We start from the raw sequence: 288,358 nt of genomic DNA, 5'->3' as shown, positions 1-288,358 counted from the left end.
CGACACTATTGCGTACAATAAAAATGCAAAAGTGATGTTTGGCAGCAAAGACTGCAAGATTTACTTGCCGAGTACGGTTGATCCGGTCACAAAATTAAACGATGCTGGAAATCGATCGATCTTACTAATTAAGCTTTCACCAATCTAATTCAAACGAGCTATCTCGTGAAATTAATGAATTAAATCGTTTTTTTGCATTACACATATTTATTCAAACATTCAAATGAAAATATTTTTGGACAATTCAAACAACAAAAGTGTTTTTTTTTAAGTATTTTAACCCAAAGTTCCACAGTATTACCCATATGTATGTAATAAATAAGGTAGCTTAAGTTAAAGGTGACAATTTAACACTTTCGCGAATAAGAAGCATACATATATGTTTGTTAACACATTGTTTTGTTACACCAAAGCCATAGCAATCAAGGCATTATCGCATAATCTGTGATAACCCTTTCATCGGGTATTAATACGGCCCCTAATGACGGAATACAATACTGTTGAGTTAATGGGTTATAGAGTTTACACACACCGCACTACCAATCAGTGTCTCGTATGATTTATATTTATATTTTGACGTCCTTCTTCGCGCAGTGGGGACGGCTGTGGATTTATGAGTGGAGGTTCCAGCTTCGATTCCCGGGAAGTCGTCAAAAAGTTCTTTAAAACACCGAGCTTTTCTACAATGGTAATTTATTTTTATTTTTTAACCGACTTAAAAAGAGGAGGAGATTCGACTGCATGGTTTTTCTTCTATATTTGATACTCCTCGAGAAAAGCAATATCTTGTAAAGGGTTATGAGCAATTGACATTTGGCTTTTAGAACTTAGATGAATGTTAACTAGCCACTAAAAAGCGAGGATTTTTTTTATGATTATAAAAAACCGACTTTGTTAAACCACTAAAAAGCAATAAATAAATGTTTTCTACAACATTTTTAAGTCGTTAATGTGGAAAATTACTAGGTTACTTTAAAAAAGGAAACCTTATACAAAGTATATGACATATCTTTACTTATTAATTTCACATTTTACAACCGACTTAAATGTTGTAGAAAATATTTATTTCTTGCTTTTTAGTGGTTTAACAAAGTCAGTTTTGTTTTGTCAAATTTTTTCTCATACTTGTGTGATGAACATGATTGTTTTTCAGTGTCTGGATGTTTATTTGTATCTTATAAGTATTTATGTTTATTATATTCATAAAAATATTCATCAGCTATCTTAGTACACATAACACAAGCTACGCTTACTTTGGGGCTAGATGGCGTTGTGTGCAGTGGCGTGCATAGAGGGTATGCACAGGGTATGGTTGGGTCTTCATATCTCTTACGATGCCTATCCTTAAGTATTTTATATCTCTTATCGCAGATTTTCTTCATTCTTTATCATCTGCATACCCTGTGCATACCCTCTATACACGCCACTGGTTGTGTGTATTGTCATAGTATATACAGTTACTATAGGTTATATATATAGGTATATATATGTAACCTATAGTAACTGCAGCGCCAGAGGAGCAATCTCATTGCCTGCTTTTGAGGAATTTGTTTATCCGCCCCTTGTATTACTGGAAATATTGATTAAAGTCGTAGAAATACTTAATAATATAGAAGTGAATCTTCAATAGTCCAACCACTCAAACATCACTTCAAGACTAATTTCATGGTATCTAAGTAGTAATTAGTAGTGCGTTGTGATTTATAGGCGATGGGGCAGATTTATTGCCTTTTAGCCAATGCCCTTATGATTAGTGTCGGAGGTAATGGGCATAGAGAACACAACGTTTACTAGATGTGGTTTGTGTTTTTCATCGACTTTGCAATTCTGCTCAGAAGCGTTTCCAAATTCAAAATTCATGTATTTCAAGTAGGCATAATATAAGCATTTTTGAAACGCAAATCTGTCTGTTTGTAGTGTTAACCAGCTTCTCATATGTCGAGTCTGCCTTCCGAATCGGTGGTAGAGACACTACAAACAGACAGACTTGACGTCATCAAAAGTGCTTATAGAGTAAGCCTACTCAAAATAAATATTTTTTTAATTTAACTTTGACTTACGTTCATCGCTTTCTGGGAAGCCGAGTAGTTAGGTATAGGAACAATATTACCGCCAGGCGCGATACCCAGGTACCCGGGTACCCAGTAACAGGTTAGCAAGCTAACATTTCAGAGTGCATAATCACTGACCGCCAGGTGAAATTGCTGTCAATGACTAACTTGCAGTGAAATAAATAACGCGCATGGCTTTAGCTTAGAATTAACTTCAAAAAATTTTTTAGGTATTGTCAAATTTTCTGTATCTTAGGTCAGTAGTAACAAACCGAGGTTGATTCTTATACTACTCACAGCTTATCAACATGTTAGGCACGGGAATTAGCTTAGAAAACTGGGCTCGTAGGTAAAAGCGAAAAATATAATCTTGTCGTTTCCAGTAAAACCGCTTTAGGCCCATGACCTCCTTTTGTCTGTTCGTAGGAGCTCTCCAAGTAATAGGGATGATCATTAATATTTAACGCTGCAGATAGGAATTCATTTATATTTATAATCTCGCCCGGATTCGCCCGTGTTTCGCGTTAGCGATGTCGGATTAGCAAGTTTGCGTACTGGTTATTACGATTCTTAAAGTATCTACCTTCGAATATTTGATCCCGCTAACTTTCGGAAATTAAATCAGTTAGGATTTTAAGCCCAAAAGTAGCAACAGTCAGAGTAAGCAACTGCCTAGCAACTGCTAACGCCCTGGTATAAATAAATCGATTATTTCGTTTCTTAAGCAATAAATTATAGGTAAATTTAGTGGTGCATCAAAAATCAAAAATTCAAAATTCAAAATTTATTTATTTCAAGTAGGTAGGCCTAATATAAGCACTTTTGAAACGTCAAGTCTGTCAGTTTGTAGTGATTCTACCACCGGTTCGGAAGGCAAATTCTACAGAGAAGAAGCCGGCAATAAACTAAGCAGTTGCAATTTTCCATCATCAACAATTTACATTTTACATTTTAAAATTCATTTTTCTATCTTGTGAGTGATGAAAGCGGAGCCGGATGCTTCCAAGCAACCTTATCATTAAGAAATTCATCAATTGTATAATAACCTCGCTGTAATAATGTTTTAAATAGATAAATAGTGTTTTAACACATACAATTTTCATTCTTCACACACACACACATTCTTTAAACTTATACATTTGTAGATCCAAAATTGCCTTAAGCATCATATTATAAAAGCTATACGCTTTTATCAATCCCACAAATGACTTCTGCACCTTTCGCAGACGATATGCAGATGTCACTAATTTATGACCATTTCTTGTAAATCTACTGTTTATATCCACTTTTTGTTTATAGACCAATATGTTGTCTTACAAATACGATATTGTTATAAATAGAAATCAAACTACCTGTACTAGGAGTCCATAGTCTTCCATGATATATAAAGCGGTGATAGTTGTTAGGGCTTCGGCCTCCCTTTCGGAGGGACCAAATTCGATCCATGGCATACACCTCTAACAATTCGATATATGTATATGCATTTTTAATTTATGCATTTATAAAATAAAAACGCACATAACAAGCATATGCGGGTAAAGCGGGTTTGAAGGGTTGTTTTTGATTTGCTACGACCAAAATACGAACCACCTCCGCTGCGTGTAAAGGTTATAAAAAAAAATAGTGATATTGTCTTTAGAAGATTTTTTTTTTGTTCAAATAGAAGATTTTTTTTCGTTTTTTGACGTTTTTTGACTGACACACATTTTTCTTCTGTTTTCGTAAATTTAATATTATATTATAATATGATATAAAGTTATTACAATACTGTTACTTTTTCTTTTTTAAATGTGGAAAAGGGCAAATAAGGATGTAGTGGTGCTTGCGTTTCTTAATGGGAAAGCGTTTATTAGCCTTATTTTATTGTTTTATCGTTTTTTAATTTTTTAATTTCATTTCTATGCATTATGATTATGGGTGATAATATTAAGATTTTTTTCTTTTTACTTTAACGTCTTAATAAAATTGTCTAAAACAAATGTGTGTGTTTTCGTGCGATTGAGTGTGTCTATAGGTTAAATTCTTAATGGAAATCAATTGAAGAAGTGTCTCAGATTATTCATAGGAAGTGTGTTTAGCCAGGATGTCCAAATTATCTTACCTTCAAAATACATTCGATGATTATGGAAATACTTTTAGTCCAGCAGTGGACTGTTACAAGATATTGTAAACTGCCTTGCTTGGAAACTCACCCGATGGTAAGTGATGTTGCAGTCCAGGATGGTAGCTTACCTCTTATGCCAAACCATAGGATAAGCGTAAAATTATTGTACGATTCAAGCACCCAAAAGAAAAGCGGCGTTGATGAAAAAAATCCTCACTCTGCAATTCGTAAAACCACTCTACTATTTTAATCCCATCAGGTCTGGTGTCAATGATGGAGGCTGCGGGGCAGGAGGCGGGAGGCGAGGGGACAAATTGTGCGTGCTCATGGGAAATCTACGGTTATTAGCTGTCAATCATCGCAGATCGGATCGCTCCCCGTGTTACGCCAGCTGCAAACGTCACGATATATCGTAGCGATTTGTCAATCGTATGTACGACGAATCAGGTTTTTATCAATAGCCAAAAAATTCTACTACTGGACCTCTCAACGGGATGGGCTCTGCCTACGGGAGGGTTTGCCCTTAGTCTAATTACCACGCTTGGCAGTCGAGTTGGTTTTATCAATGCAAACGCCGCGCTGATCCAATGTGATATTGGTTTTACGATGAGAAAGTAGTGACCCGACGCGGGAAGCGTACTCGTGACTCGTTTTTGACTTTTAGATCAACGAGGCAGTTAGTTGAACGACACAGGTTCTCAAAAATACGATCCTAAGGATGCAGTGAAACACTCCGATACCGAAGCCAACCTAAGGAGATTTTTGTTTACAAGGAATAATTGCAAAGTGATAAAAAAAATATTAAATGAGTTTGGATTGCTTTGCATTCCTTGGATTATAGCAAATTAAGTACTTTTTGTAGGTACCCACACAAAAAGTCATCTTAAGAATACGCGTCAGTGCGATTATTGTAACATTAATGTAGAAAAAGTGGAAACTGCAATAAATTAAAAAAAAAAAAGGACATTTGACGAAATTTAAACTAAAAGATTGCAATAACAACTTAATTTTCTTTTTAATTATGCAATTATTTATCGATGGCAGTTTGAAGTCGCAACGACTTATCGCTACGTGTAGAACTGGCATTAGCGGTGATGTTGAATTGTCGTCGGGCTGTGATTTATTTTTTTGACTTTTGTACCTATTAGTTTTAGGAGGTACAAAGAAATATCTATCATTTTTGATTCTGGGGATCTGTACCTCATGTAGGGAAAATGGAACCCTATAAGATTTCTTTCCTGTCTGTCTTGCAATTAGTGCAACCTCCCTCAAGGGAATTTGACGACCTCCCTGGCTCCAGTGGTGAGCGCTGTGAGTGTTTTTAAGTGGGAGGTCACGGGTTAGATACCCAGCGGGGGCAATTTGGGAATTTATAATTTAAGTTATTTAATATGTCTGGTATACTGGGAAGCCTCGGCCGTGACTAGTTACCCCCCTACCTCACACAAAGAACTGCCACCAAGCAATTAAGCGTTACGGTGCAGTCTCGCGTAACACCCCAAATGATGGATTTACCACTAACAGGTTAGCCCGGTACCATATTAGACTGCATCATTGCTAACAATCAGGTGAGCGTACGTACTGTACGTACAGTAAGTACGCTCAAGGGGTAAGTTATAGTGGAACAAAAATAAAAAAAAAGTCCTTTCTGCGTTTTAAGAGTCATGATTGTTATTTGGAAGTACTAGGACGACATAAAATCACGAGCGATAAGAGAACAAAATAAAATCTTAGTTTGCAAAACCGAATTGAAAATACACATTTCAAGGAAGCAAGTGAAAAGTTTCGTTCAGGAAATTGAGTCGCGGTTCGATTTCCACTCGTAATCCGTTCCGATATCTGGCACGCCATCTTAAATGCTACCTCTACCTTAAGGTACAGTTGCCACATGCTAACTGTATTAATATATTATATTTTAGTAGTTTCTTTAATTAATGCTGTTATAGAACAGTGAATATAACTTCGAATTCACTCCTCAAAGTTATGTGCGTTTAAAGCAATTAAAATATCACTTGCTTAAACGGTGAAAGAAAACATCCTGTGGAAATCTGCTTGCCGCTTTGAGAGTTCTTCATAACGTTCTCAAAGGTGTGTGGAGTCCACCAATACGTGCTAGGCCAGCGTTTTGGACATTGTAGGAGGAGGTCCGTGCTTTAGAGTGGGCGATAATAACTTGATATGATGATAATGTTGGTAAACTGTATTAATATACTTACAGTACAATAAAAGAATAACACAAAAGACAAATATGAACTTTTTCTATGCTTCTGGGTGTTCTATATACAACCTTAAAACAATATTGTTAACGAAGACCTTGCTTAAATATTGTACGGTCTGTATAATTCAAAAAAATATTTAAAATCGGCCACGAAAGTAGGTTTCTATAAAAATGGTAACATTGATTTATTTGAATAGAAAATAAAAATAACAGAATCATATCACCTTATTTCATAATACGTGTAGGAACTTACACCTACGGGTTAGTGATCGCAGTAGGATGGTAGTAGTAGCACAGAGGACGCTGCTGCCGGCTCTCTGTTATATTCTCTTAGTCGCCTCGTACGACAACCGCGGGAGGGAGAGGGGTGGTCCACCACAAGGCCCCCTTTTATTATGACACTTATATTATCTGGATATTATATCCACTTGTGCGCCAGTGGTCTGAGAGATAATAAAGCTGTAGAAGAGGATAAATTTATATCCTTTCCCCGGGTAGATAAACTCCTGCCCAAAGTCAAAGTCAAAGTCAAAGTCAAATATATCTTTATTCAAATAGGCACATAGATGGCACTTTTGATGCGTTATTATATACAAAATGTATACATAGCAGTGAGTAGTGATGGCGATAACTACAATCGTAAACTTAAAACTAAAGCTACGAGGGTTCCAATCGCGCCCTGGTCTAAGAAGAAGCCCACAACAAACTTAGCCGGGTGTTCTTTTTGTTATCACCATCTCACATTGTCATTAGAAAATATTTAAGAAGCAACCTGGTTAGAGCAATTGTTTACACCCAAGCTTTTTTATCGTTTACGTAATCCTTTATACTATAATAATAGGACTTTTCTATAAGCTTTCGCTTAATACAAACTTTGAACTTCTTTAGTGACATCCCCAAGATATCAACCGGTAATTGTATTGTAAAATTGTATACAATTTCCTTTAAATGAATTGCTTATTTTGTGTAGTCTAGTGTACTGCACTGCAAGTTTATTTTTGCTTCTAACGTTCAAATTATTGCAGTCACATTTTCTTTTAAATTTTGATATATTTTTGTGAACATACATTACATTTTCAAATATGTATTGGCTATAGAGTGTCATTATTTTAACATCTTTAAATTTATCTTTCAATGACTCTCTCGGACCCATTTTATAGATCGCACGAACTGCCTTCTTCTGCAGCACGAAAATAGTGCCAATATCAGCAGCATTACCCCATAGTAAAATTCCATATGACATAATGCTGTGAAAGTAACTAAAATAGACTTGCCTAGCAGTTTCTATGTCTGTCAGGTGGCGTATCTTCTTTACTGCATAGGCAGCAGAACTAAGCCTGTTCGATGAAATGCTAACCGTGCTGGATATAAAAGTTATATCCCTAATTATATGAGATGGGCTAAATAAAATTAACGTGTCAATATTAATAACATAAATAAATAAATACTATCCTTTTGTTTTTCTTTTTTTTTTATAATTGGCGGACCAAGCAGTTGGCCAACGATGAGTTATTGAAAAACCTTTTGTCGCCTTTAAACAGAGCAACACTTCGCAAGGCAGAGAATAATTCCTACAAAGTGCTGCAATGAGTCCGTCTAAATAAGGCGAAGGTGTTTTTTTTTATTATTCCACTACAAGTTAGCCTTTGACTATAATCTCACCGGCAACCACGCCCTTTAAGCCGGAAAACAGTAATGCCGCTTGGCAGCAGAATTAGCAGTACTCTAGTCGACTGCTAATTCTGCTGCCAAAGTTCTATTTTATAATAGAACAACTGCTATAATATAATATGCTAGCGGTCCCTCGCGACTTCGTCCGCGTATAAGTCAACCGTAAAAAATAGACATACTTATTATGTCGTTGACTTTTTTTTTATTTTTAAAGGGAAATAACTATGTCATTTAAAAAAAATTGATTTGATCGAAAATTTGATCATTTACGCCGCGCAAGCAGCGGAAGCTCTCGAAAGGAAAAAAAAAGCCCGATTTTGAAACATTCTTTATTTGTGCTTTGCTTCTATTAGTCTTAGCGTTGATATAAAATATCTTATAGCCTTTCTCGATAAATGGACTATCCAATGCAAACAAACAAACTCTACAGCTTTATATTAAGGTAAAAATAAAAAATAATAAAAATTGTAGAGAATTGCATATTAAAGAATAGGTATATTTCTCAATTTTCATGCTGTAAAGTCCATTAATAGTAGGTAGATAGTGATAATTAGGGTTGTCAGATATAGCTTTATTTTTTACCCGAGGTGATCTCAATTATTTAGGCAAGGCCGGTGTTAAAACTGTAGGTGTTACAAAAAAAAAAATATTAAAATCAATTAAAACACAAACTGTTTTTTTGGTATTTGAATCACTTTTTAAAATCAACTTAGATCATGCTTCGATCTTTTAATTGGCCACAGGTGCACAAGCAATTTAATCCACCGGCGTATTAGCCCTGTGTAGAGTATCGTTGATAATGAAAAAGAGCAACTGCTGAGACAGTGCAAAAATGCAGACTTGATTTTTCATAAGTGCTTTCAAAAAAAGCCTTATTACTTGAAATAAATCATCACAATAAATTGACGGCCAATATATCTTTTTATTTTTTCTTCTATATATCTTCGCAACTTGTTTGGCTATGTCGGTAACTCTTCTGCGGATCTCCTCATTTCTGATTTGATCACGTAGAGATACTCCATCGCTCTCTCTATCGACTGCTCAGTGACTCTGAGCCTTCTCATGAGGCCCATAGTAAGCGACCATGTTTCAGATCTGTAAGTCATCCGGGGCAAAGCGCCTTAATATAAATAATTAGCGCCGAAAAATCCCGAATTTTTGAGCCTTTGTGCCAGCCCTAGGTACAATCCAATCCCATGTGCAGACGTACAAAATGAATAGTTGATCGACTCCCAAATGTCAGGCCAAATGGAATAATAAACTAGATGGGAATAACCGAAACGGGTGATAGGTACCGTTTTACCTACCCCATTGTTCTTGATGTAATATCGCTCGATGATATTACATCGAGAACAAGAGGGTAGTTGTACAGAACATACTGTCATAAGAGCCGCAGTCTCCTTGCGTCTCCTTTATCCTCCCTCTTACACTTATGCCCATTTTCACTAAACCATGGCATCGCCTAAATGGAATGCCTAATGCTTTAGGCGATCACTATAGAATGGTGATTTAGACGATGGCACCTAAGAGTTGGTGGAATGTTTTACATTCCATTCTGCCCTATGTTCTTGATGTAATACCGCTCAATATTACATCAAGAACAATGGGGCAGTTGAACAGAACATACTGTCATAAGAGCCGCAGTCCTACGTCTTGCGTCTTCTCTATACTCCCTCTTACACTGATGCCCATTAACACAAAACTATGCAAAATCGAATGCCTAATGATTTAGTTTAGTTATATTTATATTTATATATTTGTATAATTTTCAATATTATTTATTGCACCACCTACCTCTTTTCTATGTTTTTCCTTTTACGCTATTGGTTGCCTGGAAGAAATCGCTATGTAGCGATAAGGCCACCAAATTGTACTCTCTTGATATGTATTTATATCTCTGTAACCCCTTTTTTTTTTTGGTGTACAATAAAAGTGTATTCATTCATTCATTTAGGCGATGGCTATAGAATGGTGATTTAGACGATGGCACCTAAGAGTTGGTGGAAAGTTTTACATTCCACCAACTCTTAGGTGATAATTACAGGTACGTGCTCAGGTTGATGGACACAAGCCTCCTACCGCCATGCTTATTTCTGCTGCCAATCAGCATTGCTTTGTTCCGATCTGAATGGCGTGGTTGCCGGTGTAGTTACAGGTGTTAGGAAATCGGGAATTACAGCACTTTATCTATGAAAAACCCGATGATTATGTTAAATATATCAACAAATCAAAGTTTGTATACTCATTGATAATGTATTGAAAATATAATAATGGCCTTTAGTAGACTGTCAAAGAAAAGCGTAGGATCTATAGCGGTTGACGCGAGTTCTGGTTGCCGGTGTAATTACAGGCAAGTTAACATGCGTCAGATACATAGGAGAGAGAGCTCTAGAGCAAAGACATTTCACGCTGTTCCAAATGCGGGTCGGCGTGCATTAAAAATTACATAAACGATAAAAATCTTGATTATGAATTGCTCTAATGTTATTTCTAATTAAGTATTAATTGACAGCAGTATAATATAAATGTTTTTTTTTACGCTATGTAGCGATAAGGCCACCAAATTGTACTCTCTTGCTCAGTATTTATATCTCTGTTTTTTCTTTAGTGTACAACTAAAGTGTATTCATTCATTCATTCAAAGTTAAGCATTAAAAGGCCACGTTTGTTTTCGGCTTCTTAGACCAGAGGAATTTGGTACCCTCGTAGCTTTAATAATAAGAACAATCGCTTTCTAATAATGGGAAAAAATATTTATGAACGCTTCATAAGTAGGCTAGCTTGAATTTTGAATTTATTTAGATATGGTTCCGTTTAAAAATTGATAGTAATAATAAGAGTGACGCCATTCTCTCCTGGACATGAAGGTTGACAATGCAAATTTTCGCTGGTATTGGGAATTACTAATTCCTAACAGCAAAACGCAATAGGTCCAGATTAGACTAGGACAAGACTTTGGTCCAATCTGGAAAGTTAATAAATGTGTATATTATTAACTTTGACAACGGGTTGGCGCAGTGAGCAGTGACCCCGCTTTCTGCGTCCAAGGTCGTGGGTTCGATTCCCACTACTGGAAAAATGTTTGTGTGATGAACATTGTCTGGGTGTTTATTTGCATATTATAAGTATTTGTGTGTATTATATTCATAAAAATATTCATCAGCTATTTTAGTACCCATAACACAAGCTACGCTTACTTTGCGGTTAGATAGCGATGTGTGTATTGTCGTAGTATATTTATTATATACACATTAATTAACCTCGACGAGTGCTACACAATAAATAATTCTTGAATTTATTTTAAGGCTAGACTAAACATCAAATTAGTCGGTAGAGCCACCACTATAAAATGAACTTGATGTTTTAAATTCTTTAAAGTCGACTTGACTTTGTGTATGTGACCGTTTACTAATACACATCAGCTTCAATTTCCATTAAATGATACCTCTAAGTTAAAATTTTACTTGCATAAAATTCTACCAAGATTTTAGTAATAGCTAAAATGCATGTAATTACAGAGTTGTTTGATCGGTAACCACGACTATTATTCATAAAACGATTTCTGGTCTTTACGCCGACATGACGTCACTGATTTATTTTCGTTTCTCTAGAACTAAAAGCGAATAACGTTCGATTTTTGAAATTGCATTTCTATATAAATAAAAGGCGAGCGCAAATTAATAAATAATTGAAATAGCGACAGCGGACCCAGGTGTACGTCAATCACTCGCAAGCAGAATATAAAGCACGTACCTACGTACATATTTATGAATTATCGTAATGAGTTGTGCCACGTGCCGGCTGTCCGCTCTATTGATTCAAGAAATCATAGCTATTTATATCGCGGCTCTTTTTAGTTAGCGCTGTATGACCTTCGCACGGAAGCGGTGATAGCGTAGTGGGTACAGCCTATACTCTCCGACGTTTCTACTAAAAATGTCGTAAATGAAAAACAAACATACAAACAAATAATCAAACACACTTCCGCATTTATAATACTAATAAGGATTACAGTATGAACGTATAAACTCTATACAAAACGACTGCAGACTTTTTTGAAGTGAAACTTGTTTAGAAAAGATTTCTTTCTTTTTCTTCAGAAATATACAAACTATCTTATCTGTTTTTTTCCTATTTAAGTTACCAAGGAATCCGAATAATATCTGGATAAAGAAACACATAAATGTATGGGACAGGGTGAGATAGAAAACATTATAATTTTTTTTTACCTATTCTAGTTACCATGGAAACTAAATAATTAACCTTACATTTATCCTAATAGTTCTAATACTCTACATCCACCCTTCATACTTTAGCTTATAATCGAATATGATAAAAAAATGTAAAAAGAATATAAGGTAGCTAAGTAAGCTATTAAAAATAATCAAAATTGAATTTGGAGGTGCTGGGATTTGAACCCAGGACTTTCAGCATGCGAAGCAGACACTCTACCACTGAGTTACACCCCCCCCGTGAGAAAGTGTTTCAATTCAAGGATCAGTAATGACGGTATATCGTGATAACGTATAAATATAATAAAATGCTGTCGAGCGAGGTACGAAATGAATCACTTCCAGTTCCAAACTCCGGGCTTGTACTAAGAATTTCTTGATAGAAAAATCTTCAGTTTAATATTTCATGAACATGTTTACGACTAGATTGGCGAGTTTTTGAGTTATCTTCATTATCTGTCTCTAAAATACGAGTACTTGGCAGAGATAATTATCAATATAATCTTAATATATATTATCAATAATTAAATATTGGATAACAACAGGCGTTACTTTGCGGACTTCCATGATATATTATGAAAAGTAAGTTTAATGTGCCATACTCTGCGAAAAGCAGGAGAATCTGTATGGTGTAATTTATCCAATATATATTTAATTTCTTCAACCCTTATACTCCACAACAAACAGATCTTCGGCAATGTACCCTCTACGCACATTTTTATCTGAAACCGAAGCATCCTCAGGAGATGTTGACTTTAAAATGAATAATTGTTAAGAAGAAGGGGATCTGTTTAGTGTGGAGTATTAAGATTGAAAAAACTATAAATTACACTGTACAGATTCTCCTGCTTTTCGCGGAGTAAAACAAATTAAGCTTATTTTTTTTTTTTTTATTGTTCTATATAAAATCCCCTTAGAAACTATGCGTTTATGGCGAGGATGGCGGGCCCGCAAGTACATATCTTTATAATGCACCATAATTATCCCTACCCAGATGCTAGCTAGCCCTACTAGATGCAAGCAATTTTTTGCCAGTGACGTTTCCATGATACTTTTTAAGGATAAAAAGTATAATTTGTCAATCAACAAGGTGCCAACCAGTGGCGTGCATATGGGGTATGCACAGGGTATGCTATAGAATGAAGAAAATCTCTAGTACGAGTTATAAGAAACTTAAGGATATGCATTTTAAGAGTTATAAAAAGCCTACCGTTGAGTATTTATAACTCGCACTGGAGATTTTCTTCATTTCATATCATCTGCATACCCTATGATAACAGGGCACTGCCCACTAAACAAACACCTTTCCATTTTAGGTATAACTGACAGCCCTTTCCATTTTAGGTATAACTCCAATGCAACGGAGTAGCAGAACAACGCGCAGCACATCTTGGCTCCTCAGCAACACTCCATAAAGCACTCGGCGACCTGGGCGGCCTGCTAAGCTTTTGGAGCGAGCTCGGCTGGCTGGAGTGATCCAGCGGGGAGCCGCATCAGTGGCCATACGTACAACGGACGGTCCCAGACCAACCAAGTGCGGAAAAGGCCCAGGAACAGAAGTGCATAGCCTCTATGCACGCCATTGGTGCCAACTATATATTTGCCGGATTTCATTAAGATCGGCGCAGTGGTTTAGCCAAACATTGGCAACAAACAAACGTATCCATGGTTTTGTTTTCATATAAATAATACTTCCTCATACTATCATCATATTAACCCATATCACGACAGGGCACGAGTGTCCATGATGAGAAGAGCCGTAGTCCTACATGCTGGCCAAGTCTCCAAGTGCGGATCGGAGGACTCCATTCGCCTTTGAGAACATTATGGAGAACTCACCACTGACTCACCCACAGCTTTTAGAAAAAAACTCACCGAACACTTATCGGTGTGTTAAATTTTGTGCAAATGAAGTTTATATGACGCTTTGTCAATGAATTGTTGACGTTGTCAACGTATTAAATATTGACGTTTAAAAAACGCGTAATATGCATGTTGTTAGTGCTCTTAAATAAATAAATAAACTCTCAGGAATGAAGGTTTCCTTACGATGTTTTCCTTCACTATTGATGCAAGTGATATTTTAATTGCTTAGAACGCACATAACTTAGAAAAGTAAGAGGTGCGTGCGGGGATCCGAACTTATCGCCCCGAAAGTGAAGCCGAAGCCACTCAGCTGGTTATTATCATTTCATTATGGAAATAGTGGTTAAAGCCCATCAATCCGTATTGCAGTAGCGTGGTGGGTTTATGCTCCATAACCGTCTCCATGATAGACGAGGCTTGTGTCCAGCAGCCTGACGTGCGAATGATGGTGATGAATTATAGTGATATGAAGTACCTATTCTTGAAAATAGGCGCGTTTTTTTGTCACTTGTTTGGTATTTACACATCAGCTTTCTAGTGTATATACAAATCACTAGATGGAATCAAAAGTTAATCCTTCCGCCCGGTATTTAAAATAAACTTGTTTATAGTTTAAGAGACAGACGTGAAATTTACAGCAACAGCATGATGAAGAGATTTTGACAGGTCTGACAGTAGTACTCTAATTATTATCCATAAGTCTTCATACCGGAATAAATTTTATGTAAATAGGTAAATACATGTAATATTATGTAAAGGTTTAATAGCCGAAGTATGGTTGTCTCTGGCTTTATTTAGTCGGCTACACCTAGGTTCGGTGAGTATCAGCTTGTTAGGCGCTCCGGGTAAAAAAAAAAAAATTGGTTGCCTGTAAAGTCGGTATACGGGCGAAAGTTTTACGTGACAACGACTTTGAGTGGTAAAATAATTTTAATGTGAATATTCATTCGTATAGTAGGAAGAAGGATGAAATAATAGTAACAATTTAAAACATTTATTTATACAAAGAATTATATTTAAAACATTAATTTATACAAAGCACTGAATTTCATATTAACAAAATTTTATTTTTACCTTTACACATACATACGTATTTATATACAAATATACATACAATAACTTGCAATACATTTGCGTACAATGAAACAGCGTTTACTACAAAGGGGCCTTTCACTTTTTATGTCTGTCTCTCTCGCTCTTAGGCGGGCTAACCATGCCCGAGTGGAAGGGACGCGTGACTCTCACTCGCTCTCATTGTGAGCGCATAACGTGAGCGGAGCGTAACGCAGTTTCTTGAAGTGTCACCCGGCAAACCAATTTATAAGACGTTGTCACGTCAAAATAAGTTAACAACGCTTTTTTGCAAAATATTACCTTTTTATGCTTTCTGTTGGCTTTCTGCTGCACCACCGATGCCACTCGAGTGTCGCTGCCCACTGCGCCAGTAAGATTTTACATCGTCTCTTGAACTATACACTGTACGCTATCGAGTTAAATGTTTTCGCAGTGCGGCCTTTTAATTAGTGAAAATATTTAATCTGTTACGATGACAAATCCACTTACTGAATGAACCGCGCTGTAGTTTTATCGAATTAAAACAAACATTCATTTTAATGATGAATTAAAATTAGACAAACAATAACATTACTGATTAAATTCCTTTAGCTGCAATACAATATTATTGCCTATTATTTTAATGTAATACAAGCGCTACGCCACGGCTTCGTACGTGTGAAGTGAAAATGACTAAAGTGAGAAAAAAAAGTGAAGTTACTTTATCATAATCATCATAACAACAGATAGTCGTCCACTGCTGGACATAGGTCTTTTTTAGGGAGTCCCAAATTCCACGGTTTGATGCCGCTTGGGTCCAGCGGCTATCTGCGACGCCCTTAATGTCGTCTGGATGAAATTTGGCATATATTGAAACTAACTTACTATTTGAATGAATTTGGAATTAATAATAATAGAAAGCAGAAAAGAAAAAAAATATATACAAAGCGCGAAACAATATTAATTTTTTAACATCCGATAACCACATCCTTGTGCGGCGATGCGTGAAAATCACATCAAAATGATTACAGCCCTTTGTTGCACCCCCTTGTTGGAGCCCTCGGTTACATCAGACGTCACTCTGTAATTATACTTGCGGTATTGACACCCTGATTTAGGGGTTGCGACGAATTGGGTCAAAAATCACTGTTTTGTGAACGATATTCTTTTAGGTTTGCCGATTTTCCTTTTATTAGGTTATTTCTTGCTAAGGGAATTCGTAAACTGACACTTGACTGATGAGAAAAATATGAATTTAGTTATTTTTAATAACCTTAAATACTGGATAGAAGCGGGCGTTACTGTACGGAAATCCATGATACATTATGAAAATTAAGCTTAATTTGCTACATTGCCACTGTTTGGTGTGGAGTATAAAGATTGAAGAAATTATAGATTACACCACACACATTGTCCTGCTTTTCGCGGAGTACCTATAGCAAATTAAGCTTTATTTTCATAATACCCATAAATCCATTTGAAAAATGAAAAATATGGCAAAACTTTAACATGTGGCAAGAATCAGAGACAAGTTAGGATATTATATTTGTTGCCTATTGAAAATTGATTGGTGAAAGGTAAATCGGTGCCTTGGAATCGCCTTAGTTTAGGTGTTACTTACTTATTGCCTTGTTCGTTGTTAGTGTAAACGTGTAAATACTTATGTATTACGCGTGACCTAAAGGTAAAAGAGCATTTTGAGAGACCTCTTAATTGTACTCAATCAGCACGGCTAGCATGGACAGGGGACAATTGTATACCCCATATATGTATGTATGGGAAAGGATAAATATTTATTTTCTCCCATAGCTTTATTAAATAATATATGTGTAATATTAAACGGGGGTTAACTTCTCCTATTCCATGTTCCCGTGATTTAGCAGGTGGACACGTTCATTATATCGCTTGTGCTCGCAGGGGATATAATTTTTGTCTCCTGCCCGTGGTACCCCTGCTGGTGGTCTCTCCTAATACTCGTTGAGCCGATATCCGAGGTCATTCATAACTTGCACTTTTTCGCAAATGTTTAATATACTGTGGATCGAGTCACGTGCGGAATTGTAATTTTTGTGAAACGACATATTCTGCGCACTTGCACAAAGATATACACTATTTCACAAGTCCAATCTTGGAGAACGTGAAAGGCTACAAAAAAATGCACTCCACTAAGGAACTGATCAGAGTGAGAAAGAATGCTTCTTTCTTCTTTCTTTCTCTGGGCTTGTCTCCGCACTTGGTCGGCCCGAACCTTCCGTTGTACGTAGTTCCACTGGTACAGCTCCCCGCTGGGTCACTCTAGCCAGCCGAGCTCACTCCAGAAGTTTAGCAAGCCGCCCAGGTAGCCAAGTGCTTCAGGGAGTGATGCTGGGGAGCCAAGGTATGCTGCGCGTTGCTCTGCTACTCCTCTACATCGGAGCAATACGTGAGTCGGTGTTTCATCTGCCTCCATGCATGCTCTGCACAGGGGACTGTCGGTTATACCTAAAATGAAAAAGGTGTTTTTTTAGTTGGCAGAGAAAGAACGCTGTGGGAAAATACATAATGTAGGTGACAACACGGAAATGCGATGCGACACATTTGGTCGGTGCATATTGTGTAGAACAGCGTATGGAAGGGATACAGACAGTATTTTTACACATGTAAAGCTACTGTTTGTATCCCGAAGCTAAAAAATAATATAACTTGTTACCCGGTTAGGTTACCGGACACCTGACATAAGCCACAATGACCCATTACCAGCACAGTTACCCAAACCTTGCCTCTGGCTTATTCCGAACCAGAATCCAAGAGCGTTCACCCCTGACCCCTAACTGGCGTTGGTCATCTCGAGACGTAGCTTCTCTCGTTCGCACCCGTTGCGAACGCGTATACGTGTCTCGCTCGCCTTGCTGTGCACGATTCGATATTACAGCGTAGATTGGAGTACACTCTCAGAATTGCACTCGGTTGTACGGTACAAAAATTGTAGCATGGCTTTTTACAAAAAAATAAACAAGTTTAATATTTTATACTTAACTAGCGTATCCAGCCCGCTTCGCCGGGCCAGATTTTGCTTTATTTTATTTAAACAATAAACTTACATCATTAAATTTTTAATTCAAGTCTCATAATATATTAAATCATTTATTTCTCTCCGTATTCATTCCCTTCTATTATCTTCTCGAGCGGGTGAAGATCATTATCTATACCCAAGTACACCCAACAAAAGAATATCATCATAGTAAATAAAAGCTGTATTTGACAGTTTGACAGTTCAAAAATAGGAGTGCTCCGATCGTCACCAAACTTTACAGGATTACTTGCCAGCTCAATCCGGAGATTCCCTAAAAGTTTCATTGAAATCGGTCCAGCCGTTTCGGAGCCTATACGGAACACACTTTATCTTTTATATATATAGATTCTTACCACGAATTGTATACGAAACGATATGGAAATCCTCTTATTTACAAATGCATTGTTGTGTAAAAATAACAAGTCAAATTAACGTCAACTTTCGAGTTTCGCAAACACTAACATAGCTACGGATGTAGAAATTGTATATTGTTTACAAGTACTTGTGTTTAAATTTATAAAAATTGCATCGTGATATCCCTTCTTTTTCAATACTTTATGTTTTACTTACTATACTCATTATGTAAACAATCTTTACATTACTTTTTAGTGTAAAGTATATTAGCGTATTTTTTTCCTAATTTTTAATTATATTGTTTACATAATACCTACGATGTGTGAACCGGTGATAGCGCATTGGGTAGGGGACGACTTCACTTTCGGGGGCCGAGTTCGAATCCTCTAACTTTTTTAAGTTATGTGCGTTTTAAGTAACTGAAATATCACTTGCTTTAACGGTGAAGGAAAACATCGTGAGGAAACCTGCATGCCTCGGAGTTCTATATAATGTGAGATGGTGAAAACAAAAAAAACCAGGACGCGTTTGGAACTCTTTTAGCTTTAGTTTACGAAAGTTTACGAATATGCTTATCGCCGTCATCTCACTACCGTGTATTTCTTTTGTAATGTACGCATCAAAAGTGCCAACTACGGGCGTACTTGAATAAAAATATTTTATACTTTGGCAACTTTAGCTAGATTAAATAAATGTCATAAAAGTAAATAAAGTTGCCACCATATGTGAACCGCGTCGTACCAGATAAAAGGGAAGATGTACGAATGTTACCGCATTACCTGCCCGGTTACTATACCGCACCTATACGTGAAGTATATCTTAGCTAGGCTCCTCGTACATACTATATGCCGTTAGTGGTAAGGTGCTAGATACATTCTTGTTCGTATAATATATTTATTTAGTATCAAAAATACATTGATCTATGAACTGATATATTATCATCATCATCATATCAACCCATTACAGTCCCACTACAGAGCACGGGTCTCCTCCCACAATGAGAAAGGGCTAAGGCCGTAGTCCACCACGCTTTACCAGTGCGGATTGGTGGAACACACCACCAGTCCACACACCTTTGGGAACATTATGTAGAACTTTCTGAAAGCAGATACATGGCATAAAATGGAAAAAAATACCATCCAATACGAGCTATATCAAATATTTTGGGTAGGCATATATGAAGTGCGTGCCACTACAGGCATGCTGGCTTCCTCACGATGTTTTCCTTCACCCTTGAAGCAAGTGATATTTTAATCACTTAAAACGCACATAAGGTTCATAGGAAAGATAGACATATGAACTTGGCCCGCCCGAAAGGAAGTTGAATAAGAAGCTGAAGTCCTAACCCCTAATCAATCTGTTGAAGGTAAACCTACCCTTCTTACCGAGTCCAAGGCTGTGGGTCCGATTCCCACAACTGTAAAGATTTTCCGATACAGATGATGAATGTTTTTCAGTGTCTGGTTGTTTATTTGTATATTATAAGTATTTATGTATATCTATATATAAAAGAGAAAGTGTGTGGGTATGTTCCGTATAGGTTCCGAAACGGCTGGACCGATTTCAATGAAAATTTCAGCGAATTTCCGGATTGACCTGGCGAGTAATCCTGTAAAGTTTGGTGACGATCGGAGCACTCCTATTTTTGGACTGTTAAACTGTCAAATACAGCTTTTATTTACTATAATGATATTCTATTGTTGGGTGTACATGGGTGAAGATCATTATCTTCACCTCGAGACGCTCGAGAAGAGAATAGAAGAGAATGAATACGGAGAGAAATATATGATTTAATATAATACGAGACTTAAAATAAAAAAATGAATGATGTAACTTTATTGTTTAAATAAAATAAAGCACAATCTAGCCCGGCGAAGCGGGCTGGGTACGCTAGTAAAAATATTCCTCAAATATCTTAGTTCACATAACACAAGCTAAGCTTACTTTTGGGGCTAGATGGCGATTTGTGTATGGTCGTAATATATTCATTTTTATTTATTTATTTTTAATATTTTTAAAGGCATGTCTACCAATCCGCATTGGGCCAGCTGGGTGGACTAGGGCGTAAACCTTTCTCATTATTAAAAGAAACTCGTGCCCGGTACCCGTGGCCGGTAATGAGTTGATGATATTTTAGTCCAGGACTATCTTGCAATCTTCTTCTTTGCCGTAACACTCTTGCCAGAGTGGTCGTGGTCATCACGGTGGGACATTAGTGGCAGTTGTTACTCGCCTCACGATCATTCGTCACTTCTCCCTATTCGCAGATAGTCTGTTTTACTCATGCAAGGGACCTCCCACTGAAGATTTGATTTGATCGATCCATCGCATGGCTGACCTACCGCGCGCTCTAGTGCCTTCTTCTAGTTCTAACTTGCAATGGAATAAAAATAAGGGTCTGTCGACCCCACATAACGCGAGTTATGTATAGACGAGAAGAAGTACAAAATATTTCCAATCGGAAACCAATAAGAAATAGTAGTGAGCCCAATTCGGGACACATTAACAGGGGCATCGGTGCGTGAAATTTGTCGTAAGCAATGTGACATTAGTGTGCCTGTGATTTATTGGAGACGGGATACGGGAGTCGGGTTGCGGGATCACTTTGCCAATAAGAAAAGTTATGGGTGCATTTAGAACAGGTAAATAAATAAATATACTACACACATCGTCATCTAGCCCCAAAGTAAGCGTTATAGCTTATAATATATTGGATAGAAACAGGCGTTACTTTGCGGAAGTCCATAATATATTATAAAAATTAAGCTTCATTTGCTATACTCCGCGAAAAGCAGGAGAATCTGTATGCTTTATTTTATAATTACTTCAATCCTTATACTCCACACCAAACAGATCTTCGGCAATGTAGGGTACATTGCTGTTGGTTTTGGATTGCTGTTTGCTTCTACGCACGTTTCGCTTCATTCAATGAATACCACACATTGAATAACAATTATTCATTGTAAAGTCAACATCTCCTGAGGATACTCCGGTTTCGGAGCAAATCGTCTGTAGAGGGTACATTGCCGAAGATTTGTTTGGTGTGGAGAAGAAGAAGAAGAAACACTTTATTGCACGTATAACATACAGGAAAAGAAACAGTAAGGAGTATACAGTACACAATGTAGACATGCAAAGGCGGCCTTATTGCTGCAAGCAATCTCTTACAGGCAACCTTTGTAGATAGGACTTGCAGCAAGAGAACGGGATAGTGCCAAGAGTGTTGATAGAGTTGAGTATAAGGATTGAAGAAATTATAAATTACACCATACAGATTCTCCTGCTGTTCGCGGAGTATAGCAAATTAAGCTTAATTTTCATAAGTTCTAGCTTATGTTATGGGTACTAAGATGACTGATGAATATTTTTATGAATAAAATACATATTTGCTTAAAATATAGAAAAAAGCACACAGACACTGAAAAACATGTTCATCGCACAAACAATTACAGTTGTGGGAATCGAACTCAAAAACCAGAGTCGCTGCCCACTGCGCCAATAGGCCGTCAAAAGTTTGGTAGGTAGGGTAGGTTTACCTTCAAAACGTGTCTTGATTTTAAGTAAGTAGGTTTTTACAAGCCTAGTGGACTAGTGGTTATTATATATTAGAATTTTTTTCACAAAAATGTAAAACAAATAAAATTGTTATACACCAGCGTATTACATATAAACACACAAAAGTCTTTTATTTTTAGTTATTTATTCTTACATAAACACTCCGTCGGTTCAAAACAATTCATCATTTGAGCGTCCTGATGATACAGACAGACAGACCGATAAAAATCACTCTTTTTGCGATTTGTTGTAAAATAACCTGTGTTATTAACTCCCCCTTCGGTACTCTTGCCAAAGCTGTTTTCCATTGTGCCATTTCCTCCCAACCTGTATCGTATCAGTGGATTCATCTCGTAGAAGTATTCCCGTGGAATGCAAATGGAGTCCCTTTTGAGATTCCTCAGACCGACCCCGCTGTTTATTCTTACTAGATTACGCCGCCACAAAAGATACTGGCAGCCATTTGTTCAAACTAGATGATATACTACTCGGCCGTGCGTGTGACGACATGTTCTCAACCTACGAAACCATTTTTACCCCCAAATTTGTGTAGAAAAAACAAAACTACGTATCACAACGTACTACAGGCGATTATTCTCTAAAATCCATAAATTCCCGACGGCAAAAGGAAAATTTGTCACCGGCAATGGAAAACGACGAGTAGAGAATAATATATCGCAAAAAAGTGGACCCCGGACGCAATAAAATATCAATTTTTTAGCTTTGCACTATTAACATAATATCCAAGAATACAGCCTGGATTTTTTTTTCGTAATCTTCACATTGCTGGTTTGTTTTTACTACAAATTTGGACACTTTATAGTTAAAGAGCAATGTATGTAAATATTTAAATATAATCGTAATATTTTTGTGGTGTTGGTAAATTATTGGGGAAAGCAGAGTCCCCTTCCGCATAGTTTTAGTTTTGGCCCGTACAGTTGAATATGATTGTGGTATGTAATACTTACCGAGAGGGGAATTTGTTGTATTGCTTTTTAAATATTTCCGAGATTTCCGTATACACAAATATTAACAAGTAAATGTAAACCGACTTATTAAACAGTAAATTGATCTTGTAAACGAGTAATCTGCTGGGTTTCTTGCCGGCTTCTTCGCGGGCTTCCGAACCGGTAATAGTGTGTAAAAACAGACTGACTTGACGTTTAAAAAGTGCTTTTAAAAAAAAAAGGAATTATGAAAATTAAGCTTAATTTGCTAAACTCTGCGACAAGCAAGAGAATCTGTAAGTCTCACTTAACAATTATTCATTGTAGAGTCAACTTATCCTAAGGATGCTCCGGATGATTCGGTTGAGACGTGCGTAGACGGTGCATTGCCGAAGATCGGTTTGGTTTGGAGTATAAAGAATACAGAAATTATAATTACTCCATAAAGATTCTCCTGCTTTTCGCGGAGTATTGCAAATTTAGCCAACCTACGATGCGTTTACCGGTGCGAGGTCGCCATTCCAGTACTTAGGGACTCCAACGTCCATCGGTTCTCTGAGGCATGATATGAGCCCCGACCTTTCAGTTTGTCTTCTCGTTAAACTATATCGCCACGTGATCAAAACAGAAATGAAGAGATCAGTAGAATGAAAAGTGTTTCAGTTTATAAAAGTTAAATAATTTGTTGAAAGTGAGACTAATTGCCCAGTTGGATAATTTTTCCAATTGGACTAAATTGATTTTTATTAGTGTTTTTACCTAAACTTGGAGGAATTATCAATTTTTTAAATTCAAAATGCATATAAGTTGCATATAAATTTTAAAATTTATAAAAATTGAATAAATTGGAATTGTAATATTATAAACGGCTTCTGCGCTTTTCATGGCTGCTACGTTTGTGCATCCAGCACATATATTACACCAACTACAACTCTCTTACGGCTTTTACGCCCATTACGATTCGAGTGGTTTTGTATCTCTTACGGATATTGCACCTCTTACTACTACTGCTAAGTGCTACTCTCATACATACTCCAAGTAGTATAATTAAGTAGTAAGTAGTTTTTATGTAATTGCCGCACCAACCCATTCTATCAGTTTTCAGCTTGCCAAGGTTTGCCTCGAAGAGATCGCTTTAGCTATAAAACCGCCATTGCACGCAAAATGTTTATGTTAAGTTATGTTTACTGTTAGTTCTGTATTATTATATACTAGCTTTTGCCCGCGACTTCGTCTGCGTTTGATTTTGTTTTTTGATGTGGCATTAAATTTTGCTGTAGATCTAAAAAAAAAAAAAGTATTCAGTATAGCTAAGCCTTAAATGAGGGGTTTGCTGTTGTCCACTGAGGAGTTCTGTCCTCTATCTCCAACCACAGTTAAGGCAAAATAAAACATATATTATAACCTCTATAGTACAAAAATAATTATTTAAATCGGTTATCATTTCTCGGAATTATGGTGTAAAATCGTCAAACACTCATCCCCTCTCCCAAAGGAACCGAGCTTAATTTCGGGATAAAAAGTATCCTATATTACTTCTAACACTTTCAAGAACATGTGTACAAAGTTTAATGAGGATCGGTTAAGTAGTTTTTACGTGAAAGCGTAACAAACAATCTTACATTGACATTTATAATATTAGTAGGGATGTGTGCAACAAAGTTTTCAAACAAACAAATAAACAAATCTCTTTCAGCTCCTAGAGATATTTCGCTTCTTTGATCTCCTGCACATTTAACGGCTTCTACGGTTCTTGGGGAAGCCTGCGATTAATTCGTAGAAATAAATAGGCGTGCGGCCAGCTAAATATAAATAGTGGAAAAACCAGTGGCGCACATAACAAGTGACGCGTCGCAATTACTGGGGGCAAACTGAAATCAATTGCCTCTGCCGGCAGCATCGACGAATTGGACTAACGGCTGGTTGACCAGCAACTAGCATAGATATTCTCGAGCTACGAGTAAAAGTATCTATGCTAGTAGCTTTAGTTCTTCTTCTCCTTCTTTCCCTGGGCTTGTCTCCGTACTTCGTCGGCCGGAACCTTTCGTTGTACGTAGTAGCTTTAGTTATATTTAATAGTAATAATATAAAGCGATTACGTATAGCATGCGTGTACTTAGGTACAATGCATGGCAAATGCTGAGCTGTACACCCTTTCTGTCTGGTGTTACACACAGACATTGTATGTTGTATACTATGTTGTTACTTTATTATTATAAGATATACTGTTTGTAACACTTAACATGAATAAATGTTTTTTTCTTTCTTTCTTTCTTATATTAATACTAGAAGTTCATTTCAAAGACCATGCGTGAAATCCATTCGTTTAGATACGGTCGCCTTTGTGCCATGCCATCTTGGTCCGTGCCGCATTTTGTCAAAGGCGCCACTGCCGTACCAAAGGCCGCCGAGTACTGCGTACATCCGCAGGAGAATTTGGCATTTTATATCGAAGTGCCCATGCCATGCCGTAGTGAAAGGTTCTGTTTATTGACTTTGGCAGAAAATGTTTTTTTTTCGTACTTGATGAAGTATCTACGTCAAACATTTTATGTTATGCTAGGTATCGATAATTTAGTATGGATTCAGAACGTAATGTCGTTAGATCCTTTATTATAAACAGGTACAGGACTCAATGAACACTTCGCGTGATGACAAATATTCATTGTCATATGTCATTTTAATCTAGCTTCCACTCATATTTTTCTTGTAAATTTTCCTTTTAATTTATTATACCATAAGAATAAAATAGAAAAAAAACATTCATTTAACAAACTATTACTAAATGTTTACAAATATGTACTCACATAAAATGCAAAATCTACAAAAAAAATAATTGCATAAATGTAAAATGCCAAATTCTCCTGTTGGTGTACCGAAACTATGAAATTGACAAGACTATAATAAGGTGCACTTAATGTCTCTCACACAGTCTTAATAATTGAGCACGTTATTTATGCATTTCATGCGGACTTGTTTTGCCTGGTGGGCTCTTGCCGTGGCTAGTTACCACCCTACCGACAAAGACGTGCCGCTAAGCGATTTAGCGTACCGCTACGATGTCGCGTGTAAACCTATTAGGTGTATGGGTTTATTATAACTGTCATATCTCTTACAGGTTAGCCCGTTACCATTTTGTACAGCATCATTCCCAGGTGCAGGTAAAATTGCAGTCAAGTCTAACTTGTAGTGGAATAAAAAATATTTATTATTATTATTATTATTATTATTTAACTCTTTATTTGTACACCACAATGAAGTTAGGAAAATAAAAAACAAAAGAAATACAAAGACAGAAGTAGAATACAAAAGGCGGCCTTATCGCTAAGTAGCGATCTCTGCCAGGCAACCTTTGGATTAGGACAAGATGAGAGAGAGCGGACAGGTGGTGTAAAATTATTATAAACGTACATTCAAATAGCTAAATACAAATACATAAACAAAATTGCACAAATAAGAAAAATATAATAAATAAATATAAAATAATAAACTAATATATACTCAATCATACATATATGAACATATAGATAATAAAAATAAACATAATCAAGGTATAATAAATGTCGTCATTATAGTGCAAGATAATATGCTTTCACCGCGTTTTTAAATGTTTCAAGCGATTTTGCCTCACGTATATTTAGTGGGAGCGCATTCCACAACTCAATAGCTATAAATATATTTATGACTTCTTATCTTAATTTTAGGCGCTTTTACAAGGTGATGGGTCAAAACATTTTTGATAGATAGAAAACTATCGAAGGTGAAAACGTAACGTTTCAAAGATTAGGAAAAATTCGAGACACTGGTTTCGATATTCGATAGCATATCTTCGACTGGTGTTCGGATTTATTTCAGATGAGACAGATGCAAAAGAGTACGCCCTATGTGATTCGATCAGCGCGCATTACATTTTGGTACGTTCGGTGAATAATTGACACGAATCTGTGGGGATATGTTGCATCATGCATGTACCTTTTATGATATCAGAATGTCTACTTACAAGCTGCTTCTAACGTAGTGTGTTGACCGATCTCACTGGTGTAGTTAGCTGGGTTAATAAGTTACATGTGCTGTAGGGCTATTCTGTATAACATTTGACATCTGTAGTTAGCAACTTTTTACAGTGGCTAGCTAAATTTGGTGTCAACTGAGATGCAGAATCGGAATGCTGGTATTATATTCGACTACAGATGATGAGGTTCTTCGTTCTATTAGCCGTTTGCGCTACAAAAGGTAAGGTAGTATTTTGAAAGTCAATAAATTCGTACAAGAGTTAAATTCGTTTTCTGAACCGCAATAATAAGTGATAGGTACCTACTTATTTGGTTTACGTTCTCAGTACCAGCTTAACAGTTGTGGTTTCCACCGGGTAAGTCCCGTGTTTATCAGTTAATAAGGTTAAAATAATCGTTAAAGCCCACCAGCTCGCCTAACACCAGCATAGTGGGTCTATGCTCTAAAGCCCTCTTTACTATGAGAGAGGTGAACGCGTCTCACACATACGTATGTAAGTGTGAGACTAAAGAAAACTTTACTTTTGAAATTTTAAGCATTGTTATAAAATTATGCCTGACCTTCAAAAGATCGCCGACAAGCACAATGTGACCTATTCAGAAACACCGTTTGAAACATCAACTTAAATATTATATGGTATTTAACAGAATGTTTCCCACACACGTTCAAAGACATCTTTGGCATCAATCAAGCTTAATACGACTCACCCACTCACCCAAATACGAATTATGGGTAATAAATCGCAAGGAATAGTTGACCCCAATACCTGAAATAATACCACATACCATGTTTGGACTACCGAGACAATACCTACAATGGGACCCTTCACCCTACAAAATTACATTTGCACCTTAAAATATTTTTAAAGCACAAAAATCAACTTTACAACGTACGTATTAAAGGTGTGAAATTATTAGAGCACGCTCGATTAGTCTTGGTATTCGGACAATGTTTTTGGTGTATTTGCAATTGTTTAACTTCGTGGGAATATGAAGACGATGGTGACGCTTTTAAAGGCTTTTGTATTGACCGCAACATGCCGGTGAGTTTATCATGTAGTATTTAGTGGCGTTGGTGTGTAGTGGGCGGAGAGGACTTGATATTTGATACAAATCTTCTAAATATAGGTTTGCGATAGGAATTATGGGTAATTTTGTAAGTATTTAGTCTTAGAGCATTTCGTGGCAAAGCTCGTCCGGGCTCGTCCTCGTCTGAACAAATAAATAATAATAAATAAATATACTACGACAATACACACATCGCCATCTAGCCCCAAAGTAAGCGTAGCTTCTGTTATGGGTAGGTACTAAGATGACAGATGAATATTTTTATGAATAAATACTTATAATATACAGATAAACACCCAGACACTGGTAAACACTTATGTTCATCACACAAACATTTTCCAGTTGTGTTAATCGAACCCACGGCCTTGGACTCAGAAAGCAGGGTCGCTGCCCACTGCGCCAGTCGGCCGTCAAGGGAATATGAAGGGCGTGGTTGCGGCTGTAATTACAGGCACATGAGGCTTAACACTTATGCCTAAGGTTGATGGACGTGTTCTTTGCATACGTTGCGAAGTGTTGCTCTGTTTATAGAAATGAAATTTTATATATTGCCCACAATATCGCTTACAATTGTATACAAAAATATATCTAACAAAAAAAATGGTTGTCTGTAAAGTCGGCTTACTGACGATAGTTGAACGTGACAACGTCGTAAGAAAATATTGATGGAATGGTTGCATTTTTCAAAAGAAAATTTTAATTTTATTTGTTTGATAGATATTATCGTTGCTATAAACAATTGACACCACATTCACTTTTCACTGCACTTCATCCTTGCCTAAAACCTGTAAATGTATTATTGTATAGAAGCTGTCCACGCGGACGCATCGCTCACTCAAGTACGTTTTCAGGGGGACCCTGTGTGCTCACAGACGTGTTTGCGACATGCCAAAACCTTTAGTCTATACATAATAAAAGTAACGTAAAAATAAAACTCGGTACGGAATATAAAATTGACAGAGCTAAACCAAGAAGCTTACCACAAAGTCATATACGTGATAGTTTTCTACTTAGCATCAGGGGGCCCATTGATTAATGATGGTGAATTTTGTGATGTCTGTTCAAATTGTGATAATAGCTGGTTTTGTTCTTCAAAAATGGTCCATCTTGGCGGATTGTGGGTATGAATGAGAAACGAATGAATAAATTTTAATTGTAAATCACAGAGAAAAAAATATTGGAAAATAAGACAAAATGGAACAAGTTAGATAGAGGGTACAATTTGGCTTATCGCTCATAGCGATCTCTCCCAGGCAACCATAGGCGTAAAAGGACATACTCGTAGCTATTCAATTAAGCTTCAAGGTAGGTTTACGTATACTTTTAACTCAATTAATGTACATGTAAATATAGAAATAAAGTACTGTACCCTAATAGTTCATATGTGTTCATATTGTGATAGAATTTAAATTGGAATGAAATATTTATTTCTCATTACGTCAGCGTGGTATCTCTTATTTGAAAGAAGAGGCGAGTACCAAGTGATGGTTTAATAAAGCCAACGATGACGATAACACTTTATGTCAGGGCAACTCGACTGCTATTTCACGTCGTTTAAGTGATGATGCAGTCTAAGCTGATAGCGGGGTCTAGCATGTTAATCAAAGAATCATTACTAACTTGATAGTAAACTATCCTAATAGGCGAAAGCAACAGTACATACGTAAATTGCGAAAGTATCAAGGCTTATAAATCGCAGTACAATGCGCAAGCGCCGGCTGCGTGCACTCGAACGCTATTGTTCGCGTGCTCACGGAAAGGTGATGTATGGGCTTACAACTTGAGAAAGTGCTACTATCTATACTTGATTCTAGAGAACTGCATCAGCCGTTATAGCAAAACATATTATTTCAATACGAAAAAGAGATTTGCGTAGAAGAAAAAGAAACACGGTATAAGTTTAATATAACAGCCATACCTCTATCAGGTTACCCCCTTAGATTGAAAGACATTTGTTCGCAAAAAGATAAAAAACAGTTTGAGAGTGATGAGAAATTAAATTAACAAAAATAAGTGGAAGGGTAACAAAAATATATTATATATTGCTTTGAGGAAGACATCAACGTTATAGCAGGTATTTACCTAGGCAACAATCAATTTTATTAAGTCGATTGACTTTAAAAGATTGAAATTAACTCACCCCCCGCCTGGATTGGATGCCAAACAGAACGTCTCCAGTCAGATGAACTAGAACAATTGCACAAAGTCAAGCGCGAGCGGTAATCGTGTGACGCCATGTTTTTCATTACCTTCCCCTCCGTCACCCCTGTCTAACCAGCGAGCCTTTTGTCTTTTAACCACAGTGCTTGCCGTAAGCTCGGTAAATATGTGGGATTAGATACTTGACATCGATAACGGAATTAATATACAAAAAATACTATACAAATAATAAATTTATTTTGTTTCAGGCCGATTATCCATAAGAAAAAATAAAAAATACATTAAAGGTAAACAAAGAAAGACCAAGGTAAAATCAGTTAGATCATATTAAAATTTAAAAATCTAAATCTTATATCTATAAACGAGCAATTCTTGTATATATATCATTGGAATCTCGGAATCGATCCAAAGATTTTTATGAAATTCAGTATACAGGGGGTTTCGGGGGCGATAAATCGATCTAGCTAGGATTCATTTATATTGGAATCTCGGGCAAAAACTACAAAAAATATCCTTTTTGGGAGATTCTGAAGCTTGCCAACGGTAAACGTTACGCCAAACGACGGAAGTACGTAGTAAATATATCGGAATTGTCGGAATTGTTGTTTCTTTAAAGTTCTATAAAACAGTCCGCGGCAACATACGAATATTTTTGAAGTCAGCCCAGTCTCGGACAAAGTCGCGCGGGTCCGCTAGTAACAAATAAAATATGCAAGGAAAATCTATAGTTATAATATATAAAATAAAATATCACGTTAGAATTACATACATAATAAATAACAATAATTAAGAATTCTAATAACATTTATTTCTTATTCATATCAAATTGAACTGTCTATCAGTATCGTTATTTATTGAATGTAAAGATAAACCAAATAGTCGTTTACGAATTTCATGTGATTCTATCCATTGGTCTCACTGAATGTCTGGTCTAAGATTATACAGATAAAGTTGGTTTTTCATTCGCGATGTCCACCCAGAGGGTAAAAAGATTGTGTGAGTCCTATGTTTAATTTATAGAAATTTATAGGAAATTATACCTAATCTCAATATCTATCAATTGTTAAAAAAGATCAATTTCTTATTCGATATGCGTTTAGATAGATTAAGTACGGTGCATATTTGAACTATCTTAACCTGTATTTTCTATTATTAAAACATTCTTTACTGTAACTATAGGTATGAAACAATATAAATTCAATAAAGGTAATAATCATTTCTCCATTGATAATCTTTATAAGCTTATTAACCAACTACCAGAATATCTATATATATATTGTATATCTTAAATTCTATTTTGAAAATACATAAAACAGCAAAGTTTGATACTAGTCGACTAAGTGGGAATCGAAGAATATGCAATGTTTTACTCAGACATTGAACAAGGACTGCTTTTGCTCGTCGACAATACATCACGCAAGCCTCTAGAGCAAGATCTTACAATAAAATTAACAAAAAAAAATTTTTTTTTCAACGTACTGAAATGAGTGTTGAATCTACCTGCCTTAAAGGGAACTTGAACTCTGAAAAATAAAGTTTTCCCCACGATTAGTAAGGAGTTGAAAATAAGAGTTTTGTTATGGAGGCATTGTGGCGTGATGGGTTCTTTAATATCGCCATTCCGCCTCGACTGGCTGCGGAGTGGGGCCCTCCTTGCCGTGTATTAGCTTTGTTTTTTATTTTTGTGAGTACTTCCCTACTTTATTAACTGAAATATTTGTTAAACGTCTGTCTATATTGTACATTTTGATGTCCCTTTGACATTACTCAAACTTTTTGCCTTGTTTTTTTCTGAATTGGATGGTTGGGGTAGCTTAATATGAATCTGTTTGCTGTTCATCATCATCGTATGAACCCATCACCGGCCCACTACAGAGCACGATAATGAGAAGGGGTAAGGCCGTAGTCCACCACGCTGGCCCAGTGCGGATTGGTGGACTTCACACACCTTTGAAAACATGTAGAACACTCAGGCATGTAGGTTTCCTAACGATATTTTCCTTCACCGTTAAAGCAAGTGATATTTTAATTACTTAAAACGCACATAAATTAGAAAAGTTACAGGGCTAGGGTTCGAATTCAGTACCAGAAGTTTGTAGGCAAACAGAAAATAACTTAAAAATGAGAGGAATGATCTCAACTAATTTGTACCACTGGCCGAAATAGGCATTACAATAATGTACTGAACCCTAAAAAGAACATACGCGATAGGTAGATATATCCTCTAATTAAAATGTAAAAACCCCGTGTGATGGATCGCGTCCGAGCGTTAATGAATGGCTTTGTTTGGGTGAATACTGCACCGCTTCATACACTACAACCCTTTCCTAACAGCCGAAAAGCTTTCACGATTTTTACATCGAATATTTTCGGATGTTAACCTAAAAGGAATAAAATGTTGTGCGGATTTTGATATATTTATGTCAGATTAAGTACCTTCATCATCCGCAGCTCTCCAACTTCCACGCAAACAGCTGAACACAGGCTTTGTCTCGCATATAGGCTAGACGGTTATAGAGCATAGACCCACCACGCTGCTCAAATGCAGGTTGGTGAGCTTCAGTATTCAGTACCTTTGTAAGAGTTTAACTCACATAAAAAACTCTTTAATCTTTGCATAGTTCCTGTCCCTCCAAAAAATTAGGTCTTGCCAAAGAGTCATGGAACGCATAACGTTGGGCTAGGATAGGAAGATATCATCGTCATCATCATCATCAAAGGCCTTTTACAGTCCACTGCTGGACTCAAGGACTCTCCTAACTAGAGGATTTGCTCATAATCACCAATCTGTGCAGGCGGGTTGGGTTTCACATTAGATGGTAGTATTATATTTATATTTCCTGAGTCGCCACGTACGACACCCGTGGAAAGAAGATTTGTGGTGAAAACTGTATTCTCATCTGCCGTTACCACCATCCTTGCATACCGAAAGTAGATATTAGCTTATATTACTTATATTACCATCTAAGGCGACTGGGGTTCTGTGGCAGCTCACTGGCCGCCAAGATGCAGAAAGTGGTGTTGCTGGACTCGGCTAGGATAGTCCGCCGATTTCCGGCCGTCTGGTCTCCCATGCCGGGGTGTAATCCTCGGCCCGGTTTAAATATGTATTTATGTAATGCATATTTAAGTGTTTGAAATCTCTATATATCTAAGTAAATATTTACATTAATGTTGTTTTGGCTCACTATATGTATTTTGTGCACGGGCGTGAGAATTAATCTCGATTAATAATAATTTTCGCTTAGTAATAACTTAACTAAAATATTTGGTAAATCACGAAAAAATGCAGGTTACCGATATCTTACCGGCCTACCGATTTCTTTTAAAATAAATCTGAAAGCTTGAAGATGTGATCACCCTGATCAAAACGTTAAAATGGAGATGGACAGGTCATATGCTTCGCGAGTAATGGTAGAAATGGACCAAAGCTTTGATTCAATGGGAATTTAGGGATGGCTTAGAAAAGAAAAAGAGGTACACAAAGAATTGATGATTTTTAGCAGACGGCTGGGATACTTTTGTCAAGGAAATTTATACGCGTTAGGATTAATTGTAGCTTTTTGTGACAGAGCTAGTCCGGGGATGCCACCTTATTTCTGCCCCTAAGTAGCATTGGTGCAATGCTGTGTTCCGCTTTGAATAGCGTAGTTGTCGGTGTTACTTTAGGCACATGAGGCATAACATACGCCTCACGTTGATGGACACGGAAAGTTGCAGGACGCCTTGCATGCGCTGCGAATTGTTGCTTTGTACATAGGTGATGGTTTTCCGCTTAAGTACCATCATATGATCAGGTGGGTCATCTTTATCCTAGGAAAACCAACGGTTCCCGTGCGCTTTGTAACAAAACCGTAATAAGCACGGGAAACAGCCTTTTATGAGCATTAGAAAGGGGAATAATAAAACTTGAAGGCATTTGAATGAAAACCTCGAGATCGACCTAATTAAGCCGTATCCCGGAGCAGACGGCGTTATCTTTGAACTTACCTGCCTTTCAACAGATTTTCTACCTCCCACACATTTTCATAACCGAAACGCGAAAACAATTTTCAACCTAATCGCACTTTAAATTACGGAGTATTTTCCGCTGTAGGCGTGTATAGATGCAGAATTTTAAGTCACGGAACCCGCCTTGGGAACATTAATAAGGAGAATTAAGATTAAAATGATATTAAATTTTGATATTGTGTTGTGTTCGGATTATTCTCAAGGAAATTTTAATATAGGCTTTTTTCAGGGATTTGTTGGTGAGGGGCGTTCGTTGTTCAACTGAAAAGATGTAGATTGGCGGCTTTTAGACTTGATTAGAATGTTGGTAGTTTTCTGCACTCTGCAAGGTTGATAAATTTTGGCCTATTTGGCACGGCTAGTATGGGCAGGAGACAATTATCTTCCCGGGGAAAGAATAAAAAATTATCTTCTCCCACAGCTTCATCAACTCTCAGAGCATTGGCGCACAAGTGGAAACAATATGTACTGTGTCCATAAGGAGATTCCTGCTGTATACATTTTTCTATATGAAATAATTAAATAAAATAAATATCAAAATGATATATGTGTAGTAATAAACGGGGGTAAGCTTCTCCTATTCCATGTTAAAGTGCTTAAGCAGGTGGACACGTAATTATATCCCCTATCATAGGCTATAATCGGAATTCGGGGGATATAATCGGGATTCGGGGGATATAATCGGAATTCGGGGGATATAATCGGGATTCGGGGGATATAATCGGGATTCGGGGGATATAATTTTTGTCTCCAGCCTGTGCTAGCCCTGCATAGCTAGCGTGGGCAGGAGACAATTATATCCCCGGGAAAAGCATAAAAAGCTTTATCAACTAGGAATAAATTTTTTGTCGAATTAAGTTTATATGAACTTTTTTTTTTTTTTTTTTATAAATACATATATAATAAATAGATACACTATGACAATACACACATCGTCATCTAGTTCCAAGGTAAGCGTAGCTTGTGTTATGGATACTACAATAACGGATTATTATTTTTTATGAATAATATACATATAAATACTCATAATATATAGACAAACACCCAGACACTGAAAACGTTTATGTTTATCACACTAACATTTTCCAGTTGTGGGAATCGAACCCATGGCCTTGGAATCAGAAAGCAGGGTCGCTGCCCACTGCGCCAATCGGCCGTCATATACATAAACTATTCTGATCGTATTTTGCAAAAAGATAGCTTGCATCCAGGATATGCTACTTTTTAGTCCCGAAATATAACAAAAAAAGCGGATAAAATCGCGGGCAACAGTTAGTTTAACATAAGTATATTTAAACAAAAAGTGTAAAAAAAATTTTTACACTTTTTTCAATGCGTTTTGTCAATGCTATGTGCACTTGTAATTGACGTGCATATCAGTCAATGTTTTTGTGTGTGTGCTATATTTAAAAACGTGTAATATGCATGTTGTTAGTGCTCTTAATAAATTAATAAAATAAAATAAACTAGTCGCGATAAAATAAACTAGTCGCGTCGAAGCCTCCCACCAGATCAGACCAGCGAAAATTCATAAATTTGAAATTCCCAACTCGAACCCGGCATCTCCGACTTAAATCCACAGTGCTCAACGCTGTGTCAGGGAGGTCGTCAGTAATATTGCAATAAAATATGTCGCGATTCAGATCACGACATCCGGGATAAACTCCGGACTTCTTAAGTCCAAACGCACAATAATAAGTAACTAGATACTTCTCAAACTCCGTTTTTCAGCTGCGACATAGTTTGAATAATTAATTCCTAGGGGTCACTCCCCCCTCCAAGTCCCAATCATGGCTCATCAACTCCTATTGAGAGGGCTTTTTATAAACTCTCCACGGTTCCCCGCTTTCAAAAGACTTTCGATTAGTTTGACGATCTTTTTAATATTGTGATTGTGAAGGTTTAGTGACCCAATAAGGAGATATTTCGTAATACTTATGTTCGGTCGGTATATTTGTTTGTACAAAAGGAAAAAGTGACCGACTAACTGACTATCGACGCATAGCTCAGACTACTGGACTACAGATGGGCTGGAATATGGCATACAGTCCGGTTAGAGCGGAGAGCGGAACATGACGTTTAATTATTTGCCATCGTACAAATTCTAATACTTGAAATTTCTATACATACGAGTACTTCCATCCCTGAAAAAAAACGTTTCACCAACTCTTAGTTGATAACTACTGGTGTATGGATAATGAATGCCAAGGAATTTCCTTAGGTAAATTAGGCGTTACTTATTTAAGTATTGCTATGTTCGTAGCTAGTGAAACGGACAGTAGCCACATAACGTTCACCTTTTGCAAGGCACTGCGTCTCTAAGTACGTAACAATAATAATTTATCTCATGAATTCCTCAGCCGTTTTTCCATGTGGACAGATAGTCGATCAAAGCGAACAATATTGATACAACTCAACGGGTTTTATATGCTACCGCTACCGAGCAAATCGCATTTATCGGGATTATCTCAGGTTATCGAACATCTGCCTGTGTACCAATGCCCACAAAATATAAAGGACTCCAAACAAACTATACTATTTTACCATACATCGCAGAGAATGTTAAAATATTCGTTCAAAGCTTACATAGTAGTTACGCAATGGATTATAAATGAGTAGAATGTTTTAAGAGATAGGTATTTGTTTGATTTTATTGGGCTTAAGAAAGAAGGGAGCGCCGGGGAACGTGATCGCGGTTTAGAGGTATTTATGCAAAGTTTAACGTTTTTGTTATCATGTCATTTTATCAGTACCGCAATCAGATCTTGAGACTGGTCTTGTCTATTGAGGTAGATGCCGGCAGTGGGGCGACCGATGCGATTGTCTGCTGTATGTCGTTAATGCTATTTGCTACAACTATTATAATTTGAGTTACGAAATTATTAAGAACAAGTTCTTGCCCGCGACTTCGTCTTGTTTTGGGTTTTTTTCCCAAGTCCCCGCTGGAAGCCTTTAATCTACCGGGATAAAGTGCATCCTATATCAAAGTACGTAATACAATGTGTAAATGAAAACCGAAATAATACTTCACAGACTTTAGAGGTTTGGACATTGTTTACTGTCTCTGAGACTTATCTGTTAAAGCGCAAACCTAATAGTTATAATAAAACTGTAACTGTAAGATTTCTGTACATTTCATATATTTTGAATTTTTTTACCGGGGGATGCTTTATAATCGACCGGGAAATGGGATGAATTTTTTCGTAAATTTCACTTTATAGCTCCGTTAATTTTGAACCATACCATCCTACTAATATTATAAATGCGAAAGTTTGTGAGAATGGATGTATGGATGGTTGTATGTATGTATGTAAATAAAGACAACTTACCAACTCAGTATACCACGTAAAATAATAGTAGGTACATAGTTAGCTACGCTGATTATGATGTTGATCTATTCTAGCTTCTCGATTGACGTACGCGGACGAAGTCGCGAGGGTCTGCTAGTAATATAATAGATTTGAAAGTGTGTATGTTTGTTTGACACCATGTTTGACTGAAACGATGATTGATGGAAATTGTTGGATATCGTTCCATATCGATTTATAAAAATAGTCTTTGTTATCTATAAATAATAATACTTAATAAAATAAATATGCTACGACAATACCCCAAAGTAAGCGTAGCTTGTGCTATGGGTACTAAGATAGCTGATTATATTTTTATGAATATAATCCACATAAATACTTCTAATATACAGATAAACACTGAAAACATTTATGTCCATCACACTTACAATTTTCCAGTTGTTTGAATCGAACCCACGGCCTTGGACTCAGAAAGCAGGGTCGCTGCCCACTGCGCCACCCTGCTGTCAAATACAGCCTGTGTACAGCTTAAAAGATAAACTAATCTTATCGTATTTTTGCATAAAGATGCTTGCATCCAGGATATGCTACTTTTTAGTCCCGAAATATAACAAAAAAAGCGGATGAAATCGCGGGCAACAGTTAGTTTAACATAGGTATATTTAAACAAAAAGTGTAAAAAAAATTTTGGTTTCGTTTAAAATATAACGTTAAAAAACCTGAAATTTCACTCATAAATAAAAATAACCCTTTCAATGGTAGCTAACTTAAAACCCATTAAAGTAATAAAAACACAATTAAAAGAAACAAGCGCAAAAATTACAGAAGCACTCAAGAAGTTAAAAACAATAGAAACAATTAGGCGCGGAAATGATTAAACTCGGCCGGTACAATTTTAAAAAACAATGACTGCAGACCGTGGGGTAAAAATCACCCAATTTTGTCTCCAAATTTGTCTGCTGACAACATTCATCTCAATCAATTCTCGCGCTCCCTGAAGAGTAACCCTTCCATCCCCGGAGACATAACCCTCCAGGCCGTAACCCAATTAATGTGAGAGGGTAGTGTTACCCCGTCCTCACATCGACCGCAAAAAATGTAAATTGAAATGTTAAATTAATTTGATCCGCCGTCATGTGTGGCCACGATGTGCATTATGTGATTTTATTTGTTACTAGCTGTTGCCCGCGACTTCGTCTGCGTTTGATTTAGTTTTTTTATGAAGCATTAAATTTAGTTGTAGTAGATCTACAACTAAAAAAATTAAAGTATTCAGTATCGCTAAGCCTTAACTTTAAATAAGGGGTTTGCTGCTGTCCGTTAAAGAGTTCTGTCCGCTATTTCCAACCACAGTTTGGGCAAAATTAAACACATATTAGGTATTACCTCTATAGTACAAAAATAATTATTTAAATCGGTTATACAAATTATAAGTTAGTTATGGTTTAAAATCGTCAAACACTCATCCCCTCTCCCAAAGGAACCGAGCTTAATGTCGGGATAAAAAGTATCCTATATTACTTCTAACACTTCCAAAAATATGTGTACAAAGTTTCATGAGGATCGGTTAAGTCGTTTTTGCGTGAAAGCGTAACAAACAAACTTACATTCACATTTATAATATTAGTTGGGATTGAATAGAAGCAGACGTTACTTTGCGGAATTCCATAACATAGTATGAAAATTAAGCTTAATTTGCTATACTCCGCGAAAAGCGATCTTATACAAACATATCACAACAAACATATTATCTTCGGCAATATACCCTCAAAGTTTACCCACAAGGTAAATAATAAATTACACCTCACAGATTCTACTGCTTTTCGCAGAGTTTAGGAAATTAAGCTTTTTTTTATGTTATTTTTATCTTTATTTAAAGAGCTTAGTCACATAATGTGACTATGTCGCTGTGTTAGTTATGTACAGATATTTATTCTTTTAATCTAAAATATGTTCTAACTAATTTATATATCAGTTTTGATTCTGATCTAAGAGGAAACGCCAATTAAGCTTGATTTTTATAATATTGTATTTTTTCGCTAAGTGGTGTTAGCTTAGTGCTTAGAGCTTCGGTATCCCTTTCGGAGGGACCAAGTTCGATTCTTGGCAAGCCCCTCTAACTTTTCGGAGGTATGGCCGTGGCAAATATAAATTTCGCTATAACGGTGAAGGAAAATATCCATAATGTTCTCTAAAGTGTGCTAAGTCTACCAATCCCCACTTGCCGGTATTGAGTTTTAAATGATGATTTGTATACCAGTGGTATATCCTGAACTAGGATATAAATTTTAGGAACAAATGTAATTTTATTTATTTCCTAGAAATTAAATATCTATAATAATAGTTTACGGAGCGTTTAAAGCGTAACTATTATATTTATTTAAATTTGCTATTTCACTTATAGTAGGTATATACTTGACCTATTTGCAGTAACTCTGTTAACTTAATATTGGGAGCGATTACCAATTACTTTATTCTATTAATAATATACTCCGAGCACTTGAATGTCGCCTTCTATCGACAGAAGTTGACGCAGTATCACAGAATGAATCGGAACTAAAATTTAATACGGTTAGGATCTATTTTAAACAATTTTATTAACTGATTGTACTATTTTTTATTTCTAGTAGGTATATTACGGATATTTGGCATAAATGAAAGCAGTTTTAATAAACCTAGGCATTAGTTATAACTTAGCTTTATATTTTTATTTTATTTATTTATTCATAAGACACACCAGGAATTAATTGAAACAACATTCAAAAAGAATAAAAAATGTGTTCGAATTACAAATTCTTTCTAGTGCAATTATAATAATCAATTATAGGTATATGCATTATAATTATTATCTCCGGGCATAAAATAAAAACTAAAATAACTAATAAAATTAAACTAAAAACTATTAAAAATTCTAATGTTAATACGAATTAAACTACTGTGACAGGTTGATAAGTAATATTAAATTAATATTAAAATTTATAATATAGATAGGTTATTAGTAATATTTTATTCACATACAATTTTCTTTCTAAAACTTATAACTATTTACTTATATATATTTCTAAAACTTTTTATGGTATCGTGAAAGATGTCAATGTCAGGATTGGTTAGGCTGTTGTAACTTTTTACTAGACGATTAATTGGAGCGAATCTGCCTACATTACGTTTTGAAATTTTGATTTAAAAAATTCTAACATATCGACTGTAGGTACTTCGACACCATGATTTCTACCTACACTCAGTGGCGTGCTTAAAGGATATGCACAGGGTATGCAGTTAATATAAAATGAAGAAAACCTCTAGTACGAGTTATAAAAAAACTTAAGGTTAGGCATTGTAAGAGTTTTAAAAAGCCTACCCTTAAGCATTTATAACTCGTTCGGGAGATTTTCTTTATTTTATATCATCTGCACACCCTGTCCATATCCTCTATGCACGCCACTGCGTAAACTAGTAGTAATATATGAAAAAAGAGTAAATATAAGTTATATAAGGTATAGGAAATGTTACAACGATGAATAGGAATTATTTAAAGGTTTAATATTCGCCAAGCTAGTTTTCTAAAAATAAATTTTTGTTAGCTAGAATCTTAGCATTAGTTAAATAGGTATCCTTATTGACAATCTGCGAAGATCTTTACGACCACGTATCTGGCGAACGATATCTGCAAATTAAATATAACGCGAACCTGTTCGTGCCTTGGCTGCATTACGTTTTAGTTAGGTTCATTTGAACGGAATATACGGGATAGTTTGACTTACAAGAAATGGTCAAAAATTAGTGTCATCTGCATATCGTCTGAGAAAGGTACAGAAGTCATTTGTGGGATTGAGTATATGCTATAATAATATGATTCCTAAGATAATTTTGGACCTACCAATGCATAAGTTTATATATTATGTTAAAACACATTACAGCGAGGTTACTATACAACTAATGAATTCCTTAAAGACAAAGTTGCTTGTAAGCATCCTGCTCCGCTTTCATCTCTCACAAGATAGAAAAATGAATGTTAAAATGAAAACTGTCAAATTTAAACAATTGATGTTGAAAAAAAGTAACTGCTGAGTTTCTGCATGGCTTCTTCTCGATATAATCTGCCTTCCAGAAGCAAAAGAAGCAAATCGGCTGTCAAAAAATATTTGTTTAGAAAAAAAAGTCCTTAAAAGGTAATTTTGCAACTGGTTGCCCTTTCCGATCATGGTGGGTGTGCGCCATAAATAAAATATACTAGATAGCGATATTAATAGCGTGGCCAATAACTCGTCACTTTACCCTATATTACTACGCGCTAAAGGACACTTTCGATAACCATTGGAACTTAAGCCCGATTTATGGACGAAGTTATTTCAATGAACGGAAAATCATTGAATATTTTATTCACAAACACAAACTTAGAACACGCGTGGATTTAGAGAAAGGAAATCCTTACTAATCTTTATCTACTAATATTATAAGGTTTTTTATTTGTTTGTACCCAATAAGCTCCGGAAGTTCTGAACCGATTTTAACTATTTCCAAGCCAAAACAAAGCTAGACAATCACGAACACGTAACACGGACGAAGAACTCTTAGAATAAGTATCTACAGTATTTGTTAGTCTGTACCTGTAAAAAGTTTTAAACCCTGATTTACTAAGAAAAATCTTATATTAAAAAAAGACGTTGTCGGTGGCCACCTGAGTGGTATCGATGACACGATGGATTTCCGAAACTGGCAATCACTTACGAGGTAAGATTGCAGTCAAGGGCTAACTTGTAGTGAAATAAAAAATATTCAAAATTCACTGTATTATGTTAATGAAGCATCATCATCAACCAAATACCAGCCCACTACAGGGCACGGGTCTCTTCTCAGAATGAGAAGGGTTAAAGAGGTAGTCTTCCACCCTGGCCAACTACAGATTCGTTGAATTCACACGCCGTTTAAAACCTTCATCATCATCATCATCATCATATCAACCAATAGACGTCCACTGCTGGACAAAGGTCTTTTGTAGGGAGTTCCAAATTCCACGGTTCTGTGCCGCTTGGATCCAGCGGCTACCTGCGACGCACTTAATGTCGTCTGTCCACCTCGTTGGCGATCGACCAACGCTGCGCTTACCAGTTCGGGGCTGCCATTCCAGCACCTTAGGACCCCAACGTCCATCCTTTCTCCGAACTATGTGCCCGGCCCAATGCTACTTCAGCTTCGCGACTCGTTGAAATATGTCGGTAACTCTGGTTCTTCTACGAATCTCCACATTTCTGATTCGATCGCGTAGAGATACTCCGAGTATGGCTCTCTCCATCGCCTGCTGAGTGACTCTGAGCCTTCTTATGAGGCCCATAGTTAACGACCATGTTTCAGAACCATAGGTCATCACTGGCAACACGCACTGTTCGAAGACTTTTAAAACCTTACGGAGAACTTTCTAAAGCTTGCAGTTTTCCTCACGATATTTTCCATCGGCGTTAAAGCCAGTTTTATTTAAACTGCTTTAATTAAAATATAAATGAATACGCTAAATTAATCACCAGTAGGTAATAAAAGTAGCTTAATAAAAATATTCTCTTTGAAGTAAAGTTAAACACATAAGCTAACATCTAGCTGGTATTAGCCTCGCCCACTATCAGGCGATTAGCCGCCAATAAAGCTGTGCAACATCAAAGTCTAAAAACGGCGGAACTTTTCCAATTTCCCCCCCAAACACCCTCAAAGGATTTGCATGGTATTCGAACAAAGCGTCTTGTGTTTTGCCATGTTTTTCAATACCGCCGCGTGAGTCCGTACAGCCAAGGGGTCGGTCTTTTGTCCCTGCTTTTAATATCTGTGGGAATGGACATACCGGGCTTCCATTACGTAATTTATCATTCTTAAACGAGTGTGGACTATCCACTATTATCTAGAGATTCTAGTCTTAAAGGGCGAATTCGGGGCATTGTTCGGCCATGTTCAAAATTAATAGAGGAATCCGCTGGTTCGCGTTATTGATTTCGAGAGGTCCAATGTCCGATGTTTATGAATTATTTGCTTGGGGTTTTGGTGAAGTCCGCTTTGTTAAGAACTTTACGGGTCGTTTCGGTATTAAGTAGCTCATAAGTTTTCAAAATACCTCGTTGGTCTATGGGTTTGTCTAGACGGTATGCACTGGAATGGCATTAAGATATTTATTAACGTTACTTGTCGTAAAAATTCGATCATTTTCTATACCTATAATAAAACCGTAATTGGAAGATTTCTGTACATAGAATATATTTTGAAATTTTTTACCGGGGGATGCTTTATAATCGGTAATGAGACCAACACATTTTTTTTTTAATTTTTGTCTGTCTGATTGTCTGTCTGTCTGTCCGGGCATCACGTGAAAACTACTGAACGGATTTAAATATAATTCGGTTGTGGTAGCTGATATTTCGGGTCAACATTTAGGATACTTTGTATCCCGATAAACAATAAGTTTTCTCCGGGAAATGGGATGAAATTTTTTTGTAAATTTTACTTCATAGCTCTGTTAATTTTGGACCGATTTTAATAATTCTTTTTTTATTTGAAAGTGTATACTATCAAGCATGTATTGTTTAATGAAGATCTAATAAATATTGTCGGAGATAAAACAGCAAGGCATCGGTATGCGTATATTAGAAATTTCAGCTTTCTACTACCTATATTTTCCACCAAAATACTTGTGACATTTTATTTATCGGAATGACCAATAAATAAAATGTCAACTCGCCTTTAATTTGATTCAATTGAATTTCGAAATTATTCTAATCTAGAACTGGATACGGGATTTATATTTGTAATGAGGACCAGAGGTTTATCGACCCTACTTTTTAAGAAAGTTTAATATTTTATGGTAATAAATAAAATCAAACTCGTATTTCTGACCATTATTTACCCGTATCAAAGCCCAGGGGTCACATCTTACGCCACCGATTAACACTACAAACGTCATTTTTATTCATGATCGAGAGCACAGCTTCCCTTGGTCAGAGGTTAGTATAGGGTCAGCTTTACAGGTTCATTAGACACGAGTCTTGCACGCGCTTTTTAAAATGTTTTAAAGAATTGGGGAGATTTTTATTGAGATGTAGATTTGGGATGACCACCGCAATGGACTTTAAACAGCCATTATATTAATAATGTATTTGTGTGGTACAATACCCTAAATGCACGAACTCGTCGTCACGTGTGTTACGACGTTTAGATAAAACTTACCCGTTTATGAAGTTGCAGTGTAAAACTAATTTCGTTATTACAACTGGTAGTTAGAAGTTATACCAAGAAATAATATCCCTATCCCTACTAATATTATAAATGTGAATGTAAGTTTGTTTGTTACGCTTTCATGCAAAAACTACTTAATCGATCCTCATGAAACTTTGTACACATATTTTTGGAAGTCTTAGAAGTAATATAGGATACTTTTTATCCCGACATTAAGCTCGGTTCCTTTGAGAGAGGGGATGGAAGTGCTTGACGATTTTACACCATAACTCCGACAAATTATAACCGATTTAAATAATTATTTTTGTACTACAGAGGTTATTATATGTATTTAGTTTTGCCCAAACTGTGGTTCGAGATGGAGATCAGAACTCCTTAGCGGACAGCAGCAAACCCCTCATTTAAGGCTTAGCGATACTGAATACGATATACATTTTTTAGAACTACAACTAAATTGAATCGCGAGCAACAGCTAGTATCATAATATATAGATTTAATTATAACTTGTGCAATTACAAAATGAGTTTTTGAAGGTCATCAAAAACTCATTTTGTAATTGCACAAGTTACTTTGCCCTGTAGTTAGTTGCCCTGGCGCAACAGTAATCGCGCAATTTAAGTGCACGGTCCCAGGTTCGATTCCCGGCAGGGACAATAATATATACTTCTAATTTAGCTAAGTAGATTTTGAATCGAATTTATAAATATTTCTTGCAGTTTATTGCCCAATCCTGGAGATATACAAATGCTGTTAAACAACACGATGCAGTACCCATGTAAGTAATAGTGCAAGCGGGCGATGCGACGCGGTGAGTTGGGGTATATTGTCCAGATGAAAATTCGGTAAAAAATACTCATCAAAAGTGCACCGCGGAGAACCACTAGTATGTAAATAAAAACTAAAGATCACTGACTCACTTAAAATGATCACGTTCCTCACAGTAGGAACTCTTTATATGTGCATTACTTAATTCTGAAAACCGATTTAAACCAACTACCGATATCGGGTGTCCATCTAGACAGGAGTAGCTATAATACGAGTGAATTTATCCGCCATTACACTGCCCTAAACATGACGTTTATTACCAAATAGCTGATACACGCGTCTTCTCTCACGAGGAATTAGTGTGTTATCGATATCTTTAGTAGTAGAAGTAGAGTTATTTGTGACATAGCTCATGCGGGGAGAGAGTTGCTGTTTCTACTGTAAGAGCGTTATAGCCGGGGTAGTTAAAGACACATCAATGTTGGCTTCATGTTGGCTCATGTTAATGGACACAGAGCGGCAGAAAGTATGACTTGTTTCTTGCATGCACTGCAAAGAATAAATCTGTTCCATTAACGGCCCACTACAGAGCACGGGTCTACCACGATGTGGTTAAACCTGTCCACAACGCTGGCCTAGTGCAGATAGGTGTCTCCACACACCTTTGGGAACATTATGTAGAACTCTCAGGCATGCAGGTTTCCTCACGATGTTTTCCTTCACCGTTAAAGCAAGTGATATTTTAACTTAGAAAAGTTAGTGTGTGCTGGGATTCGAACTCGGCCCCAAGTCGAGCTACTGCCAGATGCGCTATCACCGCTTACTTCGATTTTTACTTTTTTTTTTTTAAATCGAAAAGTGATTCTTTTGACGAACGTGGTTATATGTAATGTGTTTCAAATCAGTTAGCCGTTCATGAGTGGATTACGATCCTCACAATTTAACAAACTTTCGTATATCTAGAATTTATTTTCATAATGAATTTTGCTTCTTCTTGCGGTCAAAAGTAATTGAGTGGACTTCCATAAGAGGGCAACTATACTTATGTTATTTCAGCGGTTTAACTTAAAAAAGGTAGCCAACAGACAGACAGACTTTGGAATAATATTATAAATGTTTGTATGCAGATGGACAAGGGCAAACTGAATCAGCGTGGTGCCAAAGGAAGCTGTGACTTCGGTAGTTTATTTAAAACAAGTAGTTTTATGAGCAATGCGAGCTCTATTTTGAATTTCAAATGGATTATGGATTGGTCTGAGTAAAAGACGTCTTTAATTTAGAGGGTTCCGCGAGATCTATTATCAGAATACCAGTGGCGTGCATAGAGGGTATGCACAGGGTATGCAGATGATTTAAAATGAAGAAAATCTCCAGTACGAGTTATAAATACTAATGAGTAGGCTTTTTATAGCTCGTACAATGCCTATCCTTAAGTTTTTTATAAGCCTATATGTACGCCACTGCGAATACATACACCTATTCAAAGTCAAAAAGTCAAAAATATCTTTATTCAAGTAGGCCCACAGGTGGCACTTTTGATGCGTACATAAGAACCACACGGTAGTGAGATGATGGCGATAACCACATTCGTAAACTTAAAACTAAAGCTACGAGGGTTCCAAACGCGTCCTGGTCTAAGAAGAAGCCCACAACAAACTTAGCCGGGTGTTTTTTTTTTTTTTTGTTATCACCATCTCACAATATTAATATTAGACTATTGCGTATCTTGGTTGTTAACAAATGTGATTTTCCATTCTTCAGATGTTCACCTATCGCGGGACGTCGGTAAACAACACTGGGAAGGCATGTAAAGAGGATGTAACGCAGATGAGAGGTGTTTTCTTACAGGTAGTCTTTTAGCAGTAGCACATGAACAATGGTGGAACACTGCTTAAAACGTGTTCTTTACATGGCTTCCATAAAGTTAATCTGTTTATAGGCGCTTGGTTTTTAACATCTGGGCCATCGCAGTCCTAATGTAGACAGTGAAATATATTATCGTATTAACACATGGGTATTTATTTATTTATTAGGAAGCCATCGTGTATACAACCTATATTAATATATGGTGGATATACACATTTAACAATTATTTTATAATGTTGTACACTCCACTTAAAGGCTAACTCAGCATGCATAACACAGAAGACCCTCTTTTTTTACAATTTTGTGATATTTAGCGTCTAAACAGCTAAAAAAAAAATACAATAACAGGTAGGTATGAATGAATGAATACACTTTTATTGTACACCGCATAAACATAACAAATTATAAGTTAAAAAATTTAACAATAAGTATACAATTTGGCGGCAATTTAGGTATTTACATAACAGAAAAAAATATTACCATATATTCATATATTAGTAAAAAAACATAACAAAAAAAAACTTCCAGATTTTTTTTTGTTTATCAACAGCGTATTTTTATTGTACACCGCATAAACATAACAAATTATAAGTTAAAAAATTTAACAAAAAGTATACAATTTGGCGGCAATTTAGGTATTTACATAACAGAAAAAAATATTACCATATATTCATATATTAGTAAAAAAACATAACAAAAAAAAACTTCCAGATTTTTTTTTGTTTATCAACAGCGTTACAATAAAAATATATTTATAAATAGTTTCACTTAAAACTAAGGCCATAAAGATTACATTAACATAACATTTTGAAATAGTACGGTCTCGGATTTAACATAAAAATAATTAGGTATTTTGAATTAATAAATATGTAGAAGAGTTAATAACATAAAAGTGTGAACAAGTTTCGTTTTACAGTTAAAGAACTCCAAAAAGCTTCTATATTACAAAAGTTAGAACACTGGCAAAATAATCTCTATAATCTATATAATCTAATAATCTATAAGAAAAGAATAGATTGTTTAACCCCATAAGAACCCTAAATTTTAAAATTAGGTAGGTACGTATTATGCAACGGAAGATGACAGAAACAATTTAGCGGAACATTTATGACAAGTAAAGATAGTCAATGATGTCATATAAAACACCTATCCCTAAAGAATATACGAGTTGCATGGGAATTAATGATTGTACCCGTTTACCGGTCCGTTTGTCCAATACCGGATTATTTACTGAGCTTTTATAAATGTTCCCTTATAAAATAGCAGTTACGTGTTCAGGAAGTTTTCGGTTGATTGTGACGCAGATAGTGAAATATGTGTATGACAAATAGAAATATTATATTTTCAGTTGCTGTTAAAACTTATAATGTCAGGATGTAAGGTTCGATACCGAGGTAGACTAACTAGTAGGTAACGCTGACAAAACAGTAAATTTTGACGGCCTCTCTTGCGCAACGGTAAGCGCTGTGTTTTTGAGTAGGGGCTCCCGGTTTCGATTCCTGGCTCTGGCAAATTGGGAATTTATAATTTGTGAATTTTCTCTAGTCTGGTCTGGTTTGGCCGTGGTTAGTTACCACCCTACTGACAAAGCCGTGCCGCTAAGCGATTTAGTGTTCCGGCGTGATGTCGCGGAGAAACCTGTTAGGGGTATGACTATCATACTTCCTAACAAGTCAGCCCTCTACCATCTTAGACTGCATCATTACCACCAGGTGAGATTGCAGTCAACGACTAACTTGTAGTGGAATAAAAAAAAAATGCTCTGTGGTGACGATACTTCCACCAGGCCATGCGATTCTAAGGGAATATTATAACGGAGTATTGGCAACAGCGTTTTCTCTGCTACAACTATCATCTACAACTGGCAGTAACCCCCTAGTCTGCCAAGCGTTGTGATTATGGGCAAATCCTGGGACAGGCCTTGTTCCAGCAATGGACTATTAAAAGCTATTGATGCAATTATAAAAAAGGTAAAAACAAAAAGCCCTAGTGCGAAAAATCCAACTTTTCGCACGCTATATAGCAACATAAAATACCACTTTTAGAACAACTGTTCAAAATAATTGTTTTTTTAAAGTATTACCCGACTTTTTATTTTGTCTGTGTTTAATCCAACGGCTACCAAATAACCATCCCCTTCGAAACGTCGTCCGGTAAGCTCATTAATACCACTACCTGCTATAATATAACACCTGAGCGACTACGATTACAAATAATGAGAACAAAAACCCTTTGTTGCCATTCAGCCACCGATATTAATAAAAAGGGATAGTGACTAGGTCTATTGTGTACGTGTTTACTCTCTGGAATGACATGAATGTTTAGAAGCAAAAAACTGTAGCCACGGAGACGTAACGGAGGTGGAAAAACACAGTTAACGTTTCTGATGGAGATGATAAATTTCGGCGTAATGCTAGGACATAAAGAATAGTTTCCTTTTGCTTTGATTTGAATGGTTAGCTTAACAAAGTTGGTGTGGTTGAAGATGATGATCGGTGACCTCTGGCATCTTGTTGTGTGGCTGCTTGATTGACGTTTGTTTGACGCTCAGCGAGAGAAATTATTGGAATTGTGCATTTGGTGGTTTCTTTACAGTTAACAGGTGCTAAGTTGGATGTGTGTAAAAAAAAGGGACGATCATAGCTTGATTCCTTCGTAAAGCATAAGTAATGCAGATCGAGATAAGTATTATCAATTTGATTAAATGAATGAAAATTCTTTCTAGTGAGGAAAACTCGGTAGGTCATTTAAAAAAATGTAATGTTTTAAACACTAGGTTTAGTATGAAATATAAACCCGGTTTGGACAGAGATCAAAAGAAAAACATAAATAGTATAAAGTGGATAATAAAAGATTTTAAACTAAGATTTGCGTGGTCAATTAACATTTCTTTAATATAGTTCAACGGGTACATACCACGATAATATTTTTGGATTTGTCCCAGTGATATTTCGACCCAGTTCAGTCCCGTCGTGACCACGATCCATGCAACTGGGTCGAAATATTGCCAAAACCAAAAATATAATCGTGATATGTTCCGGTTAAACTATATTTAAGAAATTCCACATTTCTTAAATATAGTTTTAGTATAAAAGTTTTTATTGATTGAAAAAAAGTGCATTAAAATAAGTATCAAACAAAAGAAAAATAAAGTCTGAATCTTAAAGAAACTTCCTTCATTGAACGGAGCTTTAGATGTTATATGGGTAGTTAATTAGAAAATACCAGTCAGATCATTACAATGGCGGCAGAAGCCGTTCAGGAGAAAAAAGCAACTGGACACATCAGTCCTAATGTTACATACAAAAGATAACAAAAAAAAACAATGGCTTTGAAAGGGCAGACAGATGACAATACTTACAATACTGACAATAGAGACTATGGGAAAGACACAAAAGTCGACAGTATTTATGCATTGTTTGTTTAGCTTCTTAAAGGTGACGGTAGAAACAAATAGCGCTTCTTTCTTCCTTCCTTACATTGGTTGCAACCCCTTCTTTAAAATAACCAGCTTAAAAAGATCCATGGTATAACTTGGAATATTTTGAGAGTATTTCAGTTTCATGGGCTCATTTGATACTGGTACTTTAACTTGTTGTTCACAGTTCTAATTGCCTATTATAATGATACTTGATACGCACGACTAGTTTAAAATTACGCAGACTACAATAAAGTGAAACCGCGGTATGATGTTATTAGTTACAGTATGTCTTAAACATAAAAATAAAATTTAGTATCAAATAATCACTCATATAAGTTGCACGTTTTTGATTATGGCTCGGGGATGTTTTTCTGAATGATCAGGTACCATAGTAAGTCTAACAGTGATTTCTAATGTTTGTATGTTCCAAACTATTGAATTATATTGATATTAAAAGTCCTATTATAGTATAAAGGACTACGTAAACGATAAAAAAGCTTGGGTGTAAATTATTGCTCTAACTAGGTTGCTCTTCTAATAATTTTAAATGACATTGTGAGATGGTGATAACAAAAAAAAACACCCGGCTAAGTTTGTTGTGGGCTTCTTCTTAGACCGGGACGCGTTTGGAACCCTCGTAGCTTTAGTTTTAAGTTTACGAATGTGGTTATCGCCATCATCTCACTACCGTGTAATTATTATGTACGCATCAAAAGTGCCACCTATGGGCCTACTTGAATAAAGATATTTTTGACTTTGACTTTTTGACTATATTTTAAATTCCTATTACAATTTTAAACAAAACTACCGCCGTTCTATAAAATGATATCATGTAACAAAATCAACAATGTTCAACATCATTTATTAAACCAACATTTTATTCCCAGACGATACCAACAGTGGAACATACAATCCTGTAGGATTGTAGACGACGTTCCCATATTTGCTTACTGTTAATCAAAAAACTTTTGTCCCCGAATCCGTAGCGTCTTGATTAATGATCTCAACCCGCCAGCGGGCCGATTCGGTCGAAATGACCGAGGATTTTAAGAAAACAAACAACAAATAAAACCGTGTCGCTAATGATACGTCTAATGGTGCAGAATGATTGTCACCGTACCATTAGGAGCGCATAAATAGTTGCGCGTTACCGTTAAACGATCCCTTTTGCTTAGAAAACGACCTGTTTGCACATCCCAAGTTGAACAAATAGCCGAAACTGTCACGATATCATTAATTACGTACCTTTTGGCTGCCTTTGCCGAAAATATAAGGTATAAACAAAATTTCACATGGAAGTAACGTGAGAGAATAAGCAAATGTAATTGAACAAATTTGCGAAGTTGAATCTGTTTTTAAACATACGAAAATCTCTTTTGAAACTCTACTTTAATTGTTCTATGTATTAAAAAGTAAAAGCCAAAATGATTGTCGACTATAAGTATTATTTCAAGCATGTCACTCCTTCGGAACCCATTATAAACACTCTAACAACACATAAAAAAATTACCACACACGTCGTATTGAAAAAAGCAAAAAAGTTTCACTAAAAAACATATCCATTTTCTCTGTACTTACATCTCATTTAACTGAGACTCGAAACGTAATGCATTTAAACGACGCCAATTAAGTTTTCAACAACGCGTTTCCCTAAGTGTCAAACCCTCAACCTTAAAAGCGTTACACATGTCTAATGCGATGAGGACTTGCATCGCCGTACCATCGCATTATCACTACTACACAATCCATTACTCCCTCCTGACATTCAAATGAAGTGTCTCCATCTATGCATCTATAGATGGATACAGCAGCTACAAGAGATTAAAGTGTAAAAGACCACGTGCGGAGTTTTCCGGTCGCCCTTGTCGACGCTCGCAAAACGACGAAAGTTGTCATCAAATACGCATCCTCCGGGGCGGGAATCAGTTTTAAAAGCCATTAGAGTGGGGTGGCAGGAGGTTGTAATTAGACTGCGTTAATATTTAACAAGTGCGACGGCGTAGAGATTAGCGTAATACTTGCCCAGCTGCGCCCGGACACCTTCTGTGACTTGTCGACTTTAAAAAACCACTCTGTCAAAGGCATAGTTAAAAATTAATTATGTCGCGCCGTGTATAAAAAGGAGATTGTACGTTAATGGCTTTGTAATATCGGGCACGTAAAGCTGAGTTTTAAACGCTTGGGATGTTTTCATTTCATCAGAGGACGCAGCCTTCACCGTGCATGCAACAACAGAGACGTTTAAAGGAGAATTAATTTCCACATAGGTACGAGGAAAAGGTGTTATGAAAAACACCGCCGTGAATTTCCGTACCTGTAATCTTTTTATAAGCTCTTTGTTAAATTCTGTCTCTATCCAAGAACGCCAATGAAATTGATAAAATGATTGATATGCGCTGAGTTTACTGTTAACGCATGATAAAAATCGTGAATATAATTTGTTAAAAGAAACCTCAGTTATTCCTTATTTTTAACACAATATCTCGAATTACACAACTGTATCCGCTTACGCTTCGCCAAAAAGACCGCCACTTTATCTTATTAAAGCTAGTTAAATATAAAATAAATATCAGATATGAAACATAGATACATCGAGGTTCACAAGAATACTACATACATACATCGCCATCTAGCCCCAAAGTAAGTGCAGATTTCATTATGGGTACTGAGATGACTGATGTGGTAGTAGAGTCACTACACACAGACATACTTCACGTTTCAAAGGTGCTTATATTAGGCCTACTTGAAATAAATGAATTTTGAATTTTGAATTTTTGATTTTTTTTGAATTTTTTTATAAATAATACACATAAACACCCAGACACTGAAAAACAGTCGTGTTTATCACACAAACATTTTCCAGTTGTGGGAAACGAACCCACGGCCTAGGACTCAGAAAGCAGGGTCGCTACTCACTGCGCCAATCGGCCGTCAATAACAGAAAAAAAATGTTTAAATAGATTCTCAACTAGATGGTAAAGTATTTTTCAAGTACGTTAGTAAAAACTATAGTAGGTAGATTTACATAGTAAATAATTTGAAGAATCATAAATATAAATAATGTATGGAAGCATAATTTTCGCATTGTGCATAAAATTCACTGGTAGGTATTTGATCTCATCACGCAAAATTCTCAACGCTTGACAGAACAAAGACACATTCAAATGAGAATATATTTTCAGACGCCGAAAACGTGTTTGAAAAACATTGACGTGAAAATTCGTGGACGTAATCCTTTCACCCTTTTCCGTGCAATTAGAATAAGTCGAAGATGGGCGCAGCATCTGCGGGTACGGGTTAACTAATGGCGGATGCATTATTAAAGCCCTGCGGCCGGGTCCGTGGGAGGGTTGGGACAGATTATGACATTAGAGATTTTGGTTTCGAGTTGACGTGATGAATGTTGGAGATTGAAATTTCACATTTATAATTAATCAGCATTTCGTTGAGGACAGTTGTTATTGTACGAAGCATAAGTTAGCAAGATCGTAATCGAGGAATGAATAGAAATTGTATAAAGCTGTTTTTTTTTATCGTCATAATTAACAGAAAACAATCGCCTACAAAATTCGCAGGACATCCGAGGAATTCGTCCTACAATGTGCCACCCTTTAACCTGAGCCGTTGGTTTCAAGCCTGTTATTACGCTGGCAGAATTAAGCAAGGCGGTGGTTATTCCCATAGTAGTTTTATAGCCGGGGCAGATGTAGTTTTGGTAGAACCTCCAATAGCAGGACAGACGACATTAAACGAGTCGCTCTTAGTCACTAGATACAAACCATAAATTATGAAAATAATTCAGTTCAAAACCTTGATATACCAGAGGAGTGAGGTGACCATTGTCAGAAACAACGACGATCAGACTTAAATTTCATGATAGTTTGTGTCATATGTCACACACGCACTGACGTCGTCTCTCATAAGGAGTCAGGCCTTTAGAACATGGATACACCACGGTGCTACAATACGATTTGGTGGGCATTATTATGTCACTGTTAGAGAAAAAAGCTTGGGTGTGAATTATTGCTCTAACAAAAAAAACAACCGGATAAGCTTGTTGTGGGCTTCTTCTTAGTAGTCTAAGAAGACGTAACTCGTAACTTTAGTTTTAAGTTTACGAACATGGTTATCGCCATCATCTCATTACCGTGTAATTCTCATGTAATGTCATCAAAAGTGCCACCTATGGCACCTATACTTGTATAAAGATATTTTTGACTTTGACTTTGAGATAACCACCAGACCGATTGGTTCACGTGATCTCCGAGGCTCCGCCATTTTCCTAATTCCTGGTAGAAGTGAGAGTTTATAACATACAAAGTCGATCGATCTCAACTTCGTGATCCTTAGTTGAACATCGTAATTATAAGATTTACGACTCGACGAGACAAAGTGATAAGTTTGGTCATTGTTTTATATGTTACTATCTAATTTGGGTAGTAGGATTAAATAATTCAAAATCATTATTTTGAGATAAATTCCCATATTACTTCACAAACTATCAATCAATATTATTGTCAATGGAGCAACGAACAAAATGGAATCCTTTCGAAGGCATGACTGGCGAAAAATTATGCGCATAACGATATGCAAATTCTATATCCAGGTATCGTTGGATGACCGTGGGTACTCCAGGGCTATGAGAAACTTTTTAAGCTAATCAGTCACAGTCCGGGGTGTTTGGGACCAAGATTAGCATAGCCAAAAATCACAATGGCAAACTCAAGAAGTTAATGGTCGGACCATGCATAATTTTAGGAGCGGACACAAAAGGGTTAAACAAAGGTGTTTCGATAAAAAGCTTTATTAATGTGATAGATGAATCATCGGGTCCGTTAGACCGGTTTTTTTATAAGTCTATTAAAGTGTTAGTTTTACCAATTGTTTCGGTGTCAATGGCGATGAAAGATTTATTCTTTCACGTTAATTACTTACTTCCGTTGGCCAACCCTTTATGTTCTGCTTGACCTGTTCTGCGCATTTCAGCTTGTCTTTAGACTTTAGCTGTAACAGGACGAGAAAAAATATGCCGAAAAACTTGGACGGAAATTGCGTGCGAGAGAGTACAGTTTCACAGTAAAAGACAGAACATTCTTTGTATAAATAGTCATATAGATATTATTAGTGACGTAGTAGTGAGGTCATGAGGTCTGACGACCTCCCTGAGGCAACGGTGAACGCTGTGAATTTAAACAGGAGGTCCCGGGTTCTATTCCCAGCAGGGGCAAATTGGGAATTTATACTTTCTACTACTCTGGTCTGGTCTGGCTGGAGGCTGGGCGTGGCTAGTTACCACACTACCGACAAAGAGGTTCAGCTAAGCGATTTAGTGTTCCGGTGCGATGTCGCGTGGAGCCGATTAGGGGTATGACCAGTGGCGTACACTGGGTTTCTTAGGGTATGCATACAGTAGGAAAAATACATGAAACGGCAAAAATTCCCCTCCAATACGACTTATGTAAAATAATTTTGGTATTCAGTGCTTTTGTGCATGTATGAAGTGCACGCCACTGGGTATGACTACCATACTCCCTAACAGGTAAGCCCGCTGCTATCTTAGACTGCACCATCACTTACCACCAGGTGAGATTGCAGTCAAGGGCTCACTTGTAGTGGAATAAAAAAAAGGGACAGCTTCCGCTAATGGGGATCCAAACATACCTCTTGGAAGAAGCCTGCAACTAAACTTACATGGTATTATTTTTGTTATGACTGATATTCAGTGGCGTGCATACCCTCTATGCACGCCACTGCTGATATTTAATCTATTTAACCAAGCTGTTTCATCGTTTACGTAATATCATAGGTAGATCATTTTTAACAAGACAGTTATCGGCTATATCTAAGGTACGCCATCCTAAAATCCGTTCGACACCTTATAAAGAGAAAATAAAGCGACTGTAACAATATTGCCTTAAAAAATAAAATCTCCTCAACGAACACGAATTTCCTTGCGAGATTGAACCAATTTACATAGTCATAAATACATTTCTAACCCCGGCTTTTTTCGCCGCGAAAATCACCCGCGGGGTCTTTTCTACCCCCAAAGATAAGACATGTCACCGCTTGACAGATGTCACGACATTTACAAGGTCCGTGAAACAAGTGTAGCGTTGCATTCCATTTTATTTTGCGTATTGTATTTTTATGACTTTTTGGAGAGGTTTTTTTTATTTGTAAAGTTTTTAATGAGTGTGTTCTGTATCCTTACTTACCTTTATATACCTTTACTACTTCTTGCTAGTATACTACTTCCCTACTATAGATTAAGAAGTTTAAAGTTTAGGCCGTCGTCCACCACGCTGGCCAAGTGGATTGGTAGTCTTCACACGCCTTTGAGATCGGTGAGCGATCGAGGATCGATCTTCGCGCAGCGGTTAGCGCTGTGTTTTTAAGTTGGAGGTCCCGTGCTCGATTTCCGGCAAAGGAGATTTGGGAATCTATCATTTTGGAATTCTTATTGGTATCATCTTGTGGGAGGTTTCGGCCGACACTAGTTTTCACCCTTCTTTTGTTATTCTATTTATTTACTATATATAAATATTACTATAATCACAGTAGTGACTGTTCATTATAATTTAAATCTAGGATAAGTCCTACTAAGGTTTTTCCATAACGCCGTGCCCTTTAAATACTGGCGGTTAAAAAAAACTATCCATGAACAGGTAAAAGACAGCTAGGTAATAGGCAAGTTTTCGACACCCTCGTCGCTTTCACTCTAGCTAAGTAGTCTCCGAAACGACTTGGCCGATAAGTGGTGACGTCACCGCAATGCCCGCAAAAAGTGCGGACGAGTGCGGAGATCGACAGGGGCGCGGCTTCTGTTTTTTTCACGTCCGCGCCAATTCGATTATTGCGTGGGTAGTCTACATGAGATTGATATCGGGAGATTCGAATTTTCACTTGTAAAAAATACATCTCGCTGCCGTTAAGGCATGGAACTCTCTTCCGGCATATGTATTTCCTGCGATGTACAACTTAAGATCGTGATTTGAGCGGATCCGATTTCAGTAAGTATGTAATTTTTCTATCATTTATTGATTTTCGTTTATTTAAAAAAAATCCTAATTAAAAAAAACACTAATAAAAATTTACAAAAAAAAACATTTTCCGATTGCGGGGCTGTAGAACCAATCTCATTCTGGAGCCCTAACTACCCAAGCAACCGGCAGTCAGGGCTCCAGAGTGAGGAACCTACTTCCTCACGGGTACGGGGAACACCTCACTCTTCGGGTGCATCACTTATTAAATTGCATATATTCATTAGTGTTTTTATCTATACTTGAAGTATAAATGGGTAATTGAAAAAAAATAAACAATTAAAATACTTAGTAATTTCAACCATACCATACAGTATTATTTATTTAGTCCCAAACGTATTTTTTTTCGTTACAGTTAAAGTCGAAATTTTTTCAAACGAAAAAAGTTTACTGATTCGTTTAAAGTGTAGAACCAAATACTCGTATTTTCAAGAATAACATTCCTTTTTTGCTGAGAAGAACTCTTTAGTTCTACAAACAGCAGCAGCACTCAAGTTAGTCCGCAAGCATCTTAGATTGCATAATCTCTTACCACCAGGTGAGATCTCAGTCGATGGATAACTTATACTGGAATTATAATAAAATATATATTAAAGTCAAACTCAAAAATATCTTTATTCAATAAGGCCCGGCCCATAGGTGGCACTTTTGGTGCGTACATTACATGAGAATTACACAGTAGTGAGATGATGGCGATAACCATATTCGTAAACTAAACACTATACCAAAACCCCCATCTGTGTATGTGGCCTTGAGGAAGGCACTGCAGACCACATCCTTTTCAATTACCCAAACAGAACAGTACAAAATTCTCCCTTCCTGTGTTACCCATAGATCTTAAATATCTTCTGTTCCTTTCATCAAGTAACAAAAAAGTTCTAAATATTAATTAAAATTTCAATTTGTTCATTCACAAAAAATTAAACTCTAATCTGTCGATTTCTTGTTTCGCTTCTGTTTTTTCCCTTTGTTATTTATAGTCTGTATGTTTGTACTGTTTTTCCCATCGTGCATTTCAAAACCGCTCTGTCCGGGTTCATTTTTATAACCGGTCAATCACACCATAATATACTGTGCTGTTTTCAGGAGTCATTGGCAGTAATGGTCGCAATCCTAAAGTTACCCGATTGCCATAACCAAAAGTTGAAGTCGAAACTTAAAACTAAAGCTACGAGGGTCCCAAACGCGTCCTGGCCTAAGAAGAAGCCCGCGACAAAGTTGGCCGGGCGTTTCTTCTATGTTATCACCATCTCACATTGCCATTTAAAATTATTAGAAGAGCAAGGTTGCTCTTCTAATAATTTAAATTGCCAGGTGGCTAGAGCAATAATTGACACCCAAGCTTTTTTATCGATTACGTAGTCCTTTATACTATAATATGATATTACGATACGCTATCTCCGGATCCATCTGGGCGATAACTTGCAGTTTAGATAGTAAAGTAATAAATTTCATTAGGGTCGGTATTTCGGAGGCGCTAAAACAATGTGTTGGGGGAGCTCGAATGTCGAGATAAATTGTCACTTGCGGGGATTATGTTGCCTTTTTACTGATAACCGCTAACAGTTTCTTCTTGGAGTGAAACTTTAGTAGTGGTATAGTATTAATTAAATTTTGACGACTGCGCAACGGTGAGCGCTGTGAATTTAAGCAGGAGGTCCCGGGTTCGTTTCCCGGCAGAGGCATTTTGGGAATTTATTTTTTCTTCCTTCTGAATTTTCTGAATTTTCTGAATTTTCTGAATTTTCTCTGGTCATGTCTGTTGGGAGGCTTTGACCGTGGTTACCACCCTACCGACAAAATCGTGCCGTTAAGCGATTTAGCGTTCCGGTGCGATGTCGCGTAGAAACCGATTAGGGTATGACTTAACATCTTAGACTGCATCGTCACTTACCACCAGGTGAGGTTACAGTCAAGGGTTAACTTAAATAAAAAAAAATAATTGTAATTTTTGTAATGAAAATGTATGACTACGACACACACATCGCCATCTAGCCCCAAAGTAAGCGTAACCTGTGTTATGGGTACCTACTAAGATAGCTGGTGAATATTTTTTTATGAATATAATACACATAAATACTTATAATATACAGATAAACACCCAGCCACTGAAAAACATTCATTTTCATCAAACAAACATTTTTCAAGTTCTGTGTCATCTTTCAATCCCGGTTCTGAAATGTCTAGATGTATTTTGTTACTTCAGTATTTGATATTTCTCCATAGTATTCATAAAAATAAAAGAATACGTAGAATTACCTGGACCATAGTAAGAGAAAACACTACCGTTGGAACTCGACAAAAGACTTACGCGAGTTTCCTTTATATTACTGGTTGACGGAACTTTACCATTATTTTCCTATGAAAGTAATAATAACCAGGCTCGAAAACTTATAGTGCTCTCCGAAGCACGGAGTTAGGAAGTCAATATTTGTAATAAAATTAGCAGGCTAAATTTTGCAATAAAAAACGCCCGCCAATTTCTGTACTAAAATCCACACGCCAATTTCTGTAACACATATATTATATACTATAATATAATACATATGATAAATGCTCTAACAATATCCACAGCCCATTCGTTCAACAAGATCCCAAAAATAATACGCCAACTTCTGTTATATCTATACACCAATAGCTGTTATCAAATCCACGAGCCAATCTCTGTAATAAAATCACATCTATTTCTTTAATATTATTAGCGCTGGTGGAAAGATTGATCAGGGATTTTTTTTTTAATAAATATAAGTATATTTATTATTATAAATATAAGTATATTTTATTTATTGTCGTAGTAAGTACTACGATAATACATACACACATCGCCATCTAGTCCCAAAGTAAGCGTATCTTGTGTTCTTTTTTATGAATAATATACACAAATACTTATATAGATAAACACTTAGACACTGAAAACATTCATGTTCACTACAAAAATATTGTCCAGTTGTGGGAATCAAACCCACGGCCTTGGACTCAGAAAGCAGGGTCGCTGCAAACTGCGCCAGTCGGCCGTCCGCAAGCCAATTTCGTTAATAAAATCTGTAGGTATGCCACTTTCTGTAATAAAATCTGCACACCTGTTTCTGTTATATTATTCGCGCTGGTGCAAAGATTGTAAACCGAAATACGACGATCCGGGAATTAAGCATGATACGTAGTGAAACCTATTAACCACTGAACCAGCGAGGCATTCGATAATACCACAATGCATTGATTGTTTCACAACAAAACCCATACATTATAAAATATCTAGAATCACATCTGATATAATGATACAATACTTCAAAATCTTTTGATATAACACATCCTTTCTGACCTGTCAATCCATACGTTACTGTAGGTAACATTCAAAAGCGTTTCAAAGCCTTACAACCTAGTCTAGTTAACTATTACATGCACCACGCAACTTTGAAATACATCTCTCTAAACACATTCTTCTATTATCCACATACATTGCTGAGTTTGTTTGAGTACTTAAGTTGAACGTGAGAAGTAAAGGGGGAATGTAGAGTGTGTATTGGTAGGAAGTGGTGTTGGAAAGTGATGGATGTGATGGTGTGACGTGTGACTGTCAATCACAATCAGAGGCGACCACCCGCGCGATTAGGTGCGTGAAGGGAACAAAAATGTGTGGAGTTTATACTTTTTATTTGTTGATAATTTTTTTCATTTTGAAAATTATTTTTAAAAATGCGTCAGTTAAAACAGGAATATACGAGTTAGTTTTAGTGTTTCAATTTGCAGTTAGTTTGCCTTCGTGTACAATTTAGTTAGGATCTATTTTAACAATGAAAACAAAATATATTTATATAAAAATAGACACGAGTAGATGTTAAGTGGAGTAAGGTGTTTTTATTTTTCGTGTGCGTTTCCGAGTGTCATTATATGTGAGTTAACCCATTAATGTGGTTAAATAATAATTGTACAATACAGTGCTAATTAGAGTGCTGGACACAGTAGGTACTAGAGGGACTGAGTTAGTAGGTACCTACTTTAAAAAGTATTTTTCTTTTTCTAGGATTCTTAGGACGCAGTGTGTACTGTGGTGATTACCGACAGGGTGAAATTTTTAATTTCACGATTTTCCTTACCTGGCCTTGGCTAGTTACACCCTACTAAAAAAAAGACGTGTCGCTAAGATACGATGTCACGAAGAAGTCGATTAGGTGTTTAATATAAATGCCATATCGCTAACAGGTTAGCCCGCTACTATCTTAGATTGCTTCATCACTTACGAGTACCACCAGATGAGAAAGTCAAGTAACTTAGTACTGGAATAAAAACCACCATGGCATGTCCCTCTTGTTGGGAACTAGGTTTAATAAATATTAATCTTTAATTCATGTATGTAGCGATAAGGCCACCAAATTGTAGTCTCTTGCTCTATGTGTATATCTCTGTAACTACATTTTCTTTGGTGTAAAATAAAAGTATATTCATTCATTCATTCATTCATTTATTCAGCATTATTTCATCTTTTACAATAATAACACTTGCAGAAGTGCCTCGTAAAAAAATTTTGAACTACGTGAACGACCTAACAAGAGCAACAGATTAGAATGGAGGCTCCGTGCCATTCGCTGTCCAATAGGTAGGTGTAGCAGCGCCGTTTACTAGATACCGGCTGTCTGTCCGTCTGTCTTATCGCTCACATCTTCAAACATACATCACAATGTCTACAAAAAGAGCTCCTTTAGCTCTACCTTATTAGTATGCATTTTGTTTTCGAGATTTTTTTTCAGCGAATTCAGTGTCAATGAACGAAATGCCTCGCCACCTCTCTGGTTAGTGGAACATGCTAATGTTCAGCGAATTACGTGGTACTGGGTTTGTACCTGAGTAGGGCTGAGCATTTTAAGGTATGTACCTAAATAGGGGAAAATTGTCTAGAGGAGATCGCTTAGAGCGATAAGACCGCCTTTACGCATTTTATATATTTATATATATATACTAGCTGTTACCCGCGACTTCGTCTGCGTTTGATTTTGTTTTTATCGTATTCAGTATCGCTAAGCCTTAAATGAGTACATGTGACTGTCAATTAATTATAGACAAATAATTTGCAATAAAATAAAATTGCGACTATAATGAAATATCTAAGCTATCCTATCTCTTAATTTGGACCAGACTGCTCACGGTGTGCCAATTTAATTTAAAATCGGTTAAGTAGTTTAGGAGTCCATCGCGGACAAACATCGTGACAGGAGATTTATATATATTAAGATTTTGTTTTGTTATTTCTTTTTTTCATTTTTAATTTGTGCAATAAAGATCCATCGATCTATCTGAATAGTGTTTCATCATAATCAGCTTTAAGCCAGATACAACGCCTGCACAGCGTCTTTGCTGGCAAAAACGTTGTGCAGAAGAAGTATTATCGCTTCGCTTTCGCTATCGTCGAAATAAAATCATCAGCCTTTGGGTCACATGCTTTTACATCATATGCAGTGCATAAGATGTAAAAGCAGCGGTGTAACACTTATTGCTTAGGTTTTTTAAAACCTATGTTTTTTTAAAGTAAAAGTTTACTTGAGGTTCTGCATATGGTAAGCCATCGCCCATAAATTGAGCAAAACTTCGCAGTGCATGCTAGTCAGTAATACGTCTTACAAAGATCCATCAAGAAGGCGGAGATATTAAGAAGAGGCGAAGTTATTAAGCCGGACCTTGTAATTACATCGTCAATCACGCCCTCCAGACCGGAACATAGCAACAGTGGTAGGCGAAAGAAATAAGTATGGCGTTAGTACTTCCCCGGACAAGCTCTGTCACAAAAAACTCTACTCTACTATTCATTCATATAGGAAGAAATTTTCTTTCTTTCTTTACCTAAGAAGCTTAGAATGTTGACCATGATACTTAAATTGGATAATCCTTGCGCATCTTCCTCTATTTTAAACTTAGGTACGTTATAATACTGAAAAACATAGAAGCCTGAAATAACTCGACAGCGATTCGTCAAAAGCAGGGGAACTCAAGCCGCGAATCAATCCGGCCGCGGAGGAGTTTGCGCGGATTCACCTTATACCAGTTGCAGGTCGGGGGTCGCGACCTCCGACCCCATTGGGCGACCTTTGCCACGCCCACCGCCCTACTGAAACGCTGAAATCTATTTAGCCTGTTTATTATTTGGATGTTCCTTGTGAACTGAAATAACCTCTCCATTCGCAAACACTAATTGCATTTCTTAACGCTTCTAAACTTATTGTAACGCCAGTTTTATCTTTAGTTACTACTGATTTAATAACAGTCAAGTTGTCAACGTACTAACGCGTTACTGAAACGCGGAAATCTTAGCCTTTTTATTAATAATTTGATGTACCTAAAAAAGTAAATGGAAACTATCGATAATATCGGCATAACATTAAAAAAATGTACACAGCTTTAAGCATACTATTCTATTCTATTTACAAGTTAAGGTACCTACTTTTCTTAGTGCTGCCTTTTGTACAGTATACCAGTCTTACATTTTGCCCTTGTTGGGGATCGCATCCGGGGCCTCGCTCTGTATGAGACCCAAGCGCACGCCAGGGAAATCGATCAAATTTATGACCTGTACTAATATGTTTACAGACAGCGAAAACATCAATAAAAAAATAAACCTGCAGTAGTAGGTTGAAAAGTCCGTTACCAAACGCACAGTAGGCTATGATTGACTTGCCTGTCGTGACAACAGTGACAAAAGTCGCTTCGAGCGTGACCAACCGTTGACGACTCCTGACCTCGGCAGATTTGTGCCTTTCCCACCTGCTTTGTTGGCTCTATAAAGGTTTGTACCACCTGGATTTTCACCCGGTTACGGAAGTTAGGCTGTGTTCACAACAAACGTATCTACTGTCGGAAAGTGAGTCGTCGACTGTATGCGAGCGTTACGAAGTTTACTGCTTTTTCATACATATTCAGCTTTTCGCTCACACTGAACCGATATTACGCCTTTACCAGCTACGAGTATAAGGCTACGTAGTCGCTGACTCTCGGCGATTATTATGCAATACTACAGGTGGAAGCTGATTGGTTATATAGCTAAAGTTTATCAGCATAGTATGACCGACGACCTCGCTGGCACAGCGGTTACATTTGGGGTTTTAAGTTAGATGTCCCGGGTTTGATTCCTGGAAGGGGTAATTTCGAAATTTGTAATTCGAAAAGTTTGTTCGTTTGATTCGAAAGAGATTACCCTACCGAGAAAGACGCACCGTTGAGCGATTACGGTCAAGGCTAATGGCAATTTAGTCGAAGAAAAAAATCATTCTAAGATATTCTAGTTAAGGTAGACTGTAAGAGATCACTTTTGTTGATAAGGCCGCCTTTAGTACATCATTATATTAGAGAAAGTGTTCCTGTATGTGTTAATGCAATAAAGTTGTTTTAATAAATAAATTAATAAATATGGTGACTCTACTCACATCCGTCTGCCAACAAAGCCTTAAAGGCTGGGCCCCTTAGATGAAGAAGCTACTATTGTAGCTACTGGACCTCAAGTATTCTATTACAATTGTGTGTCAGTGGTCGATCAATGTCAAAAAGTACTAATAAAAAAAAACATTTAGTAACACTTAACGTTATTGTTTACCTTTAGATAGATTACTGTAAGTTTCTTCACAGTAAGTTATAAAGAAAAAAACATGCAGTATTAGATCTGAAACATGCTGTAAACAAATTTTTATACTTCTATTTTTTGACGATTTAATGAAAAATAATGTTTTTTGGTATTTTTTGACCACTGAGATTCATTTGTAAGCACACAACAGAAACAGAAGAAGAATAAAAAACAACTCGAACAGAAGCAGTATACAAAAGGCGGCCTTAACGCTTAGTAGCGATCTCTGCCAGGCAACCTTAGGATGAGGAAAACAAGACGATAAAAGAATGCAGGTTGTGCATAACAAAAAGAAATACAATGAAATAAAAATTAAAAAAAAAACCTAAACCTAAACCGAAAATATATACCTTCGGACAGATGACATCAGGCGAGTCGCTGGGAGCCGCTGGAGGCAAGCGGCCCAGGACCGTGTATAGTGGAACTCCCTACAAAAGACCTATGTCCAGCAGTTTGACATGATGATGATATCATAAATACATAAATAACAGTAAATACTATTACAAGTCGTCTTCAATGTAAACTATAGTGATTTATTAATTTTTGTCAGCGATAATTAGGCGCTATGATTTATCGAATGAAAGAATCAACTCATGAATTAGCATTTGTCTATGGCTCGGAGTCCAGCGCGCGTGTGGGAATGCGTCGCGTGTAACAGGTGCACGCTGAGCACGCGAGGCAGTGCGTGTGGGAACGCGTCATCGATACGCATTAATTAATCGACAATCGGCGTGGCATCGATATGATCGCTTTTAGTAAACATCACTAAGGTGCGGTTTATATGCAGTAATTTTTTAAGTGAAAACTTCTTTAGGCGTTGACCACGTTTTGGATAACAATAATCATGGATCTCGCGTCATTGTCAACTAACGATTTTCCAAGAGCTATATATAAGTATGTATCTACCGTGTATATATGTGTACTTTTTGGGTAACCAAAAAGCGTGGAACTAAACATTATCGTCACCGTACGCTTCCCAAAAGCTATAGGTATGAGTTCTGTAATATGTTAGTAAATTTAATTTTCACTTTCATCGGCAGTCCCCAAAGATTGTCCCGCATGTTTTTTTTTTTCTCCGAATATCGGCAGCCTTTTATATGTCCGACCTGCAAGCGTAAACCTAAGTATTATTCTAAACATTTCAAGTTTAATTTAAAATACCATGAATTTGTGCATATTTCCATAGCGGATCAAATTAGTTTTCTATTATATTTTTATATCTGCTACACGCAACGAACGCATTTGATTGGATTGAACCCGCCGCTGCTGACATTCAATATGCGATTCTTATATCTCCAATAGCCTATACAGTCCTCTGCTGGACAAAAAGCCACGACACCCGCTGAAGAGGACGGGTGGTGACAACTGTATTCTGATCGGCCGTCACCACATGGCAATTGATAAATGAATATCTTTAAGTCAAAACATCATCCTTAGCATAAATTGCTCCTGTTAGAGAAATTAAAGCTATCGGTCTTATTTATTTATTTATTTATTTATAAAGGACAACCAACAGTAGATACATTAAAACATGCTTTTTTTTTTTTTTTTGGAATGAGTCACATAGTAAATGTTCAACTATTTACAGGTTATCACAGCATGCATTAAAATGTAAAAAAGTCATTCTTATAAATTATTTACAATTAATTATTAGTCAGTTAATATAAACCTTTAAAAGTATAAAAGTATAAATATTTAAAGGAAGAATATTATAATTATGGAGAAGTTTTTCGTAATTTTATTTTTAAACCAGGAAATGTTTTTAATCCATATCGGTTTCATTTTAAGTTAATGGATGTGGTTAAATATCACCATCTCATAAGTGCTGTAATTGATAAACTATATCTATTTGTATAAAGGAATTCTGAGTCTGAAAAGTATTATGTCCGCATTGTGCATGTTAGTGATACATGTATAAGCCACGCTTAACGTTATTTCGGTATGCGTCCATTATTAAAAATATGTTGACTTCTCTGCATTCTTACCTATCTATCGAATAGGTAAATTTATAGGTAGTCAATGTTGTTGATTATTTTAATATTTGATAGATTTTAATATTGGGTATTTATTTTTGGGTACAAAAAAGGAAATAATAAATGTAGGCAGGATTTTTTTGGCACGTTATCAATAATGTTTTTCGGCACGGCATTGGAATGTAATGTTAATAAACTGAACCAAACATTAAACTTAAATTAAATTTTTATACATCTTTTTCATCGAAATGCATTCTCCTCGATTTTCTCTAGTCCAAAGTAAGAAACCAGATGGATTTCAAAGTGTGTTCCTACGTACTTCGGAGAGCACGTTAAGTTATCGGTTCCAGTTATCATCAGTAACACCTGACTATAAGATAGTTTAATCCTTAATTATTCCTTAGCCTGCATCTCAATTACCTCTTACGTAGTATTCCAACGACAAGTTGGTTGGTCGTAGCGTCTTACCAGATCAGACCAGATAAAATTCAAAAATTATTCCCAAATTAACCCGGAGATCAAACCCGGGACCTCCCAATGCGGTATTAGTCAACCGTTATAATGAATTAAATCATGCTGATGACTTAAAGTCAGAATACATTACCTAAGCTCGCTAACCAGTATTGAAGCAGCGTGGTGAGTCTGAACTCTACATTAATTCGCTCCTGTTAGACACCTGCTCTCACTCTCTCTCACTCCTATGTACACGTAGGACTCTGTCCCAGACGCAGGACACTAACGATGTTAATAAAACAACAGTGTGCAGAAAGACATCTTTATTCTTCGACACGTCTCATACAGCTTCTTCAAACACACCGACTATAATAACACCGTCTGTACATTTATTGCGAATAAATACATTGCTTCTCTTTTACATGTTTAAGATTTGGCAGGAGATTTCCACTTGCGTGAAAGAGTACAAAAGATATGGCTAAAGTTGTCTAAATTTAAAAAAATAACTGAACAAGAACCCACGTCTGCTAGTACAAATCACATCACATATTTATTTACAATATTACACAATGATACCCATAATAGCTTGTATCGTTTGTGCTTATTTAAGTAGTGTTGATTTCGCGCACTCTTTCTGTTTTTTTTTATCTATAAGGCTTTTCACAGTGAATAATTTAAAAAACAGCATGCACTGCTTATCAGAAACATGCTGCAAACAAATTTCTTTGACTATTTACATAATTTACATAATAATTTTCTCATTGCCTCTTTTATCGACGACTTACACACAATTGTAATAGCAGACTTAGGGCCGTTAGGTTAACGTCTGTATCTAAAAAAATACAGTTATAAACGAAGTATTCTCATAAGAAATTATCCAAATTGATAGGCGTTTAACTGATAATCGAATTATAATCTACTAATAAAATTTGCGAAAATTATTTTAAGTTAACTATACAAAAACACAAAATATTGTTTTTGAATTTTCTTTTCGTTTTTTACTAAAGTTGCTAAGTAGATGATTTGCTATATTTACTTGTATCTATATATGTAAATAGTAAAAAAACTTTTTTTTTCGTCTCGAGCGTTTGAAACCCCCTGCTTTATTTGACAGGAAAATATAGTATGGAACAGTTTTGAAAATGTACAGTTACTTAATTCCATAATATTATTTTACAAGAAAGAAAAAGAAAACACTATAAAATCATATAAAAAGTTTACACACAAATTAACATTAATATTGCTTAAAAATTCTTTTAAATCGATCTAAATACATTAAATGCTTTCTCGGAATTATACAAAATTTGTACACTGTGACAGGAAAAAATAAACAAACATTGATACAATATTCTAATAATTTATAGGTATATTAAAAGCACCAGTGAAAAATAACATGAAATTTTATATTACAATATATGTTACGGATGAAGTTAAAAAGTTTTGTAAAGTCAACAATGCCCGGGTAGAGTTTAACCAATGTCATTCAATGGTTACTGTACCCAGTTTTAGAAACTTCTTTTAGCATTTTAAGTTTCAAAATAACCGTAAAGTACCAATACGTTATTTTGATAAAATAAAATTGCTAAATATTACTTGTATGTGGTATAAATTATGATATGGTACATAGATGAAAACTGGTCCCAGACATTATTTATCTACGTGCAAGAAATAATCTGGTATATATGAGAAGTAAGCCGCACAGCTATATGTTCAGAGTATCAGTGCAGACTGTTTCAAGACATTGTCGACATTGCTCAACCTTCAAACTTTGTCCGTAACAGAAAATATATTTACGAGATTTTTATTGCATTTGAGTAGTCTTTAAGTGAAAGAAACCTTTTATTTTATCCCATAATCAATATAATAAAAGATCGAAATAAGTTCTCTAAATTATATTTGATAGCGCATTTTGTGGACAAACTCCAATTACGTAAATTTCTCACAATATATTTCAATAAAAAATAACGAAAATACTTTCGCTTTTCAGATAATAATATTAAAAGATAGTGATAAACCAACTTCAGTACACCATTTGAAAATCGTTGAAAAGCATGATGCATACAAAACTATTGCACCGATTGCAAAGGTTTTTTAAATTATTAGTTGAATTATGATAGATCATCGTTGATCTTTATTAGATCATCGAATTAAAATGGCACCAAATAGAAGCTGGAAAGCGGGAATTTTTATATACTGGTCACTTTGATTTAAAGAAGAAAACAATAAGATCTTTCCGTTGCTAAAAAAGATCGCTTTGACCAGTTAATATTTAGTAACCGTAACAGGGAGCGAAATCCATTGACTGGGTTCCTTGCGAGAGCATTCACTGGGTTAATTGACCGCTTGTGTTCGATTTCGTATTTTGCAATGGGTGCGATGGCATTCTTTCTAAGTTTCTTTGTGAAAGAAGATGCTAGAAACTAGATAAGAAGCGGTTTAATATAGCGTTCTCAAATCATTTTGTTCAAACGAAACGTAAATGACGAAATCGGTTTAAACTTAATAAATATTTGATATTTCAAACAGTTGACCAGTTAAGGCTATAAATATTCTTTTAAATAAAAAAAATAACTATAGAAATTAAAAATGTTATTGAGATATGGAGTCAAGAAAAGATACATATCGTAGTGGATTATGTTTTTGAGGTTAGTAAACCATTTAAACTTACGTAACTATCATCATTGCACTTTCGATAATAAATAATTGCGTTTTTACAAACCCCAAATTGCTTTCATGATTTTACGTTGACAACTACAGCTTAGCCACTATAATAGGCCACTTTTGACAGCTGTCGAAAAAAGGTACAAGAAACTTTTTTAATCTGTTTCTTCTAAAGTACTATATAACTTCGAGAATGACTAAAATACTATTTATATGAAGAAGATTTATAAAATCTCGTTAATTCTTGCGACCGAGTGTTAACGCGATTAAAGTAGCCAGATAGCTGAAAGATAAGAAAAATAACTCAGAGTTAAGGTATTTTAAATAAAAGTTTTGGCTACAGGAAAAGGATGTAAAATAACGTATTATATTATAACGTTTTGTATTATGGTCTTCACACAGCATATCGACGTCGATGCTTGGTCTACTCTTCAGATATTACTCACTGGCACAAAAGTATTGAAAAGTTAGCTTTTTATCCCACGTCTTAAATATCATATTTCTAATGCTTTATTCAATCAATGTTCAGCCGATTGTATGATTTGCAAAGGTCAATACGCAATTTTTATAATCACTTTTTTTTATTTCACTACGACAGGGTGCAGGAACCAACAATTTTGCTTGAACCAGTGAATTATTTTTAACTACTTTTTTTTTGATAAAATGTATAGCATGCAAAAATCGTTTTTTTTTCTTTAATTTTCTTGTCTTCAAGTTTATAAAATAGCATACTTTTTGATTGGACATGAAAACATTGTAGTGAATTGATTCAAATCTACTTCAGCTTGTTAACACCAGGCATTCTATTCTTCTTTAGTTACAAAATCAATTCCAACACATAAAATATTGTCTAATTTGCATTAATAATTGAATATCGTAGAAAACATGCCTCTTGATCCTTATAATATTCAATATACATTTATTATAATTATAATATAATAAAAACATTTTATTTACAATATTAAATATCATCTATAACCTAAAATATATTACAGAGGAACAAAATAACTTGAACTAAGTAATTACTAACCCCGAAAAAAAAAACACCCTAAAGAGTTCTTATTTCGTGTCCTCTTGGGAACAAGACTCACTTCTAATATTTAGTAGGTTGTCGATCAACATCGACGCTTTAGCACTTTTTTGAGTTTCACTGTTGTTACTTGAATCGAAGACTCCTTGATCTGTGGTTTTTGGAGGGTAGAACGCTGAAATTGGATCGAATGATGGACAGGGATCGGCTCTCTCGCTATCTCTACTCCGCGATCCGAAATATTCCTCTCCTGTCGTCTCCGTTTCTTGAAACTCGCTCGATGACGTCACAGCGTCTTCTGGGGCTTCATGGTACCTCTGGAAGTCGAATCGCTGGCTCGGCAGATACGGCGGGAAGCCGTAAGGCGTGGATCAGGCCGCCGCAAGCTGTCTCCACATTGTATGTCACATGGTTGCCATGTACGGCCAAGAGAACGAGCTCCCTGATAAAAGCATATCTCTAATCAGAGTTTCAATAGGCGTCTTTCCTACTAGTCTTACAAAGAACAGCTGCTCTATGACTTGGGAGCTGACTGTTCGTAATGAAGGTAGTCGTAGAAGGAGTTTTCCGAATCGCGTCTGTTGGTTAGGGTACTGACTCCGGCAGTATTCTTCAAGGGCGCATTGTGATTTTTCTTGTAGATTGTCTATGTGCTGCACGTCTGATAAACCGCAGGCATCTGTAAAGAAAAAAAGCTTAAATTAAATTAAATGAAATTTTAAGGTTTCTTTGAGGGTGAAAGAAGTTGCAGTTCCTATTACGTTGAAATAAAACAAAAGTTTTTAACGTGTAATATGAAAAATAAAAATCATTAAATGTAGATATAAACTTTTCGGAAAGAGATAAAAGTCTAAAATGGGGATCCAAGGGTTTCAGAGAGCAAACATCAAAAAATTATCCAAATTTAAATGTTACCATAAATATGAATTATGCAAAAATAAACGACATCATCAAAACAAAACGGCATTGCAGGTAGATAATACAAATGTTTTCGCTACATTAACTACGGTTTGGCTCGCTTTGTTTCGTAATATTGAAGCTGTAAAAATAATAAGACGGTGTTTCGTTAAGTAATAAAATGTGCGTCAAGCATTGTAAAAGCTGACTGATGACCAATTAGCACTTGGGTGCCAAATAATCGTCCCAATAACACATTTGCTTGCGGTAACATTTGTCAAGTTGCCACATAAAAGATGGTAGATTGTTTAATGAGTTGGAAATGTGTCTACTTGAATGAGACGTTTTGAAATTATGCTTACATTTCAATGGCACCTTCTTGTGCATTCATCATCATCATCATCAGCTTAATACTGGTCTAGGTATAATGAGAAAGGTCAAGGCCGTGGTCTACCACGCTGGCCAAGTACGGAGTGGGGCCGGGACTCGAACTCAGTCTCCACGAATAAAAAGCCGATGCCTTACCCTCTAGGCTATCATCGCTTCTCAGATTAAGCAAATTACTGAATTCTTTAAATAAATGTCGTCGTAGTCTTGATATAAAAGTGAGGGTTTTTGTAGTTAATGTATTGTTATAGTTCTTAAATGTAATTTATACTAATATTATAAATGCGAAAATGTGTTTGTTTATTTTTACGCCCTATCTAAGAAACCAATCGACTTGACTTTTGCATTTTGAAAGGATAATTAGAAGTTTCCATGGGCTTATAAAAAAGCTCGCTTTTTATAAGCCCATGAAAACTTCTATTAGTCTAGTGGCTAGTGGGCTAGTCTTCGTTCAAAAATTGTGGTACTCTGCTTTTTATTCATCTACTTGTTTTACTACTGTCTACTTTTTATATTATTCATAAAAATTATTCATCAGTTATCTTAGTACCCATAACACAAGCTACGCTTACTTTGGGACTAGATGGCAATGTTTTTATTGTCGTAGTATATTTATTTATATTTATTGTTTTGAACATTTGCTTAGTAAACAGGTAAAATTTAATTGAAGTTATTCTGAATCTACATCATGTATTTGACAACAAACACAGCTTTAAAACCCTTATGTATCTAAAACTTAGTGTCTTTAGTCTTGAGTATCTATCTTACGCCAAAAACATTTAAATAGAACATCACACAGAAATAAAATAGATAATTGCATAATTTTGTTATAATCCCCAGGAATAACCGTAGAAGCACGCCTCTCCCATAACCGCAGTTCCTTTCGGAGTACATCTGCCAGATGTAATGACCGTTTTGTTTACCGCGTCATTTCTTCACAGAATAACAATAAAAAATATTAATGTTGCCAGCGCTGTATCGTGTACAGGGGGCCTAATCGCATTAAGTCGGCCTGCGACCGTTCACGGGCTATTATCTTTATACGTTTTTATTTTGGGGTTGCCACCGGAAAGGATTAATATTTTGCGCAATGTCTTGAGATATCTTTTCTTTTTCTCGTTTTGATATTTTTGTTTTATTTATTGAAAGTAAATGGTTGAATGTAGAACTACATTTGTCCAGTGGTCAGCATACTTTGATTACGAGGTGCTAGTGTGGTTTTTGGTCACCAGACTCTGAGGTGAACTTCGAAACCTCCTTGGCGCAGTAGTGAGTGCTCAGCTGTGCATGCGTGCTAGGTGAGAGGTCTAAGCCCAGGCGCGGGCAAATTTGTTTGTTATTTCTGAACTTTCTCTGGTTGGGTCTCTGGTGGGACGCTTCAATCGTGGCTAGTTACTACCCTGACACCCTGAGACGTGATGCCAGATCAATTAGCGTTTCAGGCCTTTTAGAAACCATGGAGGTATTGTTTAATATGTCTACTCCTATCTCGAAACTATTTCTTAATTTTTTAAAAGTTGGTGGTATACAAAGGCACAGTGCCTCAGAGAGCATCTGAAGCCTGGCTACTGCCACTATATCATTCCATAAGCCATAAAATAATAATTTATATTAAGTTTTTATAAACGCAGTTAGAGGTAATTAAAATAATCCTACATGTCAATAATGGTACGAAATATGACCGGTAGTCATTGAGTGACTGTATTCTTGACCTACTTATGCTAACAACCTAATAGGCATAATAATAGCTTAAGTTATTTCAATTTAGACATTTACAAGACGTGTCACAGTAATAAAGTGACCACTTAAAAAAATTGTTACTGGCATGGTGCGAGAGGTGGTAATTAAAAATTAACCTAGTTGTACACTCGGGATAGCGAGCACTTTGAAGTTAAGGCGGAAGCATAATCTTAACACACAAACGCAAGACGCTTCTCGACGGTTTTTGGGTATCCGTATACTCAAAATCAAAATTCGTTTATTTCAAGTAGGCCTAATATAAGCACTTTTGAAACGTCAAGTCTGTCTGTGTGTAGTGACTCTACCACCGGTTCGGAAGGCAGATTCTACCGAGAAGAAGCCGGCAAGAAACTCAGTTGCTCTTTTCCAATATCAACAATTTAAAAGTTATAGTTATAGTTTCGCCTCGTCCATGCAATGTGTCATTAGAAACTGAAACTTTGTTTTGGCATCGGTAAACATATTTAGAAGCGGTGATTGAAAGGATATAACTTATCGGATTATATGCGATATAAGCAATTTAATATCGCTTGCTTTAACGGTGAAGAATACAATCATGAGGAAAACTGCGGGTCGCGTCACTTATTAAAAGTATGCTTATAGTCCTTAATCGTTACATATAAAAAATATAATGTGTTCTACGTTCTAGAAGGACATTATAAACACAGGGTTAATTTAATGTAGTTTTATGTTTAGGTATATTAAGTTTATCTAGCAAACCGTATAGTGTATTTACTAACCGGAAACTCATATACCTAAATGTTCTATTAACTCGAAACTTAGATGTTTGTATGAGGAAATTATTACGATGTGGGCATAACATTAATTTATCTTATTAAACTTACGCTGACTTAAGCCACTTTCATATGCTTTAACTTATATTTTTTTGTTCTTACAATTTTCTTGTATGAGTGGGCCATGATGTAAGTTTTTATATCATATCAACACATTATTGGCCCACTACAGAGCACGGGTCTCCTCCCACAATGAGAAGGGGTTAAGGCCGTATTCCACCACGTAGGCACTGTGCGGATTGGTGGACTTCACACACCTTTGAGGACATTATGATCTCAGCTATGCAGGTTTCGATGTTTTCCTTCACCGTTATATAGTTCTATATAGTTATACAGTAATTAATCAGTGTTGAGGTTGGACACATTTTACATGGATTAATAAGTAATCTGTGTGTTTATCTGTATATTTTAAGTATATATGTATATTATTCATAAGAATATTCCTCAGTCATCTTAATATCCATAACAAAAGCTTCGCTTACTTTGGGGATATATGTCTTTGGCAAATGAATAAAATCTCGTTTTATTACGTTTGTATTTACGGATGGAATGGCACTTGTTTATTCAAGATTGATGTCAAAAGGTATATACTAATTTCTGCATCGACGGTAGGAAAGACGTAATTAGTTAAAGCGCTCAGGCCGCGATTGCCAAAGAGTCGCAGGTTCAAATTTGTATATGCATTTTAAATTTATAAAACAGCCAGAATTTAGAAAAAAATGGAGTGTAGTCTAAGTCGCGAGCTAGTGACTTTTGAATTCCTCTAAATTCCCCGTTAAATTCAAATTCAAATTCGAAAATATTTTAATAATGTAGACCTCATCACAGGTGCTTATAAAGCGTTCATACATTGCATTGTTAACTTAAAACTAAAGCTGGGAGAGTTTTAAACGCGCCCTCGTCTAAGAAGAGCCCACAACAAACTTAGTTACACTTGATAGTCTTGATACGGGGACCAATTGATGTATTACGTGTTCCATCTCAAACAGCTGCTGTTGGACAATTAGTGCAAGTGATCGCAATTGATTGCGTCACCGAGCCACAGAGGCGTGTTCTATGAATGAGGATTGATGGATATTTTAGAAGTAGGTCGTTTTTAGATGAAGCGTAGGTATTTGTTTTTAGGCATTTCAATAATCATCATCATCATATCAACCCATTACCGGCCCATTACAGAGCACGGGTCCCCACAGTCAGAAGGGGTAAAGGCCCCCAGTTCGGATCGGTGGACTCGACATACCTTTGAGAACATTATGTAGAACTCTCAGGCATACAGGATCCCAAGATGGTTTCCTTCACCGTTGAAGCAAGTGTTGTTTAATTAATTAAAGGGCACATAACGTAGAAAGTTAGAGGTGCGTTCTGGGATTCGAACTCGGTCCCCAGAAAGTGAAAACGAGCTTTTACCCACTGCGCTATCACCGCTTCAAAAATCATTTATTTTTATTCATACATCCCACCGCCGCAGACCAAAAAAAGGTTTTAGAGCGTAAATAAAGGTGAATATCAAATCAAATATTCTTATTTAGTGAAGTTGTAATTTCTTTTGAGAAAATAAACGTCTTTAACCACAATATATTAGTTACTACGTACTCAAAGTTCTGGCCAGGAGGACGTGACCTTAGTGCTGACTTTTGCGCTTGAGGGCATAGTCTTCCGAAGCTTTAGGGAATACATAAATATATAAAAATATATGTATATATTTTTGTATAGTACCTACCTTAAAATTGTTATTTAATTGTTTAACCTTTTTATTTTTAGATGGTATTTTTTTATATGGGTCTAGTTACTTAAAGCAAATAGATAAATAAAATAAAAATAAACCCACCACTTGCTGCAATTTGGGTCTGCGAACTTTAACTATTATTATTACATGTTATTAATAATAACCGGTATCGACTACTTGGGCACCACCAATTTCCTAAGTCTGAGTACTGAGTTTTTTACAGAAAGCCATAACTCAAATTTTTGCCTCACCTGCGAAGCAAATCCAGGTAGTTAAACATGAGTATCAGAAGTGGTAAATCGGGGACGACGCATTAATGTGACCTCCAAACACCGGGCTGGTACGAGGTACCTACTGACAATTTCTTGATTGAAAATCCCAATACTATTTATTTGCTCGACCCGTAGATCGTACCGACGACCTCGTGATCTGCAGTCGGACATTATAAACACTATACTATACACAACGAGGCAGTTTCAATAATATGCTACAATATGGCTGCACTAAACATACAATTACTCCGATTCATTAAGCCCATCTTATTCTTTGATGGTCATTTAGACCGGGGTCGTATCAATTAAACTATATTACATTGTTACTGCGGCGGGCGCAGGGTTAATTACTATTGGGCGATCCTGCGTGATCTTGGACCAAAGATCAGCCAAGATATTTGTTGGGTACTTTTCGATTTCAGCGGTTTAGGGTTAATGATCAATCATAACTACCTTTCTGTATTCCTTTTACTGATACAATTTTTTTAATTTATGGTTTACTAGCGTACCCAGCCCGCTTCGCCGGGCTAGATTTTGCTTTATTTTATTTAAACAATAAACTTACATTATTAAATTTTTAATTTAAGTCTCATAATAGATTAAATTATTTATTTCTCTCCGTATTCATTCTCTTTTATTCTCTTCTCGAGCGGGTGAAGATCATTATCTACACCCATGTACACCCTACAATAGAATATCATCATCTATAATATAAAAATGAATCACAAAATGTGTTGGTAAGCGCATAACTCAACAACGCCTGGACCAATTTGGCCAATTATTTTTTTTAAATGTTCGTTGAAGTTCAAAGATGGTTTTTACGGCGAGAAAAATTCGAATAATTGCCGGAAAAACCCAAAAAACAGCCCTTTTCTATTTCCCATACAAACGTTTTCTAACTAAAACGAGCTTTATTGCTATTATATAAAGTTCATATTGAATAACAAGCAGTCACTGTTGTTTAAACAATGTAGGTATGTTCCTAACGTCAAAGAGTCAATTAGCACTTTATTACCTCAGTACAAAGTTCAAATTCAATCATATTAAACAAAAAAAAAAGGAAACGAAATCGAATAGTTCAATTTAGTCAAATTAAAAAAAAAGTTGAAATAACAGCAAACTGTCAAATTCAGTGGGTTTTTTTCTTGGATTTTCGGTTACCTCCTACTTAATGAGCTAATGAGTTAGCTTTTATCAATTGCTACACATAAAAAATTCGTACCGTGTTCGTAGAGTGTTTATTTACCTTTGATCGCTAATTATTGCATGTGACAAAATCTATACTAATATATAAATCTATAGAGTTTTTGTATGGTTTTTCCGTTAAAACTATTAAACTATACATCCGATTGTATTGTAATTTTGTATCCATGTAGAGGATACATTGACTTAATGGATAAGCTAACTTTTTTATAATTGTTATATCTCCGAAGTGTATAGCGGGGGCGTTAATGATTAGAAAAAATCATAAAAAACTAAATTTTGAATTTTAACTCTTTTAGACATGAAATTTGGACAGATTTTTTTTGGGCTATGAGCAAACAAGAATGTATTGAATGAAGTTTAAATCACAAAATCGGTTACGGGGGTGCTAATGAAAAAAAATGAAAATTTTATACTAACATTCCCACATTTAAATTTATAAAACATTCCCACAGACTTAAACTTTAATAAAAGTTTCATGTTTGTTAAATTAAGGTCACTTACTATCAGATTTCTAAAAATTTTAGCCCTGGAGGAGATTGTTAAAATTATTTATATAATTATAATTGTTGATAACATCCTAAAGGTTTTTATAGTAATAAATGATGGACCAAGCTGTGGTAACCTAATGATTAGTGAAAAACCATAATTTGTTACATAAACAGAGGAACACTTTGAATGCCATGCAAGGAACACATCCTATGAAATGACACCCTTCGGACTGGAACGCAGCTCAGCAGCTTAAATAGGCATGGGGGTAGTAGGGACTTCCCTGGACAAGCTTGGCCACAAAATGCTTTAATAGGTACTACTACTAAAACTTTAAGTGCGGAAGAGTCTATGTAAGATTTGCAGTCAATGATTGCAACTATCTATAATTTCCAAATAATACTGGTTGCCTCTGGAAGGACACATAGGAGGGACATCTTTAGTGCTAAAACACATATCTATATATATAAAAATGTTATGTTGGTTTGTGTACGCTTCAAAAACTCAAAAAGTTCTGCAATGATCGGGATGAAATTTTAGCATGATATATAATACGCATCAAGGATTGTTTTTATCTATTTTTCTCAACCATTCAATCACAATGTGCAACAGCGAAGCGTGGCAGGGTACAACTAGTAGTAAATAAAAGCATTTGACAGTTTGACAGTTCAAAAATAGGAGAGCTCCGATCGTCACCAAACTTTACAGGATTACTCGCCAGGTCAATCCGGAGATTCCCTGAAAGTTTCATTGAAATCGGTCCAGCCGTTTCGGAGCCTTTACGGAACATACCCACATACTTTCTCTTTTATATATATAGATTTTTTTTAACATTTGTTTCATTTTGTATTAAACTAATGCTTATTTTTTGGTCATTAAGACCGAACTAATAAACAAGTCGCAGAGTACAATGATGTGAAATTATGGAAATTTTACATCAACGAAATAAATAATTGCATTGATTTACTACACATATAATATGTCACTATGTTATAAAGTGTTTATATAATAAAGAGTTAACGAGTGAGCTTCATTACTAAGTACAGTTGCGGAAATCGCGATAACTTCTGATTATGATATTATGTCATATGTTTAAAAAACCGAAACGATCAGGGTGGAGTGTTTGACGAAAAAAAATCAATGTTGTTAGTGGCATAAATAAACTTACAAAAAGGTGCTCTAATCAACACAAGATGACATAGCATACTATTAACGGCGTCTACAGACAGACAAAGCAGATTATTAAGTGGGTGTAATTTTGTGAGCCCATCAATCTGCGTTTTATTAGCGTGTTGGGGTTTTGCTCCTGAGAAGAAGAAAGAGAGGAAGCCTGCGTTTATGCACTAGATATTTTTATGATGAAGATCATGAGAATGTAAAGGCGGCCGATTAGCGCAGTGGGCAGCGACCCTGCTTTCTGAGTCCAAGGCCGTGGGCTCGATTCCCACAACAGGAAAATGTTTGTGTGCTGAACATGAATACATGAATGTTTCTCAGTGTCTGGGTGTTTATATGTGTACTATAAGTATTTATTTATATTATTCATTAGCGTAATGTAATTAAGATTTAAACAACAATGTATATTTATAATAAACAGGTTTAAATTTTTTTTTTTTTTTTTTTCATGAAAATATTCATCAGTGATCTGAGTACGCAAAACACTACTACGCTTACTTTTTTTTTTTTTTTGAATTGTCGTAGTATATTTATTACTTAATTTAAAAGTTCGAATGTAAAGATGTGTTGCGTGTGTTTTGTGTAAGAACTCCTTTAATCACAACACATCTTTAACAACCAAATTAATGTCCCGCTGCAGGCTACAGGCGTCATCTCTCTTTAACATTCTTTAAACTAATAATAAAGCTGATGAGTTAGTTATTTCGTTTGTGGGTATAAAGGCGGGAAAAATGAAATGAGTACACCGAAATGAAATGCAGTGAATCAGAGGTTGCTTCAGCATTTAGTGGGCTTAAATAGTATTGATGGTGGTGTTAACAGATTTGACCCGGTAAATCAATGCCCCATCTGCCGTAATGAGAAGCGCGCGCGCCGGGCGCCGTTGAGCCGAGACTTGACGAGTGCTACCAGCTATTTCTCTCGATAACATATACTATCACGCCCATGTACAAGATAAATACATATAGATACACAAACATAATATTTTGTTAGTTTAGTAAAGCTTCTTTTTTTTACCAATCTTTATATATATATTTCTTGTGTGCGTGTGTATGTCACTGAACTCCTCCTAAACGGCTGGACAGATTTGAATGAATTTTTTAGTATGCGTTTGGGTGGCATCCTGGATGGTTTAGATTCACAAATCAGCCCGACAGATGGCGCTGGGGTCCGCTAGTAAGTCTAAATTTTTTATTCATGTAGTGCCTATCACAGGCACTTATATTGCGTTCATACATATATGTTTAGATAATTGTAAGGGGATGGTGATAACTTCGTTCGCCAACTTAAACCTAAAGCTGCGAAGGTTGCAAACGCGCTCTGCTCTAAGAATAGCCGACAAGAAACTTAGCCGGGTATTTTTATTTTGTTTTCACTATCTCACGGTAATTTAATATAAGCTATGAAGTTAGAGTTCACACCCAAGTTTTTTTATCGTTTAAGTAATCCCTAAATTTTTTTCTGTAAGCTTACATTTTATATAAACTTTGAACTTATTAAGAGACATCTCAGAGATTCTCATTCGGTAATTTATTATAAATTAATACACCCTTACATATAATTGCCCTTGAATGAATGGGCAATTTTATGTAACCTAGTAAACTGAACAACAAGTTTATTTTTGCTTCAAATATTTATATTGTTACAGTCCATTTTGTTATATTTTTACCCAAAAATTTTTGTTTAACTCATAATGAGAATATTATCAAAATTAAGCTTAATTTGCTATACTCCGCGAAAAGCAGGAGAGTCTGTGTGGTGTAATTTATAATTTCTTCAATCCTTATACTCCACACCACACAGATCCTCGGCAATACACCCTCTACGCACGTTTCGCTCCGAAACCGGAGCATCATCAGGAGATGTTGACTTTACAATGAATAATTGTTAAGTGAATGGAGATGTTGACTTTACAATTATTCATTGTAAAGTTGAAGAAATTATAAATTACACCACACAGATTCTCCTGCTTTTCGCGGAGTATAGCAAATGAAGCTTCATTTTGGTAATATATCATGGATTTCCGCAAAGTAACGCCTGCTTCTATACAATATTCATAAATGCGCAGGTTTTTTCTATTTTATGGCATCTTCCTTCTTTATGCTTACCCTGATCAAAAACGCGACGGTAATTCAAGTGTATATTTAATCGCTTAAAACGCACTTATATTCGAAATGTTAGCGGTGTGTGTCGGGGATCAAACTCGGTACCCAGGGGTACCGAGTTTGATCCCCGAACATTTTGGGCAACATTTTGGTTTCCCTTTCAGGAAAGGGAAACCAAAATGTTGCCCACTAGGCCTAGGTACTATTAATGCCTAAATTGAAGCAGTTTATAGTGTGTTTTTCTTCAATTCATATGACTATGCAAGGCGGAATATTCAAAAAATAATTAACAATTTGCAATAATAGGTTTTGTTTTTTGTCATCACAAGAGTCGAAAGGAATCACTGGCCAGATATTTAAGTTTAAGAATGTATTTATGCGAAGCATTCGACGTTTATCGCATACAAAATAGATAGTAAGAACGGTATAAACAACCTCTCGTATACTTATATATCGATGCATGTAAGAAGTTCAATCAAAACCAATAAAATCGATTAATTTAAATTGTGAACGCATGACGTTAACCGATACACTCTTGTGTAAAGGGTGATCGCGTTAGTTCTGCCCGCATTCGTTCACTCGTTCATTCTATCGTTAATCGTTCATATCGTTCGCGCCATACGTATTTATCTTTTATAAAAAATAATATAATTGCCGCTTATTAAACTCGGCATGCGGGTGTTAATAGCGTATTTCGTGTTTTTGATAAAAGGGTTTTAATTTCAATCTATTTAGTTTTCTTTTTCATCTATTTAGTCTATAATTAGGGGTGAATTTCTACGATAAGTTTATTCCACAGTCTCTATTAAAAAGCAGTGTGCTACTTCTAATTATGAGACCAAAACTAGACCGTAGTATTTTAATTGTTTTTTTTAATGTAATATAATTTGTCATGATGCTGATTAGTGATGATGTAGCGGGTTAAAAGTTCTTGAACATTCTTTATGTTTTTAATCAAATGGAGCAAATGATTTTTTAATTCGGTAAATTAAAAAAAATCTACATTTTTATGCAATAAATTCAGTAGTCAGGGGAGATTTTAAGTTTACTTACTTATTAAATATACTTATATTTTAATCATTGGAATGTGTCCCTGTTAGTTTATCTAAACAGGCGGGTGTCATGGGCAGCATAGACTTGAATCGTAGAAAATGAATCGAATCGTACATAATAAATAAAAAGAGGTTTATCTAGACATCTTTGTATCTGCGACTGGTATCTGATATTATCTGTATCGTTCAAAAGCTCACAAAGCTTTGATATCGAGAAGCTTATAAATATTGTTATTAGATGTAAGCTCCTTGTTTTGAGATAGAATACGAATTTGAATTTGGTTTGAATGTGGAATGTTTGTCGCAAAAGACCACAGATTATAAATCACTGATAACATCATAGAGAACAGATAACAAATAGACAAACGAGGAGGGCAACAAAAGCGGCGTTGTAGGCGTACCTCCGTAGGTACGCAGATGTTTGCACAGCGATCATCTTAGACGAAGAATAAGCTTTGAGGCTGTATTAACGAACAATGGGAGTTGGCCATAATAGGTCTTTTCGACCGAATCTTATTATAACTGACGCGTACACGAGTATCGGCAAATGAAATCGATGGATACAGTGTGTTTCTTATTTGCCAATGAATCAAAGATGAAAGAAATTAATAATACGAGGAATAACTAATTTAATATGTATAACCATAATATTGTAAATGTGAAAGTATGTCTGTTTCATACCGATGTTACCTCATCCACTGTTACCGATCATGAGGAAATTTAGCATTATGGAGATTGATATGGGATACCTTTTTATCTCGGAGAAGCACGTGTTGACCGTTCCGAATCTTGTAAATTTTTAATTAACAGAAACACCACCTCACTTTAGATTTATGGTGGTCGCGTATGACAAAATAATTATCTTAATATTCATCGCATAACTCTACTATCGCATAAAGCATTATTATTTAAATATGTTTAGCGTTATGTTTTAGAATTATAACCAAAATTTTTAGGACGTAGAGTTTTGTCATTCGAGCGGATGTTTGATTCGGAAACAAATGAAGATCAGTGTGTTAAAATTATATATTTTTTTGAATACTTTCCATTTTAAAGCGAAGCCTCTTAAATGATTTCCTATTATCGAAATGAGCAAGCGAGTTAATGAGGCGGTATATTATGGTGGTCAGTGACGTGGATAGAGAGTATGCACAGGGTATGCAGATCATATAAAATGAAGAAAATCCCCAGTACGAGATCTAACAAACTTACGGATAGACATTGTAAGAGTTATAAAAAGCCTACCCTTAAGTATTTATACCTATTACTGGAGATTTTCTTCATTTTATAACATCTGCATACCCTGTGCATACCCTCTAAGCACGCCACTGATGGTGGTGCTTGGATCCTTAGTCAAAAGTCAAATATAAATAACACCACTATTTTGTAACCTGAGGACAAAAGCTAAAATATATCTTGAGTATTCGTCCACCGATACCCGTAATGATAACGAGGAGCACCCTGTATATGTAAGACAATGAGCAACCGAGAACATCCTGTATAACCATTCAACAATGGCGCCTTTACAATCGTAAAATAATCTGCTAAGGAGATCGGAAATGGCGGAACAAATTTAGCCGCGACAATGCCCCTGGTGTTTGCCCGAGATCCGAATCTGCGACACTCCGCTATCGAGATTTGAGGTGTTTATTTACGTTAATAATGTAGGCCTTTGGTAAGCCTATACTTATTAGTATGGATTTCAGCTCGGTTGCTGATATCCGAGTATCTTCATTCGAGAGTTATGCGTGTTTGACTCAAGAACGAGGTCCAGGTTTCGATTCTTGGGTTGGTTTTTGTTTACAATTTTAAGTAAGTAGTCCATGAATTGGAACAATTTTTGCCATAAGATTGCATTCCTCTACAAATGTTTCTTTTAAATCCCCAAGCTCTTATGGGAACGGGAATCAATATCAGACTGAGTCATAGCGAGTTGACACTTCGTGTCACTCTGATATTAACTCCGGTAAAAACGAGTAAAATAAGGAACGTAAATAAAAACAAGGAAGGCTCTCGTACAAACATGCCTAGGTTGTTGACCTTTAGCTTTAAAATTAGTTTTTCATATAATTAAAGATTTTGGACTGGCAGATGAAGTAACGGTTTATGGATCTATCCCAAAGGCTTCTTCATTCATCTATCATTAGCTTCTTCTATCATTATTGTTCTTCACCTAACTTAGGGGACAATATTGAAAAGTAATAAATCCCGAAGAATTCAACAATGAATCAATAGGCACAAATTGGATGCCATAAACACGTGTTCGAAAAAAACAACAACAAAAAAAATGTTCATTCCAATAATCGGCACAATATGACATTTCGGATACTAAATTTTATCATCTGCGTAAAGAATAAGGTCGAAAATGACATTGACATTTGACAGTTGCGAGGTACGCATCAAATTCTAATGGCCAGAAATAGCATTAAATGGCGCGAAAAGAAAAAAAATATTGCCATATGTATTGTGTTGCGAAATTTTAAAATAAACACCTTTTGAGTGGGCGGGCGAGCGAGTATTTGTAAATAGCTTTTGTTGTTGTTATTATAAAAGCTTTTTTTTTAATTGACGCGGGTCTTTTTGGTCGGAACTGACACGTGCCTTACAGTTTTGACTTCAATACGGGCTGTACAGTGTTACGGCCTTTGCTTTGTATTCAGAGTGAAAAAAAGAAATTATTTGTATCGGGAGAACGTTCCAAATTCAATTATTGAAAACCTAATGAAATCTAAATAATTGTTTAAAGGCGATGAATTTAAAAAGAAAATTATTCTAAAATTATATTTCCAGCTAAAACTGACACGTGCCTCTACAGGTTTGACCTACATATGGCGTTAACATGACCTTAACTTAAGAAAAACCCAACTGCGAGATTCCAAATTCAGTTATTTAATTTCATGTAAACCAAAAAATTTAGCCGGTAATAATGGTTAGAAAATCATACCAAATTAAAAATGATATAAACTGCAACAAGAAAATGTGGCGGGAACCGTTGTGTAATTCGGAATAGGAAGCATTTTGTAAAGCGGCATTCACACGTGATACTCTAATCAGATAGACGCAACACATCTGACGCGTTTTATGCATGAAATTTGAACTTGGACCCGACGCGTCGCTCGTCGTATCAGTGGTATCCTGACACGAGTGACACCGTCTGACACTGTTTATATGCTATAACCATTATGACACTATGACCCAGTTGATAATTCTAGACCATGCTTTTCAGTTCTTTTAATAGTTCTGACGTACTTATTTGGTAATGCATTGTATTTTCAATCTGTGAGAGGTACAGTTTGTTTTTCGCTGACATGATTTAGCGCTTTTTTCGATCTCACTTGATGGTAAGTATCGATGTAGTCAGATATAGAGGGATGCTAACATAAAGGAGAGTATGGTATGGAGTATGGCTAAAGGACAAAGAAGAAGAGAAACAATAGTAAAAGGACAAAGTGCTAACTGCCGCAAGATGTCATTACCATCTTGCTAACTCGCCAACCCCCACTGGAGTAGCGTGGTGGGTTTAAACTCATATTACCAGTCTCATATAGGATCAAAATGAAAACGCCTGATTTCTGTCTGCAAGACATAGGTAATAAAAGTACAAGAAAAAAATTATTAATACAAGGAATCAAAAGGGAAATTTTACGAAGAGGCGCGAAAGCTGTAAAGAAGCGTCTACACAATGCGAGTGCTATCTTGATCTGCGACATAAACAACGCCGCGGGTGGCGACAGGTACTTTATGGCGTAACAGAGATACTTTCACGCTACCGGTATTTAAGTATGCGGTTAATTGTTTCATTATTTTGTCTGTTTGTGGAGACAGTATTGAGTGGTTATTAATGATAACAGTTTTTATAGGAGTTATTGTATTATATACTCAAGAAAACCAGTAGACTTTTTAAACCGATGATAATTTGGTAAACTATTATAAATAAATAATTTATCATGAGTTAATTAAATGATATGTAAATTACTGCATTGTAAGTATTTAAAATATGTTGAAGGGTTTATATATATTTGAATCTAATAACAATATATCGCTATCTTGTAGGTTTCAAAACATAGTAGCTTTTGTGTTATACAAAACAATGTTTCTAGTCAAAGTTTACCAAGAGATAAAACGAGACCCGTATTGTTTACCAAGTACGTTTATAAACACATCATCTCATTTTACAAAAGAACAATGTGATACAAAGCGCCGTACACTCGGCAACTGGGTCACAGTGTCACAAAAGCAAAGTCAGTTGGTGTCAGGCAATGTCAGGCGATGTCATGGGTGCCACCAGTGGGTGACAATAGGTCCGAGTTCAGGTCTCTCGTCTCACGACAGATCAATCGTATCTGATTGGGAAGTTTCATGTGTGGACTAAACTTTATATAAGTTGGTTTGAAATTCGAACATGTTCCAAATTTAAAGCAAGTAAGGTAATTTTGAAAGTGCCTACAAAGTAAAATGAGGAATATGAAACCTTTATTAGGTAGGTTAGGTTTATATTATTTTTTTAGAAAATGAATGTCTTCACAGTTTTAAAACACAAATTCAAACCGAAACAAAAGGAATAAGTCAACATAAATATTTTTTTAGTTTTTTTATGCGGTTGAATTTTTACTGTTTTACTCAGATAATAAATAATAGGTATTCTTTCTCGTTTTCTTCTAAGATAAGAAGAAGCAAATATTATACATAAGTATCCAATACTTTTTAAAGATAAAGTCGTGTCTTTTAAGAATTATCTATTTAATAGAGCGTAAACAAACAAATAAACTGAAAGAATTATCTTTTCATAATACATAATACGTATATGTTATCACCTGCGGTAGAATAATCTAGAATCTTTATTTATTTTCAGCTTTTAAACGACACGACTAATCGGAAATTTCACACGACGGCGGATACGAAATATAAGATAATCGGCTTTCGCATGGCGGCTTTTGCTATCGAAATCGCATAAACCATAGACCAGCTTTAAAACCAACGAGAATATAGACTACGACGCCAGTACAAAGAAGATTACCGCATTAGGCTTTTGATGTGAGCGCTTTTAAAACCGAGAGGCATTTTAAGGGGCTTGTATTATAATAACATATAGTTAGTTATATAACTACATCATTTATTTTCGGATGCGGTTGCGGTCAAGCGCTAGTCTATAGATTAAAAAAAGGATGCAATTTGAAAATTAATAGGCTGAATTTTCTCTGGTCTGGTCTGGTAACTTGTAGTGGATTAAAAAAAAAGAATATGATAGTATTTTTATCTAAGTATATGAAATCTATATATAATATTCATATATACGTTTCCTATCGTGCGAGTGTTCAAATTCAAATTCATTTATTTCAAGTAGGCCTACTTTATAAGCATTTTTGAAACGTCAAGTATGTATGTTTGTAGTGACTCTACCACTTACGCACACAACCGCGTAGTTTAACTTCTTCGCATAATTCGCATAACTTCAATAATCTGCATATTTATCGTTTTTATTTGGTATCTGGGCCGCTACTCTGACAAGCAGTCTTCTCAGTAGATTTAATACCACTAGAGTTCCTTGATAATTCTATAGAGCTCATAAATGTCTATTTATACAGGGTAATAAATTAGCATAAGGATAATTATTATTTTATCTCTATTTTTATAGTTTTAACATAAACTTTGCTTAGCTAAAATCCAGATTGGTTGGGTCTATACATTTCAATTCCTTGAATAAACAGTCAGATTGCCAGTGAAGCTTTGGCGAAATCTATGAAAAAAGAAGTATAAGTATAGTCTTTGACAATACAAACTTAATAATAATTATGGTCGAATCTCGAAAAGTTGCGACAACTAGTATGTTATAAATACATAATAATTTAATAATGTTTTTTGGTGGTAGGTTTTTTATAAGGTATGTATAACCTGTTAATCGTGTTCCGTAGGGAACTTCGCATCGTATCGTCATCGTGTCGTGGCCTTTATTTAATAAATTCACATCCACGGCGGTGTCTTAACTTACTCTAAAACAAACTATCGCAGGACATCCTTTAGTTTTGTTAGGTGTGACTTTCCACCAGCATAGTCCGTGCACCCAATTTATTTTCTAATCTGTAATATTTATCTTATGCCTATGAATATAAAGTTGATATTTCAGTACCAGTTTCACTCCAGATCTCTAGAGGTACTGTATTTTATCTGTGATAATACTAATGACATCGTAAACTCAAGTCGATTGCTGGAAAGAGATAGAAAGAAGGTGATATAACGCGGAAGAATTAGCTAATGATGGAGTAAGTAACCTGTTAGATTTGTAGCTTTGGGATACGGGGTGAAATTTAACAACTTAAACCAAAGGATTTATTGTGAGAAAGGTGTTTGTTAGGCGAAATTTACGCCGGTTATTCGTAAGACTTTCTTCCCAATTTATTTATATTTACTTTTTCTTTCGTTATTCTGTTTTTATTCGGTGGTGAGGAAACTCAAATTAGTCCAAGCACTTCGTAAGTTTTTTGATAAGTTTTTATTTATCATAGGAATATTTATATTTTTTTTCAACGAATTTTTAGTCTAGATGGTTTCCAAATATATTATGGAAACTTCATCATGAAAATCCTTTGTACAATGTAAAGTTAGTATTTTTAATTAAATCAATTGCTTTGTTTATTTTAACAATATTAAGCTCTTTTTGATAGGTGATAAATTAATATTCGTTTATTTAACGGGGTTCAGAACGCGACAAACGACCAGACGTGTCCAGCAATATGCACTGGGCCAGCGTGGTGGACAGCGGCCTTAACCCTTCTCATAGTGGGAGGAGAACCGTGTACTGGGCCGGTAATGGGTTGATATGATGATGACCAGACGTTTTTTTTTATTCAACCAGCAAAAGTAACAGTTGCTGTGACGGTGAGGCCAAACATCGCAAGGAAACCTGCATGCCTGAGACTTCTCCAAAACGTTCTCAAAGGCGTCTACACATGTCTACCATCTTGGTTAGTGTAACGGACTACGGCCTAAACAGATGGGTTTTGTATACGTGGGTGTCACTTCGTATATAGCTTTTAGATTCAACTTTACGAAGAGACATTTGCAGCACAGAGAAACAATTTTCTCGAACTATTGTACGTACACCAATTTCATTTTATGCGAAACATTAAAACGCATATTCACTTCCCTCCGTAGTGTTTTAATCGCACTATCACGTGTGCCTGAAGCGCATTTTTTGATGAATGAACATATCAAGCGGCGAAGCATTGAGTGATGGGTGCGGGCGATACAAAGATCTTTGCACTTTGACATTTAGCGATTTAATCACGTACGAGAGCTCTGTAGAGGGCGGTAGTGGCGTTCAGCACGTGCTTGACACCGATGATACCTCTTGACAAAGTCACTTCGACGGATATCGGCGCGTCGATTATTGTCACGTGGTTATCGAACGCTTTTTATAAAAGGTTCTAGAGCGAGCGAATGGGAAAACGGATGGCCTTTTTTGGGGTCAGCGTAAAATCTCATTAAACAATTTTTTAACGACTTTGCTTTTCTAAGATCTATGATTGTTAAGACGTTGGACTTTAAAATTATTCATTGTAAAGTCCACATCTCCTGAGGATGCTCCGGTTTCGGAGCGAAACGTGCGTAGAACATTGCCGAAGATCTGTTTGGTTTGGAGCATAAGGATTGAAGAAATTATAAATTACACCATACAGATTCTCCTGCTTTTCGCGGAGTATATCATGGATTTCCGCAAAGTAACGGCTTCTTCTATCCAATATAAGGTCTATAAGACCTTGCTCCGGCCAATGAAATTTTTTTGAAAAGATTGTTTATAATTTAGAATATAGTACCAAAACAATAATTCCTTTAAAAAAATAAGTCGCGACTTTTTTCATCATTAAGTCCAAATATCAGCTTTTGTGTTCTAAAATTTTGTTAGATTACCGGTAGAGAAGTTTTCATAAGTATTTCAATATTAATTCTTATTCAAATAAATAGTTTTATCATCTAGGTGACTTATATAACAGTCAAATACTTTTTAAATTTAATGTAAAAGATATCGCGAGTTTAAAAGATTGAACTCCACTCCTATATAAAACTTAAATTATACATTTAAACCGATTAAGGAAATTAAGAAAAACCGATTTTTTACAAAATACATAATTTAAAAAATACGCGGACCAAGTTGCGGGCGGAACAGCTACTCTTATGTATTTAGCGTCGTCGAAAGTAGATCGCGGTTACAATTAAGTAACCGCGATTCTATTTTAAGAAGCTTTTTTATGTAATACGATTTGAGTTAACTGCCTCGTTAATTTGTTAAGTAGTTAGCATGTTTAACAACGTATCACGAGATTCTGGGTTCGAATCCCGGGTAGGGTATTGTATATTTTCTATTAAAGAATTTTTGGTACCGGCTTTAAGAATTTTTTGGTTGGAGCCCACCAACACGTATTGGAGCAGTGTGGTGGGTCCACGCTCTAAAAAAGCTCTCTGAAGAGTGACGAGGCCTGTGCTCTGCAGTGGACCGTTAATAGGCTGCGGATGATGTTGATTGACGGCTGACTGGCGCAGTGGGCAGCGACTCTGCTTTCTGAGTCCGAGGCCTTGGGTTCGATTCCCACAACTGGAAAATTTTTGTGTGATGAACATGATTGTTTTTCAGTGTCTTGGTGTTTATCTGTATATTATAAGTATTTATTTGTATTATATTCATAAAAATATTCAACAGCTATCTTAGTACCCATAACACAAGCTACGCTTACTTTGGGGCTAAATGGCGATGTGTGTATTGTCGTAGTATATTTATTTATTTATTTAAGTTAAAACTTTAGGGTAGGCATTGCTTATATGCATTTATGAGGTGAACGCCACTGCCCAGTAGTCTAGGCGTACGTATAGTTTTCGATGAAAGAGACTGTACATGAAACGGGAGGACTGTAGTCATGTAGTTCGAGTTTGAAACTAATATTTCCCGTAGGGTTGCCAATGCGATACGAAAATAAAATAATGTATTTTAACTCACGAAGCAGAAATTTGTCGTTGTTTTATATTATATTGCCGTTGTTTGTTTTATATTGTCTATTTAATACGAAAGAGTCCTTGGCGAGTTTTCTTTAAGCTATGTTTGGTATGCCTTAACCATATCCCTAATCGGTTTCTATGTGATATCGTTCCGGAATGTTTAATCGCTTCTATGTTTTGTAGGGTGGTAACGAACGAAGGCCTAAGATCCCACCATACGACACACGAGATAATTCAGATATTATAAATTATTATAACTGTATGCTTAACTCTTTCATACCTTACCCTAACCTTTCCCTAGACAGGGTCAATTCACACGTTTATATTAAGTTCTTTTTAAAACTTTCATTAGAATAATGAATTATTTGTGTTTATACAACCAACAAAATATATTTAAGAGTAAGCTCTTAAAGTGGTCTTATTGTTACAATAAATTAACCAATATTTCTTAACTATCTACTATGTAAGGCGGTATTATGGCTTTTAGGCCGTGGCTCGTCGCCATCCTACCGGCAAAGAGGTGTCGCGTGGAAACCGATTAGGGATATGGTTTATAACTGCCACAAGCCCGCTACCATCTAAGACTGCATCATCTATTAACTTCAGACGAGATTACAGGGCCAACTTAAAGTGGAATAAATTTAATCTAATTTAATTTTTAATTAATTTAGTTTTTACATATATCTTTCCAAATTTATTTATTTATTTTATTTGCATTGATGTACTAGGTTATTTTTTTATGGGTAAAGCCTGAAATAAATGATTAATACTATTATTATTTCAAAGAAACACGCGGGGCAGTCTGTGGGGACTGCCAATAAAAGTTAAAACTAAATCTATGTACATAAATATACACAGTATACATATAGGCTATGGAGAGCGTTCGGTGACGATGACGCGAGGTCTATGATTCCGTCCCAAAAAATGATCAATGCGCCTAAAAAGTTTTCACTTCTGAACATTTATAAAATAGTGACAACCCTAAAACAGGCAGGGTGAAATAAAGCCCGCGTACATCGGGCGAATGGAGTGAAAAAATTCCAGTTCAAAAAGCCACGCACACGATCGCCTGCAAAAAGAGTGCATTGTCGAACGTGATATATTGCGAGTAGGTATCAATGGTGACTTTATAGCCAGTGCCACGCGTTTTGTTTTCTTTTAATAATACGATTATCTGTACTTCTGTTCTGTAAACCTTCACGTAGGTTCTATTTATTACATCATCATCGTCGTCAGGTTAATGTACATCAACAATAACTACGCGGCCAAGTTAACCAACGTCCATACATTCATCTTTACAACCTTTGCATTCACGTTTATAATCTTTATACCTATATATATTTCTTGTGTGCGTGTGTATGTCACGGAACTCCTCCTAAACGGCTAGACCGATTTTAATGAATTTTTTGGTATGCGTTTGGGTGGCACCCTGGATGGTTTAGATTCAAATCAGCCGGACCGTTAGCGCTGGGGTCCGCTAGTCTTTATATATATAAATCTCCTGTCACGATGTTTGTCCGCGATGGACTCCTAAACTACTTAACCGATTTTAAATTAAATTGGCACACCATGAGCAGTCTGGTCCAACTTAAGAGATAGGATAGCTTAGATCTTTAATTATAGACGCAATTTTATTTTATTGCAAATTATTTGTCTATAATTAATTGACAGTCACATGTTATACATATATATATCATACTCATTTAAGGCTTAGTGATACTGAATACTTTAAAAACAAAATCAAACGCAGACGAAGTCGCGGGCAACAGCTAGTATTATATATAAATCTATATTAGAAGGATGTTGTTAAGCGCTTTTAAGACTTTGGCCTGCGAACTTTGAACCCCAGCTTCGAGTTTGGAAGGAACGAGTTTGAACCCCAGATTTATGTGCGTTTTAATCAAATTATTATCACTTGGTTTAACGGTAATGTTAAACATCGTGAAGTAACCTATATGCCTGGTTCTCAAAGGCGTGTGAAGCCGACCAATCCCGCAATTGCCAAGCGGCAAATAATTATCATTGCTAAAAAAAGCATATCTTAAACTGTAAGTAATACCGCGTAATTGATCAATTAAACTCGTGTATAACATCAATCTGTTTTATTCACTCTCGGCGCACGGGAATAATATATATAGGTACATTTTTGGTATTCAAGTTAGGTTAGGCCCGGAGTTTGTATTGCAAATTGCCCTTTGTTGGCGAAATATGTTATGGAAACTGTTTATAATCACCCTAACATTACCCTCTCTTGTGTGCAGTCGGTTAGTAAAACAGTACCTACCAGTTGCGTGCATAGAGGGTATGCACAGGGTATGCAGATAATGTAAAATGAAGAAAATCTCCAGAACGAGTTATAAAAAATTAAGGGTAGGCTTTTTATAACACTTACTATGCCTATCCTTAAGTTTTCTTTCTTTATTATATACTAGCTGTTGCCCGCGACTTCCTCTGCGTTTGATTTTGTTTTTTGATGTGGCATTAAAAATAGTTGTAAATCTCAAAAAATATGTAGTACAGCTAAGCCTTACATGAGGGGTGTTCTGCCCTCTATCTCCAACCACAGTTTGGGCAAAATTAAACAATTATAATAACCTCTATAGTACAAAAATAATTATTTAAATCAGTTATAATTTGTCGGAGTTATGGTGTAAAATCGTCAAACACTCATCCCCTCTCCCAAAGGAACCGAGTTTAATGTCGGGATAAAAAGTATCTTATATTACTTCTAACACTTTCATGAATATGTGTACAAAGTTTCACGAGGATCGGTTATGTAGCTTTTGCGTGAAAGCGTAACAAACAAACTTACATTGACATTTATAATATTAGTAGAGATTTTATATCGTCGGCTAGCTTAGAGCATACCCTGTGCATACCGTCTATGTACGCCACTGGTACCTACGTTTATCAATAGGTGCTGCGGTGACCAAAATGAGGGCTTTATTAATAATTAGAAAAGTGTCATATTACGACACGCGCCTACATGGCAGTGGGTGTCGTAGCGACCCCCATACAGGCGCCATTGTGTGGGCCCTCGGCTAAACAACCCATCGGTTTTTATCAATCGCTACATCGGCTTACACGCGTTACAAAAGGGATTAGATGTTTTATGTGTGACGTATTCCAGTATTTTTAATTTATAAATCACTAGTTGTTGCCCGCGACTTCGCTTGCGTGGAAATGTGCCTATTACCGGCCCACTACAGGGCACGGGTCTCCTCTCAGAACGAGAAGGGTTCAGACCGTAGTCTACCGCTGGCCAACTGCGGATTGGTAGACGTTTTGTACCTATAATAAATGAATAAATAAATATACTACGACAATACACACATCGCCATCTAGCCCCCATAGTAAGCGTAGCTTGTGTTATGGATACTACGATGACTGATGAATATTCTTATGAATAATATACATAAAATACTTATAATATACAGATAAACACCCAGACACTGAAAAACATTCATGTTCATCACACAAACATCTTCCAGTCGTGGGAATCGAACCGTCGGCCGTCAAATCAATAATAAAGTGACTTTTGATATTCTCTGATCCGTGAAGTAACGCTATGCTAAAAATCGTGTCAATATCTTGCTCTGTGGAAAACAAAGACAAATCTATTTAACGGTAAACATGCATATTTCAAGAAAAAAATATATATTGAAGTCTAAAATCTCTCTAGATAGTTCAGCCGCTTTTTTTTTCCACATTTTTGTACAATTTATTTGCGCTTGTTATTAATAAATACTGTATTTACTAGACCGCTCATTTAAAGCAAAGTTTTTAAAAGTTTTAATAAAAAAATATATATTTATATATATTACCCGGCTAAGTTTGTTGTTGGCTTCGTTTTAGACAGTTGTAGCTTTAGTTTTAAGTTGGCGAATTTAATTATCATCAAATCAAGTACACCAAAGACAAAGTAATAAAAAAAACACAATTGAAATAAAGAAAGAAGAAGTACAAAAGGTAATATCATCACAATGTACACATGTTAATATCTCATCAAAGTCCCTTAAGCCTACTTAAATAAACAAATATTTGACTTTATCCTTTACAATCAAGATTCTTAACACTGAATTACATCAGAATCCGTCCATGAAATCGACAGTAGTGAAAATCTAAATTTAATAATTTAATAATCAGCCTTAAAATAACTTAAGTCGATTTATGTATTAAAAAAAATGTTGCCCTATAAAAACGCAAAATCAAAAATTAATAAAATGCCACCCATAACTAACTTACCGCACAAAGCGTGGCAATAGAAGCGCGTCGGCGCGAAAATTGAAAAAAGAAAAGAAAATGGCGTCGCCCCTCGTTGATACATCAGCACTTTCGCGATGAGCTTAACCGCTGAAACCTAATTTGACGGCCCGATTAACACGCTAAATGACGATTGATTTTTAGCTTTCTAGCTATTTTTGCGAACGACTATTGTACTAATCACAAAGCTAACACTGCTTCATTGATCACCTTGAAGTGATGTTAATCATAGTTTTAATATGTTACTATCGATGTAATGTCATTGTCGTTTGAATTGAATTAAATGTGTTTGGATTTCAAGCCTATCGGAGAGCTCACTGGTCTCTTAGCGGTAATATAAGGTAAAGAGTCATTTTAAGGTATCTAACAGCTAATTGCTAGGTGACATTTTAAGACATAACCCAATTCAAGTAGCCAGAGCGCCCAATAAAGAAATGTCACTTAGTACAGTCGCGCCCAGAAGTCGCAATTCACGCGCGACACGTTCTTGTCTCGAGCATTGTGCTCAATTCGGGCTTGAGTTAATTGTTTTTAATTCGCCAGTACTGTATTGTAGCTCTTTAATTACGCCCACGGCGCCCGCTAATGGCATCGTGAGCGTACGCGCAGATCACGAATGTCCTTTTGTTTAGTACACTCGCGTACTAAGCTCATAAGGTCTAATGCCCGATGTTAATAAACTGAATCTAAAAATTCAAATTTAGAATTTTCTTTATTCTTATTCACGTAGGCGTTATCGCAGGCACTTATGAAGCGTTCATACGTCATCTATTACAAAATCTTAAAGATGTACAGCTTTGTTTGTTTACACATAATCAGTTATAATGGGAAAGTCCTAACACTTTATTGGCGTTATAAAAGTAGGTAGTAGCAAATGGGTTAAGGTGCTAAATGAGGATGCCAAAATTAAAACTATTATAAATCCATGCTGTTCTGAACAGCGAAAAAATTTAAGAAAAAGTCAAAGTAACCCGTAACAAAATTAGAAGTACGTTTTTTATTTATTTATAATATTTTTTTCGGATACGATTAAAAATACCCAATATAAAGAGATAACTGAGCGTTGCAGTTGTTTTAATTTTTTTTATTACTAATTAAAATTGATTTTTCCTCGAAGTGTAGGTCGGGTGGTAACTCGCGATGGCCAAAGCCTGGTCGAAAAGACCCTACCGGAGATCGAAACCGGAACCTCACATTTAGAAGACAACAGCGCTTACAACTGCTCCATGGTCATCAGAATTAAAAATAAATCATCCAATATTTAAAACAAAACATCCAATATCAAATAACATGATATCCAATATGTAAAAAACAAAACATCCAATATTTAAAACAAAATGTACACGCGAGTGTACTTAGAACACAGGAGATGCAAGCGCTGTGAGTCGGCCTCATTTGGTTAATCCTCCGGTAGGGATCCACAATTAAACAGGCACAAAAGAAAAACTTCGCGGCAACGGGAAATCACGACTCGTTGAAATTAACGATTCCGACAACTTTTTAATGAGATTTTTAACCAAATTGTCCTTTAGTACACACGCGGTCGCTTCCGTAACGAACTTTTAGGTGTTTTTTTAAGTTTTTTATTCCACTACAAGTTAGACCATGACTTCAATCTCATCTGGTGGTTAGTAATGATGCAGTCTAAGATGGTATCGGGCTAACCTGTTAGGTAGTATGGCAGGCATAGGCCTGCTCTATCATAGGAATGGGTGCTTTAGAGTTCAAACCCCTGGCCCCCATGCTACACCTATGCTAATGGCGGGCTTTAACGATAATTAATATTATCAGAAATTTATTTTAGTGATTTATATGACGGCCGATTGGCGCAGTGTTCAGCAAGAATAAAATTGAATATAAGAAAATTGAATTGAATTCAATTGAATTGAACCCTGCTTTCTGAGGCCAAGCCCGTGGGTTCGATTCCCAAAACTGACCAATGTTTGTTGTCAAAAACTTTTAGTTTCTAAAAGAAATTACAATTTCACTCAATGACAATATTTACAACTTATTTTTATGCAGGTAATATTAAAACTACAAAAAACAGCACGTACAAAACAATCAGAAATTATATATAAAACTTGAGGGTAATTTTATAGGACCGCACTCAGGTTTTGTCAATTACTTTTAGTTTGTGTGATGAACTTGAATGTTTTTCAGGATCTGGGTGTTTCTAGGTATTTTATAAGTATTTATGTAGATATATTATTCATTAAAATACTCATCAGTAATCTTAGTACCCATATCGCAAGCTGCGCTTACTTTGGCTAGATGGCGATGTGTTTATTGTTGTAGTATATTTATTAATTTACATAAACTGTAACATTACATTTCGACAATACAAAGTTAAATTTCAAAATAAAGTAATTGTTCTTTAATGAGAGTGCGATTGAAGAAAATTACCTTTATATAATATCTAACACCAAGTTCGGTGGATCAAATGAGTATATGCAACCCTAATCTGTGTTGACCAAATAACTACAGCTGATAAACCGTAACCCTAATCGGCTAAGTGCGGGGTGAAAAGTACCCCTTGATTGCGGTCAGAGCTGGCAATCTTTTAACAGACGCGAATTTAGCACAAATATTTTTATTTTATTACGATTAAAACTGTTCGGCTTTTATAAAATATAGCTTATAGATTCATTGTCAATTTGAATCTTTACCAATTGTTTGCATTCCCAATAAATTAAAAAAAGAGTCATAATATTAAAATTAATATTTTTATTTTTTTAACATAATATATTTTTAATGAGCGTTAACTAAATGGATTAGTTATCGGCTTCTTTAATACAACACAATACGAAATTTAATGATAATATATCGTTATTGTTAATCGCGATTTAAACTGGTTGGAGGCTTAGGTCCTACCGGAAAAGACGAATTTAAGTAGGAGGTCCCGGGTTCTATAATTCCCGTCAGGGCCAATTTGGGAATTCGTAATTCTGAATTTTCTCTGCTCTGGTCTGGCTTTGACCGTGGCCAGTTATCAACCTACCGACAAAGACGTGCCGCTCAGCGATTTACCGTTACGGTGCGATGTTGCGTAGAAAACGATTAAGTGTATTGGTAATAGATAGCAGTCAAGAGCTAAGTTATACTAGAAAAAGAAATAAAAAAAATCGCGAGATTCATCTACAGTTCTAGCACGTTTTAGTAGCACGTGTATCGGTTTTTTTGTCACTCAGAGGCCGAGGGTCGCGGATAATCATATCTGCACACAACCGCTGAAGAGACACGTCGCTTGACACCCTGCACTCTGTACAGCTAATCGATGCTTGAACATTTGAATCGCTCCCCTTTTATATTTTAACCGTTTTTAAAACTAAGGGATTCTATTTCTATTTTCTACTATTTTTAAGACGCGGTCTCACTAGCTTAAAATTACTAAGTAAACTAACTATCTAATAAATTTAATCTGTAGCATTTGAATGAATGAATTAATGAATACACTTTTATTGTACACCAAAGAAACAAAAAGTATATAGATATCGCTACATAGCGATTTCTTCCAAGCAACCAATGGCGTAAAAGGAAAAAACATAGAAAAGATGGTGATGGTGGATAGGTGGTGCAATAAATAAGATTTAAAAATTATACAAATATATAAATATAAATTAAAAAAATATATATATAAATATAACTATAATATATATATATAAATATATTACATATAAATACAAATAAAATATATAACATAAATATCTATATAAATATATAACATATAACATCCCCAATTAGTATGAAATACATAAATAATTCAAATTACACACTTAAAATGATTCGCTTCAGCGATGTGTTTGAATCTTTCCAATACGATCAAAAAGGAGGTTTGAATATATTCTAGTATTGTTCTTAATCTATTTGGTGTGAATGTATTTCTGTTTATTCCGATTTTACCCCCGTTAACTATAGATTGTAGCGTGATGTTAATAACCTGTCTCAATAAATGATTCATCATTATCATTATATGAATTTCCCGGGTCTCCTCCCACAATGTGAAGCGGTTAAGACCGTAGTCCACCAGGCTGGCCCAGTGCGGATTGGTGGACTTCACACAACTTTGAGAACATTATAGAGAACACTCAGGTGTGTGTTTCCACACAATGTCTGAAGAAAGTGATATTTTATTTCTTAAAACGCTCATAACTTAGAAAAGTTGGAGGTGTGTACTAGTATTCGAACTCCCCCCCCCCACACTGGGCTATCAGCGCTTTAAAAAATGTTTATCGAACGTAAACTCGATTAAAAATCGAAAACCACATATTTTCGTATCTAGTCAAAGACAAAATCTCGAATATTATAACTTAAAAAGTTGTCATTTGAAAGGTATGGTTTTAGATCGTATCCATTCCGTAGGGGTTTAAAATGTGTGTAAGAACGCAGAAGGAATGTTGATAACAATTTGCTATTGGTTAAGTTTTTCTAATTACACAAAATATATAAGATTTGATTTGACTTGACAAGCAGGGCATGGCCATCGTCCACGTGCCATAATCATTATGACTTACCCGCATCAACAAAAGAATATTGAAACTAAAATAAGGAAAGTAATGTTCAATGCATTTTTTCCCTTTGTTGTCTATGGACAAAGCGACAATGTAGAACCATTATAGATGCTAAACATAATTGCACATTACATCCACCTACTATTATGCAATGCCGGGGGCTAAAGTAATATATACTCACAACAAAAACCGCGTAACTATGAATCAGAAACCTGATACTTGTCAAACATACCACATTTTTAAATTACAACTTTTTTGATCACACGACTAATACCGTGCAATTTACATTGAGTTCTTTATAATGTAATTTCGCGGTAACACCTCTGATAATCGTTACATCGTAAAATACTCTATTGTGCAACCAAAATTGATGACTTAGTCAAAAATAGTTTCTATTATTTTTCGCAACAAAATATGTTCAATGAAGTTTTGTTTTTGTTTAAAATGACAGCTGTTTTTTTTGTTATCCTGTTGTCTATACTTGGGCTTTACAATTTAATGCTAGTAACATAAGGTAAAAATGTACATAGGTTACAGGTACAAGTCTATACAACAGGTGTTTCGTTTTTTTATTACCAAGGTCCAATTAGGTGCCAAGTTTTTTGGATGGATATAATATTTTGAAGTTACAGATTTTCTTAGGAACGTTGTTTTCTCCAATTTATCCCCCTTAGGTGTGGAGTTTTTAATAAAACCTCTGGCAGTACACCTCTAGAGTGCTCGTAGAGTAGGATGTAGATTGTATGTTTGTCATTCAGGACCTTTTATAGTCAGTGTCTGTAACTGACTTAATTACGTCATTGGTTACAGACAAAAGATAGCATGGAACACATGAAGATAAGCATCATATCAATAGTCTATAACAAAAAGGGGGAAATAATTTAACGCGTGTCGAATTCACCAAAACGGCAAATCTGCGGCGACGAGCGACAAGGAAATTAATTAATTCCTTGTATCGGGAGCTGAATATTCATGCGGTCACAGCTCGTTAGGTCGTTGGTCAGTATCAACACGGGGGCCGACTGCTTTAACAGTCCGTCATATGTGCGGGGTCCGTGGTTATGGAAATACGTGAAGGACACTGTGCAAAAATGAATGCAGGGTTGAAATTTATATAAGTACATAACGCCTTAAAGCTCTGCAGTAAGGTTTATTTAGTTAGTTGTCAAAATTTTGGGATAAATTAAATATATAGGTATTAATATATATATATATATATGGAGTGGATGGAGTTGGAGTTTCAGGAAATCAAGTCCCCTATGTATACCTATCTACTTATGATTGTAAGAAAATAAATAAATATATAGTATTAATATATATATGTCTTAACATATATATTTTTTCTGTGAGTGTGTATGTCACTGAACTCCTCCTAAATGGCTGGACCGATTTGAATGAATTTTTAGGTATGCGTTTGGGTGGCACCCTGGATGGGTTAGATTCACAAATCAGCCCGAGAGTTGGCGCTGGGGTCTGCCTATATATATATATATATATGTGTGTGTATATATAAAGTGGTGATAGCCTAGTCTAAGGTTTCGGCTTCCCTTTCAGGGGAACTTACCTCTAGTTTTTCAGAGTTATGTGCGTTTTTAATTTATGCAATTAAAAATATCACTTACTTTACTGGTGAAGGACACGAAGGAAAACCGCGTGAGGAAACCTGCATGAGAGTTCTCTGATTCTAAAGGGCGTGTGAAGTCTACCAATCCACACTAGCCCAGCGGGGTGGACGACGGCCTACTCCCATCTCATGGCGGCGATGGGTTGATGATGATGATGATGATAATATATTTATATGCACTAATTTATTTTAGGTATCATCACCAACGTTTATTAATTTCGCATAGTAGCTATTCCAGACTAACCATGCGCCTCTAATGGTGGCGCGTTTAAATAATTGGTATTGTATAAAACATAACATAACACAGAGAATATAAGTTTTTGTTTTGAATTAAGAACAAAGTATGTCTTCAATGGTCTATGGAGATTTCTTTTTTTAAATATTTGTTCAAAAATAACTTCATCTTTTAAAAGCCGATTTTAAAAATTATTTCATGTCAACTTGCGATACCTTTTTGCCATTGGATACAGCTCTGAGAGACCCTTCGTTTGCTAATGAGCAAACAGACGGTTCAAATACGACATGTACACCCACCGCCGCGGTCTGCTTGCATTCATTTTGATTTACATGCATGTTTTTGCGCTACTGAGTTTTGTGAATTCTTGTTTAGTCTGTCAGATGTTTTCTGTTATATTATATCATCTTATCATCATAACCATTACCGTCCCACTACAGAACACGTGTCTCCACTCAAAATGAGAAACAGTTAGGCCGTAGCCTACCCCACTGGCCAAGTGCGGATTGGTAGTTTTACGACGCAAATCACTTCAAAAGTAAATTTTGCGTGCCTGAAATCGAACTTCAACTCCCCGAAAGGCACGCTGAAACCCTAATCACTAGGCTTTCACTGCTATTAGGTTTCTATATTCTGTTGTTTTCTCCATTACTAACCTGTTTTACTATGAACACTAATAATAATCCACACTGAAATTATAAATGCGTAATTGTGTCTGTTTGTTTATATCTTTGTGTGTTCGTTTGTTACCTATACCTTAATCACAATCTTGATGAAATTTAGCAATTATATATTTTGCAGCCTGCAGTTGGACATAAGGCTTATAACAAGCCTTCAGGGCAACGTTCCCGGGGATTTTAAAAATATAGCATTTGTAAACGGGTTAACAATTCCACCAATTTTGGAAAAACATCGTCTAACATAGAGATAGCATCCTGCAGACAATATAAGATATTTATTATCTTGGGAAATGCTACGGTTAACGGTTTATAATCCGCGTGAACCAAGACAATCTAGACGGTGCAATTATAATTTCTTTAATCTTTATAAACAATGCACAATTGCTGAAGGTGCTCCGATAAATAATTGTAATTGTTGGTATTAGAAAAGAGCTACTGCTGAGTTTCTTGCCTGCTTCCTCTCGATAGAAAAAGCCTTCCGAACCGGTGGTAGAGTCTCTACAAAAAGAAAGATTTAACGTAATTCCGTTTATTATTTTATTTTAAAATGATTGAATACAAAATATTGATTTTTAAACAATACTAATAATCTATTAATTACATTTTATTATTTTCAAAAAGTACTATTTTTAAGATGAAATATGGTAATAAAGATGGTTTCTGATCAGACACTCCTCTTATGTAAAACTCGTTAAAGTGAGATTCGCTTATCTCGTTTGATGCGTAACTCGTAACTCGTAAGACGAATAAGGGAAATGGTAATTATCTGGTGGCGGAACTGGGGAGGTGACGTCACGCTGTAAACAGATTATGTCGCTAATTAAATGTTTCCTTTCAAATCGTATTGCGTCTTCTATAATTTGGTTTAATTTATTGTTTTGACGTAATATCATGTGTAACCAACCGATGGACGTTGGGGTCTTAAGGTGCTGGAATGGCGACCCCGCACCGGTAAACGCAGCGTAGGTCGGCCTCAAACGAGGTGGACAGATGACATCAGGCGAGTAGCTGGGAGCCGTTGGAGGCAAGCGGCCCAGGACCGTGCATTGTGGAACTCCCTACAAAAGACCTAAGTCCAGCAGTGGACGTCGATTGGTTGAGATGATGATGACGATGATGATCATGTTTAAAAAACAACATGTAAGTCACGCATAGGACCGTGTTATAGCTAAGAGGAAATGTGACGTTATAGTGCTATTCTTAACGTTTTGAAAATATTTAAATTAAGGTAAAAATGCTTTCCTAAAAAATCTCATTTTAAGGTGTCACAAAAAATCTAAATCAATTATGCGCAACTTTTGTTCTAAAAATTGCAAGGACACATCGGCCTTATTTGTCTTTAAATCACGCAAAACAGACAAAACTGCAAGGTGCAATATACGATTTATTCATTTCTTCAAACACAGATCTTCGAAAATATACTCTACACACGTTTCGCTTTGACGCCCGAAGATCTTGACTTTACAAGGAACAATTGCGATTTGCAAAGCAATAAGCAAAAAGCATACAGTTTGTAACATAATTATGTTTGTATTGTATTATTATTTTGTATTTGTTTTGTTTGTATTAGTGTAATTGGATTTAGTTTTAGTAAATTATGTTTAAAAGCTGAATAAAGTACCTATACTATTAATATTACCTATATATATATATTATTATCTAGTAATTGCAGCGAGGATATACCGTTTCATCACAAAGTTATGCGATACGAAATAATTATAGCCCGTCATCCCCCGACAGTTGGACAAACACTCCCCCGCGGTACGACGTCTTTTTATCGCCGAGGGACCGCAAATTTCTATTTGCATATCTGTGCACTCATAAATCTCTGTTTCACTTATTAGCCCCTTTTGCGTATCACGGGGTCCTTGCGACCCGCTGTGGTGTACAGGGTTAGGTTGATGGTTAGTGTCGTGGTTAATTATTTATTTAGGTAACGGTTTAATCATATATCACTTTCATCTCACACAGGATAGAAGTGATGGTAATTTATTTAATGTATGTTTTTGTTATTTTGATAAGTGTTCTAATTACACTAAGAAATAATAATCTAATTTTATAGTTTTGGAACAAACAGGATTCCCAATCGTTACCTGAGCGCATTTCCACTAATCTACGGCTCTCGTAGCGCCGATGTCGAAATTCTACTAATTTCTATATGCCTTTTTATGCATTTTAATATGCATTGTAAAATTTATAAAACTGATACGTATATATATATGTGTGTTTGTGTGAAAAAAAAATCATAATTAAAATATTTCAAGTAGGCCTACTTTATAAGCACTTTTGAAACGTCAAGTATGTCTGTTTGTGACTCTACCACCGGTTCGGAAAGCAGATTCTACCGAGACGAGCCGGCAAGAAACTCAGTAGTTGCTCTTTTCCAACATCAACATTTACAATCATTTTCTATCTTGCGGGAGATGAGAGCGAAGCTGGCTGCTTCCAATTAACCTTGTCATTAAGAAATTCATTAAATGTATAGTAACCTCGCTGTATTAGATGTGTTTTAACCTACCTTTCTTCTAACTGGTGGTAGACTACGAACAGACACACTCGACGTTTCAAAAGTTAAAAAAGCCTTATTGAAATAAATATATTTTGAAATATAGGTAATACCTATATTTTTTGTATATCGTTAGACGCGGTAAAGATTATATACATACTATATATTTATTAAAAAAAGAAAACTCAACTTACGTGATACATTTTGAGATGATACCAATCCAAATTGGCCCGAAGACAGTGAGACAGTATGGCAGTGCAGGGTTAAAGTGAGCTGGTTACTTTGGGTGAAAATACTCAGAAACAGAAGAAACGGTTAGTAGTTTGTTAAAAATATTGAACCCAACACCGAGAGTAACCACCACCGTTTGATATAATACGTTGTTCAGATTATTCCAACAGTTCAGTATCCAAAATCTAGTGTAAAAGACATTTCCGCCTTTATTCCAGTTATGTAAGACTAAAACAAAGTTATTGGATTGGAATAATGTGAACCGGGTATAAAAGCAAGCATGCAGGTATTGGAAATATTCAGGAAAGTTAATGTATTAAACAGATTCTTTCCAAAAACTCGCGGGTACGTGCATTAAACTATAAACTATCAACAGTTTACAATACAAACAAAACAAAACATTTTTTTTAAAATAAAATTCCCATTATACTACACGATAAATAGGATCCTAACAAGTGCTACACAAAGAAGAAGTTCTGTGTATTCTACACTAACTGTTACCAACACCAACTGTTGGTGGTAACACTTCTCCTAACGGATTTAGTGCATTGTTAATTTCTAGACGCTTTTCTAAATGAAATGAAATCAATGAAAAAATACACTTTATTATATAATATATAAAATACACATTACAGTATGCAAATAAAAAAAGCATGCGTTTATTTTATACAATAATTGTCTTAAAAACCGTCTAACCTAATTTTTTTTTTCTAGGCCTTCCTTGAGTTTTACCAATAGCCGCAGTACCCACAGCATTACTTTTTACGCTACTACCCCCTGGTAGTAGCTTCGTGACACGTTCCATTTTAATATTTTTTTTTATTCATAGAGTACTAATTAAAAATATAAGCCTTTATGAAATAACCTCCATTTATTCAAAGCTATCCGCAAATTGTATCCGTCATTTATACAAGCCACTGCTTTTCTTTGATAGTGGCATAACTAGCAATTTGGTTCTTAGTCGTAATATTTCTAAAATTAGTGAATTCAAAAGATAAATAATGGCAAATTGATCCCGTATAAACCTGTATCTTATTTATCCCAAACAATGCGGCAAGATTAGTTGGTATATAATGCAAAATTAATGAGTATTAATGATGTAAACCTTAACCGACATGTATCTATTTCAAAACTTTATTACAGATTACGTAAGCTTATATTTATAACTAGCGCACCCGCGCGACTTCCTCCGCAAGTCTGTGAAGAGTTATGTCTTTTATCTCCGACAATTTTTATCAGATCTTCATTTCAACTAAAAATAGTATTATTAAAATCGATTCTTATTTAACGGAGGTATGAAGTAAAATTGATAAAAAAAATATTACATTTCCCGGAGGAAACTAACTGTTTATCGGGATAAAAAGTATCCTATATGTTGACCCGGAACTTCAGCTACAGCTATATCAAATTTTATTTAAATCCGTTCAGTAGTTTTCACGTGATGCACGGACAGACAGACAGACAATCAAAAATTCAATAAAAATCTGTTTTGGACTCAGTATCGTTTAAAAAGCCGTTAAAAAATTTCAAAATATATTCAATGTACAGAAATCTTCCAGTTACAGATTTATTATAAGTATAAAATATGTATAAAAATTAGTAGAAACTATAAAATATACCTACTACCTATTGTCCCGCCAGACGATCTTGATTATCTACTACATATCGTAATCTTAGAGGCACATTATGCATTTTTAGTTTACACTTTAAGTTGTTTTATCATGTCCAAAACCTAGATAATGTTCGAAGATAACCCGTACATGACGTAGGCGTTTCTAAGGGCGGGGCTGCGTGGTATAAATTGTTCAAACAACGCACAGATACAAATTGTATGCAACATTTAACATCTCACGCTTTAGTTGATTCTTGGTATAGCCTAGCCTCAAATGAGCCTCAAAATTGGACTGTAAAATCTGAATGCCCAATTAGGCTCAGATGAGAAATAATGTGGTTTAAAAGACAAAAGGGTCTTTAAAAATTAATCGATCATTATGAAGTAATTTTAAATTCGTTGAATCAATAATTATGCCAAATGCCAAACAGTTTATGCGTACTCTTTCATAGAAGAAGCATTTGATGGCGCAAATGTAGGTTTACAGGTACAACAGGTATTGGAGGAAATGTTAAATTTTCAGTAGAAGCCTCTCACCCAAATAACAACAATTAGAATAATTCAACCAAAAAATACAGAATCCTTTCTAAAATATCTTCCTTATTTATGTCAGGAAAATATGTCAGGAAGTCTCCAGCACCCTTAAAGAAGCCATCTTTTTATTTTATTGCCCGCCCCCAACTCATTCTTAATAACATTTCCAGCAATTGGTACCAGGCGGTCATATACTTTCAGGATCTAAAAAGTCGTGGTCAAGAAGCAAAAAGCTTACGAACAACCATTTTAAGGGGATCTTTGGCGGCATAAGTAGTTCCATAGTTGACTTCGCTTTGAAAAGAGTTCAACGATTACTGGCCATTCCACGGACAAAAACCGAGTGCGCCATGTGTTTGTGTCAGGCGAATTTCAACTCTAATGCTATGTTTTAAGGATGGCTGTGTGTGAATGTGTGTTGGTGAATGCCTAATGTGTATCAATTTCTGCAATGGCCTGGGTGACATCGGGGCGAACGTGACGGGAATGTGTGGTAGACCTTTTTATTATTATTGAGTGACCGCGAATGTACGGCGTATAAACACGGGTGCAACGGGATCGGTTGTAGAAACGTAGTAAGTGAAAAATACGAGGAATTTAGTTTCGATTTGGAATCTTACCTTTTTGGTAAAGTTTTCAGTTACCTAAGTAACTGAAATTTTCTGTATCATTGTAAGACATATCGCAAAAAGAGGTGCTAAATTTTATTTTTGATTAAGTCTGCTAAATTCGTTAATATACGTTATCATTTTATGGTTGCACATTATACTTACTTTTTAGGAGAAGAACTAAATTCATCAATTTAAAATGGTTATGTAAATATTTATATTATAATTCGTAGAATTAATTGAGCTATGTATTTAAGTTCGCTACGTAAAAAGAGTGTGTAAGTTTTGAAAAATTGCTGGCAACACCACATTTACCGCGTTTTATACGAAGGGTCGATAGATGCAATAAATCTTTTTTGCGGTGCGGTAAAAGTTTTTGCGGTGGAAATAGTTCTCCTCTGTTTTGGGTTCTTTATCTATTTAATTCATTGTGTGTAGCCACTTTTATTTTCGTTTCATTTTAAACTGGCCTTTAGTCCAGCAGTCAACTGTTATTGGCTTTTTATGTAGTCCTAGACCTTATATTATGACTGCAGTCCTAGGTCATAATATATCAATGCATTTTTGACACCCAATAAATATATTATACGACCAAGAATGTATCTAGCAGCCAGTGGCGTGCACTTCATACATTCACAAAAGCACTGCATACCCTAAAATGTATATATAACTCGTATAGGAGAAGAATTTTTGCCGTTTCCTGGTGTATGCATACCCTGGTAAGAAACCTAGTGCACGCCACTGCTAGCAGCTTACATCTAACGCCATATAATATGTACAAGGAGCCTAGCTATTATATACTTCACGTTTAGATAATGTGATGACATACGTACATCTTCCTTTTTGATACTATTTTAATACTCGCACCGGAGCTTCTAAGCCAAGCTCGAGACGAAGTCAAGCGTGAAAATTTGTATTGCATAGATAATAAATTCGCTTCTGTCATGTTTATTATTCTATAATGATAGACCATGGGTTTTATTGAAACGTATATCGCTCTTTGGTGTTGTAAAAAACCTCCTAAATCTTTCCGTTTTCCCTAAAGGATGGAGATAAATCGCTGGCCCTCCGGCGACGTTGGATTATTCATTCCGGGGGTTGGAGCAAATAAATCAGCTTTCGCCGTGTCAATAGCACTAGTGTTGGCATATTGGCCAAGTGTTGCATTTTTTTTTCATAAAATAAATAAATAAATAAGCCATTTAATCCCAAGTAACATATTAAACAACGCATTACAGAAAAAAAAAATAAGAAACAAAACAAAATAAAGAGAATCTAAATAATAAACATGCATTAATTAGTTGGGTTAGCCCATCTTCGGGTAAAGGCCTCCTCCATCTTGCCCCACTGCACTCTATTAGTGGCGAGCCTCGTCCAAGTTTTTTTTTTCATAGTTAGGTATAATTGACGGACCAAAAGATGGCCCACCTGATGGTAAGTGGAAAACCATCGTTTATAAACAGAACAACAAGTCACCAGACTTGCAAGGAGCAAGTCCTGCAACATGCCGCTCTGTGTCCATTCATTTGAGGAGTAGGTGTTAAGCTACATGTGTCCGTAACAAAACCGGCATCCACGCCCTTTAGACCAGAACGCAGCATCGCAACAATGCTGCTTAGCGGCAAATAGGCATGGTGATAGTACTTCTCCGGGGAGCTCCGTCACAAATAGCTACACTACTACTGATGCCGATCATTGGCGTGCACAGGGTTTTTAGCCAGGGTATGCATAAAGAAGGGAGGTGCCATAAAATGGAAAAATCCCTCGCATTTATGGGTTATACAAAAATTTTAGGGTATGCAGTGCTTTTGTGCATGTATGAAGTGCACGCCGCTGATGCTGACTTTACTTTATTCCACTACAAGTTAGCTATACTGTTATCTCACCTGGTGGTAAACTATTATGCAGTCTAAGATGGTAGCGGGCTAACCTGTTAGGTGCATGGCAGTTATATTAAGCCGATACCCGAATCTGTTTTTACGTGAATTCGTACGCTTAATAGCTTAGCGGCACCCCTTTTTCGATGACCGAGCCATGGCCGAAGCCTCCCACTAGACAGAGAAAGTTATAGATTTCGACATTGCCACTGTCGGGGATCAACCCGTTTTCTCCCATTTACAATACCATAGCACTCACCATAACGACAGTGAGGTCGACTATAAACCGATAAATTTGATTGAAATGAGTGTTGTGTTTATTGAATCGGAGATTCTTAACGCGGCTTGAAGTTGGAGTTAACTGGTAGAAAACGTTACATAAGAAAATATCGTTATCCATATAAGTAAATCGTTCGGAGTTCGGATATTCCTTTCCATTTTGTCACCTTGGTTTTTCGTAATTTTTTTATTTTTTTATAAGTCGTACTTATGCATAACTAGCTTCCGCCCGCGACTTTTCAACTCGTTCGTTCTTTTTGATCTTACCACGAGAACTATTTGAGAGATCAGTATAGAAACTAGATGTCCTTTGCTATAGCATAGGTGACATGCATACCAAATTTCAAAGCTGTCTGCCCGCGGCTTAGCTCCTAAACAATTTTCAATGTCGGGAAATACTGAAGGAATCGGGATAAAAGGTAGCCCAAGTTTTTTTCCATGTAAAAGGCTACATGCGTGCCGAATTTCATCCAAATCCGTTCTGCCACACACAACGACATCCACACTTTCACATTTATAATATTAGTAGGATAAACAGGTGAAGTAGTAGTTAAGTAATCGATGGAAGTTGGTTATAGAGATACGGAATCTTGCCTAGCGTTTAAATAAAAAAAATATTAAAAAAAAACACTCAAGACATAAAACAACGTACCTAACAGCCAAAAGGATGTTAACTCTTAGTAGTTGTTTTTGAATAAAGATTTTAACAGTAATATCTCACATTATACTTCAAGTTAACTATTCTATTTGTATGTATTAATAAACACATCAACTCGTAAGATAGCAATCAGACAGTTTCATAAGTCACATTTGAATAAACAAGCAATGAAATTTGACCCGTTTTGTACGCTATAGCTACTCAATATTATAACGTTTATATATAATTTACTGTTATGCGTTTGTAATAGTAAAATCATGTTTAATAGGATTTTCTAGAACATCTCTTACATATTCAAAATTCAAATAATACATTATTTTTATTACCGGTATGGTAGTTTACGTAGTTTTTGTTATAATAAAAATACATAAAAATTCTTGCGAGACATTACACCGCGGTTTGCCTTATCTGGCGACAGAAAAGCTAGCTCATTTTTTGCGCAAAGAATCAGCCTGGCTGTTCAGCACGGAAGTGCAGCTCTAGCATTCTTGGCACCATTCTGCGTGGGGATGACTTGCTCAGTGAATAGTTTAATTATAAGTTATATTGTAACCAATAAAAAATATACCAGTTTAAAAATATGAACGATAATAATGTTACACGATTTAATATAAACGTAAATTAAGCATTATAATTTAATTAAATGATGTTGGTTTTAGAAATAACATATTTAAATTACAAGCAAAAAAATCTAAAATTAAGTTGTATGAAAGAGTTTTTTTCTCATTAAAACGTAATAAATATATGTTTTATGTTTGTTTTAACTATCCACTGATGTCAGTTACATGATTTTTTATTTATGTCTCTACAGCAAACTTAAGTTTCGTCGAAAAATGAATCGAAATTTGTCAAAAAATAATATATTAATCGATATATCTCTATCGATCGATGAACGTATTAATTAACAAATCACTTTAAATTGGCCAGATATGATAATATTTAACATGTGATTTTAAAATATGGAAACCATATATACAAAAAATCTAATAAGGACATTGACGACAGAGGAATAAGTCAATAAGAGTAAGTCAATATTTTTCTATCAAAAGTATAATTGTTATATTGTTCATATTAAATTTATTACTACTTGTAGTTATTAAAAATATAGCAATTGTGCATAATGTTTACAGCACAGCAGTCAGTTAAGGATCCACTTGTAAAGCAGGTTCAATTTATATGAATCCTTTAAATATAGCGTAAACAATAAAGATTACACTGCAATTAAACAAAAAAATAAAAACTAAAAATTAATTAAAGATGGCCAACTAATCAACTTTTATATAATATAATGTAGTGCAAGATATAAATGGTCACAAAGTGAATTAAGTCTCTAGTAAAACCAGAATGTGTGGTAAATCTAATTTTAATTAAGATGAGTTTGAGGCAGTCATTAAAATGGTGTTAATTTATTATTCAAAATTTTATTTATAAGCTAAAAATTATAATGTTTTGAATCACTTGTTTGTGATATAATATAATAACTGACAGTCAAGATTAATGAGAGATTGGAGAATTTCATTTATTAGCGTAATTTAAATTAATTTTAATTTCATTCATATTGAGCGGAAATTAAAATAATTAATTTTTAAAAGTTGTTTTAGTTTCGTGGATTTTCTAAAATACTAGGAACTGTTTTATTAAAATTGGTGTTTTATTATAAACATTTTATCGTGAGGATTAATACCAATAAGAAAGTGATATATATTATATACTAATAGTGAAAACAATGGTGACACTAACAAAAACCGTATATCTATAGTGCAAGCCATGCCCTATTTTAAGTATCACCCAGCACAAAAATCTTAAATATTCGCCACGACAAACATCATAAGTTGCAAATTATTCCTTTCCTTCCTTCCTTGTAATTTATTGAGGTATGTAGATATACATGCTACTTTCATGCCCTGCTTAGTGCTGTCCTGTTTTTAGCCGATGGTTTTCAACTCATCTGCCGTGGGACATGCTTGAGCCGCCAATTATAACTATCAAAAATTAAACAAGAAAACTGTATTCGAGTACAGAAGAACGTTTTCAGCCAGTATTTTCTAATATTACACATCGATGCAACCATCGTCGGTGATTTATGTTATATTTTCTTGTGGATGTGGTGTGAAAACACTCTTTCTAAGAGCTTATTTTTTATGCACCCTCCGCTCGTGGTCTTAGCCCGTAGCCACACTTCGATAAAAATGTGGCGCCCGCATTATAATATTTCGACCGGAGTTATAAGAATAGCGGATCTAAAAAAATCATCGATCAAATAAAATAAATCATTCAAAACGTAACGTTACTGATATTGTAGCACGATCGCGATGGTAGTAGTAGCATAGAGCCCGCTGCTACCCATTCTCCGTTATATTCCCTTGGTACTTGGTTGGTTGGTAGAACTTCGACCATAATTAATTTAAATTATAAGTTTGAACATAAATAAGGTTTTATTGTAAAAGAATATACCTCTTTAATCACAGATTTCGACAAGACTACATTGTCAATTTGCCAGTTTTTTTCCAAAAAAAATATTTACAATTTATAATCCAGAAAATGATTACAAAAGAGTATTTTCTTATGCGTGTATGTGTCAAATACATGGTAGTGTGCTAGTAGTGTGTGTAATGTTCTTTTCTTTGGATTTAATGTATGTTTTATATGTAATTAAAAAAAAGTATTAGCTATATTGCAGTCCTCAAACTATAAGTGTGGGAAATTTCGTACTCCTCTGTCCGCGCAATATTCGTAAAAAGGTGCACAAAGTTTTTGCTTCACGTATTATAATATAGATATTCTAATTTTTTGTAGGATAACTTTCATAATAATTTACGGAAAAAATAAGTTTTTTAATATCTCAAGTTAAGATGCTCAATAATTTCCCGCTCCGCTTATCACTGTAGTGCGTTGTAACAGTGTTTTACTTAAGGGAAAACGTGCACGATATTTATTGCAAGAGGACCCATTCGGTGAGTGTAAAAGAACTCGAATTAATAAATTGCCTCAAATGATTGAGAAAAATGGTGTGTTTATGCGATGACATATTCTTAAATAAGTGAAATTATACAGTAAAAGAAGTGTAATTTTCTTTTTGTAGTTATAATTCATAAACTCAGCAAATGTCCCGCTTGATGGTGAAGGGAAACAATCGCCTTTAGACAAAAAATCGATAAAATCGAATCCGGCATCATTCCTTCCAATGCAGGCCGTATAATACCGTTGCGCCATAGAGGCCTGGCATTTGTTACTTATAAGGAATTCAATAAACGAGATTCAAACGCGGTACGTTTTGATATATTAAGCGAATCTAGCAAATATACGGGACGTGGTACTTTCACAATGTGCCTATTATATGCTGAGAGAAATTCCATAGCTTTCCGTTGCAGCAATAATAATCTAGGGCCTTATTATGTTTATGAGTGTTGTGAGAACCCAATATTATGGAGATATTATATATTTAGGCATGTTTATTAACGATTAATTTTAATAATAATTGTTATATTTAAACATGTTCTGTGTTCTATTAATACAAGTTCTGTATCCACTCGTCGTGGTGTCGTACGAGGCGACTTAGAGAATATAATGGGGGTCGACAGCAGCTTCCTCTATGCTACTCGTTGCTACCAGCTACTACGATCACCAAGCTTTGCCCATAATTTTGGGCAAATATATATATTGATGATACAAGTTTTAAAACGAAAAAGAAACGTATGTGTACTTATGTACACGCGTTAGAAGTTATGCTTCTGTTGCTAAAACTTTTCAATATTTTATGTGCGGAGAAAAAACGACACTAACAATAGAAAATAGTTATTTAATACATTGAAAGTTTTATTATAACGCATTATCTAGTTAAATTAAGTTTATTTAAATGTCACAAAAGAAAAATCTACATAATTATAGAAATGGACACAATAAACAAAATTAAATTTGGAATACTAATAGACTCATTATTTGACAACCTTCAAATATCTTACGTCTGCTACTAAAAATGTTTTTTTTTTAAATAAGTAGTAAGTGATGATGCAGCCTAGGATGGGGCGCGCTTGTCTAGAAGATGCCTATTCACTCTTGATTCGAAGGCACCCATATTAAAGATATCGGGGACGACGGAAGATGGGAGGGCATTCCAGGCCTTTGCGGTGCGGATCAGAAAGGAAAAAACAAAACGCTTCGTACGTGTTGATAGAATTTCAACAACGTAACGGTGCAGATTCTTTCGGTGACTCGATCGATGGTAGAAACGAGATGGTTTAACCAAATCGAATTTTATGTTTTATGATTAGTTACTCTCTCCGAGTTAGATACTTCCTGTCTTTTGTCATACGGATTAATTTAATATAGTTTTGTACTAGCTTGCTCTTTAATTGCGATATGAATACCAAACGTAGACTCACCATGATGCTGTATGCGTGTAGGTGGGCTAAAGATTATTTTGGAAACTTGTAAATCAATAGTAATTAGTTAGCCCAGTATTAAATTTGAATTAGCGTTAAATAAAGTCTTGTAATAATGTTGCCAGCTTTAATTGACTCGTTGTGAAATGCATTTAAGCATAGTCTACAGTCCCTTCAAATATTTTGGACTTAAGACACGAGCGGAAGCGTTTTAGTGTAAGATTACGATATTTTGCTTTTCACTATATAAATGTAGCGCATCATTTATTATAATGACTAATATTATCAGTATGACTATGTGTTACCGGTTTATCATACTTTCACGCAGCAATGGCAAATACAATCTATGTTATTTATTGTATCTAATAGTTGGAATTACTTTTTTGGCAATAGTTATATTGATGAGGTTGTTGAACTAATAAACACAAACTTCAAGCTTTTGTAAGTGGTAACTTTGAATTTTCATTCTGTACCGAAAATTACAGGTAGAGTCATCATCATCATCATCTCAACCAATTCACGTCCACTGCTGGACATAGGTCTTTTGTAGCGAGTTCCACAATGCACGGTTCTGGGCCGCTTGCCACCAGCGGCTCCCAGCTACTCGCCTGATGAAATCTGTCCACCTCGTTGGGGGCCGACCTATGCTGCGTTTACAGGTGCGGGGTCGCCATTCCAGCACCTTAACGTGCATCGGTTCTCCGAGCTATGTGCCCCGCCCATTGCCACTTCAGCTAGAGTCAACAGGATATTAATTCCCATATAAATTCACTGCAAGTGTAAATGAAAGGCTTGTTTATGGTCATCAATTTTAACACTCTAAAAATGATTGATACGCTCGCAGCTTATTGTTAGTGCTTATTATCTGAGCTCCTAGACACAGAACGCCCGCTGCTTCATGCTAGCAAGCCGACACAAATTTATAGGTAAAAGTTCGCGACCGAACTAACCGGTCCGGCGGCGCCAAACAAAACAAAACCGCCTTTAATCCTTCCTTATACGATCCTCTCTCGAAAAACCTACGACGCGCTTTATCGGATACTTTCTTAATTGTACTCTACAACAACGCTCATGAGAATCTTGACCTTATTACGAATGCGGCAAGACTCATTTCAATTAGATCTGTTTTCTCGGCCTTGCCGCCGGTGTATCGCTCTCACCTTAGGTTCACGTGTGAACCTACATTAACCTGCTATGTAAAGTTGTCGTGTCAGGTGTACTCAGAGATGTCCGCAATGATGACTTTTTTAATTGGTCGTGTTAGAGATGTTGAGATGGAGTTGGGCGTGCGGCATCTAATTCTTTAATGTAGATTTATGATGGAAACCCATATCGGGCACGCCTTTTGTTTTAGATCTTTTATATGTATAAAATATTTTCTAATTTAAAATGTCTGTTGGCCAGCTATGAAATGTAAATATATTTCGCGAGAGGCTGGGGTAGATTCTCTGGGCTGGACCAAAAGTTCAAGGTTAGCATATTGGGGGTTTCGATCAATAAATTTTCAGTACCAGTCCATAACTAGGATTTTGCTTATTTTGATGCATTTGCGTATCGTAGAACGATAAGTTGTCTGCCTACGACATCATTATTGACCCGCAACAGTGGGTTCCTACTATAAAAGATTAGACATTTTAGCCGACTGCATTCCAGAATGTTATATTTTTATATGTATAACTTACTGCTAATACCACGTTTTTTGCCTCTAAAATTGGCAAACTTATTACTATACCTATAGATATTTTATATTAAAAGGTAGATCCAGCCATAAAATAACTTCAAATGGCCCATTTAAAACTATTTATACAGCATTTTAAGACTGAGGTCCGTACAAGAAAATTAATAATTTATACCTTGCCAGGAAGGTACGTTAAAAATACATTACAAACAACACGCCTATAAGTCGCTTTCAGATTGTAAAACAGACAGGCGAACTGATGTACCCGTTTTTAAGCTATGTGCCACATCGCAGATAGACCAGTGCCTACTTATACGGGGGACATTGATTTACAATCAATGTGAATGGAGATAGGCCCATTTGATATACACTGTATAGCGATTGGTGAAAGTAGGGTGTCCAGATTAGTAAATATTTTTTTTAGTATTCTCTACCATCCTAGTTTAGCAGCGATTGGTCCTTTGTCCGACAAAATTTGGGAAAATAACAGCTTAAGTGAGCAAATACGATTACAAAAATTGCAATTTTGTGCTAATTTTAATGTACAACACTTGATTTTTTGCAACCTAATAAACATTTTTATGTTGTAGAGAAACAGAAAATTTCAATCATGCATTGTCCTACAAAAGTTTAATGTTTTTAGATGTATTAGTACCTAAATTTAAAGAGTATTTTGCTTAACAATAAATTGGAGAAGACAAAAAAATCGTTAAGAAATTAAGTACCCAGTCGTTCTTTTTCGGTAACACATAGCAGATAGATACATACTATTTCTATGAACAGTGTAATCGTATTAGTTTATATGTATTTTCGATACCGCTAATACGATTAAATATCTAAAGAAATAAAATAGCTTACTAATTAACTTATTAATTTAATATTTATAAAATCGGGAGAATCCCCATACTATGTAAATCTTGGAAACCCTGTGTGAAAGGGCTAGGCTCAAACACATTTAATGCGTTAAATGTGAGGAGGATTTTATTAATGATGGAGATTGCTTTAGCGACGATCGCTTATTTATCGATACTGAAAATTAATTCTATGAAAAAGCCTCTAAAGTGAGAATTCAAATAGAGTTTAATCAACCAGTTTAATTGCATTAATGTATAGTTGATGTCATACGTTTTGAAGACGACTATTTTATTTAAGATTTTGAATATACGAGTGTGGTAGACATACCAAACCCTTGGACGTTATTGTGTGAAAAATGACATTCCCATAATTCCTCCTTCATTGAATGAATTAACTTCATGATGATGATTTTGATTATCTATAATAGACAGCTTTTTGTGCAAATTATGCAAAATTATGTTTATATCCCTATACGAGGCATTTGACTGCATTCTAACTTGGTGGGAAAAGATGCAGTCTAAGACAGTTATATTAAACCCTCAATAGGTTTCAATGCGGCATCGTACCGGCACACCTTTGTAGATAGGTTACTAACCACGTGTCACATTTTTAAACACTAACAAAAATTTAAAAATCATAATTAAATAAAAAATCAATATAATAATAGTCATCAGATTTTAAAATACAAAGATCGACTAAAGAAAACTATATATATCAAAAAGAGTGCGCGGAAAACACGAGTGTATTAAAAGGCGTACAATACTTAATAGGCATGACTCAACTAATTGCGTCATACATTGTACGCCGCACGTCGTACGCGCACCGTCCGTTCATTTCTCCTTCGATTTAACACCTGTCAACAACGCTCTGCAATGTAGCGTGTGGTAAGCGCGAACAAGTCATAAGAGTTAGCTGTTACTTGAGTATCTATGACATTCAATTCTTAAATGTGTAAGTTTAATTTTTGAAGTTTTTTTATCTCCCATATCGATTCATACATAAGAGTACAACGATAAATTATCAGAGCCGGGACATTTATGAAGGAAAACTTCGTATAAATATGGCTGAGCAGGAGCTAGAAGATAAATATTGCAAGTGGCACTATACATATTTGAAAAGCCTAACAACAAGTGAATGATGGGCGTAAAAAATAAAACCCTCAATAATATTATGAATTAGGCATTAGAAAAGAAAGCACAACCGAAATCTATATTTGGGCATGTCATATGAACGCTTACATTCCTGTGATCATATAACAGACAGTACCCGTTGGCATTTGATTGCAGAACGATATCCTAATATCAGTCGGACGTTAGTCAAAGCTAGTGATTTTAGAAATCAAATTACTCAATCAAAAATAAATCAATGATCATTAAATAAAATAAAATAAATCCTTATGAATTAACTTTCTACGCATTACATTTTTTATTGAATTTTCTTTAAATCGCTGCGCGTATAGCTTACGCCTTACGTGGAGTTAAACGTTAAGCACTATACACTGATCGAGAGAAGATAAAATGATTTTTTCAATAAATTAGTACTGCGTTTTATCTGGGAACGGGGTCATTCATGTATTCAATAACATATTAAATATTTGAAGATGTTGACGGCACGTGAAAGAAGTGTTAATAATAAGTGGTTTTTGTTATTTCAAAGAAATTTGTTTTTATTATCTATTGCGTAATGAAATCGAAACAAAATAACCAGAGTACCTAGCAGTTGGTCTTATTTATGGGCTTAGTACAATAATACGTACGGTAAACATGAAAGGTTAAATAAAGACTATAGAATTATATATGTACTGATAACAAAGCTAAACAGTAAGGATTTTCTTTGAACGCACTAATTTCTTTGAATATTAGTCACATTAAAAATCTTCGGCGGCATAATTTATTAACAAGGTTGCTTGGAAGCATCTGTCTCCGCTTTCATCTCTCACACACAGAGAAAAATTTATGTTAAAATGTATATTGTAAATGTTGGAAATGTTGATATTGGAAAAGAACAACTGTTAAGTTTTTTGCCAGCTTCGGTCTAATTCAAATTCAAATTCATTTATTTCAAGTAGGCCTACTTTATAAGCACTTTTTGAAAAGTCAAGTATGTATGTTTGTAGTGACTCTACCACCGGTTCGGAAAGCAGATTCTACCGAGAAGAGCCGGCAAGAAGCTCAGTAGTTGCTCTTTTCCAACATCAACATTTACAATCATTTTTCTATCTTGCGGGAGATGAGAGCGAGGCTGGCTGCTTCCAATCTACCTTGTCATTAAGGAATTCATCAAATGTATAGTAAATATATAGTAAATCTGCCTTCCAAACCGTAAAGTCCGACTTCCGAGTCCGAGTCCGACTTCTACATATATAAAGTACGTACAACAGGGTACGCACAGCAGAGCCCTCTGTGCTACTACTACCATCTTCGCCGCCCAGAGTGGTGATTATGGGCAAACCCTCAAATTGCAAGAGGCCTTTAGTCCGGCAGTGGACTGTTATATACTTTGACCATATGTATGATCTGTGTTTGCTTGAAACAAAGATAAACATACAAACAAACTTTTGCATTTGTAGTATTAGTAGGGACGATGTTAAAGCAGGTAGTAAATAACCGATACGAAATATCAAAGCTAAACACGAAACACGATTCGTAGAGATCATCTGTGGCTGTAAATCGATGTTCAAACAATGGTTAAAACACTATCGTACCGCCATCTTTTATACTGTTGCAATTTCTCTTAGTTTTGGTACTTACAATGGATTATTATGGCGCATCCACACATGCCGCCGGCTTATGCCGCCGGGTTTGCCGCCGACTTTCAGACCGCCTTGCCGCTGACTTTGCCGCCGGCTTTACCGGCGGCCTGCAGTCGCGGTTGCAATTTACGCAGTAGTGTTGTGACTTTCGTTGAAATTAGTCGTGTACGTAGAATCGAAAGATGTTGGACTATGATATAGTTGCGTGTATCGCAAGTGTAGTGTTGTATGTCATTATTCATAAAAAGAACCGCAAAATCAAACGAAGATATTGGGTCAGACCAAGTCTTCGAAATAGGCCTAATGTGTCCCCGATACTTGAAGATTTTAGAAGGGACGACATAAACCGAAGAAATATTCGTTCGAAATTTAACACTTTTCTAAGGATCTCTAGTGAAGAATTTGAAATATTACTGAATTTAACTGGACCCATGATATCAAAAACTGACACCCGCTGGAGAAATGCTGTGTCAGCTTCCGATCGACTAGCAATTACTTTGAGATACCTGGCTACAGGAGACTCTTATTTTTCACTCGGTACACTGTTTAAAGTGTCTCCACAAGTTATTTCTTTAATAATTCTAGATGTTTGTCAAACTTTGGTGTCTACATTATCCAATTATTTAAGGGTAAGTACAAAATATCCGTAACACATTAGGTAGTTAGAAACTGAACACCTACATTAGAAAACAAAACAGACCACATACATTCACACAGTTACGGCATGTACAAGACACAATTATAATATTTGATTTTATACTGTAGGGGAGAGTGCAATGGGTAACAGTGAATCAACTTTTTTGTAGAGCTAAATATTGCCACAATTTAACACTTTTAGAATGTGTTTTTATAATAAAGCCTGAGCAAAATCAATAAGGTACACACTGCCATAGCAATCTTAGGGCTACCTTTCTCAGGTTTATAGATATGACTATTTTTTTAAAGAAAGGATTTCCCTTTCTTTAAAAAAAATAGTCATATCTGATGACGCCATGTGACTTTTGATTCATATTAAATACTTTTTACAAACTGCAGCATTACATTTTTAAAACTTCAAAATATTTTGCTTTCATACTTACTTTTCCGTCGCACCCCGGTAGCGAGTCAAGGGCAATACAAAATAGAACGTAAAATGCTATATCGTGTAAATGTGCGCATTATATAGGCCGCGTTCGATCCACTGTACCCCTTGATCCACCGTTACCCACTCTCCCCTACCTGGAACTTCACACACATTTTACATACATATAACTAGAACTAAACACACAAATATCACAAACAATTTTTTTTACAGATGCCGAATACACATGGAGAATGGCTATCAGTGGCTCGAAGTTTCATGCAGAAATGGAATGTACCTAATTGCGTAGGTGCCCTCGATGGGAAACATATACGTATACTATGTCCAACTAATAGCGGTTCTGAGTTTTTTAATTATAAGTCATATTTCAGTATTGTTTTGCTAGCTTTAATCGATGCCAATTATAACTTTTTATACGTAGACATTGGATGTCAGGGCAGAATATCTGATGGTGGAGTTCTACGAAATTCAACTTTATTTGATATGATACGAGATGGAACTTTAAGTCTGCCACAAGCGATTCCATTACAAGGGAGAAATACACCTGTACCTTTTTATTTCATCGGTGACGATGCTTTCCCCATCTCACAGAATATAATAAAACCGTTTTCTGGATATCATGCAAAAGGATCACCTGAGAGGGTTTTTAATTATAGACTTAGTCGCGGGCGCATGGTTGTAGAAGACGCGTTTGGCATTTTATCTAATAAATTCAGAATTTTGCATTCACGCATTGGTTTACAAAATGAGAAAGCAAAAATTGTCGTGATGGCTTGTGTGCATCTGCATAATTTTATGAAGAGAAATGAAAGAACTACTGATGGAGTTTTGAACGAAATGCAACAAAATATACCGCAGATCGCTCTAAATGTAGAACCAAGTGTAATTAGAAATGAGCTAAAATGTTATTTTCTATCGGAACAAGGTCAGCTTCCTTGGCAATATCAAATATAATGTTTGAAAGAAATAAAATATGATTATTCAAATAATTGTTTTATTTAGGAATCAGAAACATGTATCAATAATTTTAAGCTTTTATTAAAATAAAATAATTTAACCGAAAATATAAACATTTATTTTAGTTTTAAGTAAAGGCATTGCGTTTTTCGTCATTTTAATATGTAACCTTATTTTAATCTATTACACTATTTTCGGTTAAATTATTTGGTTAAATTATTTTCCAAGACTTGTAACAGACTGTCACTTGTATTGACATCTGGGCTATTTTGCATTTCATAGTCTGATTGAACAGAGTAAGAGCGCGAAGTTGAGGGCGACGGTGACATTGCTAACGTTGTAGGTTGGCCGGTGAAGTATCCTGGACGAACATTTTGATAACGAAGAGGCTGAGTAGTATTACTAGTATCAAAATTCATCGAACCCATTCTCATTTCTGCTTCATAGATAATATTCTGGATTTGATGTTGTACTGTACACATCGTGTAATGATCCATCTTCCTCAACTTGCTACTTATATAGTCTGCAAATATAGCAGCATCATCGCGTTGCCTTGCATTAGACGTGATCTCCCTCAGTAATTGCAAAGCTTCATCAACTTCAGGTTCTCTCTCTATATTTCGCTTTCGTGAAGTCCTTGTCGAAGGTAGCGTAGTCTGGGGAGTGATATTATCTTGAGAAGACTGAAAATAAAAAGGAAATCTTATAAATAATTGCAAACAAGCTTCAATACTATATTTTGAATATATCCTATCAGTATGTAAATATTAAATAAAAACCAAGCTTATAAACATAACATGTATGTATAGTGTATACAAATAATTATGTAAGTTTAAGCTACATTTACTCAGTAAATAATTGATATTATTTCTTTATATATTTTTTTTCATCTTACATATCATACTTCATACTTCATACTAATATATACTAATATTATAAATGCGAAAGTGTGTTTGTTGGTTTGTCCTTGAATCACGCCGCAACAGAGCTACGGATCGACATGATTTTTTGCATGGGGATAGTTAAGGTCCTGGAGAGTGACATAGGCTACTTTTTATCCCGGAAAATCAAAGAGTTCCCAAGGGATTTTAAAAACTTAATCCACGCGAACGAAGTCGCGGGCATCAGCTAGTTGGCCATATATCACGTCCTCAAGTATTGCAAATGTCTCACCAGTAACCCTGTACACTCTTCACGAGCGCTTATTCCCGAATACTTCGCTTTCGGTAAGTGTTATGCCGACTACATAAGGTCAAAAACGAGAGTATGCTCGCCCGCGCTCCGTGGTATTATGTATTGTTACCGGGTTGTAGGTAGTAGGTATCTAAAATATTAATACGCGAAGCAAAAACTTTGTACCTACCCCTATTAACGAAAATATTGCATAATGAAATATGTATTTTAAATTTATTATGGTCGACCAACTAGTCTACTTAGGTAATTATAAGAATTTGATGGGTACTTACACTAGGTGTGTGGCTGTTCAGAGTCGGTACCGGTGCATTCTTGTCATTAAGAAATGATAACGCCTTATAAGCAAACCATTTCGGCAATTGAACATCATCCCGTCCAGATCCACTCCTTTTAGATTCTTCAAATTTGCGTTTTTCTCGAAAATAATGGCTAGATAAATTCTTCAGTTTTCTCTCAATTTCTGTTGATGCTATGTTGAACACAGAAGCAATATCCCTAACAGCATCGTTTCTTTTGTTGCGATTCTTGAAATCCATATGCCTTGGGTTCCACAATAGTTCATTTTCTTGATACTTTTCTATTAATAAAAGTACAGCACTATCATCCCAGTTAAATTCTGTCATTTTGTTATTTAAATGAATACGACAACACTACCACTCCGTATCGAAGCCGCAAGCAAACTGCCGCCGGCACCAAAAGCCGCGCGTGCCGCAGGTAAAAGATGCATGAGCCGGCGGCATGGCCGGCGGCCCGGCCGCCGGCCATGCCGCCGGCCGTGCCGCCGGGCATGTGTGGATGCGCCATTAGATATCTTTACCTGCTTCAACCGACTTAGTTTGTTTGGGGCTTCCTCTTAGACTAGCAAGGCTAACTTGCGCACAGTGTATTAGTGTACACTAATACACACACATTTTTTTCTATAACACTTAAGATATTGGATAGAAGCAGACGTTACTTCGCGGAAATCCATGATATAGTTATGATGAAAATTAAGCTTAATTTGCTATACTCCGCGAAAAGCAGGAGAATCTGTATGGTGTAATTTATAATTTCTTCAATCCTTATACTCCACACCGCACAGACCTTCGGCAATGTAAAGTCAACATCTCCTGAGGATGCTCCGGTTTCGGAGCAAAACGTGCGTAGAAGAGAAAGCAAGAGAAGTCGAAGGAAAAAGCTATATGAAAATTAGCAAGGAAAATTTGTTGGTGTTGCCGAAATTCATCTTCCGATGACTTACTCAGTAATTATTCAAATTACCGTCTTATCAGAGAAAAACAGTTTCCCCCTGATGTTTGAATATTAAGAATTTATTATGGTATTTATTTAATATGGAATAGAGTTCAATATAGCTAGTAATTAAATTGCAATAAGCTCTCGAGTAACGTAGGTAAATTTAAATTGCATGAGTCGTAAGTAAATTTAAAAAATAAGTTCTAACCATCGAATTAGGAATATACAGAATCCGAGTAGGTACACTTTACTAGTGTTTCTAGAACAGACATATTTAGCAGTTGACAATTGCTTTAACCTCTATATATAGATCTAAACGTTTAAAATAAGGAAAATGGGAAAAGTTTGTGAGCTATCAACATTCTGCGTGTGTTAAGTAAGACGTCCTCGGGAAGTCTTCTCTGTTATTGGACACAATGCACTGCATGCAATAATAGCTGAATGAGAATTATGTATGTCCTTAATTCTGTGGTTCTAACCTTATGTAGGTTCCTGGATAGCTTCCTGGGAGCTTCCTGGGAGCTTCCTCGGAGCTTCCTAAGTTTTAAATATTATTTTAATATTTTCCATAGCCATCCACTGCTGAACGATAGGCTTCTCCCAAAGGGGGAGCAATCACCAAGCTGGGCAGACTGGTTGGTGATCGTAGCAGGGATAATAACTGTGTTCTGAACCGCTGTCCGCTGTCACTACACACATCTCTAGAAATGCTCTACAATGGCATACCCAATGACCGTGCCAGACCTTGATCAGATTTCTCTACGTCTTGGCGGACACGTGAGAACCTACATGTATCAACAACACGGTAGTATATTATAGCCACTGATAAAGGTATATCACAACTGTAATTTGTAGTAGCACGGTTTTCAGCGAGAACTTACATTACAAGTGAATCCTTATCAGCATGAAGTTAGGAAAGTGGCGTTCTGGACTGGCTTCGGAGAGCACTTAAACTGTAAATTCCAGTTATTCTTATCTTTAAGAGCCCACCAACCTAGTGAATGATTCAAGTATTACATCGATGCCTAGCAATGGGACACTTATAAGCCGATGATGAAAATTATGATCATATTAAATCAAATTTATTGATTATGGTTTGTTTATAAGTAAACCTCAACACATAATATACAAAACCATCAATACAAGGTCCACAATAATTACTTTTAATGAATGCAAAAGTAATGTTTATAGCGAAAAGAGCAATAGAACTAAGTTTTTGTATAAAAACGTACCTATATAGCCGGAGAATGACATTCTCTATACGAGAAAATAAAATCTCTATATTGACTAAGATGTGTAAAAACCTATTTAACAAACAAATTGAATTGAATCCATTATACGAAACCGTACATGAGTTCTAATCCCTATAAAAAAAGATAAAGTGTAGCAATTATTCACTTTATTTATCATCAAACCTGTCCGGTTATAAGTTGCATCCAGGAGTCGAGATATCGATCTAATCCATCGATTCAATTTAATCGATGGCCTCGTGTATAGATTTTCTTATCGATGCACTATTTGTCACGAACATTCAATATCTTTCGCTGATAGTAATCGAATCGTTATTAAATAAACATTCCCTTTTTTTCTTTATATTGGTAACTACATAACTACACATCTTTAAAAAATTAAAGATGTAATAATATTATAGGTACCACTTCGTTAAGATATTTTTCTCAAACAACAAAACATTGCCAACAAAAAAAAAATTGTTAAAAGTTCTCGCTGTAATACGGTGCTGACTGACACGTAAGCAGTGACACATGTCAAAGGTTATTGATTCTTGCCGTACCTACTGTGCTACAATTATTTCGAGTTTGGCACGGGAAGAGTTAAGACTATCTTTTGGTATGGACTGAATGCTATAAACACGACGCAAGATTCCCGTATGTTCTAGTAGATTAGGCTTGGATATTATAATGAAACGCTGAAGTTTTCCAGCAAACGTTAAAAAACAGCATAAGAATTTAATGTTAAAAACTTACCCGAACAAAATGGCCTGTTCAAAATGGGCATTCCTCTTAGTTAAGTCTCAGATAAAACGAACCCAGATATTATAACATCTCCCAAACCATAAGGTGTACCTACATATATATATGTTCATGGGTTGATCCACCAGTGCACGCATTCAGAAATCATGGCAATAATATTTAAAACTAGATTTTGCCCGCGCCTTTGAAAAATTGCGTAGGAACAGTTGATTTAACCAGGCTTAAAAAATTATGCAATATCTATCTACAGGGTGCAAGCTATCTATGCAAATACCAAAAATCAGTTTTGCTACCAAAAAGCTAGTACCAGTAAGAAATAACACGTTTTCAACCGTCCGGAAATTTTACTCCTGTGAATTTTTGGAATACACATTAGGTATTATATGTCCTTATCCTACCAAAGTTGTCAATCGTAAACGACCATCTAATTTTTGGTGTTACCAATAAAACGTTTCACACCCTATCACAATGTACTGCTAACAATCGAGAGATGAGTGATCTAAAAGCAGTAACAAAAAGTAGGCGATCGGGCTACTTAACCAATTTTGATTTAAGTTAGTAAAAGTATGGGTGACCAAATTTTGAAGTTTCAAGTAGAATCTAACGTACATAGATTTCAAACGAGATGACCATTTAAAAATGGGCATTCCTCTTATTAGCCTCCTGAGATAAAACAATCCCTGATAAGCGCTTTAAGCCATAAAACACCTACGAAACCAAAAGGTACAAATTCATGGGTTAACCCACAAGTGCACGCATTAAAATTCATCTGGCACGTCGTAAGGGCCGGCTTAAACATCGTCTAACGTTCAGATCCCGCCGATAACCATTAGGATCCCTTAATTTGTACACCAGGCCCTTACCTATCCCTTCCGTATCCCTTTACAAATCGTTAACGGGACTTAGAGTTGCTAGATGCGACTTAGAATCTTTAATCCATACTAATATCTTAAATGCGAAAGTGAGATTTGTTTGTTTACTACGTTTGAATGCATTAATTACTCAATTGCCACGAAATTTAGTATACATGTTGTAAGAGTTACAGAAAAAGACATAGGGTGTCTGGTCGGAATCTTTGGTAGTATAGTAAACCTATTCTCTAGTCGGTTTCTAGGAGACATCGTACCGGAACGCTAAATAACTTAGCGGCATGATTTGTGGTAAGCATGGTACGTAGCTAATACTATCCTACCGACAAAGACGCGCTGCCACGAAATTTAGCGTTCCGGTAGGATGTCGCGTAGAAGCCGGTTTAAGTTCAATATAACTGCTATATTCCTAACACCTTAGCCCGATACTGTATTTTACTGCATCATTACTTACCACCATGTAAGATTGTTGAGCAAACTTGTAGTGGAGTTTAAAAAACAATTAAGTAGTTTTGGTGGGAAAGGATTGAAACGAATGCTGTTATCCAGCTTCATTTTCGCTCATTCGTTCTATATTCCTAAGTAACAAGGGTGAGATTTCCCAGTTAACTTATTCGATCGAGTGGAAGTTAACTTACTTTTTATACGGAATCGAGAGAGCGCCACCTAGTGGCTTTACTATTTCCCAGTATGATCTATAGATGGCGCTCTTCACAATCTCACACTAGCCACTCGGACCGTTGATGGAAAGTTATAGCCACTTCTAGTAGGAACAGTTGGTGTAACATTAAGGGGTGTAATGTCGCTAAGCTCCCTCCAGCGCGTATCAGACGCGATATTCTAATGTTATTGTGGGCCGCAAAGATTGAATATCTCGGCTGATTTGTGCGCCTTCTTGTTCGCCCGCAAGTTTACACAATCATCGAGATTCGAGACTGTGTTTTGGGTCATTATCTTACTACTGTGATAACTATTGACTTACAACGGTTTAGCAACGTTGTTGGATTTAATCTTACCTATAAGGTAATATTTTACTAACTTCACTATTAAGCGGTGATAGCCTTTATTAGGTAGAAGTTAAGGAAAGATACACAGAATAAAGTACATTCAGAAACCGTGTACACACGACTAATATTGACAAAAACCACTCCAATTTAGTAGTGTTTCTCGAACAGTCGGTTAGTTAGGTACTTCACTCTATTTAGAAGTTGACAGTAATAATTTTTACTCAAAACGTTTACCATAAAATGTGGAAAATGGGTAAAGTTAAGTTGTGGAAACTTCATTTGTTTATGTGATATAATAAAACGGCATTATTGTTATGTGTATAATAGTATTTACTATTTGTTTCCCTTGAAAAGCGAATAAATAAATAAAAAATATAAAAAGTTGTCAATTTCTGGACATGGTGATGATGATCAATGTAGCGAGGCTTTAAGGTTTTAGTAAATCCATATTAATATTATAAATGTTAAATTGGTTTTTGGTTGTTTGTTTATTTGTCCTTAATTAACGCTCTAACTACGCAACCAATCGACTTGATTTTTGGCATACAATTAGTTAAAAGGACGGAGAGTAACAAACGCCGCTTTTTATTCCAGGAAAACAAATGATTCCCACGGGATTTGTAAAAACCCTAATAAACGCGGAATAAGTGTGCGGCTAACAGCTAAGAAGTAGTTTATGTAAAGATTCAGTGTGAAATCACATCAGAAGACGCTACGTTATTATAGGCATTATGACCAAACGTATTGTACACTTATTTGTGACGTTTACTAAGTGGTTACAACACGGATGATGGCGCCCCGGGGTGGCCATCAACGGTATACTGATAATACAATAAATACACGGGACATTATTGGAAAAATAACGCCTGTTTGTTGGTGTATATGTTATGCGGATCGTTTCGTGCCTGCAGACAACGGAGGTTTACTCCGGTCGCAAACGTTATAATCTCCACGATACGAATTTAGTGTTAAAACTAGAAAACTTTATTGGAATTACGTGGGTTAAACTCCTGTGTCGTCTATGTCCAGGAGTTGTATAACACTGATGACCGTAATGATATACATTATTCGTTTTACATTGAGGGTTTGTAGCGTTTGCGGTCTTTAAGAAAACACAGTCTCCAGGTGATACGAGTTATTTTTTTAATTTTCTGTATACCTAAAAACACATAAGAAGCCAAAGAGCCTATTACAGAAACATCATTAAGCATTAATTAGAGCATAAACATAAAATAATTAAAATTGTATAGTTAATTTTGCCATACGCCAATCTTTTTAGTCGACCTTTAAATGAATAAGTATTATTTCTTAAAATAAATCATTTAGCAATAATAATTTAATTTCGAGATTGTACACAGTATATACTCGCAGCGGTTATACGCAGAATACCCACCCCTATGTTTCAAAATAAATATTTACGTAATACTACCGGTAGTGAGCAAAACAGATTAAACCGACCACATTAAAGTGACCTCTAACGACCAACAATAGTTCCGCTCGTTCGAGGTAATCTAAAGGGGTTGGAGGTCGTAGTCGAGTGGTTAATTATTGCAACTAAGCACTATTGAGGCTGTTTAGTGGTTATATAGTGGTGTTTAGAGAGGTCGAGGTTTGTAGTTTAGCTGACCTTCCAATTTAGTGGACATACTTTGTGTTATATTTGTTTGGGTCAAAGTCTTGAAGCCATAGAATTCTTAAGAGCTATGATTTGGGACGAAAAATAATGTTCGGTTTGCTCGCCAATCTGCGTTGCAATAGCGTGGTGGGTCTAAACTCTAATTCCTTTCTTCTACAATAGAGGGGCTTAGCCTCTCCACGAGTCTTTTATATTACCGGCCCACTACAGCACGGCTAGCATGGGCAGGAGAAAATTATATCCCCGGGGTAAAGATAAAAAATTATCTTCTACAGCTTTATCAACTCTCAGAGCACTGGAGCACGAGTGGAAATAATATACACATTATATATTTATCTATCTATCTATCTATATATATATATAAAAGAGAAAGTGTGTGGGTATGTTCCGTATAGGCTCCGAAACAGCTGGACCGATTTCAATGAAACTTTCAGGGAATCTCCGGATTGACCTGGCGAGTAATCCTGTAAAGTTTGGTGACGATCGGAGCACTCCTATTTTTGAACTGTCAAACTGCCAAATACAGCTTTTATTTAGATGATATTCTATTGGGTGTACATGGGTGTAGATAATGATCATCACCCGCTCGAGAAGAGAATAGAAGAGAATGAATATGGAGAGAAATAAATGATTTAATATATATTGAGACTTTAATTAAAAATTTAATGATGTAAGTTTATTGTTTAAATTAAATAAAGCAAAATCTAGCCCGGCGAAGCGGGCTGGGTACGCTAGTGTGTAATAAACGGGGTTAAACTTCTCCAATTCCCTGTTCCCGTGCTTTAGCAGGTGGACACGTCAATTATATCCCTTGTCAGGGGATATAATCGGGGGATATAATTTTTGTCTCCTACCCGTCCTTCCACGATGAGAAGGGGTTAAGGTCAACTCAAATTCAAATTCATATTATTTATTTGGAAAAAATACGGTTGGTGCTAAACCCTCATACCTATAGATATTATAATCTTGTGTTTCACGCATATTTTGTCGTTCAAATCGATGGCCAAATATTCAGGTCAATTAAAAAGCATAATATTAAGTATAACGTTAGTTAAGGTAACTCACGATGTTTTCCTTCACCGTTGAGGCAAGTAATATTTTAATGAATTAGAACGCACATAACTTAGAAAAGTTAGGCGTGCTGGGATTCGAACTCGGCCTCCCGAAAGTGAAGTCGAGCTCCTACCCAATGCGCTATCACCGCTCCAACCACGAGTCAATATTGGTGGGAAAACTAAAAGGAATCGAACCAGATAACGCTGCCCGTAGTTGAACTGTGTATATGTAACGAGCAAGAGGTCATATAAGTATGAAAAATTTAGCCTAAGGAGATACCTTGGGTATCTTGTACAACAGTTGGCTTATTAACGCCCCAGTGCTGGCCACAGGCCTCCTCTGTCATAACGAAAGAGTAGGGATTTAGAGCATAGACCCACCACGCCGCTTCAACGTACCCACAATTATGGAGAGTTTAAACATCATTAGCTATTAGTATAAATGTTTAAACTTCCTTTTCGAGACAATGGGCTTAACACCGGAATTTATAATAATATAGTCTTTGTGAGGCAAAATATTACTCTTTATAAATCAAAAGCTGAAATTAACAATCGACTTACCAGAAACGGTCATAAATTAGTGATATCTGCATATCGTCTGCGAAAGGTGCAGAACTCCTTTGTGGGGTTGAGTATACGCTTTTACAACATGATTCCTAAGGAAATTCTTGACCTACCAATGCATACATTTAAAAAATGTGTAAAAACGCATCTAGTACAGCGAGGTTACTATACATTTGATGAATTCCTCAATGACAAGGTAGAATGGAAGCAGCCAGCCTCGCTCTCATCTCCCGCAAGATAGCAAAATGATTGTAAATGTTGATGTTGGAAAAGAGCAACTACTGAGTTTCTTGCCGGCTCTTCTCGGTAGAATCTGCTTTCCGAACCGGTGGTAGAGTCACACAATCATACATACTTGACGTTTCAAAAGTGCTTATAAAGTAGGCCTACTTGAAATAAATGAATTTGAATTTGAATTTGAATTTCCATAACTAAGAGTAGCTATTAAGATCATTTAAAAAAAAAAACTATATACAAATTTTTGGCTCGACCCGGGAATCCAACCCAGGACTTACATAGCAAAGCATCCAGTATAATGTCATATTATATTTGTGCCAAGCTTTGCAATTTAGCTGGCCGTTCGATTTTGTTAACAAGCAAATTTATCGGTAGTAATAAAGTTCTTGATAACTATGAATAGATAAATAGTTTATGGTGGTTTTACTCTAAGGTTTAATGTATAAACTAATTCGTTTATGCTTATTAATTAAGTTAAATTCTCTATGACAAGACGATATTGCGCTAAAATCTATGATTATTACAGATAATAAGTACCTAATTTTACTGGATAAGATTTTCTCATTAATTACTATCTTGTTAATTACTAATTCATGAAAAAAATATTTTTAAAATTTGTATTGACAAGCTTGTATTTGCGCAAATGTCGTCGTTTTTTTTTAATATGTAAATAGGACTAGCGTGCGCTCCACCAGATAATAATATGTACTCGTTACTCGTATTTTTTCTATAGAGATAGACACGATAATGCACATGCTAGACCTATAAGAGAACTAGATAAAAATTAGACGGCAATAATGTGCTGATTACAAGTTAATAATAATTTAATAAATAAATAAATATACTACGACAATGCACACATCATCGCCATTTAGCCCCAAAGTAACCGTAGCTTGTCTTATGGGTACTAAGATAACTGATGAATAATATACACAAATACTTATAATATACAGATAAACACCCAGACACTGAAAACATGTTCATCACATTAATATTTTCCAGTAGTGGGAATTGAACCCACGGCCTTGGACTCAGAAAGCAGTGTCGCTGCTCACTGCGCCAGTCGGCCGTCAAAGTTGGTTGCTTAGTAGGTACCTGACCTAGTGTTTCTATACTCATAGGTTAAACCAAAAATCTATATCTATTACTTTACCTATTCAGAGGCTTAATTTTAATATACTAAAGAGTCTGTATGTGTTTGAGACAGATCGATTAATCAAGCAGATTAAAGGACTTTTTAATATTGATATTTAATTTTACTCAGACAAACCTTAGGTCACTGTTAGGTTACAACTTCACAAAATGTTCAAACTGTTTAATAGAACAGACAGAATAATTAATCCATTTGTGATAACTTACCTATTATATAAAAAAAAAACTCACAGCTAGCTACGAACGAATTTTGTTCGTATTTTTTAAAATTTAATCTGAAATAATATGACCAGCTAGAGATATATACCTTTGCCTTTTTCCCTAAGGGAAAGAATAAAAAAACAAAACAGAACAGCCAGGTTTTTCTGGTATAGGTAATATGCAAATTAATTAAAGTTTTAAATGAAAACTATCGAACAAGTATGTACCCCTACCCCTTATATAGGTTAGGATAGGTTGAGCACCACTCGCCAGCGAGTTAAACCGCAAGTTACTGCCGTCACACGTATAAAACACTCGTATTAAAATCAAGAAGGGGTTGCGGGCAGTCACAGATGTTGTTTATAGGCCCTCTTTCCAATGTTACCCTCCCTACTTTAAATCTCTGCTGTGTCGCAGAACACGGTAACCGCCAAAGTTAAAAAAAGCAAATCTTTTAACATTTCATTTCCAAACCGAAAACAATAAATGCTAGATTTTAAACTATATTTACTTAAAAAAAATCATCACCTTTAGTTTATTAATATCTCTATGCAGGCACAGGGTTCTCTCATGGAAGCCAAAGCTTAGAGTTTTAAGGATAGACCCTCCACGTTTCTTTATTGCAGTCTTTAACCATTAATTCATAATCACAATTTTACATACAGTATTGGAAAACAAAAAAAATAGATGAAACTCTCTCTATCGCCACCAAAATACACGGTCCCGGTGAAAAAGTTTAATAAGGTAATAAGTATTGTTGTATATGTGTTATATATATTTATTTAAGTAATTAAATATTTTTCTAAGGGTATAAACCACACACCTATTTTCTATTTGCCATTCGTTTCCTCACAGAAATAAGAAATCGCCATAAAGCGATAAGGCCGCCGAATTGTATACGCTGTTTGTTATGCTTTACTGTTTTTATGAATTTTTATGGTGTGCAATAAAAGTATATTCATTCATTCATTCAATAAACAAAGGCGTTTTTTATGAAAATTAAGCTTAGTTTGCTATAATCCGCGAAAAGCAGGAGAATCTGAATGGTGTCCACACCAAACAGACCAAACAGAAATTGTTAACTAATATCCTTTGTAAAGTTAATATCTCCAGAGCATGCTCCGGTTTCGGAGCAAAAAAAGTGAAGATGGGAACTTGCCGAAGATCTGTTTGCTGTGGAGTATAAGGATTGAAGAAATTATAAATTACACCATACAGATTCTCCTGCTTTTCGCGGAGTATAGCAAATTAAGCATAATTTTCATAATATATCATGGATTTCCGCAAAGTAACGCCTGCTTCTATCCAAAGGCGTTTTTGAATTATTATTTTATTATTCACTCGTGAATGAGGCAGACTTTTAAATTAAATAAATTTTCTAAGTGAAACCTTAAATTTTGTCAGTTACCACGCGTTTCCACACACGAAACCACTTATAATAGGATATGCAAATATCACGTCGCGTACTAGCTTTAACTTTCGGTTTACAATCACTTGTGGGATGGTCCGCTTTAATTAAATTACGAGTTGCAGCGAGTTATGACCACATGTGTACATATAGGTGTTTCGTATGGCAATAAAATTGTAGGTTATGAAGCTTATGCATATTATTTACATATTTATTCTCAGCCTATTAGTGTGCCACTTCTGGGCACAGAACTTTTTTTTATTAACTACAATATAGCCCTTGACTGAAAACCCTGGTGGTAAGTGGTACCTGTTAGGGGGTACAGGAGGTATAAAGGTTACTACCTCGAATCGGTTTCTACGCGGCAGCGTAATGGAACGCTAAGTCGCTTGGCGGTACGTCTTTGTAACTGCTTAAGCCTCCCACGAAATCAGACTCGATATAACCCGGGACTTCCACTAATAAGATCACAGCGTCCACCACTGCACCAGATAGGTCATCAGAAATGGTTCTTACAGGGTAACGGATCTGTCAGGTGTTCGATGACTTTTCAAAGCTCTAATTTACATGACATTCAAAATAACTTTGTCTAAACTTTTGCAGTTAGAACATTCAGTATTTCCAGGTCACTTCAGTCATAAGAAACACGTCTGCTATCTCTCTCACACAATAGTGTCAAATCGTAATTTAAAAGAACCTTATTCAATGGATTCAAAAATTTACTTTGTCTAGACTAGATTTAGACCAGTACAGTATGAGCCGGCAATACAGTCATCACAAATACGACTGTCAACTCCCACTTCACACAATCGTCTCGAAACGTTTCGGGGATGACAGGCGTCGCCAACCCGCGTTCGTCTCCAGAAGTTGTAGATAAGGCACAATAGCCCCAAGTTTGTCGAGGGATTTGAAAAGCCATTCGCTTTGCAAACGAGTCTAACGGGTTTGTAACCCCTGCTTACAAGTTCGAATTATTCCTAGCTAACTGTGGGTGTACCTCAAAATCGGAGAGTGTGAGATGGCTTATTTACCTTTTTGTCTTAAGAAATACTAAAATTGCAAATGGGCACCGATGTTAGCAAAAAACCGAAGGTAAGTGAACTTTTTTTTGATAACTTATGATAAAACAGAACAAAACAGTGTAGAGAGATTCTCATTTTACATACTAATCTTCCTCAATAATAACACAGCCTCGTCGGTCTCTTCCCCAATATTTAAATACAAAAAGGAGAAAAAAATTAAATAGAAATAAATCTCAAATAACATTAAAATAATGTTATTTGAGATTTTTAACTAAATTATGTATGTCATTAGCTTCGTTAATATAGATTTAAAAAATAGGTTGATTGGTCCTGACAATCACACAAAAAAAAAAATCCAATTTGGTGCAGTCGTTCGGAAGTTATGCGCGTAAATTATTTATACATGTAAAAAGCGATCTTAAATTTAGTTACCTAAGCTTTCAGTAAATTTACCAAGGATTTTAGTAAATACACTGTAAACAGGGTTGACTGTTAATCCCATTATATTCGTAATAAACTTTGCACCACTATAAGTAGTGTAATATACATTTTAAAATTCCTTGTACATACGAGGAAATATGACAAAAAATACGTCAAAAAATGACATTTCAATGCCATGTAGATATTGGGGTGATATTTAGGGCTTTTAAATACAGTTTTAAAGCCTGCGAAACGTAAAACGGTACCACTAGTACCAGCTTGCTTCGGAGGCTGAGATAGCGATCTGTTAATTAATTTCACTTGCTGTATTACACCATTAGCCTAGGATTAGATATCGGGGGTTAGATGTTGCAGGCATGTTTATTTGATTTACAATGTTGGTACTAAACTTGTTATAGCTTCTTAGGGCCTGACTTAGTGCTTTTATACGACTTATAACCCGTAGGTTGAAAACTTTTGAGACACTGGCTTTTTGGATGTTTATCATTACGTTTTACAAACTCGACCTAGATACTAAAATCAGCTTCATGTTTACTATTCGTAATAAATAAATAAATAAATAAATTTTACCTTTCGCCTTATTCTACGTTTGTAGAAAAAACGACACTAAAATAGAAAAAAGATATTTAATGCATGAAAGTTTATTATAACGCACTATCTAGTGAAATAAAGTTTATTTAAATATAACAAAAAAAAAATATTTCCATATAATCAAAGAAATGGACATAATAAACATAATTAAATTTGGAATTCTAATAGACAGCTAGTTCGATAACTAGCTGTCCATGTTGAGTGAAATTCGATTTTCCGATGAAAATCAAGTTTCACTCAACATTACAATTTGAGATATGAGAATTTTGAATCAATTACATCAAAAGAATGAGCCCGCAGACTTTACCAATTCAAAGTGTACACTGTTGTACAGTGTACAATGGTATCTGGCGAACCTTTTAGGACTTTGGCAGTTAAATGACCCTAAATCAGGCTACGTAGTTATCGTGGAGCTCTGAATCGATTTGCAGCACGCTTTTGTTGGCAGTGTGGTGATTAACCACGACAGCAGCCTAACCAGAATTTTTTTTTTAAATATACACATGAATTGTAATGTCTTTCAAGGGCCATGCTAAGTAATAAAATGTTATTGTATGTATTCAAAATTAATTCCAGATGAAGAAACATCTATTTTTTCCATAAAACAAAAAGGACTGCGCGTGTAACCAGACTCCGTCATAGTCACCAGATAAAGCGCGGCCACAAACAAAACGTATATCCCTTGCTTTAACGCTTATCTCTATTATTTCATTATTCTACAAAAAGGACATTAAACTTATTCAAATTTCATATCTATTTCTAGCACTGCAAAGATCAAATTGTAAAGGCATAAATTACAGAATAACAAAATTGGATAGGTCAGTTAAATTTGACAGTTATTATTTGAATTTAACTCTTAAGATAGGTAAGTACAGTTCAAATTTATTTGTAAAGTCTCCCGTTACATTGTTCATTTGACACGCGTCGCTAAAAGATGGCATTTGCGATCGAGCATTTCAATTTTCGCGATATTTGTTTTTTTTTTTATTAATATGAGACTGTGACCTTAAGGGGATTCGGTACGCATCTGTTGTTCGTGTTTATTGAAATATTGGTTGTCCCTTTTTGCGTAGGAAATGTGATTGCGGTGACAAAAGTTATAAAGAGCGACATGGTTACGCGCTGTTTGTGACGGTCTTAGATTGTAATTTTTTTTTATTCGAATAGGTGTAAGCGGACTAAATTTTTTTTATGCACTCGTGCCTCGATATTTAAGATAAAAATGCAAAAGTGCATGAAAGTAAAGTAAAGATAACCAACGATTAATTTGTAAAAAAACGAAGGCTACTTTTTTTTAAATACGTGACGTATTTTATATAATTCTGTTACCAGTGAAAAAAGACAATTAAACTCTCAGTTGCTCGAATTTCAAATTAAATTTTAGCTAGAGTCTACTAACATGACACGGTTTTATTTCCTTGATATGAAAAGGGTTTATTCTTACTTAGATTTGGATAAAATGGTCTTCTTTTTGCACTCGTTGTACATTCGAATATTATACTCTATTTTTTCTAAAGCACACGAAGTGAAACAATCAAGCGAACAGAATCGACATCTCATCATACAGTAGTACATGATGAGTCAAAATCTTAGCGCATGTAGGTAGATTTTTTTTGTATTTTTCACACAAAAACACCTTCACTAGGTAGGTACTAGTTTGTTATTAAACTGTTTTATTTATGTGCCGCTCGCCAACCATCTTTGGCACAGCATGGTGGGTCATTACTCTTAAATCCACTGACTAATGAAATAGGAGGTCTAGCCTGTTCCAAGCAGTGCGAAATAAGGTGTTTAAAAATTACAGCCGTATTAAAATATTGTCATTTCAATTTGTATATATTTGGCAGTCGTATCTCAAAGGTAGCGAGCCATAAATACAAACATCCTATTGGCCCATATCCCATCGCAGGTCGGCGAGCGGAACATAGCTTGTATTAGCGAATCATAAATCAATTTAGAAAATAAAGGAAAATTAATATCTTTAAAGGTGGGGAAAGTGAATAGTGTGAACGACATTTCAATCAATTGCAAAAGTTATAGTCATCTTCATACATCTTGAGCTGACCACGTGTCGGCGGTTACACTGAGTAACGTAGGCAAAAAAAACTGAAACAATCTTTAATAGTAGTAATTTTAGAACGAGTGCATAAAACAAATAGATATTTAATTCGAGATTCCACCCAAGGCGAGGGTTTTATATATTTGAGGAAATAGAATGGTTATTTTTAATTTACAATCGGAAATCAAACATTGGTATGAGAAGTAACATGCCTGTTTAATTAAAATTTATAGCGAAATTAGTACAGTTTTTTGTGTTTCATATAATCATCATATTTTCTGGCATGTTTCATGTTTGCAGTATAACGAGGAATTTAAAAAAAAATCCTGCGCCCTGCTCGAAGTTCATCACACTTTTTATATGATACCTACTATAACTTCTGAGAACCCGAAACAGCGAGTTTGCCGCACCAATGGCCAAGCAATTTGTAACACTAGAAAACCCGCCCGAGGCGTGTTTCCGAAAGTGAATTTTAATGGAATTTGCAAGTAATCCCGCCACAATGCCCGCTGATTGCTGGACAGAGACGGGCGGCGGGGCTAGTATGTTTCATATTTTACACAACAATCAGGCGAATTAGGAATTTCTAAGATTTTTTTTTTAAACCACTCTGGCACAGTGCTGTGGGCTTCTTATGAGTGGAGTTGCCGTGTCCGGAATAATTATACAGTTTATTTGGATTATTTTTTTATTTAAATTTCTTTCTTAAATTTACTCGGGCGTCGCGGTTGTTTGCTCAGTCTGATACTGGTGCAGACTGAAAATCAGCGCTGAGCATTGTTGCTAATGCACAGCATAAGGCTGAGTTTGCGGCCATTTGCCATATTGTTAATATTAATTGATGATTCTTTTAATTATTAATCTTGTATTAACAATAGTGTATGGCAATAAAGGATTTTTATTATTATTATTATTATTATTATTATTATTATGTATAATTTCTGAACTTTTTTATGGTCTATGGTATTGTGAGTATTTGATGTGCTGAGTTCGTACAGAACGTCACTTCTATCTTTTAAGGATTAATATTAAGGATTACATGTATCATAAAAAAGCTTGGGTATGAATTGCTCTAACCTCATAGCTCTACGTTTACTAGACTATGAGATGGTGATAACAAAAAAAAAACTGGCTAAGTTTGTTGTGGGCGTTTCTTAGACCAGGGCGCGTTTGGGACCCTCCTAGCTTTAGTTTTAAGTTAGCGAATGCAGTTATCACCATCACTAACATTAGTGTAACATGTTAAATGTATGAACGCTTCATAAGTGATCATGAATAAAACATTTTTGAATTTGAAGTTATGTACGTTTAAGTAATTAAAATTCCACTTGTTTCAACATCGCAAGGAAACCTGCATGCCTGAGAGTTCTCCATAAGTGAGTGTGGTGGCTACTGCCTTAACCCCTTCTCGTGCCCTGTCGTGGCCCGTAATGGGTTGATATGATGAAGTAATTAAAATGACACGTGTTATAACGGTGAAGTTAAACATCGTAAGGAAACCATACTTGCCTGAGATTTCTCCATAATGTTCTCAAAGGCGTCTGAAGTCCATCAATGGCAAGTGTGGGGGACTACAATTTGGTATATTTTTTGTATGACTATGCAAAATATTTTTTTTGTGTAGGAACATTATTGATCGCAGCTTGGTTTGGAAATAAAAATTTCAATACCCGGCCCGATACAGGCGCTCAAGAGCAAAATAAAGGGCCGTGTAATACCGTGATACTGCATGCATTATGCAGGATGCGGTACAAGCTATGGACTGGAGGACAACGCTGTTACATCGGTAAAATACGGGTATTTTTACCGATGTAACAGAAACCGAAAAAAATATGCTAGACCCGTAACGTATTTGTTTAGTTGTCAACCTCCTTGGTGGAAGTGGAAGGCTTCGGCCGTGGCTATTTACCACTCGACGGACAAAGACGTGCCGCTAAGCGATTTAGCGTTCCGGTATAATGTCGCGTGGAAACCGATAAGGGTTTTATATAACTAGGGGTTAGAAACGGGGGCGCCGTAGAAATACACCGCGAGTGCTCCTTCTGTACCTACTTAAAAAAAATCTTGTTTTTTTTTATCGCGTTTGTGCAACGGTGTCAAGGGCTTGTACCTTCGTACACTTTAAATAATCGTATGAAGGTCATTAAGATAGCTATCCTTATGTGGGGTAGTTTTATTTTTCCTAATTATATGTTAAAATTATCTATTGTGGTTTTATTAGTTTCATAATAGGGATATTTTAATTTTTGCACCTATCTGCCTAACTAACAAGTACCTAGTGAAAATATGTTATAATGTCTGATATCGTCTCAGACTGAATCATCTAACTATTAAGCGAGAAAGTAGCTTGTGGTAAAAAGATGGTGCTGATGATGATAACAAGTCACATAAACAGCTCATACCTACGGTTTGTTACCTTGCACGTACGTTCATAACTTGTCCCAAAACCAGCCTCTCGGAACGCAAGGGACCGTCCGACACTTTTTCAAAATCGTGACCGGCCGCGGACTCTCCGTCACGAACTATATACCGTTAACCGACAGGAGTACATCCCTCTCACACCTATGCTATATGGTTTATAATGAAGAGAGACAGATGCGCTTTATATGAATAGGGCCTGAAGAATTGCAAGGTTTCCGCGGGATTTGGTATAATTTTAGAAAGTTATTGCTTTTATTACATGGCTTTAATTGTTATTATTTTCTAACGATTGCCAAGTTTTCATATTTGAGTTCTTAGGTATTGGATTAAATGGTATCACGATCGATTTATTTTTGTGATTTTTGTGATTCTAAGGCCCAGGTGCGTTTGGAACGGTTGTACAGCTTTAATTTATGTAGGCAGATAGAAATATCACCATATCTTTGACGGCCGACTGGCGCAGAGGGCGACCCTGCTTTCTGAGTCCGAGGCTGTGGGTTCGATTCCCACAACTGTAAAATGTTCAGTGTCTGGGAGTTTATCTGTACATTAAATTCAAAATTCAAATTCAAAATTCATTTATTTCAAGTAGGCCTAATACAAGCACTTTTGAAACGTCAAGTCTGTCCGTGTGTAGTGACTCTACCACCGGTTCGGAAGGCAGATTCTACCGAGAAGAAGCCGGCAAGAAACTCAGCAGTTGCTCTTTTCCAACATCAAAAATTTACATTTTATATTTTAACATTCATTTTTCTATCTTGTGAGAGATGAAAGCGGAGCCGGATGCTTCCAAGCAACCTTGTCATTAAGAAACTCATCAATTGTATAATAACCTCGCTGTAATAAATGTGTTTAACACATTCTTTAAACTTATGCATTGGTAGGTCCAAAATTACCTTAGGAATCATATTATAAAAGCGTATACTCAATCCCACAAATGACTTCTGCACCTTTTGCAGACGATATGCAGATGTCACTAATTTATGACCATTTCTTGTAAGTCGACTGTTTATATCCACTTTTTGTTTATAAAGACTAATATGTTGTCTTACAAATACTATATTGTTATAAATGTATTGTGAGGCTACCGTAAGTATACCAATTTCTTTAAATTTTTCACGGAGGGATTCACGTGATTTAAGTTTATATATTGACCGTACAGCTCTTTTCTGCAATATGAATATAGTTTCAATATCAGCAGCTTTGCCCCATAATAAGATCCCGATTTAAGTATTTATGTATAATTTATATTATTAAAAAATATTCATCAGTCATATTAGTATCCATAACACAAGCTACGCTGCACAACTTACATACACTATTTATCAAATAATCTCATTAAGTACTGTATGTTTGACCAATACAGGTGTAACACATGATACCAATACAAATATTCATTAACATCACGATTAAACAAATTACTGTCCCACTGTTGGGTATAGAGTCCTCTCATATTAAATATTACTACGCAGTAAGCGAGTCTAGGTACTTTATTTTAGGTTTGGTTGATAGTAACCGGGACCTTCTTTTTAACATTCCCTCCGAAGCACGTAGAAAACGATTACAAGACGAATTTTCAAAGTCAATCACCCATCCAGATACCGACTTAAGTAAATGTTGCTTAATCAGCGTAATCGATTAATATTGTGCTGTCAGAACTATGTCACACCATCGAAAATATATTGGGCTAAGTATTTCAACTATTGTCATGTGTAGACAGCAGATCGGAATCGTTTTTTTATTCCACTACAAGATAGCCTTTAACTGCAATCTCACCTGGTGTTAAGTGATGATGCAGTGTAAGATGGAAGCGGGCTAACCTGTTAGGGAGTATGGTAGTTATAACCCCTAATCGGTTTCTACGCGATATCCTATTTCATCATATCCGATGAAATTTACCCATAGCAGCTAAGGTATGAAAAAGAAGCGGTAAAGCAAACATTAATGTATGGGCACGCTTGTTTTACTGCTATTCAAATTTGCATGTATGAATGTCTGTATGTTAAAATGGTATCCATTCAAGCCATCTAGTGTGACGTAACGTTAAGGCGCCTTCGGAGCTATCAAATTTATGGAGCCTCTTTGATACGTGCTGCATAATTTCGATTTAATTCCATACAAATGTTGCTGCGTACTTTAGCCGTTACTGTTTTATAACTGTAAGATGGAGTTTACGCATTTGTGCATAATATATCGCTAAGCTAGCATTTGACCGCGATTGCTTGTTTTTGTTTTTAATTCTGAAGGAATCATTCTCTTTCCCGGGATACAAAGTATCATAGTATATCGCTAAGCTAGGTTTGGACCGCGTTTGCTCATTTTTTTTTTTATTTCTGGAGGAATGATTAGCTTTCCCGGGATACAAAGTATCATTTCATAATATATCGCTAAGCTAGCTTTTGACCGCGATTGCTTGTTTTTGTTTTTAATTCTGGAGGAATCATTAGCTTTCCCGGGATACAAAGTATTTTACGCCAATCTCCAGGATGCCAGCGATCTTTGGGCGAAATATCGCCAAAGTCTATTTAGCTGTTTGAGCCGGCCATAGATAACAGTATTTTTTCTTTAAATCCCCCGGTAATGTTAACTCTGGTGTCATATCGGGATAAAAGTACCCTATATCTGTCTTCAGGATGCAAGCTATAAATGTGCTGAATTTTATCAAAATCGTTGCAGTCGTTGAGCCGAACATATTAGGTTACAAGCCACAAGTAAGCAATAAGACACTTCCGCAAATTATTTGACCAGCTTGATAAAGTTGAGAAAAAATTAATAAATAATATGTATTTAATTAATATAATAATATGCGACGTAATGACAAAAGTTCAAAAAGTTTTTTAAATATTAAAAATCATCTTAAAGCAACGAAGTAAAAGGTTTGAGATACTTTAAAATTATTTTAAAATAATTATTCTCATTAAACAAAATCTGACTATCTTCAGAAACTTGTACCTACAGCCATCGGCTACATCTATGCAGCCACTCGCACACACATGCAACATAAATCATCGAAAAGTCATGAATATGACCATGTATCTGAATTTCGTCAGAAGCTTAAGTGGCTCCCTATTCGCCGTCGCCGGGATCTTCATGTACTTTCACTTCTGTACTGTGTGTTATTTAATCCTAAGACTCCTTCTTATCTTAAGAAGTTTAAATTTCTTGGAGTGCAGTCTGAACTTAGATCGAGTCGTGCGCTGTCTTTGAGCATGCCGTTCCACAAAACGAAGTTTTGTTCACTGTCAAAGCTACTGAATTGTGGAATGCACTCCCATTGAACATAAGACAGTCGAAGTCATTGGGCATATTTAAAAATGCTGTTAAGGCTCATTATCTCGCTCAGTAAAGACGACTTTTATTATTTATTTATCTACTCAAACTCATATTTAAGTATTTATGGTATATTAAGATATGTATTAGTATATTTATTTTTTATATTTATCAATAGTATTTTTGTGTTTGTGTAGTCTGGTTTATGTATTAGTATGTAGATATTCGTATGTATGTATGTATTAAATAGTGTACCCCACCTATTCGTTTTCTTTTTAGTTTTCCTAATCCTAAGGTTGCCTGGTTGAGATCGCTACTCTAAGGCCGCCTTTTGTATCCTGCTTCATTGTTCATGTGTTTGTTCTTTTTTTTTGTCTCGTGTTTCTGAGTGGTGTACAAATAAAGAGTATAAATAAATAAAATAATTAAATCGCAGGCGGAGAAATCGGGTCAGTTGTTGGACGCGTGTGTTTCCTTATTTTTTTTAGGAACAAAGTGGAGTATTGGAAAATAATCGATTCGTAATAAATAAAATAGGTTCGTGGGCATTATTAAATTAAAGCCGGTGACACATTACAAATTGCGTGCGTTTTTGAAAAATGAACGTAAATTGCCGTGAAAGTGGATACATTTGTCTCCGGACCACACCGGCACTAATCATACGTGTAATAATTTATTTATTTAGTTACACACACGTCCGGTGGGAATGAGTGTTGTTAATTCACAAATAAGTCTACTTGTCTGTCATGTGTGCCACTCACAAAAGATTCATCCCTTACTAATAAATGCGTGAATTTGACTATCCCTAGTTCCTAGTCTCGGGTTTGATTCCCGTCAGGGACAATTTGACAATTAATTAGAAACATTGTTTTTCTTCAATCGTTTTAAGCATGATGCATGTTAAGCTTAAATCTTTTCGTTAATCCAAAATAAAATAAACTTGTAGTCTTACGTTTTTGTATCAAAAAAGATTATTGTTATATATTATTGCACGGATATCTATAGTACGAGTTTTTGCTCAGTTTAGGTATCAGTGATTCAATCAAACATAATATTAAGCTATGATTTCTGTCACTATTTAATAAATTTGTGAATTATAAATGATTTTGTTATCCCTATTCCTACTAATATTATAAATGTCAATGTAAGTTTGTTGGTTACGCTTTCACGCGTAAAAACTACTTAAACGATCCTCATGAAACTTTGTACACATATTCTTGGAAGTGTTAGAAGTAATATAGGATACTTTTTGTCCCGACATTAAACTCGGTTCCTTTGAGAGAGGGGATAGAAGGGTTTGACGATTTTACACCATAATTCCGACAAATTATAACCGATTTAAATAATTATTTTTGTACTATAGAGGTTATAATATATTATGTTTAATTTTGCCCAAACTGTTGTTGGAGATGGAGGACAGAACTCCTCAGCGGACGCAGCAAACCACTTATTTAAGGCTTAGCGATACTGAATACTTAAATTTTTTTTTAGAACTACAACTAAATTTAATGCCACATCAGAAAACAAAATCAAACGCAGACCAAGTCTCGGGCAACAGCTAGTTATTTATGATTTTTAAATTTCGTCTTGTCTGGTCTGGTGGATAGCTAGTTACCACCCTACCGACAAAGACGTGCCGTTAAGATATTCCGTGTTCCGATGAGATGTCGCGTAAAAACTGATTAAGAGACTGTGACTGTGACTTGAGAGAGTATGACTACCATACTCCCTAACAGGTTAACCCGATACCATCTTATTCTGATGATACTACTACATCACTTACCATCAGATTGCAGTCAAGGGCTAACTTGTAGTGGAATAAAAAATAAAGTCCTTCCTTGAAGCCCTAAATAAGCAACCAGTCAACATGATTTCCGTCGTCTTATTTGTTAGTTGTAAGAAACCGTATTAAACGCGGACGTATTAAACGCGCAGCTAGTTCTAAAATAAAATTTGAAATTACTTAAATATAAACAATTTAGGGCCTGTTTTAGCACCTTTTTATGGAGTAACGTACCGCGAGATTTTTAGCCCGTAAATCCGGGTCCTATCTAGTTTTATATTAAAGATATTAACAAACAATTTACGGCACATAACTGCGCTCTAGGAGTTACCAAAGAAAGTCACCCGCAGTCGAAACTGTGTTTAGTGCCGTTACTCATCATGCTAGTTAATCAACTAGTTATCTCCGGACATTTCTAAACAGTTTTTTTTTAAGTAATAAATGTGTGTTTTGAACTTTAGCTGTTGTTCCCCGGGCGTCTAACAAAGCCAACAAGAGTGACATGCCGTGGTCGTTTTTAGTTTGGGACTCCCCCCTCTAAAGGGGGTATTTTAGAGGGGGGAGTCCCACATAACCTGCGTACTGCCCAAGGTCGGTAGCCATAAAGCTTTTCCACCACCCCAAAAAAGAAAAAGGACTGTTGACTTAGAAAAAATGCTTACTTTAGTATTTTCCCATTTTAAAGTCAACGTAGGTAGCCCCATTAAAGGTAAAATAATTAATGTTAACTGCTAAATGGAATGAAGTGTCTATACGAGAGTGGAGCGGTTTTTAATGCTTTAATATTAACCATGTACAGGGCTTCTGTATGTTCTTAATTCTGTGGCTTTGTTCAGCTGTGAGATGAGACAGTTTGCGAGAGGAACTTCCGGTGTATGAGCATTGAGCATCCTTCAATCTACAGTCAGAACTTTAGCGTTCCACATAGGACTATGCAAACTGCAGACATGTAGTACTACCACAATTGAACATAGAGTGCACAAGTCCTTTTTGGTTTGAGTTAACGTTTAGGTCTTATTCCGCTACGCTGGCCCAGTGCGGATTGATGGACTTCACTGCCTTTGAGTACATTATGGAGAACTCTCAGGCATGCAGGTTTCCTCACGATGTTTTACTTCACCGTTGAAGCAAGTGATATTACTAAGTAGGCCTACTAGAAATAAATAAATTTTAAATTTCGAATTGGCTCTTTCTTTTTTTTCTGTTAAACTTTATTGAGGGTTTGTTCCATTTTGAGCATGCTTAAGTTTATGTTTATGTTATTCCAATTATAAAATACTTTTTCTATAAATATTGTTTGTTTATTTTTAATTATAATAAATACATGTACAGAACTTAATAAAAAATTATCTTTTAGTAAAGTTGAAGGAGTCAGTGGGTGGATAGAAATAACGAAAGCAGGGGACAAAATGATATTTACATATGGAAAATAAGTTTTCCTTGACCGTTATTTTATTTCTTAAATACCGCAATAATAGACATATATTATTTTTAATTTCCCTACGAAAGAATCATAAGCCTAAAGTCCGCGCTATAAACAGTCAGAGCGTGTGGCGAAAGTGTGACGTGGTCGGAAGCAGTCTAGCTGCGATTATCGCGACTCAGTGACGTGTTCGTGAGGAGTGTTATAAGGGTGTTGTGGAAGGCTTTATCGTTTTGTCTTGTGATTAGAAACTGTATAAATAACAAACAGTATTATGAATGTAAGCATTATGATTACGACCGGTCTATAACTTTAATAAAACTCTATAAACCTTTTCATTCGCAAAACTACATATCATTTACTGCTGAACGTACCAAATAATAAAAAAAACATGATTTTAATAATGTTTTGTTTCAAAAATGCGTCCAATTCAAACTAGGTACAGGTCCTCACTACGGGTCTTGGTTGGAAACTTTACGAGTGATTCCTTTATTTACTGTAGGTACTATTTATATTCTGCGACTACTCTCTATTTTTTTCTAAAAAAACCCTTAATATTATGAAACGGTAAATTACTTACTTACTAGTATTTCATTTCAATATATTCTTTACCTGTCCGTACTAACTAATATTTTACTATTTTACTTCGGTGACATACCTACATAAACGTAAAAAAACCTACCTAAATGAAATTAAAAAAAGAATTAGGATTTATTTTTGGAATAAATGAATGAAACAAAATTTTTCAAGGAGAATAATATCGCGCGTGTATTAAATAAATAAGTTAACTCAGTTATTTACATCAAATAAATAATGCTTAGTTTAAAAAAACGGTACGCGTCTTGACGTCCGCCTAACAAACGATACCTAAATCTAATAATAAATAATCAATAAATTTTCGTATCATATAAATTTACACATGTACATAACGTATCACAAATAATTCGACAGCATCGGGAACAATAAGTCGCAGACTCCCCATTCAACGCAGCGAGGAGCGAGAGCTATTATCCCCACATACATTGAAAACGACCAACAATAAACGAGCATTGCAATGGCAGCGCATGTACATCGAAAATCCGATCAAGCGCCAAGTGAAAATTCATTCATCACCCGACACCTCAATTTCATCCCTGCAAAATGTGTCGTTTGGCATCAACTCCCCTGCCCGCGCTAGGGATTTCCGTTCTCTAAGTAGAGTTAAAAAGATGACGTTCGCATGCTAGTTTCAGAAACGCAAGGGTAAACTTGTATCTTTGGACGGGTACGCGAAAAACTTCCGTAGGATTAAAAGGAGTTGATGCCAAACGATATGTTCAAAGTACATACGATTTACCGCCAAGTGAAAATTAATTTATCACAAGACACCGCAGTTTCATCCCCCCAAAATGTCGTTTGGCATCAACCTCCCTTTCGTTCTTATAAGTTCCCTTTGTGGGTCTTAAACATTGCTTAAGCAGCAGTACTAGCTTAAGCAGTTCTTAGACTACTTGGATAATTGCGTGGAAGACGCGAAGGAGTCAGAAAATTATCGTAAAACAAAGAGGAGATGATGCCAAGCGATATCTCGGAGGTTAATCTGACAAAGCGCCAAGTGAAAATTCATTCATCACCCGACACCTCAATTTTATCCCTGCAAAATGTATCGTTTGGCATCAACCCCCCTGTTCGCTTCTATATACTTTTCCGTTACCTTCGTATCGCTTAAAAGATGACATGCTAGTACTAGCTTCTGGAACGCGTGGACTACTCGTATAGTTGGGTGGGAGACGCGAAGGGGAAAGAAAACTTCCATAAGACAAAGAGGAGTTGACGCCAAGCGATGCATCCAAAGTTGAGTAGTACCCAGAGGAAGCTGCCGAAGGAGGCGGCGGTGCTGGGGGCTGCGGAACTCTACTAGCCTCAGCGTAAGCATCCAAATGCGTTCTGACTAATGTCACCAGCTCATTATAGTTAGTGACAGCCGCACCAGCACCGGCGACTCTGTAGAGCAACAGCCTCGCCTCCCCGAATAAACTGTCCAAAATTTTACCTGACGTGAACAGCACGATGGCCTTCAGACAGGAGTACTCAGCGGAGTCCACGTGGAGAGCTTTTAACTTCTCCACCTGCTCTTGGAAGATTCGTATGTGGTCCATGAACGCGACCACGCGGTCTGCTGCCATGGGGGATGCGTGGAGACCGGCGGCCGCGAGTAAGGGAGCCACATGGAGGGGCATTGAACACTGGGACGCGTTGAGGACGAATAACTCGGACCAGACGAGTCTTAGCAACGCGACCTGGTCCGTCACTTGGAGTTCGGGGAAGAAGGGTATATTTCTCGCCCATTCGACGGCAGAGAAGAGTAATCTCGCTGCCAGTTCGCAAATATTGTCTATGCCCATCACGTTTGTGGGTTGGACGCACGGGCCGTATCTTGACGTTGGGTACGGCTCTGCTCTAAGTAAGAGGGATATGTAGGAGGAGAGGTAAGGGTGGCCGTTCAACCCGGCGGCCGGGTCGCCGTTCGCGAGGGAGAATTGCCCCGGCAGAGCGAGACCTGCGGCTTGCGTTGGAGGCACCCGGCCTCTTTGAACAGCTGAAACAAAAGAAAACTCAAATTTAGTACTAGAAAAATTGGTTTTGCACATAAATGGTAACATTTCTGGCCCTTTGCATTTGAATTATCTAGGTTATTTCATATATATGAGTATATCAAACCATAATTTGCTTTTACTATGTGGGGGAATCGCGTCACTGAATATCTTTTTCCTCGGTAAATAGGTCGTTCTTTATATTATGTAGGGCAAGTGAAATAACGGTATTCTCTCGTCCTGGAAGTGGTAGGGAAAATAAGGCCAATTTGCAAGAGATAGTTCATAAATAAATGTAAATATTATAAAGGTTAGTTATTTTAATTAAAGTCGAAGTCATACCCAATGGGGTGAAGACTTTGACTTCACTCTCGGGGGGCCCTCTAACTTTTCTAAGTTATGCGCCGTTTAAAGCAATTAAAATATCACTTGCTTCAACGGTGAAGGAAAACATCGTGAGGAATCCTTAATATTCTCAAAGATGTGTGGAGTCCACCAATCCGCGTTGGGCCAGAGGGCAAACACACGGACAAACGCACATTCGCATTTATAATATTAGTATAGAAGTTCTCAAAGGTTTATATAACTACCAGTCCAAATGCGGTGGACTAAGCCTTAAGCCCTTTTCATTCGGAGAGGAGACCAGTGCCCTTTAATGGGTTAATAATGATGATGATCTTAAGGAAAGAGTAGGAAACTGATACCACTACTAAATTCAATCGTCTGAAGACGTTTTGGTTTAGATATTAAGCGTCAATGTTCAATGCATAATCTTTACTAATTCTTTCTCCCGTGGTTAACGCGACGAATTACAAATCTTATTTTTTCTTACAGAAAAAAATGTCAAACGCGTGAAGTATTCGAGGCGAGCACGTTTTTTGGCGGGACGCCGCACGGAGCGCGCCGAATTCGGGCGCACGCGCGCTCGCTCGCTTTTGACAGATTACAAAAGAAAAAAAGCAGACGTAGCAGGTTGCCTTTTTATCGAAACTTTTTTTTGCTTTGTTGCCACATTACCGATGTTGTTTATAAAATGCGGATCGGTATTACAAGATATTTTTTTCCCACGTTCAGGGTAGGTAAGGTACCTACCTATGTTCTTTGTTGTTTTTTTTCTTAAATTAAGGTTATATATTTTTGTAGGTTAGGGACACATTAAATCTACACGGATATTTGAAATATCATAAAAAGGTGCGTGTTTTTAGTGACATTTTAAATAAAAGGGTTAATAAACGAACCACTAATGTAAGAAAACTGCTCTGAGGTTACATCTATATACTTACATACAAAGAAGATACTTCAAAATCAGCGTTCTTAACAGATTTAGGGAGACTACTGCTCTACTCTCGGTCTTTTTATCGTAAGCACAGAAATATGTGAAATTTATTATATTTTTTAAATTTAATATGAAAAAAAAAGCGACGAAGTCACTATTAAATAAATAAAACTAAGAACAAGTAAGACACCGGTCTTTAATAAAACACCGAGTATATTATATGAAGAATTTTACGCCATTAACAAGAAAACAGTACGAGTAATCTAAAGTTTACAATCTTTTAATTTTTAATCAATTTTTTAACTGACGGTGACCTTGTAATCGATTTTTTCAAATGTTTTTTTTTCTTAATACCGTATGTATATTATACAAAAACACCTATACTTATAACTTCAATATAAAATGGACACGCTTTTAATAAAAATGGAACGTGTCTCTTATTTTTATAAAAGAAAGTAGACTTAAGTTGATTATTTAAAAAAAACGGATTTTTATTAAAAGAGCTATTTGCATTTTGTTTTAAATACCAAAGAGTATAAATGATATAACTGGAGAAACATAGATACAACTATTAAGTAGGTACCTACCTATTACAAAACAGATAGACAAAGGGGTGTTAAGATATAACTTAGTCCATAATCAGATCCTAAACTTTAAACAATGCTTTGTCCATGCTCGACCATCGAATTTAGATGGCTTTCTTGTGCCTCTAGTGACGTATAAAATGGTCTACGCGATAAATTTAATGTATTTAACTTTATAAAAAAAAATAGAAGTGACTGATGCCGATTCTGTTGTCTGTCTGTACACAACGTGTCAATGTTTTTAGACGTGTCAATTTTTTTTCTTTAGATTCACGTTACAATAGAATTGGCGTGCAGGTGTGTGTTGAAATAGCTAATAAGTGATTATTTGCGTATGTACCACCAAATACATGTATTATGTGTAATTTTCTGACCGACTTAACCGATTCTGACGTAACTTTCACGGAGTTAACACAGCTACTTTTACTGCGAAAAGTACTGAACCAATTTTGAGACATTTTAGATTTTTTTTAAACTGAATATTAATATTTCTTAGCTAAAAACTAGATTTTTATGCACGTAATCATTAACAATGTTTTTAACTCTTTTTGCAAATATTTTCAAGTGTTCATCATTAATATTATAGAAACATAAAAACATAAAATTTTATTTGAGGACTTAATACATCAATGTAGTCGTATCATGTTTATGTACTTCTTTGCATGTGACTTTTACTTTAAACCAGGAGTATTTTGGCTCTATACTTCATAAAATTTTCATAAAAAGCCCAAGGTGTATGAGATTATGCCAGGAAAACAAAATAGTCTGTCACAAAATAAGTCTTGAATCCACTACTTTCTTGTCAAAACAAACCTCCATCTCTTTCACTCCTTTTGTGATCCGAGAGGGCTCACTCCGTAAAATATTTCTAGAACCCACAACGTCCTTGTCAAAAAACAACCATCTCTTTTACTCTTTTCGTGGTCTGAGAAGCACTAATCTCGCGGTCCTTTCTAAGCTGCGCGCCCAAGATGTATCTGTCGATAGCGTAATGACGCGCTATTAGGCGAGGTGTCGACGCACCGTGGGAGTGCAGCGCCCCAGTTCGCTCTAAACCGACTAATCATGCCCGCAATTACTCTAATTCAGCCGGAATTATCTATGTAACAGTTTAGGCTGGGCGCGGACCGACAACTTGTTTGACGAGATAACCAATGATTTAAATGTTAGATACGACCTAACTTTAATTTCAAGTTTTGAATGGGTTTAAAATACGTGAGCTCAACTATTTGCTATGTATACTTGTTTACGATAACTTATATATTAGTCAGTGCCTAAAGACCAAAGTCTTCGAACAAAGCGTGTTGCCAGTGATGACATACGGATCAGTAACATGGTCGCTAACTATGGGTCGCATTACATGGAGTAACACAGCGGGCGATCGAAAGAGTTATGCTCGGAGTATTTCTACGTGATCAAATCAGGATTGAGGAGGTCTGTACAAGAACCAGAGTTACTGATATAGCTAAACAAGTCGTGTAGCTGAAATGACCATGGGCGGGGCACATAGCTCGGAGAACCGATGGACGAGGTGTTAAAATGGCGACCCCCAACGAGTTGGACAGACGCCATCAAACGAGTCGTGGGAAGCGGTCAAGTGGCCTAGGATCGTGGATTTTGGACAGCCCTACAAAAGACCTATGTCCAGCATTAGACGTCAATCAGTTGAAGTGATTATGATGAAATCTTGTTCATATTACACAGACTCTAGTCTGCGTACTAAAGAAATGGTGTAATGAAACGATGAATCGAAAAATAAGTGACGAAGAGTAAGATACAGGAGCAAAATTTCTGGACTTCAGAATTGGGTGGAAAGCTTCGCTCGTTAACAATTTTTAATCTTACCACGGGAACTATTTGAGAGATCGGTATTGAAAGAACATGTCTTTTTCATATCATAACATACCAAATTTTAAAGCTGTCTGCCCGCGGCTTAGCTTGTAGATAATTTTCAATTTTCCCTCGGGAACTACGTAAGAATTCGGTATAAAAGTTAGACTATGTTATTTTCCATGTCAAAGGCTACATGTATGGCAATTTTCATCCGAATCCGTTGAGCCGTTTTTGCGTGATTGTTTAACAAACATCCACAATTTCACATTAATGACAAATATTAGTAGGATGAAGTGTGTGTATCAATGTGTTAAAAGTTGAACCTATTGTTATAAATAGTTTATGCTAGCGATGTTTTATTCTTTTTAGCGATACGTTATTTACCTAGTAACAAAAATAACTAATTACCCCTAACTAGATACTTGAACTCCTTGAACTTGCTACAAAAAAACTTGTTATCGAGGCCATTCCCTGCTAAATAAAAAACAAAATCGGTGTGCAAAAACCGCATCAGGTTTTTGGAAGACAGTTAAGAAACAAATGATACACGATAAAATTAAAAACTAAAAATGGCCTACCCGCACACAAGTGTGTACTCAGCCTTAATTAAATTGAAGTTCCAAAGGCTGGTGAATGTTTAGATGCAGAAACCGAACACATTATTATATTGATTTGTAAATATTTGATTGATAGAAGATAGCCTTACCGGACTGTGTGATAATAAAGCCTTCAATAGTACGAAGAGATAAATGGCAATAATACAAGTGGTCAACATCGCGAGCAAAATTAGTTGTATCGTTTAAGAGTTCGACATGACCGATTTCAGAACGTTGTGAACGTTCAGAACGCGACCTAAAATTTAACACGTTGGGTGATACCATTGTCATTTGGTTCTGTCAACAAAAAAAAAACTTAATCTTGAATTACAGTGAATAACTATTTAGTCAGAAATATGGTCAAGAATAATATATTTTTTTGCTGGGAACCACTTAATAAATGTAATAATTGTAACTAGTTTGATGTTCCTCGAGCCCAATTTTGGAAAACTCACTAAACAATAAGTGACAAAAAAAAATTAAGAATAACAATAAAAAATAATATTACTTAGCAGCATTTTTAATTAATCCATAAAAGGAATAAATCTTCCTTTATTTAAGCGAAAATTGCATGAGTGGCTAATATTCAAGTGTTTTTACTCAATTAATGAATTTTTTGACTTTACTTAATGTTATTATTTTCGACAAATTTTTGTATGCATGTATTATCAACAATATAATGGATATTATTCAAGAATGACTTTGTTAAGTTCATTAAAATATACTTGTATTTTAACTAAACGGCTTATTTCCATTTCATTAGATGATTTTTACTGTCGATATTATAATTTATATATTTTTGCGTTCAAATTGTAGTTGTAATTTCTCTTTAAATGTTTACCTTTTATGTTTTTATTTCATATAATATGATTGTAAGTTGCACAATAAATTAATTGTAATACACTGTTTCAACAACAAAAGCTAAATTTGTAACATCTTTGTGTATTTATGCAATAAATCTTATTATTATTATTATTAATTAAACAAAAATAACTTAAATTAGTTATTTAAGTTAAATGTATTTAATTAAAAATTCTGCTCAGTAATATTATTGTTGCATCGATTCTGATTTCCTAGTATTAGTAATTAAAATTAGTTATTTTAGTTTTTTTGTTTATTAAAATTATGTATTTAATTAAAAAAGCTGCTAAGTAATATAATTTTTTATACAAACAAAGTAATATTATTTTTTTAACAATGCCATGAACATTTTGTGCTGGTGTATTATGACGGAGTTTCTTATTGATTTGGTCGTTACAAAAGCAGCATTATATGCAAATGAGTTATTGACAGTGTAACTATTTCACAAAAACTTAACTAAGTGTTATTTCACGTAAAAAGTGTACTGAGAAACGTACTGCGTAGTGCGTAATAGTCTATTTATGTAAACACATGTGGAAACGTCCATATTTCTTATTCAGTATACATTTGTATGATAAATGCTATAACAGACGAATTTATACATAAATCCTGAATTTGATTAACGTAATATGCTTTTGAGCAAAACTTTATCCGACAAACGTTTTAAATGTGAAAGTGTGGATGTTTGTTATTCAATCACGCAAAAATGGCTGAACGGATTTGGATGAAATTTGGCAAGCCTTTGATATGGAAAGTAACACAGGCTATCTTTTATCCCGCTTCCTTAAAAAATATCCCGAGGGAAAATTTAAAGTTGTTTACGAGCTAAGTTTTGAAATTTTGTATGCATGGGACCTATGCTATGGAAAAGAACATGTAAGTTCCATACCGATCTTTCAAATAAATTCCAGTGGTAAGATTAAAAATTGTTAATGAGCGAAGCTTTAGACCCAATTCTGAAAAGCCCACGCAGACGAAGTCACGGGCAAAAGCTAGTATTTTTATAATAAAGAGAGAAATAGTTAATATTAAATATTACTTCTTAGTCAGCCCTCTAGGAGCAGTTTTGTGTACGTTCCATTTTTTAGTACAATTATTACAAGCAGATTGTTTGTAGATAATAATAATTAAAATAATTGGAGTTTACTCCTTAAGAATCGATTTTCATATATAAGGCGCCCGGTATAAGAAAAATGTGAGGAGTAAAATCCACTAATGAATGACCTCGTTACGTTTTCACTAAACATGCAAAGTCGCTTTCGTTTATTTAACCTATTTCTTTCGTTCCTTTAGCGATACTGGATTTTCAATAACTTTTGTAAAAAACTGCGTATATGAATTTTCAGCTTTCTTTTCACATGACACGTACAACAAGCACCTATATATTTCAGTTTATTGGTGGCTCAGATTTCTTGTGTCGATTGTGTGTTTAGTGCTGGACTGTGGAAGCGGAATAGATTATTTCGTAATTTACATTAAAACAATAGACTTGCTTGTAACATCTACCTGCCGCATGCATTATGTAACAGTACCTACCTACCCAGTACCTACACTTGAGCATGACTGCGATTTCACTTACTGTCCCTCATTTTTAACCGATTAAAAGAAAAAGGAAGTGGTTCTCATTTAGCTTCATGATTTATATGTTTGTGTGTGTTTTATTTTGTATATGTTTTGGTATAGTAGCTAGAAATATAGCTAGTAATTTTTACATTTTACCTGGCACCTACTTAAGAGTGCTGTAGACAGTTGCAATAGCGGCTTTATTGCCGAAGTCGTTTTTTTTGTTATTTTTTCTATTAAATAGATTGAAGCTTATAGATAGATGGAATTTTATTTTGCGACAAGTCACTAAGAAACGATATAAGAAATCAAGGTCAGTACAAAGGCGGCCTTATTATGAAATGTTAAATTTATTCGCTCGCTCGCTAAGGCGATTAAATAGATTTTGGTAACTTTCCTTTTATATAAACGATTAAGGTACTCGCCTGGCTGGTATGTAATATATGATACAAAATTTTAACCCCCTATCTGTTTCCGCCCCAGTGCCTTGTAGAGTACGTTAAGGTTTCGTGTCTAGTTATTATTACGCGGTATAATAATCCCGCCAACCTGCTTTGAAGTAGCTCGGTGGGTCTGTGGTCTTCTGTGTCAAACCTTTTCTCCTATGAGGAAAGAGGCTTGTGTCCAGCTGTGGGACATAGACTGACGTTTGATGCCGACGATATAATATTAGTTTTTTTTAACAGTGAAAACTCATTTAATTTTATCATTATCTATAATAATGCTTCAATTATGCAAAGCGATACGACCTAAACTCCATAGCAATAAAAATGCCATAAGTTAAAGTAAAAAAGAGTGTTAATTTAACTTAATCCAGTAAGGTATGCGCTGGCGCCGGGTAACTTGAACCAAAGTTATAGGTGACCATAAATATTTGACCATATCATGCAAATTGCCGTTAATGGCACCACTTTTTAAGGCACTTTGCAAACGCCCATAGTTTTCGTATATCGCATACGAAAACATATCGAATGGCATCGTAATACCTCACTACCCTGATGCAGTTTGTGCCCACCACGGGTCATCCTACAATCGCTTAAAGTATTACTACTTCAATATTGTTCACGCCTTTGTGTCAGAGTTATGATCCTTATTTAAGGGACTTAGAGGCCTGTCATATGATATAACTGTCATTTTTATGTTATGAATTAACTGTTATGAATTATGATAGTTAGCCCACAAGGTGCGTTTGGTATCACTGTAATTCAGTTATAGTTAAACAATTTTATATGTCTAATACGAGCAGTGGCGTGCACAGTGTTTTCGGCTAGGGTATGCATAAAGCAGATACATGGCATAAAATGAAAAAATCCCCTTCTAATACGAGCTATATAAAATAATTTGGGTAGACAGTGCTTTTGTGCATGTATGAAGTGCACGCCACTGTATACGAGACATCAATAAACTTTTGAAAATCGTCCGCCTGAAGGTTGCCTAATGCTATGGTGTATCGGAGCCGTTTAGAAAATTTACATTAATTAATTTCCATTGATTAGTTTATTTCCATTTTTCTGAAATGACACCAAATGAGGTTTAATCTGTTAGATTAAATAAAATCTTGTTACGAAAGATGGAGATAAGTAAATAAATTATTATTTATTATCGTTTATTATATCGACCCTGTTCGATTTCAACAACTGGACAATGTTTATGTGATGAACTTGAATGATTTTCAGTGGCTGAGATGTATATTATTCATAAAATTGTTCATCAGTTATCTTAGTACCTATAACACAGGCTACGCTTACTTTGGGACTAGATGGCGATGTGTGTTTTGTCGTAGTATATTTATTACTATTATTAATATTTAATTTATGTCATGATAACGTATAGAGAATAGCACTGTATTTGTACATCTATATAAAGACCTTTGCAAGGCTGATTTTCTGCTATTTTTTACCACTGGAAATACTTTCATGACCGCTTGCGACAAAACTTTTTAAGTAAGGTGTAGAGACTTCGGAAGGAGTGTTTTAGAAGTTATTGAGTAAATTTGCAATAGTCGCAAATACCTTATATTAAATAAGGAAAGAAAAGATGGTACTCCAACATTTTTAAATCATTGCCGTACCTACTTATCCCAACGTAAGTACGTACCTATATGAAATTGCAAAATAACTTCTCAATCCGAACACGCATAACCTATATACGTGGCGGATATTCTAAACCTAACTGTAAACAATAAAAACTTATAATCCTTAATACAATTTGCATAAGAGTGAAAATTCTATGAAAAAATATCTCCCAAAACCATTTTCGCGCTCTTCTATTCTGTACGCGTACAGAGGTATATTTTATTTATCTCATTGCGTTTTTGGATTGTGAACTCTATCACGAGGATTTTAAGATTGAAAATGATTAAGGTGCTTGTGATCTTGACATAGATTCTGTAGAGGAAACTATCTGTCGTGTTATTTCTGAGATCTGTCGATGCCGACGCGGTAGTGTCGGAAACAAAATGTCTATTTAAAAAAGCAACAATTATAGTAATAATTTTGCTAAATCACCATTTATCAAACGTTGGATGTCCACTTCTGGAGATGGTCTTCTGAAGGGACTTCCAATTTCATCCTAACTACCAACGCTGTATTTACTGGTGCAGGTTTAATTGTAGACCCCAGCCAGTGGTGTGCACTAGGTTTCTTACCAGTTTTTGCATACGGAAGGAAAATTGCATAAAATGGCAAAAAATTATCCTCCTTTACTTATTGGATAGAAGCAGGCGTTACTTTGCGGAAATCCATAATATATTATGAAAATTAAGCTTAATTTGCTATACTCCGCGAACTCCACACCAAACTAAAACTCCGCTCCGAAGCTCCGAACATTGCCGAGGATCTGCTTGGTGTAGAGTATACGGATTGAAGAAATTATAAATTACACATATTATAAAAAAAAACTATAATTTGGGTAAAATGTAGGCCGAATACCAGATCCATTACATGTTCTTAAAATCCTAATCTATAATACCTAAACTTATTGTTTACGTATATTTATTTAAATTATGTCTGTATTTGTATCTATACATTTTGGTTTTTATGTATATACTACTACGTACCCAGCCCGCTTCGCCGGGCTAGATTTTGCTTTATTTTATTTAAACAATAAACTTACATCATTAAATTTTTAATTTAAGCCTCATAATGTATTAAATCATTTATTTCTCTCCGTGTTCATTCTCTTTCATTCTCTTCTCGAGCGGATAATAGAATATCATCATAGTAAATATAAGCTGTATTTGACAGTTCTAAAATAAGAGTGCTCCGATCGTCACCAAACTTTACAGGATTACTCGCCAGATCAATCCGGAGATTCCCTGAAAGTTTCATTGAAATCGATCCAGCCGTTTCGGAGCCTATATGGGACATACCCACACACTTTATCTTTTATATATATAGATTACAACACTCTTATTGGCAATATCCCGTTCTTTTGCTGTAAGTCCTGTCAACAAAGTTTGCAAGAGACATGTCTACATTGTTTACTGTATACTCCTTACTGTTTCTTTTCCTGTAATTTATACGTGAAGTAGTGTTGTTTCTTCTTCTTCTTCTTATTTTAAACCATTTGCCCCTTTACTTTTGGACATATTTATTTGGCGACTGTACCGCTTTGCGAAATGAACGTCAAGTACAGACAGTGGTCATCATCATTATATATAATACACTCGGATTATTATTATACAATTACGGTTGTTTTCTTTCGCTAACGAATGGTAAAACTGCTTAATCGATTGTTTCCGTCGATTCTAGTAAACTATGATTGAGAGAAAATTTCGATTATTGCACTCTCACTTTCTATAATGTAGAATACGCAATCTTTTGTATCACTTGTGAATTATTGGTGACCCGGTGTCTTAATAAAAACTCCATTCATACATAAAAAATCAACAATATCTGTCAACTACAGTATCACTTGCAAAACTCGCCGCGTGAATTAAAAATTTAAACAACCTCCAGCACTTTTTAATGGAGCTGTGAAAAAAAAAATTAATTCACCATTTTTAATGTGGCGGCCATCTTGCATTTTAAATTTTTCATAATGCAGAGTTCTACTAGTTAAGCCCTTTTATTCGATACACATATTGAACATTTTATTCCGGTGGCCATCTTGGATAAATTTTCACCAAACGTAGCTAAAACAAACAAAAAACAAAATCCAAATCGGTTCATTCGTTCGGGAACTACGATGCCACAGATTGACGCAGAAAAACATAAACAAACACGTCTAATTTATAACACCCCGTCGTTTTAGCGTAAAAAAAAAATTAATAAGTTTATAACTAAATTTGCGGTACGGTGCCTAAAGAATAATTATTTTATATTTATGTTGCCCATTTTTTTTGCTGATTATAATGTAAAACAGTTATTTTAGTTACCAGCTTAGAGAACGGCCTTAAAATGTAAATATAATAAAGTTGACTTATCCTATTCTAAATAGGTAACTCTAGATAGGTAGATGTTACTAGATAAATCATTGTCAACGTAATTATTGGGAAGGATACAAGGGTATTTAATCTAGGTCTCGGCTCGTTTATGATCTGTAAAACGTGTCAATGTTACCTCATAACGAGCTGTTTTACTACTAGGTAGTAAATAATAGCTAGATTCGCGTCTACTTTTGTTGTAATAGGTAGTTAAAATTGCTAGTTTAGAAATTGACCAACTACTATGTCGTAGTTATACCTACGACAAGTAGGTACTTGTTACTTGTATATATATATATACTTGTAATGGATCGTATATAATCTTATTTATACGTATTTTAAGCTTAGAGTCGGTAGGCAGCGGAGAAAGTTATTCTGTAAGTCTGATCAAATGAAGATAGGTATAGTAGAAAAGATGGTCTGGAGTTCTGTTAATTCGTAGAAATTAAACTCATTTTAGTGTAGTTTTATTTTCATTTTCGTATCATTCTGTAAGATTTATACGTTTTTAAAATAAATATAACAATTATGGAACCGACAGATATTGAAACAGGTGAATCTCTCCTGAAACTCGGGGACTCTGTCGATTTGATATCTCCAAGGTACACTTCAATAAAAATTATAAGGTTTTCAAATGTTTTACTGCGATTTTGCAGCTTCATCGACATTGCTTCATTTTTTAGGTACCGCCCAGCGGGACCCTGTTACATTTAGCATTAGCTATTAAATACTAAACGTCCTGTGTTATGTTTAATCTACGAAAATTTGTTTTTATCATGCACTTAATTAGTACTCATTTTATAACTTGTTTGATCTTTAACAGTCCGTACAATTTAACTACACCAAAAGCTATAAAAACAGGATTTTTTGTTCATACCTTTCATTGTGAGAGGTTATCTATATTTTATAGAGATTTATTATCACAATAAATTGATTAGGCACATCTATATGATCAATATATGGTTTTATAAAATTTCTTTAGCTTTTACGACAGCCGCGATCATCAAATAATCAATCTTTATATGAGTTTTATCCACATGTCTCCGTGATCATTTTATTGTGATTTGTGTCACTCTCGCGGGATATAGCCGTTACTTTTTTTATACCAAGTTATTTGTGTCATTATTTTTAGTATATATACATATATGTTTTAGTTTGATTAGGACTTCGGTTTTCAGTTCCATCTCCGAAATGCATCTCTAACTTTTCGGAGTCTTAATTTCAAACAATCATTTGGCTTAAGGAAAACTCATGGCTCATAAATAATAAACGATTGTCCATTATCTTAATACATAAAACCAATACCTAACATTTTCGGGCTGATCTTGAATTGGAACCATAGATTTTCGTGTTCCATATTCGATTATACTAACCATTAGTTTATTGAAGCAATTATGTTTGCTATACCAATTAGCTAATAATATAGGTTATAAAATACCTTTGTCGACTAGTCCTATATTACTTCTACTTACTTACGTCAGTTAACCATTAATACAGATACTTCCTGTTAAATAATTGAGTTACTGGAATTTAACAATAAAGTACAGTATACACTTAAGAATTACAAGGAATAGAGATCACCATATAAATAAAGTCATAAAAGATTAATATAAGCGGAGTATTAATAAAGTTTACAGTCTAATTTGCATTCCGAGCTGGCAAAGAAATCAATAATTATCACTGTTTACTATGACTAATGGTTAAAGCATGTAAAGTTTTATAATGAAACGCGGATGGAAATAATATTTTCGCCACTGTACAGGATGATCACTAAAACGTTCCTAGTATTGGTTAAGTACCTATACGTAAAGTTTAATTGCAAATAATTTATTCTATGATTCTCTGTAAATTTTTGGGAAATTTATATCTATTTACTTCACTAAACTTATAGCTGTAACTTTAAGATTAACATTTAAACAGTACACTTGAAGACTGTTGTATGGATAAAAATTCTTTAATCTTGAATAGTTCAGAACTTTCATATTTTGAAGTTATGGATTACTGTGTTATTTGTCTGTCCGCCTGTAGTTAAATTACCAGTAAAAAATAATCATGTTTTTAATAGCTGGGCTCTTTATCAAAACGACTACAGGCTACGTGCCTGTACAAGTTCTATGACTTTGCAAGGACTTAATCGATTTAAATGAAACTTTTTTATCTATATAGGTAAAGGTATATGAAAGGAGTGATCTAACCTATATGTTTAAAACACGGGCAACGTAAAAACAGTTTGTTTGTTTGGAGGCTTTGGTCGTGGCTGATTACAACCCTACTGACCAAGAAGTGCCGCTAAGCGGTTTAGCGTACTGGTACAATGTCGCGTAGCAACCAATTAGGGTATGCATTAAATATAACTGTTACACAGGTTAGCCCGTTACCACCAGGTGAGATAGCAGTAAAAGGCCAACTTGTAGAGGAATTAAAAAAAAAATTGTCCTGACAAAGTCGCGGGTTAAAGCTAGTAATGGAATGTAACAAAATCAAAATAAATCAACAATTTCACGATAACAATAGCGAGAAAGCATCACAAAAGCTTAATGAAGACTTCTTACTTGTAATAGTTGAAGTGGATAAAAAACAAACATGTAATGAACTCAACCATTAACGATGACATACGGTTTCTAGCTATCAAGTCATTACTTCCATTACAAGATTCGTAAGATGTATGGGATGTACAAGTGGATGTACAAACATATATCACTGATAGCCCTAGAGTAGGTACATTGGGAATATTTTATCACTAGTGAGTAATTAGATATAAGAAAATATAGATGGCGGAGAGGTAATTTAATTATTTTAATAGCGTTGATATTGTTGCAAATAAATCAGTGTGTTCATTTATTTATGTAGATAGGTGATTAATGTTTAAAATAAAATTATAATAAGGAATAGTTTCAGGTTTTAATATCAGTTACGACAACGTGAAAACGACGTCTGTGTTTGTAAATCCTGGGACGGGAAAAACATTGTTAATATTGTTTTTTATTTTCTATTAAAAAAATGGCATGCCCGTGATGATGATATGATGCTGATTAGGTCTAAACAGTCAAAATGGCATGCATTCCTAAAGTCATTGTGAATCAGCACCCAGGTTAATTATATTGTTAATTATATTTTTGTACACCTAAGTCAGCAATTATGTGGACAATTAAACAATTTCTTTCTTTCTTTCAAAAGTAATTTCTTGCCGCCTTCCGAACCGGTGGTAGAGTCACTACAAACAGACTGACTTGACGTTTCAAAAGTGCTTATAAATTAGGCCTACTTGAAATAAATGAATTTTGAATTTGAATTTCAAGCTGATTGGTTTCTTAGTTATGGCGTGATGGACAGGCAAACAAGCAAAAACACTTCGCATTAATATGATGGCGAATAAGTTATTTAACTATTTCAATACGACTGTTTATATACAGGTGGGTATTAAAAAATATCATTAAAAAATATATCCTTCATAAGTTATTACCGATATCCGTTCCTAAAACGTGTGGACTGTGGAGCACAGCTTGGTTTACCGTTCGCCTATTTATTTCACGTGTTGCCCGCTCTCTGGTAACGTCTTGATACAGGTGATAATCCGTTATTTATGTCAGCCATTTTTCAAACGGGCCCAGCACGCGACTAAGTGTCAGCCAAACCACACACCACTTTTCTTACTATGTTATAATGTTAGGTTTATACGTGCGTACATGCTCGATGGTTTGTTCGTTTGTTTTTTTTTTACTAATAATTGGCGGACCAAGCTTACCTGATGAGAGGAAAACCATCGGATCTAAACAGAGCACCACTTCGCAGGGCAGGAATATTGCAGAAATAGTTGGGAAATCCGAAAGTGCACGCCTTATAATCTCATTCATTACATAAAATTGAGATTATTTGTAAATAATAATTAAACTGTATCTAATTATACCGTGAAAAGTAATAGACTTTTATTCTTCAAAATAATGAAGCCTATAAAAAAAACCAACTCGATAAGTGAAGTATTTCGCTCGTTATCATGACCACAAGATACGGGATTTGCACATACAGACACACAGACGTCCAAGGCAGAACGTTTTTAAGCAATTTTTTAATTAGTTTAAATAATAAAAAGATATTTAAAAATATTATGAGTGTTAAAAATAGTGTTTTTTCTCAACATTTGTCTATTTATATACACTTATAAAACCAATAAAGAATAAAAAAAGTGACATTTTAAGTTGGAGAATCACTCGGTGTGCGTAAACTGACAAGTAATTCCCACCGTAACGCTTCGCTTATGAGGCGTGCATTAAAATGGCAAAAATCCTCCTCCTTTATGTGTTTTATATACATTTTAGGGTAAGCAGTTCTTTTAAGCATGCATGAAGTGCACGCCACTACGCCCAGGGGATACGTCCTACAAAGTGTCGTCCTGTGTTGTTGGACACACCAGAGGCCTGTAATTACACCGGCCGACAAAAATCTCTACTAGTACTTTAACTTTCATGACTATAAGCAAGTAAACCGTTGTAGGTGTTAAGAGAAAGCAATTCAAAGACAATTAAAAAATCCCTCTGTAATATGATCTATACTAATAATAATTCTGAAGAGTTTGTTTTTTTGTATATACGCGTTTATCTCTGGAAGACGAATTTGATGAATCTTCTTTTAGTTTGCGTGAGGTTATAGGCCATATACATTTTTAAGATAATCACCTTTAAGATGGTTGAATTAAGTAATAATGTTTTATGCTTTATGCGTAGTGATAAGGTTGATAATTAGAATAGTAAAATATGTTTCAGGATTTATTGCTCTAAGAAATTACTTAACGTGCTTTCGAGCAAATCCATTTTTGATCTGTAGCATATTTGAATATCTAGATATCCCCTCAGTATGCTCTATAAATTTGCTCGCCAAGCATGTGCATGCGTGGAAACTCAGATAAATTTAATATCTAACGGTTGTGTTTTACAAATTTCTCTGTTTCCTCGACTAGTAGACGTATAGTCCCTAATAGAGATAAGAGATCTGTTGGACTCTAATGTAGAAAGCGTCGTTTCGAAATTCGGAAAGGCAATGAATAATGAGACAACCGATCCGACAACCGATATCCCGTGCTTTACCGATAAGTCTTATAGAGGCTCTATTTGTTAATACGATACGGAAAGTGGATGCCGACAAACAATAATAATTAAATACTTAATTATTTGGTCATATTGAAACAAAAAAACCATTGAAATAGATCTATAGAAGAAACTTTTTACGCCAGTCTACCAAACCCCACTTTTATCATTTTGAGCGGAGACTTAATAGGTTGATGAGATGGTCATCAGATGATTAAAGATTTTTTTTTTACCGTATTGGATACCATAGAGACTATGGTGCAAACTTAAAATGGTCTATAACATTTTCTCGCTGTATGGTATCATATTGATATCGATAATATTTATTTTCAAAATTAAAACGCGTTGTCATACCGAAACGCTAAATCGCTTGTCGAAACTTTTTCTCGCCGTTACTCGTTTTTATTGAAACTATACCTACCAAAATTGCCCATGGAATCGAACCCGAGACCTCCTACATAAAAGACGCAGTGCCAACCCACCACTGCTCCAGAGATGCCCGTAATATTTTTTTTTTCTCATACCATATAGTTTTTATAAAATGAACCAATACCAATAGAAAGTCAATGTAATAAGGTAAACAGATCGCCCACTGGCTGCCTCATATCTTAGCGATGAAACCGGACACGGAACAGATCAAAACAGTATCCAGATCGTGTAATTAAATTTATCGTGAAAGATAAAATACCCAGAGAATATGCTAAGCATTTGAATAATAAAGCAATTGGGAGATTCGGGCGCGTGCCGCGGTGCATTCCTCCAGTACGGACGTAGCCAGGCGCGGGCTTTTTACGTATTACTATAGTGCTGCTTGCACCGTTTATATGACTATTTTTGGCTTGCTTTCAAAAATTATCTGCTTTGCCGATCTTTGCTTCTTATGCTTGACCTGTAGTTGAAAGATTGTTTACCAATGTGCCGTAAAGAACACTCTTAGAAGTCATTCTTAGTGCTTTTAAGTGCTAAATCCTTCTCTCCTATTAGGTTATCTGTTTATTATAACTCTGAGGACAATGGTGGTGCCTTTTAATTAGCAAATGTATCACAAACTCGCTGCGCTACCGCTTTACATGGGGTGGTGGGTGAACCGATTGTCTGTCTCGTAACCCCCGTTAAAAAAACTGGCTCCGCGTATGGTCCAGCATCGAGTCGCTCGGTCCAAGTAATTATCAACTTATAAACGTCGCCAAAGATTTATGTCAGGGCCGGCAACAGGTAAAACCATTTTGTTACACCCATCAAAGGAACTAATGATATAAATATTAATTTAAGCTCAAACGAACAACTGCGACAGCCTCGTGCGTCCAGTGGTTAACATCTTCGTTCTCCGAATACAAACGAGCTGGGTTTGAATTCCGGGGTTAGACTACTAATAATTGTTAGGTATTGTGTTTTCTAATTTGTGTGCGTCTTAAGCAATTCAAAATATAAAAATGGGGTCAAAGCTAATTCTCGCTCTCCTATGAAAGCAGTGGGTATTCTAGGTTGAGAATTATGATGCTGATAAAAAAAATCACATGCTAGAAAAAATTGCCGAGACCAGTGCCCAAATTCTCCTATCATCATTATCATCATATATAAGGCCAGTAGGTAAGGCCGTAGTCTACCACGCTGCCCCAATGCGGATTGGTGGACTCCACGCGCCTTCGAGAACATTATTGAGAACTCTCAACATGCATGTTTCCTCACGATGTTTTCCTTCACCGATGAAGCAAGTGATATTGTGATATTTTAAATGGTTAAACGCACATAACTTTAAGTTAGATGTGCGTTCTGGGATTAAAACTAGTCACTCCGAATGTTAAGGTCTTAAGTCCTAACCACTTACGGCTTTCACCGTTACATTCACAATGTTTCAAGTAGAAAAGTATAGTTTAGATCCATCAATTAAATTAAGAGATTTGTATACAACAGAATTGTTCAAAGTTCGCGTAGATTTTAATTTAAATGTATAAAATGGATATTTCATTACAGATAAGAAAGTATAAGAGTTAGATAAGACAAAATGAGGGTACGCTGGCAATTTGAGGCCATATCAATAAGAAAATCGTGCAATAATGTTACAATTATATCACCCGATGTGAAATAAAGGCAGCATGCAACGAGTCACTGACCACTACAACGTATGAGAAGCGAAACTCGCGATAATCATAATACGCTTGCAGATATGTGATTAGCTGCGGGGTCACGAAACGGTCGGCGTTAGACCGAGAAAGATAGTGCTGTCCTACTCTCACCTTAAAAATAACTTAGAACCTCGTACAGACTTGCCAACAAGTCGGTCGTTGTACGTTCCAACCTAAGACGACTAGACAAACTTACCATGTTTAGATTGAAGTTAAACGGTTTATTCAACTCGAAATAGTCCAAATTGAACGAAATGCCGAAATATATAATACCCTAAATGTTCTTCTCAATTTAAACTATTTAGTTAGTAGTATTTTTAATGTATTGCGAAGAAATGCAGCAATAGAGCTATAGAGCAATGCTTCATTTATATGCCTACAACGAAAGTAAAATTTGCATTTTGTTCTTTATAATATTTAAATGAAAACGCAACAGTTTGAGTGTAATTGATGAACTGCAACTTGACGATTATACTCGTATGAGAAATAAGCAACTTTGACATCAAAGCTGACGTCACTAAAGGCATATTGAATGTACCTAAATGATAAACGTAATCATGTTATATCTCAATGGGAGTTGGAAGTTCATACAGACGATCCAACTTTGAACTTCCTTTTCGGTATGTGAAAGATCATGTGTTTAGAGATGTCACAAAGCTACGAAGCATAATTTTCAATTAAAAAGTCATTGCTCATGCTCTTAAAAGGTTCATAAAAACACTGCCAAGTTTTTTTTTATTAAGTATTAGAAAATACGAGAGGGACAGACGATATAAAACGCCACTGGAAACAAGCGGCCCAGGACCTTAGATTTTGGAACTCCATACAAAAGACCTATGTCCAGTTGTGGATTCCAATCGGTTGCAGTGATGATGATTGGAAAAGGGTTTGGTATATGTATTATCTTCCCTGCGTACATCACACCCAGGTACAAACTCTGTTCACGACTCTAACCATAAGTATCATGTCCAACCAAAATTGGATTTGGTAGTTGGCACGTCTGTAGATGTTAGTAGCGATCTCAGACAAACGACCGCAGGGCGCCTAAACCGCTATACTAAACTGTGACCTCACGAAATTCTGCCGCACGATACCGGCGCGAGCGATGATTCACGTATAATGATGGACGTTAGGACTGACGTATAGAGAGATGTGGATGTTAGATGAATCTTGAACGACGAGTAAAAGGTTCCCATTTAATTACCCCATTGCGGGAGGATGAAAGTAAGAATGTTGCATATATGGGACTTACTATCATGGCTTTCAATTAGTGTGCATTTGGGAAAATAATGGCATAGTAATGTAATAAGTATTGAATTTTTGCTCTAAACATTTTGTGTAATCGTTTGTGTAGAAAACTAAGTTTTGCATACATTATTGGTTTGTGTAATATCAAAACTATATTACTCTTATGTGTCAAGCACTGTTAGTTTCCCTGGGTAAGCTTAGAAATTATTATAAATAAACTAGCGGACCCCAGCGCCATCTGACGGGCTGATTTGTGAATCTAAACCATCCAGGGTGCCACCCAAACGTATACCGAAAAATTCATTCAAATCGGTCCAGCCGTCTAGGAGGAGTTCAGTGACATATATATATTAGATAAAAATTACGGCAGTAGTTTTGTCGTTCTTATTACAGAATTGAATCCCTATTTTAGGGGTGTCAAATAATTGCGTGTAAAACTATCATCTGTATATTATAAGTATTTATATGTATTATATTCATAACAATATTCAACAGCTATCTTAGTACCCATAACACAAGCTACGCTTACTTTGGGGCTAGATGGCGATGTGTGTATTGTCGTAGTATATTTATATTTATTTATTTATTTATATTTTAAAATAATACTGAATTGAAGATTTTTAATAAGCTTCTGAATCTTTAATCGTATAACTGCCTTAACCACAATTTTTTAGCCAAAATTCACAGTCAGTCATTCCATAACAGTTTTTCAAGAAGTATTAATATTGTATAATATATTAACATTTTTCCCGCCGTCTAAACCTGATAATGATAATGATGGCTCTGAACAAATACTACGTGCCTTAGTGGTAATAATTCCTTCCGATAAACAGGATGCTTACGCAAAATGCTTACTCACTTTAATTTGAAGGTGATCGTGAAAATAAGAAAGAAACTAAAGTCAGAATTTCACAACTTACACTGGCCCGAGAAGAGAGCAACAAAACTAATATTAAATACACACGCTAATTCATCGATATTACCTTAATTTGTACGTTTACATGTTTATCCAATGATCGCATTTGCATCTAAATCTGATGGGGTTCATTACTTAATAGCATCTATTTAATTGAGAATGTTGTATCGGATTAGTAGAGGTTTTATTATACAGTATCCTGTCGGTGAAATTTTCTCAGGCCCGGCCTCAGTGTAGTTGTAATCTCGAATACTTGGGCGACTAAGGCTGGCTTTTCACTAGCGAGCCGCAAGTAAGAAGAAGTGGGAATTTTACAAATCATTATTAAACTTAAGAGGAAAAGTGGTTTCGAATCGTGGTCGCAGACTATGGGTCTCATAAGATGGCCAGAGTTACACAGCAGGCGATGGAGGGAGTTATGCTCGCAGTATATCTACGTGATCAAAGCAGGATGGGGAGATCCGTAAAACCAGAATTACGGGTATAGCTAAACTAGTCGCGAAGCTGAAGTGGCAATGGAAGAGGCACATAGCTCGGACAACCGGTGGACGTTGGGGTCCCAGGGTGCTGGAATGGCGATCTCACACCGGTAAACGCAGCGGTAGACCCTCTGCGAGGTGGACAGATGAAATCAAACGAGGAGGTATTTGGAACTCCCTACAAAAGACCTATGTCCAGCATTGGATGTCAAACGGTTGATATGATCATAACGAGTGGGAAAAGATCATTTGCATTACAAATTTTGTTTGCATGTATAATGAATTATACATAAACATTTAGCGTTCTTATGTTCCTGTGCGCAAAAGTCGAAAAGGTGTTGTTTCAGCTTAAGAGAACGAACGTTGCATTTCTATGATTATTTTATTTATTTGTTAATTCATTTACAAAAAAAAACTTGCTAAATTGTGTTACATTAAGTGGCACATAAACCACAGTTTGTTTAACTGTTATAAAAAAAAACTTAATTTTATGGGTAGGCAAAAAAATCGCAGCAAAACATTAATAAGCTTAACTTCGCTTCTAACGAAAAGTATGTAGGTCATAGTTATTGCATCGGTACTATGTAGTAAAATTATTTCATTATGTAGTATCATTATAGTAAATAATTGTATGTAGAGTACAGCCAGTGGCGTGCATAGAGGGTATGCACAGGGTATGCAGATTATATAAAGTGAATAAAATCTCCAGTTCGAGTTATAAATGTTTAAAGGCTTTTAATAATTCTTATAATGTCTATCCTTAAGTTTAAGTTTTTTATAACTCAGAGTGGAGATTTTCTTGATTTTATATCATCTACATACCCTGTGCATACACTCTATGCACGCCACTGAGTACAGCCAAGGGAGAGTTGGTAAATTATAAAAATGAAGCGGTCTTATTGGTCAGATTGAAACACATCCTCGTATTCGAATTCTCGTGGGAAAGCATCTTAATGTGCAGCTTGTATGTATATTGGTTACTACGCTAGAAGACCCAACAAACCTGTTCGTCTGGTCGTGCCCTCTGTACCGCTTCAGTACAAACTATATCTGTATACAGCCTTAGATTCCTCGAACACTAAACTTTGGATATTTACTTAGACGATTAGTAATAATATTTTTTTATTTCATCTATAGCGTGTTACGAGTTCATCTTAATCTTTGTTAGTACTTACTACAAGCATAATTGAGTTGACAAAAAGAAGGAAGGTACTTTAATTTTACTATTTAAATTAAATATAATAATCTCATTACAATGGATAAAAGATACGTGATAAACAAAGAAACTTTAAGAGGCAGAGAGACACATTTGAATGAGTAGCGAATTTGAGATATATATATATAGTTTGCGAAATGTAGTAATCGTGCCCTTCTTTCTGCACTTGAACTACAGGGTAGGTACCTAATTGCTATAGATCAGAATAAACTAACAACTAATAAATTATGTGAAGAGCCTAAATTATATTCGAGTATTAGCCCTATCGTTTCACTTTACATTTTAAACTCATCGTGAGTTGATAATGTAAAGTTCATGTTAGTTTTTAAACTAAACTTTGACCTTTCTCTTTAAGAAACGACATAATCAAAATCTAAATTAGTTTCGATGTTTACTCAATTACTCTAACAGACAAATTAAAGATCGATATTTTGTTTAACATAATAACTATCTGTTAATTTGTGATTACAAATTTCTGTTGGAGTGAGAATTATTTAACATACACATATTATATTTAATACACGTCTTAAAACATAAAAATATTCTTCAACGCATCTAATTGTTTCTATCAATGTTTTTTACTAAAATTTATGATATTTTGACAAAATTTTATTTTCTTTCAGTTTTAAACCAAACCTACTTTAGGCTCAAATAATCGAGCACCATAAAAATAGTTTATACTTAGTAGTAGGTACGATTTATACATATAGTCACAAATTGTGAGCCACAAGATTGAAGAGCCGTTAAATAGAATATCGTGACACTGTAACGTCCATTTGACCTAATTCTACTTGCTACCAAGATTTCAAATAAAGTAAATCATCACCAGTGGCGTGCATAGAGGGTATGCACAGGGTATGCAGATGATATAAAATGAAGAAAATCTCCAGTATTAGTAATAAATAAAGAAATAAATAATAAATATACTACGACAATACACAGATCACCATCTAGCCCAAAAGTAAGCGTAGCTTGTGTTATGGGTACTAAGATAGCTGTTGAATATCTTTATGAATATAATACATATAAATACTTATAATATACAGATAAATACCCAGACACTGAAAAACAATCATGTTCATCACACAAACATTTTCCAGTTTTGGGAATTGAACCCACGGCCTTGGACTCAGAAAGACTCGCTGCCCACTGCGCCAATCGGCCGTCAAATAAATACTTAAGCGCAGGCTTTTTATAACTCTTTCAATGCCTATCCTTAAGTTTTTTATAACTTGTACTGGAGATTTTCTTCATTTTATATCATCTGCATACCCTGTGAATACCCTCTATGCACACCACTGATCATCAACATCATCACTTCAACCCATTACCGGCCCACTGCAAAGAAGGGGCCCAACAATGAGAACGGATTAAGGTACATTATATAAGGTCCATACACCTTTGAGAACATTATGTAGAACTCTCAGGCATGCAGGTTTCCTCACGATGTTTTCCTTGACCGTTGAAGCAAGTGATATTTTAATTACTTATAAAAGCACGTAACTTAGAAAAGTTAGAGGTGCTGGGATTCGAATTCAGCCCCCGAAAGTAAAGTCGAGCTTCTACCACTGCTCCAAATAAATAAAAATTAAAAAAATAATTCAAATAAATAAAAATATATAGCTAATTAGGTTAACAAGGTCTTAATTACTATTATTTAGTTGCGTATTTTTGCTTCGTTTACCCGCTATATAAGTCTAACGATTCACAATTGCCCAGCGTGGTGGATTGCGGTTTAAATCTTTCTCATTTTGATAGGAGACCCGTGCCCTATAGTGGAAGTAGAAGAAGAGAATGGAACTAGAAGTGGAGAATAGCAGTGATGATATTGATCCACAATTTGAATTTATTATGTCATATACCCTTTGAAACAAATGTGATGAAGGCGATTCAATTGATAACCCATTTATGAAAATCAGTTTTCCATTTATGAGAAATGACGATACTGTAGTTCATAACCATAAAACAAACAAACCTACAAATGCACATACAAAGACTGTTAAAAACAGCCTTCCCTTGCTTTCATTTCACCGTAAACGAGTGATAAATATGTTAAGAGGCAATAATCAGATAATTTCGAGAAATTAACAGTCGTGTGTCCAAATAAGTAATTTGGGAAATGTCTCTATATTAGGTAATTTAATCTCTCTACGATAGTGGTATTATAATATTTCCTCCATCGTAAAAAAACAATAAAAGTTAGCCGTAAAAGCTAATCATAATCAAATCATAGAAAGAGAGACAGAGAGAGAGAGAGAGAACATAACACGTCGTGAAGGTATTAGAGTTGAGAGTGGAGGCCGCTCCAATAAATCACCTCATGAGTTCGTTAGCGCACGCCGCCCGCACCGCGGGGGTCCACCTTCGATTCCAGCCGTGGCAAGTGGAACGGCAATTGAGCTAAACCCCCTGTAGGTGAATATTTTGACGTTCTATATTATAGAGATACTCTCTATATTCTGATGAATGAGTACAATTTTCGTTTGATTACGCCAACATCCTCTACGATTGTTTATTACCACATGTAAATAATTGAAGCGTCGATTGCCTAATAGGTAAGAGGGGCCAGGGTTCGATCTCCGGTAAACACCCCTGTCTTTTCGGTGTTATGTGCGTTTTTAGCACTTAAATATCATTTGATTCACCCTGCATTTGCAACATTTGCCCTGTAATGGGTTACTAATGATGATGAATGATCGACGGTTTTAACGTGCTCTCCCAGGCATGGAGGTGAATATTGCCAATTTCCTAACTCCGAGCTGGTACCTACTAATTTTTTTTTTACAGAAACTCTCAATACTCAATATGTATCCACCCATTTTCTTGGCTGAACCCAGGACCCATAGTTGAACATTTTATCATTATACCAACGAGCAAAACGGGTTATAAACGATGCAAAAATACTGAACCTAATAACGTAATCATCACCAATAAGTTTTCCTTGTAAAAAAGCATAAAAAAGTGGAACAATCGTGTTACATAATATGTGAAAATAAAAAGCTGAATTGTATTAAACGAATCAAAGACATCCGCATACCGCGGCAACAGGTTTTGCGATGGCGACCGTATGTGTGGCATCAGCTTAGTCGGCGTCTATTTAGGTATACTGCAGTACTTATGTGAGAATACTTCTCCACGTCAGCAAAACTAAGAGCTGTTGCCCACGACATTTAACCGAAACCCGCGAGAGCCGAAACATAAAGTATAAAAAGCATCTCAATGCCGTTTCCAGAAAACAAACAATTCCTATGTAAAAATTCACCTAGATAAGATAACCTAGATAGATAGGTCAAGACATAGGTAACAAATGCTATTTTTTTAATTGGATTTAATTAATCTTTTAATCAGCAGCTTTAGCGAAATAAGTATTATCTTATGTCCATCTCTTCCAACGTGGTCGCTAACTATGGGTCTCATAAGAGAGAGGATGGAGAGAGCTCTGCTCGGAGTATCTCTAAGTGATAAAATTAGGAATGAGGAGATCTGTAGAAGAACCAGAGTTACGGACAGTTCCACGAGTCAGGCGGGAGACTCAAAGCTTCTAGACATGATCACGGCATGCTTAATTAAGATTGTAATATTACTAGCTGTTGCACGCGACTTCGTCTGCGCTTGATTTTGTTTTTTTAAGTGGTATTCAATTCAGTTGTAGTTCTAAAGTATTCAGTATCGCTAAGCCTTAAATGAGGGGTTTGCTGCTGTCCACTGAGGAGTTGTGTCCTCTATCTCCAACCACAGTTAAGGCAAAATTAAACACATATTATAACCTCTATAATACAAAATTTATTAATTATTGAAATCGGTTATAATTTGTCGGAGTTATGGTGTAAAATCGTCAAACACTTTCATTCCCTCTCCCAAAGGAACTGAGCTTAATGTCGGGATAAAAACTATCCTATATTACTTGTAACACTTGCAAGAATATGTGTACAAAGTTTCATGAGGATCGATTTAGCAGTTTTTGCGTGAAAGCGTAACAAACAACTTACATTGACATTTATAATATTAGTAGGGATAGGGATAGGCATTAGCAGTAATCGTAATAAGGGTTTGGCATGGAATCATCATTGGTTGTAATTTTTATATTCGAAACTTAAAGGAGTCTAGAATATGATGGGGATAAATTCGAATAGTCTAAATTGTGAGCCTCAAATATTAAATTAAAAATATAGTCTCAAGTTAATTAAAGAATTGCTGAAGCGCAAGAAAATGCTGCAGCTATTTAGGAAAACATAAAGATTCGCAACAAACTTCGGTTGGTAACTGGCACTTATTTTTTTCGATCGATTCCATCCAAGAGTCCAAGAGATGAAGGCGTCCGTCAAAACTTTTAAAAGTTAATTATCGAATACTTTTACCGCCGGTCGGGGTCCGAGCCGATACATCACCCCACGAATATAAATCACCAGGTGATTGATAGTGGTATATATCTCACGCTCGTTCGCTAGCTCCTTTTTTAATCCGGCCACAAATGATTTTTACACTTTACTTCCTTTTATGATTACGTTTCGCTTTCGGATTTTATGAGTATTGAATTTCATCGGAATTAGTTGGATGCTCGAACCTTTGTTCTGCACGGACTAAATCTGTACTAATGTAATAAATACGAACGTCTGCGTATTTTGGCTGTTTGTTTGTATTAACTTAACGCCCTAAACACGCAACCAATCGACTTGATTTTGGCAGAGTTAGTTGAAAGGACAGAGAATAACATAGGACTTTTTTATCCCAGGGAAATAATAATAATAATTGTTTTTTCAAGAAAACATAGGTCAGGGAAGTTCACTTGTGTGGGATGCAACTTGTGTCGATACCTAAGCTGCATCACCCATCCAGGCCACCTCGTCAATGGTGGGTACGGCTGCTACCAGTGCCGAGCAGGCCAAGAGTTATAAATATGAAAACCTGGATAGCAGTTTAATTTTTGTACCTTTTGGAATAGAGACTTGACCGTGAGGTCTGGAGGCACGAGCTCTTTTTAAAGAGTTATCAAAAATGGTTTTCGAGTCTACCGGTGATCCTAGAGCGCGCTACCTTGGCTATCCAAAGGGGCAATGCGGCCAGTATCTTAGGAACTGTTATTGGCTGCGGTGGTTTCGAAGACGTTTTGGATTGTATTTAGTTTTACAAAGTTTATTTTAGATTATATTTATAAAACAAATTTACGTCCCAAATAAAATAAAACATAGGTACAAGTATATTATTGTTATAATTTACTTGGATATACAGAAATCAACTATCCACACTGCACTCTTTATAAATATGGATCGGTTAAACAAAAAAATAATAATAAGAATTCGCAGGTAACGCTAATTATCGTACCTAATAAACGGTTGTCACAGTATTCGTTAAAACCGTAATCAACTCTTCGCTTCATCACACAAACATTTTCCAGTTGTGGGAATCGAACCCACGGCCTTGGACACAGAAAGCAGGGTCGCGGGCCACCGTGCCAATCGGCCAGCAGTATTAAAAATGAGTTTAAATTTAATAATGCTCCTACACTTACACAATCTTCAGAAATTAATTTTACCGCCTAATCGTCCAAAGCATCAGCACCAGAACATAGAATTTGGTACGACAACGTCTCGAGGCGGTGTGCCCACTTTGCTGCGTCACAGCCCAAAGATATTATCGTCTCTTGCGAGCATAATAACTGTGACATGTATCGTACGACGCTCCAGGGCCGCTCGTAATGGTCCACATTCTGGGAAACCTCGAGACTCACCATTAAGATACCATCGAGTGTTACGTGCCGACGTGTTCCCACGACGGCATCGCGAAACTCCTAACCATTAATCAGTAGGTAACACTTGCTGGACATCGGTCAGGAGTTCAGACAAAAGTCAAAGTCAAATAATTCTTTATTCACATGGGTTTATAGGAGGCTCTTATGATGCGTATGCTCAAGTTTTTGCATGGCATTGTGAAAATCGTAATTGTACTGTAATCGTAATTGGCAATACAGTCTTAAGTAGATGGAAGAGCCCGTAAAGGGGTTAAGCAAATTTGCATCACCCTCCAAATCACGTGTACCATTTTTGCAATGCAAACCTTTATTTTTGCAATGTATTTTTGAATGATTATAGGCACAGGTATAATCTCGAACGCGAGTCAAGCTCACGCGTCGTTTTTCTCATATTAGACCTATTGACTTATTTATGGAGCCACTGGATTCACTACTGGTGCACTAAGGAGCTAAAGACATGTGTTCCTTCAAGCTGTTTTATCTCAGCGGTCAGGAGTTTCGCTGGACAGATAAAAATGGAAAAAAGAGACCGGTTGCGATTCCTTAAGTTTAGAGAAGTTGCACGTTAGAAGTTTGTTTGCAACCAACTTAAAGAAAGGAGGAGGTTTTTTTACAAATTTAAAATGCATATAAAAATTTTCAGGACCGACAGGATTTGAACCTGCGACTATCGGGCAATCGCGGCCTGAGCGCTTTCACTATGCACAGGTTCAAATCCTGTCGATTCCGAAAATTTTTATATGCATTTTAAATTTATAAAAATTGATAATTCCTCCAAGTGTAGGTAAAATCACTAATCAAAAATTATAAAAATAAGGAGGAGGTTCTCCAATCGACTGTAAGTTTTTTTTTAATATATTTCCTACTCCTATAAAAAGATTTTCATGATTCTTTTTTATTTAATGAATATTACGGTAACACTTAAATTTGAAGAGACAAAAATATGCTACGTGCCAAACCGGCGTGTTCCCACGACATCGCAAATTCCCCCAACATTGATGAAAAAAGGCAGACTACCCTTACCGGACATCGGTCAAAAGTTACGCCGGACCGAAAACATTAATTAAAAACGAAAATAATAGACCGGTTTCGATTCCTTGCCGGCTGACCCTTAGAAGTTGGCAGTTGAACCTGCTAATACAGGTTCCGGGCGTCGTAAGCTAATTATATTTCCGCACATTTTGCTCGGCGATTTGCATGTGAATTTGGGGCCCAACTACAATGGGGAACAGTGGTAATCTCTCACCGAAAGGTCCGCAGTAAGCCTTCCTTTATACGCATGAATGGGCTGTTAGAAACTCGATAGCGCTCACCGTAAACATTGAATTTAAAGTTAATTTATACACTTATATCTATAAATCTCTATAATTAAAATACAAAAAGTGACCGTCTGTGATTTTTAAATAACTGCTCATTACCCATACGATTTTTTTTTGACAATCACAAAAACATTGAATTTCTTCTTCTTTGTTTATTGTATATAGATATAAATCTATATACAATAAACAAAATTAAAGTATCCGACTGTTGTTCTGAACTAACTGCTTATTACAATTTTTTACACATTTTTACATTTAAACTGATATTATGATTTTATTTTGAAACAAAACACGAATATATACTTTCAAAATGTACAACCATTTTAAAAGCGTATATATTTGTTTAGGTATTTAATGGTTACTTTCTTAAGCCATCCCAAAGAAAGTCGAATGATAAATTCAAATTCAAAATTCAAAATTATGTTGTAATCTTAGGAAGGTGTTTACTATCTGAAATATCTTTGAAACTGGATGGACAGGTGGACTCTTTTGACAGAACTTTCATGGAGCGCAGAAGATTAGGCCCGAATGTAGAATTATTTTTTTTACTTTATTTTGCGGAAATAAATCTCTAAAGGGTTCCTGTCCTTTAGGTTATAGTAATTTATGAAAACGGCACTAGGTAGATAAACCTATAGAAGCGTAGAAATTAAACACAAAGATTAGCAACCTAGTTCTAATAATTAAAAGAAAAATCAAATTCAAAATTCATTTATTTCAAGTAGGCCTAATAAAAGCACTTTTGAAAAAACAAGTCTGTCTGTTTTATAGTGACTCTTCCATCTAATAGTATAAATATGTGAAAGACTGTTTATTAGGATGTTTGTTACTTCTTAATAATTAAACCTGAAACGGCTGAACTATGCATTGAGGCAAAAACTAGAGCATCGAGGCAAAGTGCTATAGAAACAATCACAAAACCCACATAAATAAATAAACTATGTCTGACGCAGGCGCAGTCGCGGCCAGAAGCCAGTTTTAAATACGTATCAAGTTTCATGCGCCTACAGTAAAAGTTTTATTGCATTTAATGAAATGAATAACAAATTACATATTATGTTTACCGTCACACCTGTAATATAAATAGCTTCATCAGATTCTTATAAAATCAGTAAGTAAATATTAGTATCAAGTAGATTTAAGCTTCAAATTTCACTTTACAACACAAACACAAATTTTATGCATGGTACATCATATCATCATCATGGTATTTCATACCTAGTGTACGTAACATAAGGACCATTTGTAGAACCGTTCTTTTTTGAATGCTTTAAGGCTCGTTGATTGTGATTGAAGCAAAAAAAATTAAAGAATCTACCTCGGAATTTCGTTTTTTTTCAAACCGAAAGACTACTACTAGAAAATGGTTAAAATTTAGTACTTATAAGTAAGTACTAAATTTTAACCATTTTCTATAATCATACACTAAGCCAAAGCCAGATAAGCTTAAAAACTACTTAGTTGGGCTTAGTGGGCTCTTCCTAGATGAGGATGTGTCTGGAACCACCAAAAGTTCAGTTTTGAGTTTCCGATTGCGTTTGCTACTTATCTCCTTACTATAATTCCAAAAATTGTTTCTTATATTAAGTGCCTTCTATAGTCTCATTCATAAAACAGTGGTTTATATACCTACCGAAAAAAAAAAAAAAAAAAGTTAACGTATTTAATGGGATATGAAAATATTAATGTAATAGTTAAGATGTTGTAGTAGGTACTCGGTTGTAGACTATGCACAATGTAGTAGTTAAAGAGTAAAAAAGACAACCAGAATGCTATCCACGTAGCATATTTGAGTACCGACCTAGAACAGTCTTCGATCCTAAATTGAAGGAAAAAAGGAAGGAACACAAAAAAAAAAACATACCTACCGAAGATCGATAAACAGGTATCAAATCCTTTAAAATAAATACACTGGTCAGCTCTGGTCAAGGGACGTTATGTTTCTCACGGTGTCGCTATTTGACCAACTAGACCAGCTCCAATGCAAACACACCCAGCCTTACGGTCAGTTGGCCAACAAAAGCCCACACCTGGTTCAAGACGCGAAATGACACCCTCCTCAAAACTTTTCTGCTGATCCTTTTGACGTACCATTGTTTGGCCAAAGGCGTACGCAAGGCGTTTAACCATTGGTGGACACAATAAAATATAATAATCGGTGCAAACATTGCCAAAATTTGCAGCCCCTGGGAATGTATAATATTTTTGACAAGCCTTGTGGGTTTCACGTTTGCGTTGTACAATTGAAGGATTTCGCGCCAGAACGGATTTTGAATACGGTAAGAAAGCTGAGTCATGACAGTTCTGTTAAGGTAAACCATAGATAATTGAATCATAGCTTTTCGGTTTATCATTCTATTGTGTCTGCGAATTATTAATTTCATATTATTATTAGCTATAGAATACCTTTTGGCTATTCTATACCTAATAATAATATAAAATTAATGGCTATGTGACTTAGTCATAAAATTTATGTCTTCTAACTTCTGATATCATACTTTAATTATTAATTTAAAAATTGCTTTTAATGAAGTCTATAATATTTCTATGTTAGGTTAGGCCGCGAAGATAGAGCAAAAAAAACACACGCCATACATCTTATATTAATATAAAACAGTTTTTTTGCTTTTTTACTTGAACGCGATGATCTCAGGAACTGATAAATATAAATATACTACGACTTTACACACATCGCCATCTAGTCCCCAAAGTAAGCGTAGCTTGTGTTATGTGTACTAAGATAACTGATGAATAATATTATGAATAATATATATAAATACTTATAAATATAATATATATAAAAACATTCATGTTCATCACAAAAACATTTTCCAGTTGTGGGAATCGTACCCGCGGCCTAGGACTCCGAAAGCAGGGTCGCTGCCCACTGCGCCAATCGGCCGTCAAATTCGGGGGTTTTTATCCCTTCTGAGAGACCCCGCGTGCGCTGAGTAAGGTTTCGATAAAATCATGTATGATAAAGTTCTAAAAAAAAGTCCGCGACAGCATACGTCTATGTCTTAAGGTTGACTTATACGCGGAAACAGTGCAGTAATTATATTATTTAGACTGACGTTATGCTACGTAACCGTACAACACGTAGACGGACTCGCGTGCAACAGCTAGTTACGTGTAAAATTCTATTAATATTCATTACGCTCCCCTCGAGTACCGCGATGGCGAAAATCTTTCTAAATGACCGGTCCAGTACAAAAACTTATTAAGATACACCAAACAATGAAGTCAATGATTGATGCGCCAAACAAAAGCGCGCCTTTGTTCACGTCATAAGTGACGGCCGAACCCGCGGCTCTTTGTATAGTAATTTATGCACTTATTAATAAACCGGTTTTTAATGTGTTTAATTAATCAATGCTTATACTCAGTGTATTGTTTGACGAACGTGTGATTATATGTGACTGTCGTTTTAAAATAGTTGCTTAAAATATTTGAACGGTTAAAGAAAGAGTTTGTTAAACTATGATGTAAAATATAAAAAGCAATGGATATTATACTAAACCCAAAATTAAAATTAAAATTTCAAAAATCTTTATCCGAATCGAACCCACGGCCTTGGGCTCAGAAAGCAGGGTCGCTGCAAACTGCGCCGATCGGCCGTCTAATATAATTGAAGATGTTTCGTCTGAAGTAGCACAACGAAACGAGCGTGACAAAATAAAGCGCTTTTAAAATTACACAAAAAATACAAATGTTTTCGGTATCTTCGGACGCTGCATTGTTTCTTTGAACACTATGATCTTTACAATGATAAGTTGTACTATCATATCACATCGGTTTTGTGTTTGAGAATGGTCATTACACAAAAAGCTATCTATAACAAATCGAGTTGTACGGCGGTGCGGTCCCGCGATTATGTACCCTTTCGACCGCTAAAACGTTTTAGAAAACAGCTCGCACTTCTGTATCAATAAAAAAAAACAACAAAAGGTGACGAAGCTGTTTAATCTCACCTAGATCTTTGCAGCGATGTCTAAAGCGATTATGCAATGACAAAGAAGCACGCTTTTTTGCTCTATTATTAACAGTTAATCTCGAATAAAAAAGCCACCTTTTACACCTATGCATTGTTTGTTGACGGCAAACAAATCGTTTGTTAGGCGGAATACGAGGTGAGGGTTGATGGGGTTGAATCCAGAGCAGGGTTACTTGTCCTTTCCGGTGTTTGGAGCATATTATTATCTGAGGAAGGGATTGTAATGATGCTCTCGCAAAGGTGATGCTTGGGACTTTTAATCGGCGGGTTTTTGCATTCAGTGATATAGTAGGTACATTAATCGTGCTTATAGTTTTTTTATTTCACTACAAGTTATCTTTTAACTGCAATCTCACCTGATGGTAAGTAATGATGCAGTTTAAGATGGTAGCGGGCTAACCTGTTTGGAAGAATGCCAGTTATATACAAACCGTACCCATAATCGATTTCTACATTACATGGTACCGAAACGCTAAATCGCTTAGCGGCATGTCTTTGTCAGTAGGGTGGTAACTGCCCACGTACCAAGCCTCCCACCAGATCATACCAGAAATTATACTTTTTGCTTTGTTTTGATTGACACATACAATGGAATAGAACATGTAAATTAGAGAGAAAGAGAGAGAAATTAGAGAGATGATAAATCTCTAATTTTTAAGACTGATAGGAGTAAAGATAACTCTGACGAAGTAAACCGTGTTATGTCGCATGTGTCGCACTGGTTTACAGTTAACAACTTACTTTTAAATGCAAAAAAAACAAAGTGTGTCGAATTTATCTTACCAAATGTAAAGAAAATTGATAAAAATATATCGATAAATGGTGAATCACTAAGAATAGAGACTTCCACAGTTTTTCTGGGCGTGACCTTGGATAATAAGCTACAGTGGGGTGCCCATATAGATTCACTAGCGGGTAAACTAAGCTCGGCTGCCTACGCAGTCAGAAAAATTAGACAGATTACTGACGTTGAAATAGCTAGGCTAGTTTATTTTGCGTACTTTCATAGTGTTATGTCCTATGGAATCTTGTTATGGGGTAAAGCAGCTGATATCGAAACTATATTTATATTGCAGAAAAGAGCTGTACGGTCAATATATAAACTTAAATCACGCGAATCCCTCCGTGAGAAGTTTAAAGAAATAGGCATACTTACTGTAGCTTCACAATATATTTATAACAATATAGTATTTGTAAGACAACATATTAGTATTTATAAACAAAAAGTGGACATAAACAGTCGACTTACAAGAAATGGTCATAAATTAGTGTCATCTGCATATCGTCTGCGTAAGGTACAGGGATCATTTGTGGGATTGAGTATACGCTTTTATAATATGATTCCTAAGGTGATTTTGGACCTGCCAATGCACAAGTTTAAAGAATTTGTTAAAACACACTTATTACAGCGAGGTTACTATACAACTCATGAATTTTTTAATGACAAGGTTGCTTGGATGCTTCCGGCTCCGCTTTCAGCTCACACAAGATAGAAAAATGAATGTTAAAATGCAAAATGTAAATTGTTGATGTTGGAAAAGAGCAACTGCTGAGTTTCTTGCCGGCTTCTTCTCGGTAGAATCTGCCTTCCGAACCGGTGGTAGAATCACTACAAACAGACAGACTTGACGTTTCAAAAGTGCTTATATTAGGCCTACTTGAAATAAATAAATTTTGAATTTTTTTTGAATTTTGAATTAGAAATTTGGTGAGAATTATCTCTGAGCGTCCTAGAGGTGGTGCATTATGGATTCCTAATCTACCTCTAAAACAGAAAACAGTGACTTTTCTTAAGAAATTATCTTAAGTAATTATACGAAAAGGCGGGTAGTAGTCAAAGGGAAAATGGAACGTTTTGTCAAAATATTATTGCAAAAATAAACAGCAGAAACACCTGATCAAAATTTGCATTGTAGTTGTAAAACATTAGCGAATTAACATCAGTAAGGAGTCTTTTAAAGCTCCCAGGGGTCACACAAATTGTAACCAAGAACGTAAAAAACGGACAAAACATTGTAAAAAGGTACAAAACCGAATGTTAGCAGGTGTGGTGTAATCAGTGATGTCGGCGGGCGGTCTTGTTATGAACTGACATCGCCCTGAGGGCAGAGACTCAAACCAAACGAAAAAGGTAGACGAAGCAATACGGAACGCTCGCGTACTTAAAATATTGCCAGTTAATTAGGCTACAACCTTAAGTATTGTACGGAGTGAAAATGTATCATAAGTCAGAATATTACTCATAAGCAAGTCAATGAAATATAAAAATCGGCGAAGTAGCCATAAAGGTTGCATACTACAAATATTGTTTTTTTTTATTATTTTTTGTTATAACGGCAATATATTTTCAATTTGACGGGTTTCAATATTGACGGCCGTTTGGCGCAGTTTGCTGCGACCCTGCTTTCTGAGTCTATGTTTTTCCGTGTCTGGGTGTTTATATATATATGTATTCTAAGTATTTATTTTTATTGTTGCCTTGTTTATAGGCGATGTTTTTCCAGTTACCATCTGGTGGGCCATGGACCCAGCAGGTCCATAAACTACAACTATAAAATTGGTTGTCTGTAAAGTCGGCTTACTGACGATAGTTGAACGTGACAACGTCGTAAGAAAATACTGATGGAATGGTTGCATTTTTCAAAAGAAAATTTTCATTTTATTTGTTTGATAGATATTATCGTTGCTATAAACAATTGACACCACATTCACTTTTCACTGCACTTCATCCTTGCCGAAAACAAAGTAAATGTATTATTGTATAGAAGCTGTCCACGCGGACGCATCGCTCACTCAAGTAGGAGAGGCAGATGTCGAACGCGGAGGCCGACTGTGCCTCTTTGTCGCTCATTCCGCGCTCTCGCTTGCACTTCAAGCCTTGAATGAACGCCTCAGAGCGAGGTAACGCCGCATACGTCATGTTTTTTCGTGCGTTCAGCCGGCTCCATCGAATTATAAGACGTTGTCACGTCAAAAAAAGAGACCAGGAGTCCAGTGTAACGAGGGTAGTAGAGTCACTACAAACAGACTGACTTGACGTTTCAAAAATGCTTATAAATTAGGCCTACTTGAAATAAATGAATTTTGAATTTTGAATTTGAATTTTGAGTGTAGGGATTCTTATTGAACTGACAAGTTTCGCTTACTTTGGATAGATGGCGATGTGGGTATTGTCGTAGTAAATTTATTTGTAATGGTTATACCTGTATCATTGATTGGCGACGTATTTGACGTCTATTTTTTTCGAATAATCAGTGCCTAATGGTACCTCTTCTTTATAGGCATTATAAACAGACGTGTGGCCTTTAAATATTTTACTATGGGCAGTATTTGCGCACTTTTCATAAAATTACGCAAACATAAAATAAATCTATTCAGAATTATTAAGCATTAATTTTTAATCGCGCCTTCTCCAACATAAAAGGTTTTACAATCAATTTTATTTTAACTTTTAGGCGTAATTTAATAATAAAAAATACTAAAAAAATGATTAGAGGTTGAAAAACTAGTAGCTTGAAGAAACTATAAATTTTCAACAATGGAGCCGGGAACCTCCCATTTTTAAGACTAAAGCGCTCACCACTGCGCCGAGAACGTCTTTAAAGCTACCAGTGAAATACCTTTCTTGCAAATATAACTATACACCAGAATTCATTAAAAACACTAATTACTAAACACGTATTTTAAATTTAATACTCTTTAAGTCATCATCATCATCAAATCAACCCATTATTGTCCTACTACAGGGCACTTGTCTCCTCCCAGAATAAACGAGGGGTTAAGCCAGTAGTCCACCATGCTGGCCCAGTGCGGATTGGTGGATATTATGGAGAACTCTTAGACATGCAGGTTTCCTCACGATGTTTTTCTTCACTGTTGAAGCAAGTAATTTTTTATTGTTTAAAATGCACATGACTTAGTAAAGTTAAGAGGTGCATGCTGGGATTCGAACTCGCCCCCCCCCCGAATGTGAAACCGAAGCCCTTTCCACTAGGCTATCACCGATATACATCAGCTTGATTAAAAACGCTATTTTTAAATTACGTCTTGCTAATGTGTGTTACATTCTTCTAAGTCTTTTGGTAAAACACAATAAAGGCAGGGCATTTATATCTAAAGTGACATAAATCGTAAACTGTAAACAGGTGTTCAAGAGAGGTACAGGGCATCAGGGGTCAAACATTGCCCTTCGAGTCCGCTTCCCTCCAGCTAGGGTCATCGCGTTATCTTTAAATAATGCTATAATCAAAATGTTTTGACCCTTTTCCTTTTTAAAATAAGAACCACTAACTTTAAAATGTATTTGAGTTATTTTTCATATTCCAAAAATAAGAACCGCTTAAGTTGACATAAAACATTTTAAATTTTTAAACAATCCCATTTTGAATTAACCACTTGAAATCGTCATATAACAAAAAAAAAAAGTCATTTATTTTAAGTAGGCCTACTTTTTGAAAAGTCAAGTCTATTGGTTTACCGTGACTCTACCATCTGTTCAGAAGAAATGTTGTATCTACATCTAGAAGAAAGAAGCAAGAAACTCATTGAAATGTTGGTAACAAAGAGCAACTTGCTGAGTATCTTGCCGGCTCTTCTCGGTGGAATCTGCCTTCCGAACCGGTGGTAGAGTCACTACAAACATACACACTTGACGTTTCAAAAGTGCTTATAAACTCGGCCTACTTGAAATATGTGAATTTTTAGTTTTGTGAACAGAAGTGTATCTATCCTCTCTTATATGAGAAAGATACACGTTACTCTTAAATGGGATGGCGGGCTTAGGTAGCGTAAAATTATTTGATGATTATAATGACATGTTAATCGTACTTGTTAACTATACTGTAGTTCTCCTATTTTTTAAGGAATATACAACCAACTTTTAATAACAAAATGTTCTATAGAGCAAAAAGTTTAATTCAGTTTGTAAACGTATTTTAAAGACATATAAAGAGACGTTACGGACGTTAGGTACTGGGAAATACGTGTAGGTATTATACATACCTCCAACTGTTTTTTTTACTTTGTTAATGGTCTTTGAAATATGTTTACAGAATAGATTATTTTTTATTATGTACGGTAATCTGTTAAAATTTAAAAAAAAATCATAGGTTACAGGCATAAGCCTTTTTATTAATGGTTACTGTAACTTTCCAACCTTTAATTGAATAACGAATCTAAGTAATAAGGATTAGCGTAATGTAATCGAGATGTAAACAGTAATGCATTTTTTTTTTATAATAAACAGGTTTAAATTCAATTTTTTTAAGTCTTTACTCTTGCTATTAACTACATTGTGTTCAACTACAAATCAATCAAACTAAAATCAATTTAACAATTCATTAGCACATAACAACTGCGACTAATTCTATCATGAAGGTACTCGTAGTAAGAAATTTAATTTGTATCTCCCAATCTTGTAATAAAACCTAATCATTAATATCATTAATCATCGACTTGTCTTTAAAACAATAACATCATATTAAATCCACCTTAATGATTAACTATTAAGGTCCAGAACGCTACTCGAACGTCAGCTCTGAGCTGGCTACAGACGTGCCAACAAGTTGGCTGCCGAATCGTCTCAACCAGTAACAACGTTACCAATAATAAAATAAATAAATATACTACGACTGTGCACATTTCGCAATCTAGCCCCAAAGTAAGCGTAGCTTGTGTTATGGGTATTAAGATGACTGTTGAATATTTTTAATGAATAATTCAAAATTCAAAAAATTCATTTATTTCAAGTAGGCCTAATACAAGCACTTTTGAAACGTCAAGTCTGTCCGTGTGTAGTGACTCTACCACCGGTTCGGAAGGCAGATTCTACCGAGAAGAAGCCGGCAAGAAACTCAGCAGTTGCTCTTTTCCAATATATTATAGAATAATATAAATAAACACTTATAATATACAGATAAACCCAGACCCAGTTGTTTATAATGGGCTGCCTTCACGTTGGCATGTCTGTAGATACTAATTTAAAATAGTGCCCTTGACCAGTCCAACTAATGGCTCAGCAAGATTAATGATTTCATTAATTACACTAGCGACAATCAATGTAAATTTAAATATGGCTTTTTGTGTAAAATATGCACTAAGGAGGCTGGATTAGATTTACATTGTACACCTTAATGAACGGCAGAAGTGTGTCACATATATTTTAATGACTTTGTTTTTCAAAATTTAATGATATTGTTGAAAATTAATGACTCGGATTATGACGTTTTTGACGCAAAATATTTTTTGCACTTCTCGTAGTTTTTTTGATCTTGTTAACACAAAAAAGAAGTATGCCAGGTCCTGTCAGCGGATTAACACTCATAGAGTCTTACAAACCAAGTGGAATAACGCCGTAATATCCAGTGTTTTTCACGCTCTGATATTTGAAACGTGCTCTCGGTTAAAATGTGACAAAACACCAAAAATCGTATTCGTACGTAAATACCACGTTTACGTAGGTAGAACCTAATGTCTAGAAGTTTTATAGTTGTTACAGGAAAAAAATACGATTGTATAACAAGTACTTACATAAAATAAGACGATAATACAAAGACTAAAATATGTACATTGAATTGTTTACCTACGTAAATGTAAAAATGTAGCTGAGTATGTCGTACGAACTTCTTGCACTCGGTCAATAATCAGTTTTCTCCAAGTAGGTATGTACATGAACATTTTGGCATTGTACTTCAGAAAAAAAGATTTCTTTATCGTTTTAAATGTAACTGAATGCTGAATATGAATAACGAACTTCATGCACAAGAGCATAAAATAAGTTTTCTCCAAGAAGATTTGCGATGTTATTTGGCATTGTACTTCATGTGTGGTGTGATGTTACAAGTTTATTACGACCTACGTAAGTTAGATAGCTACTGCATAATTCAAGCCACCGCAAAAATGATTGCGGACACTAAACTTTCAAGGGGCAATTAAAATAGCAGTGACGCGGATCTTGGAACGTTTTCTCAGTACATGTCGTAAAATTAGAGCTTACATAGTGACTACATAGTAGGATAATGTAACACATAGCGCAGAACCTTTTGCTGTACAGGTTTTAAATGTCTCAATACAGGCATGAATTATGTCTATTACAAATACAAATTGCAACCAAGCATTGTTAGAGCGTAGAAAATATGTACTTAAATATTATTCCTACTGAATAGTTATGTACGTAAGTATATTGTTGCGGTTTTACTATGAAATTTTGTTAAAATTTTTGTGCACTTTTAATAAAATATGCGGATTTTAAACTTGGTTAAATATAAATAATTTTAATATTACTAATCAACCTGTTATAATAGCTTAATTTCATATTTATATCTTTAGTTAAATAAAGTTAAGTTTAGAGTTTAAGTTTTAGATTTTTTTTTAATTGTGACCAGAGAACAGAGATAACAACGATAATGCTGTATACACCTGTAATTGATTATTGTAATGGCAGTAGACAGAATTCTAACACATAACTTTTTTTTTATGAATGTAGTTACAATTAATTGCTGGTGTGTCTTATGAATAAAAAATAAATGAATAAATATTTTTTTTAAATGATTCTCACTAAGACATTTCAAAGAATTTGAATTGTTGTATTTATCGACCGTTGAGTGAAAATAAGTTGTTTAAAATGTTGTGCTTCTTATATACACGAAGCCGCAGAGACGTGGACTCTACGACAAGATGAAAAGAAAAAGATCGGTGCCTTAGGGATTTGATTCTGGAGTCTCTTGGACCAAATTTCGCACTGAAGTCTCCTTAGGTACTACAAGGACTTCTCTCGACATAATACTTAAATTCTTCGGACACCTCTCCCGGCGAGAAAACTACTCTATACAATTCCTTGTTATGTAGGGCAAAGTGGAAGATATCCGAGCGTGCGGAAGGTCGCCCATGCGATGGACTCATCAAGTCAATTCCGTTGTGGGCGGCCCCTTGTATCAGTTACCAGGTTGTTTGCTAGTCAAAGTCAAATATTTCTTTCTTCAAATAGGCACATAGATGGCACTTTTGATGCGTACATTACATGTAAAATATGACATAGGAGTGAGTTGATTGGGTTCCACACGCGCCCTGGTATTAGAAGAAGCCCACAACAAACCTTACCGGTTGTTATTTTGTTTTTGTTATCACCATCTCACATTATCATTTAGACACTATTAAATAAGCAACCTGGTTAGAGCAATAATTTACACCCAAGCTTTTTTATCGTTGACGTAGTCGTTAGTACTGTAATAGGACTTTTGTATAAGTTTACATTTAATACAAACTTTGAACTTTTTCAGAGACATCTCAGAGATAATAATTTATTGTAAAATTGTATACAATTTCCTTTAAATGAATTACTTATTTTATGGTGTCTAGTATAATGCACTGCAAGTTTATTTTTGCTTCTAATGTTCAAATTATTGCAGTCACATTTTTTCTTAAATTTAGATATATTTTTGTGAACGTATGTTCAATTAAATTTTTAAATATGTCTGCATCTGCACCAGACAGCGTCACATCACGACCACTCTGACAAGAGAGTAAAGACAAACAAGAAAAGAAGAAGATATATTTAAAGATATGTCGTGGTGTCACTTACCTTCCCTTCTCATGCCCATTTTGAGACATTTCCTAAGCCTACAGTACTGGCATTGGTTCCTATGATGCTGGTCAATGGGGCAGTTCCTCGTACCTCTGCAGGAGTACGACAGGTTCCTTCTCACGGACCTCTTGAAAAAGGATTTGCAGCCTGTGGAAGAAAGAGTTCTATTAATATGCATCTCCAAGTTAATTTTATAGTAATAATGATATTTATTTTAGGAAGAACATTATGATGGTTTAATTTTAAAGCGCAAGCGCATGGAGAAGCGAGCTTTTTACCTACTTGTTGAGGAAAAGAGCAACTGATAAGTTCCTTGCCAACTTTGAAGCCAAAAGTTTATTTGTTTGGTCCTTTTTCACAGCATAGCAGAAGGGACAAAGCTCACGCGAAAGGCATTAATGGTAAAAATCACGGGTACCTATACCTTATATAAACTAACTGGATTAATTGGGCTGTCATATAGCTTAGAAAAAGCGTCGATAGCGGGTAGGACGTCAGCCTCACTTTCACGTTAACCTAGCTCGTTTTCTGGACCTCTTTCGGAGTTAACTCAAAATTCATTTATTTCAAGTAGGCCTAATATAAGCACTTTTGAAACGTCAAGTCTGTATGTTTTTATTGACTCTTCCACTGTTTATTCATGTAGGCCTATCACAGGCACTTATGAAGCGTTCATACATATATGTTTACATAATTGTAAGAGGATGGTGATAACTTCGTTTGCCAACTTAAACCTATTGCTACGAGGGTTCTAACCGCGCCCTGGTCTAAGAAGAGCCCACAACAAACTAAGCCGGGTAAATTTTTTTTTTGTATCTATATAGTAAATTAATATTAAGCTATGAAGTTAGAGCAATTCACACCAAATCTTTTTTATCGTTTAAGTAATCCTTAACATTACGAGTATAATAGGATTTTTCTGTAAGGTTACTTTTTATATAAACTTTGAACTTATTGTGCGTTTTAAGCTATGAAATATAACTTTCCTTAACGGAGCAGGAAAACCTGCGTGAGAAAACCTCCATGCCAAAGAGTTTTCCGTAATTTTCTCAAAGATGTGTGTAGTCTACCAAAACCATTGCCATTTGGTTGCCAAGTGACTATGGCCTTAAATTTAGGTAAGGTCCCTGCCCACTGGGCTAGCACCACTGGTGCCTTTATAAATCCAATTAATTGAAACTTAACGCATTATAATGAAAATGAATTGCCTAATTAAGAATCAATGGCACATTACCACGTGATTCCAATCGGCCTACACATAACTTCATAAGTGGTTTCCTAAAAGCTTTTGTTACATAAAAATGGAGTGAAATATTCCGTGGGCGTCTTGGAATGTAATAAAGCTTATAATCTAATATTACTACTTAATTTCTTTATATTTAACTATAGCTTTATTCCGCGACTCGGTCCACATGAGTTTGTGTTAGCGGGTGTAAAAGTCGCATAGCAAGGTCACTTGAAATCACCCGGCTACCGTTTCATCCCTCACAAAATAAGAATATAATATTAAAATGTAAATTGTTGATGTTGGAAAAGAGCAACTATTGAGTTTCTTGTCGGTCGTATCTCGGTAGAATCTGCCTTCCGAACCGGTGGTAGAGTCACTATAAACAGACAGACTTGACGTTTCAAAAGTCTACCTTGCGCTTTAACTACAATTTTTTTATTATTTTGTATACTACGACAATACACATATCGCCATCTAGTCCACACAGCAAGCGTAGCTTGTGTTATGGATACTAAGATAACTGATGAATAATTTTATGAATAATATACATAAATACTTATAATATACATATAAAAACCCAGACACTGAAAAATATTCATGTTCATCACACAAACATTTTCCAGGTGTGGGAATCGAACCCACGGCCTTGGACTCAGAAAAAGGGTCGCTGTTCTTTGCGCCAATCGGCTGTCACAACAATACACTTAAAATAAAATCAAATTGTAGTACATAGCTAACGTTGCTGCGTGTAAAGATAACTCTACCAGGGCCTAAGATAAGGTGAGATTGCAAAAGGCTAACTGAAAATCAAATAAAATAACGTCTTCTCTGGACCAACTGTTATTCTAAGTTTACTATTATCTACTTATCAAAGAATATAACACATTTAGTTAGTATTTTAATTATATTAACATAATCCCATATATCAGTCCGGAAGCCATAATTCCACTGGTATGGAAGCTGGAATCTATAAAATTGTTAAAATACCGCTTTAACAATCTCCATATAGTTACGTGGCTCATGAATATGTTATTATACAAATAATTTGCTTTAGGCCACTTTTACATTGACGCCGTTAATTGAAAAAAAAGGTATTGGAATAAAGATATTGGACTAGTGGATAGTTTGCTCAGCTACGTATCAAGAGGTTTTGGGTTTGATATCGCGTCGGGGCAATTTTTTTTTTTATGATATATAACTCACGGACTAAGCAGATTCAAACTTGTATGGTAATAGGCCGATGATGATGACGATGTTCAGACGATCAGAAGTTTTACAAGTCTTTGTGGCGGTTCAGTTTTATTTCTGTATAATGTTTAAGGAGTTTGCAAGGAATAATTAAAGGTTTTACCGCGGGAAACCTTTAATTCAACTGCTGAGTTTCTTGCCGGCTTCTTCTTGGTAGAATCTGCCTTCCGAACCGGTGGTAGAGTCACTACAAACCGACAGACTTGACGTTTCAAAAGTGCTAATATTAGGCCTACTTGAAATTAATGAATTTTGAATTTTTTTTTTTGGAAATGTTATGTTTTTAGATTAGCCTTTAACTGTAATCTTGAATGGTGATAAATGATGATGCAGTCTAAAATGTTATACGGCTAACATGTAGTAGGTAGGGCAGTTATATTATAACCCCTAACACGTATTTGTTGTTAGGGTTGTAACTAGCCACGGGCAAAGCCTCCAACCAGACCAGGCTAGAGAAAACTTAGAAATTATAAATTCCCTACTTGTCCCAGCCGGGAATCAAAACTGGGACCTGTTCCTTAAAACCACAGCGTTCACAGGGAGGTATTCTATTACTGATGCAGAATTTATTTTGATAAAGGCTATCAACTAAAGTATGAACAGAACTTTGCAATAACTCCAGCGCTAAATCAAGCTTCTGTGTACTACAGAATACTTGTTGTAAAAACGTGTAATAAGCTTACGTACTTAAACTTAGCGACTTTGAAATGAAAAAATTTATTAGCTGTTGGTTTTCCTAAATAAATAAATACTCCATAGAGATTCTGTGTGCTCAAAATCGCGTATACTAGCGAAAAAGTAACGACAAAGACGTGCCCAAACCGTAAGCAGATGATATAAAATGGAGAAGATCTCCAGTAAGAGTCATAAAAAACTTAAGGATAGGCATGAGTTATAAAAAGTCCATCCTGAAGTATTTATAACTCGTACAGGAGATTATTTTCCATCCTTAAGTATTTATAACTCGTACAGGATTTCTGCATTTTATATCGTCTGCATACCCTGTGCATACCCTTACGCCACTGCCTATTAGGGTTATGAATACAATACTCCCTAACAGGTTAGCCCGCTACCATCTAAGACTGCATCATCACTAACCACCAGGTGAGATTGCAGTCAAAGGCCAACTTGTAGTGAAATAAAAAAAAAATGTGAGTAGGTAGTTATAACTTTCACAAATATTTTTAAAAACACTTCCGTGAAAAAGCACCTTATCAATAGAAGTGACAAATGCATCGCATTCACATAATTGATGTGTTTCTTAAGTGATACAGCTTATAATTTGCTAATATTTAATTTTGTCACAGATATTATAATTAATTATGGCGCCACTGCAACCGTAAATTATGAAGAAATTATGAAAGGTTAATGCTTTATTCCGTTTTTATGTTTTATTGAGTTTTTATTCATTGAATTACGTCGCTGTTGGTTTAGGAGGATAGGGCGTTACTAATGACTAAGTTAATTTATCGTTTTGTTAAGTTAAATTTTAGCTGTTGTCTGGCTATATGAATGCCCGTTTTCATTACACCTGGGTATAGCCTAAACGAGGTCTATAGGCGTTTCACCAACCGTTAAGTGATAACTATTGGTGAACGCTCTTAAGTGTTACTTATTGAGGCATCACCTTGTCCGTTGTGGAAATAAGCCTAGATTACCTACTCCTAATACGCAAGCGATGATAGTATAGTAGTTAACTAGACTAGACATCGGCTGGACTTTAGGGGGAACCGAGCTCGTTCCCGCCACGCACCTCCCAAGTTTTCTGGGCTTTACTCCACCTGCTTTAACGAACAAGAAAAAATCGTGAATAAACCCGCATGCTTGAGAGTTTCCGTAATTTTCGTAAAGGTATGTGATGTCTACCAATCCGTAAGTACTTGGGCAATGTGGTGAACTATGTGCGGAGACCAGTGCCTTATTATTGGCCGTAAGTGGGTTCGCAATGAAGATGGTGAAGCGTGGAGGTTGTAGTATATAAATTTATATTTCTAATAAGCTTAAAAGCTTCAGAGTTTGGATCATCGTCGCAAGGTTGCATGCCTTTCGGTATTCTATAAGATACACTTCGGAGAGGAACTGTTTGATCTAGTTCTTCCCTCACTTTTTTACCATCGAACCGCAAGGCACTGTAAATATCTGCATCCCTACGGGGTTTGATATAATATAGACGCGTACGAAGCGCTTTGCATCCTCGTTTCTGATTCGCGCCGCAAAAATTTGGAATGCTTTTTCAGCTTCAATTTTCCCCACGACCTTTAATATCAGTACATTCAAATTAAGAGTGAAAAGGCATCTTCTAGGCATGCGCGTTCCACCTTAGGCTGCATCATCCTTTACATCCGGTGTTATTGCAGTCAAGCGCTCGTCTATATATAAAAAAAAAAGTTAGGACGCCTGATCCAATTAGTGAGACGCTTTTAGGCAAAGGATGGTAAGGATTACTCTTTGTGACCTTACAAAGAGTAATTTCCAACATCAACAATTTACTTTTTATAGAGATGCCTCAGAAAGTTCAAAGCAGAGCCATTTCAGCCGTTTCGAAGATGCAAGCTAAAAACAGACCGGCTGTTGAGTTAAATAAGGCTAAGTACTAAATATGTGACATACACAATATACAAACTAACAAATTACACGTCTTCTTTCATACTACCAGCTAACACGCATACAAACATTTTCCTATTATACATACACAGCGCACACAAACATAGCTATCAAAATTAAATAATGTGAAATACTAATAACGAGTCGCAATTAAACCTTGACAAAGAGCATACGTATTTTCTTCTAAACTATCCTCAACCTGCAAGCACAAATGAACCTTATCAACACCGGCTTTATCTCATCTTTGTGTGAGGTTATTGTTCAAGTGATCATACAACAATATATGTAATTGAATATTATATTATTTGGTTTGAAATCATAGACTTTAGTGTTTTTTTTAATTTAAATAAACTATGGCGCCAGGGCTATCGTAAATTAGGAAGAATTTATAAAAAAATATTGCTGTATCACATGATATTTTATTAAATTTTTATTCATTGAATAAAGTTGCTGTTGGTTTAGGAGAATAGGGCGTAACTAATGACTAATTCAATTTATCGTTTTGCTATATTTATTGAGCAGGTTTTTTTTATAAATTTAAGCTCGGGGCATGAATGAATTTTATTTACCTATCGGTAGGTAATCTATTTTGGTATTGCTAAAGTTGAGGTATATAATCGTTGCCTAACAAAACTCTAATGTTCTAAGCGTTCACCATAAAATGTGAAAATGTAAAATAGGTTGTGAGCTAGCGACATTTCGCGGGTGTAAAGTGAAGCGTGCGCAGGGCACTTTTAAAACGTTTTTGGAGACACTGCATACAATAATGGCTTAAAGAGGATTCTGTATGTTCTTAATTTAATGGTTTCAATATTATCTGGGACCATAATCTTTTTGCTGTTACCTATATTATCCGTTTAGTTCCCGCCCCATTAGACCTAAAACAGCTGATGTCAGTCACGTTGTTGAGTAACAACATTTTTAAATATCAAATCCTACTACAGTCCCTAAAATATTTTATTGAGTTTAATTATTATTTTAAACATAAACTGTCCAGAGATAAATAAATAATAAATAAATAAACTACGACATTAAAAACACAATACTAACTATAACATATTTTGTGATAAATTACATGCTCTCTGAAATACTGTAGTTACCTACCGTATTTAAGGCTCAAAATATATCACCTAAATTTCGTACACAGACTTCGGGATTCGAAGACATAAACGGACAGACGAGTCTTCGCTCATAAGACTTAGTTAAATTCTATTTAAATTTTGAAGGGCAATGCCTGCTTTTAAAGCGTATGAACGTATCTACAATCTACATTTTTATAGTCGCCGCCTTTCCTCACAACACAACCGAAACTCAGAATGTATAATAATATTTCAACTTTCCGTAGTCATCAGAATCACACTAGTGTCAACAGCTAAGCTTTTTATACCGATTTAGAATGATTTAAATATTAAAATCGTGTAGAAAGTGTCGTTTCTGTACCGCTCTGTAACCCTAGTGCCAATGCCCCGATTACAAGATTGTACACGTTGAAAAAGTGATTATATTTTATCTACTATCTTCGCGCAATAAAGTACCAGATATAAGCATGTATAGATATGCAATCTAATACAAACCATACATGAAAAAGGTTCCGGTTTTTCATAATACTTCTTTATAATCTCTATTTACTTTAAGTTAGATGTTTTATCACTTTTTTTGTGTGTTGGTTGGTACACGTTGGTTTTCTCACTTCCAAATAAACGTAGAAACCTATTTTTGATTTAGCACGTTTTAGTCGCTGACAGTATATACGAGTACATTGAATTATTAGTTTAAAAACCTATTATTTTAAAGCTTAGTTGAATATACATCGCTAGTACAAAACGTAATCACTATCTTATTCCTCAGCCAATTAATCTCTCATTACTGGGGAATTAACTGTATAGCTTTAAAACAATAAACATTAGGTCTATTTTCCTTACATCACTATATCAACAACACAAAGTATCGTATGTACAAACTGGACACAGACACGAAATCGATATCGAATTTTTTTTATCGAATACCATAAAATTTCTTGCTAGTGCCACAGTTCACGATTGCGTGTTCATCAGCCATTAGTTTACATCTCATGAACATTGTAATGGTTAAATTTAAATTATCACCGAAAATTTTGACTTCGTGTCTTCTTTATGTTATACTAATCTTATGAATATTTCAAAACATCTTCAAAACATGGCTATTATAATGCTACATATAACCAAATACGACTAATAAAAACGCACGATCGAAATTTTAATGCTATATGAGATTTAAGTAGGGTATCCAATCATCGATGGATGCGAAGATAATATTAATTATAGTATATCATAATATGATTATGAAACGAACACTAATAATAATTTACATCGTTTTTAATTATCGTAAATAAAACAATCGTTGCTTTACAGAAAATTCACATCACATCAATTCAAATATCTAAAAGATAAAAGATATCGTACAGTAGTTTTCAATAATTGTACGATTCTTTTATTTATCTATTACGTGTCCAAGTATTCTAGGTCACTAAATTAAACAATTTACTTCAAGCCGGAAAACCGCATTGGTAAACAGCACTTCGGACAACTTAAATGATAGATTGTCACAAAAACGAGACGGCAAAAATGTAAACAGTACCACTCGATAATTATGCATCAGTATAAATAATTATCGAGTAGTAAGTACCTAATAGCTTTAAGATTATAGTGCGGACATGTCCAGTCGCACTAAATACGTACTTAGTATGCAGTGCATGAATTTTATAATGATAAAAGATTTAAAACCTTCATTATACGTGCACTTTAATTTTCAAACTCAGTCTATACTGACACCCTAAATTGCTTCACTGCTGGGTCGTGAATTGTTTTATCCTTGTTTAAAAAAATATATTAAGTGAAATCAGCTTTAAGTTATAAATACAAAAATAATACCTAACAGCAGTCGGTTTTCCGATAAAAATTAAATAACAATTTTTCAGCTTCAAAGAAATGCAAACGTGTATCTGGCAATTTGTTTTTTTTTTTTTATTTGATAAATAAGGTCGGCTAAAGCACACACACACACACACAGTATTATGATATTGACGAATAGCACATGGGTAGGTAAATCCAACGTGGACAAAGTCACGGGAAAAGGCTTGTGTATTTTAATCAGAATCATCATCTCACATTGTCATCCATTACATAATCATAATAAATATTGATTGAAAGCCAATTTGTGTTCGTTTTAGAATAAGCATATAATGATATCCGCATCATAATATAATTACGAGTGCATTATATAAAAAGCACAGTACTATACGTGTCCGTGTTATAATCGTCCCGTACTATTGTTGTGGGTTTCTCTTAAAGCTATCGTACAATTTGCAAGCGCCGATATTCCCAGCGATAGTGGTAATTGGGCGGACTCGCTTGCGATACTCGGCACCGGGCATGCATTCCAGCCAACCTTATTTAGTCACGCTATATACATATTATATAATTATATAAAACTTTTTTTCTTTCATTCATTTTACTCTCACTAAATTTCTGAGTATATTTCGGGTAGTTTTATTGTATCGATTGATAAACCTACTCTAACACCACACAGAGATTTTATAAAAAAATAAAAAAAAGCCTGCAGTTAATGTTTTAGTTAATTAGAATAATATCATTATTCTATCGTAACCACAATAGTTCTCGAAAACTCCCCAAAATAGAAACGAGCGAGCGAAGGAATAATAATAAAAAACGATTCTCAGTTTGAAAGCAAAAAAATGAAATTCTAGTCTATTACGAAAATATGAGGCAAGAGACGATTCTCTCGTTCATAGGCGTATATAATACTTCACAGATTATAACTCGCGTATGGTTACAGGTAGGTAGGTATACAACGTATGCAGCCTTCGTTCGGCTTATCGTTTCTCAGTGCTAACGGTATCGCGGGATGCTGCAAAATGTTTCCACAGTTCGTGAGCTCAGAGCTTATGATACAGATAATGTAACTAAAAAGATAACTTGCCCATTCGCGTATCTTTTAACGCTTTTCATATTTATTAAGAGGGGGTTTTAGGATAGTAAGGTTTATATAGAACGTAAAGCAGCAGTAGAGCAGTAAAAAAGACTATTTTACTCTGTTATAACGTGAAAGATGTGTCATTACATATTTGCTCAAACTTCTGTTTATCTGTCTAGCTATCTATTACCATAAACCAAAAAGCTGGTTTTTAAAACACCGTATCTTTGAAATGGTGATGGCATAAAAATAAAAATGACCTGGTCTATGCCTTAAAGCAGTTTTGTCAATTTACAAAACACAATGTAAGTTTGTTTGTAACATAAAATATATATACCTAAAGTAATTTTTGTAACATAAATTATATGAAAAACACCTCTACTTCGTATTTGAAAGCAGTATCTCCCTAAAGAAAATAATGAATCACTTTAAAATATGTCTTGCCACAATAATTCTGTCGGATTCAGTTGTATGAATATATATATATAAATATTTGTTTTTTTTATGATTTTTTTTCGTCGTTATATTTACAATGATAAGACATGAGAAAATGTTGTGCGTAACAGTCTTTCTAATAACTGAGTATTTATTTATTTATTTAATATATGTTTTGCATACAAAATTAAAATAAAATAAAGTAAAATAGCCTTTACCTCCACAATGTCATTTCATACATACCAATAAACATTTTAATACTTTAAAATTTAATAAACATTAATATATTGATTGGTTAGGTGAGGTATAGTTTTACAATAATATTGAATTAAAATTATGTACTTAAATTATAAATTTATTATGTCACGCGTTTCGAATTGCCCGTTGGCATACAAGATTACATTGCTACATATCCTGCCGAGATTGGCGTGCAAAATCATTATAATTCTGTACTAAGTAATTATGTTTTTAATGCTCTATGGAGTATATTTACTAAGTATCTCAGTATCAACCAGAGTTACTATGTACTCCAGGGTCAGCTACAGGTGCCTCTACCTTGAAAAGTCTGGAATTTAGTCTATTATAAGAGTAACAGACAGATTATATGTATAAAATCCCAAAGATGTATATTACTTTCTACGAGCCGGCCTACAAAACAGATTAGTGGTGCGCCCAATGATAACTTCCCTCAATCATTTCATTAGCGCGGGCAAAAGAAAGATTAATGACAAATTACCCGCTGTAATGATCGGATCGGCTAATGAGCCAGGTCCTGTCAGGCTTAATCCTGTAGGAGTCAATTACGATTCATAAAATGCTATTTGCTGAATACCTGTGGTCTATAATACTAACCTAACTTCCTATTATATCCTATCCTGCTTAAAATATATAAATTGATTTAAATTTGACAGAATTTTGAAGTTGAGAGCCGAATGGCGGTGGGTAGGGAGTCCAAGGCCGTTGGCTCGATTATCACAACTGGAAAATTTTGTGTGAGATGAACACAATGTCTGGGTTAAAAATTATTTTTTTAATTATTTTTCACAAAACAAATTTTTTTTAGGAAAATATTTTTGTACACTAGTTCGTCACATTTATTGGCTGCATTTGTATGCATACTCGAATTGCCTCTGCTTGAGATCGAGCCCGGGAACTTCGCTTATAAGGCCACAACACTTACTGCTATGCCAGAGAGGTAGGGAACATTTAAAACATCTATTTGACTTTACGTTTAAGATAATTTAATCCCGATACTGCCTACTCTACCATCTCATTGAGAGACCGAAAGCTCTCTGAAGATGCAATACAATTTATAGCGTATGATCTAAGATCTAATAAAACGTTCCTGCACTGATGTAACAGCGTGAAGGCTGAGCGGCCATGCTGCATTTCTTGCGTAACTTATAAATCCCCGGTTATTGAAAGGCTGATCAAATCAATTGCTCTAATAAGAAAGCTGTCAAAGTTATCAAGTGAATATATTAAGTTTTTAATTTACCTATTTATAAATAAATATACTACGACATCTAGCCCCAAAGTAAGCGTAGCTTGTGTTATGGGTACAGAGATAGCTGATGAATATTTTTTTATGAATATAATACACATAAATACTTATAATATACAGATAAACACCCAGACACTGAATAACATTCATGTTCATCACACAAACATTTTTCAGTTGTGGGAATCGAACCCACAGCCTTGGACTCAGAAAGCAGGGTCGCTGCCTACTGCGCCACTCTGCCGTCAAATTTGAATACAAGGAATTTTGAGTTCATTCAATCCCCATCTTATACTACTATTTCGCATCGTGACCTGATATAACGCATATTCTAAGGTCCTAAAAGGTTCTTGCATTGATGGAATAGCGTCGAGGCTGTGGAACAGCTCGCGTTGCATTGCTTGCGATGTCAATTCCAGTCTTTCAAAGGCATTTTAAATATCGGTCAGACAGACAGTTAAACCAAGCTATTAATTTTAACAACATGACAAAAACGCCACTCTTGCATTAAATTGTGTTATACTGGTATTACTGACGACAAATTAGACGGTTGTTGTATGACATGCTAAATTTAGCGAATAGCTTCGTCTGAAGTAAATTTTGTATTTCAGATGAAGCTATTTAATATTGAAATTACCTTCAGAGTCAGAACCCAGTTCGGCTATTGTTCACATATCCAAAGAACTTGTTAAAAAATTTAATTTAATTTATAAAGCCCGCTTCGCTAATTTGATCAGTGTTTTAGACTCTGATAGTAGACACAAACGGCAGGTACTTCGAAGGATTAATGCTTTATAGCATAGACCGTCTCCTTAAAATTAATGTCTTAAGTAATACCTTCTTATAATGTTGTTACAACAATCTAATATAGATATTTCTATGGCGATTAGCGCGTCGTAATAGCGATCTTTTTCTTGTCATATTGTGCGTGAAATCATAAATATTAACACTATTATATTTTCTCATATAAAGATTAATTTGGATCAAAAATGTACTCTCTACTCGCGTTTTTCTAATGTTCATTGTACACCACAAATTTAAATTAGTACTGATACCTAGAATTTCTTACAAGAAAACTCGTTTTGCCATAACTTTTAACTGTTAGTTGAATTTATTTCCATAGGCATCATAAAAACGCTGAATGCTCATACCATTTAGAGAATTTAATATAACGACGTGACAATCGTAGAGCACACAAAATGGCATCCACTGAATTTCAAAAATGAACATAAGGCCCTTTGCAAACGTAGACATTTATTGTTACACACTGTAGACTGTCACCCGTCGACCCGTGGGTGCCTCCTGCGAGGACTCGGACTTCGGCTCGGTTCGACGTTAATCGGACTGTTGGTATCTGTTGGTTGGTGGACTTTTGGACTAATTATTGTTAGTTAAGTCCGAACACTCCCGTGACTGTGGTAAGGGTCCACGTCCCGATGACGTCAGAAATCGCAGCCCTCGTCTTCGCCGGGAAGACGCTGTGTTTTCTGTGTGTGTGTGTGTTGTTAGGACACATTGTCGTTAGGTATTTTATCATCAGGAGTCAAAACCGGCGCCCTCTTACGCTATTGATTATGAAGAAAATTTCATAACAGGTACTCTGGACGGAGTCAATTCTCACTACTTTTACAAACTAGGCTCATTTTGCTTCTAACCATAGTCGGTTTCTTTCTTCCCTCCCTAATTCTTGAAAGGAGGAACGAGACAAACAACCGTTAGGTACTGCAGACAAGGTACTACAGCACTCGACAAGTGACTCGTGTGCAATGCCTAAACGTCGCGCGGACCAATGTTTACCTTATTGAGTAGTGTTGTACAATAAATTTTACGCTAAAGAGTTGGACTTTCATTAAAAGGCCGATGATTAATTACATTTGAGGAGTTTATTGACAGTTTTAGTGGCGGGGAGAGAGCCACACACGCGCCGAACGTGGATTCAATTTAAAAAGTGGAATGAGATAAAAATAAATAAGTTTCTCGAGACACTTATGTTTAGAGTCCGTCGTAAAGATAGGGTTAACTGGCACGGTATCGCGGGACAAAACATACCATAAACCGACCGGTTGCGATAGTGAGGCGCCGCGACGATAATTTCGTGCCTACTTAGTTTAATTTGTAAGTTTATATTCGTTATTTTAATAGAATTTGTATTTTCTAATCTCGGAAACATGTTTATGCTGATTGATTATTTTAATAAGGCTTCCGATCGGACAGAATTCTGAATTTCTTTTTCATTCACGCGTTCATTCATCATAACGGAAATCAATATAAAACACTTATTATAACACTTATTAGTATTCATTATAGTTTGGTGGTATTATAATGAAGTTACGTTAACTTAATGGAAATAAACTAGCCAACTCCTAATCGGCAATAGGCATGGTTAAATAACTATGCGGTCTCAATTGTTACAAAAAAGAATGAGGTGGTCAATCAGTGCTTATTTATAAAATCTCATTTACTTGCCGTTTCTAAGCAAGTTTGCATGATTCTTATTGTTAGCACCGGTAACGCTCTCAAATATGTGCCATTTAAGTTTTGTTTAGCAGTTTAAAATACCCTTAGACCCCTCAGTAATGTTAAGTATACTCTTGGATACTTTGGCCAAAATTTTAAAACTATGGCAAATAATCATGAATTATTGAATCTGAATATTTTTCAATATTAAGTATTGAACTTTTGATTTTTTAACATATTTGGTTTTGATTAAGATTCATACTCAACGAAGAAGTTATAAAAACCTCAAACACAAGAATCAGCTAACTTTATTTTTATTCCTTTACAAATCAGCCTTTGACTGCAATCTCACCTGGTGGTAAATGTTGATGCAGTCTAAGAGGATAACGGGCTAACCTGTTAGGGAGTATGGTAACCATACCCTACACGTCAACACGTCTTTGTCGGCAGCCACGTCTAAAGCCAGACAAAAAGCGAATCTCATCGACAATTGTCGGTAAAAAGGGCATGTCACATCACTACACAGGTGTCAACCACGATCCGTACTGTCTCGAACGCGAGCATTTAAGTCAAAAGGAGCGCTTCGTTACAACAGCCTTGCCGATGTAGCGGCTGTAAACTTTTTACTGTGAGAACACACTTGCGACTGCATTTAATTATATGTCTGACAAAATGTTGCTGTAGCCGAAGATTAAAACGATAATAGAAAAATTTAAGGGTTGACAGTGCTTATGTGTAATTCTAAACGACTTAAAGAAAAGGAGGAGGTTCTCAATTTGAATGTATGTTTTTTTTTGTATATCTGTTACTCGATTGCTCAGCCAATTATAAACCGATATTTTTTTCATAATGTTCCACGCATGCGTGAGTCTTAATTAAAATACAAATCTAGCCTAGTATCATTTTCATAACCTAAACTTTTGTGTATGTAAAAATGAGGCAACAGTCTGAATCCAGTGTATTCAAACCTGCTTATATACCTGGTTTATTTCTAAACTGTAACCAAACTTTTATCCTGTATACTACATTCATCATATCAACCGATAGACGTCCACTGCTGGACATAGGTCTTTTGTAGCGAGTTCCAAATTCCACGGTCCTGTGCCGCTTGGATCCAGCGGCTACCTGCGACTCGCTTAATGTCGTCTGTCCACCTCGTTCGGGGTCGACCAGTGCTGCGCTTTTTTTTGGTTACTAAGCAAGTCACCACAGAACTCAGAAAGAGTCTTACCGAAAATGAGACTGATTTACTAGCTACCTTTTTTTGATTAAAATTATAATGATTGGTAACTAGATATTAACACTTGGACTGGAGTTAGTATTACATGTATCCTAAAAACCTCCTCACTTACGCATTAAATACTTTGTCAGTAGTGTACAATATTACAAATGGGATAGGTGAAGCTTGTTGTAACGTGTATCTGTGACTGTTAAAGGAAAAAAGCAATGGTCATTATCAAATAGAAAATTAGGTTTTAGTGGTACCAAATGAGTTCAAAATAAATTAAAACCCGTTTTTCGGGTATGAACTCCGAGAAAAAAGAAATAATGTCTCATCTACAGTTACCTAGAACTTACCGTAAGTTTTATCAAGCGGCATAGTGCCTTGCTTTTTTTATAAAATTTTGTATAGCAACTTTTTATCGAGCGATATTTTGTCGATGGTACGATGTTAAACTAACAGTGGGGGGTCTGGCTGTTAATAAAGTGTATTTGTCGACATCAAAATAACAGTTTATGGGCGCGACACTAATGCAGTTTATCGATACACTCGTATTATGGTAATTGGTATTAACGAAAACATTTTAAAGCCCGGCTTTATGGATTTATTTCGTTGTTAATGTTAATACCTATCTATCTAGCCGCGAACGCTAGATATTAGTTTGATTACCGCAATTCATGTTCCAAATTCAAATTCGAAATTCATATATATATCAAGTAGGTTCAAGTAGGATCAATATAAGCACTTTTGAGTCTGTCAGTCTGTTGACTCTACCACCGGTTTGGAAGGCATGTCCAACCGAGAAGAAGCCGGCAAGAAACTTAGCATTTGCGGTTTTTTTACCAGATCATTATTTTTACAATAATAATTATTCAATTATTCTGTCTTGTGAGAGATGGGAGCGGACCTGTGCAAACTCTTAACAACTACAAACAAACAACTCTTCTATATGATACTTAACGAACAGTGGCATCCACAGGAATTTGTACAGGGTAAGCATAAAGAAATAAAATGGCATAACATGGCAAAATCCTTCTCCGTTGCCAGTTTTATGAAAATTTTAGGGTATGCAGTGCTTTTGTGCATGTATGAAGTGCACGCCACTGCTCACGAAACACGTGTCCATCATCAGCAACAGCCACAGGCTAGCCGCGTTATGATCTGAGATCTAAGTAAAACAACTTTTATACAACCGTGATAAAAAAAAAGTTGACCGGCACGTAAAACTCGGTAGATTTAAATCGGTTTGTAAAGAACTTTAATACTTGATAGGAGGTAGAACTTATACATTCTACTAATATGAATGCGAGAGTGTTTGTTTGTATGTCTTTAAATACACCATAACTAAACAGCCAATGGACTTGATTTGAATTTACTTCGGCATAGAGTTAGTTGAAAGGACGGAGAGTAGCATTCGCTACCTTTAATCCTAGGAAAACAAATGATACCCAATTTGTAATAAAAGCTGTAACATAACGCGGGCATAGAACGCGCAAATGGCTGGTAATTAATAAAAGAAATATTACAGAATATAGGTACATACAAAGGAATTGAATACGCGGGGTCGAAGAGGGGCATGATGGCACGAGAGAGCGTCTTGCCGTTTGCCATGACGGCATACATGCGACATGCGTTTCACACGCGAAAAAAACAATTGATTTTTTCGTGATTAAAATAAATAAGACAACACATCAAAAGCTCAACGTTCCTTTGATCGAATTAAAAAGCACTTTTGATGTTATGTTTAGCTGTGTGATAGCGGGGTCGCGACCCACTTGGCGCCACTGTGGGGCGATAAGAGAAATTTGTTTAAATATACAATGAAATTGTTATTTTGGCCGGCGATTGATGATGGCTCGGTTGCCGCCGGCTTACGGCTATGCCACACGGAAATAGTTAACGCCACGCCGACTCTGCTACGTTGGGGTAGCAGTTAGCGATTGGTCATTAGTCTTTTCTTTTGAGTCGGGCCAAAAATTGCACGGTATCTATTTACGCACCACAGTAAGGGACATAGGGACATATAGAACCACGTTAATAAATAAGATATATAAAAGGCGACTTCACAGCTAAGTAGCAATCTATGCCAGACAATCTAAGAATTAGGAAAATATTATGAGAAACTTATGGTACTAATAAGGTTTTATTTTCTGGTGGGAGGCTCTGGCCGTGGCTAGTTACCACCCTACCGACAAAGACGTGCCGCTAAGCAATTTAGTGTTCCGGTGCTATGTCGCATAATAACCGATTAGGGGTATGACTACCAGTCTCTCTAACAGTTTAACCCGTTACCATCTTAGACTGCATTATCACTTACCACCAGGCGAGATTGCAGTCAAGGGCTAACTTGTAGTGGAATAAAGAAATGGATTTTCTGTAAGTCTTAGGTGCCTTGAAGAGCACGCTTTACTATTGGGCAAGGTTACAAAGTTGGCTAAACATAAATGATGACGCTTAATGTCAAGGTATTAGAATAAATCTTGGCACTGTATTTTACCTTATTTTGTTATTGTACGCACCTATATAGTTTCAGCCGGACAAATAATCACACTATGAGGTCAAGTATTATTTGAATGATAGAGCAATAATCGAATCACATACTATATTTAATAAAATAATCGAATCTACCTTATAATGTATTTTTAATCTTTACATAGCAGGTGTAGCAGGGTATTATGATATTAAATACAACCTCTATGAATCATCGCTTGGTTTCGATAAAGATAACATTACTAAACTAAAGGATTTTTCAATCAATTATACACCTATGTGCAGAAAAAAAATCTTGTTTTCGTTACAATCAGGTCATTTCTCGAATACGTATAAAGGCGGTAAAGAAAACGTGACGTTAAAGTGTTATTCTTTTCGTTAAGAAAATATTTTTAATCAACGGTGAAAAGTGCTAATCACTAATCGATATCGACATATCCTCGTAACTCAAGAGTGATGTTACTTTAAATAGTTTTCAAATAAACGCAGCGTCGTAAAACAACAGTCTTAAAACGCCTTAATTGAAATAGAGCCAGTTTCATTAATGAATTCCGAGCAAATTAATGAGGAAGAATAGTCGGCGTCACTCGAGATAATATACTTGTATGTTATATGTTATAGTCTCCAACCGACCTTATAACAATATATTTTAGACTAATTTATGTGTCTACACTGGGCTCTAGAAAGTTAAGTAAAAAAAAAATGCCAATAGGCGCTGGGAATTTATTATTGTTAAAAGCATCGCTATTTTTTGTGTTGATAAAATTCAAAATAATTTATTTCAGGTGGGTAGTTACATTACATGCAATTTTGAGTTATCAAGTCGGTCAGTTCGTAGCGACTCTACCGCCGGTTCTAAGGCAGATTCGACAGAGTGTTAAGCTGGCAAGAAACTCAGTACTTAATTGCTCTGGCAAAGAGCAAAACTGGGATTATTAAAGACATCCGTAGAATTTGAGTCAAACCAAAATACCATTTAAAGCAGTATTAAGTAGTAAGTAGGTACATCGACAGCTAATAACCAGTACGTTTGTAGGCATCTAGGTAATTATTCAGATAGCCTCAGAGATAAGCTCTGAATAGATGGGAACGGCGTCTTTCCTACGTCCGAAGTGTGCATCTTACGAGCAACATCGCGTGTCCGCACCACTTATGGAGCTATCCACAGATTTAATAACGTACAGAACCCCCCATTCAGCCATTATTGCATGCAGTGCATTGTGTCCAAAATAGTCGTCCGGCGCACGTCTCACTTCACACATGCAATGTTGCTAGCACACAACCTACTAATCTAGCTCACAAACTTTATCAAATTAACCCTATATTATGGTAACGTTTAGAACATTAGAGGTAAAATAATTACTGTCATCTGCTAAATGGAATGAAGTGACAAACTGCCTGTTCGAGAAATTTCTAAAGTGGAGTGGTTTTTGATGCTTCAATATTAGTTGTGTACACGGTTTCTGTATGTTCTTAATTCTTTGGAGCTGTATGAAAGTAAACTTTTGTTACGACGTGGATCATCAAGCTGTGACAGACAAGTTGGTACTTTTACGTAAGATGACCTAAACATACAAAACTTTCCTTTTAAGGGTTCCGTACCCAAATTGTAAAACGGGACTCTATCAAGACTCCGATGTCTGTCTGTCGTCAGGCTGTATCTCATGAATCGTGATAGTAAGTAACCAGAGGAACCTAAGATAGCCATACTAAATCCATACCCTACTATACTATACTTCAGAAGGTACTTCAAGGCTAGAGAGAATAAGCTTTTTCTAGGCAAGCGTGCTCCAACCTAGACCTCATCATTGCTTTCTAACGGGCATGTTTGTCGTCAAACGCTGGCCTATCGTTAATAAAAAAAAAAAAAAACCCCTACCAGTGGCGTGCATAGAGGGTATGTAGAGGTATTTAACAGAAAATCTTATGAACAAGAACCAATTATGGTAAAAAATCCCTTACCTTTGAAGGCGCTAAATTTTATAATAAAATGCCTATACTTATAAAAAATGTAAACTCATTCAATGTAATTAAAACTAAATTAGCTTCTTATATATTAAGTAATACCAATAAATTTAAAGACGAATACATTGAATGAGTAGATAATAGTAAAATTTAATTTAGTTTAGTCTAATGGCGAAGTTTATTAATTTATTATAGAAAATTAAGTTTCCTATGTAAGTGACTTAGGTCTTTTTATGGGAATAAATGTCTTTAAACCTAAACCTAAAATTTCCAGTACGAGTTATATAAGGAACGCTTCTATCAAATATCCAGTACAAGTTACAAAAAAAATCCAGGATAGGTATTGTAAGAGTTTTTAAAACTCGACCCTTAATTATTTATAACTCGTACTGGAGATTTTCTTCATTTTATATCATCTGCATACCCTGTGCATACCCTCTATGCACGCTACTGACCCCTACTCGGTTTCTAAGCTTATTAATGCGGGGTAATTGGCAACGGCCGAAGACCAGACTACACTAGAAAATAACAAAAGATTATAAAAACCCAAATTGCCTTACCGGGTATTGAACCCGGAATCTCTTAAAACACCAAAGCGGTTCAGTACCCAATGTCAAAAAGCTATCGGTAGATCATTCTAGTCTTGATAATTGCCTAGTTTCTAAAGCGAGATGTCTGGTCTAGGTTCTCAAAGGGTTCTTCCCCTTGACTTACTAAGATGAAGCCTCAAATGCCATAGATTACATCAGCAGTAACGCCCTTCATGCCAGAACAAAGCGATGCTGCTTGGCGGCACAAATAAGCACAGCGGCAACTTCTATTTGTTACAGGCCACTTTCTTATTAGGTATAAGAAAGTGGCCTGTAACATTTAGAAGTAAAAATAAACTTGTAGTGAGAACAGTTCTCTAGGCTGCATAAAATTAGAAATTCATTTAAGAGTATTTGTATATCTTTTTATAACAAACTAGCGTACCCAGCCCGCTTCGCCGGGCTAGATTTTGCTTTATTTTATTTAAACAATAAACTTACATCATTAATTTTTTAATTGAAGTCTCATAATATATTAAATCATTTATTTCTCTCCGTATTCATTCTCTTCTATTCTCTTCTCGAGCGGGTGAAGATCATTATCTACACCCATTTACACCCAACAATAGAATACCATCATAGTAAATAAAAGCTGTGTTTGACAGTTTGACAGTTCAAAAATAGGAGTGCTCCGATCATCACCAAACTTTACAGGATTACTCGCCAGGTAAATCGGGAGATTCCCTGAAAGTTTCATTGAAATCGGTTCAGCCGTTTCGGAGCCTATACGGAACATACCCGCACACTTTCTCTTTTATATGTACCGATAGATTACCAGATGAAATCCTTGAGATGTCGCTCAATAAGTTCAACGTTTACATAAAACGTAAGCTTATAGGAAAATCCTATTATAATATTAAGGATTACATGTACGATAACAAAGCTTGGGTATGAATTGCTCTAACTTCATAGCTCAAGATTAACTAGACTGTGAGATGGTGATAACAAAAAAAAACCTGGCTAAGTTTGTTGTGGGCTCTTCTTAGACCAGGTCGCGTTTGGAACCCTCCTAGCTTTAGTTTTAAGTTAACGAATGCAGTTATCACCATCACTAACATTAGTGTAACATGTTAATTGTATGAACGCTTCATGAGTGCCTGTAATAAGGTCTACATGAATAAAATATTATTTAATTTAATTTCTATTATATAATACTGCTACTCTAACTACATACTTATGCATTCACAATATCGGGAGATATGAACTAAATTATTAGGGTTACAGTCTATAGTCACTTATGCTCCATGATTAAATTGACCATTCACTATTCAGAGATAATATTCAAGCTTCACAGTAATTACTAATATTAAAACGGGCTCTGATATTCTCGATACAAATACGCGTTAACTACATTTTATGTCGGCTGCCAGTAATTTTACAGGTTTTAGATATAAACAAACGTTTCACTGGATCTAGACGTATATTAATTATTCACTGCACCTTGCAGTGTTTGCCGCGTACGATTGAAAAGAAAACAATTGATATACCTACCCTATATCATCATCATATCAACCTATTACCGCGACTACACTACAAGGCACGGGTCGCCTCCTACAGTGAGGAGTGAGGATTAGTGGACTTCACACGCCATTGAGAAAATCAGGGTGAACTTTCAATCATGCAGATTTCCTCACGATGTTTTCCATCACTGTTGAAGCATGTGATATTTCAATTACTTAAAACGCACGTAACTAAGAAAAGAGGTGCGTGCTGCGGTTTGAACTCGAGCCCCCGAAAGTAAAACCTAAGTCCTAACCACTGGGCTATCACCGCTTGCGCGCCCCTATGACATTCCTCAAAATACTTGCTACATATTAAAGACAGATATTTCTTTAAAATTAGACTAGGAGTTCATGAGATCTTGCGAGCTTATATTAGTATTACATATCTGAAACATCGTCAACGCAGAATTTATGTACCAAAGCCGGTCAAACGTAGACATAAACAATGTCATCGTAATACTAAGTATTAGGCAGCTTTTTATAAAAAAAATATCACAGACAGCTATTTACATTCTTTCATTTATTAGTATTTATTTTATATAGAAAAGATATATTATCGCATCGATAGGATAATTAAATTAAGTAAAGAAAAGGATATCAAGTTAGTAAAATTTACGACTACATATTTCTAAATTTTATCATCTCATAATTTACAAATCATGGATATTTTTATTTTTTATTTTTATTACTTATTTTAATTATATACAGTGTTCTAAAATCATTGAAAATTTATTTGTATTTATTTTTCATATAGCCAACTGAAATATGATTTGAATTATGAATTTAAACTATAGAGTCAAAAGCAAAATATTGCTAACAAAAATATTTAATTGTTCAAAACCAAGCAAGAAAGTAACAATTTCTGCGATTGCCTGATTTCCATAAAAGTGAAACGTCCCCCTTATCTTTGGAAGCAGGCAGTTTATGAAAACTTTGTCTTATTGCATTCTGATTAGACGCGGTTAATTGATATTTTTGAGGTTAAGGGGGACGAGATTGCTTGTTATCTTGTTATTGTTTTTGGGAAATTGCGTTTGAATTTATGATGGTGATTAAACTTAGATTTATTAACATGCAGCAAGTATTTTTTGATACTTATATGTATTATTCAGTTTGTTTGTTTAGCATTACCTTACCAAATCGGTATATCTAATTAGCACCCTAGCCTTGATTTTTAAAAACTTCATTAGCTATACCTAGATTTAAAAATTGACGACTGTGTGTTATAATATCATAATAGGTATGATTAATATCATAGACTTAGTACATAATGAAAATGGTAATTTTTAGAGCACCTACCTATGTAAGGTGCTAAATATAAGGTTTTTTGTAAACATAGAACCATTCTGATAATGTTTGTAAAATAATATTACCTTAATATATTTTTACTGGTAGGTACCAAGTAAATAATATTTTATCAAAATTTTCAAAAACATTATTAAAAGTGAATCTAAAACCCAGCTTATTACGAAATGTAATTTTCAAAGCAAGTATTAATTCAAATAAAAAATACTATTGAACTATTTACCTATAACTTACCAAAATATTAGTATTATTAAATATTTATTTGTAGGTACCTCAATGTTTGACTCAATTTTACAAATAAATCAGAAGGATTTTAAATCGCCTGCGAAACGTGATTAATAGAAGGAGAGTTCCCACTGACCTACATTGAACATTTAAGGGGACTGTAAAAAAACACAGCGAACTCCCGACCCGTTGCAAAATAAACAATCACCTTCTTTGATACAATATAAGTAAAAAAAATCAACAGAAATGCTATTTAAAACACCAGATTTTAAACGCCTTATTGGAACTGATAACATTTTTTTTTCTTTTATTACACAAAAGTTAAGCTTTATGTTTAATTATTTGCCGAGGTACCAATATACCAATCGATTCTCTTAATAAAACATGGTAATCATGGAAAAACTACAAACTTAGTGAACTGCCAACCCGTCGCTTGAGCACTTTTGCAAAAGTTCAATTAAATTATTTGCTATGCTATGCGCTTTGTAATTAAAAAAAGTAAGAAGTTGTCTCATCATTAATTTAACACTTGCACACGTAATTATTAATTAAAAAAAAAAAAAGTTAACTTTTCATAACTTTTGATGAACAAAACACAAAGAACGATTTTCAAACCGCCTCTATCGAGTTCCCATTAACGTTTTGACCTATATTCTTTTATCGAAGACCTATGTACATTAAACTTTTAACGTAAAATGTACAATCACCGTGACTCGTGACCTCTCGACCCGTCGCACAACGCACAACACTTTTTCTTTATGCATTGAGCAGGTATTTAAGAACACTTTCACTTCCTACGTACCCTCACACGTGAACTGGCCATAGTGCTTCCCGGAGGACTTATCGCCGCAGACGACGCACTCCACGTTCTGGCCTTTATCTGTGGCGGAGGAGCCGCTCTGCGTCGACGCGGCCTGGCTGGCCGGAGTGGAAGGCAAGAGGTCGTCTTCTCGCCAGCTACCTCGGAAGCCGAGCTCAAGAGGCGGGAGGTCGGGGGCTCTCGGAGGGCAAAGCCCCGGCCCACCGACCCCTCCGTACACTAGCGCGCCGTGCGTGATGATGCCGGTTGCGGTCGCCGGGTGAGAACGCACGCTGCGCGATTCCGCGCGCGTGTGTCAAGGGTCGCGGTTCGGTCGCGACTGAGCTTAGGTCGAAGTTAGGTCGGGCCAGGCCGCGCCGCTCCGCCATTGGCCCGGTGGCCTGGGGGCAGGGAGCGAGGCCCCGCCACCTCGACCGAGTCCCCCTTGCAGAGGGGGGAAAATCTTTCAGCCGTACCGTCGGTAAGAAAACGCGCTTTGTTTTTTCTTGCGCGGTTTTTTGCGTAACGTTGTAGAGCTCAGCGTTAAACGTTCTATGACTTGTTCTTATGTCATCTGTATTTACAAACGTTACTTTGAAGACACATAGTGATGGAAACTGTGTAGATTACACCAGTATAAATTAATATGAGAAACTTAACCTTAACAACGATTAATCTTGTGGAGCTTAGGTACGTTTACACTAAAAACGAAGGCTTTGTAAAAGACGTTAAAGTAATGTACCTACCTAATTTACTTGATTTTAGAAGACTTTGAACTGAATTGAACTCAAATAAGTTATCTGTAATCAATTATCTTGATTTAGGCACGGTCATAATATTAATTACTGTTTGTTGTTTGTATAGTAGTTTTGTTTGCGTTGCATATATTGTACCTACCTAAATGTAGTATAGAAATACCTTATGCAATTAAATGACTGAATATTTGTCTTAAAATACACGACACGTGACTTGGTCGGTATATTGCTTGACATTGCATTGTTAAGAAAGATCAAAGAACTATATTTTTTGACAAATTAATAACTTAGTTCTTTTTGCTTAAACTTCGGTAACATAGTTTGTTATATACTGTGTACATCTTAAAATATTCAAATACACATTAACGTAGTAATATCTTAAGTTAAAAATTAAACGGGTACCCGTTTAATTTTTTAATCTCTATAAAATAATAGTGTTTGTCAGAATTTATTTCATTCCCACTCTTTTCATCAAAAATTTTAAAAAGGACTGTATTTTTATAGTTTAAAATAGAAGAAAATAGTCAGGCCAAAGTGAATTACCTATCTAGTGGAAGTTTCGAGAATCTTCTACTCTTTTATAAGGAAAGTTGCATTATTAAAAAGGCCGAAACTCTCATTTGTGTATATAAACAGTAAACATATAAAAATCGACCAATGTTTACTTTTCTGGTGGATCTCAAAATAGGACATTTTTTTGTCCCCAAGTTTTTTTTAACGGATATAATTTGACCAAATTGTGTGAATAAATTGATAATAAAATGAAATAATGAATTAAAAAATAGATAACCATCACAACCAACATTCATGATCAAAAAAAACCAAGCAATAAATAAATCTAATCAGTTTGAAATACCTAAATAATAATTATTGAATTTTATGAATGTACACCACATAAAAATACTTACAGGAAAAATTATTAAAAAAAACAACTTGTTTACGCGAAGTACCTGTACAATTAGGTGCTAATTGTATTATATTTTAAACAAATGCAAAGCAACCGGCTTTTAGGTTATTTAGAATTCCACTTGATAATCCGCGAAAATCAGGCAAATCTGCACGGTGTATTTTTTATTTTATACAATCTCGAGATACTTTTCCGATGGTGCGATCGAATCGATCGTAGGAACCGATTTGGGATTAGTATAACTACCATACACCCTTACAGGTTAGCCAGCTACCATCTTAGCATCATCACTTACCACTAGATGAGATTACAGTCAGGGGGTAACTGGTAATGGAATCAAAAAAATATAATATACCTAATGTAAAATACACAGACATTCCGTATTAAACTCTTAATATAATGTAGATACTCGTAACAGAAGCGATATCAAATTAATCTTCATGGAGATTGTATACCTAAGTAAATACTAGCGGACCCCAGCGCCATCTGTCGGACTAATTTGTGAATCTAAATCATCCAGGTAGCCACCCAAACGCATACCGAAAAATTCATTCAAATCGGTCCAGCCGTCTAGGAGTTCAGTGACATACACACGCACACAAGAAAAATATATATAAGATTTCCCAAAGCCACGTTCGCCTCGACGGTACCTGAAAATCCTACTTTGTATCAACTTTCCGTCGTCCATATTTCTCGCTACCTACTCCAATATTAACATAGCCTTCCTTGAGACGTTGTCTCCACTCCACTACGCGCTACGACAAACCTAATGGCTGGCTTTGCTTTTAACTTTTATGAGTATTGCATACCTAGCAATGGGCTTACGTAGGTTCACTATCAGCGGACAAATCTCTGATTAATGTTACCTAGGAATCTACTAGAACATATTTTATGTTCTGTGCCTGCATACATAAGTCATGTTCGCGACTTTGTTCGCGCGTAGATATTTCTATCCTTACTCAAATCGCCGCATCTATACAAGCCAAGAAAACAAAAAATCCTGTGCAATTTATTCACACACGGCAGAAGTGTAACTTCTGAAACGTAGCCTACGAGAGATTGAAGTGGATGTAGAGTATCAGAACTATTAGGACAAATGTTAGGTTTATTATTTAGTTTAAATGGTAACTAGAATAAGTAAAAAAATAATTATTAGCGTTTTGTTTTCCTAAAAAAAAAAATCTGTGCAAATTATCCACACACGGCAGAAGTGTAACTTCTGAAACGTAGCCTACGAGAGATTGACGTGGATGTAGAGTATCAGAACTATTACGATAAATGTAAGGTTTATTATTTAGTTTCCATGGTAACGAGAAGAGGTAAAAATATGTATAATGTTTTCTATCTCACTCTGTCCTATACATTTCAGTGCTTGTGTCTCAATGGACTTATTTTTTCGACAAAAATAACTGAATATATAAATTTAATTAATGTTTAGAAGCACACTGCTCGTCTCTGCACACTGCATTACATAACGTTATTTTGTTATTATGAGATATGTGTTTTCTAATTGGAATTATATGTAGGTAAATTGAGACTGAACATATTATAATAATAACGTAAGAAGTAATAATTCAATCACATATAATTCTTAGCTGTAGTGGCAATGCAGTACAAAATGAAAGCGGTGTAACCTAGAAGGGGTAAGGTAGTTTAACAAAGCTATACACCTTACTCCATCAAAATATATAAGTTTTTTTGTGAAATAAGTAATTATTATGAAAAGTTACAAATTAATATATGTCAAATTCAATAATATGAATAATAAGCTAATTATATTAAGCTTCAGTTTCACTCTAAAAAAAGAAAGCCAACTAAGAGAGATTTTCTCTTAGTTGACGTTATATAAATTATAACAATTATGATAATAAACATAACAACAAAAGCTGATTAGTTATAGCAGCAAGTTCACTATAGATTGAGCTAACAATGTAGGTATGTTCATTGATTCTAACAAATAAATACGTTGTTTCAATTATTATTTACTTCTTTGTATGATTAGATCATTTTTAATTATTTAGCTTAAACAAGTACGTAAATTGAATCAGTTAAGAATATGCCTTAGTTAAGTAACAATAATAGGAGCAATACAGTTGCCCAGTCCATTGAATTATGATAAACAATCATTATCATCTTATTTGATGTATCTATGTTCTTGTTAGGCTCGTATGGAATCAAGATGCTTGATCACAACAATCACTATCTTGTTAGGAATAACCAATTTTTTTTAGAGTGTTGGTTTATCGATCTCTCGACTCTGAAGCCGTGACCGGCGGTTGCTTTAAGCCAAAGCAAATTAAAAAAAAAAAATGAAAATCAATAAATGATAGGATAATAATAATACCCCCCCCCCCCTCCCTTGTTTACTCCTAGGCCAAAAGACTGCCAGCATTGCGCTGTATAGCGTTGGACGACTTTTGGGCCATGTAACCACCATAGCGGAAATCCCATCCCAGCAACCACAATCTCTTTCGATTTAAAAAAAACCTATTCAATTATGCACTCGTCAATAATATCGGAGCCGCCTGTAGCGAAATGCCCTAGATCTAGATGGCGGGGCGTGGCGGGGCGGGGCTGCCCGCAAACCGCCACTCCTGCGCAGTCGACGCGCGACGCTCGAGCTGACGTGACGTGTCGATTGTTTTACGTCTTTATGATCGGAATTAGAATTTTTACATCTATAATGTTTCGGATATTTTATGACGTTGCTGCGATCTAAACAAGCAAGCATCACTTATTGATATCACGTATGATATTTTTAATTTTTTACTTCTTTAATTTTACTCTGTTATTTTTGATATTAGTTTATCATCTACCTAGCAAATACCTCGTGGTACTGTCAGAAACTAGTAATTGTTTTTAAACTAAAGAGTTCGCCGTTGGTTTAAAAAACATGACATTTTCAACTGAAATTAATCCTTCAAACATAAAGTAGGTACTTACCTATAGTCTATATGTAGTTTTTCAGTTTATTTAGAGTACCGAAAGACATACGCACAAATTAGTGTAAGATTGCCTAATTAACTCGGACGCAACTTCGCTTAGCCATATATTCGAAGGTAACCTGTTGACCTTTTCCAAAAGGAGACAAGGATAAGTTTTCGATCGGTGCAATCCTTCTTTCTTCTAGGAAAACTACCTTTGAGTTCTTAGAGCTTTGGGCTCTTAAACCATTCTATTTCAATGTAGGTTTTTCAACGTGCCTTAACAATTAAATACTGTCACACATTTTAAAGATAATAATAGGGATTTACGGTTTTAGAAAAGAGAGAAGGATAACAGCTTTTAACCGCCACGCTGCTTCAAATCGGGTAGGCTGGGCTACGTGGCGTGCACTTCATACATGCACCAAAGCACTGCCTACCCTAAAACTTTTATATTGCTCGTATTGAAGGACAATGTTCATTTCATCTTTCTGCTTTATGCCTACCCAGGTCAAAAGCCATGTGCACGCCGCTGGCTATAGTTTGCTAATTTTAAAAAACGTGACACTCTCATACAGCTTTTCAACCATAAATAAAATCCTTTGTTACTGTGTCTCCCTGTGTCTCCTGCCTTTTGGAGATCAGCAACAACAAACCGACATACAGCAGGACAGAATAACAAATAAGTACGTACCTAGATACTGTATTAACTTTGATATGCATTACACAAATAAACATTAAAATTTATTTAAGTATCAGATGTTCAATTTTATTTAGTATACGTTTCATAAATGTATCTACTACCTACGAGTGTAGTTCGAGACAGCTGAAGTAATAATGAACCGTTCAAAGCTCAAACTAGGTCAATTCATCCCCTCGACTTGACCGGACCGCTTACTTGGCCTTAGATCGCAGCCGGGCATCTGGCGAAGTAGTACGAACAAAACGGATAAGATAATTTTATACCTACCCAATAAACCCCTTATTTATTAACGTGGCTTAACCTCAGAAAAGTTATGCAGTCTTTTGTCACACTTCAATTGAACACACCTTCCAATTATCAGAGCGTGACATAAACGCTGCGTAACTATTCCAACGTTACACCACGTTTATTAATAAGTGGTATCCTATAGTATTAGAGCTAACATCAGAAGTGGGATAGTACATTAGAGCTCAGTTAAAAAGTGGGTCCCTTTATCAAAACCGTCATATTAATAGCATTAAAGTTTTAATAAGTGACTGAACTAGGATTCTGATTCCTACATTTATGCATATATACATGGGAGCTATTATCAGAAAGTGGGATATATCAGAACTCGTTTAAGAACTGGGAACCTTTATCAAAACTGCCATTATTATACATAGTATTCAAACGTAAATGACCGACTAAACAAAGATCTTGAATGCCGACATAAACCTACATAATATTGTAGTCTAATTGAGCGAGTCGGAGCTAATATCAGTAAGTGGGATTCTATATCAGAGCTCACTTAAAAAGTGGAATCCTTTATCAAAACTGGCATATACCTACATAATATTGGACGTTGATAAGCGACTGAAATAGGATGCTGAATGCCGACATAAACCTACAGAATATTGTAGTCTGATTGACTGAGTGGGAGCTAATATCAGTAAGTGGGATAATATATCAGATCTCACTTAAAAAGCGGAATCCTTTATCAAAACTGGCATTTTTTTACATATGTAGTATTCAATCATTAATGAGCGACTAAAGTAAGATCCGATGTAAATCTTTATAGTATTGTTGTGTAGTTAAGTGAGTGGGAGCTAATATCAGTAAGTGGGATTCTATATCAGAGCTCACTTAAAAAGTGGAATCCTTTATCAAAACTGGCATATATCTACATAATATTGGACGTTGATAAGTGACTGAAGTAGGATGCTGAATGCCGACATAAACCTACATAGTATTGTAGCGTCGTTGAGCGTAAGTTGGGGCACGTCACAAAAGTCCTAATAAGCCTCCCTGCCCCGGAGGTGGAGGGTTGCGGAGGGCGGGTCAAAGGTCGTCCCGCCCAATGCTATGCGCCCGTCGCTTCTGTGTGAGTGACGGCTGATTTGCAGGTTTCAGTGCCCCGTTAGTGTAAGTTTTCAAGTGAGCGAACTATATAATATACTAGCGTACCCAGCCCGCTTCGCCGGGCTAGATTTTGCTTTATTTTATTTAAACAATAAACTTACATCATTAAATTTATAATTTAAGTCTCATAATATATTAAATCATTTATTATTCTCTACCGTATTCATTCTCTTCTATTTTCTTCTCGAGCGGGTGAAGATCATTATCTACACCCTTGTACACCCAACAATAGAATATCATCATAGTAAATAAAAGCTGTATTTGACAGTTTAACAGTTCAAAAATAGGAGTGCTCCGATCGTCACCAAACTTTACAGGATTACTTGCCAGGTCAATCCGGAGATTCCCTGAAAGTTTAATTGAAGTCGGTCCAGCCGGTCGGTCGGTCCAGTTTTGGAGCCCATACGGAACATACCCACACACTTTCTCTTTTATATATACCTATAAGATAGATAGATGTTCGCGTCTGAGTTCAAGAATTGGAAGAAAACAGACGTTACTTTTGTACGTTTATAGAGTTTATAGAGTACCAATATGGTGATGACACTAAATACAGCAAATCATATTTTTTGAAGGAAATCAAAGCAGAGCTGAGTAGGTGACTCTCTAAGCAGAGCAATATGATAGTGCTCTTGTTAACTTTTATTTATGATTATTGTTTTTAACCTTATATTTTTTTTCTATTTCTGTTTTCTTATTTCGTTGGTAATAATTGTAATAAGTAAAGGTTTGATTAATTTTAACCTTAATTTGCTTTAATCCGCAACATCCTTCCGAACTTAAACTTTTACGTGAAACTGTGACTGCATCTACTGGGGGAAAAATTTGTGCTTTTGTCTGGAGCAATATTATAGTTATAGGGAAACGCACAATTAAGCACACACACACACACACACAAACACCCACACACACAGACACACATACAATCTACTGGAGGGAAAATTGGCCTCGTTTTGCTTCCTTAGAGAAAATAAGGAATGGAGCGCGGCGGGACCTCCGGGGGCAATGGAGGGAGCTAAACAAAGAGTATTTCTACGTGATAAAATCGTTAATGAGGATATCTGTGGAAGTACCAGAGTTACCCACATAGCTGAATAAGTTGCGAAGGTAAAATAGTAATGGGCGGGTAAAGCAGTGTTGGTAGACCCTTCTCTACGTAAACTAATGATGACATCAAGCTAGTCCCAGGGTGTAGCTAGACATGTAGGTTCTTACGAAAGACCTAAGTCCAGGAGTGGACGTCTGTCAGTTGTAATGATAATAATACCCGCACACATAAACACATATTACCTGATATACGATTTACGTTCAGGACGCGTGTAAATGTACGCTTTTAAGTGTTAAGTGTGCCAACCAAAGAGAAAAAAGGATTAATGACCGCAAGCGAATCACAAATAGTAGCGGGATAACCGTGGAGTGTAGAAGTTCTTATAACAACCTATGTACAGCAGTGATATCAGTTGAAATGAAGATGATGAGTAACAGAACGTAACTACATACCACCACAAACATAAACACACACCCACACATATACACGCATCCACCTAAAATACGATTTACGTTCAGCACGCGTGTAAATGTAGGCTTTTACGTGAAAAGAGTGCCTACCGGAGGGAAAAAAGTCGCAATACAGGACTATGGAGTACCTGCACCCAATTACTCAGTCCGGCGGGCGGGGGGAGGCCGAGGGTCGGGAGGGTGAGAGGTAACGAGCCGGCGACATACAGACATCGTTCTCACGATCGATGATATGCTTAAGATGAACGTATGATGGTGTTATCGTGATATTAACTGCCGAATGTAGAACGTTCTCTACTTAGTATGCATTCCGTACTTAATCCAAATATATTATAAATGCGAAAGTGTTTGTTCTTATTTTACGCTGTAACTAAGCAAATAATCGAATTAAGGATTTATAGTATGCTTTTGACAGTTTCCTTGCGTAATATTTCTCACAGAATTAAGAATGTACAGAAACCGTGTTCATGACTAATATTGAAGCATAAAAAACACACACCACGTGAACGCAGTACCTCATCGGATTTCGAATTAAATTTGCGTCTAAGAAACAGTTTAGCACATTCAAAGTGGATTCCGAACTGTTTTAGCCGATACAAACACGTTCGAGCGATATAAATCACTCACTTCCTATCACAATTTAGAGATCGATCCGCCAGCGCGAAGCAAAAAGGTGACAACCGTCACCCTTAAATCACTCGATTGTTCGCTTGTCCTTTTGTTTGTTGCTCGTGATAATTTAAGAACGTCTGTGCTGATGTCGTTTTGTTGTGTTCATTAATTTCAATACACTTGTTGCACTGACTTTATGGGGTATTTTTTTATAACGCGACGCAAAACTTATCTTTGCAGCGACCCTGCTTTTTGAGTCCAAGGCCGTTGGTTTGATTCTAGTGGAAAATGTTTGTGTGATGAGCATGAATGTTTTTCAGTGTCCGGGTTTTTATAGGTATATTCTAAGTATTTATGTATATTATTTATAGAAATATTCATCAGTCATCTTAGTACCCATAACACAAGCTACGCTTACTTTGGGGCTAGATGGCGATGTGCGTATTGTCGTAATATATTTATTTATTTATTTTTTATTTATATTTTTTCGACCACACTGGCGCAACGGCGAGTGCTGTGAATTTAAGTTCGATTCCCAGAAGGGACAATTTGGGAATTGGGTGTGAGGCTTTGGCCGTGGCTAGTTACCACCCTACCGACAAAGACGTGCCGTTAAGCGATTTAGTGTTCCGGTGCGATGTCACGTTGAAACAGATTAGGGGTATGACTACTATACTTCCTAAAAGGTTGGCCCACTACCATCTTAGACTGCATCATCACTTACCAGGTAAGACATTGCAGTCAAGGGCTAACTTGTAGTGGAATAAAAAAAAATGTTCTTTTGATGTATTTGTTTAAAATAGTTTATGTATTAGTATATATGTATATTCGAATGCATGCAGTTTAAAAAAATTGTATCACCAGTACCAGCAGCAGTGGCGTGCATGGAGGGTATACACAGGGTATGCAGATGATATAAAATGAAGAAAATCTCCAGTACGAGTTATAAATAAAGTAACGATAAGCATTGTAAGAGTTATAAAAAGCCTACCCCTAACTATTTATTAATCTTTCTGGAGATTTTCTTCATTTTGTATCCTCTGCAAACCCTCTATGCACGCCACTGACCAGCAGTCTATTCTCCTTTTTTTTCTAATTTGAAGGTTGCCAGGCAGATATAGCTGTTGAGCAATACTACTTTCTTCATGTTTCTGTTTTTATTTTATTTTTGTATATGTTTTAATGATGTGGTATACAATTAAAGAGTTAAAAGTGTCTGTCTGCGTGTAAGTATGTCATTATAACTTTCAAGCGGATATATTTATCATCATCATATACCGGCATACTACAGGGCACGGGTGTCCTCCCACAATGAGAGGAGCGTAGTCCACCACGCTGGCCCAGTGCGGATTGGTGGACTTTACATACTTTTGAGAACATTATGGAGAACTCTCAGGTATCCGAGTTACCTCACGATGTTTTCCTTCACCGCCATAATTACATTCATAACATTAGTTCAACATCATCATCACAACAACCAATTACCGGCCCACTACAGAGTACGGGGCTCCTCCCACAAAGAGAAGGGGTTAAGGCCGTAGTCCACCACACTGGCCCAGTGCGTATTGGTGGACTTCACAAACCTTTGAGAACATTATAAAGAACTCTTAGGCATGCAGCTTTCTTCACGACGTTTTCCTTCACCGTTGAAGCAAACGCTATTTTAATTACTAGAAAAGCCCAAACTTAAAAAAAAAAAACATAGAGATTCGAACTCGGCCTCCCTAAAGTGAAGTCGAGCTCCTACCAAACGCGCTATCACCGCTTCTAAAATTAGTTTATAGGACATAATTAATGAGTGAAGATAAAAGTTTTACAAGCGTTTCTAGTAAAATCCCCAAGACATAGACGGCTAAGAGCGAAACATAACCTATTTTTACGAGTGATAAGCAGATAAGAGGGTCGCAGGTTATCGGATACTCGGCGACTATAGTCCACATGCTTCTTATCAGTTACAGCTTCCCGATGTCTCATTGGAAGAAGTCTTTAAATCGTATAAAAGAGCCGAATAAATTTCAATTATTCTGCTAAAATTGTTACCTTCCGCTGTCACAGATTGTCCTATTCCTAACATAGATTAAGATCATGGTCATTAATTTATTGTAAATATTGACGAACTACGCTAATTTTCCACCAGTGGAACTGTGGCGTGCGCAGAGGGTATGCAGATGGTATAAAATGAAGAAAATCTCCAGTACGAGTTATAAATACTTAAGGCTTTTTATAACTCTTACAATGGCCATCCTTAAATTTTTTATAACTCGTACTGGATATTTTCTTCATTTTATATCATCTGCATACCCTGTGCATACCCTCTATGCACGCCACTGCCTGAGTGGAAACACAAAAACAGAGCAACACTTCACAGGGTATGCGAGGGACACCTCCCGCGTAGTGCCGCCCTGTCCGTCAATCTGAATTAAGGTGTACAGCCTAATGTACCTGAATACTGGCAACCACGCTATTAAGACTGGGAAACAGTATTGGAACCTTGCTTATAGGTAGATATTTGCGTGCTGGTACTACTTCCCCGCACGAGCTCTGTCACAAAAAGTTCTACTGCTACTAAAGTAGTAGAACTACACGGGACGTAGCTAAACGATTCTAATAGGGGAGACATAACGCCTATTAGATAACTTGTTTCAATAAAATCTGCCAAAAAATGGCCGTCAATAATCCATAGTCGGTCAGAGCTTAGAGGTGCGGTTGCGGTGATGAAAATCTGATGTGATTACACGCATGGACGCAGACGTGAGGCGGATGGCGGATTCTGCTTTATTTATTTACTAGCGGTCTCTCGTGACTTTGTCCGCTTATAAGTCAACCTTAAAAGATAGACATATTCTGTCGCGGCTTTTATTAAGATCTTTCAAAGGGGAACAATTTTGTGGTATATGATTTAATCGAAACTTTAACCGTTTACACAGCGCACGCAGCGGTAAAATTGCGCGGCTCGATATCGTCTATATCGCTTAGCACCACGCCTATGTCAGTAGGGTGGTGACTAGCCAGGGCCGAAGACTTCCAAACTTTTATAAAAAGAGATATTATTCTGGGATTATTAATAATTATTTTAAAATTGTGCGGCTCGATATCGTAGCTATCCTTTTATAAAATGTCACCCTAATAAGTGTAATAAACGCTCCGCTACACAACAGCCCGGCGCGACCGCTTTGTGGCGAGGCGACCGATTGTGCTACACCCCCGGCTGATCACTTAATTGACTACGCGGCGAATACTCTTCGGAACCACGATAAATTACGCCCGCACTTTTCCATCATACAACCTGTACATTGAAGCTTTTGTATGGAATTCTATAATTTTTATCTTATTATGAAAGGTTATACAATAGCTTTCGCGCACCGCTCTAAAATTAATAATTTTGTATAACATAACGAAAAATGACAGTATTTTTGTACTAGCTGTTGCCCGCGTGCTGTCCGCTATAATTACTATCCCGTGGGAATACAAGTAGTAGGAAACACAAACATGCGAACCAACAAACTAAATAATAAATATTTCTTAGGTATACGTACCAATAATAATTAATTCGTTATTTATTTTTCTGTTTATCATTTATTTTAGGATTGATCAAAACACTATCAAATCAATTTATTTTCTTTTTCGGATTGTGTGTAGTTGATTAACCCTTATGATTTTAACAGCGTAACGCGGTCTTATTTGCATGCCTCGGAATAGGGTTCTGCCAGGAAGAGTTTTGACCTTAGGGCTGAAGCGAAGGGATCGTCGGACTGAGGGCGCCACATGAGAGGCCTCGGCTCAGACGATTGGAGTGAAAGGGTTTCGGACGGTGATTAGTCCGCAAGCCTCCGAGGCCGTGGTGTGGACCCACGTCCAGATAACGTCAGAGGTTGGAATTAAATACTTATAATACACAGAAAAACACCAAGACACTGACAAATATTTATCATCATCATCATCACAACAACCCATTACCGGCCCACTACAGAGCACGGGGCTCCTCCCACAAAGAGAAGGGGTTAAGGCCGTAGTCCACCACGCTGGCCCAGTGCGGATTGGTGGACTTCACACACCTTTGAGAACATTATGAGGAACTTTGAACTTTGACTCTGAAGGCATGTAGGTTTTCTCATGATATTTTCCTTCACCGTTGAAGCAAGTGACATTTTAGCTGTTTAACCCGCACCTAACTTTTAAAATTAGAGGTCTGTGCTGGGATTCGAGCTCGGCCCTCGGAAATGGAAGTTAATACCACTTATAGGTATATGGAGGGACACAAGGTGTTTAGTGGGTGCAAGCCCCACATAACTACACCGTTTCCCTCAGAGTGGTCTCCGAGCGGTATGCATTTTCTGTGTATAATAAATAAAAGTCGAAATCTGAATTTCATCTTTTTTAAACATTTGTAGGTAATAATTTTTAATCTTTAATCATGTATTACATATTTTTTATGTATAATCAATAGTTTTCTCAGCGCACGTCAAGTTATGAATTTTATAGGCAAAATTTTGTTACTTAGGGTTAAATTATTGCAATTTTCTTAAGGAACTCCCATTTTTTTTTAAATAAATTATAATTCATGTTACTTCGTGATAGTTTAGCTTTCTTTTAGCGACGAAATGGTGAAAATCTGACCAGAACTTTCGGAGCCCATGGGTTAAAAAAAAATAAAACACAAAACTCTTTAATTTTTATAATATTAGTACAGATTTTAATAATGTATAAGTCTTTAAATTACACTAAATTTCGCCTCTTGTAGATTCGTAATATTTTATTTTTTCTAAATTCTATGTTTCCAGTAGGCGTAATATAAGCACGTTGAGTGGTATGCGTCAGCAGGGCTAGAACGGGCGGGAGATAAAAATTATATCCCCCGATTATATACCCTGACAAGGGATATAATTAACGTACCCACCTGCTAAATCACTGGTACATGGAATAGGAGAAGTTTACCCCCGTTTATTAATACACATATATTATTTGGATATTATTTCTACTTGTGCGCCAGTGCTCTGAGAGTTGATAAAGCTGTGGGAGAAGATATATTTATATCCTTTCCCCGGGGATATAATTGTCTCCTGCCCATGATAGCCGTGCAGGCATTTTCTGTGTTAAAAAGTGGGTAGGACCCACTGGGCTATCACAGCTACCTCAATGATGATTAATTTGACGGCCGATTGGCACAGCGGGCAGCGACACTGCTTTCTGAGCCAAGGCCGTGGGTTCGATTCCCACAACTGGACAATGTTTGTGTGATGAACATGAATATTTTTCAGTGTGTGGTTGAGTATCTATATATTATAAGTATTTATGTATATTATTCATATAGTCATCTTAGTACCCATAACACAAGCTAATATGCTTACTTTGGGGCTAGATGGCGATGTGTGTATTGTCGTAGAATATTTATTATTATTATTTATTAATAAAAGTTATAAATATCAGTAAATGTGTGGAGTGAGGATGTAGAAAATTTACAGCAATGGATTTCCACAAAGCAAGTTTTCCGTCGCTCGGCAAAAGGGATCGGTGGGTATCAGATTAAAGTGCAGTGAAAATCAGATTTGTTGGCAAGTGATAGGATTGTGGTTAAATGCCTCTTAATCTGCGATTAACGGAGGGAGGCAAGGTTGGTACGCGCGGTTGCCTCACAAAAAGAGGCGTTCGAGTTTGGTGTTATTGGATTTAGTTTGATTTCTGGAGTGCCTATTGTGCGTGCCTCGATGTTATGGAGGATTAATAATCTGCCTACCGTCGTTTATGTGTATATTTTTTTTTATGAATAAATAAATATACTACGACAATACAAACATCGCAATCTAGCCCCAAAGTAAGCGTAGCTTGTGTTATGGTACTAAGACGACTGCTGAATATTTTTATAAATTATATACCTTAAATACACAGGAAAACACCAAGACACTGAAAAATATTTTTGTTCATCGCACAAATATTTCCAGTTGTGGGAATCGAACCCAAGGCCTTGGACTCAGCAAGCATTGTCGCTGCCCACTGCGCCAGTCGGCCGTCACATATTGCCGCGAATATAGAAAGATAGAGAGAAAAATGTATTTTTACATTGCGCCACACATTTATCAACGACACCACGTATGTTATGTGTGGCACAATCTAGAAAAAGTTGCCAGCTCAGCATTTTATTGCCCACCTGATGGTAATTAGAATAACAGAGCCCTACCTTACTGGGTATGCAAGGAGCACGTCCTGCAACATGCCGCTCTGTGTCCATCAATTTGAGGCGTAAGTAGGTATTACAGCATTGCAACATTGCTGTATAATATAATAAGTACTTCTCCGGACGAGCTCTGCCACAAAAAGCTTAACTACTACGTAAGTATTGTGCTGCATGCGCCAGTGGGAGCACAGCGGTGATTTTCAGTTGGCACCTTGTACCAGGTGGCACCTCGGAAATGCGTAGCAATGCACTGACCACATTTTAATATCTTAATTTAAAAATAGACTAAGCTAAACTTTATGTATTATAAGAAATACAGCAATACAATTAATAAAACTTAACTAACTAAATAAACTTACAAGTATAATCCCTATCGCTACTAATATTATAAATGTCAATGTGAGTTTGTTTGTTACGCTTTCACGCAAAAACTACTTAACCGATCCTCATGAAACTTTGTACACACATTCTTGGAAGTGTTAGAGGTAATATAGGATAATTATTATTCGGACATTAAGCTCGTTTCCTTTGGGAGAGGGGTGTTTGACGATTTTACACCATAGCTCCGACAAATTAGAACGGATTTAAATAATTATTTTTGTACTATAGAGGTTATAATATGTTTTTAATTTTGCTCAAACTTCGTGTATCTAAATGTGGTTGCAGATAGAGGACAAAACTCCTCAGCGCACAGCATTAATACCCTATTTAAGGCATAGCGATAATGAATACTTTAATTTTTTAGACATACTTACAACTACATTGAATGCATGAAATCAAAAAACAATCAAACGAAGACGAAGTCGCGGGCAACAACTAGTAATAACATAAAACTGAAATATAAAAAATATACATATATCTATAAATAATTGAGACACACAGTGTAAAAGGTAAATGCATAATTTATAAGTACCAACTACACCAATATACTCGCATAAAATTAAAATTAAATGTAATACGTATTTTCTGACAGAAACCAAAGCAACAGCTCCAATAGAAAATAGTATAGTGATATAGAGACAGGGTGAAATATATTAACGACTTAACGTCATTAATATGCATAAAATAAAAAGCTGTTTAGGAGGAGTGTGATTGAAAACATAGTGACACGACATTTTTATGTAACTAGAGTGATATAATCACGTTTAAAAATTTCCAAAATTTGTAAATAGAATCATTTTCACTAACATTATTATGTACTCTACCATGGTTTTTGGTCGAGTTTCTTAAATATCTTTGTCGTTTAATATCTATTAAACGTTGATCTTTTTACTTTTTAACCCTCATCTCGCACGTGGTATAGGGTTAGTTTACGGTTAAGTCACTATTAACCCTTAAGCGACGGATGCTGTTATTGTCATGAATTATGTCAAAGATGTTAAGTTTAGACACAAAAAAGAGAGGTGAAAAGATCGAATGTATTTATACTCCAATTTTATAAGCTCATCTTGTAATATCATTCCTTTATTAGATGTTTTTTTTGTAATACTTACTATTTTACCTAAATAGTAAATATTGTATTCCACGTCTTTTGTATTGGTGGTGCAGTATAAACTATCAATGTACTACAGCTTAGAACAGGCAAACTATCTCGACAGAGAAACTGACTTGGAATCACAAGCTACAATGTGACTAAGCGGGCTTCAACGATTTTTATCACACATTGGTGATAATAACCAAGGTCCGAACACTTAATGTGCTCTCGAAAGCAAGGCTATGGATAACGTCAATATTTCAAATCTACGTTAGTACTAAGAAATTGGTGTGATACAATTTTAATAATAATAAATGATAAAAGGTCCCACGTAATTTAATATACATAATATAATAAAAAATATGATTAAATTATTATCAAAGATCTAAAGTTTCTTATAAATCACTTCAAGTTTATTATCCAAAAGTCGGCTTATTTTCTAAAATCAGAGCGCCCTTGTTTAAGACGTAAAAACTTTTACACAATAAACCCAATCAGGCGTTCGGCGCGATCTCCAGAATGGTATTAATTTTCAATGAGATTATTTACAAATACTCGATCCGAGGCGTCCCGGGCTGAATCTGTCAATATTGTCACAAAATATTAAAGTGAGTGACAAAAAGTGTAACAAAAAAAAAGGTAAAAAACGCATGAATGTGGGCTAATTTTCGCTCTCAATACGTACTTTGTGTGTAAGCATCGGGGCGTAATACAAATTAATTCATACATCCTCAGACCCATGTCCGAAAAAAAGCAGAAGACCGTTATCTTTTGTGCCATTTTTTTCCTTTTTATTTACGGCGTAAAAATTGGGTTACTTAACGGTAGCGCATGGGGTCTTTTGTACCTAATCTTGAAGGAGTTTTTTTAAAGTAAAGAATAAACTTTAGCAAAAATTTTATGGCGAGAAATAGTCGCGTGTTGGATGCATGCACAAATAATGATTAACGGTTATTAATAGATCGCTGATAAGGTTTATTAATGATGAGGATGGCAGTAACAATAAAATGACAGCGGATAAAAACCCACGAAGCTCGTGCAAAACACAATGAGTGATAAAAAATTATAATTGACGGATAAGAAAATAAGATTTAGATTATTTATTGTGAAAGAAAATTTTACTTACCTATAATTTTTGGGTTAGTTGTCTTTTTATTATGTTTAATATACTCAACACAAAATAGGAATAGTGCAGCTGGTAAACAATGTTATAATACTAGTACTATAGTAATTAGTAGTATATATAATACTAGTATAGACGGAATTATCGTCATCTACTTGCAAGACCCTTTAAGTTTATTAAACCCAACTTTTACAACCCGGCAACACGCATTAAACAAATATAGTGGGTCTATGCTTTATATTCCGCTCTCGTATTATTATTATACGACCATTTTGCAAATTAACTGATTAGTTAGTCAGTTAGATGTGTTCCCTTCTAGTTTTTTTTAGGTAATAATGAGTACTTAAATCATGTACTCCATATTTATTATTTATCATCAATAGTTTCTTAGCCCACGTCAAGTAATGAATTTTATAAGCAAAATTTTGCTACTTTGGGTTAAATTATTGCAATTTTCTTAAGGTTTTACATTTTTTTTTAATAAATTATATTTTTTTTTTACTTTGTGATAGTTTAGCTTTCTGTAAGCGATGAAATGGTGAAAATCGGTCTAGTAATTTCGGAGCCTATTGGGTACAAACAAACGAACATAAAAAAAATCCTTTTGATAATTTTAGTATAGATATTATGTTAATAAGGCATAAGATTAGAATTACTTGTATATTAATAATATTTTTCCTTTCTTTACAGTAGGCCTAATATAAGCACATTTGTAACACAAAATATATCTGTTTGTAGTAACTCTACCAACGGTTTAAAGGCGGATTCTACAATTCTAGATAGATTATTACTAGTATTTGCTATCAGTTCAGTAGTATTCCTAAAATGCGTGTATAATCAAAAAAAAAACTTTATAACAGTTACAGATGTGTCACCAGAATAAAAAATATAAATAGGTGGGTACATAGAAAAATTGCCTCCAACAATACAAAATCCGTTTCGGACATCAACATCTATTCACGAAGCATTCTGAACAACAGACAGACACGCTTTTTTATATAAACTAGATTTCCAACCGTTCAAAGGGTCCCAAAGTACGGAGGTCATGGGTCACCAGCGTCTTTCGGCAAAGGAAAAAAGTCGTTACAAAACCTGTACAAAAAAGCGCTACGAAAAAGGGGCTTCGTCTAATATTGTGAATATTGATGAAGAAAGGAATCTGGTTTTCGGATTTGCCTATATATTGTAGTTTTATTCATACCACATGTGTGGTCCCACGGTTTTGGTTCACGTGTTCCAAATGTGTTCTGGGAACATGCGGCCGTATCAAACTTGATTTAGCCTAGTTTTAATTCATTGATAGAAAAAATTGGTGTCAGAAATATTTTTGTAAAAAAAATTACCACCTAGTTTTTTGGTTTTCGTTTTCTGTTATACGTTATCTAGAACTCGCTTATTTTATAAATAAATTAGAAGAATTATATTTTCAAAATGTACTATAACGCATGTTAAAAAGTTCAAAATAAATAACGATTAAGTATAAATTTATCTAAAAAGGGTCACCTTAACGGATTCATAAACTTAAAAGATGTGTTCTTAAAACGTATGTTACATATACTGACACTTGACATATCCGAACATAAAACATTATGTACCATATCTAACTGGCGATGAAGGGCACAATAAACCCTTTTCTACATAAAAGATCACTAGCACAAAGAAACGGAGACTAAGGAGACCAATCTTATCTGAACAAAGGGCACGTGGTACATACAGAATCCTTGCGCACGATTCATGTATGCCGTCCCTAACCCTTGCGTAAAGGGATAAAAAGGGATTGCTTGAGATAAACGGGTACGGGGAGATCGAAGGTGGGTCGTATTGATCCCGGCACGCGTTTACGGGTTAACAGTTGCGTTTAAGGGTTGGATGCTGCGCGTAAGCACGTGCTAACGGGTTTTCTTTGATTCGTATCTAACAATGTTTCTCTGTCTGTTTAATGCAACCATTTATTTATTTATTTATATATTTTTTATTTATTTAGGGTAGGTTCTTTATTGTTCAGGCATAAAAAAAAAATTTACTCGATAAATAAATATAAAATACAACTGAATTGAGAACTATAATAAATAAGTTAATTAATTAATTTTAACAAATAAAATAAAGTAAATGAAAATAAATAAATATACTACGACAACACACACATCGCCATGTAGCCCCAAAGTCAGCGTAGCTTGTGTAATGGGTACTAAGATGACTGATGAATCTTTCTGTGAATAATATACATAAATACGTATAATATACAGATAAACAAAACAAAATTTTATATGCACGAAATGAATTCTATCAGTGTTCTATTTGAATTTTTACTATTTCTTTATTTTATGCACTAAATACTAATATTTAATCATATTATTGTTTAATTTACTTTTTATTAATATTATAAAAAAAATATTTAAAGTTAATGTTAGCTTTTTATGGTAACATAAAATTGCAGTACACATCTTTCAAATGGCCTAAATCGAATTGCCTAAACTGGATATCTTGTTTGCGTCGTTGTAAGCTAGTTTAACACTATTTATTGCATGCGATATTGCTAGTTTAAATTGTTTTTTTGAAATGTAAAGCTGTTGGTAAACCAAATGAAGGAAAAAAAAAGTATCTACCACGTGTGCAAAGGCGGTCGTATTGCTAAAGGTCTAATTAATTTATTTCGCAGGAGAGGGAGGTCTAGATGACCCGACCCACCCACATTATGACCTCCATGCTTTTTTGGAGAAGCAGTCTTGCTGTATTCCGCTCTGAAGTGCGTGATAGCCAGTTTAATTGCAGGCAGATAAAGCTTAACACCTACTTTTCAGGTTGATGAGGCCCTTGCATACCCTGGGAAGTGCTGATCTGTTTAAAGGCTTGCTCTATGAAGCCTTTAAACAGATCAGCACTATGGCTCGCTCTATGTTTATCTACTTGGTCTATGAATTATTACGTGCTATAAAAAATATTCTGGCACGACTTAAAGGGTTGACAGTTGTGTTGAGGGGTTGGATGCTGCGCCTTAGTAGGGGCTCACGGGTTTCGTTTGATTTGTTTCTGAAGATGTTTCATTTATTAGTTTTATTTACTTATTATATTGAAGCTATGATAGCGCAGTCACATAACTTAGAAAAGTTAGATGTGCGTGCTGGGAATCGAACTCGGCCTCCCAAAAGTGAAGCCGAAGTCCTAACCGCTGGCTTATCACCGCTTGCTAACTAAGTGTTACCTAGTTGCTATTAGCGTTACCTAGTTAGTTTACCTTGGGCTAGTTGATGCAAGTGTTTAGAACCTAGTTGATAATGTTAGTGTATGATTAGGTTGATAGCAGTGTGGCCGAGTTGATGTCAGTTGCCTAGTTGATCGTACTGTGGCCTAGAAGATATAAATGTTAACTAGTTGATGTAAGTGTGGCCTCGTTTGTGATAATGCTGGCTAGTTGGTGCAAGGGTTAACTAGTTTATAATATTATATATTAGTGTTGAATAGTTATATATTGTGGCCGAATTAATGGCGTATGGGCCAGTTGATGTTAGTATAGCCGAGTTGTGCTATTTGTCGTCATTGATTATTGTGCTGTTTCACTGTTGATGAAGAAACCCAGTTGGTTTATGTGCTTTTTCACTGTGGATGAAGTTATCGTGGGTTTAAAAGTAGTAAGCTACCCAATAAATTAATTTTCAAAACCGTAAGAGTAATCCAAATATCGAATAACACATCAATAAACTAAAAGAGTGTCAACCTCAAAGATAAAATTGGGTTAACACCTACGGACAGGTCGATAATCTTTCACCGAAGAAGAAAAAAGAAAATGCGTCTTCGGTTTTTTCAGACGCTCGGCCAAAAAGTCATGTGGCACCTTTAAAGAGAGGCTTCTGCGAAAATACAGGACCAATAGGTCCACATAGTCAGAACTTAAAATTTCATTTATTTATGATCAGATTACATTGGATCAATAACAACAGAGACGATGGCGTCGGGAAAAGTTTAAAACTGCGTTCCAGCCGTATAGATTACGCGGCTGAAGTTAAAAAATATATTACAAAGTTGATGTCGATGTTTGTGTGGATTGTTGATGTGCGATTCTATTTTAATAACACGATGGTATGACAGAATACTCCTGCATCATTGATTGTTGTTGATGTAACCAAAATTTGAGAGCATGATGGCTAAGCTATGTAGCTATAAAACTATTTTTAACAGCTTCAAAAATAAATGTAATTAGCCCACCAATCCGAATTGCGATAACGTTTGATATATGCTCTAAATGTATCTCTCTCAAGAGAGAGGATGTCTATAAAAAAAAAGATTACAAATATCAATTGCTAGTGGTCTCCACACTAGGTAGCCTGTATCATAGAGACTTCCTTTTATGATCTAAACATTTATATATTACAGGTACCAAGATACAATTAGATATATGTATTGAGGTAGGGTATAATTAATAAATATATTAATATATATAATATGTTTGTTCGCATAAATAGAAAAAGAAAAAGAAAAATATACTAACTAGTATGTTGTAAAGTTGGTAGTTTTTGATCATATATTTATTTTAGTTATGATCTTAGCAGATAGAATCGTAAAGCAATAAAAACCCTGACAAAACATATATGTTTGAATAATTAATTAATTATTGTTTAAAAATTATCACCAAGCATAAATTTAAAGCGATGCTAGGGCTAAGCAAAGTCCAATAATCCTGGTGTGACGTCTTCTCATATACGTGCTGCTTATTCGTTCGGCTCTTACGGGAACCATAAAAACCCGGTGTGTGAAGCAAAAACACTTGGCAAAAACCGCCGAATCTCGTAAATTTGTCAAGATTCCCCGCCTCAGAGTCTTGGCGTGCGTTTTTTATAACGTCTTCCGACTAACACGGGACTAAAGTGTGTAAACACTTTTGGGACAGCTATTATATTGATATTTTCACTGATACTGTTCATAGTCCCATTTTTAGTAGTAGTAGCGCGACAGAGCTCTCCCGGTTAAAAGTTCTCGTCATGTACCTACTTGCAATTACACCGACAACGTATTTAATATGAGATTGTACTAAATTATCAAGTATACTCATGAACAGCGGCGTCCACTTCATACATGCACAAAAGCACTGCATACCCTAATTATTTTGTATAACTCGTATTGGAGGGGAATTTTTCCATTTTATGCCATCTACCTGCCTTATATACTGGTCGAAAACCCTGTGCTCATAAGATGTGCGTATCATTTCAATATATTGTCTTACGACAGAATACTGATAATATTAATTTTCTCGCAATACTGTGGTACTGTTCAAACTTAAGTTTAAGTTTTTTTTTTCCTTTGCTCTTGTTTGTATTAGTTTAGCTAGTTTTGTTCTATAGTATATATTGTCAACATTTTTAATATTATTCTATATATAATTTAAGTATTTATTTTTTTAATTTATTCTAAACTAGCTGTTGCCCGCGACTTCGTCTGCGTTTGATTTTGTTTTTAAAGTATTCAGTATCGCTAAGCCTTAAATGAGTGGTTTGCTGCTGTCCGCTGAGGAGTTCTGTCCTTTATCTCCAACCACATTCATCAGATTACACAAAGTTTGAGCAAAATTAAACACATATTATAGCCTCTATAGTACAAGTATAATTATTTAAATCGGTTATAATTTGTCGGAGTTATGGTATAAAATCGTCAAACACTTTCATCCCCCCTCCCAAAGGAACCGAGCTTCATGTCGGGACATAAATTACCCTATATTACTTCTAACACTTCCAAGAATATGTGTACAAAGTTTCATAAGTATCGGTTAAGTAGTTTTTGCGTGAAAGCGTAACAAACAAACTTACATTGGCATTTATAATATTAAGTAGGTTAGAGATAGGGATAGGGATGTACGTTTTTGTTCGCGGTGCTAGATTCGTCAAGTTCATGTCAAAGCCTGATGGATCTTACAACTTATAAGTACTCTCATGACTCTCTTAATCGTTGTTTCTAACTGACAATATAGTTTTGTATTCGCAAGTTGTGGCAGTCTTTAACTGGGTCTACAATATTACATTAATATGTTTTTTCATTTTTTGTTTAGTTTTATAAGAGTTGTTGTTGTAACCTGTTGATTGTCCATTAACTAAATAAATAAATAAATGGTTGGATGCATGTCTAATGTTTCACAACAAATAAATAAACTACGCCAAAGTCAGTATTGCAACAACGCAGATTTGCGGCAGAAATAAGAATGTTGATAATAAACCCCCCCCCCGGGCGAGTTGTCACAATAAGCTTTGTATACTACGTCGAATTATAATATAAGTATCACACATATACAAATTAAATATACTTATATGCTACGATGTAAAATAATAAGCGAACCTTGCATGTTAAACCCCAATAAAATTCACTTATCACCCGTTATTAACCCTTAAACTGCGACGGGGCACAATATTACCAACGTGAATGGCGCTCAGAAACAATTTACACGCACTAATTATTGTTATATGGCCCCTGATCTTACGGGCACATAAACTGTATCTAAACACCTCAGCAATCAGAATTGACCCCAGCCATTGTAATTATAATTGAATCATATGTTAAGTTAAGCTCACATGTTTGTATGAACGATTATGTGGCCTTTAAACAATGACTGAAAGATCATTGCTATAATTTAAGTGTTAATTATTTGATTATGCGACGTGAGGGGATTTTTAATAAAAAAAACCTACCTGTAAAAAGAAATTGTGTTAGTTACACCATTTATAACTCAAGAACGGCTGGACCAATTTTTATGAAATTTGATTTCTTGGATTTCTGTTAGTCCGGAATAGGATAATAAGTATTAAAATATAACATTCATCAAAAAAAAAAAAAAAAGATTCGCCGGGACAGCTATTATTACATATATAACTTTTTATATTGACTTGATGAAGAAAAATAACCGTTTTTATTTTTGAAATAATATTAATTTTCATTAATTATACTAATAAATATATAGAATATTTTTTTAAATTAAAACCAGTATCCTAAAAATGTGATGGTTTACACTGGGGTATACATTAATAAACGTAACATCGTAATAGTTATGTTCTGAAACACTCTATTTTCCGACGATATGCCACGTTTCTTAGTAAGACCATACAGGTGTTACTGGGAGCGGCCTAGTGGTTAGGACTTCAGCTTCAGTTTCCCAGGGCCGAGTACGCACCTCTTACTTTTAAGTTATGTGCGTTTTAAGCAATTAAACTATGGCTTACTTCAACGCTGAAGGAAAACATCCTGAGGAAACCTGTATGTTCTTCATAATGTTCTCAAAAGCGAGTGGAGTGCAAAAATCCGCACTGGGCCAGCGTGGAGGACTACCGTCTTAACCCTTCTTATTGAGGGAGCAAACCCGTGACTCTTGATTGGCCGATAATAGGTTGATATGATGATAGGTGTTACTATTACAATAAAATAAAAAATAATGTGTTCGTAGGAAGAAATGTAGGTCGTTAATCAGTCCTAAACGCTTACTTATACCTTTATTATCATACTAGTTGTTGCTCGCGACTTCGTCTGCGTTTGATATTGTTTTTTGATCTGGCATTAAATGTGCTTGTAGATCTAAAAAAAAATTAAATATTCAGTATCGCTAAGCCTTAAATGAGAGGTTTGCTGCTGTCCGCTGAGGAGTTCTGTCCTCTATCTCCAACCACAGTTTGGGCAATTTTAAACACATATTGTAACCTCTATAGTACAAAAAATATTATTTAAATCGGTTATAATTTGACGGAGTAATGCTGTAAAATCATCAAACACTTATGCCCTCTCCCAAAGGAATCGAGCTTAATGTCTGGATAAAAAGTATCCTATATTACTTCTAACACTTCTAAGAATATGTGTAGAAAGTTTCATGAGGATCGGTTAAGTAGTTTTCGCGTGAAAGCGTATTAATAGGGATAGGGGAGGAAGGGATAGGGATATACTTATTATTATATTATACTATTATATATTTATTTACCTCCTTAAAAAGCACACGCGGTTCCCAGCATCTTCACCTGCGTAAAATTCACGATATGTAAATTAATAAACTTGCATTCAACGACCCAACGTTGCATCGTCTGCCTCTGTTTGGACTCCAAAGGGTCTGAGCGTGATATTCAAAATTCATTTATTTCAAGTAGTCCTAACATAAGCACTTTTGAAACGTCAAGTCTGTCTGTTTGTAGTGACTCTACCACCGGTTCGGAAGGCAGATTCTACCGAGAAGAAGCCGGTAAGAAACTCAGCAGTTGCACTTTACCAACATCGAGATGCTCTTTTCCAACATCAATTATTAAATAACTTACAACCTTGAATCAAATGCTATGTCGTTCCAGCTATTAACGTGTTTAACAAAACGAAAGCAAACAAATCTGTTCTCTTTATAGATGCAATAGTATTTTAAATTTAACTGCTGACTGAGAACATGGAGCTAGATGAGTAGAGACTCGTTAAAAATCTAAAAAGCTCCAAATGCATTTCAAACAAAAATCTAACAAGCAAACCTGCACAAAAGGTACTACAAACTAGAGCTGCCTTTCAGAAGTCATGCAAATCTGAATATTAATCAATCACGCAAACCTCAAGGGCGCAAATAGCCGACCTAATCAAGAGAACACATTCGAGACCATTATAAAAGGAAAAACAATATAACCATTGTGCTCATATACAATACCGTTTCATATCAATTTCATTCCCAAACAAACCTTGTTACACATCAATAAAAACTGTGGACCCTATTACTTATACTTTACAGTCTGTTTTAGATTGCGTTAAAGATAATCAAAAGATTGCTCCGCGAGCATAATTTTGATAAAGAATGGGATACTTGAGCCAAATTAATAGCTTATCTGTGATCAGTTCGTCGGTTATTATGTCACTCATTGCGTGGGCTTCATCGCAACCTTTTGTAGTGGATTTAGGGTTGTGCAACGCGAATTTAGAAGTAAGAACTTTATTATGCACTAAATATAAATAAAGTGTCAACTGAGATACAAAATAATTCTGCTGGATTGAAGAAAAAGTACTTTACTCAGGTTTATCTCGTAAAATGTTATATGCAATGTTCGATTGCATAGCGATTAAGATGTTATTTCTATAAACAAATTGGAGTTGAGTGAAACAGTAGGTGAATTTAAAAAAAACTAACGATAATGCGCATTGAATATTTAAATTATTATTAATAATATTTAATCGAACATAATAATACTATCCCACGTTATGTGGGAACGGCACAAAATTTCTGCTTCAATATTGAAAACCGACTTGTTGGCATATTTGTTTTTGTTTTGGCATATTTTTACGACTGACTGCCTGTCAGTTAGCAAAGTCAGGACGTCTTCTTGAACCACGAAAACCATTCTGGATGTTCGGAGACGTACCTCTTCGCATCAGACTCAGATTTGCTATGGTACTTCATTTGTAAATATTGATTTGATAACTGTACATTACGCGTTAATATGCTTCTGCTACTGTACTACCAGTAAACTAATTTTCTTTCAAAAGATTACTGGGCTGGACATTCAAGTAACCATTTGTTCTCGTTTAACTAATGCGCTAGTTTTTTATTATTGGTTATTTTGTCCACTAAAGCTCATACGCTGACGACACTATTGAAATACATTACAATAATGTAATCATCATTGGTTTTGCCAGCCTGTAAAAGTTGGTTCTCATTATTTTTTTTCCTTAATTATGTTATTTTCCTCAAAAAACCAGGCTGTTCTAGGCCTCATAAAATTGTTCACCAGGCGACGCAGTCACCAGTTGGAACACCGTGTGGTTTAAGTCGACAAGAGTTCGACATAACCACTGCACCCCGTGCAATGGTACCCATTAGGATATCCTCACGGGAAAAAAAAAATAAAAAAGGCCTTTTTGTTGAATTTTTTTTTGTCTTAAAGTTACTTATAATATACAGGTTATACAATAAAGATAATTCGTTTGTATGTAAGTATGTAAGTTTGAAAGCGCTGACCTTCGAACTGGTAAAACGTGAAAATATTTTAGTTAATAATAGTTAATCCGTTTACTAAGCAAGGTTTTATGATACGTATGTTTCGACAGAAACCCTTATCAACAAATATTATCGATACACCCCCTATCCCGAACGTCCCCCCCCCCCCCCTCCCCAATGCCATTACCTGCTTGGTTGTTAACTTACTTAAGAATTAGCCCAAAAAATACTAAAAATATTTTTCAAATCCGATTGTGCAGTTTTAGAGATTACAACAAAACTATAATAAAAACCAACCTTGACAATTTTTGTTATTCCCCGACCAAAATTAGCCTATGTTACTCTACGTCCTTAAAATTAACTCTATGCTAAAAATCAAGTCGATTAGTTGCCTAGATAGGGCGTGAAGTAAGGACAAACAGAGAAACAGACTTTTACATTTTTAATATTAGTACGGTTAGCAAAGGTATACTTATATTAAGATTAATTGTTATTATTAACATTAATAATTTGGTACAACCCTAAAACCGCCGAGGGGTGTAATGCGCCCACCATTGTGGCTACCGGGTTATCTGCAACATCTAGACTTTTGTTACCGTTCGGTAATCAGAGACCGCCCTACCGAGTTTGCTGGGTAATAAAGCCATAGGGTCCTTTGTACACTATTGATATTTACCGGTTACTTTTTCATGCTGCATAATAATTAAAAAACATCACGGAGGTAGTATGACATACAAATATTATGCGTATATATACATATACATATATACAGGGTTTCTTTGTGGGAGTTCATTATATACTAATAACAGTGGCGTGCACAGGGTTTTTGACCAGGGTATGCATTAAGCAGAAACGTGGAAAAATTCCCCTCCAATACGAGTTATATAAAACAATTTGGGTATGCAGTGCTTTTGTGCATATATGTAGTGCACGCCACTGACTAATAATCCTCCTAGCTTTAGTTTTAAGTTAACGAATGCAGTTATCACCATCACTAACATTAGTGTAACATGTAAGAACGCTTCATAAGTGCCTGTAATAAGGTGTACATGAATAAAGCATTTTGGAATTTTAATTATGAATTTTAATAATAATCTTGATTCAAACATGTTATATGCATTCATTAAAATAAATATAAAGCCTACTGTAAGTAGTGTTTGTAACAATGCAAATTGTAATCTATGCTACATACTTAGTTATTTAGCATACGTTGTTCCATTAACAGAAGATTGGGAATGCATAAACATTAAACAAATAAATAAAAAATATACTACACACATCGCCATCTCGCCCCAAAGTAAGCATAGCTTGTGTTATGGGTACTAAGATGACTGATGAATATTTTAATAAATAATAGATACATATTTTCCGGTTGTGGGAATCAATCGCCAGTCGGCCGTCAAACATGCCCACCTAGAGCTGCTTAATTTTTTTTTTTAATTACGGAGTCATAATATACTGTACTAATTGATGTGCTAAGGATCGCCGAAAAGAATACTGAATTTTGTACCGCACCGAAAAAAAAAACGATGAAGCAATTTAGGTAGGTAAGCATCCCTATAATAATTTTGTAGCAATAGATGAACTGCTGGCAAGAAAATCTTCTTAAAATAGATTAGTTACTTACTTTATTTCTTAACTTTTACATCGTCTTGTCATTGAAATCGTTAAGATAATAATCGTAGTTTCCTACTGCATCCACTGTCCTATAATAAATACGGCTTTGAGGGGAACATTTGAATAAAATTCCCATATTCAAAAATGTAAAACATTTCACGTAACTGTCCGGCGTCAACGGAACTAATCCGTTTCACTTCCGAAAACTGTCCTCAACAATAAAAATGTCGTCCACATCGGCGGAATAGTTCGAAAAAAAAAAACGATGCATGTCCGAGTAGCGAAACGTGTTCCCAAGGGTTCCGTACAAAATTAGGAAGATTTCCAAAATGTCATAATAAAAATGTTTTTCTTTTTTATTAAAAAGAAAAACCTTTTTTAAATAAGTATGATTTATTAATCATATTTATTTAAAATCCTAATTATTCCATTTGCAATTTTAATTTGATATAAGTTATATTATCGTAGTCTTTATTTTTGCTTATCTTAACAGTATTTTCTGTTTTAATTTTTGGCCTGAATTGAAGGCATCTTTTAATATTATTATTATTTTTAGATTTTATTATTACTACTATTTGTAGTTAGAACATCATCAGCTTGCAAGCGTTCCCTACACGACATAAGGGGTCAACAAACTTGCACAGGCACAATTGGTTTGAAATTCGATGTACTGTTTTCTCGGTGATGTTTTCATTCTATCTTCACCTTGAGCTGATACTGTAGCATCGAGCAGTCTGTGGAATCTCCAACCTCTCAGTAACTTACAGCAAATATAGCGTGAATGGTTTCAGTTAGTTTGTGTAAAAAAAATAATTCGATCATTATGCGCAGCACAGGGACAATAGTTGGTCTTTATAATATGTCTAATAACCTTTATTATAAGTGGTAATAAAATTAACAGAGATCATGACTGATTATTACAGTTAACTATACCTTCCTAGATTGCCTAAGCATACTTGAGCAACGTTTTTGCATCCCAAAGTAGGTATGGAGTGGAACCCTAGGTAAGACAAAATTCACCCGTCATGGGAACTGTCGGCGACTTCACGCTTAAACTAATAAGGGATTTCGAAAATTTCATCACAAAAGTGCACAAAACATCACAATAACAATCGCCATTTCGATTTGCGACGCGATAAATCGGTACAGATAGTGACGTGTTTTGAATATCGTCGCAACTCAATTTTTTTGTTTTTTTTTTTCTCGTCGGACAGGGGCGAAGGCAATTATGTTTTGTGACGAAGTTTGTACAAGCAAGGAGGTCGGACAATAGGCTATGGGTGCACCTTGACTGAGGTCGTGTGTGTCCACTATGCGTGCTATTTTATTGGCAAGATAAGATATGAAATGATATTATTATAAGTTTACTGTTATTTTTCTATTCGAATTGCCTTTATAAAAATGTAGATAAAGTATTCTGAATGCAGTAAAATAGGATATTTTTGCCTATTTTACTGCATTCAGAATACTTTATTAGTTAGACTTTTGTGGCCCGACTACGTATCTTGAAGCCCTGGGTTCGATTCCCGAGTCAATAAAAAATGTTATTAAATCGCAAAGACCATTTAGAAGCCTAGCGCAAGCGTTGATAGTCTAGTCTTTAGAACTTACTTCGCTCTTTCGGCGTGACACAGTTCTATCCCCGGAACGCACCTCTTAATACTTCGGAGTTTGTGCGTCACTTACTTTAACGGTGAAGGGAAACCATCCTGAGGGATTCTGTATGCCTGAGAGTTCTACATAACATTCCCAAAGGTGTGTGACGTCACCATGCCGTCGTGGACTACGGCCAAAGACCCGATGTGTTGATAACTTAGTGAAATATTTTTACCAGATAGTTTTTAATCAAAACTTATTTAAACCTATACAAAAGTAAGTTAAAATAAACGAAGTTAGGCCAACAGACAACACCTGGTCAGTTACTGTTGAAAAAAAGTACCTACTAAAAAAATATCGGGCCACTTTCGTTAACCTGAAGGGCGTGAGACAATTTTGGAAAAAATAGACCTTGTTAGTGGTCACTTCCATTTTTTTGCTCGCAACAAAAGTTAAGCAAATTTGTGTAGCACTCAGTGGCTGAGAAAACATTTTTTTGTTTGCTTTTTAAGATTCAAAATGTATGAGTGTAGATTTGACAATAGTGTCTTTATAAGTGTTACATGACATATTTATAACATTTGTAGAGATGTCTTCAGTTATAAAACAATAGTTTCTGTCCGCGGCGTATTCCGCGTTTGATCCATGTTTTAGGAAATTCAAGGGAATGGATTGTTTTTCCTGAATTAAAAAATATCTACATAATTCGCCAAGATAGCTGCTAACGCTGAGCCGTGCATCGGTGACAAATTTTGAACCCCTCAGAAGACCCTGCTTGGTGTTTCTCGTTAATTAAAAGTATCCCTATTTCCATCTCTCTCAAGCTATCTCTGTGCCTTTCATCTCGATCGAATCGAAGCTAAAGACAGATAGAGCAGAATACAGGTAAATAAACAAACAGACTTCGCTAGAATGGATTTATTTGTCTGACTTACTGACTGAACTCCTGATTTACACAGAGAATAAAACTTTGACATCGTAGCTAGGCTGCTGAAAGAAATTATTTTTGAAAAGGTAAAACGGTTTTCTATTATTTATTTATTTATTTATTTATTAATACATACATAACACATATCTTAAAACTGCGTATCAAACATTAATTTATATGAAAATCAAACTTAATTTGCCATACTCTGCGAAAAAAATGAATGTGAATTTATTTGGACTTGGGTCCGATTCCTACAAATGGAAAATGTTTGTGTGATGAACATGAATGTTTTTCAAAGACTTGATGTTTAAATTAAATAATAAATAATAATGAAAAATAAAAAATATATCTAGATAGGTATATTTTTAAAAACATATAAATTTATTCATTTCAATATAACTTAACTATACATTTTGTTATGTAAGAAATTCTCGAACCTTCAGCGTGAGCTATTGGCATATATTATGTCAATGTACCCTATATTATGACGTCAATATCGTACCCCTATCCATCAAGGAGGGCAGAGGGTGATTGTTGACCAAGAATTTACGAGATTAATATTTACAAAGGACCTCATATTTTAAGAAATTCTTTATTAACTCGCGACGTAAAAGAGGGGTATTATGAGTTTGACCACTTTGTCTATGCATATCGTCGTAGCAGTGGATGCACCAATTTGAATGCAATTTCGGTACGCACGTTTTGTCTTTACGTAAGTTTGGTGAGAGGCTTCGACCCTGGGATTTCCTCCAAGTGTCTTTATAACTTTTTAAATGTTCACCCCCATGGGGGATGAATGGGGGATTAAAGTTTGTATCGAAGGCCGTTATATTTTATGATCTAATTAACGACAGCATATACAGGTTAGGGAACTTTTCAGAAGTTTTTCATTACGCGAAATTGAATAGCAGCGAACACTAGCGTAGGCATTATAAAGTTCAAAATACTATAGCTCAATTAGCCTATATAGATAAAGCACAGATCGCCTACGCAGCGTGTTCTGGGCGGGATACATTGTGTAGAATTACGGAGTAAGGTTTAGGAAACTTATCAGAAGCTCAACAAAGTCGGAGGGAGCAGCTATCGTATTATAAAATGCAAAATATTACAATCCGGTCTCCAATAATCCCTACAACGCGGTTCCGGGTCCAGTCCGCGAACCCCTGATCGTTTCTCACGGCCACCGTATAATTCCGCTATAAATAAAATTGCAACGTAAAATTCCTTGGACCGCACGGGAGAAATGAAGTGTGGCGACTACTCCAACAAAATATAACCCCGCCTTTATATATTCATACATGTATAATACTTATTTATACGGCATCTTATAAAAAATACTTTGGATGTACCTTTGTACTTTTGATATATCTTTATCTGTAAGTTTTTGGATGTATGTTTTTCTTTCTTGTTGTTTTTAATAATCATGTACCTATTCTTTTTTCCCACCATTTATTGCATCACTGCCCTGCTCAATGCTTTTTAACTTTAAATTTTTTTACTATTGTAAATTAACAGTACTTTTTCGGCAATGTTTTTTTCATGTTGTTAGATTGGCCTAATATAAGCAAGAAGCGTCAAGTATGTCTGTTTGTAGTGACTCCACCACCGGTTCGGAAGGCAGATTCTACCGAGAAGAAGCCGGCAAGAAACTCAGTAGTTGCTCTTTTCTAACATAATTTTACAATTTAAATTCAAACTCAAATTCATTTAAGTAATATAAGCAAGAAGCGTCAAGTATGTTGGTTTGTAGTGACTCTACCACCGGTTCGGAAGGCAGATTCTACCGAGAAGAAGCCGGCAAGAAACTCAGTAGTTGCTCTTTTCCAACATCATTTTACAATTTAAATTCAAACTCAAATTCATTTAAGTAATATAAGCAAGAAGCGTCAAGTATGTCGGTTTGTAGTGACTCTACCACCGGTTCTGAAGGCAGATTCTACCGAGAAGAAGCCGGCCAGAAACTCAGCAGTTGCTCTTTTCCATCATTTTACAATTTAACAATCATCTTTTGTGAGATGAGAGCGGAGCGGCTAGCTTCCAGGCAACCCTGTCATTAAGAAATTCATAAATATGTCTACCAATTGTTTGTTCATTCTTTCACGCAGCAACAGAGCAAATGTTTTTATTTTCATGAAGATTTATAGGTTTATGGGCTTTTGAGACGGAGATTCAGAAAATCTGCCTTGTTGAAAACTAGTTACTGACAAACTTTAATTAATTTACTATAAACCTAATATAGAATGCAATTACAAAATAAGTAAACGCATGACGGCATAAGATAATGTCATACCGTTTCCCGTGAAGTTGAATTCTAAAATGGTAAAATTACCCATGCGTGGGTCGATTTGAGTGACAAGCAATAGAATTTTCACATCTAAAAATACAAATGCCAGAAGTGAAAATAGCTAGAAGCATTCCGCCAGATAAAATATTTCTAATACAAATTCCAAATACTTTTTTGATATACTTATTTTAACATACACGTTAGGTTAGGTAAGTGAAAAACGGGAATCCGGTCATTTCTTCAATGAGCCTCTTACATACAAACGTGAATGCTATACACCGTCTGTATCTAAATATACCGTAGCATTAAACAAATACACCAACCGGCCTAAAGAATAAAAAAAAAAACTATTTTTGGCATAAAAAGCTATTTAAGGAGACAAACGTACATACATTGAAAGAGGAATGATCTTGTGATAAAATTTTACGAGGTTTTTTGGTTAAGGGGCATATGTTTGTCCATTGATGGACTGTTTTCGTTCTACTACCTCTGACGTAATATGATCTACTACACATCTTCAACAGACTTAAAAACGAAGGAGGTTCTGTGTGTTGGACGGCCGTTTGGCGCAGTTTGCAGCGACCCTGCTTTCTGAGCCAAAGGCCGTGGGTTCAATTTCCACAACTGGTAAATGTTTGTGTGATGAGCATGAATGTTTTTCAGTGTCTGGGTGTTTATATGTATATTATAAGTATTTATGTATATTATTCATAAAAATATTCATCTGTCATCTCAGTACACAAGCTACGCTTACTTTGGGGCTACATGGCGATGTGAAGTGGCGTGCATAGAGAATATGCACAGGGAATGCAGATGATATAAAATGAAGAAAATCTCCAGTATGCTTTTTATAACTCTTGCAATGTCTATCCTTAAATTGTTTTATAACTCTTACTGGAGATTTTCTCCATTTTATATCATCTGCATACCCTGTGCATACCCTCTATGCACGCCACTGGTGATGTGTGTATTGTAGTAGTAAAACCTTCGTGCTCATCATTTATTTATTTGTTACGGGATATTTATTTATTTATATTGGTGCACCAAAGTCGAGGTGGTGTGGAGACGTGCGCTCACTTGTAAATCAGATTCGCAAAGGGTTGTCGTTATCCGTGTAAGCGCAGTTACCGCGGCCGAGGATTTGCGCCAACCCTGCGAGGATTACCCGACGTCGTGTGACGGCGTGCCGTTTGTTTTTATGAAAGGGCTTGATGATAATAAAACATACCTATTTCTTGAGCCGTGGTAGCCGAGTGGTAAGCACTTCGGCTTCACTTTCGAGGAGCCGAGTTCGAATCCAAGCACGCATCAACAACATTAATGCTTAAAATATGATTTTAGAGGAATGTGCAGCGTCCAAATAAGCTCATGTGAGTTTCAGGATGCGAAGAATACTAATTTTAGTAGTTTGTGAAATAAGAAAAAAAAAACTTTTAGGTCATATGCGTTTTAAACAATTAAATTATCACTTGCTTCAACGGTGAAGGTTATCATCGTGAGGAAACCAGCATGTCTGAGAGTTCTCCGTAATGCTCTTAATGGTCGCCTTTGAGAACATTATGGAGAACTTTGTGGAGTTTTTGACGACCTCCCTGGCGCAATGGTGAGCGCTGTGAATTTAACCAGACGGTCCCGGGTTCGATTCCCGGAAGGGGTATTCGGGAATTTATAATTTCTGAATTTTCTGTCTGGTCTGCTGGGAGACTTTGGCGGCGTGTGGAGCCCACAAATCTGCACTGGCCAGCGTGGTGGCATAAAGCCTAAAACCTTCTCATTGTCTCCAAAAGAAAAAGATATAACTTCAAAAATGGAATACTGGTATTTAAAACGCAAAATGTGTGCGAGGGAAAGTCATATTTCGGTGGACATAATCATTTTTCTACTCACCGAAATCTCGGTCGTCCCCTGAGGCATACTGATTAAAGTGGAGATCGGCGATCGCTCATGTAATCCCGCATTGATTGATGACCCTTCTTTGTGAAATTTCCCTTTTTTTGGGGAAAACTGCGCTCTGCGGTAATGCTATGAATAAGTTGGCCGTTTGTTGATGGACCGAGATAAAATAAAACGATTTTTCGTATACAGTGATTAGGTAGCATTGACGTTTATTTAACAAGACTTCTCCGAGAACCGGTGATAACGCAGTGGGTAGGAGCCAGACTTCACTTTCGGTGGGCCGAGTTCGAATCCCAGCACTCACCTTTTCTAAGTAATGTAAGGTTTAAGCATTAAAATATCACTTGCTTCAATGGTGAAGGAAAACTCCATAATGTTCTCAAAGGTTTGTGGAGTCAACTAATCCGCACTGGGCCAGCGTGATAGACTACGGCCTTAACCCCTTCTCCTTGTGGGAGGAGACCCGTGCCCAGTAGTGGGCTGGTAATGGGTTGATATGATGATGATGATAAACCGACTTTTGCAATACATGTTATACTAACTAAAATAAATAGTATTGAGTACCAATCAAGCTTGAATCGCATCGAAGTCGCGATAGTACACGCGAGATTGATAGAAAGTTTTGACTGGCCAAAATTATGCATAATCTGTGATCAATATAAGGTGAAGTGGGAATTCAAAATGACAGGAATCCAGATCGATAAGATGGAATATAAAGAAAAAAATTGGCGGTAATGGACGGAAGAGAAGGATTTTACATGGCTGTACGGTGATATACGAGTACCTAGGTATGTATTTTCCCTACGCGAAAAAAATATAATACTGAAACATAACACTAAGATAATCGTAATCTGTGATCGATATAAGTTGGACTGGGAAATTAAAATGATAAGAATCCAGATCAAAAAGGGTGGAATATTGAAATAAAAAACGAAAAGAAAAATCATTCTATTTAAAAGAAAAGTAAATAGTTTTGTGTATGAACAAAGCATAAATCACATTATTTTGCAAATCCGTCTATAATTTTTTTTTTATATTCTTATTTTATTTATACATTTATATGGCAGAGTTATTCCCGGACATAGATACATAAAAAAGCATCAGTTAGAAGGAATGGATCTTTAAAGAAATAATATTTATGTATATATATTATAATTATCTTTTACATCATGTAACATTATATTTTTATTATAATTTTAGCTTCATAGTTACCTTATATCAAATTAAAAATTTAAATTGTTTATTTGTTTTAGAAATATCTTTATTAATTAAATAATTGTATTACAGTAGTTCATATCATATTGACTAGCCTAGGTTAAACAAAAAATAATTTATTACATGAAAATTAAAATTGAAATGCAGTATAATTAAGATGGCGTGACACAAATATTAAAAATTAAAAATTACTATAAAAAAATAATAATACTAATAAAATATTGATTTTTAAATAATGATTATCAAACTATATTATGAACAAAAGATTATCTTCCCAAATTAAAAATACATAATGTTGCTTACAAGAACATCATTGGTCAAATAATAAGAACTAAGTACGTAATTAAAAAAATAATCATTTTAATAACAGGCCGACTCGGGAGTCCGGACGCTGCGCCTATATAATTATTATTCTCTAACTGATCATTAATTACAGCATGATGACGCTCGTTACCTGATTACAGGTGATTAAATCCAACTTTTTAATGAACTTTAAAAAAGGATTCTCAATAAAAAGATTATACCACGGTATAAAAACTAGATATACAAAAAGAAATCAAAAAGATCTAAAAAACGAAATTTCATATGAATTACTTTTAAAAGAACCAGACAATCCAAAGAGTCTTTAATTTAATTTTCATTATTTTTCATATTTGTGTATTTTTAATCAAATTATTATCAATTTAACGTTAACCCTTGTGATCCAAATAAGATAGTCTAAATATTAAGACCTACCTTGTTTACGATGGCGCTGGCATGTCTTCGAGGATAAAAGTCCCTAAAAAATAAAGATTAAAAAAAAAAAAAACCTACCTTCTTTTTCCAAATAAAGAATCAGTTTTTAGGAAAGTAAAAATTTCTCAGTTTTCTCTTGTATAGTCTGGCGGGAGGCTTTGACTGTAAAATATAAAAATTATTTGAATAAGGAAATATGGCAAAATAAAGAATTGAATTTTTAAACCGCGTGTTGTTCTGTCAGTAATTCAATTATCCATTATAACTTTGAGATATGAGTGCAGATAAGGCCAATCGAATTTTGATTGCGGAATCCAAGTAAGGTCAGTTCTGTTTGTGTCCACAGCACCTGCCCCGTTTCAAATAATAATCCGACGTCATTGCAACGTAGCATACATGCGACAGAATAAATTATCAGAACACAAAAGATGACCAACCGGTCGCACAAAGCACTGTTTTCTTAACGGACCTCGCTTATTTTGTAGGGGATATTCAAATTTTAGGGTCGAACGACAATTTTTGAGTTTTTATTGTACTTTATTCTCACGGGTCAAGCGGTGACCTTTGGACAATACCGCGATAGATCATAAGGCCGCGTCCAGAATTTGTAATTAATGTCCCTACAGCGATCGGGGGTATTGTGAGAATTCGCGGATAGGATAATAGCGCGGATCCTTGACGATTTATGGTCATACGTGAATAGTTGCGTAGAAAGTGGAATTTCTTGAATATTGATGAATAGTGACCGTTGATTCTAGGGCGAGTTGCACGGTCTTGAGAACTAAGCTCATTTATGCAACACTTGTTCATTAATCTTTTGTGATTTCTTTTGACCTTTGCGTTTTCTTTTGTGTAGTTCCGCTCTTGCAAAGGCAAAGGTCGGCCCTTGCGTCTTAGAAGAATACCGTGGTAATAGTGAAATATCTGGTACATTTAAAAAGTTCTAGTGTGTTCTTTTCAAAGTGTATTAGACGACCGACTAATACACTTTGAAAAGAACACACTAGAACACACTAGACCTTTTCTGACTCAAAGGCTGTGAGTTCGATACTCGTAACTGGAAAATGTTTGTGTGATGCACATAGTTGTCTGGTCTGGTTTGGTTGGAGGCTTTGGTCTTGGCTAGTTACCACTCTACCGACAAAGACGTGCCGCTAAGCGATTTAGTGTTCCGGTGCGATGTCGTAGAAATCTATTAGTGGTATGACTGCCATACTCCCTACCAGTAACCCGCTATCATCTCCTCCCACAATGCGAAGGGTTTTAAGGCCGTAGTCCACCACGCTGAAACCGTGCGGATTGGTGGACTCCACACACCTTTATGAACATTATGGAAAACTCTCGGGCTTGCAGGTTTCCTCACGATGTTTTCCTTCACAGTTGAAGCAAGTAATATTTGATTTTATTAAAAAGCACATAACTTAAAAATGAAATGGTGATACTCCATAAAGTGCGTAGTCGATTCGAATTCGGGCCCCCGGAATTGAAGTCGAAGTCCTAAGTATTTAAATTTATATTATTCAAAAAAAAATATTCTTCAGTCATCTTAGTAACCATACGAAAAGCTATGCTTACTTTGGGGCTAGATGGCGCTGTGTGTATTGTCGTAGTAGTTATATTTATTTATATCCATATTTCAATCAATCAATTGTCTATACCAGTCCGCTGTTGGACTAAAGGCCTCTACGGTGGCAGAGTCCCTATACAATCAGATGGACTTGACATTTCAAACTGCTTATAGAGGAGTCCTAATCGAAATAAATGAAATTTGTTTTCTGTATGAGAAAATAGTAACGTCATATTCTTCTGTAATGTAACGGATACGCAAATAAAAACAATATTAGTACAACAAAATATTTTTATACTTTTCAAAAAAATGGCGGCTAGCTTGACGTACCAAACCATAATGACGGCATTTTTGGCATGGCGGTGAGGTACGACCACATGGAGGCTTGGCTTTGACAAATTGTGTATCTATAATCTGTGGTCGGTGCACTGGCTGACGTCTTATTCGTTACAGTAAGCAGCTACCTCTTCAAAGTTAAGACATTATTAATAAGAATTTATTTATTTATTTACTTATACTCTTTATTTGCACACAAATAAAAATACAGAGGAAGAATAAAAAAGAATCACTTTTAAAGGAAAAGTAATTTTAAACTCATTTACTTATATAAAAAGAAAGGAAGCAACTAAAATTTGTCGATTTAATTATGCAAAAAAAAACACTAAGGAGAAAAGACTCAAATACTAAATGATTTTACTACTACTATTGCATTTACTAGTATTTTTTTCCAAAAATTACTACAGCTTATACCATATTTACCTATAGCATTTGTAGGTACCTGGCATATTAATTTAAACCGAGTGGCAATAAAACGAATTAAAGTAATCATTTTAAAAAGTTATATCTTATCAGCTCCACTCAGATAAATGAGGAGTTTTCTTAAATTGTAATCATATTAATTTATACAGCGTTATCTGACAAGATGTAAAATAACTAACCATTTTAATCTTTTGAGTTATCTATATAAATTTAAGGTCAGTGATACACAGTTACTTAGAAATGTACATCCAACTTCTAAATACATTATACCTTCGACCTTCCTGGTGCAGTGATGAGCGCTGTGGCAGGTCCCAAGTGTGATACAATATTTGGAAATTCCTGCATTTCCTCTGGTCTTGTTTGGTGCGAGGCTTCGGCCGTGGCTAACAATAAATATGTGCCAAGTGATTTAGCGTTCCGTTACGATTTCGCGTGGAAACCGATTATGGGTATCGGTTTAATATAATTGTCATATCAGAGGTCAGCCCGATCTTGGACTGCATCTTCACTTAACTGCTGGTGATATTGCAGTCAAGGGTTGACTTCCGTTGTATTTTGGATCTACTTACAAAAACTCCGCACCCTTTCTAATAAGATTTATCGTCAAATACGGTACTGGGTAGAAGCCAGTTGCGCTCTTAACAAGTTTTAGTTCTAGTAAAGCTTTTTCGATAGTATTAGTCTACCGCCGTGCTTATTGTTGCCGCCAAGCATTGTTGTTGCAATGCTGTGAGGCTTAACACCTCAGCCTCAGATTTACGGGCACAGGGTGGCACGTTACAGGACGTGTTCTTTGCATACCCTGAGAATTTGCTCTATTTAAATCCGAAGGTTTTACACTTACACACTTGGCTTGGTCCCTCAATTATAATTATTAAAAAATAAAAACCCAGTGAGTATCTAGGGCTTAGTATATCAACGAGTTATCCACATAAACAACTGGCCAAGTCGGTTGGGCACACTTTGTCCACGCGCTGCAGTATAAATGTAAGTACACGTTAGAATATATTATGCGGTACAGTATCACCTTTCATCTCACTCGCGTTTCTTTGAGATGATAATGAGATGGGCACACGACTGGACGCAAGTATGAAACCTGTTTCATATACTAGTGAGTACCGTATCATAAATATTATAAACATTGTGGCTTAGAAGTACTTTTATTACTAAAGGGTTGATATTGTTGTAATTGACGACAGTCGTAGTTGGTACTTTGATTCCCGGAAGGTGCAATCTGGAATTTATAATTTAGGAATTTTCTCTGGTCTGGTCTCGGGAGGCTTCCGACGTTGCTAGTTACTTCCCTACTGAGAAAGTTGCTGCTTAGAATCTGAATAGGGGTGTAGGTTTAATATGAAAGCCCGTTTCCATCTTAGATTGCAACATCACAATCCACCAGTTAAGATTCCAAGTCAGGGTTTGATTTATTTATAGTGTTCAAAAAAAGTTTATCTCTTTCTCTTACCAGACATTTTTTCTCCGTATAAAAAAAGGAAATTATTGAAGATATTTGAAGATTGAAAAGGACATTTTCCAACCTATTTCAGCGACTCAATGACAGTTATAATCGAGAACAAAATTTCATTAGCGCACGCATTTGTCGGAAACGACGAGCTCCTCACAATTTATGTCTATACTCGACACTAACGTGCCGGAGGATTCAAAAACTAAACACAATACGCGCGTTGTAAAACACTAGCTCAGTGATGGGTTAAATTTAAAAACAGTATCATCGATATCGAGAGCACATCTCTGACACTTATTTTTTAAGGTAAATTAAATTGTAACATAAATTATTATTAAGTTTCTTTTTCATCGCTGGAGGTTAACGCGGCTGGAGCCACAGAAGTTACGTCAGTCTCTTTACCAAGACCACAGGGTGTTCGTGCTCGCCGGCTGACGGCTAAGCAACGCGAACGGTTTCGGCGAACCGCAAATCTGCCTGCGGATGTTAATTTTTTCTAGACAGCTTTCTGATTCCAAGGCTGTGTTGTTCCAAGGTTTGATTACCACTACTGAAAAATGTTTTCATAATTAACAAGAATGTTTTTCAGTGTCAGGGTGTTTATCTGTATTTTATAAATATTAATATATATTATTCATAAAAATATAACACAATAACAGCTTACACAATAAACAATAAGACAACAATATTTTGCTATGCTTACTTTGGGGCTAGATGGCATGTGGGTATTTTTTATTGAACTGAAGCAGACCAAATACGGGTACTGAGTGTCCCTTTTACCAGTCAGAGTCCCACTGGAGCCACAGCACATCAGCAAACTCGAATACCTGTACACAGTCACGAATACTGTGAGTAATCTCTATCATCCACAAGTCCTCCAAAGGTACCACGAGCAATAAAGGTGAAGGATAATCCCCCCCCCCCCCCCCCACCACTTTGGGTAATTAATTCCAATGCTGACTAGTATTATATTGTCTTGAATGTTTTAATAATGTAATGTGTCTTACATATCTATTATAATATCATGAATTGATTGATATATAGCTACATCAGTATCTTGATAATAAAGAACATAAGAACAACCATACGAACTTAAGTGAAATTTTACCATCGATAAAAAACTTTCTTATTTGTAGCACATCACTAAGCACTACAAAAAAAGTCGCCAGGAAGATATATCTCAAAAAACGCAGTGGCACGTCGAGTATTTATGGAAATCTAAATAACTTTGGGCTTTTTTTTAATTGTGGGGAATGAGTTTTTTGTGAAGAAATTTGTTTATTTTCGTGCCTCAGTGATTTGTTTGACGTTGAATATTAGTGCGGTTGATGTGCGGCAAATGAAGTGGGACTATAAACATCGCACGCTAATGTGATTGTCGCTAGGGAGTCGTGTTCGGGTAAAATATCGATATTTATGTAGTTATTTATTTATTTAAAAGACATCACTAAAATCGACTTTAATGTTTTACCACCCGTAATGTATTACGGTAGAATTATAAAAACTGTAAAAAAAATTTGATGAAATTCTTGCTTCTTGCTACAATAACAAGTACGTGTTTTATACTTTTTTAAATGTTTATCCCCAGGGACGTTTATATATATTAATGGTATTAAGGTTTGTATGTAAGTATTTTATCCATAACAAATTTCTGGATCATTACTTAAAGGCACGTGCAAAATTTAATAATTATTAAAATGGTTACACTAAAATAAAGATAATGACATTTTTTTAACAGCATAAGTAAAAATGTGGTTTCCACTCTAAACCAATCTAGGTGGAAGATTTACATCTTCAAACGTACCTAATAATAATTAATATCTATTAGTAATCAAAGACACGGAAAAGGAAAATTTATGCCCCCTCTATAATTCCCATTTCCTTAAAAATGTGAAGAAATACAAAAGTGCTGTAATCCCAAACTCGCTCGCAAGCCCGAAGTGGATTTATTTCACGTGCACCGGACAAGAATAAACCATCACAGTACAATCGGGTAGTAAATGCGTATATTTAACCGGCTCCGAAAAGGGGGAAAGCATAGGATTTATTAAGATTTTTTCCTTATAATTAATTTTTTTATAATAATTAAATGTTATAAAAAAATTAATTACTTTATAATAATTAATTGTTTCTGAGATATTAGCAAGTCAAAATAAATACCTATTACTTTTTAGGTTTACGTAATAATAAGCTAATATAAAAAGTTGTATTAAAATCAAACAAGTCGGTTTTGAGTTATATTCTTTCGAATATTACACATTATGCTCTGTTTGTATATGTATTGTATACCTACCCTCCTTTTTATTTTCATTTCTTGTTATGGAAGAGCGCTGTCTTCTGAGACAGGGGTAATATTACCTAAAAAGGAAAAAGCTTGTCTTCGAAATGACTGAACCGATATAAAGACTTCTTTCGAAAGCAGATTGAGTCAAATAAACAGTGCGCAGCATTGACTTCTTTGCATTCCGTGAATATACCAACTATTAATATTAGTTTTGAAATGGATATTATTTAAACAAAATCACTTGTTATGTTGTAATATTATTTAGGTTTATTTTTATTCACAGGTTATATGTTTTCAAAGTGTAGCGTGTAGTACCGAATACAAAAAAATAAAACCCAATAGACGCCAATGCTTTTCTTTGCGTCTGTATCAATCCAACAGCAGACATAACCCAGAATAGAATCGGCCGTCTCACTCTTAAAATTCTTGAACTTCTTTATCGAAGCAAGGCGCACGTCTGCCGCCCCTCCATTGGCCACCTTTAACCCCACCCATGGGCGAAAATATCACGCATCACCATTACACTGAACACAATCTTCAGCTTTACTTTCAAGATAGTTTGTAAACTATAAAACATCATCCGCGTGTTTTAATGGGTCACGCCGTTAAAGATTGCGTTCTGCGTGCGATCAATCACAAGGCAAGTTTTATTTTGTTGTTATTATTATTATGCTAAGGTAATTTTTCATCAATCCGCACTGTACCAGCGTGGTGGAACACGGCCTTAACCCCTTCTCATTGTGGGAGGAGACCCCGTGCCCTGCAGTGGGCTGGTAATGGGTTGATTTGATGATGTTGATTCTTAATGCATAAGTTTAAACAATGTGTTTAAGCACATATTTTCATAACTCGTCGTTGCTTCGTCTGTGGCAGTAGCATGATAACACTAGCCTCGGCTAAAATCTCCCAATAGACCGCGTTATTTAAAAAAAGAACATCGTTTAGATATCGAAAAAAGTTGACAGTCTTTTCCATAACTTAACAGGTACCATATCTCATAATCTATAAACAAACCCTTTTACAAACACTTCGTTGCCGCTTTATGCATGCGGTACAGGACCGTGAAATTTGGAACTCCTGCATCACACAAAACTTATTTCCTGCAGTTTACTTCCATTGAATAAAATAATGCTGATGAATAGAATAAACTCAATGGCCTCATATTGCTTTGAATATTGCAACATCCAAGTTAAACTGAAATCTGTCCAGTACCGAATAAAGGCATTAAACTAGGTCTATTTAACCGTATTTTCATACTACCATTGATAAAATATGTTAATAATGCTAATAACTATATAAATAACTATCTAATTTTATAAATTTAAAATACATATAAAAAATTTGGACAGGATTTGAACCTGCGACTCTCGGGCAATCGCGGCCTGAGCGCTTTCACCAATAAAGCTACGGCTCTCCTACCGTCTATGCCGAAATTAGTATATGCATTTCACATCAGTCTTATAGCGACTGTAGCGTCATCTAGTAGGAAACGTTGCAGTTTCGATCTACTTTTTCAAAGGTCCATATTACAATGTTTGAAACAAGAGATGACACATTGAAAGTGAAAGCAATGTAAATAGTCGCAGGTTCAAATCCTGTCGGTTCCGAATTTTTTTTTTATGCATTTTAAATTTATAAAATTTGTAATTCCTACAAGTGTAGGTAAAAACACTAATAAAATTTATAAAAACTGTCTAATTTGCTTAAGATTTGAGTAAAACCAATACGAAGTAAAAACAAATGTTTTGAAACTAAAGTAGGTTTTTATTATAAAATAGTTGTAGTCTACGAATACGTCGCACCGTCTGCCGCCATTGGTCACCTTTAACCCCACCCATGTGTAAAAATATCACCCATTAAACTGAAAGAGATCCGTTTCAGTTGCCGATAGCGCGTGCTCCAACACGCTCTTATCGCACAGGAAAAATAGCTCGCCATGTTATTTACAGACTGAAATATAATGGTACCTAGAGATATCTACAACGTGTAACCGAATTACGAAATACTGTTGGACGGTGAACACTCTGAAATAATATTGAATCAAAAGAAACATGTTTATTTTTCCATACAAACAAATTGTTTACTTATGACAACCGTACTGAAGTTATAAGACCGACACGCGCATAGTACCTACGTTAAGCGATGCGCACCTAATAAAGTGTCAGGAGTCACTTTATTTTATTTTTGCATGTGATGTTAGGGCTATATCTGATTTCTTTCAGTAAAAAATATGGCAGTTGCTTATTCAAAAACTTTTAGCGTTTCGGTTTCATAGATAAGTCTTAGAGACAGTAAATAATATACCTCCAAAGCATGTGAAGTAATATTTCGGTTTTCATCAACACGTTGTATAAATCTATACCTACTATAGTTTCTCTACTTTAGTTTGCTCACCGGGTTTTTTCTTTTACGAAAGCCAATCTAATTTACCTACCAACTGTCGCGAATCTGAAACATCTATTGCTAACGTACTAAATACTAAATATACTACCCATCTAGCCCAAAGTAAGCGTAGCTTGTGTTATGGGTACTAAGATGACTGATTTTTCTTAACAATACATAAACAATTAAAATATACAGATAAACACCCAGACACTGAAAAACATTCATGCTCATTACAAAAATATTTTGCAGTTGTGGGAAACGAACCCATAGCCTTGGACTCAGACTTGAGTAAACTTTCAAACTTCTGTATCCATCCGAATGTATGTGCAAAACTCGAAAGTAATCGATGTATTAACTTCAAATTTACTTTTAATCAATTTATAACCTTATACCTAGACTTAACTGAAACTGAGCGATGTCTACATATTCTTAGATATAATCATGAGAAGTTTCATGACAAAAAATCCTTTTTAGTATTTGCCTAGTTGAAAGTCACTTAAAAACGGCAATACCTACCTAAATTTAGTGTCGATTTTATGTTACGAGTATAGTTACGAGTATAGTTTCTATTGGGATTACAAAAACTTTCTATATAGTAAATGCTATTGTAACATTATAAACCATGGCAACCGTTATTCACTTTTAGTCGCATTAATAACTTTTATTGCTCGCAAAATTTATATGAATTTGGAAAAAGAAAATTGAAGAAATTCGCTACGGTAGGGACCGAGCGGGTAGGTACGACCATGCATTTTAATACTATTAGACTTCTACTAGACGATTACGACCCGAATGCGAGATCGTGTCTTCCCCGTCAACTATTTAACGTTCAATCAATTTATTTCTTTGTTCTTTATTTTGAATTAGAATTTTGAATTTTGAAGGAATTTTTTGGTATGCGTATGGGTGGCACCCTGGATGGTTTAGATTCACAAATCAGCCCGACATATGGCGCTGGGGTCCGCTAGGATCATATACGTTTGTATTTTGTATCATGTATGTTTTATAGTTTTTACTAATCTGTTTTTATACTTGGAGAAAAATACCAATTTTATCAAGTGCAAATCCCGTCAGTTTCGAAATTTGTATATACCTATGCATTTTAAAATAGTTGAATAAAACAAAACAAAACAAAGTAAAAGAAAGTAAATTAGTAGTCACAAAAATAAATTCGCATAGAATATAAACGTTTGAGATTTTACACAATACTTATGATATTTTGCCTACAGGCACTGACGTAATAAAAATGTGCCTATAGATAAGAAATAGGTAGGTAATCAACGAAACTTCCTATCACAACTTCCTAAGGAAACACACTTACAAAAACGGACCACCACGTTTTTGGAATTGACTTAAAAAAACAATAACCTATACCGCAAGGAAATTAAGTATTTAATTTAATTAATAAATTAATTAAATTAAATAATTATTATTAATTAATTAATTAATTAATTATTATAAGCAGCTGTGCCCTAGTTTAAAACGTGAGCGCGAATTTAATTATTATTTGCGTCGTACGATATAAAAGCGATTGTATGATGGTTTTTGATATGTAAGCAATAAATCGGTGGTGTATTTTTTTAAATCGAACGCTCTGCTAGTTACGCGGCATTGAGTCGGAGTGGCGGTATATGGCGCATGAAACTCGATTTAATGCAACGAGCTTTATAACCGACTTAGAAGGTGGAGGTTTGCTGGTGCCTTTCAAATATACTTTACTTTTTGGATCCAAGACCGTTGTTAGAATTTAAAATTGAAATAAAAACGTGACGTTATATTTTCCATTTCTCCGCAACAAGAACTTTTTGACAAACCTTGTCAAATAGTTCGTTCTGTGGTTTATTTTTTTAAAAGACCATCAGGTTTTTAACAGACCATCGGTTTGTGGTTTATTTTTCTTATTCCACTACAAATTAGCCCATGACTAACCATTGTATCTCACTAGTAACGGTATGGTATGGCAGTTATTTTATTAAATCGCCACGTTAAATCGCTTAGCGGCATGTCTCTGTCGTTAGGGTGGTAACTAGCCATGGCGGAAGCCTGCCACTATTCTAGACATTATAAATTACCAAATTGCACCTGCCTGGATCGAACCTGGGACCTTCAACTTAAAACAGCGCTCACCGCTGCGCCAGAGAAGTCGTCAAAAAGTGTCCGTGAAAAATAAGTTTCACTCACGAATTCAGAGCCTATATTTACCGTCGAAAAAGCAATAATAGTGATTCATTATTCATGATTATTGATTATCACATTACCAGACCACTACAAGGTGCAGTTCTCTCAGAATCAAAAACTAGGCCGTAGTCATGAAAATAATCTTCGCCTTTAAAACAAGTAATATTTAATTGTTCAAAACCAGCTAATAAACAATATAATTATTAAGAGGCGTAAATATGATAACCTGGATAGCAGCTTCATTTTTGTGCCTTTTGGAGTAGAGACTTTGGGACCGTGGGGTCCGGAGGCAAGAGCCCTTTTCAAAGAATTATCGAAAAGGGTTATCGAGTCTACCGGTGATCCTAGAGCGGGCAGTAGCAGCGGAACTGTGCCTCGCTGCGGTGGTTTCGAGGACGTTTTAGATTTTATTTAGTTTTTAAATAGGTTATAGTTATGTATTAATAAAAATTATATTTTAGAGTTAATACAAAAGAAAATTATAAAGTTTAAATTATTAACGTCTAAACATATAGATAGCATTTTTATATTTCATCTCAAAATTTTAATTAATAACCGCGAAAACATGTTACAATATCCGTCAGAGGAAACTTTGACATTTTAGAAACCTCTAGAAAAATTTAAAATCTGCAAAGTACAAAAAAAATTTGCCCGCCCGAACAGGGACTTGAACCCTGGACCCTTGGATTAAAAGTCCAATGCTCTACCGACTGAGCTATCCGGGCTATGAACAATTAGGTAAAATAAATAGATACATGTTATATCAATCTATGCTATCTAAAAAATCCATTGTTTTGCAATGGCTACATTTTTTTTGCATATAAGAGTGAGACTCACAGCCGGTAAAAACCACGAGGCGTGGTTTTCAACGATGTCCTTAGTCCACGTTAGTTACGTTTATGGGGTTAAATAGTGATTTATCACATCAACTTATTACCGGCCCACTACAGAGCACGGTTCTCCTCCCACAATGAGAAGGGGTTAAGGCCGTAGTCCACCATGCCGGCCCAGTGCGGATTGGTTGGCCACGCACCTTTGAGAACATTATGTAGAACTCTCAATCATGCAGGTTTCCTCAAGATATTTTCCTTCATGGTTGAAGCAAGTGATATTTTAATTACTTAAAACGCACATAACTTAGAACGCACAAAAGTAAGAGGTGCTTGCTGGGATTCGAACTCGTCCCCCCGAAGGTGAAGTCGAGCTTCTACCCAATACTCCTATCATCGCTCTTTTAACCGGTCATAATTAATAATTATCTTATATCATTTGGATAAAAACTGCCGTGTGGTGAAGGGAGATCAGAATACAGTTGTCAGTTGTCAGCACCCCGCCTGTTCCCGCGGGTGTCGTACGAGGCGACTAAGAGAATATAACAGAGAAAGGGCAGCAGCGTCCTCTGTGCTGATACTACCATCTTCAGCGATCACGAAACCCGTCTGCCCAGCGTGCAGCATGGTGATAACGGGAAAACCCTTATGTTGGAGGAGGCCTTTACCACCAGTGAACTGTTTTACCAGTAGTCGTATCCTCCAGTGATGTTGTTGGCGGTGTTCAAAACCTCTTTTAACTTAACTTTATCTTGTTAGCAGTGGCACATGGCAGGAGAATCGCGTAAAATGAAAATTTCTCCTTCTGTACAAGTTGTATGAAATGTTTACGGTAGGCAGTGCATTTGTGCATCTATGAACCGTTTGTTATCATTGCCAACAGTGGGAAATGTTACCATGTTTTTGGCTTTTTTTTTTTTTTGATAAGTTTAATTACTATTAGGTAAAACTATTGTATATATTAAATGTGTAATTGTAATGTTTTTGTTTCTGTTTTTATTTCTGGGTTTATTTTGATTTAAATTACGATTACAATAAAACGTAGTTTTTTTATTGAATGCAAGAAACCTTTTAAGTTCAACCCCGTACACTTACGCCCCTAATGTGGTTATAAAAATGACACAACTCTACCACACCCTCATATCTTTGCGATTATTTGATACCATATAAACCTGCACAAAATTTCTCTTGCACCTGAAATGAAAACCACATGAAGTTCCATCGACTTTATTGCATTCGTAGAAAGGGCTTTTTTTGCTTGAACAATAACATTTTCGGCGTTACACAGTGACTAAATTATGTTTGTAAATTGACTAAAACTATGGAAATATTATGGCGGGAAGTTGCTTACGAATCGTCTTATAAAAATATTTATAACAAAATGCTTTATCCAATGAATTTTAATGTAGTTTTGTTTGGCTTTTTTTTTGTTGAACCATTTCCTTTGTTTTTGAATATAAAGTGTTAATTTTGTTGATTAGACTTGGTTAATTTTATTAACGTTTAATATGTATAGTATACGTATTTGTTTGAATATTTTATACTGTTAGACAATTAGGTTTTTTTATTCCACAACAAGTTAACCCTTGACTGCAGTCTCACTGAGTAAGTAGTGATGAGGTGAGTAGTTTAAGATGGTAAAGGGTGTCAGTAATAAAATGTTGGCTATATAAACGAAAATTGAAGATATATTTTACGTATTATATACCTAAGTTTTAGTATTTTATAGTGTCGGTGCTAAACCTATCTGTAAGTACAAAGTATGTTAAAGTGTGGGCACTAAAACCTCTCGAATGCAAGGTGTACTTCCTAAGCTCATGTAGATTCTCGCATGGAACTCCAATGATAAGAAAGCACGTACAGTGTCTTCACGGCACGTCTTTTAAACGAATACAAGAAATTTTATTACAAACTGCAGCGTAGTTCTTAACGTCATTGCGTCAGTGCTGCCATCTCTGGAAAATTACAACAACTCATAGAACAATGTTCAAAATTCCCCATTTTTCATCATCTTCATATCAACCGAAGCACGTCGAAAATTTCAAATTACAGCGTCTTGAGCGATTTACATCCAGCGGTTCACTGCGACTCGCTTTGTGGTCTATCCATCTAGTTAAAGGTCTACCAATGCTGTGTTTACCAGTCCTGGGTCTTCCAACACCTTGGACCCTAGCATTCAATGGTTCTCTGATATTTGCTACGCCTATTGCCATGCATTTATCTGTATGAATTTCAAACAAAGAGCATTGCCGTTCACGCGCTTTTAATAACGTACCTTTAAATTATAATCAACAGTAATACCCGTTATTATACAACAGTTGCATTAATAAATATGATTCCACCACAACAGTACAATTTCTTACTATGGTGTTACCAAGTTAACCCTTGACTGCAATACCTCTACACTCTAAGATGGTAGCGGGCTAATCTGTTAGGGTACCTCTAAGATGTTATAAGTCATACCTACTCTTAATCGTTTTCTACACTATTGGATAGAAGCAGGCGTTACTTTGCGGAAATCCATGATATATTATCAAAATTAAGCTTAATTTGCTATACTCCGCGAAAAGCAGGAGAATCTGTGTTGTGTAATTTATAATTACTTCAATCCTTATACTCCACACCAAACAGATCTTCGGCATTATACCCTCTACGCACGTTTGTGACAGTGTACTTAACAATTATTTATTGTAAAGTCAACATCTCCTGAGGATGCTCCGGTTTCGGAGCGAAACGTGCGTAGAGGGTATATTGCCGAAGATCTCTTTGGTGTGGAGTATAAGGATTGAAGAAATTATAAATTACACCACACAGATTCTCCTGCTTTTCGCGGAGTATAGCAAATTAAGCTTAATTTTGATAACGTTTTCTACACGACATCGTATCGGAACACTAAATCGCTTGACGGCACGTATTAGTCGGTAGGGTGGTTACTCGTCATAGCGTAAGAGTATACCACCAGACCAGGGAAATTCATAAAATTATATTTTTTTTAAAATTATCCATTGAACCTGGGACTTTCCACTTATAAGAACACAGCGCTTGAGCTTTGAAGTCGTCAAACTCAAAATTCAAAAATTCAAAAATTAAGACAAAATTTATTCAGGATACGTTTTCTTATGAAGCGATCACACATTTAACATGTTAACAATAATTTTAGGTGATGGTGATAACTGCATTCGTTAACTTAAAACTAAAGCTAGGAGGGTTCCAAACGCGCCCTGGTATAAGTAGAGCCAACAACAAACTCAGCCAGCCACTGACCTAGTACTACGATACACACAGGCTAAAAATATAAACTAAACATTCTACTAGTTCGTTCAAAATATCTCTTGAACCACAAATTTTTGTGGTCAACCACTTTCCGATTTTGGTAAATAAATACTAGTCTTGGATGGCAGTGGAAGTGGTCAAAGGAAGTCGCACGTGCACTTAGAGGTGTCAACTTACTACTTCACCTTTGTTCCGGATTTGGGGTCAAGTCAGTGGTGAATAAACCGTACCTCACTTTCAAAGAACTAAGAACACACAGAAACCGTGTCCCCGACTAATATTGAAGCATCAAAAACCACTCCACTTTAGTAGTGTTTCTTGAACAGGCGGTTGATCACTCCATTCCATTTAGCAGTTGACAGTAATTATTTTACCTCTAATGTTCTAAACGGCCGATTGTCGCAGTTTGCAGCGATCCTGCTTTCTGAGTCCAAGGCCGTGGGTTCGATTCCCACAACTGGAAAATGTTCGTGTGATGAGCATGAATGTTTTTCAGTGTCTGGGTGTTTATATGTATATTCTAAGTATTTATGTATTTTATTTATAAAAATATTCAACAGTCATCTTAGTACCCATAACACAAGCTACGCTTACTTTGGGGCTAGATGGCGATGTGTGTATTGTCGTAATATATTTAAAAAAATTAAAAAAAACCGTTTACCATAAAATGGAGAAAAAGGGAAAAGTTTGTGCTAGTGCAGCGGGTGTGAAGTGAAATGTGCGCGGGGCGTTTTCACTATTTTTGGACACAATGCACTGCATGCAATAATTGCTAAATGTCAGTGAGGTTTCTTTATATTCTTAATTCTATGCTCACTACATTGCAGTAAAAAATCGGTCAGTTTTGAAAAAAAAAAAACTTGTTTTTTATGGTATTAATAATATTGATTCACCAAAAAAAAGTCTCAAAATGCTTGGACCTTACTCACGAGATTAGCGCCATGTGTGTTGAGTCAACAGTCATTGTTCCAATAGTTGTTTCAGTCAATGGTCTTCTCGCGAAAAGCTTCGACCAATATCTTAAGAAGCTTTCACTTGAATCAAGCGTCGTATACAGAAGGCAGTAATTCTTGAAACGGCACGTATTGTGATGAGGTTCCTAACTCTGGAGCACTGACCGCCGGTTGTTTGGGTACTCAAAAGCCCCGCAAGCAGAGGAGTTTTTTTTTTTCGTACAAATTTTTCTTTTATAATTTGCATTGTTGAAAATTTCAAAAAAAATATGTAAATACATAAATAATTAAGAGGGATTTGTAAGTGGTAAACCGTTGACTATAAAAAGAGCAACCTAGGAACGTGTGTCGTGTTAGGCAAAACACGACTCGCAGACTGCAAGTGGTGTATTTTAAACATTTCATATGTTCAACCCGGAAATCGAACTAAAACCTCCAGGTCTGTAATCAAAATCTAATCAAAATCTAACCACCTTACCGACAAAGACTTCATCTTTTGTAGACATATGTCTTTTGTAGGGCGATCCAAACTCCACAATTCTTAGCCGCTTGTATCCAGCAGCTCCCCGCGACTCGCTTGATGTCGTCTGTCCACCTGGTTGGGGGTCGACCAACGCTGCGTTTATCGGTGCGGGGTTGCCACTCCAACACCTTGGAAGTTGGAACCCCAACGTCAAACGGTTCTCCGAACTATGTGCCCCGCCTATTGCCACTTCAGCTTCGCGTTGAGATATGTCGGTAACTTTAGTTCTTCTACGGATCTCCTCATTTCTGATTTGATCACGAAGAGATACTCCTAACACAGCTGTTTCCATCGCTCGCTGAGTAACTTTGAGCCTTCTTATGATCCCCTAAGAGGTGCCGCTAAGCAATTTAGCGTTCCGATACGATATCGCGTAGAAAGCAACAAGAGGTATGGGTCTATAACCAGGTTAATCCGTTACCATCTTAGACTGCATCATCACTTACCAACAGAAGAGATTGTGCAGTAAGAGCTAACGTGTATTGGAAAAAAAAGCAAGACCAACGAGGCATTCAATGTTTTAATAAACAAGATGTCAAAGGATGTTTCAACAATTCTCGGCATTCCCCATTTTATTCTCAAATGTTTGACTATCACAGAATACTGCGAGGGGTTATTTATGTAAATACCTCCAATGTATTAATAAACTCACAAACATCAAAACCACTCTTACTTTGCAATTACTATCAAAAAAGTCCACAGAATTCCAGCCCTTATAACTTTAATGTAAAGTCGAATATGCGCTGTATTATTATTGATGGGACCATTGTCATACGTGCAAGGAAACGGAAGGTGGAGGTGATATCCGCCATTAGTGTAACTTCGGCACGCATGTTTGTTTTTCTTACAAGTAGGGGCTTTTGAAAAATGGCGATAGGTTAGGGTCGTAGCACTTAAACGCGTAATGAGATTGGATTTCTTAATGAAGTGACTTTCACCTGGTCTTGTATATTATTTATATTTACTATCAAGCAGTGGAGTGCATAGATGCACAGGAATAAAATCTCCAGTACGAGTTATAAAAGACTTAAGAATAGGCATTGTAAGAGTTATAAAAAGCCTACCCTTAAGTATCAAACAAACCATTTATGTGTACCTAATAATAGTTGCGAAGGAGTGGAGATAGCCTAGGGGTTAGAGCTTCGGTTTCAAAGTCAAAGTCAAAGTCAAATATTTCTTTATTCAAATAGGCACATAGATGGCACTTTTGATGCGTACATTACATGTAAAATATGACATAGAGTGTGTTGATGGCGATAAATAAATTCGTCAACTTGAAACTAAAGCTACGAGGGTTCCAAACGCCCCTGGTCTAAGAAGAAGTCCACAACAAACTTAGCCGGTTGTTATTTTTTTCCATCTCACATTGTCCTTTGAAAACTATTAAAGAAGCAACCTGGTTAGAGCAATAATTTACACCCAAGCATTTTTATCGTTGACGTAGTCCTTCCATTTCGGGAGAACAGAGTTTGGTACCCGGAACGCACCTCTTACTTTTCGTGTTCGCGTGGATTGATATTTATATAGATGGGAAATAGTTTTTTTTTTTTTGCCTGATGGCAGGGCATGTCCGACTTGCACGGACTAAAACAACCCCCCTATCTGCCCGGAACCGCTGGGCGTTTTCTCTCTTTTCCTTCTCGTCTTTTTCTCGTTCCTCTCTCCTCACCATAATGCTTCTTAGCATTTGTGCATATTTTTGCCATTCCTCTTCACTGGAGAGCATGCGCGCTATCAGACTCTGGGACTCTACGTTACTGCTCGCTCCCTGTACTGCCTGGCGCAACACTATAAAGTCTAAAGTAATAGATACCGAAAACAGTGGATATAAACATTCTTCTTCTTATACCTTTTTTGGCTTTTAAGTGTGCCAAATCGGCACGTTGTATTTCGCCAATGTCACGGGATATAAACATTATAGAACTTACTCGTAGCTATGTATTCTTTTCGGTCCATTTTATCGGGAAACCCCGCAGAGACCCGAGTAAGGCAAAGGTAAGGAGCGGCTAAGAGGATTGGCTTTCGCTTTTAATTCCATTGTGGTATTGTACGAGGACGAATACACTAATTGTAGAGTGACCATAATGTATCTAGCAATTTGGTGTAGATACCCAAATTCTTGGTTTCTGTAATTAAAATCTCATCTAATCTGTTTTCCTCATGTTTTGCTAATCCTAAGTTTACCTTGCAGAAAACTAAACGGTGAGGCCGCCCTTTGTATTCTGCTTCTTTGTTTGTTTTTCTATTCTTCTTTTGTTTCTTTACCTTTTAGTGGTGTGCAAATAATAATCATATCAACCCATTACAGGCCCGCAACAGAGCACGGGTCTCCTCTCACAATAAAAAGGGGTTAAGGCCATAGCCCACCACTTTTTTTTTTTAAATATATAGTCAAGTGCTTGACTGCAATCACACCTGATGGTAAGTGATGATGCAGCCTAAGATGAAGCGCGCTTGCCTAGAAGATGCCTATTCACTCTTGATTTGAAGGTACCCAGATTATAGGTATCGGGGAAGACGGAAGATGGGAGGGCATTCCAGGCCTTTGCGGTGCGGATCAGAAAGGAAGGAGCAAAACGCTTCGTACATGTTGATGGTATTTCAACCACGCTGGCCCATTGCAGATTTGTGGACCTCACACACCTTTGAGAACTTTGTTGAGAACTTTGCACTCTCAGGTATGCAGGTTTCCAACGATTTTTTCCTTCACCGTTGAAGCAAGTGCAAACTGACACTTATCTACATATTTGGAATTTAATTGAACTCTTAAATCAATTTAAACTTAATGATTTCTTTTTTTATCTTTTTTATTGATATTCTTCGATTTTTAATCCTTTACGTAATCCTTCGTAATAGGACTATCCTATCCAGTACTGACTTTAATAGGTAATGATGAAATAAGAGGTTTTTGTCCTTGTGAAAACTAAAAACATAAGTTAATTGGTGGATATAGAAAAACGGGTTCTTACCTATCTCTTACTTAGTCCTACTATAGCCTTAACTCTTATCTATAGTAGTACCAAGTAAGAGGTTCGAAAAAAAAACTACCTAGTAAGCTAAAAAAAATGGCGTTAAAAATATTAGTACACATAAATATAAATAATTGTCCTAAGAATAGGTAAGAGATATTCACCCTAAACAAGAAGCCAATAGCTAACGGAAGTCACCAAAGACGGTAAACGAAAATCTTACTTTCCTATTGCTTGGGGATTGTACACTTATACCTATTATTTGTGAGGCTTCTTTTAAATTAAGTAGAACTGGGTGGCACATGAAAACTCATATTTGCCAATATTGCCTATGAACTTAACAGAATCAGTAGTATTTTATTTATTTATTTATACACTTTATTTGCACGCAAATAATAACACAGAAGAAGAATGAAAAAACAGACAGAAGAAGTATACAAAAGGCGGACTTATCGCTTTTTAGCGATCTCTTCCAGGCAACCTTAGGATAAGGAAGACTAAAGGATAACATACTGCATGTTGTGCATATAAAAAAAAAATACATACTAATACTTGAACTAGATTACACAAATAAAATAATACATAATATAATAAAATAAATAAATAAAAATAAATAAATAATACATAATATCCTAGAGCGGGCAGTTACCTTGGCCAACGAATTAGTTTGGCCATCCAAAGGTGCAATGCTGCCAGAATCTTAGGAACTGTGCCTCGCTACGGTGGTTTCGAGGACGTTTTAGGTTTTATTTAGTTTTAAATAGTTTATTTTAGGTTATATTTATGAAACAATTATATTAAATAAATACATTTTAAAATCTAAAAAATAATAAAATAAATATTTAAAAAAAAAATAATAATAAACTACTATATACTTTAACATATCATAAATACATTAATAACAGTAAATACAAGTCGGCTTCAATATAACTATAGTGGTTTTTCAGTTTTGACAGCTTTCTTTAAAATATAAAGTGACTTAGACGTAGTAGCAAAGATTTTTGTGATAATGTCCATCCGGGGAAGTACTACGGCCATGCTTATTTCTACCGCAAAACTGCATTAATAATAAATAAATAAATAAATAATAAATAAATAAATATACTACTATGATACACACCGCCATCTAGTCCCAAAGTAAGCGTAGCTTGTGTTATGGGTACTAAGATAACTGATGAATATTAATATGAATAATATACATAAATACTTATAATATATATATAAACACCCAGACTCTGAAAAACATTCATGTTCCTCACACAAACATTTTCCAGTTGTGGGAATCGAACCCACGGCCTTCGACTCAGAAAGCAGTTTCGCTGCCCACTGCGCCAATCGACCGTCAAATCAACATTTTGTTGCAATGCTGTGTTCCGGTCTGAAGGGCGTGGTTGCCGGGGTTATCACAGGTCCAAGAGGCTTAAAACCTACGCCTAAGAGTTGATGGTCACAGGGTGGCATGTTTCGGGACGACTTATTTGCATACCCTGCTTAGTGTCGCCTTGTTCACTTGGCCCGTAGACCATCACTAAACAAAGACAAAGTCAAAGTCAAAGTCTAAAATATCTTTATTCAAGTAGGCCCATAGGTGGCACTTTTGATGCGCACATAAGAATTACACGGTGGTGAGATGATGGCGATAACCACATTCGTAAACTTAAAACTAAAGCTGCGAGGGTTCTAAACGCGTCCTGGTCTAAGAAGAAGCCCACAACAAACTTAGCCGGGTGTTTTTTTTCTTTTGTTATCACCATCTCACAATGTCATTTAAAATTATTAGAAAAGCAACCTGGTTATCGATTACGTAGTCCTTAAAATCAACCATCCTCATTTTTAGATTAAATAATCTACCACTACTGGGCTGATAGATAATTAAAAAAAATTACACTACTAGGCTGAGCACAGATAATTAATAAAAACTAAGTATATTAATTTCAAGTAGGTCTAATATAAGCGCTTCTGAAACGTCAAGTATGTTTGCAGAGTCAGTCAGAGAAAGGCAGATTCTACTAAGAAGCCCGCAATAAACTGTATTATGCACAAAGCCACAAGCGTTAGACCACGTTTAAAAACTATTACGACAAAAAAATAACTAAACGACAATATTACTAAACTAATTACGTCATTATATTTAAGTAATGGTCAAAGAAAGCCGCCCACATGCCCCGCAACCTTTTTTCCACGACAATTACACCTAATGCCCATAAAATTAATTGTTTACTGCATTCACACCCGTGTCATCGGCCGAAACACCGTGGACTTAATGGACAGTGTCCTTTTTGTGTCCATTATAATGAAATACAAACATAATTTACACTTAAACAATTTTAACAAACTATTATAATCGCCTTTATTTTAATTAGAATAAGGATGGTCAAGATATTTCTGGATGGGAAATAAAAGTTTGTGAACCAGACATCTCAATATCATATTGACAGCTGCCGACGGCCATTTTGATTATTGTTGCGTACACCCACGGCATGCGACAAATGTATTACTATTATAATTTGCGTCCTTTTGCGGTAAATTGACAATGTATTGTGTAATTGTTGTTTTTTCTTTTCCCCCGGAAGACCTATTGTATAAACTAATGTTCGCAAATTTTATGCCTTTTACTTTTTGTAAGGGTTAGTTTTTTTCACAATGTTTTTTTTTTTTTTTTTTTTTTTTTATTGGATCATTAAACTGGTAACAACCAATGACGTTATCATGAGAATAACATAAATACAAGAGAAAGACAGAGATTGAAACCTTCTAGAAATGACCACAGCATGCTTAATTTAGATAATCTAAAAGCTAATCAAATAAAGCAAAATTTAAAACTGCATACCTGCAATACTATACAATGAATAGTGATGATATAAAATTAAAACGAAAAATAAATTAATTTAAGTTATGTAAGTAGATGTTTGACATGTTTTTTGAATGAGGTCAAAGAAGTACTAAAAATGTCACAGTTATTTCTGTAAGCATTTAAAAGTGAGCAAATTCGAAAGACAGGCGCATGTTGTCCTGCCTTGGTCCGACAAAAAGGTAAATGAAACGGTTTCCGATTTTGCAGGCGACTACCCGAACGCGGTACACAAAATGTCTACTACATTTGTTAAACAAAGTAACTATAATTTTAGATCGCTAAAATCGAACATGAGTTCAGTTTAAAACATATTTTTAATTTGCGTAAACAAGCGGTTAAAACTTAAATATTTAAATAAGACTTAGTAAAGTAACTGTTCAGTGATGGTACAAGACGCTGCTTGCACCAATTAATGAATCGTGATGGAGATTTTTTCAGCAATATTTAACGGACCTATCTGATGGCCGACCTTAATGGGGAGTCGAAACCATTTCCTATAAACAGGAAATCACTTCGCAGGGCATGCTGGGTACATGTAGCCTCAGCAATGCTTCTTGCCGGCAGAAATAAACATGGCGGTAGTAGTTATCCGGACGAGCTCTGCCACAAAAACCTCTTCTACTCCTACAACTACTGTCCCAGCAGCAAACGCTAATATTTATTTAAAGTCACCTTTAAAGTCGCTCTAAGGCCGTTATTTGTAAAACTCTGCTTCTGTTTTTGTTCATCTTTATTTTGTATTCTTATATTTATTTCTTTAACCTGTGCAAATAAAGAGTTTAAATAAATGTATCAATATCCAGAATGCCACTATGAGTATACGATACTCGACTTATGTTATAAATACGGAAGTGTGTTTGTGTGTCCGTCCTTCTCGCCCTTACTAAACAACCAAACAAGTTGATTTTTGGCATAGAGTTCCTTGAAAGCATAGTAATATAGGCTATATACCGTAATTTGTAGTACACCTGTAATCGCGTACACGGCCTGTTTTAAGCTATCAGCAGAAACCGTAACTAAAATCAAAACTTATAACGATCTTAGTTCAGAATTTAACTAGACGTAGGTACCTTTATAACGACCTTTAGAAACGTTTATAATATGCCCTATAAAGATTAACATGCTTTCCAAAATTGATAAAAATAAACACTTTTATTTGCTTACATTGCTTTCAGTGCACACCGCACTTCATTCATGCACAAAAGCACTGCCTACCCTAGAATTTATAAATAAGTAGTATAAGAGGAGGAGTTTTGCCGTTTTGTGCAATTTTCTTGATGTATCCATACCATAGTAAATAACCCAGTGCACGCCACTGAGTGATTTATCATCATCATCAACTCGTTAATGGCCGATTGGCGCAGTTTGCAGCGACCCTGCTTTATGAGCCCAAGGTCGTGGGTTCGATTCCCACTACTGGAAAATTTTTGTGTGATGAGCATGAGTTTTTTTCAGTATCTGGGTGTTTATGTGTATTCATAAAAATAGTTCATCAGTTATCTTAGTACCCATAACACAAGCTACGCTTACTTTGGGGCTAGATGGTGATGTGTGTATTGTCGTAGTATATTTATTATTTATTATTATTTATATTAACGGCCCATGGCCCATTCCGGATTGGTAGACTTCATACGCCCTGGAGAACATTATAGAGAACTCTCAGGCATGCAGGTTTCCCCATGATTTTTTCTTTCAAAGTCAAAGTCAAAGGTAAATGTAGACAAAGAATGCGGGCAACAGCTAGTCACTTAGTAATCAGATTAATGGTCAACGTAGGCCTACCGCAGCGAAAATAAGAAAACATGTCAAAATAAAAGTTTTCCCGCTTTAAGTATTTTGTCAAAAAGTTTCTCTACGTAAAGCCAAACCCCCAGTACGGAAGTCCAGGTGTAATAAATCAACCCGCGTCGTCGGTACATGCCACCAGATTAATTTCATTCCTACAACTAAACTTTACCATACTAATTTAAATCCACTCGTTGGTACAAACGAAAACCTACCTTACACGCAAACAGTTTAAAACCTATTATCAATTGGCTATGTTACTAATTTACTTTTACCAAAGGAAATGGAACTCTATAACCATTAATTTATTGTTCAAAACCAATGTGCTGTAATAAACATGAAGCGGTCTATCTAATAAATGTTAGGAAATCGTGCAGTCACGTATGCAGGTTCGCATTCGGTTTTATGTAACAGATTGATTGTGACGTTATGAATTATATTATTGCCAGCATTTAGATATACTAGGTACCCATAACGAGCAAGATTTAATCACCTTAATTCCCATAGAATAGGACTCTTATAGGAATATTGACAGAGGAATTATAAATTATTTTCGATTTCTCCACTTTGCGATTTCTCATTCTCTTGTCTACCAACCATACAATTTCATACAGTAAGCTTACTGGAGACAGATGTAGAATACTTTTTTTTTTTTAATTTTTTTTATAGACGAACGCTTGACTGCAATCACACCTAATGGTAAGCAATGATGCAGCCTAAGGTCGAGTGCGCTTGCCTAGAAGATGCCTATTCACACCTGATTTGAAGGTACTCATATTGTAGGAACTGGGGAAAATGGAAGCTGGAAGAGCATTCCAGATCCTAGCAGTGCGGATCAGAAACGAAGATGCAAAGCGCTTCATACGCCTCAGGTAGGGATGCAGATCCTTACGGTGCCTCGCGGTTCGATGGTAAAAAGGCGAGGGGGGAACTAGATCAAATAGTTCTTGAGCACACTCTCCGAAATACGTATATCCTATAGAATACCGAAAGGCAGGCAACCTTGCGACGATGTTCCAAACTCTTGAGTTTTTTATTGGCTAGGTCACCGATGCGCCTAGCACGGCGATCCAGCGAATCCGACATACTCGTCCTTCTTAGTCCGGGACAATAAACGATTCATGTGGGATTGGGAAAACCTACAAAAACGCGAACGTAGTCGCGGGCAATAGTATAAATTAACCTGATGATAAGATGGTAAGTAATTATTCATTCTTTTTTTATTCACCAGCATATTCTATTAGTATGGCTCTCTCTCCATTGCCCGCTGAGTGACTCTGAGCCTTCTTGTGATGGAGTTGGAGACATTTGGAGACCAAGTTATAGACTTGTAAGTCATCACTCACAACATGAATGAATGAAACGTTTATATACATTTTGCCCTCTATTGACGACGAAACGAGTTGAGACGAATTGGGTTTTTCTAAATTCAAATAGCATATAAAATTAAATATACAAAAGTCTCGTGTCGCGGTGTTTGTAGTTAAACTCCTCCGAAACGGCTAAACCGATTCTCATGAAATTTTGTGTGCATATTGAGTCGGTATGAGAATCGGACATCTATTTTTCATCCCCCTAAATGTTAAGGGTAGTCCATCCATTTTTTTTTTAATATAAAATATTATTTTAAATATTAGATTTAAAAAAAATACTATTTCTATTCCAGACAGATGATAGGAAAGTCTAAGAAGGCCATATTAAACTTAACCGTGCAATTAATTTCCCATTGCAGATATGATTTTGGCGCAGCCATTTTTTTTTAATTAAATTATTTTATGAATTTCAAAACAAAAGTAAGGTATAGGTAGTAAGGGAAACCGATTTTATTGAGGATGCTCAAAATAAAAATAAAAAAACATTTACACTGTTCTGTTACTGATATCAAAAATATGCGTCTATTCAAACTTTTCTATTCCAGTTAGATAATAGGATAGTTTAAGAAGAAGGCCAAATTAAACTTAACCGTTTATTTTAAATTCCCATTGCTGATATTTGAACTAACAATTTACTGTAGGCAATTATAATTTGCTACTATATTTAACGTCAACCTGTTCAAAAATCCCACAGTTCTATTACTGATATCAAAAATCAGAACTGCACGTAATAGCGTGGGAACGCGGACACAGGTGGCGGTGCCAAATGTGAAACAAATCACCCCGGAAACACGCGGAATGGCGGAAAGAGTCGCGTTATTAACTATCATTATGTGTAGGGTGATATCCCGGGTCAGATTTAGTGCATGTCGCCAGTGATGACTTACGGATATATACATATTTTATATGTAATGACTATTTTTATAAAGAAATATTTGACTTTGACTTTGGGTAACATGGTTTCTAACTCGGAGTAACTATCATTCGTTCATAATAACCCAGTCAATTAAGCATTTACCTACGTCTAAATGCAAAGAAAGTAGCAACATTTTTAAGCAATGCTAGACGAAGGCCAGCATTGCTCTAAAATGTTTATACTTAAAAAAAAAAACAATTATAATCCGATTGGTATTTCTGGAAATTTGCGTCGTGACAAATAAAATTTTCATCCCCTTCGGCGGTTGGAATTTTTATAAAGCCAGAAACATGTAATTTACGTTTTTATAAGTCAAACCTAGTCCTATTTTTTTTTGCTAATAAAGTCTAGTCAAATTAGCCCTAATAGTAGTAGCGATGCTACCAAAATTCGCTATAGAAGTAAAAATTGGTTTGCTAAAAATCTCAGAAACGGTGGCTCTTAGGAAAACAGTATAAACAGTATTAAAACTATAGCTAGCCGAAATACCTTCATGTTTTTAGATTTACAAAGTCAAAGTCAAAAGTCAAAAATATCTTTATTCAAGTAGGCCCATAGGTGGCACTTTTGATGCGTACATAAGAATTACACGGTAGTGAGAAGATGGCGATAACCACATTCGTAAACTTAAAACTAAAGCTACGAGGGTTCCAAACGCGTCCTGGTCTAAGAAGAAGCCCACAACAAACTTAGCCGGGTGTTTTTTTTTTTTTGTTATCACCATCTCACATAAAAATTCCAAACCCAAAAGGGTAAGTCAGGGCATGAAAGTTTATTTGTTACGACGCGACGCGCTAATTTCTAGCAATACCAGTCGTATTGAAATTTATTTTTTTGCATTTAAATATACACAAAAAAATAAAATATTAAGTCGTTTAACATCACGCAACGTTCAATTAATATAAGAGTTAGTGTTGCCCAAATTCAGTCTTGGTCTTGCAGTCTTGGTCTTGTTCGTTTTTGCAAGACCAAGACCAAGAACAAGACCGCGTATTTTTAGCAAGACCAAGACCAAGACTGACCGTGCAAGACTTGAGCAAGAACAAGACATAGCCTGCAAGACTCTTGCGTCTTGCAGCTAGGACTTAGCGCTATTTCACGGAGTAGTTAGGTGTAACAGTTCGGTGTATAGGTAGGTAGGTACGCTTAGGAATTCTATGAGACGCAAAAAACTATATCAAAGAATATGAAAAACTGGACCTATGCGCATTACGACTAATACCATAAACATAGCGAATAAAAAAATATCTATTAAAATCAAACTGAGTGCATGCATAGTTATGTTTTAACCATCGGCACTTTGATAATGCGGCATCAAAGGTTTTGTACTTACTTCTCAAAGAAATTTGCCGCTTTTCGGAAGTACATGGTTATGATACACGCGCCGGCGGCTTCTTTTGAAATCTAAAACAATCGTTGCCGCCGCGCCGAAATCATAACATTTGACACTATTCATGCAAAATAATTTCGAATTTTAAGAGTACCTACAGGTGTTCCAAAGAATAAATAAGTTTCAGATTGGTGATTTTAGATTGGTGGAGGACGCATGAGACAGAGTATCCGATTTTATCGAAAATGGCCCGTGATTTTCTCTCAATACCTGCAACTTCAGTACCTGCTGAGAGGTTATTTTCTAAAGCATCATTAGTAATTAGAAAACATAGAAATAGGTTAAGTGATGAGTCAGCCAGATGGTTACTTTGTATTAATTCTTGGTCAAAAGAATTGATATAAAGTATCATAACCTAATGATAAAGCTGTTGATTTGTGTTGTATTTTATTTTTTATTCAAATAAATGATAAATCGTAAAACTCTTTTATTAAATTTCTTATAAGTTGAGGGTTCAATCTCTTTCTAGACAGATAAGTATTGTTCTTTAAAATACAGTCAAGTTATTGTAATTAATTTGTTTTTTTACATGTTTTAGCAAATGTAAGCTTATAAATCATAAATGTTTATTAAGAAACAGTTACTTCCATGGAAAACGACATATAGGTCAGTTGATTTTTCGAATTTCTTATCAAATCTTCAGTTATTTATTAATCTGCTTGATCTTTACTATGGCTATGTTAATTCAAGCTCACAATGTTCCAATTCTAATACGTTTTTCTAAGATTTAAAGTAAACTTTAATAAATAGTAATAGACTAATAGGTAATTGCAAGACTTGCAAGACTCTTGCTGCAAGACCAAGACCAAGACCAAGACTGGGAGCGCAAGACCAAGACCAAGACCAAGACCAGGTGTATTGGCGCAAGACCAAGACCAAGACTGGCTAAGTCTCGTCTTGTTCTTGCATTTGGGCAACACTAATAAGAGTCGGGCAACGGGTGGGTCGTAGATTAAAATTTTGTATGAGACGAAGTAGCGGAAGACCGCTACCGTAATATAAAACTGTTGTTTGAAATTATAGGTACTCCTTTTAGCGATGGTAGTAAGTCAGGTCGAAGGTTTTACATAAAACAACGATTTGTCAAATAAATCATTTAAAATCCAATAAGGTTTTATATTGGTACAGTCGTGGAAACAAAAACAGTTATTTCCTGGTTCGGCAGAAATATATTAAGAGGAACGCCGGTTTCCCACGGGGTCACGTTATTAGTATACAGGATGATACGTTAATCGTTCTTATTTGATATAATTTCAAGTTTTTATTTATTTGTAGCTTACAATATTAACTACTTAATATAATTCTGCAAATGATACTTATAAATTTAACCAATAAAATAACCAATTATGGTACCACTTAAACCATTATTTATTTATTTATTAGTAATCCAACAGCGTTACAAATTGGTTAAGGTTTATTCTATTACTAAAATAAAGCCAAATCTAGATTACAAATCTAAACTGTGACAATTAAGCAACAGATGCAAGTACAACATATACAAAACAATCAGTTAGGATATTCACAACAGCATGAATGAGTGTGAGTGGGTGTGAGTGTGCGCAAATGTGTGCGTGTGTGTATAAGTGTGCAAATGTATGTGCTTGGGTGCGCGTGTGAGTCTTGATTTATATTCTTTTTCATTATTAAAGTACTCTTGTTATTACTGAAACAAAATATAGCCCAGGTTGTTGTATGGACAAAATGGCTATTTAAAAAGTGAAATATCAAATCGGTCCGATACTTTGGGAGATATCGATTATAAACAAACAATCTTTCCTCTATATAAAACTAGTATAGATTAACTGGTTTATGTAACATCAAACGCATCTAAGTGCAGACTTTTATAAGATGATGCACGTTTGTTTGTTCATTATCATTTTTTTATATTAGTATAGATTTACTAATTTGAGATGGTAATTAGATCTGCATAAATTATCTAAATGCGATTTCTGAAGTTACGCAGAAGTAAAACTTCTAATGCGACTTCCAACAAGGTTGCGTTATACTTTTAACGCTGCCATTGATGCGTATGAAAAAAACGTTCAACGCTCCTGGGTAGGGGGAATAGAAAGAGTCAGAGCGAGAGGAAATGCGAGCGTATTAATTAAAACGACTACTATTTTAGTAAACATCAATTAATTGTAATAATAAAATAAAAATAAAGAAAAAAGAAAGATGTTATAAAGAAGTTCCACTTCTTACATCTGTACACTAATACACACATACTTTTTTTATATTTAATTTAAGTGTTCTAGTAGTAGTAGAACTATTTGTGACAGAGCCCGTCCGGGGAAGTACTATCACCATGCTTATTTCTGCCGCTAAACAGCATTGATGCAATGCTGTGTTCTTAAGGGCGTGGTTTCCGGTGTAATTACAGGCACTACGCCTCTAATTGATGGACACTACAATGTTGCAAGACATTCATACTTGCATGCCCTGTGAAGTATTGCTTTGTATATAGGCGATGGATTTCCACTTACCATAAGGTGGGCCGTTGGCTCCCCAGCATCACTTCCTGAAGCACTTGGCGACCTGGGCGGCCTGCTAAGCTTCTGGAGTAAGCTCGGCTGGCTGGAGTGACCCAGCGGGGAGCCGTACCAGTGGCACTACGTACAACGGAAGGTTCCGGCCAACCAAGTATGGAGACAAGCCCCGAGAGAGAAGAAGAAGAAGAAGAAGGTGGGCCATCTGCTTGGTCGGTCAATTATTACAAAAAAAAGGTATGAAATTGACGACATATTTTCTAACACCATGTATAATGTCCGTGTTGAAAACATGCACAGGTGGTTCCGCCCTTGGGCATTCCGCGCCTTTTTTCGTCATTCCAATACGCTCAATGCGTACCGAATTCCTATAGCACACATGGAGAGAACAACTCTAATAAGAAAACGTAATGCATAATTTTTTTTATTTAGTTTAGTTCTTAATTATTCTATTTACGTTATAGTGTAGTGTGTAGTGATGGGTCATAGATACCAAATAAATAAATAAAATAAATAAATTTTAGCCCATGTGCTAGAATAAATAAAATAATAAAGGCTACTACTGCTACAGCCGTGGTTGATTACTGGGTGCTAAGAGGACTGATGAATATTTTTTTATGAATAATATACATTATACATAAATACTTATAAAATACATATAAACACCCAGACACTGAAAAACATTCCTGTTCATCACACAAACATTTTCCAGTTGTGGGAATCGAACCCACGGCCTTTGACTCAGAAAGCAGGGTTGCCCACTGCGCCAATCGTCTGTCTAAAGACATGGAGAGGACAACCCTAATAAGAAAACGTAATGCATAATTGTAACCCATGTGCTAAAATAAATAAAATAATAAAGGCTTATACTGCTATAGCCGTGGCGGATTACCTACATACCCACAGAGATAGGTTTAGCGATGTCTCTCGTAATTATATTTATTGAGACACACAGCCGGTTGGCGCAGTGGGCAGCGTCACTGCTTTGCTGCGTTCAATTGCCGTGGGTTCGATTCCCAAAACCGGAAAAATGTTTGTGCGATGAACATGAATGTTGTTCAGTGTCTGGGTGTTTATCTGTATATTATAAGTATTTATGTATATTATATTCCTAAAAACATTCAACAGCTTTCTTAGTACCCATAACACAAGCTACGCTTACTTTGGGGCTAGATGACGCTGTGTGTATTGTCGTAGTATAAAGCATGTAAATTATTTTATCTCTAATGTTCTAAATGCTTCCGCACGTGTGAATTAAGATGTGTTCGGGACGTCTGCTGTGTTTTTAGATACAATGCACTGCATGGAATAATGGCTGAATGAGGATTCTGTATGTGCTTCATTCTTTGGTATTGTATAGACATAACTTAGAGCCGAGTGTGCTGTAATGAATTATTGTATATTTATACAATAATTTACACAGCGGACAGTGGCTTGCATGTAGATTTTGACCAGGGTATGCATCAAGCATGAAAAAGTTATACAAATTTAAAATCCTCCTACCATACGAGTAATATCAAAATAATTGGATAGGCAATGCTTTCGTGCATGTATGAAGTGCACGCCACTGACAGCGAACTACGATTAGTCGTAGCCCTAAGTCTTTAATAGGTATGTAGGTGCACGAACCCTGAAAAACTCACACCCGAATCCCTTACACGCTATCAGATCTGATGCGATTTTCTACCACTTGACGACTCGACAATTCGTAACGTTACCGACCAGTTTACATTGGCCTCCACCCCGTGTTTCACCGTCACAAAAATAGGGTTTAATAGAGTATGTAAGAGGAAGGCCACACTTGCGACATTTGTCCAATGACAAAATATGTTGAGTTTAAGTTCCAAAATCAACGGTCATGGGCCGCTTGTTTCCATGTCGTCTGTTCACCTCGGGGCGCGACTAACGCTGCGTTTACCAGTGCGGGGTTGCCATTCCAGCACTTTGCGACTTCTACGTCCAACGATTCTCCAAGCTATATACCCAGCTCATTGATACTTCAGCTTCGCGAATCGTTGATCTATGTCGTAACTCGAACTTCTAAGGATCTCCAAATTTCTTATTTAGTTGTTTATTGTGAGAAACATTGAATGAGTGCAAAACCAAATGGCCATTTATAATGTTTTGATGTATTAAATCCATTGTGAAATTTAATACATACAGAATGTTTTACATCGCTATGATCACTCCTTTATATCGATATCGTCAAAATTTACAGGTATTTAATGTTTAAAGCACTTATTTTTTTAATATTTAAAGGGTTTATAATATATATAATGCGTTGACTCTATTTCAATGTGACAGAGATTCAGACCCTAATTAAAAAGTTTCAAAACAAAGAAAAGTCGGTAATGCGATCATACGCTTAACGTTGGTGCAGGGGTCTCAATAAAATGGTGAGCGGTATAATATCGGGCCTTTATACAACACTTAATGCCACCCCGTTCGTTTTCGATCAGTGATCACGTTTAAAATGTTTGCGCAGAAGATTTAAGAGAGTAACGCGTGAGTGATTCGATTTATTTTCGGTTATTTTGGCTATGCAAACATTGCATGGTTTATTGGGGTACAGTTTGATACACTCACATACGCCGTACACACAGAATTATAAACATACGGAACCCTCATTCAGCCATTATTGCATGCTGTGCATTGTGGCCAAAATCAGTGAAAACGCCTCGCGCAAGTCTCATTTCTCATCTGCGGAGTGCTGCTAGCTCACAAACTCTTTCCATTTTCGCTATTTTATAGTAAAGTTTTAGCACATTACAAAGAGGTAAAATAGAAACTGTCAACTGCTAAATGGAATGAAGTAGCTAATCGCCTGTTCGGGAAAAACTACTAACTAGTGTTGTGGTTTTTGTTGCTTCAATATTAATCGTGTATTCGGTTTCTGTACTTTCTTAAATCTACGCCTTAGACAACATACGGAAGTAAAGAAATAAGCAAAATTACTGTTCGCCACGAAAAAAATCCTGTTTAATTAGTAAATATTTTTCAAGAAATAATTAAAATTATATTTCATTCAAAGCCCAATGTTCATGACATTGTTTCGGTGGGTATTTTGATATGTATACGGTTGCATTTTCGATATACTTCAGTCGGTTATCAGACTCAAACGATGCAAAGATACCTGTTGGTTTATGTTACATTCATTCTGTCTCTGGTTGGTCCTTCATAACTGAAGATCTTGGTCCTGGTGAGATCTTAACTTCAACATTTTAACATTTTA

General features: G+C 35.7%; 3 protein-coding genes and 2 non-coding genes across 5 annotated transcripts; 1 reads left to right on the top strand and 4 right to left on the bottom strand.

Moving 5' to 3' along the window:
- Nucleotides 1-12,441: 12,441 nt before the first annotated feature.
- Trnaa-cgc lies at nucleotides 12,442-12,513 on the bottom strand. Its single transcript has one exon. It is a non-coding gene; the product is annotated as a tRNA-Ala (tRNA).
- Nucleotides 12,514-71,939: 59,426 nt separating this feature from the next.
- LOC120632864 (steroid receptor seven-up, isoforms B/C) lies at nucleotides 71,940-217,673 on the bottom strand (the record flags this gene model as incomplete). The annotated part of the gene is made up of 4 exons (XM_039902902.1): nucleotides 71,940-72,366; nucleotides 151,426-151,971; nucleotides 193,812-193,961; nucleotides 217,361-217,673. Coding segments are annotated over 4 exons (1,284 nt in total), but the record flags the coding sequence as incomplete, so codon positions are not given.
- On the top strand, nucleotides 121,809-123,882 carry LOC120632560. Its single transcript, XM_039902430.1, has 2 exons — nucleotides 121,809-122,427; nucleotides 123,093-123,882. Exons 1-2 carry the CDS (start codon nucleotides 121,981-121,983, stop codon nucleotides 123,831-123,833), a joined length of 1,188 nt encoding a protein of 395 aa, XP_039758364.1. The 5' UTR covers nucleotides 121,809-121,980; the 3' UTR covers nucleotides 123,834-123,882.
- LOC120632561 lies at nucleotides 123,987-125,785 on the bottom strand. Its single transcript, XM_039902432.1, has 2 exons — nucleotides 125,303-125,785; nucleotides 123,987-124,519 (listed from the first exon to the last, which is right to left on the bottom strand). Exons 1-2 carry the CDS (start codon nucleotides 125,651-125,653, stop codon nucleotides 124,040-124,042), a joined length of 831 nt encoding a protein of 276 aa, XP_039758366.1. The 5' UTR covers nucleotides 125,654-125,785; the 3' UTR covers nucleotides 123,987-124,039.
- A 48,753-nt stretch (nucleotides 217,674-266,426) lies between the features above and the next one.
- On the bottom strand, nucleotides 266,427-266,499 carry Trnak-uuu. Its single transcript has one exon. It is a non-coding gene; the product is annotated as a tRNA-Lys (tRNA).
- Between the last annotated feature and the right edge of the window lie 21,859 nt (nucleotides 266,500-288,358).

Source organism: Pararge aegeria, chromosome 20, assembly GCF_905163445.1.
Source record: "Pararge aegeria chromosome 20, ilParAegt1.1, whole genome shotgun sequence".
Taxonomy (NCBI): Eukaryota; Metazoa; Arthropoda; class Insecta; order Lepidoptera; family Nymphalidae; genus Pararge; species Pararge aegeria.
The sequence above is the reverse complement of the archived record's forward strand: the minus strand, read 5'-3'. Positions and strand labels throughout refer to the sequence as shown.

Excerpts from the sequence above, each read along its gene's own strand:
- LOC120632560 (XM_039902430.1), top strand. The coding sequence starts at position 121,981 with ATGTTGGACTATGATATAGTTGCGTGTATCGCAAGTGTAGTGTTGTAT. Across the intron at positions 122,428-123,092 it reads CATTATCCAATTATTTAAGG|ATGCCGAATACACATGGAGA; the intron begins GTAAGTACAAAA and ends TTTTTTTTACAG.
- LOC120632561 (XM_039902432.1), bottom strand. The coding sequence starts at position 125,653 with ATGACAGAATTTAACTGGGATGATAGTGCTGTACTTTTATTAATAGAA. Across the intron at positions 124,520-125,302 it reads TGAACAGCCACACACCTAGT|TCTTCTCAAGATAATATCAC; the intron begins GTAAGTACCCAT and ends TTTTATTTTCAG.